This window comes from Panthera tigris, chromosome D2, assembly GCF_018350195.1.
Source record: "Panthera tigris isolate Pti1 chromosome D2, P.tigris_Pti1_mat1.1, whole genome shotgun sequence".
NCBI lineage: Eukaryota > Metazoa > Chordata > Mammalia > Carnivora > Felidae > Panthera > Panthera tigris.
The window spans coordinates 70,317,742-70,603,711 of NC_056670.1; the positions used below are offsets into that span (position 1 = coordinate 70,317,742).

The 285,970-nt window shown below is 49.0% G+C and overlaps 3 protein-coding genes and 1 long non-coding RNA gene across 18 annotated transcripts in view; 2 read left to right on the forward strand and 2 right to left on the reverse strand.

The window, feature by feature from the left end:
• The first annotated feature begins 5,640 nt into the window (after positions 1-5,640).
• Positions 5,641-55,176, forward strand: VWA2 (von Willebrand factor A domain containing 2). 3 transcript variants are annotated; one of them, XR_006209027.1, is made up of 15 exons: positions 5,641-6,057; positions 13,881-13,942; positions 17,621-17,695; positions 19,014-19,147; positions 24,845-24,954; positions 33,788-33,982; positions 38,271-38,404; positions 39,007-39,139; positions 41,512-41,567; positions 44,335-44,442; positions 45,862-46,434; positions 47,629-48,180; positions 48,910-49,035; positions 49,896-50,148; positions 54,323-55,176. XR_006209027.1 is itself a non-coding variant. In XM_042960249.1 (14 exons), the coding sequence occupies exons 2-14, from the start codon at positions 13,891-13,893 to the stop codon at positions 49,982-49,984; spliced, it is 2,337 nt and encodes a 778-aa protein (XP_042816183.1). In that variant the 5' UTR covers positions 5,641-6,057; positions 13,881-13,890; the 3' UTR covers positions 49,985-50,695. The 3 variants fall into 3 exon arrangements, 2 of the variants coding, with proteins under 2 accessions (XP_042816183.1, XP_042816184.1); XM_042960249.1 differs by lacking the exon at positions 54,323-55,176 and having other exon boundaries at positions 49,896-50,695; XM_042960250.1 differs by lacking the exons at positions 5,641-6,057; positions 13,881-13,942; positions 19,014-19,147; positions 54,323-55,176 and having other exon boundaries at positions 17,630-17,695; positions 49,896-50,695.
• Positions 52,473-150,549, reverse strand: AFAP1L2 (actin filament associated protein 1 like 2). Of its 3 annotated transcripts, none has more exons than XM_042960247.1 (19): positions 150,487-150,549; positions 91,695-91,823; positions 85,156-85,230; positions 83,489-83,583; positions 77,225-77,315; positions 71,228-71,433; positions 69,914-70,093; positions 66,671-66,760; positions 64,979-65,063; positions 64,330-64,434; positions 61,910-62,121; positions 60,169-60,314; positions 59,465-59,576; positions 58,593-58,829; positions 58,336-58,507; positions 57,922-58,077; positions 55,430-55,623; positions 55,193-55,315; positions 52,473-54,318 (listed from the first exon to the last, which is right to left on the reverse strand). In XM_042960247.1, exons 1-19 carry the CDS (start codon positions 150,500-150,502, stop codon positions 54,292-54,294), a joined length of 2,451 nt encoding a protein of 816 aa, XP_042816181.1. In that variant the 5' UTR covers positions 150,503-150,549; the 3' UTR covers positions 52,473-54,291. The 3 variants fall into 3 exon arrangements, with proteins under 3 accessions (XP_042816181.1, XP_042816182.1, XP_042816180.1); XM_042960248.1 differs by having other exon boundaries at positions 55,442-55,623; positions 58,336-58,510; XM_042960246.1 differs by having other exon boundaries at positions 58,336-58,510.
• Positions 150,550-160,392: 9,843 nt separating this feature from the next.
• On the forward strand, positions 160,393-170,758 carry LOC122231909. 2 transcript variants are annotated; one of them, XR_006209202.1, is made up of 3 exons: positions 160,393-160,422; positions 161,561-161,902; positions 170,444-170,758. It is a non-coding gene; the product is annotated as an uncharacterized LOC122231909 (long non-coding RNA). The 2 variants fall into 2 exon arrangements; XR_006209201.1 differs by lacking the exon at positions 160,393-160,422 and adding an exon at positions 161,011-161,109.
• Positions 170,759-174,438: 3,680 nt separating this feature from the next.
• ABLIM1 (actin binding LIM protein 1) overlaps positions 174,439-285,970 on the reverse strand; it is a 293,808-nt gene continuing 182,276 nt past the window's right edge. For 3 of the 10 annotated variants that reach the window (XM_042960677.1, XM_042960675.1, XM_042960676.1), the window contains exons 5-23: positions 272,699-272,825; positions 270,939-271,032; positions 226,460-226,547; positions 222,289-222,347; positions 210,264-210,341; positions 209,382-209,537; positions 205,883-205,918; positions 204,851-204,980; positions 194,605-194,709; positions 192,803-192,850; positions 189,777-189,923; positions 187,552-187,643; positions 186,222-186,327; positions 183,786-183,850; positions 183,101-183,161; positions 182,030-182,037; positions 180,935-181,009; positions 179,933-180,013; positions 174,439-178,836 (exon numbers count right to left, since the gene is read on the reverse strand). In XM_042960677.1, the coding sequence (XP_042816611.1) occupies positions 178,723-178,836; positions 179,933-180,013; positions 180,935-181,009; positions 182,030-182,037; positions 183,101-183,161; positions 183,786-183,850; positions 186,222-186,327; positions 187,552-187,643; positions 189,777-189,923; positions 192,803-192,850; positions 194,605-194,709; positions 204,851-204,980; positions 205,883-205,918; positions 209,382-209,537; positions 210,264-210,341; positions 222,289-222,347; positions 226,460-226,547; positions 270,939-271,032; positions 272,699-272,825 (1,670 nt within the window). In that variant the 3' untranslated portion in view covers positions 174,439-178,722. Of the gene's footprint in view, positions 178,837-179,932; positions 180,014-180,934; positions 181,010-182,029; positions 182,038-183,100; positions 183,162-183,785; positions 183,851-186,221; positions 186,328-187,551; positions 187,644-189,776; positions 189,924-192,802; positions 192,851-194,604; positions 194,710-204,850; positions 204,981-205,882; positions 205,919-209,381; positions 209,538-210,263; positions 210,342-222,288; positions 222,348-226,459; positions 226,548-257,958; positions 258,239-270,078; positions 270,124-270,938; positions 271,033-272,698; positions 272,826-285,970 lie in introns of those variants that run through there. The other 7 variants (XM_007084839.3, XM_015538779.2, XM_042960678.1 and 4 more) reach the window with 7 other exon arrangements.

A 285,970-nucleotide genomic window follows, 5' to 3' on the forward strand; every position in this document is an offset into this window, starting at 1 on the left:
TTGGTTTTTGTTTTTTGTTTTTTTTTTTTTTTTTTTGCTTTTCTGGTAATGTATGTCAGCCAGATTAAATGGAATTTTTCTTCATGTAACAAGTTCAAATATTGATGTGCCTTTTTTTTAAAGTTTATTCTGAGAGGGAGAGGGGGAGAGAGAACCCCAAGCAGGCTCTGCTTTGTGAGTGCAGAGCCCAGTGTGGGGCTCGAACTCACAAACGACAAGATCATGACCTGGGCTGAAGTCAGATGCTTAAACAACTGAGCCCTTGTGCTTTTATTAGATAAAAATATATGCTGCTTTGCTCAAAATCCTTTCACTTTTCAGCCTTGTGTTCTTATGGTCACTATTTTGCTAAGTTCTTTTTCTGATTTGTACATGTTTGGAGCCTTGGATGCTTAGTTCCTTCTCAGTCAATTCTAGCCACAGTGAGAATACACATAGAAATTATGGAATCACAAAGTTGACCTTTTCATTGTGGAAAAGTAGAGAAGCAAGTCAGAACATTAAAAAGGTCTGAAAGTTTCAGATTCTGTCGTTTTACATGGTGCTGGAAATTTGAATACAAAGAGTAAATGGAGTTTAATATGAGGATTCAGCTATTAGTCTCTTTTGGGGAACAAGACAGTCTGTGGAAGTAGTTTCACAATTGGAGATCTGGATTCATTTTACATGATACTATACTGGACCTACTTTATTTTTTTTTAATTTTATTTATATCCAAGCTAGTTAACATGTAGCATAGTAATGGTTTCAGGAGAATTTAGTGGTTCATCATTTACATATAACACCCAGTGCACGTCCCAACAAGTGCCCTCCTTCATGCCCATCCCCCCACCCAGCACCCCTCTAGCACCCCTCAGTTCTCTGTACTTGAGTCTCTTATGCCTTGCCTCCCTTTGTTTTTCTTATTTTTCCTTCCCTTTCCCTGTGTCATCTGTTTCTTAAATTCCACACGAGTGAAATCAGATATTTATCTTTCTCTGACTTATTTTGCTTAGCATTATACACTCTAGTTCCATCCACGTTGTTGCAAATGGCAGGATTGCATTCTTTTTGATCAGCGAGCAATATTCCTGTGTGTGTGTGTGTGTGTGTAATCTATATACCACATTTTCTTTATCCATTCATCAGTCTATGGACATTTGGGCTCTTGCCATAATTTGGCTATCGCTGATAGTGCTGTGTAAACATTGGAGTGAATTTGCCCCTTTGAATCAGCATTCTTCTATCCTTTGGATAAATTCCTAGTGCAATTGCTGGGTCTAGCAATAGCTAGCAATAGCAATAGCTCTATCTTTAATGGACCTACTTTAACATTATTAATTCACATTCAAGTATATACTGGCCTCCATTTACATTTCTGAGATTGAAATAAATGCTGTGTTTATTATTCATCAGCACCATGTGCGGTCTATCACATCTGGTGTTCAGTTTCCCTCAAAATATGTACTTCAGTTAGATAAGCACAAAATTGCTGAAACCATGTAACCAAACAAATTATTCCTTGGCAGAGGACATGTAAATATTGTGAGGAAAGTGTGTCTGTGGAGGTATATTCGATACGCCTTTTCTTTTGGTAGAATTCTTTTGTTGGGGCAACTAGAAATGTAAAATTCTCAAAACTGAGTGAAGGTGATTACTTTTTTGAACTTGAGCTCTCTTACTAGATAGTAAATGCTCCAGAAAACCAATAGGTGAGGATCCATATCTGTAGGGCCCTAAATAGCCAGATTCCAGGAGAGGAATTAAGTAAATGTGAGGCTTAATGCTGGGAGGCTGCTAGCCCGGAGCAGTAGACCCTTAGTGTAACCGGTGGGCTCACCACTGACACAACTACTGCCCGGACTTGGTAAATTGAGCCCTTTGGGGGGTGGCCAGAGAGGAACGCCTGGGCTATCCACCAGCTGCCGGTGGACCTGTAGCTGGCCACGCGCCCAAGCAGTGTGTACTCATTAAGCACACAGGATTCTCAAGGATGGTTTTTGCTTTGTTTTTCCAGATAAAAGGACTTGGAGGGCAGCCTGTGGTTCCACACAGACAGTTAAGAGTTGTAGGTTGATTTTGCTTGCTGGATTAAAGTGAAGTTCAGTTACAAGTAAGACTACTGCCCACCTGCACAGGCTGGGAGCGGTAGAGGCTCACCCAGAGAACGGACACATTTTTCTGCAGCCCTGAACGTTTGTTGGTCAAGTTCCTGCTTAGACACTGCAGTCCATCTTCCCTGGGAAGCTTCTCTAACCTTGGCAGTAGCTTTCAGATAACCCAGAATTGGTTTCATTGAAGGCTTTAGCTGCCCAGCCTTGGCCATTTTCCTGTGCTTCCCTTTTTACCTTGAGACTCTGAGGTGATGCCATTTTTGAAACCTTGTAGTGATAGGAAGCCTTCCAGGAAGTGAGACAGACTGTGGGGCTAATTCTAAGAAGCCTATCCCCAAGGGTGTGCCCAGATTCCTCTCGAAATGCATTCAGTGAACACATAAGGCATTCGTGTGTGAAACGGGAGATACAAAATTTGGAAGTCCTGGCAGTTTGAAGGAGGAGAGTGCTTACGCAGTCGGGTGTGGGTCGCATGACTGACGTTACCCAGGCCCTTGCCTTTGGAGACATAATGTGTTTCCTTGATTGAGCCAGAAAGCATCACGTTTCCAAGAAACAAATCCAGTAACCTTGTGTGTTATTCTCACTGTCTTAATGGAATTGGGTTGTATGTTTTAAACCTTAGAGCCATTGGTGTCTACCCCAAGCCCAAGGGTCTCCAGCTTTGAGATGCAGTATTTCTGTTCCTCATGTCCTGCCAGCACTACTTTGTTCTCTCTTCTTGCCCTCCGCGCCATGGTTTTGCTGCCTGTGGAGCACTGCAGAATCAGGCCCTTTATTTCTTCTGGGATGATTTCTTGGCCATTGAATACGCACTGTTTCCTGATCTTTCACTTCTCGAGAGGGTTTTGGGAAGTCCATGTTGGCGGCTCTGTAACCTATTTTCCTTTGGGGCTTTTCATACGTGTTTCACCTTGCTTTCATCATTCGGGGGTCCAAATAATGGGAGCGGGTGCAAAAAACTGGGGGCTTCCCCAGATCTGAGAACGGTTGTACTCCTGAACCTTTCATTTCATAGGCCAGAAAACTGAGCAGTCAAAAATGAAGCATCTTTTCTCTGTCACAAGTCCTGTAGGTAGGGGAGCTGAATGGGGAATCCCAGATTTCCCTCATTTCCAAAGCAGTGGTCATTCCACACTGGGTGTCTCCCACTCTGTGTCACTGGTCCCCTGTTGTCTCTGCGTGAAATGCACAGTCGCCTCCATGCCTTGTGTGTTCACCACCGAGACCTGCTGTACGGGGCAATTCACATTTTCAAGGGGCACTTACTGTGTAGAGTTAGCAAGCATTGGGGCTGCAACGATGAGCAAGGCAAGTCCTTGGAAGCAAGGGGCTCACAGACTCTTTGGGATGATGGCCCTTCAGAGTGACTTGAAATTTTCCACAGATCTTCATAAAGGAGGAGTTGCCCAGCTTTTTGTGTAAAAATCCTCCAGCCCTGCTAGTCTCCCACTCACCACTCTCCGTAGCCTGGGCCACTTGCATTTGCCTCCCTCCCCCCGCCGCCATGCACATCTGATAGATCGAGAGGCATCTGGGACAGACTGACTTATACTTTGATGTGAAGGAGTTTGAAAGAACTTGTATCTCCACCAGTATTTATAGTTGTAGCTTTTTACTTCTTGATCGTGGAATGAACATGTGAACTCCCCGCCCCGCCCCCAGTTAAAGCCGCCAAACTGTCAGGAACATCCAGAATTGAAATTTGACTTCTCACAACATAAACTGATTAGCCAAAGGTGTGCTGGTAGATGCCAGCTTAGCAACGAATCTCACCAAGTCGGGGAGAGGGCCGTCAGCTGTTAAATTTCCACTTTTGCCAGGACGTGGTCTGCCCTTCTCAAACCTCTGTTCTGTCTGGAGAGACACAGGCCACTCACCACAGGTGGCTACTGGACACTTAAAATGTGGCCAGACCAAATTGAGATGTGCTATAAATGTGTAAGACACAATTTTGAAGACAGCATAAAATATCTCTATTTTACATTGATTACACAAGATATTTCGGATCTACTGGGCTAATACTAAGCTCACCTGTTTCTTTCCACTTTTTAAATGTGGTAACTGGAACGTTTAAAATGACCTATTTGGCTTGCATTACATGTTTTTGAGACAATTCCCCTCCCCAACCCTCCTTCCGCCAAGCATTTAGACCTGCGGCCAGTTTCCCCTGCATAGGTGCTCCTGCATGGCTTATCCTGCTCTGGTGTGGCTCCGTTTTAATGTAAAACAGGCAACCAAAAACAGGTGCTCAATAAATGTTATTGGAAGGAGTTAAGTGAAAAACGGGTCCTTCTTTTCCCCACTTCTGTGAAGTTTGCAACATTTACTGACCATGGGTCCCTTTCACTAGAAGCTACAGATTTTGAGAGAGTTGGAAACCAACTGAGAACCAAAGGGCAATGCTTTAAAAAATTTGTTAAAAAGGAAAAGCGTTAAAAAAAGGTATTAGTCTATCAGACTGACATTTACAAGAATAATGGGAAGAGGGGCATGGAAAAGAGGAAACAGGTTGATCTTCCTGGAGGTCAGTTTGACAATACACATCAAAAGCCTTAACCTGCCTATACCCAAGAGTCTAGAAATTTGCCTTCTTGCGGTTTACTCCAAGGAAGTGATTGGGCAAAAGCACACATATCTAATTTCATGATTAACAGTTAATGTTTACAACAGCAGGTTAACTACATTGGAATATTAAGTAAAACATGTTCAAGAAGAGAAATAGAAAAGCTGGGTATGTCACAGTATGTAGGGACCGAACTAAAAAGAATGTAAGTTTTTATGTAAGTGGAAGGATGCTGAAAGAACGTAACACCATAACGTTAACAGTGATTATCTCTGGATGGTGGGACAGGTGTTTTTCTGCAAGGTCCTTACTGGCATTTTCTTATTGTGCAATGAGCACACGTTGTGCAATGACACTTTATTGATGCCTTATGAAAACTATAGATGATACAGTAATAGTCAACATCTATTGAGTGCTTACTGTGTGTAAGCATTATGCCATTTTGCTTTCTGGCATCCGAGTTTTAAAAATCAGGCACCTTCTAGACTTAATCGAGGACGCTGGCCAAAAAGGCCCGCTTATTACCTCCCAGCCGCAGTAACTGCAGACAGGTAAATGGCAACTGCCATGCCAAATAGAAGCGATGCCAAAGTCAACACCTTCGCACGGGTCTGAGCACTAAACCCTGCGGAGTCGGCAGCGGATGGCACAGCCTTGCTACACCGATCAGAGGCTGGGAGACCCGCGCAGAAGTAAGTACTTCTGTTGACTTGCCGCTCTTGGCCCACGCCGTGTTAAAAAACGCGAGAAGCGATGCGGGCCCAGGTCCCAGAAGCGCCCGATGCACCTCCCTGGGCCCGCGCCGCGCTCGCCGCCTCCCGTCGGCGAGAACTACAGGTGCCCCACGTGGCTCCCACCCAGGGCGCCCTCCCGCGGGCCTGCAGCGCCCCCTGGCCCGAGCCGAGCCCGCGGGCCCTCTCGGCAGCCTCGGCGCGCGCGTCCCGCCGTGCGCTCCCGCCGCCCTCGTCCCGGTGAGTCAGAGCCCGAGCTGTCTCCGCGCCCCGGGCCCCCGCCAGCGGCCTCGGGAGGGGAGCCGGTTCCTTGTCCGCGCTCCGGGGGTGGGGACGCTCGGCCCCCAGCCGTCCCTCCCAGCGGCACGGATCCCGTGCGGTCCCGCGTGGACGCGGCGGCCGAGCGGCGTTGCGGGCTTTGTTCGGCTTTGTCTGAGCCGCACCTGAACTCGGCCGCGAGGCCCGCGCGCTTCTCGGGGAAGCCGGAGTCACCTGGCGCACCTGGACGAGCGCACCTGGCGCACGCTTCCCCCGGGCTCCCTGCAGACGGCCCGGCCCGGGGAGACCCAGCCAGCGCATCGGGACGGGGAGCGTGGCGGGCCCGGGAGTGGCCTCTCTTTTGGGACTCCGGCACGGGGTCGCAGAGCCAAGGGGGCGCGGAGCACAGGTAAGGGGACAGGGGCTAGGTGGCAGTGGGTGGAGAAGGGAACCGTGTATTAAACTCGACCTGTTGGTTGGCACAGGCACAGTCTGTTAATCTGGAGACTGCGGAAGGGGACTCGCCTTTTGAGTAAATGTTTGGGGGACGTGCCCAAGCCCCCTCCCCGCGCCCCTCTTTTTCAGGGCCTACGCGGTGTTAAGGTGACTCCTGTGCAGTTTTCCCAGCAGCGAGAGTGCCCCGGCGAAGCCTCTGCTGGCAGAGCCCTAGCAGGGCCCGTGGCCCAGAGACTGGCCCCTGGGCGATGGGAAGGCTAGGGGATTTGTCCTTGTGACTTCTCATACTGGGATTTCTCCCCGGCCGCCCCCCCTCCGCCCCCCTTTCCTGCATTTCTCTTTCCTGGGGCTGAGCCCTTGGCCACCTGCTGGGAGAGTAAATGGAGGGTCTCGGAAATGCACCTTTGAAACTTGCCAGGTGGCGTCGGTTTAGGAGCAGGGTGGGCACCCTGGCAAAGAAGGGGGGAGGGCACCTGGCCCCCCCTGGAATCTATGGCTCTCCAGCCAAGAGCGGCCGTTGGGTGGGAGCACCTGCTGTGTGTCTGGTGTCTTGGAACTGAATAATCAGAACCTGTACAATTGGCAAATTATGAGGTTAACACACAAAAACCCCAGAACCTTTCAATGTTTTATAACTTCAGGTGTAAAAATTCAACGTCTGTTTGGCTTCCATTGTGACATTATATTAAGAAATGTGCATTTGTTGAGAAAAGAGTCAGAAAAGATTTTTCTTTCTTCTCTTCTCTTTTCTCCGTCCGTCCTAGAGGTACCACTGCAATTGGCAAAGGCCTGGGGAGTTAATTTGTAAATGCTGCTGGCTTTCAGCAACCTGCAGCCATTCCCTTCTTGCTGCTGATGGGGGTGCAAGGCTCTGCGGGCTGCTCTTCACCGAGGGTGCAGCCCTTGCTATTTGTAGAAATTCGACCCCAAATGTCTCTTGATGGTGTAAGAATTTTCCAGACTAGGTCCCCCGACAAATCCTGGGGAAGAGAGGGGGGCTCCTTTCCTTTATCACATCTGTCTGATTGACTGAAAACCATCAGTGACATATTTCCCCTTACCTTTAGTTTTTGGTTTACCCTCTGGAGCTTGCAATAGCTGTTTCCTTCCCCTCAGTTTGCTCAGATGTCCAGGTTCTTACAGATAAGGAAACCGAGACCTAGAGAGGTGAAAGACGACCCACGAGCGAATGGGAGAGCCCCCCAGGAACCCAGACTGCTAGGCTTTTGATGAGCTGCATAAATGGGCCAGTCATTAATTGGCAAGTGCTGACATCAGGGATAAACTGGTGAGATTACAAAGCCTTTTGTCCCATGTTGTGTGTACCTTACAGAGTCTTTTCATTGTATCCCCAACACCTGACAGGGTGCTGGGCACAGGGCAGATGCTTGAATAAATGAAATTTCGTGTAATTATAACATTGGAGGGGTCAGCATCATTGTGAGGTGTTTTAGAACAGTGGTCCACAGATTTTGTACTTTTGCCCTTCACAGATCAGTTTTTTTTAGTTTTCATCAGAAGCAATGCAGCAAAATTATCAACTTTTAATCTCATCCCACAAGGGTTTTTTTGTTGTTGTTTTGTTTGTTTGTTTGTTTGTTTGCAAATAAAACAAAACCCTGCCATTATCCACAAGGCTAATGGTTTCAGCATCACCCCAGGCCAGCTCCCTGGGCCAGTGGAATGCGCTTGGAGTCCCTTCCTTAAGTTTACCCTTTCATCATGTAAACAGCTCTGGACCGCTTCCTCTCCCACCCACAGAATTGCCTGCTGGCCTGCCCTCAATATGATTCCTGTCCTGGATCCCTCATTTCCTTTCCTGGTCCTGAGTCCCTTCTCTTCAACGGATCTCCCTGCTCTCCATTTAAGAGACGTTGCCTTCACCCAGGGCACTTTTGCATTGTGATCTCATGTGATCCCGGCATCAACCTTTTTAGGTAAATAGGCTGGGTGATGTCACCCCCATTTGTGAGGGAAGGAAATTGAAAGACTGAACTGAAGGAAGTTACTGAAAGGCTCAAGGCTCAGGCTTCCCGGTGTCTGACTGTGCTCGTTCTGTATTACTGCACTCTTCTTGTCACGGCCCAGCTGTCCTCATCAGAAGACCTGGGCTTGACTCCACACTTGTTGGAGCTCTTTGACTTTGGGTCCCAGCTTCTACAAGACCACTTTCTCATGTAGAAAAATGGAAATGATCATGTCTACCCTATGGCATTATGGGTGTTCTATGAAATTAACCTATTAAATGTAATGACAACCTTTAACGTTGTACATTTAGGGACGATCACACACGATTCCCCTGGATCTTTACAACGCTTGCCTGAGTTCGTGAAACTAAGATTCACCCCAATTGGACGAATGAATGACCCTGAGACAGGGAACGTCACCCAGGTGATTAGAAGCAGAACTAGCGTGGAATTCTGTCTCTGGGCTTCTGGTCCCATGTGCATTCTCTTATGCCTCTGCTTCCCAGAGTCCAATGAACTTGGGTCCTGTACAGATTAAATGAAGGATTTTCAAATAACCATCAAAACAAACATCTCTCTTGGCTGTAAGTGTCTCTTCGCAGGTGCGGCGAGAGTGGGAAGCCTTGAGATCCATGCCCATCTGATCAGGGAATCTGTACAGCGCATTGTTCATCCCTTGGTGCTGACTTCAGCTTCTCAGACTGTCGGGTTCTAACGATCTGCGATTCTTTGAGAGGGAGCGTGACTTTCCCCCAGCAGCTTTTAAAATGGTCTCTCTGCTGTGTCAAACTAGAAGCATGTGGCCCACTTCTCTGGACCCCCTGAGCCTGACAAAATGTTGTATCAAAAGGACAAGGAAGGCGACTGCTACGGTGAAAGACAGCAAGGGCTTTCTGGCTCGACACTTTTACCTCCGGTTTTAAAGTCTTCCTGTTCAGGTGTTGCCCGTTCTTGTAAAGGGCTCAGATTTCCATCCCACTGATGGAGAGGAGGCTGCCAAGGGCTAACCTAATATTGGGGGTGGGAAGTGCATTTTGTGAGGAGGCAGAAGTGGTTTCCTTTTTCACCCCGAACTCATTTCATTTCCCATCCTAGAGGAGAAGGCAGGCATTGTCCTGCAAAACTGCCCTCAGCCATTGCCAGCCTGGTCCTTCTTTTCCCAAAGTAGCCTTGTTTGGGCCTTCATTTCTTCCTGCGGCATGGAAAGTGTAATCCCTGGTTTGTGCTGAGTTTTGCGGAGCCCTGCGACAAACTGCGCTTACCCACTGTCCTTAGCGGTGCCAGTGCTGCGTGGAACCAGGATTTGAACACAGCAGTCAGATGGGAAGATGGGGGCGGGGGAGGTGGTGGTGGTGGTGAAGAGTGGATGTGTGAGAGCCCCAGGAGCCAGGAATGACGTGGGATTAGCGTGGGTAATGGAACAGAAAAAGAACAAATGACGAGTGGGGCGTTTTGCAACGGAAAAGGCTTGACGAGGCATACCTGGGTACCTGCACACGATGATCTGTTTCTGCTCCCTGGGATGCAAACCACTCCTGACTGCTTTGCACAAGAATGCAGAGAGTTCTGGAAATCTTCTCACGTGTGCCGAAGGTGGGAGTTGCTGGCAGGTGGTAGCTTGTGGAAAACTGCCAAAGGGCAGGATTCAGCTGGCAGATTTTTAATTATGCCTCTCTTCCCCTACCTTACTCCCCCAGGATCAGGAAGGGGATGGGTTGAGCAGATCACTGGGAGGCCAGAAGGGAGTCTGATCCCCTTATTAGCTGTGTAACCTGCGGCAAAAACAACTTGCCTGTGCCTCAGTTTTCTCATCTGTAAAATGGGGACAATACTCTCGGTGACTGGCTGCAAGGCTTAGGGGGAGAGAAGATACAGAAGGATGGCCCCCGGTGCCAGGCACCCAGCAAATGCTCACTGGATGGAAGCAGCTGCTGGATTTTTACTATGCAATTCGTCCTTTCTTAAAAAGATTTCAGGTGTTGGGCTGTACTTAGAATTTCAATTAGCACTGCAAGCAGTTGTGATGGGGGGAGGGGGGCGGGAAACTGAACGTTTGAGATGACAGGTGGGAGACAGCAGGGTGCTGTGAATACCGCACCCAAGCAACGTTTATTTCGTTTATCTTGGCATAAGAAGGAATGCAGCGAGTGTAGTGAGCGCAAAGATCCTTCCGGAAGTAGGCGTAGCGGTGCTTACTGACCCAGCAGGCACGCATCTCGCCTACTGTGTGCCAGACAAGTGCAGGCGGCTGGGGCTCCGGCAGAGACGAAGCCGGAGTCCCTGCGGCCTTTGCCACCGGGCAGGTGAGATGATCACACCAGCGGGCAGTTTGAGTGCGGGCTGTGCCGCGGGCGCAGGGGAGGGAGGTGCCGCTGGGGTCCCAGAGCCAGCACCTTCTGGTCCGGATGCCTCTCAGGAGGCATTTGACTTCTTGCCTTGATTTGCAGATCGCCAACGTAAATTTTGCCCGAATGAGCAGAAGCTTGGGAGACTCTGAAAAGCATTCACCGGGGCATGCAGGGGCACGGAAGGAAGAGAGCGGGAGGAAGTTGCTTGGGTCTGTCTCCTGGCAGACCTGAGTGCCTTTCTGTGCGCGCGGGAGCCTTCTGTATGTACTTCCTTCCCCCAGGTCCTCGCGGCAGCCTGGGGAGGCCGCTGGAATCCTGGTTTGGGAAAGACATCAATAGGCCTGATTCTCAGAGTCCTGCAAGTGCCCAGGGTCGGAAGCCGGGACCCCGGAAAATCAGCCTGAGCCTGACTGGTTTGCATCCCAGGGGCAGCTCTGCCCTGGCCCTGGTCCGCGTGGCCCGGCCTGGCTCCCAGGCGGCAGGCGAGAACCTGCCCTTCGTCTGTCGTCGGGAGTGAGAGGAAAGGAAGGCCTGTCTTGTTGGCAGGTGCCAGGCTGGAAGCCAGCGGGGATGGCCTTGGCCGCGCTGGCCTGCACCCTCTCTGTCCGTCTCCCCCTCCCCCGTGTGTCCGGGAAGGTCCTGACCCTCTCGCTCTTGTAAGATTCGCTCTCCGCTGGCCACTTGGATTAGGTGCAGATGTGAGCCTTACGGTCATCTGAGGCACAAAGACTCTCGGCTGGTTGGGACATTTGATTCCCTTTGTTTCAGACGTGTTTGAAATCCAGGGAGCTGAATATTCAGTAGAGTAAGGTCTGACCATCATGGGTCCGTGACAGAGAGATTTAAAACCAAAAGACACCTTAGCAGCATCTGGTCCAGCCTCCTTGTTTTGTAGATGAGGGACCATGGCATCGGATGAGAAGTGGGGATCCTGGACTCACGGTGCGGGCTGTGTGCCACCAGGGGGCAGGTGTAGCCCCTACCTGTCCTAGTCACCCGCCTCTATGCCATCTCAGCTTGAGCGGTGGCTCGAGGGCCCTGACTCACCTCCGCTCCAGAAGCAGCCTGGTTAGATGCAAGCATCTAACTGGATTAGGGGCCAGAGACCTGAACTGTGCGACTGTCTGGGAGCGCCCCCCCCTCCCCGCTTCTGAGCTTCTGTGACCCCTTCCTTCATCTCTTAGGTGTGTCTGGCTCATTCACTGTGAGTTTCCCCTTTCCCAAGTTGTGTCCCTCTTGTTCCCTGGAGTCTGCTCTCCAAGAGTAGGAACGCAGACCTGAGCCGTAAGTGCTGTCCCCTGAAGCAGTCCCCGCTGTTTGTTCAAATTCCCTACAGTTCCAAGTAAGGTCCGGCAGTAGCACCTATAGGAACATGAGTTGGGTTATATTTAAACTTAAATATGAAAAATTATCTTTCTTGGGGAACTTCAGTTTTCAAGGCAGCCCTTGCTCTCGGCCCTCTCAAACTCCTCTGACAGTCAAGTCGTTTTGTTGCCGCAGCTGGGAGATGTGTCTTTTTCTTTTTTTAATGTTTATTTTGGAGAGAGTGTGGGCAGGGGAGGGGCGGAGAGTGAGGGAGACACAGAATCTGAAGCAGGCTCCAGGCCCTGAGCTGTCAGCACAGAGCCCAGCGCGGGGCTTGAACTCACGAGCCACGAGATCGTCACCTGAGCCAAAACCAAGAGTCAGATGCTTAACCGACTAAGCGTCCCAAGGGGATGTGTTTGTAATGCCCCAGTAGAGACAGTGGAGTGCCTCTGACAGGAGAATTCATTGTCGCGTGCGTTAAATTACGGGCATTTTGGTGAGCAGCTAAACATAACCGGGAAGCTTCCGCCGTGCGTTTTGGAGAACTGACATCTGCCAGTGGAGATGTGGATGTCCCAGGACCCAAGATACATACACGAAAACTTGGCGCTCCTGCCTCGTTCTCCACGTTCTTAGACGCGGGAGAGCGTGTTTGTCCAAGAGGTCACAGGGACGTTCTGAGTTGGGTGCACCAGGTGGAAATGAGTTTCTCTACCCTCGGCTGCACCCCTGCGTACCACACACAGTGACCGGCCACCTCTCCCTCCACTCTCTTCTCTAGAACCCGGGGGGACCCTGCCGTGCTTCCCTTCCTGTATCTCTGCGTGGGATTTTCTCTTTGGAATGGTCTCCTGAGTGAGAGTCCAGCATTGTTTGTTTAACAGGAGGAAACTTCGGGAAGGCCTACGTGTGGCCCCACTCTTTCATGTCTTCTTTTTTTTTTTTAATTTTTTTTTTAATTTTTTTTTCAACGTTTTTTATTTATTTTTGGGACAGAGAGAGACAGAGCATGAACGGGGGAGGGGCAGAGAGAGAGGGAGACACAGAATCGGAAACAGGCTCCGAGCCATCAGCCCAGAGCCTGACGCGGGGCTCGACCTCACGGACCGCGAGATCGTGACCTGGCTGAAGTCGGACGCTTAACCGACTGTGCCACCCAGGCGCCCCTCATGTTTTCTTTTTAAATAGGCAGGTTTGATGCGGAGAAACCGTAGGGTGAGACCTTGGTTGTACTGGATCCCAAAAGGCAAGAAAACAGAATTTCTGGAGCTTATTGTTCAGATATTCTTAGATTTTTGCCCGCTAAATTATACTGGGGGTGGAGGGGAGTCTACATTTCATTCTGTATGATCCCTTTCAGTACAGTGGCTAAAATGTAAGACTGTGTAGATTTTACATCATATCTTTGTGGTTGAAAAGGATAAGGATCCATTTCTTGGGCCCCACAGCTAAAATCAGAAGTCTACCTCATGTATGTGCTTTTGAAGCAGCAGAGTTATAGTCTATCGTTCTTATTAAAAGCTCTCACTTTCCACCCTTTCCTCCCTTAAAGATCGTTGTCAAGCCCCATGGAACCGAGTGTTACCTGTACTCTAAGCATTATTAGGCATTTTTTGAAAGATCCTTTTGTGACTTCTTCAGCCATGTTACTTTTTATGGAGTAGGAAGTGTAGACGTTGTGATCTTGCTAGAAGGCTTCAGAACATTGGGACGTTGGAAATCCTATCTTGAGTCTCTGATTCTAACTCGTCATAAGAAATGGGGGCAATGAGATGGAGGGGACTTTAGTCAAGGTCATGTGGCGGGACAGGGGCCAGGCCAAGCTGGGACCCGGGACTCTTATCCGTGGGCAGAGCATGCCTTCCCGGAGTCTGTGAAGGAGCTGGGGTGGGCGGAGGGGGGGGGGTGTTGGGGGCAGGCGTCTGGGGAAGATGCTAGCCTGTCCTTTGAAAGCAAAGTCATTTGAGTAGTCTTGCGTGACTTTTGAGGGAATTTGGGTCTTTTTTTTGACGAATACAGTCACCGTGGCGAGGAAGAGCCTCAAGGTCATAGTTGTACCTGGAAAAGACTGAGCAGCTGTCGTCTTGTTTCAGGATGACTTGGGGGGTGCACAGAGCTAATTGCTGATACCTTTTTCTTACCCTGCCCCATAGTTACATCGACATGCCTTCCTTCCCGTTGCTGGAGGCCATCTTCATTTTCCTGCTTTCTGGAGGTAAGCTTTTTGGTCAGGGGTGAGGTGTGGAGGGGTTTGATTTGCCTCGTATCCTGTCAATTTTAACTTCAGGAGGTCTCTCGAAGGCAACTGAATCTGTCCACTCCACGGCCACCTGCCTAGCACGAGCCCTATCATCTTGTGCTTGGACCGCTGTTCTAACCAAAGCAGCCCAGCCTCTGTGCGGTCACCCCGGGTCCCCCTGGTTCTGCTCCAGCCGATGCAAATCTGACTGCCTGGACCCCTCTCCACTCCTCCCCGCCTTCTCTCTGCCCAAAATTAAACAAACAAACAAACAAACAAACAACTTTTTAAAAATTTATTTATTTTTGAGTGAGAGAGAGAGCATGAGCAGGGAGGGGCAGAGAGAGAGAGAGGGAGACACAGAATCTGAAGCAGGCTCCAGGCTCTGAGCTGCCAGCACAGAGCCTGACGTGGGGCTTGAACTCATGAACCGCGAGATCAAAGTCGGATGCTCAAGCGACTGAGCCACCCAGGTGCCCCAGTCTGCCTAAAATTTCTCAATGATACCCCGTTGCTCTTCAGAGACCCTGCTTGATCTGACCGCATGCCACTTCCAGTCCCCTCTTGGACCCTCTCCCTCCTCGCCACAGCCCTTCCAATCCTGCCCAGCACCCTTGCTCCCTCCCTGCCTACGCGTGCTCAGTGATGGTGGCCCCTCTGGCTAGATCACCCCCTCACCGAGCACTGCCACCCTGGCAAACTCCTACTCGTCTTTCAGCACCCGGCACAATTCCTCCGGGGCCCCCAGATCCGGTCTGTTCCCCCTGGAAAACCTGTAGCCGTGGGTACGTCTGCTCTGAAGCATGTAACACCGAGACGAGTTTACTTCCGGGTGAATTTTTAAAACCTTAGAGCCCACCTGCTGTACCAGAGATCTGCTCCATCAGAGAGAGGTTCTGCGTGTTGTTTATTTACCACTGTGTCATCTGGATGCCCAGCACCGGGCTTGGCACATACAGGTGCCCCAGAAGTGGATTCAGGAGTAAATAATGGAGCAAATCAACTTTATTTTTACTTCCCACTTTGTCCCTCCAAGTTCTAGCCTCGTTACTAAGAGATGGTAGAAAGGTGTCAGAATGTCTTACTTGTCCTTCAAGTAAGGACAAATGGGCAGGGTGTCCAGCCATCAGAGTCTAGCTCGGGATCCCCTCGTGGCCTCTGAGATTCTGTCTGGCAGTCCCCCCCCATGCCTGTGTTTTGGGGTGTGTGTTGATTGCTGGCACGAGCCACCTGTTGGCCCGGAGTCTGGGGAGGTAAGAGAGGCTGGAAGAAGGCGGGTGGTTGCTCGGCTCCCCCAGCCCCCCTTCTCCAAGCCACGTGGGTTTAAGGTGTAACTAGTGGCTTCAAGGTCGAGGGACTGGGCAGCAATGAGATGCATTTGGGTTCAGGGCGGGAATGAGGTCCGTGGAGGCTCAGGGTCCAGCTTCGGCTCTAGCTCATTGCAGAGCTGCGCTTCCTGTGGCCCTGTGCAGTTGACAGAGAACTCGATCTGACCTTCCCCGGGTTGTACAGACGAGGTGGGGGAGGCCCCATGATCCTCGTGACTTGCCCGGGGTCACACAGCCGTTGCCCAGGGACAAACGCCCGTCTCTTGACTCCTGGGCCGGCCACACCGCCCTGGGCTCCTCTGGGGGAGCGGAATGCACAGGAATCATCTCTGTAAACCTCGGCTGTCTTATCTGAAAGGTGAAAGGGTTTGACGGGACCAGTGATTCTCAATCCTGCCCGCTCCTTGGCTGGAGATTAAAGTTCTGGAGCCCGGGCGGGTGGCCGGCAGAGGCCGGGCCGCTTTGGTCTGAACGGGAAGCCACAGTCACACATTCGTCGGCTCCCTGTTCCAGGGGGAGACTCTGCACAGAGCCCCGAGGTGACTTCCCTGGGGAGCAATGGGGAGGTCACCCGAGGCACGAGGAGGGCTCACTTGATGCCTGGCACCTGCCGTGACAGCTGAGCACACGGTACAGAAAGACACATCGGCTGAGTGACATCTGTAGTGACTAGTCTCTGGTGGCAGGGCTCTTCCTCCTTCCCCTCAGGGGGAGGCTGCTGGCCTGTCTCCAGCTGGAGAATTTGCTGGTGAGACTTTTACAAAGGAACAGTATTTTTCGGTTCTTTGTAGGGCCTTGGAGGTTCCTTGGCTCCCGGGCCCTTGGCAGTAATTCATAGACTTACTCGGGAAACCTTAGTGCGAACCCACCGTGTGCAGAGAGCCGGGCTAGGCTTTGTGGAAGACGGATGGGAAAGTTCCCGCCCTCGGGGAGGGGGGCGGCTTCCAGGGGAGCTGGGCCGATGGGAGCAACACTGCGTTATGAGGAAGGGGGCAGTGAGTTGGCAAGATTTTGGCGAGAGCTCTGTCAACAAGACTGTCTTTGTAGTTTGTCTTGTTTCCGCTCCTGGTGGCAAAACCGCTGTGGCGGGGTGTCCCAGACCTCATCAGAGGTACTTGCGTGACGGCTCTTGACTGCGGAGGAACTGCTAGTCCAGCATTCTGGCCCAGAACCAGCCTCCTTGTGAGTAGAGATTGAGGGACGGGCGTGTCAGGTGAGCAGAGACCGTCCGCTGGAAGGTTAGGTGGGGAGAGCTAGGAACTACGTTAGAGAGAGAGAAAATCCCAAGCAGGCTCCATGCTGTCAGCGCACAGCCCAACATGGGGCTCGAACTCCCATACCGTGAGGTCATGACCTGAGCCGAAATCAAGAGTTGGACATTTATTTAACCGACTGAGCCACCCAGGCGCCCCAAAGTTTGTTTTAAATTGCTATTGATTGCTTATATACCATCATTCCAGTTTTACTAGATATCGTATAAAAGAACGAAAGATGTATTCATGAACTTCCTACCCCAAAACTTCTTGGCTCTTTTTCATGTGAATTGCATTGAACAAATTTATCAGAGTTTACTCCCAGCCCTGTCCCTATGGATATCTGTTCTCTCCAGCCTTCCTCTCCATCACAACCGTGAAAGGAGAGCCTTGATCTACCTTTTCCCTTGTCTACAAGTGGTTTTCCTTTGGATCCCTTCCCAGGTGCGATACCATAGGAGCAAAGGCTGTAAGCAGCTTGACGACTCTTCATTCATTTGGCCGAATTGTTTGCTAAAAGGGTTGGACCAGTTTCCAGGGCCACCCCTGGAAGAGTTTTTCCTGATTGGGTCTTTCCCCAGTTACATTTAAATTTGGAGGCTGATCATTTAAATTTCACCGTTAAACGGGTATCTCATTATTTGGGTTAAAACATTTCGTCACCGGTTTAAACATTTTCCCTTGTGCTTGTCCACGAATTGTATTTCTTCTATGAATTGTATGTTTATATCCAGGGTTAATTTTTATGGCAAGGTGTTGTGCCCCAGAGGGGCACCCAGTTATTATACCTAACCAAAGGGCAAAACTCAGGAGATTCACAGGCTCTCTGTATCCCCCTCTATGTACATTTTTAATTTTTGTCTTCGGGATACCCAAATTTAAATACAAAGGTTCCTGATTGGAGTATTTGGAGGGGTTTCTTTATGTTGTCCCTCTGGTAATTTTTTGAGATACAACACCATTGAATTCCTCCACCTTCCAGTTTTCTCTCTTATTACCTCTCATTTCTGGTCACATATGTGGACTCTAAGACTGCTCCCTGTAATGGCTCTTTCTGGTGTCTTCTTTCCTAGTACGCCCATCTCATCCTCTTCAGGAAGTCCACGTAAGCAGGGAGACCATTGGGAAGATTTCAGCCGCCAGCAAAAGTAAGCCTTTGTGTCATTCGACCCTCCAGGCCCCCCATTTCATCCTCTGCGTGATGGACCCAAGGGAAACTATGTTATTCTAGAACGTTCCTGTCCCATTCCCGTCTTCCTTGCACACTGTAGCCAGGGCCATTTTCCCCAAACAGGCCTGAGCAGGTCTCCCACGGGGGTGAACACCCTTGGTTAATCCTTGTTGCTGAATTCCTTGGTCTTGCCTGGAAGTCCCGCGTGACCACCATCCCCCCAGCAACCTCACCTCCCGCCATGTTCCTTCCTCTTCCGCCCTTGCCAGCATTCGCTCCACGTGCTCACGCCCCACCAGCCCACTCCCAGAGGCCCTGAATGCCCCTTCCCTCCCTCTCTGGTGAAGTCCCCCGCAGTCGCCACCTTCTGGGTGGCTCCTTCTCGCCGGTGCTTCTCTGACCTCCACTGTCCTGCATCCTCGAGCTGAGGTGGAGGGATGCGGCCTCTGCAAGCTAGACAGCCTGCGTTTGCTTCCCAGCCCCCTCACTTGCTGGCACTTTGGCTTTCGGGAAGTTACTGAATCGTCCCGTGCCTTTCTCTCCTCATCTCTCCACTGGGAGTAAAAACCGCGCATCTGTTTAGGGGTGGGGTGTGGAGCTAGGGAGCTGAGAGCTAGAGGCTACGGGGTTTCTTTTTTGAGGTGATGGAAAAGGTGCTAAATTCGACTGTGGCCACGATGGGACGTATCTGTGAATATACTAGAAGCCACTGGATTATAAACTTTCAGCGGGTGAATTGAATGGTTTGTGAATAGTGCCTCAGTTAAACTGTTAAGTAAAAAAAATAGCAGTCTATCTTAGGGTGGTTATAAGAATTAGTTAGCACATGTGAAGCGTTGAAGGCAGTGGATGGATGGTGTACAGGAAAGACACAGTCAGTGCTGTTCTCACTTGAACTCTGGGGTAATGTGACCTCATGTGCCAGGGTCTGAACTGGGTTGTGGCCCCCGAGGGCTGGGGCCAAGGCTCTTCAGTATCCCTCGCTGGCCCAGCGGGCCCTCCCCTCCTATGGCTCAGTTAGTGTTGTTGAATTAGACATTTCCAGTTATTACGAAGACTGTGGGCTTCATGCTGGTGGGCAAGGCCTGGGCGGGGGAGCAGACTTCCTGCTCCAGAGGAGGGCTGCCTCTGGCCGGGACCTTCTCCTGCGTCGTTTCTGCCCAGGTGCTGAGAGGAGCAGCCCGATCCACCCCAAGGTTGTTTCTGCCTCTGCTCTGGTTCAGGAGGGAGACCCTCTTGGGACCAGATGGCGGGGAAGCCAGTTGTCGCACATCATGTCCCCCTCTCCCCCCTAGTGATACGGTGCTCGGCTGCTGTGGACGTCCTGTTTCTGATAGACGGCTCCTACAGTGTCGCGAAGGGGAGCTTTGAAAGGTCCAAACACTTTGCCGTCACGGTCTGCGACGCTCTGGACATCGGTCCCGAGAGGGTGAGTGCAGGTCTCGTCATCTCTGTATTTCGACATCTTTGGTGGCAAGTGACCGAGATCCAGTTCTAAGCAGAAGGGCACATGTACCCGCTAGTGGAACAGGAAGACCAAGGTGGGGGGGGGGGGTCTCCTGGTTCTAGGCATGGTAGAATTTTGTGTTCCTTGGTTGGCTTCCTTCCTAAGCAAGCTTTCCTTATATGGCGGACTCACCCTACCTTGTCCTTCAAGATGGGGAACCCAGTAAAAAGAAGGTGGTTTTCTTTCCCTGGACACCTGGCGGCATGGCTCCCATCGGGCAGGCGTGGATCACGTAACAATCCCTTGACCAATCCCAGTAGTCAGAGGGGATTCTCTGGCCCCCTGTGAGTCACGCGCCGATTCGCCTTGTTGGCTTCCCACTCGCAAGAGAGGTGTCTGTAGAACAGTGGGAAAGGGACAGCGTGCTGGCAGACAAAAGCTCTGCCTCAGAAGACGAGCGTCTCAATAGGAAGTGCAGTACCCTCTCTGTTCACTTGTGAGGAACTACTCCTGCCTGAGTGAATCCAGCCAGTTTCTTCATTCCTGGTCCTCCCTGGCTCCGGAGAGCAGCTCTGAAATAGCAGCAGGGTGCACTGGCCATGGCTCTTGCTGCTAAAAGGGGCATCTTGGGACAACCCGACAGAGAAATGGGCAACCAACACAGACAGCCCTTAGGCACAGGAAAAGGCGCCCCGCCTCACTCACGGTAACGGCAAATGTCCCGCTGAAATACCATTTTCACTTACTGGCTTAGCAAAAATGCGGTTCGGTGACATGCCCCATTGGCAGATCCGTAGAAACGGGTGCGCGCACTGATGGTGGGAGCGTAACCCGGTGCAGCCTCTCGGAAGGGCATCTGACAGCATCTGTCGGAATGACAACGGCCTGGACCCTTTGACCCAGGAATTCTACTCCATGAGATTTATTCCACAGATACTCCCACAAATGCAAAGTAATGCACACACACAGTGATTCCCTGCAGTGTTGTTTACATTCGTAAAAGGTTTCAGGTAATCCACATACCCATTCACAGGGGACGAGTAAATCCAATATGGCGCATTCCTAAAGGACACACTGGGCAGCTGCAGAAAGTGAATGGGGAAGGTGTCTTAGACGGAAGGGCAGCAAAACAGACGAGAGTAAAAAGTAAGGTGCGAATGGTATGTGTAGCGTGTTACTTTTTATGAAAAATAAAGGAGGTGAATAGAGTAGGTTTGTACTTGGAGAGATTTGTAAAGAGGCTGAGGGCAGTGGTTTGCCGTTGAGGGGGAGGGTGGGACCTGAACCGATGGGGTGCCTCCACGGGGAGACTCACCGATACAGATTTTTTTTTTTATGCATGATGGATTTTGAACCATGGGAACCTACTCAAAAATCAAAATTTAACAACGGCATTTTGGTCTGAAAAGCGATACTTAACTTGAACTAGAGACTACTTGCAAACAGGTTACAGAAGGAAGTGGTTTTCCAAGATGACATTCCTGGGTTAATCCTAGAAAAACCGCTAGGATTTAAGAGCAAAAGTGGCTTTTAATGAAAGCCAGATTTTCTCCAGAATGGCAGGTACTTTTGAGAGGGGGAGCACGTTGTCCTGGACCACAGGCAGCCTTGCAGGGCCGTCTGAAGACACCGTGACAGACACCATTACATCCGGGCACGAGCAGTCCAGAAGTTGCAACCACCGGGTCAACCCATCGCGGGTCCTCTGAGGGCCAGGACCACGGGCTGCTGAGTCTCCCCTCTCCTCCACACAGGGCCCTGCTTTTCGAAGGAAGGGATTCCCCATGACGTTTCATTAGTTATTCGTGGAGGGAGAACCGTAAACATCGAACCCTTGTTGACGTTGGTGACGTTGGCACTGATGTAGAGTGTCCAAACTTTCTCATGGCAAGACTTGCTGAGCTAAGGGGTTGGGGGGGGTCTGTTTCAGCGAGCAAGGGGGCACCAGGACCTCAAGCCGCTCAGACTTGTTGGAATGGTGCCACCGGGGATTGGCATGAAGGGCCATTTCAGGTGGCTCCGTCTCCGTCTGGTTTGTGCTTCAGGTTTTGTGCTTTGGCTGCTGCATTTCTGTGACTCCTTGTATCTCCGCGCTTGGGGGATTTGATTTGCACCTTATTCTACTTTTCTGCAACTTAAGTTTTCTTTCTTTCTTTTTTTTTAATGTTTGTTTATTTTTGAGACAGAGACAGAGCATGAGCAGGGGAGGGTCAGAGAGAGAGGGAGACACAGACTGTGAAGCAGGCTCCAGGCTCTGAGCTGTCAGCACAGAGCCCGACGCGGGGCTCGAACTCACGGACCGTGAGATCGTGACCTGAGCCGAAGTCGGACGCTTAACCGACTGAGCCACCCAGGCGCCCCTGCAACTTAAGTTTTCAAGTTGCTATAAATTAAGTTGCTTTCTGTGCGCGCTCTGTGGGGTGAGGTGGATTGAAAGTGTCTGAAGTCTTTCTCCCGACAATTAGAAGCTGAGAAGTTCACTTCCTGGCTCTGATACAGTGATTGCAGCAGGGTGATTACAGTGCGGTGAGAAATGTGGGCAGGCTTGCTTCGGAGCACACAGTAAACCGAAGATAAAAGGCAACTCCTTTGCTCCCAAACCGCCAATTAAATTAAATGCCTTAACCACTGACTCAAGCTGTTTCCATCTTGTTTTGTTTTGAAGTTATGTCCTTCCTGTTTAATTCAAGCAAATACGCTCAGCTGTTGGTCTCAAGGGAATTGTTGTTTTTTAAGTAACCCTTTCGCAGCGTTCAAGGAGAACACATTCAATGCCTAGTGTCCCTCCTGCTCACATGTTTTCCATCTGCCCGGTTTCCCTACCTGTTTTTTCAAGCATCCTTCCAGAATCCCCTCATGCAAACACAAGCGGTATGAAGCCTACCATGCATGTGGTATACGCTGTTCTATCCCTTGCCTTTTTTCTTCATATTGTCTTGGAAGTCTTTTTGTATCTAGGTAGATAGGTAATATAGGCGTTAATACAGGTATATATTATATTTTATGGCTTATTAATGTTCCATTGTGAGGATATACTGAGGTTTAATTAACCAATCCCCTATTGATGGACATTTGATATTACAAACATACGGGGCCACCTGGGTGGCTCAGTCGGTCGAGCGTCCGACTTCGGCTCGGGTCGTGATTTCATGGTTCGTGGGTTCGAGCCCCGCGTCTGTGCTGACACCTCAGAGCCTGGAGCCTGCTGTGGATTCTATGTCTCCCTCTCTGTCTGCTCCTCCCTTGCTCGTGCTGTCTCTCTGTCTTTCAAAAAAAATAAATGTTAAAAAAATACGTATATATATGTATACTGTTATATATATATACTGTTATATAAATATATGTATACTGTTATATATGTATGTATACTGTGAGCTTGTAAATATATCATTTCACACATATGGAAGTATGTCTGTAGGATATATTCCCAGGAGCCCTATGCAACTGTACTTTCACTAAATATTGAGAAATTGGTCTCCATAGGTGCTGTAGCATCTATATTCTTACCAGCGGTGTTTGAGAACTTGGTAGTTTCCCTTGCAAACATTGTATTTAGATTTCTGCTACATTTCAGTGTGGTACAGTGAAGCATCTTTTCTCAAAGAGCCCTTTGTGTTTCCTGTGTGATATCTGTTCATACCCTTTGCCAGTTTTTCTATTGTATGGTTGGTCTTTCATGCATCAGTTCCTAGATCAGTTCCCTACATATTGGGAAAACTAACCTCGTGCCTCTGACTTGAGTTGCAAACAACTTTTCCTTTTGTCTGCATTTTTTTTTTTATTGCATTGTGGTATGTTTTGTCCTGTAGAAGTTTTCTTTATGTGGCCAGATTTATCACCCTTTTCCTTTATGGCTTCTGGGTTTCAAGGCAAAGTAAGGTCGTTTTCCACTTGGAAGTTATGAAGAAATTCTTTCCAGTATTCTTCTAGAACTTCCACGGTTACATTTTTTTCACGTGTAAATCTTGAATCCATTTGTGATTGATCCTTTTCTCATTTGTAGGTGGCTGTTCAGTGATCTCAGTGTCACTTACTAGACCAGCTTTTCCCCACTAGCTGGAGGTGCCACCTTGATCACACGCTGACCTCAAGGGAGATTTCGAAAGGGTTGTTCCTCAGAATCTCAAGCTTCTCTTCTGCCCCATTTTCCAGGGTCCCTCTCCCACACATGCCCACCCAAGACCCAAATCTCTTCCTACTGAAGATGCTCATCCCCAGAACCTCCTGTTGAAGGAAAGTCCACTGGGCTCTGGTCATCGGGAGCAGGTGCCACTGGGCTGGTGGGGCCGAGCCCTTTGATGGTCTCCAAAGCACGAAGCCTGTTAAGGGATCGGCGGTGCAGGAATTCAAGTAGTGGGTAAAAGAGCGGTCTCATCGCTTCAATATGAATCACATGGCCTATTTGCAATCTTGGCCGGAATTGGGGTTAGTTGATAGTGACTGGGAATGCAGGTTTGGGAGCCAGTGATTATGTACAGGGCTTGGGCTTTCAAGAGGAAACCCAAATGTTTATAGCCTTTTCTGCTCGAGACAAGCTAGGGTCCAAAGGGCCCGGAAAGTGACTTGATTCAGTTTCCCTTCTCCAGTTTTGCAAGGCGTTGGGTCTTCTCACGTGGCCTCTGAATGCGGATGATGCAGCATCTGTTTGGAATCACCCGCGGCCCCGACCCCTTCCGCCGTGGGGGAACGTCATCTCAGGTTAAGATGCCGATTGTCCCCAGTGTGACCCTGGTGTGGAGAGCCGGCCTTCCCCGCGCTTGGCAAGAGCAGGCCCGGGAAGGACTGACCCGCGCCCACCAAGGATGCGCAGGTGGTGGCTGTGGTTGGGGGTGAGCCGCCCGTGCAGGCGGCCGTGCTTGCCTTCCGCGGCTCCCCTGCTCTCTCCGGCAGCATTCTGCTCAAGGTCCGTGCTGGCTGCTGAGGAGGCCGGCAGTGCCGCTGAGGCTTAGTGAGGGTCGTGGGCACGAAGTACAGTGGCCCCGCTCTCTTTTTCACTAGCCCCGGGCCGGATCTGTGTCTCTCTACGTTTTCGTTCCTCCGGCAGGGGTGTGAGCATGAATGGCTCCTCGCTCATGAAATAACACGAGGGATTGTTTAAAACGGTACCTGGGGGGCGCCTGGGTGGCTCAGTCGGTTGAGCGTCCGACTTCGGCTCAGGTCATGATCTCGCGGTCCGTGAGTTCGAGCCCCGCGTCGGGCTCTGCGCTGACAGCTCAGAGCCTGGAGCCTGTTTCAGATTCTGTGTCTCCCTCTCTCTCTGACCCTCCCCCATTCATGCTCTGTCTCTCTCGGTCTCAAAAATAAATAAACGTTAAAAAAAAATAAAAAAAATAAAAATAAAATAAAACGGTACCTGGGAGGCCATTGGAAGTGTGACCAGAGACCCTACCCTCAAGGTGCTCGCAGCCCAGCCGGGAGGGCTGGCCAGGATGTGGGGCGAGAAGGTGCTGTTGGTGGTCGTCAGTGCTGTGCACAGGCGCTTGGTTTTCTCCAGGCCCTCCTCCTGGTCTTTGGGCCTTTCTCTGAGGGACACTGGAGGGAGCCCCGGCTCTGGTATTTGTTGTGTGGGCAGGAGGCAGGGTCATTAACCTTTCTCGTCCCTTCGTTTCCCTTAGGAATGTTTGTGACTTGACCTCGCTCTCAGCACCCTCCCCCCGGGCCCTCTGTCTCCTACTGCAGGTCAGAGTGGGAGCACTGCAGTTCGGTTCCGTCCCTCGTCTGGAATTCCCCTTGGATTCGTTTTCGTCCCCACAGGAAGTGAAGGCAAACATGAAGAGCGTGGTTTTCAAGTACGTATGATCCGACACCGCCGTGCTTCGGATGGAGCCGGCTGCTCTCAAGATCGCTCCCTTGAAGGGCGTGATTGGCCCGAGAGAGGGCTGCGGTCTGGCTTCCGGAACCCCAGCCGCGTCCGGTGGGTACTGAGAATTCCCTTCTTCTCAAGACCGCTCCTCCTGTTACATAACCGCGTCTCCAGTGGGAGCTCACGCCGACTTACGGTATCTTTGCCGCCGTAGCGTGGAGTTGTCCGTTACCTGGGACAGAGAGGGCTAGTGAAGGTTGAGGTGGCTCAGGAGCGTGAGGGGTTGGGGTTGGGGGGGTGGGGGAAGAACCCTGGGTCTTTCTCCCAGTTCTGTCCCTGCAGCCGGGATGGCTCCCCACATGTCTCGGAGCCTCGTTTTTGTCTTCTAGAAAGAGTAAGTGTCCCCCAGTTACTAAGAATGCTTTAGAAAGGATGAACAGCTGTTTGTGTGCTCATATACACCCTATAAATGTACGTGGTAGGGTCACAGCTTTACTCACATCACGAGTCAGCTGACGTGTGTGTATACGCATATAGGTATATGTAAATACACACGTATACTGTGTATCAGTATTTTAAACGTCCATGTATTCTATACACACGTGCATCTGTATACGTGTGTTATATACACGTGCAAGTGCACGCACCCACACGTGTACAAACACAGAAGAGCACCTTTACTTGCCGCTTGCCACTTGCCACTCTGCTCTCTGTTGTCTGCTGCCCCTTGAGCGGGTGTCCACTGAAGTCCTGCCGGGGTCCTTGGTCCTAGCCGCTGACAGCCACCAACTCCGGTTGCCAGGGAGGGCCCCGGACTCTGCAGTCTTTCCCAGTCACAGGCCTCCGTGCCTCCAGTGCCCTCCAGGAGCCCGTGTCCCGGGCGCTGGGCACAGCAGGACCTCTGGGGGCCCTACGGCCCCCAGGCACCCTCGGTGACTTCTTCTCAGGCTGTTTGTCCCGGTCCAGGGATACCCCGACCAGAATGAGAGGCAAGTCAGGTACAAGAAGGCACAGAGGGAAGCCGAGCACCTTGAAGTGTTTGTTAAACACTACGGTAGTGTGTGCTGGCCTTGCCTCGTTCCCTCGGACCGTCCACCCTTGAGGCCTCCGAGAATGGTTTCCTAGAGAGGACAGTCGCAGCCTCTCACTCCCGTGTCTGCGGCCCAGACGCCCAGAGCAGCACTTGTCAAAGTGAGCTCTTTGGTCAGAAGGCCTGGGTCGGAGTTGCCTGTAAGGAGTGTGTCGTCAATGCTGGTGCCTCAGTTCCCTCCCAGACCTGCTGAATCCCTCTGTGGGCTTAGGGCACGTAGATACTAGATACTAAGGATTTGCACTTTTGAAAGGTCTCTCCCACTGCCCTGTGATGATGATGATTGTTTTGTTTTGTTTTTATTTTTTAAATTTATTTTGAGAGAGAGTGAGCACGAGCAGGGGAGGAATATATATATACATGTTATATATACACGTATATATATACATGTTATGTATATACATACATATATATACACATCTATATATGTATATATGTGTATGTATATATATGTGTGTGTGTATATATATAGAGATTGAGAGAGAGAGAGAGAATATATTCTAAGCAGGCTCCACACTGTCAGCACAGAGCCCAATGAGGGGTTTGAACTCACAACTGTGAGATCATGATCCGATCTGAAATCAAGAGTCTGACGCTTAACTGAGCCACTCAGGTGCCCCCCCCCACTCTCTTTTTGAGAGAACAAGTGTACAAGCAGGGGAGGGGCAGAGAGAGAGGGAGAGAGAAGCTTAAGCAGGCTCCATGCCCAGCTGGGAGACTGATGCAGGGCTCTGTCTCATGACTGTGAGATCATGACCTGAGCTGAAATCAAGAGTCAGATGCTTAACCGACTGAGCCACCCAGACACTCCCTGCCATGTGCTTATTCTACACACTAAGTTTAAAAAAAACAAAAAAACAAAAAAAACGCCTTTATTGACATGTAATTTAAATGCCATGAAGTTCACACATTCAGCGTGTACAATTCAGTGATTTCGAGTGTATTTTCCAGAATTAGGCCACTATTACTATAATTTTAGAACGTTTTCATCACCCCAGCAAGAAACCTTGTAAATAGACATCTCTCCAGAGAAGAGGTATAAATGGCCCTCAAACACTTGGAAAGATGCTCAGTGGCATTAGTCATTAAGGAAATGCAAATCAGAACCGTAATGAGCTGCCACTTTACATCCACCAGCAAGGCTAAAATAGACGACACCCAGTAGCAAGTGTCGGCAGGGGCACGAAGAAACTGGACCCCTCATGCGCTGCTGGTGGGATTGTGAAATGGTGCAGCGCCTTTGGGACTAATCTGGCAGCTAAACACGGGTTTCCCACGTGACCCAGTGACTCGGACAGAATTGAAGATGTATGCCTCCGGAAACACGTGGATACTGATGTTCATAGCGGCATTATTTGTAGCAGCCCCGAAATGGAAGCAACACAAAAGCCCAGTGAATGAATAGCTGAACCAAAGGCGGTATATCCGAACCATGGAAGATCATTCCTTTTCAGTCGTGAAAAGGAAGGACGATGTGATTCACGCTACAACATGGATGAACCTTGAAAACGTGGTGAGCCAGACCCAGAAGGCCACGTGTTGCAGGATTCCTCCATTTATGTCAACTGTGTGGAATAGGCAAATCTGTGGAGACAAAAAACAGATCAGTCCCTGCCGGGGGCTGTGGGCAGAGGGAAGAGGGAGGGACTCCTAATGGGTGTAGGGCTTCTTTTGGGGGCGATGAAATGTTTCGAGCTTAGTGGGGATGGTTGCACAATTCTGTGACTATCCTGAACACCAGGGTGATTTTACTTTAAAAGGGTGATTTTGGGGGCGCCTTGTTGGCTCAGTTAAGCATCCAACTTCGGCTCGGGTCATGATCCCATGGGTCGCGGGTTCAAGCCCCGCATCCGGCTCTGTGCTGACAGCTGAGAGCCTGGAGCCTGGTTCGGATTCTATGTTTCCCTTTCTTTCTGCCCTTCCCTCACTCATGCTGTTTGTCTCTCTCTCTCTCTCTCTCTCTCTCTCTCTCTCTCTCTCTCTCAAAAATAAACGTTAAACGTTTTTTTCTTAAATTAAAAAAATAAATAAAAGGGTGATTTTGGGGGAGCCTGGGTGGCTCAGTTGACTGACTCTTACGCATCTGACTCTCGATTTCAGCTCAGGTCATGATCTTGCAGTTTAGTGAGTTTGAGCCCTACATTGGGCTCCACACTGACAATACAGAACCTGCTTGGGATTCTCTCTCCCTCCCTCCCTCTCCACGCCAACCCCCCACCAACTCACCCCTGCTCTCTCTCTCTCAAAATAAATAGATAAACGTAAAAAATATTTTAAAAGGGAGAATTATATGGTATAAGAATTCATATACCATAAAATTACCATATCATTATTGATAAAACATTTTATTCCCAAAACATCTTTGTACCCATTAGATGCATGCTAACGTTTGCAGAAGGGAAGCTGGCCTCTTGGTTTCAGTTCAGGACTGTATGTCAGCAATTGTTTGGGTAACTCTGCCTTGACGATTTGGTCCCACTCTGTTCTGAAAACACTGAGCAAATTGCAACATACTGGTTCAAAAAGGCACTCTGGGGATCATCTAGTATCTATTTCAACCCCTCATTTTACGGAGGAGACCACTGAGGCTGAGAAGGAGCAGGGGACTTGGCCAGGACCGCAGAGTCCTGCTACTTGTCCAGTAGGCAACCCCCCCCCCCCCCGCCGCCACCGCCCAGCTGTCCTTCTCCACCTCTTGCCACCCTCCCCTCCCCACCCCCCAAAGTGTTTGTTGAGCCTCTCCTCAGCTGTGTTGGAAGTCATAACTAAGGGCTTGGGAGTATTAGTCACAACGTGGGAAGTCCAGAGACTCCGTAAGGATATGCCAGATGAGGACACTGCGGGTGGAGAAAGAGGCCTCTTTATGTGTCTGATCTTCTTAGCCGTGTATGGTTAGCATCGTGTGTCCTAGGATGACTACAAGAGGCGGCAGACAAGGCAAGGAGGCACTAAGTAATTTTTTGGCCGCAGTTGCAGGGTCACTGGGGACGCTAAACGTTAAGACGTTATTATTAATCAGTACAGAGGAATGTTGGCCCGAGTGGGAGTGATAACCTCCCGAGGGCTCTCTACCCTTTTTCTGCAGTGAAATTTTAAGTGCTGGGCTGATTGGGACAGCTCTACCCAGAACTCCAAATGCTTGCCTTTTCAGACCGAGGCGATCGATCCCCTGGAAGTGTGTTTTGAGGTGGCCGGGGAACTCCCCTGCTGCCACTTTGCATTAAGAAGTTTAAAAAAACGACACAGTTAAGAACCTTCCAGTTTTGCACCCCATGATAACATAAAATCAGATGAAGCATGGCCAGCAAAATCTGTTCCAAATGCGCAGAGCTCCTGGCCAGCTGGCTGTGCAGGCTCCCGCGGTCATTTCATTAATCTCACGGTCACGCGACTCTTGGGTTTTCTGATTGCTTTGGACCCCATCTGTAGCTTTATCAGAGTTTTACTGTATTTAGGTAGCTCTCCAGAAATAGCACTCACCGCTCACTGTACCTTAGCACAATGCCAGCTGTGGCATCTTTCAAACCACATTAACATTTCAACATCGCTTTTAGAATAGTTGTAATTACGAAGCTTTTGGCTCTTTTTTAACTTACTTGGTGCGCAGTTTTGCATAAAGCTGCGTTATTTTTCATGCGGATCCTTTCTAATGGCTCTACGATAACTCCATGAATCGAACTATCATAGTATATTAAATCACTCCTTTAAAGGGACACATTTACGTTGATTCCAAGGTTTTTGTCTATTGGTTTAAAAAAGAGAAAGAAACCTCTGTAATCAACATCCCTCTACCTACAGTGAGTCTTCTTTTTTTTAATGTTTATTTATTTATTTTGAGCAAGAGCGTGTGTGCGTGCAAGAGGAGGAGGGGCAGAGAGAGGGAGAGAGAATCCCAAGCAGGCTCCATGCTGTCAGCTCAGAGCCCGGCGTGGGGCTTGATCCCTCGAACCGTGGGACCGTGACCTGAGCCAAAAATCAAGAGTTGGGCGCTTAACCTGCTGAGCCCCCCAGGTGCCCCTACAGTGAGTTTTCTGATAAATTACTTTTCAGAATCTGTTTCGTGGGCTACCTGCTTCAGAATCACTGGGGCAGGGGAGGCTGGCTTGAAATGCAGATTCTCAGCCTGGTCGCACACCCGCCAGTTTGGAGTCTCTGGATGATGGGATCTGAGAATCTCCATTTTCCCACCTCCCAAGGGATTTTTATGCTCATTGGAATTTGAGACTAACTCAAAAGAAAAACCTCTTGGAACAGACTGCTGGTTAATCATGGTGACTACCACTGATGGGGTGCTCACTGGCTCCTAGGAGGCACTGGGTGTAGCATTTACTAATACTGTTACTTCCCCTACTTTAACAAGGAAGGAAAGTGAGTCTCATTACCTTTTCCAGTTTTCTTGGCTAATAAATTTCAGGACTAATATTTGAGCCCCACCGACTCTGGAGCCCACGTTCCTTATCCACTTGAGTGTTCCAATGGCCAAATGTTTAGATTCCAGACCCGCCCCCACCAAAAAAAGTCCAAGCATTGCAGTCACAGCTCCCCTAAGACCGTAGTCAGTCTGCGAACCTTCACTTGCAACCTGGGTTAGTCCTGTCTGAGAGAAATTAGAAGAATCTTGGTGAGACTCTGGCCTCCGACCTCCCTTGTCTAGAGCCAGACCCTGAGCTCAGGACAGACTCTCAGATAGAAATGCTCCACAGAGTGAGGAACATGGAGGTGGTGGGGTTTTTCCTCATTTCCCAGAGTCCAGAAGTCTTTGGGAATCTCACCTGACTGGTAGAGTATTCCAGTGGGAAAAGTGGGTTAGGGAGCAAAAGTGGAGAGGACAGACAGCACAGGCATTTGTGTGTTGAGGGACAGGAAGGACAGACACCCCACAGGCCAGTGGAGTTGGGAGCCCAGACTCCCACGTCTTGGACATTTGATTTATCTCTAACCACAGCCATGGGCACACTGCCAGGGGCATGAAAGCCCAGGGAGTTTCATGGTCAGTGGGGCACCTTGGCTTTTGGTGAGCAGAAGAGCATTGTGACCATTTAGGTAGAACGGTGTACTGCAGGGATCAGCAGACTTTTTCAGTGAAGATCTATAGAGGCCAAGCTTTGCAGGCCATAGGGTCTTTGCATAGATAGTACATAAACGAATGGGCATGGCTGTTTCCCACTATAACTTTATCTACAAAAAATTACAGGCTGTAATTTGCCAACCCCTGGAGAAGGAAGACCATTGGCTTTGGAATCAGCCTGACTGGGTTTAAACTCCAGTTCTGACCCCCCACTAGCTGGTTGAGAGGCAGGTGACTTGGATGGCTGTATAACATTTTGGCTAAGAACTTGGCCTCTGGAAGTGGAGGGCCCAGGGTTCAGGTCCTGCCTCCACTATTCCTGAGCTGTGTGACCTTAGATAGGGCCTTTCCCTGAACTCCCCTATCTCAGCTGTGGTGAGAATTATTTGAGCTTAGTACCTTTACACACACACACACACACACACACACACACACACACACACACACACACACAGTGGTGCTTGGCAGATAGGTGCTCTGGAAATCTTAGCAGTTAGTATTACTATTCTCTGGGCTGGAGTTTCCCCATCTAATAAATGAGGATAATATTAGCACCTTTTATCATCGTTGTAGGGATTACTTTTAGTAACGGGTAGGGGAAGTATTGGCATGAAGTGAAAACTCTGTATTAATATCATCCTTTAGGAATGGGAAGCCATTTGCCCTCCTAGGAGCCTTAGAGGATGGCTCTCTGTAGACGGAAGAGCTTTGGCGAAGGTGGGAGTCTTCTCAGAAATCAAAATCCTCTTGGTTATCTTCAGTATCTGATATGTGACCCAGCACAGTGTGAGAAGAGTGGGGGGGGGGGCACTCGGTGTTCACTGATGTTCTGCTCCCTTTGGATAAGCCCCTTGCCCAAGCCAGGCTCTGCTCACCAGCCCAGGACATGGCTGGCGGTGTTCCCCAGTGCCTTTGCTTACACTTCTTCCCCTGATTGGAGTGGTCTCTTCTTTTCCTAATCCACTGACTCACCAAGACCCCATCAGATGCTTGCCTTGCTGAAGCCTGTCCCTGACAGCTCCTCCCCACGATGAACCCCTCCTCAGAACTCTTGCTATTGTCATCCTTTCGTTGGCAATTGTTATTGCTTATAGGTCCTGTTTCTTCAGCCAGACCGACAGTTCTTGGGGCATGGGATCATGTTATGCTTCCTGGTCTCACTCTCATTTTCTTCCACTTAGAGTGCCCATAAGAAACACCAGTGGGCTGAAAACAGTAGCTTTTTAATTGATGCAGATGCTGATTATGGAAGACCAAGAGTCTTAATTCTAGGAGTTATGCACTCTTGTTGACATTCGTTAACTTAATGGAGCCTTAATAGAACTGCCCTTCAAGAGCTCTCTTAGGACAGAAAGCAGTAAAAGTGAAGAATATTCTGGGCCTGGTCCATAAATCCTTCCAAGCACACTCCTCCTTGCTCTTCCCTCACCTCTCTGCTGAGTGGAGAGGTCCTTGAGGACAGAGAGGAAGGGGAGCACAAAAGGAAAGGAGCCCGGATCTCTGAGTAGCTGCTTGGAGGAGAGCAAACCAGGAGAGATGCTTGGGCAGGAGGGCCACGTCAGGCTTGCATGAGAAGTGACTGTTTTGAGTGGCGAGTTAAAGAAGCGTGTACGCATTCGCCCACGCAGATACGTGGGCACACACACACACAGAGTGCCCGAGCCTCTTGCCAGTTGGGTGTTTGCACCTTAGAAGAGTCGCTGTAGGGCCCTCTGAGAGACAGGCATGGTTGCCTTAATTGACACTGTAACGTAAGAATAAATGTGCCCCCCCCCCCAAATCTACAGGGCTTTCTCTGTACGGTTAATAACCGTGGTGATTCCATCAGGCTCGACATTGTGGCTCATGTCCGATGTGTTGCCACCCACTGAAAGGTTTGGCCTAAGACCCATTACAGGGAATCGTTGTCTGCCTGTTTGACTCTGAAGGCTGACAGCCCTCCCTCTGAGGACGCTTGCATGAGCCTCCTATTGTAGGATTTAATAGAGATTCTGTGCTGGGATTCCAAGCTCAGCAGACAGTCTCTGTAACTAGGCTGTGACGAGATGGGACCACCGTAACGTCCCCCGATCTGGAAGCAGTCCCACAGTAGCCTTCCGGCACCTAACCCTGGACTGGAAGTGAGCCAGGAAGGCCTGATCACAGACCCCACCATCATCAGACCCTTGGATCAAAGACCCGTCCTTCACGGTTAGAGAGTCACACGATTTTCCGAAGCTCAGTTATCTGCTTGCCCACCCCAACGGGATGCTGAACCGTAACAAGAAAAGAATGATACAGATGGGGAGAGGTGGGAGGTGGGTGTTAGACACACAGACAGTGAAGGTCATCAGCCCCTGAGCTGTCACTGGAGGCAGAGGGGTACGGGAAGAGAGTCCAAAAACCTACACAAAGAATGACATTATTGCGTAATACGGCAGAGACGTCCAGGGTGAAACTTCCGTCCACAGGAAGAGTTAATTACTACTCTTCGTTGTGGTTCGGATGGTGAGAAGGTGCACGTCCCATGCTGGACTTGTCACTCTGAGCCACTGCTGGGAGAAAGCGGCTGTCACTAAGCACGGAGGAGCCCGTTGTTTCAGGTCGTCATTCCCAATTCACGCAGGCGGATGACTGACTGACTGACTGTCGTCTTTGTCTCCTCCTCCTGTGTGCACCCAGAGGAGGGCGCACAGAGACAGGCCTCGCTCTGAAATACCTTCTGCGCAAAGGGTTCCCTGGGGGCAGAAATGCCTCTGTGCCCCAGATCCTCATCGTCGTCACTGACGGGAGATCCCAAGGGCACGTGGCGGCGCCAGCCAAGCAGCTCAAGGAAAGAGGTGTCACCGTATTTGCCGTCGGGGTCCGGTTTCCCAGGTAAGAGCCTCGGTCGCTCTGGGTCACCCTGGAGACTGTGGAGACACAGTAAGAGAGGGGATTTGGCCAGACCACTCTGGTCCTTCCAGGCTCGCTCTCCTCCTCGCTTTGTATGTGGTGCCAGAACGCGCGGAGCTCCAAGTCTGGGAGCGTGCGTTGTCTTTAGCTGAGTCTGAGTCCTTGGTTGTAAGCGCCAGAAACTTGACCCCAGTTGACTCGGGCAGAAATGGAAATTCACAGACTCATCTGATTGTACTGGGTGGGTCAGGGGTCCCTTGGGGTGAGCAGGAGCCAGGGACTTGAACGCCATGAAGAGTCTTTCTTTCCTCTCGCCTCTGCTCTTCTCTGAGCCTGGTCCTCAAAGGAACCCGGGACTGTGGCTGCAGGTGGCGCCCAGCTCCACCCTGGGGAGAGAAGACTCATGTTCCCGGTTTCAAGTGGAATAATCCAAGAAAGGGTTCTCCTTAGCCTGAGTCACAGACCCACTCCTGAGGCCAGGAGAGTGGGGGTCTCTGAGGGGCCGCTCCCTCCTCAGACACTGGAATGTGCTTTCCTGGAAAAGAGAGGAGCACAGGTCTTCCCTGCTCTCAACCCTAAAATTGGGGGTGCCCTTGTGGGCCCCTCGTTATTGTGGGTAGTAAGTGAAAGGACTCTCTGGTCTGGGTACCATGCCTGTACACAGAAATCCCATTTTCTATTATTTTTTAAGTGTATGTATTCATTTTGAGAGGGCGTGAGAGAGGCACGCACAAGTCAGTGGGGGAGGGGCAGAGGGAGCCAGGGAATCCCAAGCAGGCTTCACACCGGAGCACAGAGCCCGACTCAGGGCTCGGTCCCATGAACTATGAGACCGTGACTTGGGCCAAAATCAAGAGTTGGACACTCAGCCGACTGAGCCACCCAGGAGCCCCTCTATTAGTTTTAGTACAGGTGTTAGAATTCTAAGTTCTCTGAATACAGAGACGGTACAAAGCGCCTGCCTTCACGGAGCTTCCGTTCTAGGAGAGGCACTAGGCAATAAACAAGTGAGTGAATGAATAAGTAATGCTATTTCGGGTGGAAATAAAACGCAGAGAAGGAAAAGGAAGGTGGTAGGAGGTTAACAAGAGTGATGAGGCGCAGGGAACCCAGCTGTTTTAGATCGGGCGGCGGAGGGGGGGGGTGTCTGTTAGGAGTTGATTTTTGAGCAGAAACTTGAGGGAAACAAGTAAGCCTTCCAAATAGCAGGGAAAAGAGTAGGCAAGACAGATGCCGAGCACAGAGGGCCTGAGCCAGCTTAGTGTGCTATAGAACAGAAAGCCTGGCGGTGTGTGTGGAACCCAGCAAACAAGGGGTGAATTACAAGAAACGGTGTAGAAGAGGTAGGTAGGAGTCAGGTCTCTAGACCTGCGGGTCACAGTAAAGCCTTCAGAGCGTATTGTGAGTAGCTTGGGAAGGTTTGGTGGCTTTGAGCCGGGAAATGCCACGTGTTGACTAGCTGTTTTAGAAGATCACACTGGCTGCCAGGTAGAGAAGAGACTGGGGGGTTGAGGTGCAAGGAGAAGGGGTGGGGCAGGGCAGGGCATCTAGTTAGGCGACCTTTGGAGCGCTCACCAGAGAGAGAAAGAGAGAGGGAGGGAGGGAGAGAGAGAGAGAGAGATCGTGGTGGCTTATAGCGGGAAAGTGCCGGGACCTCGCTAAGGGATGGTTGGACTCGGGTAGTTCTGAAGGCAGGGCAGTGGAGTGGCTGGTGAGCTGCGCGTGGGACAACCCAGGATTTTGGCCTGAGCCCCAGAGCGAAAGGCGGGGCTACTTACTGAGGTGGGGAAGGCTGGGGAGGAGCAAGGGGAGCGGAGTCCTCTTTCAGATCAAGTTTGGGGTGCATATTGGACCTCTGAGCAGAGAAGCTGAGTCAGCGGCGGGACGTAGGAGTCTGGGCCGCAGGAGAGAGGACGGACAGAGATTGAACTCGAGGGCGGCATTTATAGCCTGAAGATCACCTAGCGAGTGGGTGCAGCGAGGGAAGACCACCGAGGACCAGCGTGCGCAGTACTGGGGGGCGGGGGGGGGGGGCTATCCCGGGCCGGGCCGCCACCAGCAGCATCCCGTTGTGGTTGTCATTGCCAGTGAGTGAGTATTTAACACACACCGCCTCACCGGGGGCTCTTTTTGTGTCCTCACGCACGAGAGAGGAGACAAGGGTGTTGCTTCCTGGCCTGCTGCCCACCCTCCTCCCGCACGGTGCCGAATCCAGTACCTTGCACGTCGCACTTGCCCAAAGGTTTGGCAGTGAGGATGCTGCCCTGCCAGGTGGTGGCGATACGTGGCCCGTTCCGGGACTTTCTTCTCCAGCTGCCAGCTGGAGCAGTGCTTCTCAGACTGTCCGTGGTGGAGGTCCAGTCTGTTGAATCCATCATGGATGGATACTTCAGAGGAAGACAAAAAAAAAAAAAGAATTACTTGCAAAGTGAAATAAAAAGCAAAGACAGAATAGAAGCCCAAAAGTTTATTACTTGATCCAGCAGGCGTAAAATGACACTGTCAGGTTCCTGTATAATAGCTTCTAGGTGTTTATTGTCAGTGTCTATGCTCGTCTGGTTCTGGATGAGGGTGAAACGGTTTGGGGGCCTACACCTGCACTTTGAGCACCCCTCACTTAGAGGGATCAAGAGGTCATTGGTCAGGAGAGGAGACATTGCTCTGCCCCGCATGTCCTGGGCTGCAGCCATAGGAACCCTCTGAGGAAGCCCGTGGGTTCCCAGGCCCTTCTGACCCCTCCTCTCGCTGCTGGTAAAAGGCCAGGTCACTACCGACCGGTGTTCTCAAAGTGTGCTCCCTGGACCGGCGGTATCAGCATCACGTGAGAGCTTGTGAGGAATGCACACATTCGGGCCCACCCCGATGAACCCAGAACTCTGGGGTGAGGCACCTCGGCCGGTGGTTTTCCGTGGCCCCCGGTGATTCTGATGTCCACTGACGTTGGAGAACCGCCGCCGTGGGCAGTGTGAGGCTCTGAGTGCGATGAAAAAGCTGATGCCGGTTCCGACTCCTTCCTCTTCTTAGTATTCACTGGGCCCCTTCTCTGCTGGTTCTCGGCCCTGGCTTTTGTGAAAATCTGCTGCTGGGCTGGGAGAGCGGAGGGAGGGGCCCGGCCTCGCTGCCCTCTGAATGCTACTGTTGAGGCCCCAACTCGGAAGCCCCCTTGTGTGTGTGTCAGGTGCTGTCCGAGGTACTGGGCGGAATGTCTAGTTTACACGGCTCCAGAGGAGAATGGAGAGGTTTATACCAGTGAACTTGGGAGATAAATGAAGTTGTTGTCATACTGCCAGACCTTGGTCTGTCTTGATGAATTTCTTGATGGGCAAGATTCTAAATACATTCCTGACTACCCGGTCTCCTTAAAAAGGTTTCTCGGGGCGCCTGGGCTGCTCAGTCAGTTAAGCGTCCGACTTCGGCTCAGGTCACGGTCTCACGGTTCCTGGGTTCGAGCCCGGCATTGGATTCGGTGCTGACAGCTCAGAGCCTGGAGCCTGCTTCAGATTCTGTTTCTCCCTCTCTGTCTCTGCCCTTCCCCTGCTCGCACTCTGTCTCTCTCTCTGTCTCTGTCTCTCTGTCTCAAAAAATAAGTAAAAAAAAAAAAAAAAAGAAAGAAATCGAAAAAAAAGGCTTCTCAACATCATTTAATGCTTTCTTCATCCCACATATCATTTTGGGGCTGGGCCCTAACCTCAGTGCCCCCTGGCTGCTGATGTGTGCTGGCCCCTTCCTCTGCATAACCTCACGTTGCTGACCCTTGAGTTCTTATGTCCACTGTTTATCATCCTTCAGTGTTTTCTTTCTACCGCTAGCTTCCCTTGCTCGTTCTTCTCTTGCCATCACCCAGAATCACTTTCCCTCATTTCCTTTCTGGTTAAATGTTTCTCATTAGCTGTGGGGGATAACACCAGACAACCAAGTCTGTTAAGACCATGTCTCAAATGAGAGCCCATGGTTCCGCGGGTTTGGCTTGCCTTGGAGAAGTTTGTGAATCCTGGCACGCGTGCTCGAACGCCCTCGGGGCCTTTCTGCGGTTCTCTTCTGGACCTTACCTCACCCACCGGGGATGCAGGTAAGGTCCAGAAGTGAACCACAGAAAGAACCTGCATCCCTGGTGGGTGAGGTTGCAGCTACGTGGCCTTTGGAGCAGTGCGGTCGTACTGCTGTCCACAGGGAGCCCCTGGTGTGGGAGATGGGTGGACAGGAAGGTGGAGGGGGGTGGGGCAGTCAGCTGCTCGTAACTTCTCTGCTGGGGGCTGGGGACGGGGGACAGGTGGGAGGAGCTGCACGTGCTGGCCAGCGAGCCGAGGGAGCAGCACGTGCTGATGGCTGAGCAGGTGGAGGACGCCACCAATGGCCTTTTAAGCACCCTCAGCAAGTCTGACATCTGCACCGTCGCCTCTCCAGGTAAGGCCTTCCAGGCTGAGAAGGTGTGGCCCCGCCCAGGTAGAAGCAGGGTGGGGACGGTTCCCCAAGGCAAGAGGTCAGGAGGCTCCCCAGGGAGAGGGGAGGGCAAGAGGAGCGGGGTCTCGCAGCTTCAGCTCTGGGGTGCTCTGCTCGGGCTGCCTCCCTGTGTTGAGCCCTGTGGTTTCTCAGCGCGGAACCCCGAGCTTGTCGCTGAGGGGTACAGGGGCCCCGGGTGTGGGCCCCGGACCTGGTGGGGCCCCCTGTGCCTGTCCCCTCCTCAGGAGGAAGAGCCAAGTGAGCTCCCCAGGCACGGTCAGCACGGGGCCACTTCAGCTGGGGTGAGGTCTCCGCATTGCTAGTTGTCATCATCAGGCTCCACCCGGGAGCCAGAATAAAAGGCGCACACGTGCACAAGATGCGAGAGCTGTGGGCCGGGGGGATGCTCAGAGACTGGCTGCCCGGCCAGCAGGTAGCGCAGGGCCCCTCCCCTGACGTGCTCGGCCGGGAAAGAGGCAGAAGGTAGGAGGGCTGAGCGTGGTGGGACCGCAGGTGGGGGAGGGAGATAACCCTGTCTTCTCCGTCACTGTGCCCTGTGGACACAGACTGCCAGGTCCAGCCTCATCCCTGTGAGCGCAAGACGCTGGAGACGGTCAGGGAGCTTGTGGGCAGTGCCCTGTGCTGGAGAGGATCGCGGGGGACCGATGCCGTGCTGGTGGCACTCTGTCCCTTCTCCAGGTTTGTCCACGTGGTCTGGGGTCAGCGCCCGAGGGCCTGCCTGGGTAGAGACGGAGACCCCCACAGCTGGGCGCGCACGTGCTCCGGGGAGAACAGCTGTTTGGAAGGGCCTTGGCCATGGAGCGTGACAGGGACCAGAGGAGACCTGGGAGGGAGACAGGGACAGAGCTGTGGGGTCACAGGAAAGGTCACAGCTACACAGCGTCAGAATCTTGTCGACCCATGGCCCAGTCGCGCATGGTGAGTGAGGGTGACAGGGCCACAGCCATTCTGGAAGGCTAATGAGGGAGCCAAAGCCAGTCCTCTAGGGCACTGGTCTGGACTTGGGATGGCGGTCTGGTAATTTGATTCCTCTGAATACAATTCCTCTGTCCTTACAGGGCCGAGTGGGGCGGGAGGCTTAAGGTCTTAGATAAATTCCAGTTGTGGAGGCCGTGGGGGATGATGCAGTGTTCGTCAGAACTGGAGCTCAGGCGTTCTAGAATACCTGCTGCCTGGAGGTCAGCCATTCTCTCGAAGATTCCTAGACTAGACTACCTGCGGTACAGCATCTGGTCGGCAGCTGGTGATCCTGTCCTCTTGCCTTCTCTGGAAAGCCAGGGGTCATATTGGAACCAGCTGCATCTTTGGCCTTGGCCTGCCCCTCAGTGATGAGCTCAGAAGACACCCAGCAATGAAATGGACCGGCTGCGAAGCCGTGAGCCATCAGTGATGCTGGGCTGGGGGCGAGTCTAAAGACCGTCTTGGCAGGGAAGGGCCGTGGCCTGCACATGGGTCAGAGAAAAGAGGGCCTCATGCCTTGGCAGAGGCCACTAGAGGCCCTCTTCAGAACCTGAGCTTTCGAGTGAAAGAATGCAGTTCTTTGTTTCCCCACTGGACTCGTTCTGAGAGCTCACTCTGAACCGAGCGGGGTGCAGTGCGGAGAGAGGCATGGCCGCCACCTCCAGGTAGCTCGTGGTCCAGAGGAGGCATTGGACAGTGACCACCGTCAGGTGTCTCAGGTGCCCGGACGGGGCCTGTCCTCCCTGGGATGTCATGGAGAAGGGGCTGCTGGATCAGTCTTGAAAGAAACGGGAACCCGGTGATGCCACACAGAGGCATTCAGAGCTGGGAGCCCCAGGAGAAGCTGGTGGGTAGAGGACACCCCGTGGCTTTGTGCTCAGATCCTGGAGTCAGGCTGCTGAGCTGTTAATTCCCAAGTGACCACTGGTGAGCTCGGAACCTCCCCCTCCCTTTTCCTACATGTGAAAGGGGGATGATAATAATACCCACCCCATAGGGTTGTGGAGAGTCGGCATCGAGTTGATCTGTGGAGTGCACTAATCCTGGAGGCTTTTAGAATTGTCTGCCGGTGTAGTAAGCTCTTCGCCAATTCCCCGATTCAAGAAACCCTGAGGGCCTCCTCTGTGCCTAGCACTGTCCCAGGTCCTGGGGAATCAGCGTGAGTGTCTCAGAAACCAGTCTGCCCTCACGAGCTGATACTCCAGTGGCAGGAGGCAATAGTAAATAAAGCGAATGCATAAAATAAACTGATAGGTAGCGATTAGTGCTACAGAGAAAAGGAACGAAAGGACGGGTGGGCGTGGGGAGGTGGTGGTTGGGGCAGCGTTGGCAGAGTGGGCAGGAAAGGCCTTGCATAGAGTCCAGGCCCGAGGGAGCTCAGGAAGGAGCCGTGAGCGATGTGCAGATCCAGGCAAAGCCCTGTGGCCAGTCTCTGCTCCAACGACATGGGATTCCCAGTTCAGGCTGGGAGGAGTCCGCAGAACTTTCTGGGCTAGGATTTGTGGTCTCAGGAAGTCACTAGGAGTACATGTGGACAGGGAGAAGATTTCTCTTTAATGAGCTGGCAGCTTGGCAAACTTTTGATTTCAGCAACTCCTTGAGTTTGTAATTGACTTGGCTTTAATCCCAAGTGGGTGTTTTGCTCCAGGGAAGGCTCTGCCCTAGAGGTGAGCCCAATTAGCCTGCCCCTGTGGTGGGAGGCCTGGGGGAATCACACAGCCAGAATCCAGTTGCCCAATTCCCACTGTTTCCTCGCCCTCCCCTCCAGCGCTGCATTGTGCTGGCCCCAGAAAGTAACCCGTAATAGAAAGCTCTGCCGATAGTTCAGAGTTCTGAGCACGGCTATTTCCACATTCTGACATGATCGCCAACTTACATTTTTTATAAACTGTTTCCAGGTAGCTTGGAACTTTCCCTATCCTATCCACATACAGATAAAAGTTGGGGTAGAATCAAGACAGAAAGACGTCTTTCTTGACCCGTATCTGCATTGGAATCTCATACCGGCTTTTAGCGGTTCAAATTACCTTCCAGGTTTCTGCTTTCGTGTTAAACTTTTGCTCTCTGCCATTTGTTCCCTTGGGTGACAGCTGGAAGAGAGTGGTCCTAACCCACCCTGCCACCTGCTACAGGACAACCTGCCCAGGTACAGTCTGCGTCTTGGATTCTCTAGCTCTTTCTGGGCCCTGGGACTAGGCTGGCGTCTAAAGATGTGTTTGCACGCCTGGGGCAGAGGGTGGGGTTGGAACCAGCTCCCAGGCAGGGCGACCGGCATTGCAGAGGTGGAGGCGAATGCTCATGCTGGACTCATTCCTCCTTTGCTCGGTGGCATTTTTTCACTAAGAATGAAGACTTTGGAGTTACCTTCCTTAACCCGTGCCCCTTGCAGGACAAGAGGCAGAGAAGGGCGTGCCTTGAGCACCGGCTTTGCAGAAAGGGAAGCTCACGTCCAGCACCAAACTCCAGGCTGGACACTTAAGCCTCAGTTTCCTCCTCTATAAAACAGATTGTCCCACGTCTGGAATCCCCATCTCCCTGCTCTGTATGATAGGGGGTATCATAAACGGGTTCCTAGTGAAGATTCGGTAGATAAATGCCCACGGAAGTGCTTCGTCAGCCACAAGGCCCCAAAGCAAACAGGCGGACTCACTAATACCATTAGGCATCGTTCAGCCTGGCTCCCCAGTGGGCCTTCCTGCTCCTTCTCCGGGGGTCTGGCGCACCTCACTGACCCGGGAGCATAGAAGTTGCACTCATGTGTTGGCATCAGTCATTTATGGGTTTGCTACTCCCGACTGAGGCAAGGAGCCTGTCTCCTGGAAGCAGAGCCAGCTGCACTTTCTGCCCCGAGTTTGGCGATCCCCTTGACATCCTGTTTTAAAGTTCCCAAGTTGCGTACTTGTGAAACACAGAAGAAACTGAAAGTAGGGTGGTTTTTCCCTCAGACATTAAGGTTTGAGGGGTGCCTGCGTGGCTCAGTCGGTTAAGCTCAGTCTTGATTTCGGCTCAGGTCACGATCTCATGGTTCTTGAGATCAAGTCTCGCGTCGAGTCCTGCTTGGGATTCTCTGTCCCCCTCTCTCTCTGCCTGTCCCCTGCTCACGCATGCTCGCGCACACGCACATGCTCGCTGTCTTTCTGCATGCCCCCCCCCCCAAAAAAAAAGGAAATTGAAGTTTGAGCCTAAAGCTTTGGAAAGAGAGTGACCCGGGTTTGAGTCCCAGCTCTACCCCTTTCCAGCTATCTGAACTGCACGTGACCTCTAGTCATTGAGCTTCAGTTTCCCCATCTGAAATGAGGGGACCTTGACAAAACCTACCTCATCGGGCAGTGTCCGTGAGGCGAGATCATGCACGTGTGGTGCTTAACACAGTACCTGGCACATAGTAGCTTCTCCATTAAAGGCCCCATGTTCATGCGCCCCCAGTTGTTTCCATGATACACAGGCTGGCAGAATAGCAGGCCTGGGTGCCCGGAGTTAGCCTCAAAAATTCTACCTCCAATAAGCATACGCTTTAATTATAGTGATGTGACCACCACATTTTCTACATTTTTATGTAGAAAGGACAGAAATCACCAATTCCCGTGGTAACCACACTCAGCTGCTTAGTAAGTCCTTTGCATATCATGATATGTGAATTCATAAAGATCTTGTCTGTTCTAACTCTGGGAGGGAGGTCATGTGGTATCATCTGCATTTTACAGTAATTGATAAGGGAATTGAAAGGAGCTCAGATATTGACCATAGGGTATCACAGGTAGGACACTTCAGAGCGGGCCCCATTTTGTCACGGGCTGTGGTTTCCTGTATAAAGTAGCCCCTTTGGAAGGGACACTGCCCCTAATTTGGACCTCACCTCCCAGAGCCAATGCTGTGTTAACATGTTATGGAGTGTTGGCTTCACGCCAGGCTTTGTGCCAAGACTTTGCGTGGATTAGTTTGCGTGATCGTCACAATAACTCTGTGGAGGGGCTAATTAAGGTGCCCATGCAGGTGGAGGAGGCCACCTTCATGGGCCCCAGTCACCAAAGGCTCACCATCTTGCAGTGGCAGCCCGGAGAGGCCGTTAAGAACAGCCACATAGAACTTCAGGAAATGGCACGCCACGGTGCTGCCTGAGTCTTAACGGACACCCGCGTGGCTGCCATGATGCTACTGAGATTTCCATCCTCGCCGAGCTCCGATCCAACACCAGTTAATCACTGCAGCCCCCGGGAGCTCCTCCAGGTCTCCTCGGCAGGCGGGGGCTGTGAAGCCATGTTGTGCAGTTGGCTAAGGCTGCCATGAACAAATATCACAGACCGGATGCCTGAAGCAACAGAAATGCACTTGCTCGTGGTTCTGGAGACTGGGAGTCCAAGATGAAGGGGGCGGCAGGTTCTGTTTCTTCTGGGGTCTCTCTGCTCCGTTTGCAGATGGCTGTCTCCTCATTGTCCTCACGTGGCCTCCCTCTGCGCGAGGCTGGTGTCTCTTCCTCCTTGTATGTGCCAGACTGGATTAGGGCCCACCCTATGACCTCATTTGGCCTTAATTTCCTCTTTAAAGGCCCTTTCCAGATACAGTCACATCCTAAGGACCTGAGGGCTGGGGCTTGCACATATGAATTTGGAGGAAGACAATTCAGTCCCTAACAGTCCAGGGTCTGTTGAGCCTGTAATTCACACAGGGCCTTAGGGAGCCCATCACTGGGTGCCCTTGACATCGGCCACCCGGCCCCTGCTTTACGTGCCTCACTCGCTTTCTGTCCCCTCTTTGCCACAGACTTCATGGCTAGTTTCCTAGTGGTCCCAAGGGAAGAAGGGAGCTGGGCCCTGGTGGGGTGCAGGGTGGTCTGCCGGATTCACACCTCTGGCCAAACCCCTTCAAGCCTCTGAGCTGACGTGCTAGGCTCTTAATGGGCCTCTCTCCGATAGGCGCCTGTGACTCGCAGCCCTGCCAGAATGGAGGCACGTGTGTTCCAGAAGGACTGGACAGGTACCGCTGCCTCTGCCCACCAGCCTTCGGAGGGGAGGCTAACTGCGGTACGTATGCACGGGACTTCTGAGACTGACCACTGGGGAGCCGTGGAACCTGGGCTCCCCCTACCAACCTCCCACCCCGCTAGCTACTAGGTAGAAACTGGCCCTTGAGTTTTAGAGCCACCTACTTTGCAGGCACACCGCCGATCTGTTGTTTCGTGTGATACAGCCTCTGAGTGCTCCACGAATAAATAACTCAGGTGGTGATACCCTGGGTAGGACAGCGGCTCCTGGAGTATTATCTTTAGAACGGCCACTGCTTGCTCTTTGAGCATTGCTGAGTTCAGGTGCAGGCTGACGCCAGTCCGACTCTCAGTCCTGGTTCTGGGCATTCTCTTCTCCCCTCTCATAGGAACAGGAGCAAAGGGCCTAACCCCTGGTATGAGATGAAAATTATAGTAGGCTTTACCCTGCAGGGTTGCTGGGCATTTTAAATGAGGTAGATGGAAAGTGCCTTGTAACAAGGCTTGACACACAGTAGGAGCTTATTAAACAAAAACTTTAAAAATATATATATATATTTATTATATATAAAAATATATATTATATATTATAATATATTGATAATATATATTTATTATATATAATATATTATTAAAATATTAATTATTATTAATTATATATTATATATTTATATAATTATATATTAATTATATTAATAATATATTTGTTATATGTTATATATTATATAATATATATGATATATATTATATATTATATAACGTTATATATTATATATTGTTATATCATATATATTATATATTATATAATGTATATTATATAATATATAATATATTATATTGTATATTATATATTATATAATTATAAATATATATATAATATATATTATAATTATATAATATTATATAATTATATAATATATAATGTTATATAATATATGTATTATATATATATTTTATTTCTTGTAAAAAATAATAACTTAAAAAACGTAGTGTTGGGTCAACTGGAGATCTCTATGGAAGAACACAATCTTGACCCCCTACCTTCTAAGAGACACAGAAATCAGTTCCAGATGGATCGTAGATCTAAACGTAAAAGACAAAGCGGTGAAGTTTCTGGGAGAAAACGTGGCATATCTTCCTGATTTGAGGTAGACAAAGATTTCTCACAGGGACACAAGAAGCACTAACCATAATGGAAGAAAGTTCTAAGTTACAGTTTAAGTTTTAAAAAGGGGCCAGACGGAGACCCGTAGTGAGAGCCAGGAGGGAGAGCCGTGTGCGGGCCGGTGTAACTCTGTGCCACGCGCCCCAGCCCGTGTCGCCTGCTTCTCTGCCCCGTCTCCCTCCTGGGAGGGAGGTGTCTCCTGCCTGGTGTAGTGGCTGGGCATCTCGGGTGGGACAGCGACCTCCATGCTCCAGGTGGCCATAGCGTGACTGACGGCTGCTGTGATCCCGGCAGCCCCGAAGCTGAGCCCGGAATGCAGAATCGACGTCCTCTTCCTGCTGGCCAGCTCAGCGGGCACCACCCTGGAGGGCTTCCTGCGGGCCAAGGCCTTCGTGAAGCGGTTTGTGCAGGCCTCACTGGGCGAGGACTCCCGGGCCCGCGTGGGTGTGGCCCGCTACAGCGGGGAGCTGATGGTGGCCGTGCCCGTGGGCGAGTACCAGGACGTGCCGGACCTGCTCAGGAGCCTGGATGGCATCCCCTTCGGCGGGGGCGCCACCCTAACGGGCGGCGCCTTGCGACAGGCAGCTGAGCGCGGCTTCGGGAGCGCCGCCAGGACGGGCCAGGACCGTCCCCGCAGAGCGGTGGTCCTGCTCACCGAGTCACCCTCCCAGGATGACGTGGCCGGCCCGGCGCGTCGTGCGAGGGCCCGAGAGCTGCTCCTGCTGGGAGTGGGCACCGAGGCCGTGCGGGCAGAGCTGGAGGAGATCACAGGCAGCCCAGAGCGCGTCCTGGTCTACACCGGCCCGCATGACCTGTTCCGCCAAACCCGTGAGCTGCAGGGGAAGCTGTGCAGCCGGCCGCCGCCAGGTGAGGTCCCAGGACTCCACAATGCTTCCTCTTACGAGGCGTTAAAACAGGGTGCATTTGTCATAGTTAATGAATCCACAAATATATTATTATTTACTAAGGTCTATACTTTGTTCAGATCTTAGTCTTTACCTAGTGGCCTTTTTTTGTTCCAAGGATTCTGTCCAGGACCCTGCGTTATAGTTGGCCATCATGCCTTCCTAGGCTTCCCCGGGCCGCCAGTTTCTCAGATACTCCTTGTGCTGGCGTGGTGTTTAAAAACCGATAAATCCGATCCACTGGCTCCCCTCCGCACTTGGCAGAAAACCCAGACTCCTTCCGCTGGCTTCTGAGAGCTCCCTGTGGCTGGTTTCTCAGATCTGTCTGCAGCCCCAGCACGGTGCGGGGTGGGGGTGGGGGGGTCCAGCCACTCGGGGCCTCCCCCTGCCTCAGGACCCCACCCACCCCTCAGCTCACACTTACTCCTCACAGAGAGGCCCTGACTTCTCCCGATCTGCTTTTGTGCTCCTGCTGGTCCCTCTCACAGTACCCTGGTTTGGGCCCCCAAGCCTGCTCACGTAATTTGTAATTCTGTGTGGGTCTCCTGTCTGTCACCCCACAGACAGCCCCTTGAGGCAGGGCGTGGGCCCATCTTGTCCACTTGGTACAGTCAGCGCCTCGAGTCCAGTTCATGGCACACGGAGGGTGCCCAGGAAGGGAATGGATGAGGGTGCGGGCGAATTGCTGTCCCAGAGGGTCCCCGGAGCCCAGTGGCTTACAGCCGATTTAGACATTTCTTCCTCTCACAGTTAGGCGGTGAGTGTGGCCTCGGCCAGCACGGTGGCTTGGCTCTCTTGTGCCACCTCTGGGCCTGAGGTCCTTGTCTCTCAGCCAGCAGGAGGTGGGGAGAAGGGAAGTAGGAGGGAAGCAGCTTCCTCTCGAGGACAGGGTTTGGAGACCGCACGGTCGTTTCCGACCACATCCCATGAGACAGGTGTGGCCATCTGTCTCTGCTCTCTCTGCCGGGGAGTCTGGGAATGCGGTCTAGCCTGGCATTCGTGTGTCCTCACGTTCGAGGAGTGGGCGGAGGGTGGCGGCTACAGCGGGCCGACTGGCTGGCCCAACCCAGGGCGGCCCCCCTTTCTGGCCTGGTGCCGAGGAGGGGGCTCCGCTGGGCAGGGCCTGGCCCGGGGCTCATTCTGCTTGTCCCCGCAGGCTGCCAGGCGCGGTCCCTGGACCTGGTCTTCGCCTTGGATGCCTCGGCCTCCGTGGGGCCCGAGAACTTCGCCCGGATGCAGAGTTTCGTGAGGAGTTGCGCGCTCCGGTTTGACGTGAACCCCGACGTGACGCAGGTCGGCCTGGTGGTTTACGGCGGCCAGGTCCGCGTGGCCTTCGGGCTGGACACCCACGCCACCCGCGCCGCGGTGCTGCGGGCCGTGAGCCAGGCCCCCTACCTGGGCGGGGTGGGCTCGGCGGGCACAGCCTTGCTGCACATCCATGACAGGGTGATGACGGTCCAGAGGGGCGCCCGGCCTGGTGTCCCCAAGGCTGTGGTGGTGCTCACAGGCGGGCTGGGGGCGGAGGACGCGGCCGTCCCCGTCCGGAAGCTGAGGAACAACGGCGTCTCTGTCCTGGTGGTGGGCGTGGGGCCCGTGCTGAGGGAGGCGCTGCGGAGGCTCGCGGGTCCCCGGGACTCCCTGCTCCACGTGGCAACCTACGGAGACCTGAGGCACCACCAGGACGCGCTCATCGAGTGGATATGTGGAGGTGAGCGGGGGAGTCCACACCCTTCATTGTCGCTTCCGGGGTGGGGCTGGGGGCACTCAGCCTGCGCCCTTGGGTGCGTCATCGCCAGGATGGCAGCGCCCCCCAGCTGCCCCCGCGCGTTCCGTGCGCTGGCTTCTCTGCTAAATCCCCGCTCGCGTGAAACCCTGCCCCAGGCGCAGCTGACCCAATCTGACATTTAAGGTGCAGAGAATTTGAGTAACAAAAAAAACCCCTCTCTCCCGACTTGAGAGGTTTTGTACCTCGTTTGAACAGAAGCCGTCCCTAGGATACCCGCAGACGCCCCCAGGAATCTGAGGGTCCGGGTTGACACCGACCTAGGTAGTGAATGACAGAGCTGGGAACAAACACGGCCAGGCCAGCCTGACCCCAGGGCCTCCTTTTGCCAGTGACCTCCTTCCTGCTGTTTTAAAAGTGTGTCCGTGATAATAATGGTAAACACTGCTATGTGCACAGCATGTTTGAGAGAGAGAGAGAGAGAGAGAGAGAGAGAGAGAGAGAGAGACAGAGACACGCAATATGCAGCAGGGAAGGAAGGCTGTGTGGACGCCGGGTCTGTGACCTAGCCAAGCCGTGTGGGGCACCAACCACGTGCCAACCTCCAAGCTGCTGCTCTACTCCAGGGGCCTCACCTCTGTTCTGGGCTTCCTTGGAGTCGAGGGCCTTGGGGCTGACCTGGGCTGGGCCTGCTGGGCACGTTCTCCCTTCTAGAAGCCAAGCGGCCCGTCAACCTCTGCAAACCCAGCCCGTGCATGCACGAGGGCACCTGCATCCTGCAGAACGGGAGCTACCGCTGCGAGTGCCAGGACGGCTGGCAGGGCCCCCACTGTGGGAAACGTAAGTGGGGCTCTCGCTCTGCACGTGGGAGCTGGGGGTGGCCCTCAGACCCGCTGAGCCCCGGGGACTCCGCTGAAGGCAGGTTCTAGGGCGTTCGCTCAACAGAAGGGCTCATGCGGTCGTTTGTCGCTCCCGCGCGAGACGCTGAGCGGGGCCGCCTGCACCCTGGGCGCGGTTCTAGGTGCGGGGAACATGGCAGTCAACAAGCAGTCCTGTCCTGCCGGAGCTCCCATGCCAGCGGGGGAGACGGACAGGGAGCAGGTGCAGCATGCAGCGTGTGGGTGCTGAGCATATCCTGGGAGGGAGGTCTCCCAGGGGGGCCTGGGCCGGGAGCGCAGTGGAGGCGGGGTGTCTGGGAGACAGAGGACGCAGGCACAGATGCGGGTTGGTGGGGACAGGGTGGGGGGTGGAGGCCGGGGGGAGTTCTTCTTTGAACGTGTCTCCCCTCTCGGCGAAACGGGAGGAACAGCCGTCAGCAGAGAGTGAGGACAGGAGGGGGCACTGGTGGTGTGAGGAGAGCTGGGTGACTGTCCAGGAGAGAAGGGGCCTCAACCCGACGGAGAGTGATGTTGGGCAGCCTTACGGGCCCACTGTGGCTCCTGCTCTTGAATTTCAAGTGAGGGGAGCCAGCGACCAGAAGATGCCCCTGGAAGTCTGGGGTTTTCGGCCACCGGCCGAGCAAGGCTGTCTGAGGCCGGGGAGTGGACCTGAAGGGCGCTGACAGGGCCTCTGATCTGGCACGTGGGCTTGGGCTCGGGCTCTGGAGGAAGGGAGAGCCACGCAGGGCCCCACAGGCTGCCATTTGGCTGAAAAGATGACTCAGACACTCCTCCTGTTCTCAAGGTTCATTTCTCTCCCAGGGTCCTTGAGAGGAGATGCCCCCAAGGCCCGTGGCTCCCGCCGAGACCCCTCCCAGCAACTGCCCAGGTCTGAGCACCCCGGGCGCTGAAACTGCCGCGGCATCCGTGGAGCATCCTGCCTCCGGCTCCGCGCAGAACCCTCCCGCCCACGTGCCTCCGCCACAAAGAGCTGTCCCGGCTGCAGACCGTGCTGCTTGGGGACACGGCGACACCTGACTCCACCACTAATGCTGATGTTGAAAAGTCTTGACATGTAAGTATTTGGTTGCTGTGCCTGGCTGTGCCCCGGTGAGCTCGTGTCGTCGGCCGCCTTTCCCCTGAGGAGAAACAAAGGAGCGTGGAGACTCCTGATGGCCTGTCTGAAGCAACCTTGGCCCTCACCAGATGCTAAATAGGATGTCGTTGGGAACGGTAATAGGAGGAGGCGTGGACTAGAGTGGTGTTTGGACCACTGAAGGCACGGCGTTTCGAGATGGAAAAAGTGTGGACCTTTTCACACCTCTTTTCCCAAAGATTTCCTAGTGCGTTTGCTTTCGGTTCGACAAGGGGCTTGTGTGGCATTTGTGACTTCTTCTGGTGCCTGGATCTGTGCGTGGCAAAGACCTAAAAAAGGCTCGGGACTGGAATGTGACCACTAACCGACTTGTTTGACTATGGGGGAGGGGCCAGGTGAAGATGTCCCAGGTCCTGGGCTACATTCCCTTTGGGGGGGCTTCCTCGAGAGATTATGTAGGGGGGCTACTTGGGGGGTGTTTATTGCTTGCTTTTTTTTTTTTTTTTAGGACAAAGAGGATTGGAATTCTTAAACAAATACAGCATAAAGAAAACTAGAGGGTGTTGGCGTTTTATAAGCATCGATCTTATGTTATCTAAGTGGCTTTGCTTCTCGCTAAAGGAATGTCTCAAGATATGATGTTGGTTACTTAACAGGACCCGTGTGGCAAAAAGGCTTTTTAGTTGGGAGTGTTTTCTGGCAAACTAGGTACTTACCCCTGCAGTATTTAGGAATCAGTCCTTCCCCTTGGTTGTGGTCCTTTCGCTTTGGGTTTTCAGTAGAAACCTTTGTGGAGCTGTGACCTACATCCAGATATCCAGATACTTTTTCTTTTTAATGTAAATAATGTAAATGTTTTACATGCAAATATTCAAGGCTGCTTTGACCTAAAGTACTTGAAGAGGCCACCTGAGGGTATCCTTAGACATTTCAAATGAAAGGTCCAGGGTACCAAGCACCTTCATGACAGTCATTTGTGTTCAAGGATATTTTCACTCCTGTTACTACTTTAGCCTGGGCAGGTGACATCAGAGCAGGGATGTCCACCTGGCAGGTGCCGATGGGTGATGTCTGAGAACTTACATGAACCCACAGTCTTCAACAGCAAGTTTAATCATATTACAGTGTAGGCTCTTTGGGTCAGGGCTGATATTTGGACATCCCATTTGAATTGCTTGGACTTAAAAAAAAAAAAACCCACAGACTTACACATTAAAACACTGCTTCTATTTTTAGATCCCAGACCTTGAGCTTTTTTTTTTTTTTTTTCCTTTTCTAGGGAAGGTACCATTGAATAGTTCAACCCTCTCAGCATCCCAATAGTGGCAGAGAGAATTCCTATCTTATTGCCTAACCAGCCAAGACTTTTTCTTTCTTTTAAAAGAAACTGGCCTTTTTTAACTAACTAGATTTTTTTTTTAATTTAACGTTTATTCATTTTGAGAGACACACACACACACACACACAGTGAGCAGGGGAGGGGCAGAGAGAGAGGAAGACACCGAATCTGAAGCAGGCTCCAGGCTCCGAGCTGTCAGCACAGAGCCCGACGTGGGGCTCGAACTCACAAGCTGTGAGATCATGATGTGAGCCGAAGTCAGACACTTAACCTCCTGAGCCACTCAGTCATCCCTAACTAACTAGAATTTAAATAAAAAAAAACTTGAAGCTAGTGGCTCAGTTGGTTAAATGTCCGACTTTAGCTCAGGTCATGACCTTGCAGTTCGTGGGGTCGAACCCTGCATCAGGCTCTGTGCTGACAGCTCAGAGCCTGGCTCCTGCCTCGGATTCTGTGTCTCCCTCTCTCTCTGCCCCTCCCCCCGCTCACCCTCTGTCTCTTAAAAATAGAACATAAAAAAAAAATGTTCTCCTTGGAAAAATTAAAACAGTGCAAATAGGTCATAAATTTTATTTTCTGAATGATCCTGATTGCAGCCACCTTGCTAGACACTCTACTCCTGTTGTTAATTTGCTTTTCTAGAAAAGTACTTGTAAATAATCAGTCTTATTTCTTCCTTTTGATATTTGTGCTAGTACTTTGGCATGTCGTTTTGCATTGTCTAGGGACGTCCAGAATAATGTTTTAAAGAGTAGTGGTATCTGTTTCTGGACCCGAAACAATCTCCCATCATGATGTGTTATTTTTGTGGATTACTTTATCAGGTTAGGAATACTTCTTTCTATTCCTGGATTACTAAGAGTGTTTATTAGGAGTATTGAGATTTGTGGTACGCTCTTCTGTTTCCTTTGAGATGATGTTCTTTTTCACATTTAATCTGTTCATATCATAAATGGCCCATTAGTATAGTTTTAATCGTTGAACCACCGTTGCTTCCGTGGATAAACATGACCCGGTCATGCTGCATGATTCTTTAAACACTGTTGAATTTCACTTGCCAATATTCAGGGGTTTTTTTTCATTTTTGTCCCCCAAAATGAGATTTGGTTTTTCTTTGGTGATTTGTGTTGGATTTTTGGTATCAGAACTACGCTAAAACTTTATAAAACGGAAAAGACATACTCCTGAAACTTAAGGGCCTTTTATGTTGTCTTTTTATTAGTGATTTCAACGAGCCAGATTTTGTCCTTTTTGAAATAAGCGCATTCACGCATGGAACTTTTCGCTCCTTAGGCAACCTTCCAAGTATCGGTCCGTTTCTTTGCCCCAAGAATGATTTAGGAGTGTGTTTAACTTCCGGGCGTATTGATTTTCGGTCATGTATCTGCAGAAACCGATCACACAGGTTTCCTTTGCGTTCTGTACACAGTTACACTGCGAAAATCCTTTTCAGCCTTACTGATGCTGGGATCACACTGCCACCGGTTTTTACTGGACGTATTTTCAAGTCTAGTAGGTAAATAACCAAGACGTTGCCCCCTTGAGGCAGAAGTCACCAGGCACTGCCCCAAATAATTCCGTGAAATAACAAGGAAAAACCCAAAATACAATTAACGTTTTATTAAAAAAAAAAAAAAAATCGAACTCATCACTTGGTAAAGGGCACCAAGCGTATATAGCACAAAGAAAATAAATGCCCTGGGATTAGACCGTAGAAATCAGAAGAATTTTAGTTCTCAGGAACCAGTGTTAGAGAACTCTGATTGATCACCGCCCCCCACCCCGCCCCCGAAACGAGGCAGAAATGACAGATGAAACGTTTCAATCTTTGTTAACAACAGACGCATCAGAAGAGAAGACACAGAAGAACAGCACTGCCAATTTTAAGAGGAGAGAGAGTCACCCCGAAACAAAATTCACCACCTTCTTCACGGAAGGGGCCTGGACATTACGCAGAACTTAAATAACTTTTCCCTTAAAAATGGCCTGGCCACAGGACGGAATCTGTAAACGCTGGGTCATCTTTTCTCCTATGGTAACGTAAAAAGTCCGATCTCAAAAAGATACTTTCAAATCTCAAAAAGACACTTTGCGCTGTTCTAAATTACAGGATTTTAAACATTTTTTCCCCCTATATAATACAGCATCACTTAAAATTTTATTTAAAAGCAATTGATTCAGGCCTGCTTGAGGCTGGGAAAAAAAAAAAAAGTCCTGAACTTAGTGGGGACCTCACCTCAGCTTGGTCCCAAATATTCTCCCCTGTTCCTGTTTTTTCAAAAAGCATGTCATGGATGGCTTTACACAGGTGGTATTGAGGCTGTTCAAAACCACGGAAGACTGAGTAGGACTTGCTAATGTTGGAGAGAAGACACTTGGATGAGAGGTGACAGTCCAGAGTGCAGGTCTTCTCGGTCACCAAAGCCCCACGACCAGGGTCCTGGTACCTTGATTTCTTTCCCACCAAAGTCTCACCATCAGAAGCTTTTCGCTACTTACAAAGCTTGATACAGCAGTTGATGAAAACTTCAAAGAAGAAACACAGAATACACCTGAATACAACAATGGATTGTTTCCACTCAGTAGACTTAGGTCTCCAGAGAAGCCCTCTTTTTGTTGTTATATATTATTTCCTTTGGCTCTGAAGACAGAGCCTCCTCTTAGTCAGTGTTCTCCACCTGTAGTACCATAGTCCTTTTTTCTTCTGAACAAAGACTTTAATGAAGCAGGATTGTCACCAAGGTCCACGATGGCAGGAAAAGTCTTTAGATGAAACTCGTTTCCTAACTTGTTCCTTTCTTCTCCCATTCCTAGGGTGGCAAATACCAGCACCACCACCCGCCCCCCCGCCAAAGAAGAGAGTTAGTTAACATTGTTCTGTGTATATGGAGGTTGCTACGGAGGGTAAGAAGTATTTTTTTTGAAGCTTAGAGGCATTGGAGACGGTAATGGTTGTCTGTTCACAGTTTGGGGCACACGTTAAGAGATTCGGAGACTGTGGCACAGCGGAGCATGCTGGGAGTGAGGGAGCAGAGCCTCACGTGCTCATGTGGATTTAGGAGTTAGTCATCGGTGCATGTGCCCCCGAATCTCTCTGGCAGGTAATCAGGACAGAAATAAGGAACTGAGTTTGCCACCAACAAAGGCAGCTCGGGGCATGTTCCTTCGTAGGCGGAAGAGACTGCTAACACTTTAGCCCTCAGGGAGAAACCCAGCAAGGGCACTCTGTCCTTGCTTACACCTTACCAAGCCCTTGGCCACCAGCTGGCTGGGGGGCTTTAGGCAAAGCCTATCACCTGTCCCTTCGGTTTTAGTGGCAGAAGGCCTTTAAGAATCACTGACTTTCTGACTTGGAAACTCGCCCGTCACAGCTTGTCTCTGAACTCAGGCTATCACCCTGGAATCTACTGGATAACCAATGGGTGGACAGTTGCAGGAGCAAGGGTCCTCAGGCTGTGACCGGTAAGAACGTTTGGACCAAGTGCCCGCGCCTTTCTGGTTGCTCAGGGCCAAAGACGGAGCCAAAGGCACAAGGAAGCCTCAGCCCCTGCGTGAGAGCCGAGGGCTCAGAGCTGGCGCCCAAAGCGGGGACGTGCTACCCTAGGCAGACGAGGGACCCCGCCTTAGTGACAGTTCTGCCGTCCACGGTGGCCCCGCAGGAGGCTGGGCGTGACCACCGCTTACCTTCGCTTTCTGGAGGACCGTGCCTTTGCCCGTGACCATGACTGAAAGAGGCCTGTTCTTGAGCGCGGTGGCAGAGTTGACCGGGGTGCAGTCTGGGGCAGGGGTGGGGGTGGCAGCCTTGGGCTGTGGTGACGAGAGGAGAGCGAGGCCTGAGCCAAGCGCGGGGCACGTGACCCGCCTCCCCCAGCCCCGGCCGCGGAGGTCGTGCAGGCGGCCGAGAGGAACCCCGCCGCTCACCCGGGGGCTCACGTTCTCCAGGTGGGTGGTGTCCACAGTGGTGCCCAGCGTCACGGGCCCGGCCTCCGCCTTCTTCAGGTTGTCCTTCACCTCCACGATGTTGAGCTCGAGGTCCACACGCCTGCTCTCCTCGACCCTGCACTCCTCGTCGATTTCCTTCAGCTTCTGCTCCAGGCTGGCCAGGACTCCCTTGTCTGCAGAGAATTTATCTGGCTTCAGGGGACAGAACCCCAGTGGAGACGGAACCCCGGTGGATGTGGCCCACAGTTCTGGCTCCACCACTCAGGGTTGGGGCCTGCGTGAGCATTCCGCAGAGGCTGGGGAAAGCTCTGGCAGGCAGAGAGCTCTGCCTTCATAACAGGGCATAAGTCAGAGGCCAAGGTCCCTTCTGGTAGGTTCTTAGCAGGTATCAAAACTGAGGGCCCCTATTGTTATAGCCACTGCCCAGGGAGGGAGAGAGCAGCTTTATTACTGACTCTTGGAGGATGCCTGTGCTGTTCCCACCTGCCCCACACAGTCCCCTCAATCCTGCTGGCACTCAGGGCTTCTCTAAGCCGAACGGAGTGGTGGTCCCCAGCCCTGCTACTTTCTCAGTCCTGTTTTATTGTCACCCTAGAGTTCTCAGATTGGTGCGGCAGCACCAAGAAATGCTGGCCTAGGAGCTCACCGCCAGGGGGAACGACAGTGCCATGTGTGTTCAATAGAGAGTCCTGAACCAGCAGCCACTGGAATAACTTGGCCCTGTTTCCAGGTCTCGGGTAAGCGGCCACCTGTCAGCCCTTGTCAGAGGACAAGCAGTCACAGGGGCCACTGTTTAAGAAAAAATTCACGGAGAAAAAGCTGACAAAATGTTAAAGATGTTTTTGGAACCGGAGTCCTCATTAGCAGTCAGTATCGCTATTTTGAGAATTACTTTCTTCAGGTCTGTGACTTACTAGCCTAAGATCTTCAGGGCTTACTTGCCAGGAGAATACAGTAAAAGTTTTCTCCTACCCAGAAAATCCCCCTAGAAGAGAAAGGGCGGGGGATCCCCGGTTCTGCACCCCCAGCCCGGCTTGCTCTCTAGGTTTACAAGGACTGTGGCCAGTGCGCCTCTGGTCACGCTTGTTAGCGCACGTCCCAGCTCGTAGGAAAGCCAGCTACTGTCTCCTTACCCCTGTGCACTGGCAGCCAAGACCACTGGACCTTTGAAACCAGTAGTGCAAACTGATAGATTAGGGGCTGCCTAGGGATGGGAGGGTTGGGGGGGAGTGACTGCTAATGAGTGTGGGTGGTAAAAATGTACAGATCTGTACAGATACTAAAAATCACTGACTTGTACACTGTAAATGGGTCCACTGTATGCTCTGTGAGTTGTAGCTCAGTAACGCTATTCTAGAACAAAGACAGTGGATGACTTTGGTGGAGGAGGGTCATGGGGGCACAGTCACATGCTAAGCTTCCCAGGAGTCTCTGGGTTTGTCCCCAGACCTGCTCAGGCCAGTTGTGTTGGTTGGTGCAAGTCTGCAATTTAAATAGCAAACAAGCACAAAGATGGACTCTATGAAAATGATGTAAGTGCTTCGGAAAGGTCCTATAAAAGGCAAGTTTCTAGGAAATGACTGCTGACTGGTGGGAGGAGGATCTAGAAAATCCTCTACGAGGAGATTTCCTGGCAAGTGTCTTAAGTGTGTGTTCACTGTAAGGAAACGAAGTCTGGGGCGCCTGGGGGGGCTAAGCGTCTGACTCCGGCTCAGGTAACGATCTCACGGTTTCTGAGTTCACACCCCACGTCGGGTTCCGCCCGCTCAGCCCAGAGCCTGCTTCCCAATCCTCTGCCTCCCTCCCCTGCTCGCCGGCTCTTTCTCTCAAAAAATGGAATAAAGAACTAAAGAGATCAAGCCTGGACATGATGGGTGCCGCGGTGCGGGTGTGGTTAACACAGGAAAGGTGACCTGGGACTCCCGTTGGCTGGCCTACACCTCAGCCAGAGGCTTTGGCACTCCATTACAAGAGGGAACTTTTTTTAATGGCTATTCCTGAGAGCGAGACAGAGCACAAGCGGGGAGGGGCAGAGAGAGAGGGAGACACAGAATCCGAAACAGGCTCCAGGCTCTGAGCTGTCAGCACAGAGTCTGACACGGGGCTCGAACTCAAAAACTGTGAGATCATGACATACAGCCGGTCACTTAACTGACTGATCCACCTGGGCACCCCAAGACAGAATGTGCTTTCAGTGAAAACAAAACATGGCGGCCTAAATATGTAGTTTTTAGAGATTTCCTCCTCCCACCGGTTTTTTCCACTACCTCCTGGTCCTGTTGACGGCAGATCAGAGGGTCTCTGTACAGAATAGCAACACTTCAGACAGGATGGGGGAAGGACCTGGCAGGGGAGCACCCACCTGCACCAAACACCGATGTGGCGAAGGCTCACGGGCCTGCAGGCCCGGTGCACAGATCCAGATTCTTCCCCCGGGAAGCCCACACCCCTCCACCTGGGAGGCCCCTTACCTGTGCATTTTAACAGGGTCTCTCTCAGCTCCCGTTTCTCTTTCCGGAGCTGAGCCAGGTGCCCCCGGATTTCTTCCTTCTTCTTCTCGAGCCTCTCCTTCTCCTCTGTGTACCGCTTCACCTCGGCTTCTGTCCTATTCTTGCCCAGTTTGATCTCTACAGACCCACAGAGGAGAACCCCCAGGTCAGCCAGGCTGGGACACAAGGGCCAGCCCAACCCACTGTGCAGGCTCAGACACAACCCGGCCTGGCAGGGACAGACAAGAAAATTGGGCCCACGCTTTCTTTGCTGTGTGACTTTGGGCAAGTCCCTTCACCTCTCTGAACCTCTCCTTCCTCGTCTGAAAGGGAAGGAACTGGACTAACTTCTGCAAGCCACTTCCAGAACATTCCACGCTAATCTAGCACAGGCACCTGCAGTGGTCACCCTCAGCTTGTCCTTCACAGGCAGGCTGGCCCCTGCTGGGGGGACGGCCGTAGTGTCGGGGCAGCTCGATGGGAAGGAGATCTTCTGCTGTTCGGTCTGGATTTTGACTGTCGTGAGTCTCACGGAAGGCTCTTCAGACTCCGGACTCTCCTGCCGCGTCTGCTTTGGGAGAAGGCGAACACGGCTCAGCCGGCCCAGGGGCCGCGAAGGCGAGGCCGGCCCACCTGCTAGAGGACAGCCTTACCTGCAGCTTGGGGTTCTCTGGAGGCTCTCCGAGGGGCTCATCTGGGGCAGGGCCCGGGTCTGCAGGGAGAGCCTCGGCTGGGGGGTCCAGCTGGGATGGCAGTGGGGAGTGGGCCCGGGTCTGCGCACTGCTGGGGCTGTGCAGAAAGGACTTGACAGGTGTGAGGTCCAGGTATACTCGGTCCGGCGGGGGCTCACTCAGAGCGTCTGTCACAGGGGCGGCTTCGAGCGTTTCCACCTGCAGAGGAGAGACAGGTGGCTTTCACCACGGCCTCTGCTCCCTGGGCTGTGGAGGGGGCACCGGACCCGCCTCCTGTCCCTGTCCCTGCCCCGCGCTGAGTTCACAGAGACCCGCCTCCTGGGGAAGTTTCCACTGAGCTGGACTTACAAGGCCAGGGTTTGAGCCCTGGATTTGCTGTTCAGGAGGTGGGAGACCCAGGACATAGTACCTACTGCTCCTGAATCTGCTTTCTGTAGAGAAAGGGACTAGCGGTGCCTCTGACCAGGCGGTTAGGATTCAGTGACAGAATCCGCAGAAGCCCTTAGCACAGCACAGAGTTCAATGCCCAGGAACTGGAACCTGCTGTCACTATGACTATTCACCATCAGTGTGGGCCTCAGCGGTTAATGGTGTCGCTGCTCCTGATCCCGACGCCACACGTCCCACCCCTCATACTGACCGGCGTGGTTGACCGGCTAAGTTAGCTGGACCAGTCCCCAAGCCAGGTACGCTGCACAAAAGATGGCCCGATTGCACTAGGTTCCTGCACACTGCAGGTGACTGGGAACCTGCCAGTCTTAGGGACAACCTGCCGATCTCTGGCACTGAGGTTTGGTGGGAGGAGGAGGGGAGAGCCCAGCCTGTGTCCTTACCATGGCCGTCAGCTCCGACACTTCCACGTCGTCATACAGCATCTCCTGGCGGTCCTGGCTGGGCAGGCCATCGATGTAAGTGTTCGGCTCTGAGAACTTCCTCTGCATCAGTCTGGAAGAGCCGGCAAGATACAGCAAGGGGAAGATCAGGGCGGGGTGGCCCAAAGCCACCCATCTCAAAGGACTTAGGACAGCAGCCCAGGCCAGCTACGTCCCCCTCTCGGTACCCAGGAAAACGGATCCCGTTGCAGCGGCTGGGCCGGCTCCCGCCAGAGCCACCTCGGCATCCTGACCCGGGACCGCTTCTCCCTGAGCCCAGTCTGCTTGTCTGGAAAGCAGAAGAACGAACCCTGCTTATTGCGGAGTGAGCCTATCCCAGCAGGGGAGCCAGGACGAAGTGCTGAATCCACAACAAGGAAAGGGGACGGTCAGGAGAGGCTCCGACTCTGCCCCGAGGAGCTGGAGAGCGTCCATCCGGGCCAAGGGCACGTGGCTGCCCCCGGCCCAAGGCCTGGCTCAGCTCCTAGCTCTCAGCTGCTCCCGGGGCCCGGGGCTTCCTGCTGCCGGACAGAACGGGGCTGACCCTGAGTCCTCAGCTGCCGCCCTGCCCGGCGGAACGGGCCACCGGAGGCCAGTCTGGGCCCCAGTCTTGAAGCGTGGCTGGGAATGGGAAAGCGTGAAGCAGAAGGCCCCTTAATACTCACAGCAGAGAGGTTTTGGCCGCACTCACGATACAGGACACCCTGTCGGCATCCACGTAGTCGTAGGTGAATTCCTCCGGGTCTGTCTTGGAGCCTGACTCAGAGAGCAGGAGGCCTAGCCAGTGGCCCATTTCCTCGGACGACTTGGCCTGGGGGGAGGCCGAGAGGCACGTGAGCAGCACTGGAGTGTGTCGTCCGGTGCCCAGCCCTCCCGGCCCCGATGCCCGGCCGGGCAGGGCCCCGGAGAGAGCCTGGGGCCATGCTCCCTCACTGCCACTAGCTTCTCTCATCCCTGTGAGTCCAAATAACATTTCCTGCCACTGGGGATAATGCCACCTCAGTGACGCCGTGGACATTTGTCCCGAGTATCAGATGTGATTCACACACGTGTATTTCTAGAAGGCCAAGGAGCCCAGAGAGAACGATTAACACCATATGCATTTAAGGTCGACACCTCTATTTTATCAATGATCACAGGGCGGTTTGTCAACCTAATCCACACATACAAGACTGAATCCCTAAGACATAACAAAATTCGAATTTCATTTCCAGTTTCACTACAGTCTTCCAAGAAAGGTTCTCTTAAATACCTTTCTTTATACCAGGTCAGCTGGCTCTAATAAATAACTAAATAAATCCCGGTGAAGTTGGAGCCTGTTTTTTTTTTTTCCCCCCCAGGGGAGAATGCATTCTAATCAAATATGTACACTGGGTATCTTTTAAAATGCCAACATTGCTTCTTGCCTTCCCCTTCCGTCCTTCCCCGACCCAGCAGCTGGAGGGGGCATCTCGAAATGTGAATCTGAGCCCGCCACCCTCCCCTGAACCCTTTTGTTCAGGGCCTCCCTTTGTATGCCAGTGGTTGTACCTCTGAGGGTCAACCCTCCCTCCCTCCCAGCCTCCCAACCCCGGCCTCCCCCCACATGCAGGCTTCTGCACACATCACAGCACCCCCCACCACGGCTTTCCAGCAACTGTAAGTAATCCACTGGGTAATTCGTTGAATAACACCCCAGTCTCACGCTAGAATCCAAGTTCTGTGACAGCCTGTCTTGTTCACGATGTAACTGTACTGAGTAGATACCCGTCAACAGGACAGACGGGTGGATACAGACACGCTTGTCCCTGGGAAACAACCGGCGGAGCTTTTAGCCACCAGAGGGCAGTATTGGAGCACAATCTGGATGAAGACCCCGGCGTAAAGGACTAGGTGACCAGGGGTGAACCACGGGATGTTTCTTTGCGTGTTAAGAAGTCTGGCTCGGACCTGCCCCTGCTCAGTGCAAGGCATGAGGTCACCTCTTATTTTTATAAATGTAACAGCACATCACACAGAGGGTGGGGAGTGGGAGAAAAGGTATCACAAACCTCGTTCTTGCCCCAGATAAGCCCTAACAATCGTCCCCTCTATGTACGGGGCCCCATCTGGTGATACGCAAACCAAACCCACTGCGAATCCCCAGAAGGTTTTTCAAGCAGCTCAGGGAGTTATAAATACTCCTCCTGCCCTCAGGGCAGGAAGTAACTCATTGTCCCTTTCCTATAACACAACCACTCTGAGGTCAGAAAGGGAGTAGACAATTTTTTTGTTTTTTTTTTTTTTTAAGCACAAAGAAGTAAAATGCAAGGGAGTAAAAATAACGCAGGGCTAGGCTGCATCTCCGAACAGGATGACGGTCCGCAGAGCACAGCAAACAGCCCGGAGCCCCGCACCCCATCGCCCGCCCCCGCGGGCCAGTGGTACCTCGAGCTTGGCCAGCTCCTCGCCGTGGTGCAGGATGCGGAAGGAGTAGAGGTGGTCGGGGCTCGGGTCTGGGACCACCTCACAGCCCAGCAGGCTGACGGGCTGCTGGGCCACCTTGCTCCGGTTCCGGTCCAGGTAGAAGTGCAGGTGACTGTCCCTGACGGAGCACCAGCGGGACTTCCACTGGCTGTTGACCAGCACGTTCAGGTAGCCTGCCGGAGGGGACAAGGGTGTCCATAGCTGCCACCACCTCTGGGCCTCCTAGAAGCTCCCCCAGAACCTCAGTTCCAAGACCTGTCGCGCTTCGCAATAGGTCTGTCCCGAGGGCAGCGAGCCGTGTCGTTGACTAGAGCAGGCGGGCGGTGCGGGTGTACAGGACGGGGCCCCCTCACCCTCCTACCCCCACTGGCAGCCGCCCTCCTCACCGCCTCTGGTCACTTAGGCCACGTGCAGGAAGGTCCCCGGCCAGGGCCGCCTCGCTGCAGGTGCCGGCACGCGCTGACCTCCACAGCCCTAGTTCCGTCACCATCCCCGACGGACAACCTTTCCATCACTGGGCCTCGGCTGCCAAGTCCTCCTCCCTTCTCATCCTCCCCAGTGCGGCTGGCCTTGCTGGGCCCTGCCCCGGTCCTGCACTCTCTGCGAGGCCTTCAGAACCCCTGGATCCCAGAGCAGTGAAACCTGTTTCCGCGTCAGCCTCCCCAAGCGGACCCTGGGCTTCTCAAGGGCACGAACTCTGCCACCTTCACCTCCAGCGCCCCGGGCGCGTGCCCTGTGGCCTCCCCACCAGGGAGCCCCTCTCTCCGTGGGCCAGCAGAGACGGCCAGCGCTGGGGTGCATCCGTCATGCAATCCTTTATTGTTCTCAAATGGTTGCAAGTATTGGGTTCCGCTTCCCGAGGACACGCCTTCCCCCTGCCTTCCACTTGGACATATACGGAGCTGACACCATGGGCCAAGCATGGCCTTGTCCCCGGGGCTATAGAGATGAGTAAAATCCAGTCCTCAGGACCCCCTGCACAGCCCGTGGACCTCTCTCTGGGCTGCTCACCTTCCCAGAGGGACCGGCTTACAAAGCGGATACCTCCTCCATTCTAGAGGATTGGAAGCTGTTCTGAGCCCTAACTGGGCTGAACTAAGCCACGCAGCAGGTCACGGAGCCTGGCCACCCTCCGGCCCACCCAGTGCGGGGCATACAGTGGGGATCATGAGTCCCTCAAGGCCACGTGGACATAGCCACAAGGACACCTGCAAAGTAGAGGAACCCAAGGCCAAGCCCTAGGAATTCTGGCTCATCCAGGCGGTGCCCCCACTTGTCTATCACAGTTCTCTGGACCACAGAGAACTCTGGGTCAAGAGAGCAGGGAGCCCAGATGCCACATCTTGAGGAAGAGAACAGCTATGTGCTCTGGCACCCTTCCCTAGCCACAGGGGACAGGAGCATGCTTCCCTGCTGAAGGGACTTCCAGCAATAATCCAGTCACATCTCCCAGTGGCTCAGTGAGACCAGGCTTTTGTGCCAAACACTGTGCCCCCCTGAGGCTGCAGGGGCTGGCAGAGCTGGGCCACTACCCGGTGCCCTGGCCAGAGAAACAAGAGGCTCCAAAGGTGAGGGCCCCTCTGCTGATTTCCTGCCCCACCCGTCTACTCCGCCAGCCTCAAAAACCACAACTCAACTGGGACTCAGGAAAGGAGCCCAGGGCTGGGACATGGGTTCCATGAGGAAGAGGAAAAGGCCTAAAGGTGGATCATAATGGCCTTCAGGCTCCGGAGTGATCGCAAGGAGTCCCAGGTTGGGAGCCAGGACAGAGGCCAGGATGTTTTCTGGGAAAGGCCTCAGTTTCCTCAAGGCTGAGAGGGGAGGAGAGATGACGTCTATGAGCCTAGCAGCACCCATAACATCCTCTGTACCCTTCTGTCTCTCCCTTAATGGGTCTCACTGTCCCCATCTCAGAATCCTTGCTCGTGCCCAAGGATGCCACCTCACCCTGTTTAGCTCCTGCCCGACCTTCAGGGCTCGGGCCTGATCTTGGAGTGGGAGAGGTTCTTTCCCTGAGTCCTTACAGCTATGACAATGACACAGCGTGTGGTTTAGGGGTACGAAGCCACCATCACTCCTGCGCCGTGAGTCGTCAGGGCTGTGTCCTCCCCCTGCCCGGTCCCCTTCCCCTAGCCCTGCTTGCCACGCTCCTTCGATACTGATCAAATAATTGATTGGGGAGACAGCAATCAATTACCAGCACTTCTGCAAAGGACCCAGCACTGCAGCAAAGACAGAGTCTGGTCAGGCATAAGGAACGGCCTGCAGCAAAGGTAAACAGAAGCCAGGAGCGACAGGTTCGCCATCGCCCAGAAAGGTTTAAAGCAAGACCGAAAATCTCTGCCTGTGCCGTGACAGTGGCCTTCGGCTACGGTTCTTACTGGATGTCTCGAGGGACCTGTCCGGAGGCTCCAGCGAGGTAGACTTCTTCCTGCCCAGATTCATTAGGTTGCTCAATTTGAGGCCAGTAGAACATTTCTTCTTGACTGTCAAGATGAGAGAGAAACCCATCAGCACGGCACACAGCCCACCGAGGCGTCCCGATGAAAGACAGAAAGAAGACCAGACCCGTTCCCACTCCCTCTGCCCCTCCCTGCGTTCGGGCACACACGTGTTTGCACTCACACGCGCGCCTGCCCCCCAAACCAGGATGCACGGCCCAAAGTCAGGTGCCCCTAGAATCGCACATTCATGAGGGGCCCCCCCCCCCAGCTCCTCTCACAGAACATGTCAGCCCTCGAGAATCTCCGCGGACTCTTGGCTCAGAGAGATTGGGTCCGGGGTTAGCAAACGAGAAGACATACAAGAATATTCCAACCCCAGCAAATTCATAAAACGTGACCTCAACGAGGTCGTCTCTCTCTTTTTCCCGGATTTGTCAGCTGTGTTATTTCCAGGCAGTTTATAAGCTGGAGGCACGTTGGCAGCAGCTGTCCCAACCCGTTAGGGTTGAGCCACACAGCCACGTCTCACGGCGTAGGGTCCCATCCCCCCTCCCAGGGCTCGGCTGAGGGCTACAAGCGTTGTTACCATCTTTGGCCTCTGGGACCTCAGGGTGGCCATCTACGGAGCTCCCATATTCCGGAGCCGACCCGTACTTCTCCGTTACATCTGGCTGTGGAAAAGAGGGAGACAGGTGAGCCATCTTGTCTGGGAACGGTCACCTCAGGGATCACGGTTTAAGGGAAACCAATAGATAGCTTTTGGGTGTCGGCTAGAGGTTCCTGTGGAGTCTGGGTCACCGATGGGACACTGGCCACACTTCCCTTGGGCCTTCTGGGGGACATGCCTTCACCTTCCCTTTCGCTGCCCCATCCCAGAGACCCTCCTCTACTTCAAGGCCACCACACATTCAAGTTTACAAGTTCTCAAAATGCTATTCGACCTGATGCAACAGCGGCCCCGTAGCCAGCGTGAAAGGCAGGTGGCCAGCTCTGGGGCATCAGAGTTGACGTCCCGGCCGAAGCCTGCTGTCAGGCTGGGAACTATCCAGACAGGAGCGTGAGCAAGGCTTTTAAGAACTGACTGTGTGGGGGCGCCCGGGTGCCTCAGTCCGTTGAGCGTCCGACTTCGGCTCAGGTCATGATCTCGTGGTTCGTGAGTTCAAGCCCCACATCAGGCCCCGTGCTGACAGTGTGGAGCCTGCTTGGGATTCTCTCTCTCTCTCCCTCTCTGCTCTTCCCCTGCTCACTCTCTCACTCTCAAAAAAACTAAAAAGAAGGGACTGTGCCACTAACACATCACTAACACATCAGGCTTCAGGGAAGGGCCAGCTTGCCTGCACAAGTTCAGACCACGATTTGAACCCTGGCTGGAACGCTCTCCATCCAGGCTTGACTTACAAGCCTCTCTGGGCCCTGCGGTGCATGTGTTTCAAGAGGGATAACATCCCCATCTATAGCCCTGGGGCTGCTAGAAGACTAGAGACTTTCCAGAAGGGTGTGCTGGCCGCCGCTGCTGTTAGAATGTGAAGCACTCAGAATATTCCAACCAAGCTTCTCCCAGAGAACCACTTCCTCCAGACCCCTGGGTAACAAGCTGAGGATCTCCCAACCAACGGGACTGGCCTCAGGCGGTGGCTCGAGGACTGACATACGTGACCGGGTTACTCCATGAGGAATGGCCAGTGCCTTCCCGATGAACGGAGCGCCTCCTCCCTACTCGAGCCATCCACGTACCCTCTGCCCTCTCCCCTGCCGGGGCAGGGCCGCCCAGGGTGAGACCCAGCGACGCCGCTCTGTGCATACCCGGGCTCCGGGGCACCTACCTGCAGATTCTTGGGGACACGGAATGGGAAGCCTCAGGCGATGGCCCTCCCCTCAGCCAGCACTTGGCCCTTAAACTGGGGCCCCACAGCTCCGTGCGAATGAGCAACGGAGCCCCTCTGGCTGGAATCAACCCAGGACGGTTCTCCCAGCCCGGAAGCTCTACTGAAAGTAAGTGCAAAACAAGGGCCTCATACCACGAATTTCCCTGATTAAGAATGGAGGGCACGCTGACCTTTGTTCCAATCGGCTTCCTGCGCCCAAGCAAGAAAACATTTCGGGTTTGTATCAACTTCCTCAGTTTTCCTGCCAACCGGGGAACCACTGCCCTTATCCCAGCATCGTACGTTTCCCACTCATGGGGCTGAGGTGCGAAAGCAAAGGTCTGTTTCATGCTTGTAACGTTCACGGAGGAGAAACAGGACGGCACTCTCCTCCAGGCAGGACAGAGGCTTACTTTCGGGCCGCTCAGGCGCTGGGCGTCTGGGGTGTACTGATTTCCCTCGGGTGCTCCTTCTGCAGGCAGGCCACTCACCTCCTGGATGACCTGAAGGAAGAGAAAGCCGTCAGCGGAGTCGCCTGCTGGCCGGTACTCACAGCCAGACGGCAGCTGGAGCCCCTGGAGGGGGAGCGGCTGGAGGCGACAGGCGACGCACAGTTTCCAAGGGACAGAGACCCTGCCTCTCACCCCTGGCACCTGGCCTGTGACCGGACAGCCTGCGGTGGGGGCGGCCCGTTCCGTGGGCCCACTCCCCCACCACGTTCCGCTGGTGGCCGCTTTATCGCAAAGCCTAAAGATGCCCCAAGCCGCCAGCCCTCAGCTCTGCCAGCCCCCTTCCTGCCCTCATCTTGGGCAGGATGGGCCGTTCGGCCACGGGTCTGATGAAGAACTGCCCACCCCCCCCACCCCCCCGGCTTTTCGGGAGCCATGGAGCTTGCTGCAGAGAGCCTCCACGCTGCTCAGGAAGCAGGCCTGCCAGTGGCCTTGGTTCAGCACTGGCTGTCCATCCAGACTCACCTGTCACAGTCCACCCCCCCCCCCCGGAAGAAGCCTTTTAACTGGGGGCGAGGGGGGGTGCTGGGCTGGGGGAACCAGGGTCAGAGGCGGCTCTGGCCACTCTCAGAACCGCTGTTCTGAGCCCGGAGCCACCTGGGGGATTTCCAGAGGGTCAGAGCCCCGGGCAGCCACCAACAGCCCTCTGGGCTCAGCAAGAGTACGTTCAAAGACCCTCCCTCTTCGGTGGCTGCTTAGAGCAGTTTATAGAGACAAGTTCAAAATGAGAAAAGCCGAAGAACAAAAGGAAGAAGGGCGGTGGGGACGGGGGAATACACAGCATTTCTCGCCTCTCCCATGGACTCCAGTTCGGGACGCTGGTCCACACGGCGGACCAAACGTGCAACGTGGTGCCGTGGGAAGAGGGCAGCACCGGAATCGGCCCGCCAGCTGCGTGATCACGGGCCTAAGCTGCAGTCACCACGTCTGTGGGATGGGACGACACCGACACCACCGGGCGGCTGTGAGGACTCGGTAAAGGACTCGGCACAGGCCAGGCACGTTCATTACCATCCTCATTAGCTGGGGCTGGATATGCGGACCCCTTCGCAGGGGAAGCGTGCTAAGCCTGGAGTCCAGACTCGAGGGCTTCTCTGGGGGAGCCCCGCCTTGTGCTTTCCTTTTCTGGGGTTCTCATCCCATATCTGCATTTCCTGTTCTCCGCCACCTACTGTCCCTACAGCCAGGCCCATCTCTGTGCTCACCTGACCAGGGAGGAGAAGGGCCTCTGTGAAGGCCCACAGAGAGGCTGTGCCTTCTGAAAGTATTCTTGTCTTTGAAACCACCGGCAGGGGTCTCGAGATGAGGGCATGAGAGTTGGGAAGGGAGGCTGGGGTCAGAGGAAGAGCAGGTGAGTGTGAGCAGTCAGAGGAACAGCACTGGGAGCAGGAGTAGCGTGTGTGTGTGTGTGTGTGTGTGTGCGTGCGTGCGCGTGCAAGTGTGTGTGTATCTGCAAGTGTGTGTGCATGTAAGTATTTGTATGTACATGTGTGGATGGGGTAGAAGGCACCTATGGTGAGTGCCCCTACACTGGACATGCATCAGTGTGGCTGTGATAGAGGAGGTGGGGAGGGAAGGAAGGAGGAAGGGAGGGAGGGAGGGAGGAAGGGGAGAAGGGGGGAAGGAGGGAAAGATGGAAGGAAGAAAGGAAGGAAGGGGAGAAGAAGGGAAAGGAAGTGGGAGGAAGGGGTGAGTAAGGGGGGAAGGAGGGAAAGAGGGAGGGAAGGAAGGAGAGGGAAAGGGTAAGGAGGGAGGTAGGGGGAAGAGGGGAAGGAAGGAAGGGGGAAAGGAGGGGGGAAGGAGGGAAGGAAGTAGTGAAGGAAAGGGGAATGAAGGGAGGGAGGGAGGGAAGGAAGTTTGGAAGGAAGGGGGAAGAGAGGAAGGGGGAAGGAGGGAAGGAAGGAAGGAAGGAAGGAAGGAAGGAAGGAAGGAAAGAAGGAAGGGGAGAAGAAGGGAAAGAAGGAAGGGGGAAGAGGGGGGTAAGGGGGAAAGAGGGGGGGAAGGGGGGAAGGAGGGAAAGAGGGAAGGAGGGAAGGAAGGAGAGGGAAAGGGGATAAGGAGGGAGGTAGGGGGAAGAGGGGAAGGAAGGAAGGGGGAAAGGAGAGGGGAAGGAGGGAAGGAAGTGGTGAAGGAAGGGGGAAGGAAGGGAGGGAAGGAAGGAAGTTTGGAAGGAGGGGGGAAGAAGGGAAGGGAAGGGGGAAGGAGGGAAGGAAGGAGGGAAGGAAGGAGGGAGGGAAGGAAGGGGGGAGGGAAGGGGGAAGGAGGGAGGGAAGGAAGGAAGGAAGGAAGGAAGGAAGGAAGGAAGGAAGGAAGGAGGGAGGGAGGGAGGAAGTTTGGAAGGGGGGGAAGAAGGGAAGGAGGGAAGGAAGGGGGGGAAGGAAGGAAGGAAGGAAGGAAGGAAGGAAGGAAGGAAGGAGGGAGGGACCTCTCTGGCTCTGGTCTCACCAGGGGTCCTGCTGGGTCTGGAGATCCCTCTGCAGCTGTGGGCCCCTTCTTGGTGCAAACCTCATACCTTCTGGAATTGTCATGCTTATTTTTCATATGGGGCAAACCAGGCTTCATCATCACTGGGAGCTGTACCATGTATCTGTAGGCAGAACTGACCAAGGCCATTTGTGATGGTAGAATACAGGGCTGCGGTCACACAGCACCAGGTTTGAGACCCAATCCTGCCACTCACTGGCCAGGTGACTTTGATTGGTCATCTCCTCCCTCTGAGCCTTAATCACCACCCCTGTAAAATGGCAGTATTAACATCGCCCAGCGCCCCCCGCCTCCCCAGTGTGGTTAGGTGGGTTAAGTTTGCCAAGAGCACATGGCCCATGGTAAGTGCTTTACACGTGGCTGTGCTGTCGATTCTTCCTTAATAAGGAGGCTCGTGGTGCCTCTCTAGAGGCCAAAAGGCAAACGAGTGTCCCCAAGGGCCCAGCTCCAGGCCCGGCAGCAGGATGCCGCGATCCCTTCATTCTGAATGCTGGCTACCACCTGGAACACGGAAGCCCTGGGAGTTTGAAGGACTGTAGATCTTTTACCCTTGACAATGGCCATCCCTTGTAGAAAAAGTCAGGGAGGCAGAACTGAGGAGCCCCCGGGGAGCCCGCAGGGGAGCAGGCCCGTGTCCCCCCCCCAGCCCAGTGCCACCCTCACCCTGAGCCACTGCTCTGCTTGGTCCCTGCTCTGCAGGCCGAGCACGATCACATCGGCGTTCATGGGCGTGATCTTTAGCTTGTGCTCCTTCTTCCGCACTTGCTTCTCCTTGTGGATGACGCTGCTGCCCACCAAGTTCACGTCCAGCTGCGGGCTGTGGTCCTTGGAGGATTTGTAGCACTAGAAGGGAAGAGAGACGCCCTGAGGCTTTGCCAGGCCTGGCGGGGTTCCGCAGCAGAGGGGCCGTGGGCACAGCAGGACCCCCGGGACCTGGGCGCTCCCCAGCAAAACCAAAGGTGCAGACCCGTGGCCTCGAATATCAGCAGCTCTTGTTCTCGGCACCAGAGCGACCAGGCTGATTGTCTCCCCTCCCACACCCCTCCTCCTTGCCAGTCTCGCCCAGGGATGCCCCAGACCCCGCTTATCCATGCTGCTCGAAGGTCCCTGTAGGCCTCAGCTTGCTCCTAAAAACATCCTCTGTAGCCAACTCTCATACTTCTGGCTGGACTCACTCACTTCCCTGCCTGTCTACATTTCTTGCTTAGCGCCCTCAGGAAGGGGGCCGTAGGGAACCGAGACTAAGCTTCGTATCTGCTTAGTTCAGAAAATGATGTGTTAGTGAAAAAACACGGGGACTTGCTTCCCCTCCCAAAATACTTGGGCCCTCAATTTGTCACAGGTATAAAGGGCGTCCTCACGGGGCTGCTGAACAGGCTTACCAGAAAGAACATCTGCACAGAATCGGGCATGTTGTGAGTGGTGAATTAAGGGCACTTATAATGATTCCAAGGAACTGCAAATTAGGACATAAAACTGTGAATTTTAATTTAGAATCACAGGAAACAGGGCTGTGGTCAAAGTAACAGCTTCTGATTTCTTTAGGGGTTTTGTCTTATAATCAGTAATTCAAAATACTGTGACTTCTGAGACGATGCCTCTCATTCTAGTGCCGCACAGGTGAGTGCAGTAGCCAGAACTGGGCTGGGGGAGTCCTGACCGTGCAGCAGGGTGGGGTCAGGATGTGAGGAAGGAGCCCTCGGGCCGAGGGGACAAGATTCCTGGAAACCGTCTACGGGATGGGACTGGGGGCAGGGAGTGGTAACCCCAGCCCCCCCCTGAATGACAGATGAAGGCTACTAGACCCTTTTAGTTGAGATAAGGCACTTTCGTTCACGCAAAGTTCTGCACACAATTTTGGGTTAGGAAGCGGAGAAAGCCTCCAGACATAAAAGGCTCTGACCGCCTAGTACCGGGGTCCATCTCCCCAACTCCCCCAAAGAGAAAAGACCGGAACGCAATGAGAGACCCACTGACCAGGAGCCTGGTGTCCTTGACGACGCATAGCTGCTTGGCCCACTGTCCCAGCCACTTCTTGCGCCACAGGAAGGCACAGATGCGGGCGTCGCGCATCAGCTCGATGCCGGCCTCAGGCGACGGCCACTGATAGGGGGCCGACTTGCCCTTGCTGTTTTCCTCTTCGTCGTAGGACTCGTAGGAGCTGCTCACTGCCTCTCCGTCCTCTGCAAGGAAGAGCCACGGGGTCACGGACCCATCAGGCAGGGGCCATTCCAAACGTGCTCCGTCCAGGAGGGAGGGCAGCAGGCAGGGGCGGCCAGCGGCCTCCAGGCCACAACGCACCTGCCTCTCTGTGCCCTTGAACCAGCCTGACAGCCACCGACCACAGACCTGGGTAGGCCTGGCCCCCAGATGTCCTCACTGAAGCTTCCTGGATGCTGCTTCTGGCCACAGACATGTAACTAAAACCAGGAGTCTCTCTCTTTTCCTCCTCAAATCTGTCACCCCAGACTCCGCAGAAACCTCCGACAAGACACTGCCCACAGGCGACTGTTCACGCTTCACAAGGCCAGTGCCCCCCTCCCACCCCCCCGGGGCCTGTTTCTTCACGTAAAGGAAGAAGCAGGGGGTGAGTCTAGCAACAGGCATTCTATGGGCCGCAGGAAGGGCTCACCATCTGAGCCCAGGCTGGGCACGTGCTGAGCCTCCCACAGCCACCTGCCCAGCGGGGCCTGATCTGTTCCTGGTCTTGTCCTGGGAGTGGGGGGGGGGGGGGGGGGGAGGGGGAGGTGGGCTATAGCTTCTTAGGGTGAAAGAAACCGCAGTCGGAAATGGCTCTGTGGGGAAGGCCGGCCGGCCCCCTCGGTCACAGCCCTTTCCCAAACCCACTCCCAGCCTCCCCAGACTCTGCTCGCTCTCCCCCACCCACTGCACACCTCCCTGCACAGACAGCCCCTTCTGCTGGCTTCCATTCCTACCCTTCCTCCGCCTCTGGCGACCAGCCCACCTCACGCGTGTGTTCCGTTCAAGAGAATCCCCAAGCTCACCAAGCACAAACTGTTCGATTCTGTACACGCTCCACGTGCCTCAGTTTCTGTCCTCCCCCCGGACCCTGTGAGAGTTGCTCTGTTCTCTAGGCCTCGCTGCGCTATTCAAGATCAACAAAAACTAGGTGAAGGACAAAGTCAGTAAAACCCCAAAAAGCAGGACACGGAGAAAAAGAGAATCTCAGGATCTCTGGTGCAATCCCTGCCTCGGCACGCAAATCCTGTCTGTTGGAATCTCGGTGCTGCGCTGGCCTCTGCTTGATTTCCCCCCTGGATGGGGAGCTCACTATCTTATGAGCACTGGATACCTCCTTCTATTACTGGGTAGCGATAACAGAAAGTCAGGCCGCTATCTACTCCCCCAGGACTTCTACAGACATGCTCTGGCCCTTTGCGTCGCAGTGAATACACCTCCTCTACCCTCCCCCTGATCCCCTTTGGAAAAAAGTCAGCCTGTGGGCCCATAGCCTTCCCTTCTGCAGAAGCCCCTTCTACTATCTGCACAGCCAGGGTCCTACGTACCAGGAAAACAGCACCACCTCTGAATTAAAACATAGAAAAACGTAATGAGGCCACGGCCACAGTTATTCCAGCTCCAATGCCAATGAAAATGTGCTTTACTATTCCTAAAAACAACACCGTCGGTATTTTAACACCAGCCTTCTTTAAAAGCAGTGTGGTACTACTCCCTTTCACATCGTCATAAAAACGTGGCACAGTTCATAATTTCACACCTATTAAAGAAGCAAAGATTGAAAGCCGTGGCGTAGCCAATGGGAGAGCCGAACTCTCCCACGGCCAGTAGGAACATACAGGAACGCAGGCCTCTCAGAAGACTACCCAGCAGCTTGTTGTTTTGTTTCAAGAGCCGTAAAAACACCCATGCCCTTTGACCCCCACAATCCCAGTCCTGGGAGTTGATCCTAGGAAACTAGTTGGTTTTTTTTTTTTTTTTTTTTTTTAAATAAAGAAGCGGAGGGTGGGGGAGGTTACATGCGCCAAGATATTAAATCCAGGGCCATTTACAGTCAGCAGAAGGAGAGCAGGGAGGTGGGGAAGCATGACTGCATCCACTCTGGAGCATGCCCTGCGACAATAATCAAGGAGAACTCTGAAGGCCAGTCCTCAGCCCAGTAAATAGGATCTAAGTAAGAAGGCCCAATTAAACTGATATGTGTGAGATTTTATACCCACAGCTCGGTACTGAAAGGCAACAGGGAGAACTCAAGATAGCTGCTTTGACCAGGTGGGAGGAGCAGGGTGATTTTACTTGAAAAAAAAAAAAAAAATGTCCTCATGGTCACTGCGGCATTATCTGTACAATAAGTGAAGTAAGAACGATACAATGTCACTGGGATGCCTCCTTCAGTAGCCAAACTTAATAGAGGGAGGCCTCCGAGTTTAGCACGAAGAAGTGGGCCGAACCCCCTCACTGGCTGTGCTTCTGGGGTCCCCCAGGTGTTCCGTGGAAAATTCTAACACCTGTCCATCCACTCCGGGGCGGTCTGCGGAAGCTGAGAACAAACAGCAAATCGCAGTAGCTCAAACTACCTGTAGCCGCACCGGGGGAGCTTGGGGCAAATGCACCGTAACTTCCTTTATCTCTAAGAGCGATCATAACACGGCCGTGAACGTAGGGCAGTCTTAAAGCAGGTACTTGGCTTCCAGGGGTCACGGGACGAACAGGAGTGACAGGCAGGATGCTCGGACGATTCCATCCCATTTCTGCACCCCTGGGGGGACCGCGCCCCAGCATGTGCTGCTGGAGGTTTTGGGGAACAGAGGGCAGAACCACCACGCGGCGTTCTGGTCCTTCGCCCACGCATGCGGATGCCAGCTGTGGAAGGCCGAGTAAGTCTCTCCTTCCGGAAGGACGACACATGCCGTGCACATGCAGGACCCATGCACAAGGCCCGTGCGCAGGGCCACCCTCGGGGCATGCATCCTATTCCCTGAGAGCCAGGCAGCAGGCACCAAATCACTGGCATTCAGCTCCGGGGACAGGCAGTACCCAAGGTGATCGTGGCGTAAATGACTCCGTCGGGCACCTGGACCCATCTGGGGATTCCAGTGGGCGAGAATCCACCACAGTGACCTGTATGAGATCCAGGAGCACAGAGAAAGGCAAGGTGGAGAGACACAAGCTGAAGAGAGGGACAGACCCAAGCGCGGAGGGTGACACAGAGAGACCCAGTTGTCCACCACGAGCCAGTACTTCCCCACTGGAGGGGTGGGTTCTCAGGAGAGGCCCTGGCCCGACCCAGGACATCTTTCCTCAGCACCTTCTCACCCAGAGATGACCACGTAAGTACTCGTCACCAGTGGGAGGTGCGTAGAAGGCCCCTCTGGCTGGTACTTTTAAGAAGCACGTAGGAATTCTCTGCTGTCTCTTTGCAGAGGATTCTGTGGCCTTAGAGGGTGGCTGAGCCCACACTGGAAGGCGGCTAAACTACCTGGTGAGCAGTGATCCCCACATAGGACAGTTCACGAGAAACAGACGTGTGCTGTGTCACCATAACCGGGAAGGGAGGTTATCTGTTCCAGCAGCGGCCAGGTCCCCCACACGAGACATTACAGGCCAAGTAGCTGATGTCTCGGGCAAGGAGGCCTGACCCTCGTATCTCCTGCACAGGCCATCAGGGCGCTTACTAAGCTGTTGCTCGGAGAGAGGGACCTGCCTCATCAGAGCCGTGTGCGGACAGTGCTGATGAAGCAGGACAAGAGCCCAAGCAACCGCTCTCTTGAAGGAAGTCCGCAAAATGGCTGGTGGCCAGTGAACCAGGGCAGGGGGCAGGGGGCCAGAGGTCACTCCTCCCGGTGTGACCAGCACGTCTCACCGCTCAAACAGGTGCAGGGGACAACAAGCAGGAAGTGAGGGCAGGCCGGCTTTCAAATGCCGGTGACGCCCTCCCTTCACGGCCCGTGTGACCAGTTCTCCCCAGGTCACCCCCGGTCCTTGTCCCGGCACGAGAAGGACAGGCCGTCGGCATTCTTCCTGCGCACCTTGCTGTGTTCACGCTGTCCCCATAGGGACGCCCCGGTCCCGGCTAAGACCAACCTGAATTCACAGTCGAGACACAAACCCCGACAAGCTTGAGCCCACTTGTTGATGACGAGGTGTGTGTCTGCCCCACAGACAGGCCCCCGGGAGCGTCTGGGAGGCAGGCCCCGGCTGGCACGGGCCACACCCCGGAGAGCCAGGCTTGCGAGGCTCAGAGGTGCTCGTCACGGTGAGTCACAGCTTCCTCCTTCCACACGCATGAGGATGGCCGCGCCGCACCGTCGGCTTTGCTCTGGAATCACAGCCCCGCCGGAGACGTGGCAACACCCCACACGCTCAGCGGGTTCAAGCTAAGTGATGTCCGCCCACAAACCAGGAGAATAAAATAACCTCCATCCAAACAGGCCCTCACCTCCCACACAGTTCCTGGGACCGGAGGCAGTAGGTAAAGTGTGGAGAAGGATCCGACGCGGCTCCAAGGGACCCGTCCCATGTGATCTCTGGTCCTGTTCCTTACGGAGCCGACAACACCCCTCTCCAGCCAAGTTCATTCCCACCACCAGGGACCCCTTGCCTCTTGCATCTGCAAACTGCTTTGTGCTCTCAAAGACCTTTCACTTATCAAGGAAAGGAGCAGATTGAAGTAAGAGGGGGGAGCGAGAGGGCCAGAGTCCAGCTGCTCAAGTGAGTAGGCCCATGATACTCTTCCTTCTGGAACTTTTGGGGCCTTTCTGTGCTAGCGAATCCCTAGGCCAAGAGCACTTTTTTTTTTTTTTAAGTTTATTTATTTATTTTGAGAGAGTGAGAGAGAGCATAAGCAGGGGAGAGGCAGAGAGAGAGAGAGAAGGGGACAGAGAATCCCAAGCAGGTTCTGCACTGTCAGCGTGCAGCCCTACGTGGGGCCTGAACTCACAAAACCATGAGATCAGACCCGAGCCAAAACCAAGAGTTGGACACTTAACCAACTGAGCCACCCGGGCGCCTACCCCCTCCAGAGCATTTCTGATCTGAATCTCCCAGAATGAGAACCACTGGCCAAGGCCAGAGGGCTCCAGTGTGAGTCCTGCCCCTATGGCACAGGTCACCTTAATTCCTAAGTTAGGTCAGTCACTAAGTAACCCTCCAAAGGCTTACAGTCTCATCAGAGAGAAGCCAAAGTCCTCACCATGACTGGCTGACTTCTTTACCCTTGTTCCAGCCACACAGGTCTCCTTGCTGTTCCTTAAACATGCTGAGGCCCCCCCCCACCCCCGCCGCCCCGGCCTCAGGGCCTTTGCATGTGCTACATGGTCTGGAAAGTTCTTCCTGGAGGTCTCTGCCTTCCCCACATTCCGTTTCATTCAGGAATCAGCTCCAGGTCATGCTGTCAGAGAGGCCTTCCCTGTTTAAAATAACACCTTCTCCTGCCCCAACCCAGCCCCTATGCTTTCCATCCTAACACTGTATTGTCACCTGACATGTCCCATGTTTATTTGTTGTCTGTCTTCCCTCACAGAATCTAAGGGCTGTGACTCTGGACTGTCCTGAGCTCTGCTGAGCTCCTGACTCCCAAAAGCATGCTTGGCACACAGAGTGAGCACAGTTAACTATCAGGCCAACGGAGAGCCCCAGAAACAGCTCTGGCTCGGCCGGACCACATTCCCGTTGCTTACACGTGTCCCTGGACCGACCCACCTCTCCTCCATCACATTTCTGTGCCAAAGCCAGCACCGTCCAGATGGGAACGGCATCAGACACAGGAAACCAGCTCACCGTGGACCATCCCACGCCTCCTCGCAGGCGGCCTGGGTCTGCTGGGAGCTCTCAGCTCCCCACCAGAGCAGAGGCCCAATGCTCTGTGGCCAGTTCTCAATTCGGGCCACGCTCTCTGGGAACAGCAGCCCAGGCTGCCCGCGGCTTCCAGCACTGGCATCTGTGCAGGAAGTGACTGGACCCCCTCCGAGTCCCAGCCCTGGCCCCGGGGTGTACCGTTGAGTGATGTGTCGTACGGCTCAGCCTCTTCATAGTAACCCTCTGGAGACTCAATCTTGGGGACGGAGAGTTGCTTCCGCTCTGGAATCTGTGGTATGAACAAACAAAATAAACATACTCAGATATGATACACTGAGAACAACTTGGAATTAACCCTCTGGGTGGAAGGAGGGGATTCCAGAAGAAGAAGAAAACCGTCTGGTTGGACTTCAAGTCAGCTGGGAGGGAGAACGTGCAATGCCATGGCTCCCGACAGCCACCACGTCCGCTGGTCTGCTCCCAGAGAAGGGCTGTGGGCGCGTTGCTGAACCCCCCGGAGCCTCAGCTTTCTCCTCTGCAAAATGAGGCTCAAATCCGCCCCCGCCCCAACACACACACAAAATGGCCTTGTGTACGTGATATGGAATGCATACAAACATCCAGATCGTGTCAGGCCGCTGTGGCTTCTAAATAGCATCTACTTTCGAAAACGACAAGGGCTAATCAAGTACACACGGAGGAAGGTGACCTGGTGGGTTCTAAATCCTGAACTGTCACCATAATAAGTCCGACCACTCGGATGGATATTGGGTGGCTCCTGTGTCCCAGCTGCAAGGGAGGCGTCCGGATGTCCCGGAGTCACTCCTGACAAAGACTTCGCCAGGTGGTGGATGTTCAGGGCTCCCGCTCACGTGTACGGTGAGTCATGTCCTCATAGACATGAGGGCATGAGGGCGTGAGGAGCATTTACCACCACCGGGAGGACACGAGCTTTGAGTGGAGTCTCAAAGATGACCCTGAGCTTCTTATGTGGCACGAGCACGACTGGGGAGGAATAAAGACTATACCCAAACGTGCAGAAACGTGGAGCGTGCAATTCTGTACTCCTCCATTATTCTGTACTGTAAATGGTTTGGGAAAGCCCTTGTGCTGGGCATTTGGGGACCTTCGAATGAAAGCAGTAGAAAGGGGTGGGGGGAGACGGAAGGAGGGCGGCCAACGGAAAGACCCCACACGGCCCTGGGAGATGGGCCTCTGGACCTCGGAGGACTCCCTGTCCTGCCGGCAGGAGAAGGGGAGATCTAGAAACCCCTGCCTCTGAAATGAGCTCATGAAAACGAGGGACTTATCGCAGAGATGGCTCCCCAAGTCTTGGCCCCGGAGATGGTGGGAGAGCGGTCAGCCTGGGCCGGGGTCCCCATGGTACGGGACTCGGCATGGGCTGCGAGAGGGTCCACCCCCCGCCTCCTCCAGGGCAGAGCAATGATCCTGCGGCTGCTTCACCAAAAGCAGCATTCCAGAGCCAGGTCCAGTGTGGCCTGGCACCTCATATGGACTCTGGAGTGAATGTAACTTGGTTGCAGTCAGGGCTTTAGGACTCTGTAGATTCAACTGACGGGATGTGATGGCCTCTCCCTCACCTTCCCTCCCTATAAACGAGAATAAACCCAGGGTTGTCTTGAGACAAACCGTGACGGTGTCTCCACAATGCTTAGCCCCGTATCAAACATGAGGAGGCTGTCACCGTCATTGTCTGGGGGCCGTCCACGCCCTGGGGGGGCTGCAGGAGCCGGGTCACCGAATCACCATCCAACAAGCTGAGGCAGGTCTGCACGCAGAGGGTTGGCGAGGCCAGGCCAGAGTGTGGGTCCAACTCTGAATCCTAAATTCATCCGGCCTCACATCAAGAGAGCGGATACAAGATCCAGAGGTAGGCCTCGAGCAGCTTCCAGCACCCCCACGGGTGCAAGAGGCAGAAAGGTACAGAGCATGAAAAGAACAGAACGTGCTCTTTTCCGAAGCAGATCGGCTGCTGCCCTGGGCCCGCAGATGCGGCTGTGAGTGGCACCGGGTCAGGCTCCTTCCCGAGGGCAGGCCAGGCACGCTGCACCCGGTAGCTGCCAGCGGATGACCTTTCGGGTCTGCTGCCACAGCCTGGTGAGTTGTCTCTGCTCGTCTCGGCCATTCCTGGCCCCTTGGTCAGTCTGAGAAAGGGCTGCCCGAGATCCAGCCGTGGTCCTCGAGAGCCAGCTTCCTGGGGTCCGAGGGGAGAGCATCGCCTCCCCTGAGAAGCAGCAAGGTCCCTGCAGATGGGTCCTGGAGCTCATGTTTCCTAAGCTGGCCTGGCCCCCGGCTCCAGCCTCCAAGAAACCCCATCCCCATCAGGTGGTGCTGGGACCCTTCGCACAGGGAGGGGGTGGGTCCCATTTAGAGAGGAGCTCCAAGCATCCAAGATCGAGCTGCAGCCCAGACTCCTGTAATCAGAACAGGAAAATGCGGGGGGGGGGGGGGGGGGGGCGGGGCGGGGAGGGGGACGAACCTTTCTTCAGAAGCCCCTCAGGGGTCATTCTCACCACGTGGGTCCTACTGTCCTATCTGGGGGCGGAGTACTAGGGAGTGTCTCCTGAGAGTCTCCCAAGCCTCTCCCTGTAAAATCCCCTGTAAATGGATCTATGGGGAGAGGCAGGAGAGGGAGGTGGTAGGAATCCAACCTCCAGGGCTGGGGTTTGAAACCTGACATGGCGCACCCCAGCTGTGTGTCCCTGGGCAACTTACTTGACCTTTCTGTGCCTCAGTTCCTCCACTGCAAAATGGGGAGAGTAGAAGTACCTGTCACATGGGGCCACTGTAAGGATTAAACTGTGCCCAGCACTATTATCCAATACATATGCATTTTTACCAACCTAAAAAATACAAACGTATCAGTGAAGAGAGAAAAGTTGTCAGCATACACGTTCAACAGAGGAAGAACGGCCATATCCTAAGGAGACAGAGGAGACGTCTGGGGTTGCCCAGGCTTACGCCCAAGCTCAGCCCTCATTAAAGAAGATGGTCCCTGCCCTCAAGGCTGCTGGGGCAAAATATAAGCCCTTGAGTCAAGTTACAGGTTAAAATGATTTGCACAAAAATTCAGAAGAGAGTCACATAATTACACAAGTATAATGACCCGTTTTCTGAAGTCAGAGGAGCAAGGGAGGCTGATTTCTCAGGGGAAGAATAGAGAATGAAAATAAAGGGATAAAGATAAGGGACCGTTAAAGTTCATCATCATCATCATTGTGATGGTGCAGGCTTTAGACACTAAACTCAGGCGCAGAAGAGAGGTGACTTCACAACCTTCAGAAGGCTCTGAGAATTCACAAGAAGGGACAGGAAAGAAAGCCACCCGGCTCAGCCGGATTTGCCAGAGGTCTACAAACTTCTCTGTAAAAGGCCAATAATACATTCCTAACGGATCGGCAGGTCACTTGAGGGTCGCTGATCTCAGCTGTTCAACTCTGCCGTCGCAGAGCGAAAGCATCCAGAGATAATACATAACTGAGAAGCGTGGCTATGTTCCAATAAAACTTTATTTACAGTAGCAGGTGGCTGTGGATTTGGCCTGGGGGCCAGAGTCTGCCAGTCCTGATTTAGAGTAGACACGAGAGCTGAACGTGAGCAGGGGCCCGGATGAGCTGAGGCGTCGGTCTCTGTGCTGATGAGCAACCTGCCCCAGCGGGCACTGTCGAACATTCCCGGGACAGGACTAGCAGATCCGGCCAGCCCCGGCTCCCCAGACCGACCGTGGCAACGTCCTTGTGTGGAGTAAGCTGCTTCCCCCGTAGAGTAACCCACTTAAGACCAGCGCCAATGCATGCTCAGGCCTCAAAGGGTGGCTGGGGTAGGGATGGCTGTGCTGGCCGGGAGCATCAACGAGGCCAGCACACGCTTCTCCTACGGTGACCGCAGCACCTGGCTGGGCGCACAGCAGCGGGAAGTGCCACGGCTGCCTGAGTCACTGGCCGCACCCACGAGGTGGCCCCGGACCCCTGGCTGCCTTTTCCCTTGCTATCCACGGACTCTGCGGGGGTGGAGGGGGGGACCCAGGCCACCAGAGAGGGAATCAGGGCGTCCTGAGCCTGCGACAGAGGCCACGCTCCCGGCCCAGCCACAGGCACTGAGGACCACAGGCAGACGTCCCGCCTCTGTCTCAGCCATCGGCAAGCCTGCGGGACTTGCCGCAGCTGTTGGGACGAGTGCGGCCTGACTAGTTTCTCCCAACAACCTGGTCCCAGACCCTGCGTCTCCCGGCCCACCGCCGTGTCTGCAAGGCACAGATTTCCAGAACAAGGCAGCACCACCCAGTACTTGCCTGTGAGGCTCTGACTGCTGACAGCCTCTCCCACCCGGTGTTGGGCCACAGACTGCTGCCCCAAGAATGGCAGAGCCCAAGGCCCTGGCCAGAGTCGGGCGCTGAATTCCGGAGAGGAAAGTTCCAGCGCCAAGCAGCCACCTCCCCTCCCCCCACCCGGCGAGCAGTGCCTGGAGCACCCCAGAATACCACCGCATCTCCCACTGGTTAGACTGGCGGCAGCCGGTCAGGAGCAGAGGCCCCCCTTCTCCCGAGCACTGTGGCGGAAAGTGAGGAGAGCCCGCAGCTGGAAGGACCAGAGACTACAGCCTCACTCTGCTGGAAAGACGAGCTTAAGTCAGGCGGGCCTGCAGAGTGGCCTGGAAACCAAGAACCCGCATTCAGGTCTTGGCCCCGCTACCTCCCAGAGGTGGGCCCTTGGCCGATTACTTTAACTGAGCCTCTGTTTCTTCATAGGAAAACAGTGACCAAAAATACGCATCTGTAGATGGATGGTGGGGAGGCCCCAGTTTGTGTCCATCAGGGCGCCAACGGCCCAGGTGTGGCAGTCACCCACTTCGCAGCATAGTGGGGACAGCAGGGACTCAGGCTCAGGCCATCAAGTCTCACTCAGCCTGAGATGAAGAGTCCCTGCCAGTTGGTGACGGGGTGGGGGGCAGGGGGGTGCTTCATGTACAGGGAGACTGACCCAGGTATTCCGGACATCCTCAGGAAGGCACGAATGGAGAGGGCCAGGCTGCGGTCCGGACGCCCTTAGCGGTGACCTGAGCCCACAGATCTGTCCCTGGATAGCACCCTGGGAGCTCAGTGACCATGGGAGTCACACAGCTTCCTGCTGGCACTGAACCCAGGACCCCACTGTCCCCCAAACCCTTCCCACTTCTTGACCCCAGGACCCTGCTACACATAGAAATCCTTCCCGTTTCTCACCTCACACCTCTCTAGAAAGCCTCCCTGACCAGGCCCTAGACAGGGAAGAACTTGGGTTCAAACTCTGGCTCCACCATTTCTGTGTGTGGGACGTTCAGACGCTATTAACCTGCAAATTCTTGGTTTCCTCACCCGTAAGATATGAACACCGCTACTTAACCTCCCTGAACACCAACGCAGTGTGCCACGCATAGCCTTAACCCATCAAATAAGACAATCTCAGGAGACAGAGATTCACATTCTTTTAAACACCGGGAAACAGAGGGCCAGAGAGCTTAAACAACTTGCTCGAGACCGAAGAGCCAGTACCTGGTAGAGCTGGGATCTGAACCCAGGTCTGTAGGATTCCATGATTCATTCCACTCATTCATGTGGCCTACTGTGTGCATATGCCGGGCAGGAAGCAATAAATGAGAGACACTGTCCCTGTCCTACGAAGCTTACGTCTGGTCGGGGAGGCAAATAGTACAAAGATCACTTCAGTGGTGGCAAGGGCCACGGAGGGGCAATTGGCCCTGGGGTAGACGGTGACTGGGGTGGGACAGAGTTGGGGTGCCTCATGCAGCAGGTCGGGGCAAGTCTGTCTGTGAATGTCTGGGAGATGAGAAGGCAGCCACTGGACAGCCAGGATCCAGACAGTACAAAGTCCCTGAGGCAGCACTGAGCCTGTGGTATAATCCAACGGCAGAAGGGAGACCCGTGAACAGCAGGTGCAACGGGGCTGGAGATGCAGCTGGGCCAGGCTGTGTAGACCGTGTAGGCCGTGGGGCCGGGCTAAGGAACACGGATGTTTTTTGCCTAAGCTCAGTGAAAGCGTTTGGCCGGTCTGAGGCAGGAAGTGCAAGGCGATATGATTTACATTTCCAAAAGTTCGCTGTGGCCTGAGCCGGTGACCACAGCTCTACAGGGCCCCACTCACATGGTGCTGGGCAGAGCCCGGTGGAGCCTCAAACACTTGGTGGCATCCAATAAAGGCAACCCGCTGCATCTCCCACTCCCTTTACCCTTAGCGTCCTGAGTACCGTGGCCCGGGGCAAATGATGCCACCCGCAGGCAGGCGTGCTTTTGTTCTGTCTCTGTCTCCCAGTGCCTCGCCCCATGTCCTGCACACAGTAGGCGCTCAGAAAACACCAGATGTTTGGTGAACTGACCCCTGTGAGAGCAACTGGAAGTTCATGGGGCCCCAGTCAGGAAATCAGGGGTGTTGGACAAACACTTACGATCTTGGGTGGCGGGAGGTCTGGAAGGCTCTTCTGAGGGGCCAGGGAGTGCTGGCCAGGCTCCCCGTTGGGCAGTGGGTTCTGCTCCTCAGGTGCTGTGGGCGGCAAGCAGGGGGAGGCTTCAGTGAGGGGTGCCCAGTGTCATAGCAGGTGCGTTATCCGGGAATGTCTGGTCACATGTGCCATGAGATCTATTTGAGCAGGTGCTAATTACCCACGAGGAGCTCCCGGCAGCCAATGTTGTTGTTTTCCTTCAAGAATAGGGTGCAGTGGTGTCCCAGCCATGGGCAGATTCCTCAGAAGGAACTGGTTTGGGGCTTCTGGCAGCCTCCACACCCTCTCTACTACCTGCCCTGTGCCAAAAATGGCCTAGCCACAGAGATTTAGCCAGTCGAGAAGCTGCCCTGTGGTCATTATGCGGAGCAGCTCTCAGCACCAACCCTGTGATTATGGCTCTTTCCACCCCAGTTTCCCCAGAAGGCAAATGACCCTGGGCACTGTGGCAGCCTGCGTGTGGATAATTTCTGCTGAGCCCCGGGCTTGGCGGTGAAAACATGAGGCGGAAAAGCCACAGTGGAGAACTTGGCCACCAACTGTGTGTGCTTTTAAGGATAAGGATCCAAGGGCCCTTCTGAGCCTGGCCATTTCAGCCAGGGGCCCAGCTAAGTCCAGGACAGGCAGGCTCAGGCAGATCTGACCTCGGGGCTTTGGTGGCTGGCACCTTGAAGCCAAACCTTTAACCGGACTGAATGCTTTGGAGCACTGCGTCCCGACCTCTTGCTAAGCCTCTGCATTTCAGTCACAGGCTTGGGAGTTGGGGGACGGGGCTTTTAATCTCCTCTCCTCTGCAACGAGGCAGCTCTACAAACCTCTGGACCTCCCTAGGGTCCTGCCAGACCCACTCCTCAAGGTTTTCAGAGCAAAGGAGAGAGCAGAAGAGTAAGATACCATGGAAGACATACTATGGCCTTCCAATGTAAGATATAAAGTTCTGCCAAGAGAGCACCTTTGAGCAAAACTTTTGAATGTTAAGGCAGCTGCAGACATCAGCATTTCCATCCTCTACCATCCCCCCCCTCCCACATCAAGTCCAGACTGCGGGGCACCTGGGAGGTTGAGTCGGTTAAGCGACCAACTCTTGGTTTCGGCTCAAGTCCTGATCTCACGACTCATGAGTTTGAGCCCTGCATCGGGCTCCATGCTGACGGTGCCTGCCTGGGATCCTCTGTCTCCCTCTCTCTCTGCCACCCCCCCACTCACTCTCTCTGTCTCTCTCAAAAAGAAATAAACTAACATTAAAACCAATCTGGACTTTTATCAAAGATATAAAGCTGGGGTGTGGAATCAGCACCAAGGCTGCTTTCCTAGAGCATCGGACTGTGACTTCCTGTTTCTTGGGATGCTGTTGGGGAAAAGCTGAGAGACTTCAGGGGCCAGATTCTTTGTCCACGAATGGGACATGGGACCTTTAAGATTCAAGGAGGTGGCCTGATGAAATATCCCAAAATACATCAACCCAAAATACCATCAACTAAAATGTGACTGCCAGAAATAACTCCACTGGGCTGTCTGGTGCTGGCTGGGAGGAAGGAGGGGCGGGACGGGACCACAGCTTGTGCGCCCCCCTCCCGGAAGCTGGCCGCACCACCAGTGGGCTTAGCCTGTACCTTTGTCTTGGGACTCCGCATTCTGTGGCCTGTTGACGGTCACTTTGTTCATATAAATGTACTCCTCATCGGAACCTGCAGCAGGAGGGTAGAAGACAAAGGTTTCATGTGATTCCACGGTGGGAAATGGCTTCTGGAGAGAAAGAGCGTCCCCCGAGAGACACTGTCATTAGCCTGGGTTCCAGGAAAAGCATACAACATTCCGAGTTGATTGAAAGAGTCCATTATAGAGTTGACAGATTTCCAAAAACAGAAAGGCCAAGTTGCTGACTGTTAGGTTTTCAGCCTGGGGGTGGGGTGGTGGGGGTGGGGGAGGGAAAAGATGGGTCCAGAAAGATCGCTTCAGGAATAAAAGTCTGAAGTGCAAGGGTACCCGCACCGCAAAGATCTGCCCCGTATTTCACCAGGCAGATTTCTCTGGGTTTCCTAGCATTTCATTTAAACTAAAAAATATTTCATATCCATCATTCTCACTCTAGTCTGGGTAACTCGTATGGGCTCATCAGAGTGATGTCTTTGTAAGACAGGGCACATTGAGGATCTGAACATTTAGCTCGCAGGCCTCTAGGTGGGGTACCAATGTGGGGCCCTGAGACCCCCAAATCGCGAGCTCTGGGTTTGGAGGGGTGGGTGTGCTGGGAATTGAAAGTGGAGCCCTGCCAGGCACCTGCCCTACCCTGTAGATTGTACCCTGCAACAGCTCGGCCCTTCCCTCTTTTCAAATCACTTCTGTGTAGGCGACCTTCCCAGTGCCTGTCTGGACAGAGAAATGTCAGTCTCCTGACACCTGCTTAGTTTCTTGTGCCCCGAAGACCCTTTCTTCAGAAGACTGCACAGGAAGCTCATTCTAGTGCTTCTCCTCTTAGAATTCCACCTGCATTTCTCTTTTGCCCCTTAATTTGCATTTCCTAGAAACCCGTGGCTCCGGTAGTTGGAGACGGCGTTACCCAGCCAAGGGACCCAATTCAAACCCCTGGCGAAGGAGGCAGTTCCGTGTCAGATCCGCCCAGCCTCCAGCCAAGAGGCCTGTGAAAACCCAGAGGAACATGGGGAGGATACAGCCAGCGGGGTCTTTTGCCATCAGCCTGCCGGGTCGCCATCCCGGTGCCCAGCCCTGCCAGGACCCGTCAGCAACATCACCCCCCACCGTGGCAGGTTATGGGAGGGCACTATGAGATCTAAAAGTAGTCAGCCACAACCAGTATACTTCCACTGACTGCGACCCAGAGGGGCCGGGTCAGGACCTTTTCCAGAGAAAAGCACCCAAGAAGAGTGTTCTGCAGGGGCAGGCGGCAAAGCTCTGCCGTGAATGGTGCCATTCTGAGCAACGCAGCTAACGCGTGTGCCTTGGTTTTCTTGTCTGCTTGGGATACTATGGAAAACGACTGTGATAAATATCACTTGTTTTTACCTAACTCTGAACGCTTCCAAGAGTACAAAACTCTAATATTAGGGAACTTGAAAAAGTGAGCCCTATAACTAACAAAGATTACACATGACAAGCCTAGGGGCACCCGGGTGGCTTGGTTGGTTAAGAATCTGACTGCGGCTCAGGTCATGATCTCGCAGTTCGTGAGTTCGAGCCCCGTGTGGGGCTCTGTGCTGACAGCATAGAGCCTGCTTGGAATTCTCTCTCTGCCCCTCTCCCACTCACATGGATTTGTCCATTCTCTCTCTCTCAAAATGGATCAATAAACTTAAAAAAAAATCAAAATAAATGAATTACTAGAGAGTGTGTAAACTGGCACAGCCGTTTTGGAAGCAATTTTAGAGGATAATTTAAAGTGTTCGTATTCTTGGGGCACCTGGGTGGCTCTGTCAGTTAAGCATCCAACTCTTGGTTTCAGCTCAGGTCGTGATCTCACAGTTCATAAGTTTGAGCCCCAAGTTGGGCTCTGTACTGAACAGTGCAGAGCTTGCTTGGGATTCTCTCTTTCCCTCCCCTCTCTCTCTCTCAAAATAAATAAACTTAAAAAAAATAGTGTTCATATTTTTTTCCTTAAAGTGTTCATATTCTTTAACCCAGCATTTTTCCACTGCCAAAAATTTGTCCTGTAGATACACTCTAGCACGTAAACAAAATCTGACTTGAGGATGTTCACTGCAATATTGTAGAAGTTTTTTTTTGTTTTTTTTTTTTAAATTATGAAATGTAAATGTCACTAATGGGAGGCTGGTTGACCATCACTGTTCATCTATCAGTGGACACCTACCCAACTGTGAAAAATGACAAAGCAGCTCTATGTCTGCTGTTTACAAAGATATCCAAGACTTACAGTTAAAGGATCATGTTTCAGAATAGCAAAAAGAGAAAAAGTATGTGAACTGTCAGCACATGGAAATGTGCACAGGCAACGATTCTAAGTATAAAAATAACGTAAAGCAGAATACAGAGGCAAACCACAACTACATAAAAAAATTCAGATGACGCTGGTAACGATCAAAATAGGAATCGAAAGAATGTAAATAGCTAAATGTTCATTTTATGTTCATTCCTTTTTTCTTACTGTTGACTAAGCCCACACTCCTGTAAAAAAAAAAAAAAAAAAAAAAAAAGGCAAGATATTGCTGTCATTGTTTTAACTGTTAGATTCTGGGCAGGTGCTTTCTCCGCAAGATCGTGACTTGTGCACTGCAGAGAAAACTCGCACCGGCCTCTTCCTGAGGCCGCGTCTCCTCCCCTGGGCACTCTGCTGTGAGCCATGGTTGGCTATGGTTTGATGTTCCAGGGTTGCCAATCCAGGACCATCCAGGTAGGTAAGTAAGAGGCTCCCAGGACTGTCTGCAATCCTAGGAAACGCCCGGTGAAGTTGGCCCTGGAACGGGAGACTGCTGAGCTGTCCCATGTCTGGGAGGCAGTAGCCTTGGGTTGGAGAACTTCCTATCATTCCCTCATTCATTTGCAGAAGTGCGCTGAGCACCCGCACCGTGCTAAGTGCTGGGGACACAGCACAGAGTGAAATAGAAGACACTGTCCCTCTCTTTATGAGCCCAACAATGGAGAAGGGAATAGACCCTAATGGGATAGTCAACACAAGCATGTGGGAAATGACATCAGCATAGGTAGGGCTGGAAAGGACAGCTGACTGTGCTCTGAGGAAGTGTGTAACTTGTGGGAAATGACCCCTGTGGCAGGGGGTAGTCTCTCCCAGAGAACTGGGTGGGGGTAGAGGGGAGGCACACGGACCCTCTTTGCTACCGTCGGACAGATAGAACATTGGCAGCTCTTCCTATCAGAGGAGCAGCCCCCAAACTCTCCCAGAGTCTCCGAGGAGGGCACTGAGGGACCCATGACACTCTCGGGTGAAGGCAGGAATGAACAGCAGGCTCCTGATAAACAAACTTCATTCCCTGCCGTGACCTCACCATCCAGATAAAAGGCAAAGAGAGTAGAAAATTCTTGTTACAGTCATACAGTAAAAGATCAGAAAACCCAAATAGACAACTTGAAAAGTGTAAACACTCTCTCTCTCTCTCACACTCCGTCCAAAATGTGTGGGAGTAAACAACAGCTCAGCCAGTGTAGACCACAGACTATCTCAAAATGATCAGCCTGCCTCCACCTACAAGTCTCATCAAGCTGAGCTCATTTTCTGGAACATACACAGCAAGACATGCCCGGGAGGCTGAGAAGGGAGACAGATGCTTTGATTTCAGGGGGGCTTTGGATTCTGTCCTGCGTAGCACAATTACTGTGGTGCAGATGAATCTGGAACGTGGGACAAGGAGGGGAGCAGAGCGGTTTGGTCCCTCTGCCCGGTCCCAAGCCCTGGTTCGGTCACTCACGGCCATGTGCCTTGAAGAAGGGACTCTCCGAGCCTCGGTTCCCTCGTTGAGAAGATGAGGACAACAACTCTCTCCCTGACCCGGGATGGGGACTGGGTGGCACAATCCATGTCATTTCATACATTAAGCACCGTGGTGGGGCAGAGCACGTGCACGGCAGACGTCAGCGGCTGTTATAATCACTCTGCTAGCCGAGAGAGCGCACAGACGACCAGAATGGATCTCAGCCTCGAGAGCAGGAGCGGGGAGTGGCGGCCACAGGTCCCCGTAAGGCCGTGCGCACGCTTCCGGTGGTCTGAGCGGTGCTCTGTGGGCAATTCACACTGGGCGCCTCCTGACCGGTCTCAGCAGCCCCGGCGGCCCTGCGAGCTGCAGAGACCAAGGGCAGGGGGAAGGTCTGACTCTATCAGAGCAGAGCACACAAACACCTGGGGTGAAACAAAGGTCAACCTAGAGGAAGCTACACAGCACATTAAGCCACAAAGGGACCCCACCCAGGGGGCCCTGATAGAGCGATGAGAACCAAGAACCACTTGGTTCTTGGGACCAAGAAGAGGACCAGGATGATGGTGAGAGCCCGTCACAGAGGCGTCTTCCCATTCCCAACGGAGGTATCGTCTATCATTAGACACGCTCAGGTCAGAGCACATCTCGACAGTCTGGGCAGTGTGCTTCTTCAAGGTTTGCATCGACGGCTCCTGCCGCGGGGTGACTCATCTCTAACTCGCCGGCTTTGTAATGTGGATTTCCCACCTACCACCTTTGATGTGCCGCTCGCCAGCACTCACGCAGGCCAGCCGACACTAGCCACGGAGCCAGGAGGAGCCTGGGAACCAAGGGTGGCCTGGAGAGTGGCAAAGGCCACACATGGGGCTCCGGGAACACACCTCTCCTGGAAGGCGAAGAGAGCTGGGGCATGCCGGCAAAAGAGAAGGCTGCCGGGCCTACGGCCACATGCCTCAGTTTTATGACTTCTCTCCCACTCAGAGCATGAAAGCCGGTTTCCACAGGGAACAAAGAAAAGGAAAAGCGACCCTGAGACGTAACCTGGCGGATCCAGGTTGGACATATGGGAGAACTTCCTGACGGTGATGGCTGTAAAGGGTGCACTTCCCTTCTCCGGGGGGGTGGGGGGTGGATTTGGGCTGCTTCCTGCCCCGAGGCAGACGGTCCCTTACTGTCCCAAAATATCACTCCCAGTTCTCAAACATCCGATATAGAAATAGACTCAACTAAGCTGTTAAGACTTCACGAGAAGGCGTTTCCTGTTAAAAAAGAAAATCTGAATGTACTAGAAATGAAACCACCATGACCATTCTCGTGCAAGAATGTTAGAGCAGCCTTACTATTTGCGATAGCCCAGGCCCAACAACACAAAAGTCCAGCAACAAGTGAATGGACAAGAAGATCGTGGTACATTCACAGACTGGAGCACTACTGAGTAATGGAAGCAACAAACTACGGACGCAGCTCATAGCACGGACGAATCCCCTGAGCGCAAGAGGCCAAACATAGAGTACACACCCTACGATTCCATTTATATGAAGCTCTAGGATGGGCAATGCTAATCTGTGGTGGGAGAAATCAGAACGATGGTTGCCTTGGGGTGGGGGTTCAGGAATTCACCAAAAGGGGGCAAGAAAGAACTTTCTGGAATGATAGAAATGTCCGATGACTTATGGTGGGTGGCAGGTACACAGGTGTACGCGATTGCCAAAATTCACTAAATTGAAGGCTTAACTGAGATCTATGTATTTGATTATGTATAAAATGTACCTCAGTAAAAAAGAAAAAAAAAAAACAACTATGTACTCAAGGTCAAGTTTCTGTGATCTATAGCCTTAAAACTATGTTTTCCTCTGGGCCATATGATGCAGGGAAGGGATTTAACCTCTCTAAGCCTCAGTTTCCTCACCTGTAATAACAGCACCCACCTCAGAGGAGTGTCTTAAAGATGAAACAAGTTGATGTGTGTGCAGGTGGGTGATGTTCAACGAAGCGTTGGCTATTATTATCACAGTTTATTATCCCTTCTCTACTTTGAATGAGTAAGGAAAAGTGCTTTGAAAACACTTTGTTTAAAACCTCACTGAGGGCCGCTGTGCTGGGTGTCCGGAGATCTCTGGACTCTCGTTCACGTCACATCACTCCTATGCTATTGCTAATGGGCTGAATTACGCAACCCCCCCTTCATATATTAAGTCCTAGCCCCCAATACCTCAGAATGTAGGAGGAGAAAGTGTCGTCAAAGAGGTAACTAACATTAGGGGTGCCTGGATGGCTCAGTAGGTTAAGTGTCTGACTTCAGCTCGGGTCATGATCTCGCAGCTTGTGAGTTCGGGCCCCGCGTCAGGCTCTCTGCTGTCAGCTCGGAGCCCGCTTCAAATCCTCTGTCTCCCTCTCTCTCTCCCCCTCCCACCCCCTCTCTCAAAAATAAATAAACATAAAAAAAAAAAGAGGTAATTAACATGAAATGAGGTCACTAGGACGGGCCCGAAACCAATATAACTGGTATTCTTTCTTGTATGAAGAAATTTGGACACGGCCATGCACACAGAGGGAAGATGGTGTGACGGCCCAGAGAGAAGACGGCCATCTGCAAGGAAGAGAGGGAGGCCTCGGAAGGAACCGACCCTTCCCGACACCTTGAGCTCAGGTTCCCGGCCTCCCGAACTCTGAGAAAACATTTCTGTTGCTTAAGCCACACAGTTGGTGGCTTAGGCCCAACTCCAAGGCCCCCGGGCCACACTTACTGCTGTTTTTGGTGTAAAGCCGGAGGAGCTCAGCCAGGCCGCTCTTCTTGACCACAGCGGTGCTGCTCAGGTTCTCTTGGTCGAGAATCTTGAGGAAGTCATCCAGCTCTGTCAACAGCTGCTCCAGGGCTAGAGACAGGAAAGAGAAGAGTCCGTTACAGCAGTTGCCTTCTCTCCAAAGGCCCGGCTCAGAGGGGCACCTCCAGATCCTGCATCACCTCGACATGCGCCCTGTGGTCCTGAGGGGGAGGGGCTTGGGGTAAGGCCTGGAAGCACCTGGCGTGGGGGGGGGGCGGGGGGTGGCAGCCAAAAGGTGGTCCTGGGGAGAGGAAAACAGGCCCTTGGCTTTGAGATGGATAACCTTGGCTGAAGCTGCAGGCCTACCGTTTGCTGGATTGACAGCGGCCAAGATGGCCCAGACAAGCCCATCGGGCCATGTGAGTCTGGAAACGGGATTTGCTTCCTTGAGAAAAGTTCAATCAGGACGGTCCAGGGCCTGGGGAACTTGAATGCAGGTCAAACCCATAACCATCAAAAGAAATGCTGTGGTTGGCCCAGTTGTTGATCCCTTCCCCAAGGACAGGGAAGCAGAGTCACCCCGAGGAGACGAAACCGTGAGTACGCTGTCCCCACGGAATTACGGGTGATCCCTCAAAAGCCACGGTTGTCGGGCAAACAGAAAAACAAAACCTTCCTGAGTTTCTTCAGTAACTAAGCCACCTCAGCATTGAAATGGAGTCCAGCATCACTCCCAAGCTGGCTGAGGGCTCTGGTCCCACAGATCAAGGTATCAAATAGGCTCCCAAAAGGACCCCCAGGGTAGAGACACTTGTCATTTCTAGCTGGAACCATCTTGCAGAGATGACAGTGCAGAGGACAACAGTGTGGGAACAGGGCATTCACCATTGTCACTATTATTACTATTTGTGATCTAATTTCTGTTAAGAATAGGACGCTGCATTTGCTGATGGGGTCGTCACCTTGGCTCTCCTGCCCGGCTGGCTCTCCAGAACATGCTCAGGAATGACAGCCAGTTCCTTTTTTTTTCTTTTTTTTAATCTTTATTTATTCTTGAGAGAGAGACAGCATGTGAGCAGGGGAAGAGCAGAGAGAGAGGGAGAGACAGAATCCAAAGCAGGCTCCAGGCTCCGAGCTGTCAGCACAGAGCCCGACGTGGGGCTCGAACTCACGAACTGTGAGATCATGACCTGAGCCGAAGTCGGACGCTCCACCGACTGAGCCGCCCAGGCGCCCCGACAGCCAGCTCCTTAAGGCTCTACTCTCTGCTTTCCAAACCTGGCTGCACTGGGTCCCCTGGAGGGGGACTGGAGGGCTTTAAACAGTCCTGATACCTGCGGTAGCTGGGTGGCTCAGTCGGTTGAGCGTCTGACTCTTGATTTTGGCCCAGGTCATGGATCTCACAGTTCGTGAGTTCAAGACCCAAGTTGGGCTCTGTGCGGACAGCGTGGAGCCTGCTTGGGATTCACCCTTGCCCTGCTTTCTCTTTCTCTCTCTCCAAAATAAATAAACATTTTTAAAAAGTTTTAAAAAATCCCGATACTTAAGGCACACCTCAGATTGATGATATCAGAATCTCTGGGAGTAGCACCCAGGGGTCAGCAGTTCTAAAACTTGCTAAGGTGATCCCAAAGTGCAGCCGACGTGGAGAACCGCGGGTCTACTGGCAGTGACAGGGGCTCCACCTGAGGGCCCTGCTCCCAAACACAGAAGCCAAGAAGCCCGACTTGTCTTTTGTCACCTGCCGTGGGAACTCCGAGCGGTCACGCAATCTCTCCCAGCTCCTGTCCTCATCCGGAAAGTGGAGAAGACCACACAGGCCCTACCCATTTCACAGAGTTGTTGGAAGTGACAAAACCTGTGAGCTCAATGAGAGGACTACATCCGTCTTACGTCTTTGGCACCTAGCACTGTTGGAACTGTTGAATGAATGTTTATGGAATGAATGAATGAATGAATGAATGAATGAGTTCACTAGGCACCTACTAGTTCACAACAAGTTGAAGAGATAAGCATCATTATGCCCATGTTGTACAGGTGGGCCCGAGGGCCCAGAGAAGGCCCATAAGGTCCCACGTGGCCCACGGCAGAGAGCTCATTTGCTGTCTGACTCTTAAGACTGAGCTATTGGCAACGCTCGACTGGATGTTTCTATCCATGTAGTGCGTTCTTACAGCATCCCCCAAAGGCCTAGCTCCCCAGAACTGAACAAGAGCCGAAGATTATCCCCTCACCCCTTTCATTAGAAAAAGAAGCCGTCGTGCTCTCCCGGTTCTAAGGGAGAGACACGCAGTCTCTTTCTGGTCCGACACCCCCACGGATCTCAGTGGGGTAGTAGCCTCTGAAACCCATCCCTGCAAAACCAAATTCCCTGGAATGAACGTTGCTCTTGCTCGTGGGAGAGCCGGAGGAAGGGAAGGGGGCTGAGGATTTGCTCGTTTCAGGGAACGGCAGTGACAGCAGTGCCGGCGTGTGTGACTGTCGCATCAAACACGGGGGTCAGCCAGCTCGCCCACACGGGTGTGCACTGCCTGGCAAAATCAGAGCCCTCTCTTCCTGGCAGGGGTACTCACAAAGGAAACTCCACTTTGCCAAAGCCGGAGAAGAAGAAGCAGAGAAACCTTCACTCTCCCTCTCTGGGTCCTGGTAAAGGATGAAGAACCGAGCAAGAACCACAGAGGTCCCCGTGTCCACTCCTCTCTGGCTTGTCAAGAGCCGAGTGAAGGTAAAACACAGCCAGCAGCCCCGATGCCGCATGTGGTCAATGATGGCTCAGCTCATACGCTTAGAGGCGAGCTGGAAGGTGGCCCTCATCTCTGCCAGTGGCGACGTGGGTACCTGGTGAGCGCCAAGATGAGGCAAGAGGGAAGCCATGTTTGGGTGGTCCTGTCTGGGCAAGAGCCCTCGGCCAACAGCAGAATCTCTTGCCCCATTCCTGGGTATTGGGAAGACCACCACAGCGGGTCTCCAAGAGGCCAGAGGCTTTTGCCCGGGTCACTTAAAACCGATTAGACTCTCAGCGGAGCAGAATTTGAAAGGGCAGCAGCAAGAGCCCCCAGAGTCCACCGATCAGTAAGGATCAGGTGAGACCCCAGGGTGAGCCCAGCACTGAGCTGGGCCCTTGGCCTAAACTACCCAGGAAATTAAGATGGAGGCCAGGACAGTGTGGTTCTTGCCTTCTGCAAGCTCACAGGCAGAACAAGGCCAGCCCCAAGATTTCCAGACCAAGGCACACCACCAAAACTCCTCGACAAAAAGTGCGAGAGCAGGTCAGACAAGAGTCCTAGGCCTGGAAGGCTTCTGGGAAGACGTACAGTAGGGTAAGGCCTTAGGTTGTTTTCTGTTTGGTTTTGAGTGCTTTCTGAACAGCTATTCATGACTTTCCTGTTGGCTGCAGGAACTCAACAGGCCAAAAAGCAGTGAATTTGAAGAAGTCCAGACCGAGAGAACAAAGGGCAAATCTGAGGAAATGACACCGAGCCTTGAACTCAGCTACAGTGGCTGTGGAAAAGCCAAGGGGCCATGCAAGGCAGTCAGCATCTTGAGTTGCGCTTTTCCTGACCTTCTGAACCCTTCCAGGCTGTGCCTGCCGCTACTTCCGCTACAGAAAAGAAAAAGGCACTAAAACTCAAGCATGTCTTTGGTTTCACATCCTCAGCTATTCCCCAAAGCTGCCCGATTCCTGGAAAACAGCTTTAGTTTGTTTCCAAGCAAGCAAACATGTACGGGGCCAAAGGGTAAGAAGGTCGTGCCTGCTTCTGAGGAGACAGAGTTGACTTGAAAGGGGTCCCCAGCCTTTCCAGGAGCTCCATGTCTGGAGAGGGGGTGCCCAGGGAGTATACCAGGGGAGAAGAGAAGAGACTCGGGAGAGTCCCCGAGGATCAAGACACAGACTCTAGGGTTATCTGCAGGAAGAATATAGAAGCGGGTCACTGAGGATGCATAGGAGTTCACGGGGAAGAGGCAGAGGCATTTTAGGAAAAGGGAAAGAGGTGCTCAGAAGAGCCAAGTGCTGGGGGCGCCTGGGTGGCTCAGTTGTTTAAGTGTCCGACTTCAGCTCAGGTCATGATCTCCCAGTTCGTGAGGTCGAGCCCCGGGATGGGCTCTGTGCTGCTGACATCTCAGAGCCTGGAGCCTGCTTTGGATTCTGTGTCTCCCTCTCTCTCTGTCCCTCCCTCACTCATGCTCTTTCTCTCTCTCTCTCTCTCTCCCTCTCTCTCTCTCTCTCTCTCTCTCTCTCTCTCTCTCTCTCTCTCTCAAAAATAAAGATTAAAAAAGAAGACCCAAGCGCTGAAAGCACATGGAGTAGTTGAGAAAGCACAAGTCTGTCTGTACACCAGGGCACAAGGAGCACGGGAGCAGGGGGCGATGGCAGGCTCCGAGGCCAGAACTGCCGAGTTCGATCATGCATGCACACCATAAAGCCTTGATCTGCTTCCCTAAGGAGTCAGTGCCTTACCCCGCAGGGCCTCTGGAAAATGCAGCGGGAAGGCCATGCACATTGTTCTTCCAACAGGCCAGAGACAGAATAACCCCGCAGACAGCGGGGAGGACAGGGGGACCGCGGGAGGAGGCACTGAGAACGACAAGGGTGTGATGACCTAATCACAGCATCCAGGGGCCATGCAGGACGCCGCACCCCGCCACCTCCAATTCTCCCAGCTACCCCACGAGTGCACAGCATGGGCTCCTGAGGCCCGTATCTATAGTTAGAGGTGGCACGGGGGCTCAAATTCAAGTACGTCTTAAGCCCAAAGCGCATGCTGTCTGTCGTCCCTTGGCTGTAGCCATTCCTAAGTCAGGGAGGTTTATGTAGGTCATGACCTCTGCATCCTGTTCCATCATACTGGGCAAAGGGGACGGGGGGAGGGGGGCAGGGGACTCTAGATAATATGTAGAGGCAATGGGACCTGGTGATAATTCCATTAGATGAGGGACTTAAGAGGCCCTGAGTGACTGAGAGTCAGACACACAGAATGCCATCAGACACACAGACTTGAGGACACTGTAGTGAGACACGCAGTGTGGTCTCTGCCACAGGAGAACACACAGGCACGGCTGATGGGTGGTGGGGCACCAAGAAAGCATTCTCCTCGAAAATGGCTATGCTAGGTGAAGGGCAAGCACCAGGGTTGAAGAAACGCAGGACCAGGAACCCGAGTCACAAAGCCCAGGATGTCATTTCTGTCTCTCTCGGCATCAGCCTTCAAGGTCCATCCAGGTCCCTTCTCTACACAGCAGCCCGTGACCAAGAGCAATCAGCTTCTGCCTCCTCGGACTCCTCACCATCAAAGCCAGTTGTTCATGGTCATCTCCTTGTATGCCCAGTCGGTATCCCAGGCGACGCACGAGCTCTTCCTGGTTGAGGGTCAGCCTTTGCAGGTTCAGGGCTCTGAAGAGGTGCTAAGCACAGCAGAGGCCAGGGATTCTCCTGTGATCCTACCCTTTCAGGCCCAGCTCCTGGCTCTTAGAAATAACAATCAACAAAAGCAGGGCCCTAATTTGTGCCAACCCTGCTGACATTTTTCAGCCCTCAGAGCTGGGAGGAATGTGGCCATTTCATTGAGGCTCTGGAAGGCACTCATCCCGTTTCCCTCCCCGTCCCCCCCCCCCCCCCCCCCCCCCCCCCACTCCTCAACACTTCTCACTTTGGTCTCTCTCGTCCTCCAGCGGAGGGAGGGGAAAAAATAAGTGTGTTGTTCATTCTGGAAACTGTAGGCCCTTGTGCAGGCTTTCCATCCTGGCTCTGTTAAAGTTCAGAGTTGTCTGCTCAGGGTCTGACAAATCATCAATAAGATTCTTGTTCAGGGCTTCGAAGGCCCACGCAGAGCTGGGAGGTTCAACTGCTCGATTCATTGTCCTCGGCCATGGCCAAGCTCTGCCTCCAGATGACCTCCTCCCCCGGTTTTTCTCATCTTGAGGCAGTCTTGCCTTTTGGTCACTAGGTTCCCAACCATAAATATCTTCCCAACATGCCGAAAGAGCTGCTCCTCATGGTTCCCCTGCTGTTTCATGCACACATTTTTATTTATTCAGCTGCATTTGCTGAAGACCCATGATTGAGCACGATTTTCCTTCCAAACATGAAACGAAACAAACCTATTCTTTAAGTAAAAAGACGTGCATCCCACTCTCTACCCTGAACAGTTCCCAAGATGAAGCCACTGGGCATATTATCTGCATGAACCCAACTGCTAAGAACATGGAAGACGTTTCTGTGATCAGAGAGAACACCATGTCATTGCAGCAGAGGGCAGACAATGGCAGGTCGATTCCTCCTGATCCCAGAGAATCCTCAAGTTCTCAAGAAGGAGGTTTTGGAAAATGTTCCCTTTCGTTCCACCTAAGAAGGGACACATCAGGCCAACGTCTCCTGCCTTCAGAAGAGCCAGCCTTTGCCAAGTACCTGCTGTGCTTTTCTTTTTTATGGTGGCAAGAGACACATGACATAAAATTGACCATTTTAATCACTCTGAAGTGTACAAATTAGTGGCATTAGGTACATTGACAATGCTATCCCTATGGATTTGCCAATTCTAGACATTTCAAATATACACAGAGTCAAGGAACATGTGGCCTTTTGTTGAATGGCTTCTTTCACTGTGCACGAACAATTTCAAGGTTCATCCGTGTTGTAGCCCCTGTCAATATTTCATTCCTTCTTATCCCCGGAAACCTGCGTAGCCTTTGAGGTCTGGGTCCTTTTCCTTAACGGAAGGCATTTGAGATTTGTCTATGTTGTTGCATGTATGAGAAGCTTGCCCCTTTTGATTGCCGTGTGATATTCCACTTTATAGATGTCGGAAGCCCGAATATCTCCCTCCATGTGTCCATAGGTCTCCTCTGCTGCGTGCTTCTGCACAGACACGGCAAGTTCCTGTCTCCTGACACCAATGTGTGCTCTTGAAAGCACCTTCCTGCTGGCTTGAAAGGGTACGCCTGCTTTCGGTACACTTCACGGACGACCACTCAGGGGCTCAGATACAAAAGGAAAAGCAGTGATTGTCAGCAATAGCGGGACAATGGAATCACCTGGGGAGTTAAAAAAAAAATTCCTGATGCCTGCATCCACCTCCAGAGATCCTGCTGGAATTGCTCTGAATGTAGTCTGGGCCCCAGGAGTTTTTAAAGCTTCCCAGGAGATTCTAATGTGCAGCTAAGGTGATAAACCACTGAGATGAAAAAAAAAAATGTGATTAATGCTTCATAAAAAGTCTTTTTACTTTATATGTTTGGATAAAAACACACTTCAATAGTGTTTCTATAGGACTCGATTCTGATTTTACTTGTAGAACTTTGCAGAACTTTCTAGGTTGATTCCTGGTATATAGTCAGAGATGTTTGAAAATACCTTCCCCCCCCCCCAAAAGTCTTTTCCCTCCTGGACAGTAAGGATGTGGAAGGCAAGGACCACCATGTCTATGTGTTTACCCATTGTTGAACTCAGTTGTTTATCACTGAGGACCAGCACCCAAAAGATTCACAGGCCACCCCCGTCATGGAGCAGCGTCATGGACCAGCGTCATGGACCACAGTTTCTCCAGTGTAAGAAATACTCCAGGAGTTCTTATCTCCATCTTTAAGAAACGGTGGGGAGCGGCAGGCACCTGGGTGACTCAGTCAGTTAAGCACCAACTCCGGCTTGGGTCACGATCTTGCAGTTCATGGGTTTGGGCCCCATGTCGGTCTCTGTGCTGACGGCTCAGAGCCTGGAGCCTGCTTCGGATTCTGTGTCTCCTCCCTCTCTGCCCCTCCCCCGCTCACACTCTGTCTCTCTCTCTCTCTCAAAAATAAACATTAAAAAAATTTTTTTTAAAGAAACGGCAAGGAGGAGAGAACTTTGCTTCGTTTACTAGCAGTGTGCAAGAGCTGCCCCTTGCTGGGCCTGATGTTCCAGGTCAGCTTGTCACCATTTTTGTACGATCTGCTTTTTCTCGCCTATCTTGGAGTCTCATCACTTAGAACACTTTCCCCGAGAAGAGGCCGCCCTCTGCGTTCCCGGGTTAGTTGGGCGGGCTGGAGACACGGGACACATGGTCTGCTGCAGCTTGCGTTACTGGAAAAACAACGCGAGTTGCTTGCTCACCGGTGACCTCTCAAATGGAACGAGCCTCCCCAAGAGCAGAATTCCAGCCCCAGCCATGGAGCCAGCTGGAACCGGAGCTGCTTAGTTAGGGCCCTTCAGAAATTCACACAGTAACAGCCGAAGACATCAAACAGGGCAGAGCGAAGCAGAGACGCCCGGGGCCTGCTGAGGGCCACTCCCCCCCCCCCCACTCTACCTCAGTCTACCCAAAGCACCACCTGTCCCGTGAGCCCGGCAGCCCATGGCCGGTTGGCCATTGTCCTTTCTTATTTTCTATTTGTCCCATGAAGGCAAGTCCTCTGTCTCCAGTGAAAATGAAAGCCCTCTGTAGTAGCAGCTACCTGGCTTGGTAATGCTTTACTCAAAGTCAGTGCTTGGAAAACATCAGCTGAGCACAAGGAAAGACAGACACAGACAGACGTACACACGCGTGCATACACAAGCTAACGAAAACTCCTAAGTTGCCTCCTGCAAAAGGGTCTGGGCTGGTCTGTCCAGGAGGCCAGGGCAGAGGGCTCTCCGATCCCTGGCCGTAATTGCAGTCCCTGCCCCGGGTCACATAACATCTCTGGAATGACCACCCAGAGGCGGCCCCTGGCAGGTGATGGGCTGGGAGCATATAAGGTGTCTCAGTCCCAGATGGCGCCGTGGAGGGAACACTTCCTCAAGGGCGCGGGTAGGAAGGACATGGAGGCATCCGGGCCCCCCCGGGGACCAGGAACCCGGAGCCCGAGCTGGGTCCCCAGGGCACTGCAGCAGCTCAAGGGGCACACGAGGGCAGGGGCGAGACTCGCCAGGTTCTAGCAGCCACCAGGGTCCGGGCCAGACAAAGAGGCTTTGGGGCCCGGGGAGGCCTTTGTTCCCCAACCCAGTCAGGACATTCCTTAAATGCAATCTGCCAGAAGAGTGGCTTCATTCAGACTTGGCGGAGGCCAGTTGTGTGGGTGGGGCGCAAAGGTTCAGGGGGGGTGGCTCTCTGCGTGGCAGGTCCCACAGCTGGTACAAACCACTCCAGTCTCTGAACAAGAGGCTGTCAGGGGTCACCCAAGGTCACACTGGAAGTTTGGGAAGTACTGTCTGACAGAAAAAGAAGAAGGCTGGAAAGGAACAGTGGTTATCTGTCAGTGGAGGGGTTATGGGAAGGTTCGCGTTCTTCCTTTCCATCCCCCTGTTCGGCAAAGCCGAAGAAGGAGTTGTCACCCGGAGAGAAGCCACGGCTACGGCAGCTGCCGTGCTTTTGGTTCACTTGCTATTTGTATTAGAGAAAAAGGACACAAACTAAACATGTAGAGAAAGAAAAAAAAGATTATCCTCCATCCCGATTTCCTGTTTCTTTCCAGCATTTGGCAGAAGCAATCAAACACCATCGGACTGATGTGTTGAGAAGAAGCTGTATCCTGTTCAGGCCTCTGCCTCCAAGGAGGTCAAAATCAGCCCCAGCAACCCCAAACCACCACCATCCCGGCCTTGGACTTGGCAGGAGGCTGCTCCCCCCGCTTCTCCCCCCACCCCCCAGCCGATTCAGGCCCATCGGCCCACACAGACAAGAGCCCTGCTTCGAGCTCCAGGCAGCTGGGCTGGGGAACAAAGGCCTCCCAGCCCCTCAAGCTTCTTCGGTGGCTCCCAGAATCTAGAGTGTCTCACCCTTGCCCTCATGCTCCTGTGGGTTCTCTGGGCTCCTTCCTGGTCCAGAGGCAAGCAAGTCCTTCCGGCCCCTCCCACCCAAACCATGTTCCAGATTCAAACTGCCCCAGTCTTCTTAGCTCCAAATCTGGGTTCATTCCTGGCTTCACTATACACTGGCTATGTGGCCTTGGGGGGCTTAAGTAACTTCTTTGGGCCTCAGTTTCCTCATTTATAAAGTGGGGTTAATAATAGTACCTACTTAACAGGATTTGTGTAAAGATCACAAGTAATCCCATCAAGTGTGTATACTAAGTTCAACGTCAGCTGCTTAATAAAATCTAAATTCCACCAATAAGACGGATACAGAAAGCCTCCATAAACATATCCCCCCAAACCCCCCGCACGGACATACACACATATGTTATAATTTTAGTAGAGTGGCTTCAAAAAGGTGATTGGAAATGTCCCTGATTTTGCGGGACTACTAAGCCATGTCCTCACGGAAGGTCAGCAGGGGCTTCTGGAAGGTGGAATTTGGGTTAAGCCCCTCTGGAGAATGACCTCCCTCAAAACACAGACTGCTGAAAATAAACAAGTGAATGTTTTCAAAGCTCCTACGGCTGCCCAGCCCAGGTCTCAACAAGTTCAAATTGATCCCAGTAGCATACAGGGAGGAGAGTCAGTGCCAGGCTGTGATTTGAGAGGTAGCTGTCAGGTCCTTCCTTCCACTCTCGGTCTGTTTTCTAACCCCTCCCCCACCCCCCCCCCCACGGGCTGCCATCTGCCTGCCTGGACAGCCAACCCAGTTTCCTTTGGGCAAAGGAAAACAAAAACACTGCCTGGGGAGGGATAAACCATGAGCCTGTGAGGTGCGTATCTATTGCACTCCCCCGTTCCCTAGCGTCCACCTGCCCTTCTTATTTGTACCCAGTCCTCCTTTTGGAAACCCCCTCACCCAACTGTATTTGTGGCTTGGGTAAGACCAGAACCCCTACCTCTACTCCATGGGTAGCCATATGACCCTGGACCCAGCCAATCAAAGCACTTCCTGCCCCCAGCCAGTGACTGACTTCAGGATGGCCTCATGACCAGAGACAAGCCAATGGGCATCAGCCTTGGGGCTCTCCCTAGGCAGTGCCCACCTCCCTCCTCAGGCTCCCTGATCTGCTAGAATGTCAACCCCAGGCCCCAGTGGCCGCCTCTGGGAACAAGCCACCTGAGAAGGAAAACAGGGACTGGAGATTCTGAAGAGAACCTTTCAGCCCAGACTCAAACTAACCTTCCCCTTGTAACACTCGGTTATGTGTGGCAAGGACATCCCATTTTTTCATTAAGCCAGATCAAGCGGGGGCGGGGGGGGGGGTGGTGGTCTCCTTTGCTGGCAAATGGAGAGTAGACTACGGCAGCACATATCTGGATGCTGGAACCTGGGCCAGGCAGAGGAGATCTCAGGCCAAAGCAGGGTCACACAGTAAATACCAGAGCTCAGAATCAACAGGTCCTTCTGGCCCCAAGCCTGGAGTTTATCCGGAGTCATCTGAATCTACTTCGCATCGGTAAAGATTTGCGTATTAAAGCAGACTGCCCAGAAAGTGAAATTCAAAAACATTCTAATGAAAGCAAAGCATGGAGAAAGACCCAGGAAAAACAAAAAAAAACCAAACACCTGGAGAAACCTGAGATAAAGTGTCACCGAGGCCTAGGGGGAGGGCAGAGGGCAGTGAACACAGCTTCTGATGGCCTTAGGAACAAGCTGGAGTGGAAACCTCCACGCCTCACTCCCCAGTGCCAGGGGCCAGACCCAGAGGATCAAACAGCTGATGAAATGGGTGTGGTGCGATTAAGTTATGAGAGAGCCAGGAAAAAAGAGTCTGCCTAAAATGGTCCTTAATATTAGGAAGAATGGAGGAGCAAAAGTTCCACACAAAGGAGCAACTTTAACAAAGCCAGCAGATCTGAATGGCTGTCTAGCTGGGCTAACATCTCCAATGGACAAGAACCGACAATCACACAGAGAGCTGTACGTAATACGTGAACCCCGTCGACTAGGAATCAGTCCCTTGCAGGGGTTAGGAATCAATAAGGAAGGAAAATTAATTCTTTTGGCCCACTTAATATTCTTCCTCCCTTCTTTTGGTAATGGGAGGACCTATTCCATACGGTTCGGATTTGGCTGACCCCACCTTAGCCACAGGGGGTAGGCATGTGCCTGAGGACTGGCCATCCTTCAGGCCACTGTGATGGATTCAAGCAAGGCCAGAATTTTCCTCAGGATTTGCTCTACGGGCTTTGAGAGCAAGAGGCCTTTCTTTTCTTTGGATGACAAGCCATGAGGATATATACTGGGAGCTGTAGGAGACCACTCCCCTTTCCAGTCTGAGGATAAAGCCAGTGTCCAGAAGGGAACAAAGCTGACCACCAGAGACAGATACAGGGCCCTACCCACTTTGCTAGAGTCCCTAGGTCCAGCCGTGCCCGAAGCTAACTTTGCACCTGCTGACTACAACTGCATGAAGCAATAAATTCCCTTTTCCACCTAGGCTGGTGTTTAGTCATTGCTGACCAAAAGGTCCTCATTAATATGCAAATGAAGTTTGAACAAATGGTGGCTCCATGTAAACCACCCCTTTTATAAGGCACACCTCAATTCCCCAAAGCCGTAATTGTATGGCTCCCTTTGAAAGATCCAAGCACAAAGCCTACTGGGCCAGGTAATTTTCTTGGATGACCCACATGGTGCCCAAACCACCAGAAAAACTGCTGACAATGACCAACAAGACACTGAGGGCATGGCTGTGACGGTCCTGGTAAAACCACAGAGGAGAACAGCCAACAGTGAGGATAGAGGGTGGGAGGGGGGTGCTGCCACCCCGCCAGGAGCCCATCTCCCCTCTCTTTTCTGACTGGCACTTATGTCCTTGTGCTGGTCTCCACGGTCCCCGGTACGGGGCCCACAGTGGTGCTTTTCAAACTGTAGGCATGACACTTTAGCGGACTTTGCTGTCAACTCAGTGATTTAGGACATATAGCTTAAAAAAAAAAGTAGTATAAAATATCAAAATGCATGGCATCAAGTAAAGGAGTGAAATCTTTCATAAAACCTTTGATTTAGGTGTGTGTGTGTGTGTGTGTGTGTGTGTGTGTGTGTGTGTGTATTCCGGGATACACATTTCTTACCATGGTCACAATAAAAAAGTTTGAAAAACACGACTACAGACCCACGATCTCTTACCTGAAACCTGCAAAGCTAGAGGTGTTTTGAAATTCGGTGTATTTCAGGGGCACCTGGGTGGCTCAGTCAGTTAAGCAGCCAACTTAGGCTCAGGTCATGATCTCATGGTTTGTAGGTTTGAGCCCCGCATGGGGCTCTGTGCTGATAGCTCAGAGCCTGGAGCCTGCTGTGGATTTTATCTCCTTCTCTCTGCCCCTCCCTGGCTCATGCTCTGTCTCTTAAAAGGGAATAGAAAGAAAGAAAGAAAGAAAGAAAGAAAGAAAGAAAGAAAGAAAGAAAGAAAGAAAGAGGGAGAGAGAGAGAGAAAGAAAGGAAGGAAGGAAGGAAGGAAGGAAGGAAGGAAGGAAGGAAGGAAGAAAGAAAGAAATTGAGTGTATTTCAGACTCTAGAAAAGTGAACATGCTACATATGCCCCAGCAGGGTCCAGAGAAACACTCAGGAATAAAACACATTAATATTTCTACGGCAAAATGCACAAATACTCATGCTAAGTGGGCTTGATAGATTATAAATCGTCTCACGTCATTTTGGATCCCTCCAAATTAATTTGTGTCAACCTCACACACACAAAAATTTCTGCCTTTCCAAGTTTGGGGATTTGGGAATTGAGGAGAAATGGTGGAACTTTCTTGGGATTCCTAGGATCCTTTTCCTTCTGTGGCCTCAAAACTGGCTTTTAATTGTCTGGGGTTTTGTGTGTGTGTGTGTGTGTGTGTGTGTGTGTGTGTGTGTGTTTTAAAAAGACCTCACGGACGGTGGCAAACCCACACTAGCCGTTTAATGAATTAATGCAAAGCTGCAGGGTCTAAGAAACCACAGGGCTGCGGGCAGGTAGGTCTTTTAACCAAATTAACTGTGCTTCTACATAGAACTCACTGACTTTTGGTCTAAAATGGTACTGCTCATTCTTTGCTACAAGCCATATGTGGCTACAGAGCATGTGAGATGTGGTTAGTCTGAACTGAGATGTGCTCTAAGTGACCGAGTGTTACTTCCCCCCACCCACCAAAAAGAATGTAAAATATCTCAAGAGCGTTTCTTCTTTCAATATTGATTGCATGTTGAAATGATGGTATTTTGGATGTACTGGGTTAAAAAATATTCTGGAAATTAACTTCACCTGTTTTTTTGTTAAAAACTTTAAAAATGTAGTTTAAAATTATGTATGTACCTTGCTTTCTATTTCCTTCTTTTTTTTAATAAGTTTTTTTTAATGTTTATTTATCATTTACTTTTGAGAGAGAGAGGGAGCATGAGCAGGGGAAGGGTAGAGAGAAGGGGGGGGGGAGAGAGAGAGAGAGAGAGAGAGAGCGTGAATCCCAAGCAGGCTCTACACTGTCAGCACAGAGCCCAACGCGGAGCTTGAACCCATGAACTGTGAGACCAGACCTGAGCTGAAATCAAGAATCAGACACTTAACTGACTAAGCCACCCAGGTGCCCCTTGCTTTCTATTTCTGTTGAACAGCACTGGTCTGACCCATCTATCACAGACTCAGAGCTTATAAACTCATGAAACAACTTGTCCTCTGGATGGACACAAAATTCGCCCAAGTCACACAGTGAGTTTGTGGAAGGCTCGATTTCCTGTGTCTGCCCAAGGCTTTCTGAAACCTAAATTGAAACGGTTTTGTATCCTGAAGAACACAGGAAGGAATACAGGTCACTCTTTAATGAGAGTTCCAGGGAGCCGTGGCAAAGGGCTTGGAAAAGGTGGAGCCCTTCTCCGTGTGCTGGTTGTGACTGATTAAGGTGAGAGGGGCAGCGAGAGAGAAGTCCTCTCTCAGGAAAACAGCCATGACCTGGACGAAACAGATTTGGATACTTGGTGCAGGCTGTCCTGTGTTTACCCGAACAAGGGCCAGTTATTCATCACACAAATGTTCTAAACGGAACCCTTGAAGCTCTGTTCTACCAACAACGTAAAGGCATCACCGAGTGTTGAGTTGGATCACTCTTCTCATGTAATATTTCAGCCAACATTTGTCAAAAGAAACTGCTGATGTAGGATTTCCGACCCTTCCAGGGCATTTCAGTTTTTGAGAACATTGTAGGTTTGCATTTGGCTCCTTACTCCAATCTTTCTCCCCGCCCCCTCCCCCCCCCACCAAGCCGATCTCAAAGGGACCCCCTCAGCTCCTCTCCTCCCCGCCCCACCTCCTCTCCCTACGCCAGCTTCTCCAACATTGTGGCCCCCGTCCTGAACACTCCGGAAACCATCCTCAGCCACTTTTTCTCTGGCATGACCAAGTTCTCTAATGCAAGAACCACGCACACCACTCTCTCTCCCTGAACTAGTATCCCCTTGACCCTCACACCAGGCTTTCAGGGCACCCCAGTCATGGTCACTATTTCAGCCCATCGATGTGCCCTGCCTCATCCCACCACGACCCTGGCTCTGTCTACCCATAACAACTGTTCAAAAGTATTTTCCCGGTGCTAGCTAGACATCTATCCTCTTTTTAAAGATGTACTGAGCACCGACTCTGCTAGGGTCATGCTAGGCAATGCAGTGCAGAAGACAAGCAGCTAGATCCCTATTTCCAATTTGAATGTATCCCCCGAACTCATAAAATAAGAATGCATGTTGCAACTGTTTGCAAGTTAATGCGGAAGCATTTCCTTTTTTTCCCCTCAGCTATGGTGTTCCTAATGGAGGATGCTTCTTATAACCCACAGCATCTCAGAATCAACCTCCTTCCAACCATGGTGATGTTTACATCTCCTCATAGGGAGGGGGCTGTTTGCACCACGTTATGTTTCTTTGGACGACAGATTACTTACTCATTTTTCAAGTCCCTTGCATGCTAAAATTCCAGCTGTTCAAACCTCATACCAGATTTCTAAGAGCACAAGCATTGCATCTTGGAGTTCACTCTGGGCACCCCCTCCTGTACCTGGTAAGGCACCCAGCCTGGCGCAGGGGCTCACAGATTTGACCAATGCACACGGGGTTGGGGTGCGGGGGGACGGGTAAAGAACTCCCCTCTTCCAGCCCACGGTTCTGAATTTCTCTGCCCTTTCCATTCAGAATTGGTTGTTGGGATCCCATTTGGAATCTCCAGAACAATCCCAGCTCTGAATCCCAAACTTGGTTCAGGAGTGGCTCACCTAGAAGTGAGGCTTAATTAGAAAAAGCTGGAAATAAAGGAGTTTTGCCTCCCCATTGTTCTGAATGTCAGTTGGCATAAAGTAAAGCAAAAGTACAATGAACTCTAAATTCAGCAACAAGGATTAATAAATATTATGGTGGGTCATTTTCTACTGAAACTTAAAACTATGAAGATAGAATTACAGTTAAATAAAGAACACAAAATGCTATTAATAATAAACCAGTAAAAGAGAAAGAATACACACCAAAAGAGGGAAACTGCTTTTATTACGAATAAAGTCAGCCAGATGACTGACAAAGTTTATCACGGTGAGCTCTTATAACAAGCCTATAGGGTAGATACAATCATCTCTGAGATGAAGAAACAGACTCAGGGAAGTTAAATAGCTTGGCCAAAGTCACACAGCTAGTAAATTCAAATCTGAATTCAAATCACTCTGACCCTCCCCCCGAATACCTTGCTTGGCCTCTCTTACAATTTCTTCTTTCACGTCTGAAAGTTTTTAAGTAAAAACTTAAGTAGTTTAAAGAGTTTTTAAGTCAAACTTCAAAAAAAAAAAAAAAAAGGAAAAATCCAGTCATTTGGCAACAGAGCCTAGCAGAGAGAAGACTTATCTAAAACAGTACTATTTGCCTAGTTTTATATATGAATACGGAAAACTCTGCGAGCCCATTTCCACCCTGATTGTTATCAATACAAGTTGCCAGTGACCAAATCATATCCTAGGAGAACAGTAACACAGTAAAAGAGAACAGCAAAAGACGCAGGAAATACATTTAACCTACAGCAGGTACGGAGAGCACTATGTTCAAGTCTCTGGTGTGTGACACTTAGTTGTCCGACGCTTGACAAGTTCACCAGTAAACCCTGCACCAGCAATTATTTTGCTATTGCAATCAAGCATGGGTGGCCAAGTTGCAAAATGCACCAGCTTTATTACCGGGTCTCCCGTGACTTTTGGTTTTACAAAGACTAAATGCTTTTGAATAAAGTTAGGCGATAGAAAATCATCTGCCGCTCGAATGTATTTTACGAATCCTGTGTATAAACATGCCTTACACAGCTCATCGCCAACAGCCGGGAAATGAACGGTGGCAGAAAAGGGACCAAATGGACATCCGTGGGCCAGCACCTCGGAGGGTGGTCACAAGTCCTCTAGAAATGAATCCACTTTCCTGGTCCCCTGCACAGCAGGGGAACTCAGGGTTCATGGGGGAGAGTTACACCTGTTAATGGAAGGGTCAAGGAAGGGGTTTGGCTGGCAAATGATGTTTTAATCAAAGCCTTCCTCTGGCTATCAGAAGTAAGTTTCAAACAAGTGATCTGTTGGCTGAGCGTGGACTTGGTCAAAGAAACCCAAACAGCTCTCCCTGCACTGTAATGAAGTATTTTCCCCATCCTTTCTTTCGTTCATTTTTTAAAAAAGGTACTGACATGCTCAGGGCAAGAGGCAAAGGTAGCCAACTGAAATTCAGAAACAGAAAACAACCGTCTCACCCGTCTCTTTCTGGTTTTCATCCTTGGACTTTTCACTCCGTTTCCACTGAGAATGCCTTTGCCAAGGATACCAAAAAAGGATCATATATGTGACACCTGCTACCTTACTGAGCTAGGAATGAGCAAATGCCACAGAGATTGTACAATGGTTAGTTTTAGGTGTCAACCTGATGGGCACATCAGATGATCCTTTCTAATAAATCTCTTCCTATGGATATGGACAGACAGACAGACAGACACATATCCTATTCGTTTTGTTTCTTGGGAGAATGCAGACGAGGACACAGAGCTTTTGCAAAACCAGGGAGATATCCTGCTCCATTTGAAAGACATTTAGAAAAGGGCAAGAAAAATGTTATGTGTTTGGGAATTAAAACATTTAGCACTACTGTCCTGAAACCTAAAACCTCCTAGGTACTTTCCTAACCCAAACTTATTCCAACAAACAGAGTTCAAAACCCCACAGATCTGGACAGTCTCATCGGTGTTGAGGCTCAAAATTCCTCAGAACTTTGGACGTGCGTTTCCTTTTCCAAGCAAAATTTCTCCAACAGTAAACATTTCTTCCATTTACACGTATTCTATTCCTGTAAAATCACAGGACCAAGTGTCAGGAAATGAACCCAGACAGAAAATGGTACTGATCCCAGTCCAGAAAGATCAGTGAGACAATTGAGATTATTCCCAAGCTCCTGATACCTGACGTTTAATACAGATGCCTACCCTCAAGGAATTCTGCCAAACATTCAGCTGAAGGCCCACGGACAGCAGCCACCCGAGAAAAGCACTCCCCTCTGACACATGATATCTGAACACAGAGACTAGGACAGCTCTGGTGCAGAGTCTGCAGACTAATGGAGCCACCTTGACTTCCCTCCGGCTCCTAAGAGGTCACATCCTAGGGTGGGGTGTTGCCTCAAGCCGACCCTGGCACCGTGCCTCCCATCTGCCTTTCTTTACCAAATATTTACGGAGCACCTTCTTTACCTTAGACCCTTAGACCTGACCACTAAATAAAATGGGAAAAATGGGTACCACTAAATAAAATGGCCCTCTTAGAATACAGATCAACACGCCTCGCTGTAAGTTTATAGCGATGTTAGCTTTTCTGTACCTTTTGGATGAACCAAAACAAAATTCTTGGTATTCTTTTTTTTTTTTTTCATGTTTATTTATTTATTTTGAGAGAGAGAGAGAGAGAGAGAGAGAGAGAGAATGAGAGAGCATGAGCAGGGGAAGGGCAGAGAGAGAGGGAGAGGGAGAATTCCAAGCAGGCTCCACACTGTCAGCACAGAGCCTGACATGGGGCTGGAACCCACAAACCCTTAGATCATGACCTGAGCTGAAATCAACAGTCAAGACACTTAACTGACTGCGTCACCCAGTGACCCAGGTGAATACCAAATTCCTGGTATTCTTAATGTTCTAGTATACTGTGGTTCTCCATGTATGAATGGATGGGAAAACAAAAAAACCCTATATGCTTTTCTACAGCTGTTTTCTTATAACATTTTTCTTCCACTTATGATGGCGGGAAGGGAAGCAGACTAGGCTACCTCAAAATAAGCCACTTTGGCATATGGATGATTTTCAGTTAAAGTTACTTAAGAAAATGCCAGGTGCAACAAGGACACTCTGACCTCCTTTGTCCCCCGCCTCCCCCAAAACAGGAAATAAATCTCCTGTGTGAAGGCACCTTCCCTATGCCATGAGGGTATAAAGCATCCTTATCGAAAAAGATAGGGGAATTCGAGGCCGAGAAGGCTGCATAAACAAACTTTGTTACTTCTTCATTAATTTGCCGCCCCAAGCCCAGCCCCTTTGTCTTGTCACAGGCTCACAAGTAACCGCTTCTTTGTCTACAAGGTAGGAGAGCTGCCTGCTCACTTCTTTGAGCCTCATATTTCTATTGGCTCCTGTTCATATGACATTAGATTTGTTTGTCCTAACCCCTGGTTCCTGTGAATTGACCTTATTTGGAACTGGATCTCTGAAGATGCAATTAAAGACCTTGAGATGAAATTATACTGGATTTAGGGTGGGCTGTGAATGCAATGATTGGTATCCTTCTAGGAGAAAGGAGGGGGAGCTGTGAGATACAGAAACACAGGGGAAAGGGTCGTGTGGGGACAGACAGAGGCTGCAGTTCATGCTGTCACAGCCAGGGAAAGCCAAGCGCTACCAGGAGCTGGAAGAGGCGAGGACGCTTCTCCCCTAGAGTCATTAGAGGGAGTGCCCGCCTCGCCGACACCTTGATTTTGGAACTTCTGACCTCCAGAACAGTGAGGGAATAAGTTTCTGTTGTCTTAAACCATCTAGCTGGTAGTAATTTGTTACCGCAACCCTAGGAAGCTAAGACAGCCCCCCAAAACTCACGGATCGAGAGAATATTTGTACACAGCTTTAGGAAAAAAACAAAGAGCCAGGAAGGAACAGACTTCTAAAAGATTAACCTGGTTGGAAAAAGTTTGATTTTTCCACCGGACTGCAAGAATCTGATTAGATTTAAAATCAGCCAGGATAAAAACTTCTTCATTTAAGAACATTCATTCTGGCAAAAGAGAGCCTTGCTTTTTGCCATAAATAATTACGAACAACTTTCACGAAAAGCTGAGCGGATTGTGGGCCCAGGGCCCAGGACTTCTAGGCGGGGACCAGACAGGTGCAGCGAGGACAGCTGTATAGAGCCCATGGGAGGGGAACATGCCCCGGCTGCCCTCTGCCAGGCTCCGCCCCCCTCACCTGGTGACAGTGGCACTTGAGCCTCTCACACACTGGGAGGTGTCTTGTGGGAGTAGGTTCTAGACACAGGAGCAGCAAATTGGGAAAACGGGTTTCTGGGAGTCAGGGCGAGGCAACCCTGGGAACACACACCAGACACAGAAAATTCCAAGTTGCCTCTCTTGGAAGGTCCCTTGGGCCCACCAGCTTCCACCCGGCGTGCAGCCTGCTGTGGATACACCACACGCGTCCCAAAGGCCAGTCAGGCCTGCTGTCTACTGTGCCACTTTATGGGAGGCAGCGCCCCGGGCCACCAACGGCCCCACGCCATACACACGAGGCTGACCTCCTGTTCGTTCTGAGTCCTGGCCCTTCCGGACCCCTACTCGCCACATGAGCGTCCGACCAGCACCGCTAAGCGCAAGGCACTAGCGGGGCCCTTGCCGAACTTCGCTGCGTTTCACTGAAGCCTCCACAATCTTACCAAAAGAGATGTCATTAACCAATATGTGAAGTGAAGTCACTTTACGAAGCTTACAGAAAGAACCGGAAGCAGCATGAAACCAAAGCCCAGCGCTTGGGCCTGGCGTCCAGGGCTTTCTTCCCCACAGCAGGGAGGCCTTCCGTGCTTCGTCCAGAGCGGGGTCTAGGCCTCCAGGGCTCAGCCTGTGCCGTTCACATGCTGAACTGACAGGGCTGTCCCGTGCTGGCCTGCTACTCAAGGCATTCTACCCATGCCCTTTCCCCAAGCAGAACCCAGGCCATGCCACTGACTTGATAATGAAGCCCTTTCTGAGCAGCAGCTGTTGCTGTGGGCCTAATTAAAGGTTAGGGAGTGAGAACCAAGCTGTCAACTTCCATTCCGTTCTTTGAGACCCTCTCCCCTCGCTGACATCTCCCGTGCAGGCTGCTGCTTTGTGAAACGCTCAGTCAGGTCACAGCTGTGACAGCTGCTGAGGGTTTGCCTCGGGGCTCCTGCTGGTGCCCAAGTCGGGGCCTGGGGGAGATCCTGGCATCACCGTTCATGTGGCCAAGACCCTCGGGGCCTGTATTAGTGTCCTAGAGAGGCCATAACAAAATACCATGGACTGAGGTGCCTAAATCAACAGGAATGGAGTCTCTCCCGGTCCTGGAGGCTAGAAGGCTGAAATCAGGTGTCAACGGGGCCATGCTTCCTGGCCTCTTCCTGGTTTCAGTGGCCACCAGTAATCCCTGGCCTTCCTGGTTTGCAGCTACAGCACTTCAGTCTCTGCCTCTGTCGTCACAGGCATCATCCCTGTGTGTCTCCGTATTCAAACTGCCCTCTTCTTATGAGGACCCCCTACCTTTACTGGCTGATAGCCCACCTTAATCTGGTAGGACCTCATCTTAACCAGATGACGATCCGCAAAGACCCGATTTCCAAATAAAGTCGCAGTCGGGGGATTAGGACTTGACCGTATCTTTTTAGGGGCCACAGTTCAACCCCAAAGAGGGCACATGGCAGGCCACACAAATAAATCCTCTTCTCTGAGCCCTCACACTTGTGGCCCCAGCACTGAACAAGACCCTCGCTCCGCCCGTGCAAGGGGTTGAGCTGACCTACCGGGCCGCCTACAGAGCGGCGGGGTGGGGGGTGTCCCGCTGGGTCCCCCGGCTCGCGCGTGGGTCGTGAGTTTTGTTATCTATTCCCCAGACCAAATAAATCAGACCGTCTCTTGGGTGAGGCAGGGGGTCCAAATTCATGGAGGTTCTGCAGCTGATTCAAATGAGCAGACAGGATTAAGAGCTGGAGTCCTGGAGTGCAAACTAATCGAGTCATTGGTGCAAGAGAGGTGATGAGTCCCATACAACCAATGGCTGACACTTCTCTGCAGTGTGTGTCCTGAGGTTCCCCGACTCTTCTCCTGCCAGTCCTGAGCCATCAAGACTTGTTTGAGACCTTCCTCTCCTTCCCCCCAACTTCTCCCTATCTCCCCAGCCCGGAAGGTTCATGAGGAATATTCCTTTGTGTCTGTCTTGATCACCATTTCCTCAACGTGCTGAGTCCTGCCAGCACACAACAGGTGCTCAACACGGGTTTGTTAAATGGAGGAGCGAGTGAATGAATGGACGTAGGCACCGAGAAGTACATTTTGGAAGGAGACAAAGCCACATCAGGAGGGTAAGTTGAATCCTGCCATCTACCCAGGAGTTCATAGTCCAGAAGGTGGGACAGGCTCCTCCAACTCACCACCCCACGACTCAAGTGACAGCACATTAAGTCTACATGATGCCATTGTTTGGGGGCAGAAAGGGGAGTGACAAGTGACCGGGGTAATTAGAGAAGGCAAGATGGTATCTGGACTGGACTTCGGAGGGTCTGGAAACAAGGAGATGGGACAAAGACAGTGTCCCAGGGGGACGTGAGAGCCGGGAGGCCGCCAAGAGGGAGGGGTGGCTAGGGCACAAGCTGCAGCAGCAAACACCCAGGATGTGACTCCTACAGGGTGAGCGGGGCGGGCCTGAGAGAGCCCTGCCAACCAGGGGAAGAATCCCCAGGTGAAGTCATCCAGTTGGCACTAGGGAGTCATGGACGGCTTAGAGCAGGAGTGATGACAAAAACAGACTTACAGAAAAGTTAGCTGCCTGGGGTGTGTGTGATGACCCAGAAGGAGGGAGACCAGCCATGTGAGCCTACCTGTTCTAGCCCAGACACACATTCAAGTTCACAGCTCTGACACAGAGGCTGGGCATTGGGGATCGTCTGGTGAGCCCTGAGTACTATCCAGAAACTCCTAACAACGTATTTTACAAGGCTAATGGCCTCAAATCATGACCTCAACACTGTGGGCTCTCAACAGGAAGGAATTCCCTCCTCCCTTTTTCAGTACAGATACCTATTAAATCGCTGACCATTTTGGCCAAGAAATCTACTGACTTCGAGCCCTGCTTGACTCTCAGTAACCTAACAAGGCAATGTCATACAAGTAAAATGTGCAGAAGTATCTAGGCATATATATTGTTCTCTTCCATTCCCAAGCTAACATACAATCCAGGAACCTCCCCCCCACTCCACCCCCCGACCACCAGCATAGCCATGTAGAACTGCCAGGGAGTCTAGCTGGCACTGGTATTTTCGTTATCTCTGGGCACCAACCTAATAGCGAATATAAATGAGGCAACAAACTCAGAGTCATAAGGTAGCCATCTAGACAATTCAGGATAGGCTCAAAATAGTTTTAAAAACTAATACTAAAATGAAAATATAAAATGTAAAATCCTCATCGGGAAACAAATGATATCTAGGGCCCGGTCTGCGGAACACAACCCTCACGTGTGATTTAGAAAAGCCTCTACAATAGGCTTCCAAGGAAATGGTCTCCATCGCCTGCCACGCTCCCTGCAGAGCTTATGACCCTCACAAATGCTTTCCAACCAGGTCCATCCAAACCCAGCTACCATGATCAGCGTAAGGGGAAACCTGTCCTTGAGCATCCTCAATTTTCTGGATGCTGATCTCTGTCTTTGGGGCTGAAACTGATGAGACAGGTGAGCAGGTTCCCAGCAGGAATGTTAAGTGAGCAGATTCGTGAATTACTATGAAGAGCAGAAGGTCTCAATTCCCAGTAAGAAGACCCAATCTGTTAGGAAAAAGGGAAGGTACTCAGATGCTCGTGAAAAACACAAACGGAGACGTCTGGGTGAGGATTCTGTCGAGAGGAAACACACAGTCCTCGAGTGGGGAGGACTGTACGGGGTCCTCAACTCCCAAGGACAGAGTGATCAGCAGTGGAAAGGCAGTGCAGCCTTTGAACAGGTCACTTCTTGGTGCCCTGTATATCACCTAAAGGATTTCTGAAAATGTTCACAGGAAACCAAAACCCAAGCGGAGAGAAGGGGAAAGAAAATACAATCCCCCCCCCCCCCATCCAGGCTAACATTGTAAAGGATGTGAAATATGAGCTCTGTCTTTCAAGGGAGTCCAAAAAAGTGAAGGGAGCGGGTGGGGGAGGGGAGAGGCAATTCTTCTTATCTGATCAAAGGGAAGATATCAGTTCTTCAGGAGGGACAAGCCCTTTCCAGATATTAACCTGTAAGAGGAATCCCTCACATGTGACAGATCAAGGCTGCTTTGGCGTTCTTTCACACGAACATTTATCAGCGCGGCTACGTAGGTCAGCTTAGATGGTCAGGCCACACCGTGCCCGTGAACACGGTGTGTGAGGTGACGGCCCACACATCACTTTCTGGCTGAGCCAAAAGGGAAACAGAGCTTTGGGTGACTTCCCATCTGTAACAGGAGTCTTCTTGACAAAAGGCAAGAAGGCAGGACGCCCGGTCTGTGCCAGGGTAGGACACCGTCAGCTGTTTGCAGACAGACACTTGGGGATTTAGACTCGTCTCGCGCCAACCTCGTGTTCTCTGGGAACATGTTACAGAGAGCAAATTTCGGAGTCCGTTCCATCTCCAAAACGCCAGGAGAAAAATTACCCTGTGATTCGATCCATCTGTCTATGGCGGCTGTCTACACGGCACAGCCCTCCCCGACTTGAGTATGGGCCGCCCATACAGTACTAAAGGGACAGGATGTGGCTGTGGGCAAGAGCTAAATGTGAAAGGGGTTGTTTGCAGGACAGCCAGGAACCGACCAATAAAGAGGCCAGTCCCTGAAGCAGCTGATAACAGAAGGGCAGAGGCCACCCTTTACTGTAACCTCCAGTAAATCACTGTTAATTGCCAGGGAGAGCGGAATGAAGGCTCTGCTTGAACTTGCAAGTTTATTTCAGGTTATTCCAAAGCCTTCCCGGCTCCTTGGCAAGGAGGCGGAGACGGGCAGAGGGGGTGGAAGAAAGACTGCTCTCCACCCTTCTCTAACTGTGGGATAATGTTTTGCAACATCCAAGACAGCAGCGGACAGCTATGGGAATGCACACACGCTTAATGCAAACAGTAAGTTAACTCCATCTTCCCTCCCTTGCAGGCCAGGCCCAACTACAGGGCCATGTAAATGTACTCCCGCGTGCAGACGTGGAGCAGGGATGATAAGAAGTGAGTCACCAGGAGGAGATTCTGCGAATGGCTGCTGAGAGGTGGGATCGCTGATAAGAGGACCGGGAGGCTTCACCTGCCCCGAGGGGTCGACCGCTGGGTCACTGATACCAAGATTTCCTGACCAGCCCAGATGGAACAGGGACAAAATCCTATCTTTCATGAAACTGATTACGGTGGCTGGCAACTGTAGGCGGGCAACTAAAGGCGTTTCTTGGCTGGGTGTGAAAAATCACTCTGATTTTTTTAAAAACTTCTTGTGAAAAACTTTAAATGGAAAATCGCAAACGTAAAAAGTAGAGAAGAGTAAAAAGAACCCCCTCCCCCATGAACCTACTGCAGAGCACCATTGGTTATCAGATGGTCTGCCATTCTCTTTCATCTCTGCACCCCCCCTTCTGAAGTACTCAAAACAAATCCACTGGAAATACAGTAAGTTTATATACTGCAATATTCATAAATGCCTCAAAGTGTCTCTAGCTGATAAAACCTTTTCACACTAATGCAAAACCGATGATCATACCCAACAGAATTAACACCCCAAACCACACTGTCCGCTTATTTGGGGGAGCCTCCTGCCTAGTTGTAGTAAGAGGGGGTAGTAAGAGGAAGAGGAAATACTGTCTTCTTTTGCGGCCACCAAGCAGGGTGACCCCGGGCAAGCTGATCAACCTCCCTGACCCTTAGCCTTCTCACTACTAATAGAAAATCAGAGACGTCAGTTTCTCAAGTTTTATCTAAACTCCAAACACTTCTATTCTCAGGTCTCCGAGAGTCTACGCAGGTTAGCTATAATATCGCCTATAAGTCACTTTAGTGCTCTTCTTTGAATAGTGTTAAGAGATATGTGCACGTAGGTTAATTTAAATCCACACTCCAGGGTGGGAGCTAATGTTTAAAGTAATCAGATTCTGGGGCGCCTGGGTGGCTTGGTCGGTTAAGCGTCCAACTTCAGCTCAGGTCATGATCTCGCGGTCCATGAGTTCGAGCCCCGCGTCGGGCTCTGTGCTGACAGCTCAGAGCCCGGAGCCTGTTTCGGATTCTGTGTCTCCCTCTCTCTCTGAGCCTCCCCCGTTCATGCTCTGTCTCTCTCTGTCTCAAAAATAAATAAGGGTTCAGAAAAAAAATTTTAAGTAATCAGATTCTATACACCACAGGCTGCTGGTTAGTTGAAAGACTCCAATCAGAAGTCCACACCCCAGAGGCAGCGACTGCCAGGCTTCGGATATGTTTATGGATGCTAAAACAATTTCACTGCTGAAATCAGTGGTGTTCAGGACAAATGGAGTGGCTGGAAATCTTCTTCCAGCCCCTGTACCCTGGCATGGGGATGTGAGAATCTAGGTAAACCCAGAAGCCTCTATTACCATCGAGAGTCATACCCCGAGCCCGGAAATGCAGCATAGTGCTCACACACGTTATTGGAAAATTCTGTGGCCTGACCCACTATGGTAGCTAAACACTGCCGCTGGTATTCTCTTGTGCTTGCCTTCAGTCAGGTGCCCGCTGGGGCAGGACACCTGAACGCCAGAGAGCTGCGGCATCATCAGGCCCAGGAAACAGACGGTAAGATTGTCCTTGTGTCTGCTTGCTCACAGATGTCTGGGGTGCCGCTGAATTCAGTCAGAGACTTGCTTTCACTTTAACATGAAAATGGGGAGGAAACTGCGGGGAAGAGGCCTGTGGCCACTTCTGTATCTTATCATTGGAAGCCTCCAAGTTTGCAAAAGCACCCTTGGGGTGGGTATCTTCCCACTGCAAAACTTTTACGTGCATTATCTCTCTCCATCTAGAACTCCCTTTTTGTCCCCCCCCCCCCCTTCACTGTAAATCCTTTCCATCTCTGAAAGCCAGGTTCAAGTCCTGCTTCCTCCAAAGAGCCTCCTCTAGCCACGGAGACTTAGGTGGCAGCGGGTGATATTGAACTAGTCTTCACATTTCCCAGGACCATGAAATATATTTTGGAATATATTTGGAATATTCAGGAATACTGGGAGTATTCCTGTGGTGGGCTGGTGTCTCCTCCAGGGAGAGGATACTCTAAGTACATGGCCACTAGCCACTGGCTGGTTCTGCCTCATCTTTCCCCATTTGCTACTGGGCAGAGTAGCCAGAATAATGCTAAAAACTTTTCTCAGTCTGGCTGTCAACACACTCAGTTCTCAAAGAAGAAAGCCAGGTGGGTTTGTGCTGAGGAAGAAAAGGGAAGAAAAAGGGCAAGGATTTGGCCACCATCTTGGAAAGAAGCAATTCAGCTCCGGGGGGAATAAGCAGATCGCAGGATAAAAGGGCTTCTGGTGCGGGTAGTTGTAAATGCTGATTCTGAAGAAAGCAGACCGGCAGGGCAAGACCCTTCATCAATCAGGGGAAAACAAACAAAAAAATATGATTTACCAAGGTCAGAATTTGGGCCACGGAAAATTCTCTTGTGTTTACTTCTTTTTTTTTTTTTTTTTAACAGCACAAGAACAGAGGGAAGATGGTTTTTGGGGGGGTGGGGGGAGGCCCTATTATAGCTCATAAACCTAGTGAATTAAACAGAATGCCAGCATGAGAGGAATATTGGTGAGTTCTACTATATTTGATCGGGGGGAGAAAGATAAGATGGAATGCCTCTCCCCATGAGAACCACTACATTAACTTCTCCCCAGCAAGTCACATCCTGTAGAGAAAGTTACAACAAAGATTTCTTGCCTTTAATTAGGATAAAACAACAAAATTCTTGACTAATTTGTTCCAAATTGAAGTTTCTCCTTGGGCTCAAGGAGTGATGTTTTAAGAGTGTATAAAAGCTGTTCTGTGGAGAATCTCAGGACAGCTGGAGAGTTAAACCCTCAGAATGACCACTGGGCTTCTCCTTACGACGCTGGACAGTCACGTGGGCAGGCCCCAGCGCCTCCTGTGACCCTCCCTCCCAGCCCAGAAGCCTCGGGCGCCATTTTTCATTCCAGTGGGTTCCCAGATTTTCCCTCTGTAAACACCAAGCCCAGCCCCAGGCTGACTTGCCATTGTTTGTCCCAGAATTTATGGCTCAGATAAGGGAAGCCGCACAGGGCTGGGTGGGGTGGGAGGGGCAGGGGTTGCCATAAGTGAAATACCCCAGTATTTTCTTTTGCTTTACTCTCCATATCTCCACGTCCAGAACAGGCCGAGGGTGACCAGCTCCGGAAGCTTTCATGATGCCAAATACCTTCTCAATGACTTCTTTTGTGCATTTCCTTCTATTTTTATTAACTTAAACTTTTACTGGGAAAATAGCATGCGTGCACATGGTAAAAATATACCTACATGTGGATATATGTATCAATCGATCAAACAAACAGCAGTACAAACAGGCAATGAAAAATTTCCCTCCTGGGACGCCTGGGTAGCTCAGTCGGTAAGTGTCCAACTCTTGATCTCCACTCAGGTCATGATCTCACCATTCGTGAGAATGGGCCCTGGGTAAGGCTCTGGGCTGACGGCGTGGAGCCTGCTTGGGATTCTCTCTTTCGCTCTCTTTCTGCCCTCTCTTGCTTGTACACGCATGTGCTCACTCTCTCTCAAAATAAATAAATAAGCATTAAAAATATAAAAACAAAAGTTTCCCTCCCGTCTCAGAACCCCCAGCATCAGCCCCTTCCTCCTACTGTCAATGGATTGTGTAGCCTTCCAGGAATTTCCTATGCATAATATTCTATATAAAAATAGAGAAAAACACAGATTAAATCTTACACAAGTAAGCTCATGTGTCATATAGCCTTCTGAACCTTGTTATTTTCACTTGTCCCTTGGAGATACACTTTGGGCACCATATGGATGTGCCACATTCTTTTTACCAGCTACCTAGTGTTCCACTGAATGGACGCAATAGACCTTTAAAAAGATATCTTGTTTATAAGATGTGACATAGTCCTTATTTTGCAAAACTACATTACAGGAAAGGCATAGTAATGAGGAAAACCTCATTAACTCTCCCTCCCCACCCCCCCTCTTAAACTTTCAATCCTAGCGTACTTCGAAGTCTCCCTGCCCCACAGGCTGCCCGAAAGGACAATGCTGGGACATTCACTCTGGCGGAGACATCAGAGACTGGAAAGGTAAAGGCCAGGCTCTCAGAGCTCTGCCTCCACTCCCCAGTCTCCCTCTTAGAAGGCTCCAGGCCTTAGGGGCACCTGGGTGGCTCAGTCGGTTGAGCATCCGACTTCGGCTCAGGTCATGATCTCGCGGTCTGTGAGTTCAAGCCCCACGTCGGGCTCTGTGCTGACAGCTCGGAGCCTGAATCCTGCTTCGGATTCTGTGTCTCCCTCTCTCTCTGCCCCTCCCCCGCTCATGCTCTGACTCTCTCTGTCAAAAATAAATAAACATTAAAAAAAAAAAAGAAGGCTCCAGGCCTTTGTTACCATGGTTACCTGCCAACAACAGGCCTCCCCCACCCCCGTGGCCAAGAGGCGAGATGATCTGGCCCCTTCTCTGCTGGTCACGCAAGACTTGGGTCCACAATAGGCAGAGATGCTGACTGGGACCCAAGACCACACCTGCTTAGTGTTGTAGAAGATTCAAAAGGCGGGAGCCCCTGCCCTCATGGCGATCACCTATCGTGTCCAAGAGTAACACAACACAGTCCCATCGATGAGGACCAGGTCGCACAAACGCCACATCCGCAATCCCCTCTCGCCGGCCTCTCTGTTGCCTCAGCATTCCGGGCTCCAGAGGACATTTTGTTGGCTATTTCACAGACCTTAACATGCCCTCCCCTAAATCTCCCAGGCAACATGACCCTAAACATCCCAGCTAACGTTACAGATTTGAAACGGCTGCACATTATCATTGGATTTTTCTGAAACTTGGTCATTCGAGCAGAAAGGGAAAAAGCGTTTCTGGAAACTTTCTCCATGAGACAACAGCACAGCTGGCTGACCCTCTAGCACGAGCCATGATGCCGCTGGCAAACAGGATGACAGTCGGGACAGTGGTCTCGTTCGGGGAGCTGCAGATGTGCTTGCTTCCCCAGGGGGTCTCCACAGACACCCAGCTGAGCGAGGGAGAGTCCTAGTGGGTCTCACGAGACCCTGTGTGAGGCTCCCTTTCCCCAGCCCTGGCCTCGAAATAAAGGCGGATGCTGCAAGCCTTGGCTTTGGTGAGGCCGCTCTCCCTGTTTTAGGAGCAGCAGGATTTGCTCCAGATTTGTTCCCAGATTTGTCTTCAACTGCTCAGCATTTACACGGGAGCTGCCAGAGTCCTGAACTCACCCCCTCACTGGATGATTCTAGAAGAAAAAAAATCCTGCAGCTGTTTCAGCTTCGCTATCCTTGGAAAGACCTTCCAAATAGGAGCTGGAAGGGGCCCAGGGCTGACATTGCATCCTGAAGGAACTCTTTCCTAGACAGATTTTAAAGAACTAGGTCTGTGGGATGGGGGGTGGGGGGTGGGGGGTGGGGGGTGGAAGGGGGTTTGAGCAGGGGTGTAGGGTGGGTGGAGGCAGGGTTGAGGGAGGGCGGGTGGGTTTAAATCCCTCAGACCCGTACGCCTGGGTGGCGCAGTCGGTTAAGCGTCCGACTTCAGCCAGGTCACGATCTCGCGGTCCGTGAGTTTGAGCCCCGCGTTGGGCTCTGGGCTGATGGCTCGGAGCCTGGAGCCTGTTTCCGATTCTGTGTCTCCCTCTCTCTCTGCCCCTCCCCCGTTCATGCTCTGTCTCTCTCTGTCCCAAAAATAAATTTAAAAAGTTGAAAAAAAATTAAAAAAAAAAATAAATAAATCCCTCAGACCCAAGGTGCGGCACGTGGGGAACAGGAGCATGCCTCGTGCTGTGGTTACATGGGAGTCTGTCACGAGACCAGGCATTACTTTGTCTGGTGTTATTTCAGGTTCACTAGAGTCTCTGAGTTAACCTAGTCACTCCAGGCATTACTGGAGGCTGCTGTCTCATCCTCTAGGACAGGAGTCAGCAAAGTGAACCACTGGCCAGACTGAACCCACCACCTGTTCGTAGACGGTTCTCGAGCTAAGAATGGCGTTTACATTTTTAAGTGGCTGAAAGAAAAGCCAAAGAATAACATTTCATGACACGTGAACATTGTATGGGATTCAAATTTCAGTGTCCATAAATAAAGTTTTACTGGAACACAGCCAGGCCCGTTTGTTTACATACCGTCTATGGCTGCTTACACGCTACGGTAGCAAAGGTGAGTCACTGCCACCCAGACCATATGGCCACAAACCCTAAAATATTTACTATTCTCTCCTGACAAGTTTTCCGGCCCTCATACTAGAGCAGACCAATAGGCAAACGTGAGGATATAATGTAGGTACTACGGTAACAAGAGAAAACACACACGTCCACAAATTTTCTTTTGACAAAATTCAATAGGATTAAGAATAAACTGGAAAGTTTTAGAGGCGAATAACATTTTTGCTTCACCGGGTTTCAAAGTGAGTGTTCCCTGTCATCCAATTACTTGCAAATGTCCATCTATTAAAAAACATTCTTAGCTTGAGGGTCACTGGCCTGTACAAAAAGGGAGGGGACTTCAACTTTCTGATGTCATATTTCAGTCCCATAAGAGTTTAATTGGGGACAAATAGAAAATGTTTAAGTTGGGTTTGGGAGCACGAAATGTCACATGGCCAAACGTATAGCTCCTCCCCACACCCCTACGAAAGTCCCCTTCTTAAAGGAGGCCCCCACACGAAACCCTCTGAAAGGCTGTGAGGTCGTCTAGAGGAAGGCTCGTGTGTTCACTGCATCACAAGCACCCTCTGACTTGTGAAAGCAACCAACTCACAGAGAGCATCAACCGCGAACCAGGCCTGCGCTCAGATCTGGTGAAGTGGGGTAAGGGTGGCGAGTGCCATACAAAGACATGTGAAAGCTCGTCTACGCTTACGGACTTTCAGCTTAGAGCGTCTGACGAGCATCTCAACGGTCTTCACTGGATCCCACAGATGCAAATTTCTTTCAATGTAGGGTAGAGACGGTTCAGTTTCTCTTACTCAGAACTGAAGAACCTCTATGATCATTGCTCCTCTTGGAAGAGGATTACAGCAATTACCTAACCCAAAAACCGCAAGGACGAACATTTTGAAACAACCACACAGGCTAAAACAACACCGCACATTCAGACCGATAAGGCGGTTGCCGGCCTTGTTATACCCAGAACTGTCGACACTCAATTAAAAACACACACAGCAACTTCAATACTATCCAAGGGGGTAGAAATACTGAGGACTTAAGAACAGAGAAGCATGGGAAGAATAAAAGACCACCCAGAGAGAATTAGCCAGGGACTGAGAAGCCAGTGGAGCTTTCAGGCCTCCCCAGAAGTCACCACCCACACAGCCAGGAGCAGTGGGAAGGAGATGGTGGGGAGACCCCAGGGGACTGGGCTTGGCACATCCTTCACCTGCTTTCCCAATGCAGGGAAGGCAGAGGGCCGTGTAGTACTTTGTTGTCTCAAATCCAGCTGAAAACTTGGTGTTTTCAAATATCACTAGGGGGCATTCTACAAGTCAAGGTCATAATACACATACAAAATGTCCTTTGGCCTGCAGTTTACTAATTCACACTTACCTCCCTCCATCCTACCCTCAGACTTTCCAAATCAAAAAACATCTCCAAACAACCAAATGTGAAATGTTGGGAACTCCATCTTAACTAGTACATAAAGAACTATCACAGTTTAGCAGATAGAATATTTTACCAGGTTATGAAAAACCTAGCAGAGACACTCCCTTTTCTAAGACTCTTCAAAGAGACCAATATCAAGGCAAAGATCAAATGGGGCACAATACACAATTTGTTGCTTTCGTTGTTATCGATGTTTAAAGTTTATTTTTTTATTTTGAGAGTGAGTGAGTGAGAGAGAGAGAGAGAGACTGAGTGTGTGTGTGTGTGTGTGTGTGTGAGCAGGGGAGGGTGAGAGAGAGAGGGAGACAGAGAATCCCAAGCAGGCTCCGCACTGTCAGCGCAGAGCCTCATGGTTTGTGAGATCGTGACCTGAGCCGAAATCAAGAATTGGGCGCTTAACCAATGGAGCCACCCAGGCACGCCACAAAGCACAATGTGTAAACTAGATTACCCTGGGTGAAGTCCAACCAAGGACAAGGACATGCTTTTCAGAAAGAAGCCATCACTATGCCCACCAAGGTGTGGCAGATGGGAAAGACACAAACATCTACTGGTTGCTGTATCAGACACTGTAACACACACTACAGGTAGTTAATCAAGAGAATACAACTTCTACGTCAGTGACCCATGCGGTCTACAGAACCAACATGTTGGCAAAATAACAGTTAATGGATAGAATGGTGATTGGTATCGCTTCTCGGCCTTTTGGCTTAGATCAAGTGTAGAATGGTGATTGGTTCTCCCCCATGTGATGGTGGGATTATTCAGTAATTAGTGAGCTCCCATAGTCCTCTGATACAAAAGCGAATAATGTGCATTTCTCCCCTCAAATGCCTTAATTTCAATTCTGTGAGACAGCGATGAACCAAGGGCTGGAAGAGCACAGAGAAAGGTGCACCTCTCAGCCGAAGAGGCTTAAAGGCACAGCTGGACGGAATACCGGAAAAGACTGGAACACCTACGAAAATCAGAGCCCTTTCCAGGGGAAGCTGAGAAGGCTTCTATGAATCAATATTAGAAGTGTTGTCACTGTCTTCACTGTATCCCTAGAGCTCAGGAGATTTAGGATGTAAATGAATGCCTTCTAATACAATAGACTATAATTTCTACACGAGAAACAGTCTCTCTCACAAAGCAGTGTTGTCTTGCTTTTCCTGAAAATGTACCATCTTCCGGACTGTCAGAGACCTCTGCTTCTAAGATGATGCCTGAAATTAAATTAGCCCCCAAAGACCAAAGCTAAGGGCCTGTGGGAGGAGAAGGAGAAGTCATGGCTCCATCCATTTCCTAGCTTCCCTAGACCCTACCACTCAAGAAGTCCCTAAAAGGACCGATGGAGTAAAAAGTTTGGTCTCCAGGCCTTGCCTGAAACATTGAGGGTGTCTGGACCAAAGAGCCCCAGACACAGTGACCATGAAGATGCACCTGACCCTGGCGTGTCCTGGGCCAAGATACGCACCAGATGGAGAAGGACTACCCCAGCGCCTCTGCAACGGTGATGCCTGAAACAATACCCGCAAAACCAGAATCTCCAAAACCAGGTCATACTGACCCAGTCTAAACATCCTATTTTCCCACATTAAAAAGTGAAGAACAACCACCCACCTACCCACTGGAAATAGTTACAATTTTACAAAGGGATTCCCATAAAACGAATGTCTTTGGGAGATGACAGAAGGAAGAAGAGACAGACAGACATTTTCTCCTTTGGTGGAAGTTTTGAGATATTGAGGCAACTTTGCATTTTGATTGCCATTTCCAGGCAAAATCCTTTTGAGATTTCTTGTTCCTCAGGGGTTTACTCCACATTCCTACAAGCCAACACTTCCAGGGTATCGCATCATGCTCTCTTAATCCCATAACCCCCAAACCCCAAGTGTTTGATGAAATCTGACAAAGTGAAAGTTAAGTAGGTCTCTTCCTTGAGTAAATTGGTTCCCTTGCCTTACAACTCCCTGGAGGGTGGCAATCAGCCAAGGTCAGGAGAGTGAGTCTGCCTGAGAAAAGATGATGATTTCATTGGTTGAGACTTTATGAGGCTTTGTATGTTTTATGTGGCAAATACTTTTGCTATCCTTTTGCAACGGGGGGAAAACAAAGCAAAACAAAACTCCATCCCTGGCAGGGATCTTGAGTCACACAATCTGGGAAGAGAACACAGCCAAAGTCCAACTCCATTTCCCCACTGTCTGGATTCTCAATGGCAAGTTAATGCTGGGGGATGACCACATTGATGTGCAAGAGGCTTCCACTCCCAAGTGTGGGGCTCTCCTCAGAGGGCTCACTGATCATGGTCATTCTACTGTGAGGGAGCAGACACCGGCTGTAGGGGAGACCCTAGGCGGACTTTCCCACCACATTGCCTTGGACACTCTGTCCACTGACAGACACCCAAAAGCACCTGACCCAGAACTTTCTGAAAGACAAGCTGGTCTGTCTTCTTTCTGTCTCAGGGTTGTCCATCTCAGAGACTTGGTTTCCTCGTGTCTACAACGGGGATGAAAAACTCTATTTACCCTCACAGAATTAAGAATGAGGTAACATGTCACAAAACTACAAAAATTAAAGCAGTCATGTGAGCAGGCAATGTCATGTGAGTGGGCAAGTAGATCAACAGAAAAGACTATATAGAATAGGACCTAGCATATACAATGATTATGATAAAGACATCGAGAAGAAAAGATTGAAAAACACTGTTGTCATAATGGTATAGCCATCTGGAGAAATACACATTTAATCCCTATGTCATACCTTATGAAGAATTACAGATTGTTCAAAAACTGAAAACATGAAAAATACGATCACAAAAGCACTAGATGAAAATATAGCTGATGGGAATGTAAAAGGATGCAGTTGCTTTGGAAAACAGTCTGGCAGGACTTCAAATCATTAAATATCAAGTTACCACATGACGCAGAAATCCTACACCTAAGTACATACCCAAGAGAAACAAAAACACGTCCACACAAAAATTTGTACACAAATGTTTATGGTAGCATTATTTGTAACAGCCAAAAAGTAAAACAACACAAATGTCCATCCACAGATAAATGGATAAACAAGTTGGGAATGCAAGCTGGTGCAGCCACTCTGGAAAACAGTATGGAGGTTCCTCAAAAAACTAAAAATAGAACTACCCTAAGACCCAGCAATTGCACTACTAGGCATTTATCCACAGGATACGGGTGTGCTGTTTCGGAGGGACACATGCACCCCCATGTTTATAGCAGCACTATCGACAATAGCTAAAGTATGGAAAGAGCCCAAATGTCCATCGATGGATGAATGGATAAAGATGTGGTATATATATATACAATGGAGTACTACTCGGCAATCAAAAAGAATGAAATCTTGCCATTTGCAACTATGTGGATGGAACTGGAGGGTATTATGCTAAGTGAAATTAGTCAGAGAAAGACAAAAATCATATGACTTCACTCATATGAGGACTTTAAGGGACAAAACAGATGAACATAAGGGAAGGGAAACAAAAATAATATAAAAACAGGGAGGGGGACAAAACAGAAGAGACTCATAAATATGGAGAACAAACTGAGGGTTACTGGAGGGGGTGTGGGAGGGGGGATGGGCTAAATGGGGAAGGGGCACTAAGGAATCTACTCCTGAGAACATTGTTGCACGAGATGCTAACTAATTTGGATGTAAATTTTTAAAAATAAAAAATAAAAATTTTAAAAAATGGATAAACAAGATATGTTATATCTATACCTATACATACAATCAGATATTATTTGGCCAACTTAGAACCTTGAACATATTATGTCAAGTTAAAGAAGCCAATCACAAGAGTCTGCATATTATGGGATTCCACCACAGGAAAGTCCAGAAGAGAGAAATCTATAGAAACAGAAAGTAGATTAGTTTAGTGTTTGCTCAGGGTTGAGGGGAGGGGAGCTCTAAAATTAACTGTGGTGACAGTTGCACATATCTGTGAATACACTAGAAACCAATGAATTACCCACTTTAAATGGTGACCTGTATGGTATGCGAATGAGATCTCAGCAAAGCTGTTTTTTCAGAAAAAGGAAAAGGATTTTTAAAGTATAATTTTAGAGAGAGGCTTTCTAAGTCTAAGCAAAATTTAGGGCCATAAAAGGAGATAAATTTGACCACACACGTACAAAAATTCTACTTTGGAAAAGTAAACATAAAAGCAATTCCAGAGACAAGAAACTGGAGGGGGTGGGGTGGGATTTGCAACTCATATCCAAAGGGTTAATTTCCTTAACACAGAAAAAGACCAACAACCCAACAGAAAAAAAAAATGCATTATCGTATGAACACAGATGGCTTTTAAACATACAAAAGGGGGCGCCTGGGTGGCTCAGTCGGTTAAGTGTCCGACTTCGGCTCAGGTCACGATCTCGCGGTCCGTGGGTTCGAGCCCCGCATCGGGCTCTGTGCTGACAGCTCAGAGCCTGGAGCCTGTTTCCGATTCCGTGTCTCCCTCTCTCTGACCCTCCCTCGTTCATGCTCTGTCTCTCTCTGTCTCAAAAACAAATAAACATTAAAAAAAATTTTTTTTTTAAATAAATAAAAAAATAAACATACGAAAGGATGCCCAACTTCATTTATAGTCAAAGAGAGAGAGAGAGAGAAACTTTGCAAAGATACCTTCGCCCATTCTGATGGGCAAAGATGACAAGGTATAATCACATTAGATTGACGAGGGGGGAGGGAAACAGACACCCTGAAACTCTGCTAATAAGGGTAAAAAGAACACAACTTTTGGGGGGACATTTTGGCACTAACTAATCAGACTGCAAACGCACGTGCCCCTTCAACCCAGGGATTCTACGTGCAGAGATTTTATACCGCAGACCTCCTTCGTGTGTCTGAAATGAGCTCCGTGTAAGGAAATTCGTGGTGGCGTGGTTTGTTACAGCAAAGGCCTGGGAAACACGGAATGTTCGGCGATTATACAAGTCGCGCCAGCTCCACACACAGGAAATGCTAAGCAGCATCATGGAGAAGGCAGCAGGTCTATCAGGAATGAGCTCCAAGAAACATCCTGAACTTAAATAAGAAGGTTACCAGTGACTGCATTGCGTCTGGGGAAGGGGGGGGGGGGGAATTGCAGACACTCACGGGGGCTTGCAAATGGGCTCTTTCTGAAGGCTACTTGAGCAACTGGGGCTTTTCTTCCCCCTAAAACTTGATACCATTGGGGCTGGAAAGGAGGAGAGGGAAAGGAACAGGAGGGGAGGGGAGGGGAGAGGAAGAAGGAACGGAAGGAATGGAAGGAAGGGAGGGAAGGACAGGAGAGAGGGAGGAAAAGGGCAGAATCACCGCAGAGGAAGAAAAATATTTGGATGAATATATCTTTGACAGATATTATCACCAAGGATGGAATTCTAGGGATTTTCACATTCCAGGTTATAAATTTCTGCCACAGATGCATATTTTATAATAAGCATGTACGGCTTTTGCCATAAAAAATACATATAAAATTGCTACATTGAACTCCTTACAGAGTGAAATAGCAACGCGTAGCTGTTGTTTACGCTATTTTAAAGGATTTAAAGGAACTCCCCTGGGAGAAACCAAAAATAGCCGAAAGGAGAGAGAAAAACACTTTGCCCAGTTGACCCAGGCCAGCTTGGAATGTTGACCTTTTATCTTTGTCCTAGAAAGTCAGCAGGGACACAGAGAGGGAGAACGACCCGACCCGGGACTTGGTGGAAAGAGGGGCTTGCGGCTGCTCAGCCTGAGGCCAACGGCACAGAGACACCTCTCCCAGCTGTAGCCTAGCCCTGGGGCCAGAAGTCCTCACCGGCTCTGGCTCTCCCGACCACCCCCGCTCACCTTCTCTTTTTCTCCATCGTCCCTCATCTCCCTGAGCCATTCAACAACACAGGTGTGGCAACCGTGCTCCTATAATGACTGCAGAGGGTTTTGCAAATGTATCAAGGAGAAGGGCCGTCATGCCCTAAGTCAACTTCTAGAAGACGGTATCTGAAAGGTGGACTCATTCACTCTGCTTATTCAAGGCCTGTCCCGGCAGCCGTGAATCCCATCCTTATCGCTGCTTCTTGCTGCCTTCAGCCTCTCTAACTCCACGGCCATTTAGGGCCTTCCTTGCTGAATCAATGGCATCTTGTCTATGATCTTGACTCCGCTCCAAGTGATGAACCAACTTCACTGGGAGCGTCTGCTGAGAGCTCTCTGAGAAGGGCCATTGTTCCCTTTGCACTTGTCCAAAGCCTCCATTTAGGGACGGCTGTGACTGTGGACGGAGGACATTCATCACTGGGAACATTTGCCAGCAAATGAGAGACAGCTGTTGGGCACGAACGGCGTGTGGCCGAATGTTGCCCGCGGTGAGATTTATTTCCCAAGGGAGGACCCCGTCACTTATCTTTTCTTCCAGACTGTGAGAAATGGGGAAAACGCTCACCTTCCCCCTCCCACCCGAGAGTCCACACTCGTGCCACTACTCGCGCAGTGCAGTGCGCACGGTGGCACGGGGGGCACACGGCAAACAAGGCCCCCTGTTTGCTGGGGAAGCGCCCGTCTCCGGGCCCGCGGAGAGGAGCGCTGGTCATGCAAGCCACGCCCGTGTGGCTGGGGACTGCGCCTCGCCTCTCTCGAGCCTCCACGTGCCCCCCAGCAGCCCTGGGTCCACACTCCCCGCGGAGACTTCTGGACGCTCAAGGCCCGGTGGAAAGGAGGCAGCTGGGAAACCGGGCAGAAACTCCTGGGGATCGCCAGGAACGAAGCGAAGGGCCACCCGCGTGGCACACGCCGCCCCGCCGTGCACTTTCGGAGCTATGAAACCAGCCGTGGGGACGAGACAGAAATAGGGGAAACAGAGACCCTTGCGTCCCGCATGGAGGATGAACGGCTGGGGCCAGATGTGATCAATGAACGCGGGCTTCCGGGATGAGGTGGGTGTGACAGGAAGGGCAGAGGGAAAGAGCGCCCGTTCCCCGTCATAAGGAACCACGTGAGCAAAGGCCTGGCCGGCCCAGCAGGGAACACGCTAGGGAGGCCCAACTCCTGCAGCCCAGGCACCCAGAAAAGCTCCCTTTCAGGGAAGTCTGTTTCATCAGGCTGGGGCTCCGAGACAGCCGAGCATCAGCCGTGAGCAAGGCCGGGGAATCTTCCTCCCCGTTCCAAAGGGCCACGCCAAGACAGCCGGACTGCAGCCTGCAGACTCACACTGCACCTAACATTAGATCAGGCATGGCTGCGGGTCCGATCTGAAGCCATCTGAGGATGGCGATCATGTCTACTGCCATCGGGCTAGACCGGGCAGCAGAATGTGCTCCAGAGTCCAGCGGAGCTGGGTTTGGATCCCACCGCATTGGCGGTGAACTTGTGCTTGGGCTGCCTCTGGCCTCGAAGTCTGGCTTCCATTTCCTCCATCCACAGAATGAGGAGAATAATATTTACTGCTGGATTCCTGCCTCCCCGCCCCCACAGCCAGTGCTGATTCTGCAGGCCTGGAATAAGATGAAAGTGTCTGATGGAAAAGCTCTGGGAAGCCTTTTATTAACATTCTTAGCTCAGCCTAGCTCAGGGGAACGGGTCCCTGCATTCCAGGGGACTTCTCCCCCGGGAAGCAATGCCAAGAATGTCACTGCAAGATTCGAACAGGGTTTTCCAGTCAGAACCCTCCCAGGTATTCAGCCACCCCAGGGAGGCTACAGGTGCCTGGTGGAGGGTGAGAGCTGGTACCCACAAGTTCTTTAGGGATGAAGAAGTCTTCAGGGACCCCGGAGTCTCTAGGGATTGAGTCGGATGGTGAGAATAAAATGCCCAGGGAGGGATGCTGCAGCTGGGCCCAGAACACAGTCACTATCAAACACGGGCAGCAAAGCTTACCCTTGGCTCAGAGTCTGAAAACCCACCTTCTGGGAGAAACAACTTCCTACTCGGTGGCTGTGTGACAGTTACATTCATAGGCTCAGGCCCTCAGTCACCCCAGGAGGAGAAGGGCTGTCACAACGCTTCTGGAAACACAACTCTCCGGGATATTTGCAAAGGTAAAAAAAAATGGCACATATGTTGAAATAAAAAGTAAAAGGTAGCAGCATTACTGTTGTTAATAATCACTCTTGATTCATGATGATCCACGTGATATCAGGCAGACAGCAGCTCAGGGCAGGGAAGATGAAGAGAGTCAGGGTACGTGAGTTGCGGGGGGCGGGGGGTGGGGGTGGGTCTCTTCCCCAAACAGAGGTAGTGCAGGAAGCCAGGAGAAGGAAGACGAGTATGGCCCAAGCAGCCCAGCCCTTGCCAGGCAGCAGCTGCCCAGAGGCTAGGACTTCCTTGGGCCCGCGGGGACCCCACTGTACTGGGGCGTAGCAGCCCGGGATGATTCAGCTAAACACACCTAGCAGCGAGTGTCTCTGAATAGATGTTCTACAGGCCGTGTAGGCACTAGTCCTGGGACACAGAGGGCTTACCGCCCTCTGCATGTTGGGGTGGGCACTCTGGAGTGGAAGGGTCCACCGCCTGCAGGGGTGAAATGAACTTCACCAGCCCGACCGAATCTCTTCCTGGGACTTCCGTTGACTGCGACCCTGCATCTAATTGCTCACCTCATCAGCTACGTTCAGACATGATTCCACCCAACTCTGGGTTCCCATGGCCGACAGAGCCTGCCGTCCGGCCATGAGTACCTCTGCATTGAAAATTACGAACAGCAACGACGAGGGGAGCACCGTGGCCTTCCCTTCATCTGCGATGCGATTCCCAACCCAACACTGAAACGATCACCTTTTACACATGTCCACTTGTCTGCCTAGCTTTTCACCGATTCTCCCAACAAGCGGGGGACGTGCGTAGAGCAGGGACTATTCTAGATGCGGACGGCTGAGGTGACCGAGGACTCACGAGGCACGCTGTTCTCACACTAACGGGTTCAGAAACAGGAAACAGCCCTTCACGAATTGGCTTCCCCTCCCCACGCAGCCTTCGTGGTGGTAGGAACGAAAGTGAAGGTTTAAGGCCTCGGAAATCAACATGGCAGACCGCGTGGCAAACTCAATGTCTTGTCTCACGACTACCTACCTCCAATCACTAGCACTGCTACCGAGAAACGAGATTTCCCTCGACCCTTACAAACCTCCCAGGAAGAGGGTAATGAGCCCCTTTCAGACGAAGAAACAGATACCCGGAAACAGCGATTGCCCAAGGTCACAGGTATCCAAGCCCGATATGAACCGGTTCTTCGTAAACCCTACAACTTTCACCATTACATTCCATATAGTCCGAACAGTGAGGGAGGAAAATACTCAGTCCCTCTTGAAGGAAGAAGCAATTCAGAGACACCGGGTGGTTCAAAAGTCCTTCCCTGCCTTTGCCCGGTGGGAAAGAGGTGGGACCATCATTCGGGACCCTCAGGCTATTTATACTACCCCTTCCCCTCCATGAGCTATGGGTCTGCGGGCTTGCCCCACGCCCGATCCCACCCTCAGAACCCTGTAAAGTGTGGAAACCTCCAGTAGGCCTGTACCTTCAACCTCTTCAGAAAAGTGCGAGGGAGAATATTCTTTTAGGATGTGTTTGGTTTTTTTCCTATGGACAAGAGACTGGAACCCAAAGTAGTCCACGTGGTGGTAAACCACTCATCTGGAAGAGGCTGTGGTCACTTGGCCGGGTCCCTGGGAAGCAAGATGTCCCTGCGTGTGAAGTGCTCGGGGAATAAGACCCAAACTCCCAGGCACAACCCAGGTCTCCCACCCCATCTCTCCCCACCCCTCCCCATCTCTGGCTTCACCTTTGCACTTGCTGGTGCCTTGGCCTGGAGCTCCCAACCTCGGTTCTCCACTCAGCAGGCTCCTTGTCTTCATTAGGGTCTCAACTCCAATATCATCTCCTCAGACAGACTCTTCATGAGCACCTGGCTAATACGGGGACCACACCCGCCTCTGAATTACTCTCACAACATCCTGTGTGTGTTTTTCATGTTACTTACAACTACCTGAAATTATCCTTTTTTTTTTTTTTTTTTTTTTTTTAGAACTATCATTGCTTACTTGTGGTCTGCTTCCCTCCTCTGGAATGGGAGATCCATTAGGACAGCAGTCGCAGGAATAGTGCACCCAGCTTGATCTCAACACCTAGGCAATACCTAACACATAGCGAAGCTGAAGAAAGCACTTATCGTGTGAGTATTTGGAAATTCTCCCATGCCGAGGGGCTATTGAAGGATGTGAGCAAGTTGACTGCAAAATCACAAATCCTTTGAACTGGAAAGGACCCTGGGGGTGACGCTTGAACTTCACAGAAATGAAGATCTTTATTGTTCCATCACCCAGGTGTCAACATTCCAGTGGACCCAGGAATTGAGAAGGCAGGTCTGGAGATGTGGGGCAGAAACTGACCAGTCAGTACATGGACAGGTGGGATAAAGAAAGAGAGGTCAGTAGTAACTGAGTCTAAGCGCGAGAAACAACAGTGAGGAAACAGTCAAAACCAGCCGAGCCAACCTCAGGGTTTTTTCCATTTTCTGAAAACCTTTAGTTCTTGGCTTTACACACAGTCGGATTTGCTGCCCACCCGCTGAGCCACGAGGGAAAGAGTTCGCCCTTCTGCCCACGCCGACAAGACCCCGGGCAGCTCTGGGTCCTGCCTCCTGGCCCAGCAGCTTCACAGAACATACCACTGGGCAAAGCGAAAACAGGTGGCGCGCTATTCCTGGTCCAAACGGCTCTTTGCCGCATAAACCCTTGAATCTCAAAAAGACAAACAAACAAACAAAAACCACAACCATTATTTCAAGCAGAAATAGAGATGGAACAAACAATGTTAGAGGCCAACTCTACCCAGATCAAACGGCCCCAGGGTGGGACAGGCACTTTATCGTCTTCGGATGCACCTATTTGGAGTGAATATTCCCATCTCCTGGGTGGAGAGGAGCAAAACTGAACTGCTGCACAGATCTAGTAACTTCATTTCCAACCCATCAGGTCCTAGATGGAAAAACCCAATTCCAAAGCATTCTACTCAATCTGCTAAACCTCTGGCCATAAGCTCTTGGCCGTGACCTGTACTCAGCAGCAAGGACCCAAAGGTGACTCCAGGTGTTCAGTCGCTGGAGACGACTAGAAAACTACTCAACTATCAGAAGCCAGCTCTACTGCCCCACGCTTCTGTGGGGGTGGGTTACAAGCATCCCCGCCCCTCACGACAATGGCAAGTTGCTAATTACCACGACAGTTCTGATCAAAGGTAAGCTTTGGAGTCAAACGTAAGGGTGGCTGTTGTGACAACCTCGGGGGCAAAGGATCTTGAACAACCCAACAATCAATAAGGAAAATGACTTCCCCATTGACTCCTCCACATGGGGTGGGTATGGCGGAGAGAAGTTCCTGTCCCCTCTTTCCAGAGGACACCGACTGACGCTCCGGTGTTGCCCTGGCAATGCCACGTTCTGCTCCAACTCAGATTTGTAGGCTTCCGGTATCAATAACACGCCAGAAGCAAACTCTTACAAATTCCCTTTCATGCCGATATCCCATTCTTCACTCCCCAAGATGAACTTTCTCGTATGTATCTTTCTGCTTGTTATGTGTTCCTGCTTAATGCGTACGGCTGTGTGAATGTTTACTGGCTGTCAATGCGACTGTCAGATGACCTATTCTGCTTCTTACCTTTCACTTAGCGCTAGGTCTTAAAGATACATCTACGGTGCCGGATCGACATCTAATCCACTGCTTCTACCGCTGGGTAATTTCTCTAGGGTTCCCGCCCTCATCATTCGCCTGTTCATTCTCCCCAGAGACACTGAGACTGCTTCCCATTCTCCACCGGCACAAATAATGCTGCAAAGATCACCTTCAGACCCTCCCTGTGTGGACCCGCTCGGAAATTCCTGCGTGTTCTGAGAACCCTAGGTAGCTTGCAGCCTCACACTCCTGCCAGTTTCCCGGGTGGTCATGTGGGTTGTCCCTGACGACTCAAGGAGCCCAAGCACTCCTTCAGATGCGTGTCTGCTTTGTGGAGACTCCTTCACCCGCAACCTGCCATTCGTAGCCTTTACTTGTCTTTATTTCCATTGCAGTGTCTGCCTTTTTCTGGTTGATCTGCAGGAGTTCGTTGTATGTTCTAAATGTTAGCCCCTGGCAGGTTTTAGACACTGTCCATCTCTCTCTCCTCTTTGCCAGCTGCATTAACTTTGTCCAGGATGTCCACTAAGGAACAGAAGCCCTTAACTTCGATGTAATCAAAACTCTCACAGGGGTGCCTGGGGGGCTCAGCTGGTTAAGCGTCCGACTTCAGCTCAGGTCATGATCTCACAGTTCGTGAGTCCGAGCCCCGCATCGGGCTCTGTGCTGACAGCTCGGAGCCTGGAGCCTGCTTCCGATTCTGTGTCTCCCTCTCTCTCTCTCCGCCCCACCCCTACTCTCTCTCCTTCAAGAATAAACATCAAACAAAAATCTTAAAACAAAAAAAAAAAAAAAAAAAAAAAGAGGGGGGAAAAAACTCTCCGAAAACTTGAGGACAGCAGCCATTTCTCAATCACACAATTCCAGTTTCTTGAACACTCACAGTAAACCACCCATGGGGTGAGGTGCTGTGGACGCAAAGAGGAACAATGGCTTTGACCCTTATAGAGTGTAGAGCCTCCCGGTAATATAGACGTCCCGTCAACTATAGCATGGACACAAGGACGATGGCAGGTGGTACAGGTGCAGTGAGCAGTTAAAGTCTTCAGGGGGTAAAGGCTGAGCGAGCCTTGACAGATAAGCTTGGCAGGCAGCCCTGAGGGGAGGACATCCAGGCCAACAGAACAGCAAAAGCACGAGTCCAATTTGGAAAACCACAAGGCATTCAGGAAGGGGTGAGGGGCGGCGGGGGGGGGGGGGGCACACGACAAAGTGAGAATGGCCACAGAGGCTAGACAAACAGGAAGAGCCATGAAAAGAAGGAGCTCGGATTCTCTCCAGGGCAGTACAGGGGACAGCACCTCTCTCTCTCCCCGCAGCCGGTGACAGAGTGCCTTAGACACCATCTGCACTCAAAAGGGCATGGTTCAGGGGCCTTAAGAAATCTGGGCCCACCTTCGCTACAGCAGCAATGTACTGAAATCTCAGAGAAACCCAAAGGCGGAATATTCTAGGAAGAAAAGGGTTCGTGAGCACCCAAGTTAAACTACCAAGGCGGACAAGAGACATCCACAGGACAGGTCCGGACGGTCCCGGATGGACTGAGGCCTTCCCTCCCTGGCCTCAGTTGGAAGCTGTTCCCGCTGCTGTTCTTGCCTTGACGAAAGTTCTCAGCCACAAAATTCCCCAACTGCCAAGTGTCCTTGTGCTGGAAATGTACCACGTAAAGTCATTAGTGACACAGCGGAATCTTACCCAAGACCCCACCAGGACCTCTGCCAGCCAGCTGTTTCCTCTTGAATCTAAACCATTTTCACACTCAGTGATGGTAAATTTTTTACGGGGGAAAAAAAAAGCCGTTTGTGGGGAATATTTTGTTCCAAGCTATGTAACTGACCTTATTTTTTCCAGCCGGGGGAGAAATCTATACGCACAGACACATGGCAGCCGAGTATGAAGGCAGAGAAGGGTTGTTGTGTGAGGTACAGTGAGGGAAGGGGTTAAAGGCATGGGGGTGGGGGGAGCAAGGTCAAGGTGTCAGGGCTGAATGAGCCTTGACAGATAAGCTTGGAGTCTAGAAATCACTCCACCCTAACAGTCTCTTGGCACTCTTGCTTTCTCTCTCCTGGCTGCCTCAGCCTCCCCAGGGCAGAAAAATACATCCTATTGGAAACCAGCAATCTTACCCTTGGAGGGCTTTAATAGCTTTAGGAAGTGACAAGAAAATGGGGCTGATTGTCACTTGACATCCCCTCTCTGCTGACACAAACACACACACGCACATCCCTCTCACGTCTGCTGTTTGTGAAGGGAAGGCACTTACTAGCTTCCTCCCCCTTCGCCATGGCCCTACCAGCTACATATATCTCGGACCATAAGGAAGCAAGGGGTAGAGGAAGACAGACCCCAAGATCAGGGTCCCCTACCTTCCTCCAACCCACCAAAGGGGTCCTCCAACACCACCCGTGAGACCGCTTTTGCTCTGAGACGACTCCCAACCCTGTCGTTACGGAAAGATAATCAAGTGCCTAAAGCCATCTACACACTCTAGAGGTCCGCTGCTTAGGACAAGAGGCCCCTGCCTGCCAGCTGCTATGCCCATGTCAGGAGTCCAGCCACACTGGAGAACTGAGGCAGAGAGTGACCTGTGCACAGACTCGCGCCTGATCCCCACAGAGTGTGGGCTGCTGTCACAGTCAACATCTGGGTACCTCTCTGCAAACTTGAATGTACCGGGGCCCTTACCTTGGGGTCAGAGGAGGAAAAAACCCCGCACACCAAGAGATCCACCAATCAACCAGAGTCCCACAGTCTCTTTCAGCCCGAGTGGAGACGTGGAGGGTGAGGGCACGGGAGGGAGCTGTGCTTCAGAGGTATCCGATCTCAACGGCCGTAGATTAAATTCTCTGAGAACAAGACGGCCTTTCCCCACTCTCAAGGGAACCAGTGCGTGGCCAGCCGGGAGCGACACCTGGATCCCATAACTCTTGGGGATGTGCTCCCAGCCTGAACTGTTTACAATTACACACACCAAACCAACATCAGCTGGGTGGGGAATGGACGCCTGCCCACGGAGAAGCCAGGAGGTCAATGGGAAAAAATGATTGTAGTCAATGCTGAGCCTTCATGTTTGGATCCTGTATCCAAACTGCCACGATGTTCTCATGCCCCCGCCCTGTGCAGACACCAGGGCCTCCTCTGATCCTCATTTCCAGGGAGCTTGGGGTGGCAGTGGGAGGAGCCCCCACCCCTTGGAGGTTAGCCGAACACAGGGCTATTTAAGGACCCACAGAGGGAGGATAAGAATGTTCTTTCCCGGGAATCCTAGTCACCATGACGCTAACGTGCACTCGGCCAGGTGGGATGGCTGGCAAGATCCCAGGGTTAGCAAATGGCTTGGAGAAGGTGGCCTTCTTTGCATCAGGCCATATGGAATGACACTTCCTAGGGCCTGATGACACACCAGGGGCTATGCTGAACAGATTTTCACTCTGGCTTCCTCGTCCAGGAAGGAATGAGATGCTCTTTGGCAGAGAGCAAGCCCCACTTTCCCTACCCTGACTCTGAGGTCATCAGCTCCCCCTGGGGAAGCCCAGGATTCTAGCCACGGCTACTTGAAAAGCCCGACACTACTAGAGACCTGGGGTCAAGGGGAGGCTCGTTCTTTCTGGGTCTTTCTGGCCTCAGGTTCTCAGGGGGAATCCCTTTTCTAAACTCAAGACTCAGGAGACCTGAACGGAATTGTCAGGAAAAAAAGAAAGAAAGTGGCAGAAAGTCAAGAGGAGAGAATGCGGGTATGAAAGAAGATGGCGGGGCGGGGCGGGGGGGGGGGAGGCGAAAAGAGAGAGAGAGAGAGAGAGAGAGAGAAGGCTGCATGTACAGGTGCAGGAGCAAGCCTGAGTGCAGCACCCAAGAGGGGTCTCGGAGCACCAAACACTCACACTTGCCCTTGATGGTTCTGTCATTAACCCGACCCACTCTGTCACAGGCTGACTTCCAGGGCATCTGGGATACACGGACCTGAACTTCAATGGGCTTCCATGGTCGCCAGTGGCACACGCGCCTCACCTAGCTCAAGTGCCTGCAGTGGCTCTCTCGGGAGATCCTCGAGAGCTCTAGACACCAGGAGATGTCACAGTCCAGCTATACTGCAGACAACCGTACTCGACCCTCACATACGCCATGATCCTCAGCCGCAATCCCAGAGGTACCGACTACAGGGACCCCACCTCTAAAACCTGCTAGAAGACGCACAATCCAACTCTACCATGACTATCATGGACCAGCCGCACCGCATTAGGCATTCGAGCAGCAGGGGTGAGGTTGTCGGGGGCTTGCCATTTTAACCCAAGATCTGGCACGTCAACACCCTTTAGTCCCTCCCACTTGTACTAGAGAGGATGCCATAAAAGGCCGGACAATACAAAAGGCAGTAGGGTGGTGACCATCTCAAGCTCATACGGAGCCTGGGATTGTAACTGAGAACTTTCACCCCTTGTGGACCCAACACCATAGAGATGAAGAGTTGTCCCTTACTAACTACCACCCAATAGGTCTAACTTACCACCCAATAGGTCCCAACCCCGATATCAAGGATCCCAAGCACCCCAGCAGAGTTCCTTCCAAAAGGACCATATTTGAATTTTAGTAAATCAGCTCAGTATGTTCCAGGACTGTGGGTATTAAATAAGTCAGTGAAATCTCCAAACAATAAGCTCATTCAACACAATCTCTTTTTCTCCCCCCATCTGGGGACTTGAATATAGTCAACATGAATAAATCCTGTTGTGTAAAAACTGGGGGAGAAAAAAAAAAAAAAACAACGAGGGTGGAGGATGGAAGGAAATGGCAGGATTCCCACTTGCTGGTCTAACAGGGAGGCTAAGAGAGTCCCCACAACCCAAAAGGATGCTAGCGTGCCAGGGGAGCCCTGGGGAGATGGCAGTTAACAGTCTGCAGTCCAGGTAAGGAAGTTATCTGGGATTTCCCCACCCATGCATTCCCAGGTTCTCCTGTGCAGCCTTCCCATCCGTGTACTCAAACTAGAAGTGAGCCCTTCGGCTGCCCCAAATCTAGCCCCTTCCTAGACGGACCCGCCATAAGCCAGGCCTGACCCTGTATCAGGGATGTTTCACTTCAAATATGTACAAAACATATTTCCTGCCTCTTCCCCTCCCCCTCCAGTGTCCCCCAACAAAGTCAAGACAATTAGAACTAAGGACTGCCCCCCAAATTCTTCCTGAATACCCCAAGAACAGGTGGGAACACAACTCCCTTTGCACAGGCCGAGTGGCTTGGATAGATTTGTGAGAAAGAGTTGCACGTGTGAAGTTCTCCTGTGTAATTCATGGTTGCAAGTGATCTACGCCCATATGGTCCTTGCGGATGGAAGTTCTATAGCCTTTCAACACACTGTACTTAAGAAAGATGAGAAGACACAGGTTCAGCTACCCAAGTCCTAGATCCAGACACAGTTCACCTGAAGAACAAGCCAATTCACGTTTTTGATTAAAAAAAAAAAAAGGCAACCACCACAATCTTCAGATTCCATTAGGACCCCCAGAGTAATAGTCTTCCATTGTTGTGGTATTCCACACCCCATCTCCTGGACTGGGGCAGGAAGGGCTGGTGACACCTGCTCTTCCTATAGGAGGCTTTCCCCTGTCTGGAATCATCTGGGACTAGGTGCATTATTTTGCTAAATCGTGGGTTCTCCCTGCCTCAAAATCATCCCTCGCTAGCACGGGCAAGCAGGGCTTCCAAAACCAAAAAGTCAGCCAGGAAGTAATTATGGTGCAGACTTGGGTACTCCAATTCCAATTCAATAACTTTATTGGTGAGGGACGGAAAAAAAAAAAAAAAACTTTCAGAAAGGGTGCCCAATTCAATACATTAGATCCATGTGTGTAGCAACAGAGTTCCCAGGGTGGAAGCTTGGAGCTAATGCTTCACTATTCCATGACCCTCTTGGGCTCGTCTGCTGCCTGGGTTTTAGGAAAACTGCTTTTCCTTTTCGCTAACTAGAGGGAGATCTCCCACCCTCGCGCTGTCTGCGCCTGATGGAAAAGTCTCTTGCATTTAGGATGCTGTCAAGCAGTCCATCTTTTTGTTTTGTTTTCTTTTTTTTTTAATTTTTTTTTTAACATTTATTTATTTTTGAGACAGAGAGAGACAGAGCATGAATGGGGGAGGGGCAGAGAGAGAGGGAGACACAGAATCGGAAGCAGGCTCCAGGCTCTGAGCCATCAGCCCAGAGCCTGACGCGGGGCTTGAACTCACGGACCGCGAGATCGTGACCTGAGCCGAAGTCGGACACTCAACCGACTGAGCCACCCAGGCGCCCCTATCTTTTTGTTTTCTACCAAAATTTTTCACCCCTTCTGCTGTACCTCCCTCCAGATTGCTGTGGCCATGAAAACACGGAGACCTTGGATTCTGTTTACCACCCGTGATGGCCCAGGGGGCACTCAACAGAGTCTCTGTCTCGCACCACAGCATCGTGAACCACTAGGGTTTGTTTTAAAGTCGGCTTCCAGAAGGTGTCATTTACACACGGGGGAAAAAAAAAAATTGTCCCGCTAACTGCACAGGTCTGAGTTTTCACAAACGCCTGGAGCTGTGGACTCTCTACCACCGTAAAGATTTGAAACGTAAAGATTTCTACCATTCCAAAAATTTCCCACATACCCCTTTTGCGGTCAACCCCTTCCCCCTCCCCGGCCACTACGGACGGGTTTTCTTTCCCGGCAATTTTGCCTTTTCCAGAAAGTCATGTACATGGAATCATACAGCACGCAAGACTTTTGAGTCTGGCTTCTTTCACTTAGCACATGGGTATGTACCTTAGGTACGAACTGCTGGGTTTTTAAGCTTTGGACTTTTGCTTCCTGCCAAAGACATGGAATGATTGGCTGTAGCTTATCTTTGCCATGGAGGAACCAAATTCTGGATTCAGGGCCTTTTAATAAAGCAGAGGCCTGGGAACTGGGTGACCTCCCAGCTCCATCCACCCAGCACGGAGGGGTTTCCTGGGACTTGGGGCTTTCAGTGGCAAAACCAGGCAAGTCCCACGCGAACCAGGAGAGTTGGTCCCTCTCCTTGGGACAGCCACCGCCGAAGGCAGGGCCGCACATACGCCCCGCTCAGAGGCCTCGGCCAGCAGGCTGGTCTCTCTGACGTGACAGCTGACCGACTGTCCTTCTTCGGTTTAATCGCAAGCGGAAGGCCAATTTGCAATCTGCTGGGCTGAGCCCCTGCACAGGGCTCCCGCTCCCACAGGCCTGCAGCTGCCTTTGAAGTCTCCGCAAGGGCTCAAGGAAGTGGGAAGAGAACTCAGCGGTCTGTTCAGAAGACAGCAGAGCCCCGTGGCTGTTGGTGCTGCACCCTCCCCACGCCTCCCTGGAATGTGTGATGCTCACAGAGACATGGGACTTGAAGGTGCTCTGGGCTCGTTCTCCTCCTGCTCCGGGCCAGTGCAATGCGCCCAGGGTAATGCCGGCTCCTACTTTTTCTACACATTCTCCCTGCTCCTCCCTCGCAGCGGGGGTTTTTTTGTTCGTTGTGAGACTGACCAGGGAGGATGTGAGAGAGCCAAGGCATAGAAAACTAGTATAAAAAGCTTGAAGTATCTAAAGGTTTCTTCTACGTAAACTGAGACATCAGAGGAAAGTCAGGCACGGCCGTGATGTGGCTCCATGCACGAAGCTTAAGGAGGCGCAATTCTGTGCCCACCGCCTTTCCAGCCGGTTCGAGAGAAATACACAGATGGTCCTCTCGAAGCAGCTAGTCTCCCTGGGCACCGGTTGAGCATCCCCAACTCAGAGCTCCCAGGAGCTTGGGAAAGCCTGTGATGGGCAGAGCCGGCTGTGAGGAACCCCCAACACACGCACAAGAAGGCAGGAATTGGTGGCGTCACAACCATGCCACAGAGGTCTTCGGGTGGCTACTCCCCCAGACTTATTTAACGTTGCCTCTTCTCAAAACGCTTCCCAGCAGCTCTTACAAGTCATTCCACCAAGCAGCCTGTGAGGCAGGTTAGTGATCATTATCCTCACTCGTACAGACGAGGGAACAAGGCCCAGAGAGAGGGATTAAGTGACTTGCCCAAGGTCACGCAGCGAGTTAGTGGCAAAGGCCGGGTTAGAATCCCGAGCCCCAGAGCGCCCAGGCCAGAGCTCAGCTCCACAAGACCCCTCGGCCATCGGTCCAGAGCATGGGCAAAGCTAGGTCTGCGCCCTCGGGAGCCCTGGAGGCCAGGTGAGCGGCTGCAGCGGGCACAGGCAGACTCATACTCACAAGCAGAAACCTGCAGGATCCTTCTCTGTACCACCAGACAGCAACACCCCTGTGCTGGAACAGACAGAAATAAGGCTCAAGTCGGGAAAGCCAAGGGCCACCAGGGTGGGCTTATGTCTCCGCTGCTGGAATGCGGCTTTGAGATTTTGCTTCGTAACAGGGAAGAATGCGTGTTCCTGTTGCCTGGAATTCATTCATTCACCCACTCCCCAGTTATGCCCCAGGCACCTGTGCGCTGGCCGTGCACCAGGGGCTGGGGGGGAGGGCGCTGGGAGGGGAAAGATAAGATCCCTGTCTTGAAGGTGTTCAGTCTAACAGACGAAACAGGCATATAAGACAACATGACATTAATTCATCAAATATTTGCTGGGTGCCTATGATGTACCAGGTGCTGATACGGCTATCCCTCAAGTCATTCAGGAACACAGAGGGAATCAAGGGAGGCTTCCCGGAAGAGGAGGCATGTGGATGAGGTCCCGAAGATTGAGGAGAGTTTCACTGAGCAACTCGTCCCTTCCGGGCTAAAGGGACACAGATAAGGAAGGGGTCTGAAATGGCTTTGAGTACTTCTTTCTTTTTGTTTTCTGCCAAGATTTTATTTAAACTTAAGTTAGTTAACATATAGTGTAGTATTGGTCTCGGGAGGAGAATTTAGTGATTCATCACTTACACATAACACCCAGTGCTCATCCCAACAAGTGCCCTCCTTCATGCCCACCACCCACTTAGCCCATCCCCCCACCCGTCTCCCCTCCGGAGTACTTCTAGATAAACCCTTGCTGTTCGTAGAACAGGAATTCCACCCTTTTGAAACTCCGTTCCCAGGGATGTTGTATCCTGCTTGACTTTGAATGGTTGCTTAATCTCTTTAGACCTCAGTTGACCTGTCTGTCAAATGGGAGTGAAGAATCCTCTGTTTGAGAGGGTGGCCCCGGCCTTCCCTAACAATCTCTGGCGAAGCGTTCTCACAAAAGTCCTTGAGAAACAAATTCCTCACGTGGCCAATGGCATTCTCTTTCCCACTGTCTGCTGCTCTCGGCTCTTGCCAGGAAATTGATTTTATTTATAAGAATCACAACCCTACGCTGACCTTTGTTGGGCTACCCACGGTCCCTCCCTCATTTCCCTCTCCTAAAGACACATCCTCCCTCCAAAGATTCCTCAGTGACCACAGAGCAACTAGGACTGAAGAGCGCTCGGAAAGGCAGATGGACAAACACTGGACCCTATTTTCTAGATGGGGAAACTGAGGCCTGGAGAGCTCAGTGACTCATCCAAGGAAGCAGAATGCATGGGTCTCCCCATTCCCAAGCCACTGCTTTCCACATGGCACCATGACCACTTCCTGCCTCTGCCTGGACAGACACACCACCCTGCATCAGCCGGGGGGGGGGGGGGGGGGGGGGGGGGGGGGGGGGGGGGGGGGGGGGGGGGGAGTCTCCCTTCTCTGAATGGCAGAAGCCTTTAGAGAAACATTTCCCGTCATTAAAGGGATTTGCAAGAAAACTGGCACAGCTTCCTTAGCTTTGAAGCTTCTTGGCCCCTCCTGGCCCTTTAATTGTGCTTGGATCCAGCCCAGTTCCCAGAGCTCCTACCCCTTCAGAAGAGGGGAAGGGCCCACAGCAGAATTCCCGCCACCCAGCCTGGCCGGTCAGCACCACAGGTGACCCCTCAGTATTTCTGTTTCAGACCATTTCATTGCCAAAGCATCAAGGGCTCCCACACAAAGAGCTTCAAAGTCACAAGGGCTCAGGGTCAAGTGCTACCACGAGCAAACCCCAAGCTTAGGACTGTGCGGTATCACTTGTGAGACTGTTTTGAAGCAGTGTTCCCACCGCCTTTCGAGCCTATAATAGCTTAAGGTGAATTACGTTAGATTTCTGGAGGTATCACAGATTTGGCGAAAGCACATCACATCAGTATGGAGGGTGTATCAGTCTTATTCCCTACATGCTTTTAATTTTCCAGGTGAAGAAGGGCTATGTATACAATGTACGTATAACTACTTATCTTTTTTCAGTGATTCTCAATTTTGGCTGCGCGTCAGAATCCCCTGAAGACCTGAGCTGCACGCCTGGATCAACTGAATCAGAGTATCTTGAGTGGGGCCTACATATCCCTTTTTTTTTTTTTAAGGTCCCCTGATGGTTCCTAAGGTTAAGAACCACTGTTTTACGCAAAGCTTCAACAGGGAAAAACCTGAGTTCCTAGGCATAAAAAAAAAAAAAAGAAAAAGAAAAAAAAGACATCCAGATGATTCCTCTGAAAGCGACATGAATATTATCAATCTGTTCACCTCTCTTAACTGATTTTTCTTTCTCAGACCTTCCCTGACCACAGATCCCAGTTTAAGCTTTCATGTGTTTTTATTTTTTCTTTAATGTTTTTATTTATTTTTGAGACAGAGAGAGACAGAGCATGAGCAGGGGAGGGGCAGAGAGAGAGGGGGAAGACACAGAATCTGAAGCGGGCTCCAAGAGCTGAGCTGTCAGCACAGAGCCCGACGCGGGGCTCGAACTCACGGAGTGTGAGATCATGACCTGAGCTGAAGTCAGACGCTTAACCGACTGAGCCACCCAGGCACCCCAAGCTTTTGTGTGGTTTTACTGGCTTGACTCTTCACTGCTCATCTCTACCTTGCAGTACCTTAGGAAACACACATGCCCTCTCCTGGGAATCAGGTGATCTGACTCCGAAGCAAACAAACAAAAACAGAAAAAGAGTGATTACACCTTCAACCAATGACTGCGATCCAAAGTAAAGTGAATAGCTCAAGCGTGACAGCTTGGATCCAAGTATGATGCAAATTCAGGAAGCTTCCTTGGGACGGTTCCAAGTGCAATCCACAGATAGTAGGTCAGTCACATTTGGCCCTGGACACGCTCACCAGCTGGAAGAGCAGTAGAAACCAGAATTCTTGACCACATGCTGCGAGTTCAGCCAATGCCCTCCCCCCCCCCCCCAGCACAGTGATCCAAGGGTGCCCTTATGAGAGTCATAAATATGGAAACACCCAAGGATGGGAGCCTTTTCAAGGGACCCTGTGGATGCTGGCACTGCTTACACAACACCAAAGAGATTCATATACAAGAAACAGCAACTCTACCAACATTTTTTATGAGAACTCTTATAAAAGCTCCATCTCTGGGAGACACCCCTGCAGTCTTCTCACAATCCCTGCCCTTTGCTTTTGCTGGAGAGAGCCGTGGCTATCTAAACAAAATGGCTCAGATGGGATGGGGGGAAAGTTTGGAAATGTTTCTGTAAGAGAGGCTGACATTCCAACAACTCGTCAGCTCCAGACCTCCCTTTACGTCCTACAAAACAATGGAAAATCAGCCCCGAGTCTAAAAATGACAGGCTAGGGTTGGAGGACGTACAATAGGTAACACACACGCTAGGGAACACGGAGAACAATTTCTCCTAAGTCAACTGCTTTGTAAGACTTAACAAATGAAAGAAAACACTTTGAGAATCTGGCCACAGCAACGAGGCATTCTGCCTATTTGGGAGAGCTCAAAATTGGGAAGTCAGAAACACAGAATGAGGCATTTCAGTGACAAAATTTGAAAGTGTCGCGAGAATTCTTCTTTATAATGTTTATATATTTCAAGAACCCACGTAAATCTTGCTTTTCCATTTAACTTTGTTGTTAAAAAGATACCTAGTCATCCCACAATGATTCAATCTTACCTTAAAGACAAAAACCGCCCTCAATGTCTGATGAGCATGAGACAACTATGGATTCCCGTTAGAGCTGCCCTGGTTAATCTGAGATTTGGCCCACACACGTCATTTTTCAATAAGAGTTCAAAGCACAGGTTAAAAGAACGGGGATTTCTACATCCCTCGGGTGGGGGGTGGGGGGGGGAATCCCTAAATTCTGCAGCTGAAAGGTGTAGTTAGTAAACATATCCGCATTCACTGGTGAGGCCTGAAGACTTTCTCCAGAGTGGAACACTCAAAGATGAGTTGGATTAGCCTATGCAATCCAGATAATTCTCAAATGTTTCCATCCACTTATCACTCTCTGAGTTACTGCAAAATAAGGCAGATACATGTGTTACCAAAAACATAAACACTCTGAACTGGAAACTAAGTGTCCTTCAGTTGGCAAAAACCCCTGATACTCCAGGGTGGGAGCTCCAGGATTTTAAGCTCCCAAGAGAACTAAGCTCCCAAGTAACTAAGAAGACTTTCTTAGGTCAAGGGCCAAGTCAAAAGCTATTAATGCAAAAAGCTTCTGATTATAACGGGGCATTTAGAAAGAAGACCCCAAATGTTATAATATGCCCTCACTTAGGTTACTATGCTAATTTGAGGAAGCAGCTTGCTCCAGGGACCTTCATCCTGCAGCTGGCAACCCTTCATTTCACAATTCAGATACGGCACATGTTGAAGTAAGAGGGACCTCAGAGGCCCTGACACTTCCAACTCAAGCCCTGAATTCTCTGTGAGGGTCCCTCCCAAAGGGCCGAGGGGAGGGGGGAGGCAGAGTGGGAGAGGGAGTAGCAAACTTCCATTTTACAAAGAGAGGGGCCGGGGCTTCAAGTGTTCTGAGAGTGCATAAGGACGCATTCAGTCATCTCGGCATAAAACTGACGTGATCTCAGCAGAATTTGGGAGAAAAAAACAAAAAAAAACAAAAAAACCCAAAAAACCCACCAGTCGGTTAGAAATGTGATAGAGGCTCCAGGGAGGGTTCACAGACAGAAACCAAAGGTTGCCGACTAATTTAACCCTATCCCCTCCCCCCCCTCCCCCCCGCCAGCCGGCTTCCCGTGGCCTTGGCAAAGACCCTTTCTTTCTTCATGGGGTGCAGCCTAGAATTTAAATCTTTTACCCCCACCTGTAACCAGGTGACCCAGATTGAGAAAAAAGCAGTGGGAAAAATCAAAAGCTAGGCACGACTAGCTGAGGGAACTAAAGCCGGTCCCAGAAGGTTCCTTTATGTCATGTCAGAAATGAGAAACCACTGGGAATGAGATTCCTTGGGAATCTGAGCATTTTCCTTTATTACCCTTTCCCAGGGGGAAATAAATATAGAAACAGTATTTCCTCTCGCAGGTTTGGCAGGGACGAGTCCAGGACTGGGAGGTGCAAGAGGCTGAAATGAAAGGCGGGGGGTGTAAGGGGCGTCCGCGGCGTCCCGCTTAAGGGGTAACTCTTTAAGAAAAGCTCTTTCATCCTTGGCTTCTAGACTCCAGCCTCGGGGTTCCGAGCACTGGTGCGAGCCGGGCTGCGGGCACGACCCGGGCCGTCCCGCCCACCAGGGTTTGGCCAAGATCCCCGCCCTCGGCCAAATCCAAAACATGCCCAGCTGCGCGCTGGGCTCAACCCTCTCAGGCCCGGACGCCTCCGCGCGCTCCACCTGCCGGGCATCCCGTGCGCCCCCCACCCCCAGCCCCGCACTTCCCCCGACCCCTGGCTGGGGATGGAAACGGCTCGGAGACAGACGGTTACCTGGGCGGCCGAAGGACGGGGAGGGAGTGGAGCTGCGAGCCCACCCCACCGCCCAAGCGCATCCCCGCGCAGGCTCCTCGCTGGGGTCCGCGGGCAGCCCTCCACTCCGGCAGGCGCCCGGGCGAGACGACCCAACGACTTGCTCCTCTGCCCCCAAGCCGCGCGGCGCCGTTGCCAATTCACTCGGGGCCTCCTTGGCCCCGGCGTCTTTCCCGGGCGGCCGGGACTTGAGAGGTGGGTCGCCAAGCGCACCCTCGCTCCTCCAACAGGTGAAAGGCCTCGCCACGCCGACCCCGCCCTCCGCGCCGGGGAGGGTCCGAGAGCCCCGGCCGCGGCCACCGCCTAGGAGGCCCCTCTCGGGGCCCGCGGCGCCGCCGTCGCCCGGGTCTCCGGCCCCGGTTCGGGCTGGACGGGCGCAGCCGGCTCTGCCCACCTGAGTCCCGGCGGGAAGCGAGGCGCCAGCGGCGCGGCCCCACCACCCTCCCCAGCCCTCCTCGCGGCGCGACAGTGGAGTGCGTGCGCGCCGCGCCGGGACCCGCGCCCTCACCTTTGTACCGCTCCATCGGGGCCCCGGCGTGCGCTTCCCGGCCGCTGGGCTCCGGCGCTGCGCTGTCGGCGCTCGGCTCCGCGCCCGGGCCGCCGCGCTGGCCCCTCCCCGTGAGGTCACGCTCGCCGCCGGACCTCCTGGCGCTCGGACCCCGTCCCCGCCCGGCGCGCCGCCCCCGCGGGGGAACTCCGCCGCCGAGCCCCCGCAGCGCCCAGGTCCGTGCGCGCCCCGGGCCCTGCTCCCCGCCCGCGGCCGCCCGGCAGCTCCTTCTCGTCCGGGACCCGGGGGCGGCGGCAGGGCGCAAGACTCGGCTGTGCCCAAACCCTGGGAGAGGTTCTGGCGAGCCCGAGGGGCGGGCTGGGGCGGGCCTACGAGAGCCGTTCTTCCAACCGCGGGGCTGCAAACCCACTGCCCGGAGGAGGAGACCGAGGTCGAACCCCGGAGGCAGAGGCGTGCCTAGAGCGGCTCGCTCTTGACCGCGGGGCCAGCGCGCTAAAGCCTCGGCTTCCTCGAGGGGCGACCGGGGCATGGGGGTGGGGACACCCGAGCCGTATCCCCGCGCCTGTCCCCCCCGGTTCTTGGAGAATCGCTTCAACCCTCTAGCAACCTCCCCGGGCAGCCGCTGCCGGTCGCGCACACAGGAGGGCGTCTGAAAATGCCTACTTGCCGCCTTCTACCCGGGGCCCAGGTTTCCCCGGAGCAGTTGTTCCAGACTCTTCGTGAGGACTAGAATTCCTAGAGCCGCCTGGACAAGTCCGGGAACACCTGACCGCCCGGGAGGGATGGTGTCTGTTGCACAGGCGCTCGTCCACCCGTGGCTCTAACCACCCTGCGCCGCTGCCACCGGGCGCCACACTGCTATCCCTCCTGTCTCTCAACCTCATCTGCACCCAAAGGAGAGCCATGTTCTCCTTTAAACTTCTCGATTTTCTCTTTAAAATCTCAATCACTGTATACGCAGGATGCCTGGAGTTTCAACCTGTCTCCCCCCACTTTCCTGAAGGAACATTAAAAACTATTTGTTGTGGGGGCGCCTGGGTGGCTCAGTTGGTTACGTGTCCGACTTTTGCTCAGGTCATGATCTCACGGTTGGTGGGTTCGAGCCCTGCGCCCGCTTCACTGTTGTCAGTGCAGAGCCTGCTTCGGATCCTTTGTCCCCCACCTTTCTCTGCCCCTCCCCTGCTTATGCTCTCTCTCTCTCTCTCTCTGTCTCTCAAAAATAAATAAATAAATGTTAAAAATAATTGTTATTATTTTCAAAAAGATTCCTCAAATCTCAGAAGATTCAGCTCTGATTTTTGGAGACCTTTTGCCCCCGGCAGTCTTAGAAATATTTTTCTCAGTTGCATTAGCTGCTAACATCCACGGAGCCCTCCCCATAAGCCCGGCATGCCCCTTGGGGCTGTACAGGCACTGCCTTTAATTTTCCCAATAATTCTGTGATGTGGGGATTATTATTATTTGTATCATGTAGTTGAGGAAACTGAAGTTTACAGAGGTTAAACAACTTGCCCAAGGTCACACAGTTAGAACAAACAAAAAAAGAACAGAGCAGGGTTTAAACCCGGGTCTGCTGCTTCTAGATGGTTGTTCACCAAGCTTTCCCGGCACTCATAGGAAGGGCCAGGCCGTCTTTACCAGCTTGTGGAGCACCCAGCCAGGTGAACAGGGTCAATACCGGGCCAGGTAGATGCTCTGATAAGGCACAAGGGATTCTGGGAACCCTAGTGGAGGGAGCTGAACCAGCCTGGAGAAGCCTTGCAGGTCCTAGGAGGGGGAGATGGCTGCGTGGATCTTCAAAGATGGATTGGAGCTAGTGAGGTGACAGGAGAGGCAGAGTGAGTGCAGCCTTCCAGGCAGAAAGGACAGTGAGGACAAAGGCGGGGAAGTGAGCCACTTCAGGACCACAGTTCTCTGTCGCTGAAGCCACAAAGGCGAAGCCAGGAGTGGAAACTGACTGGAGAGGTGGGCACAGACCTGCCTGAGGGCCCCAAAGACAGAGTAATCTGCAAACCAAAGGCCTGGGCAGCACTGACAAGTGACGGTGCCCCAGGGGCCGTGGGAGGCTGAGCGGAAAGTGGCGTGCAGGAGGCGGTTGCACCAGCCCGCTGCTAAGTCACTGGGACGCTGCAAACCCGGCTGAGGAGGAGAGGACCAAGGGCAGAAATACGCAGGAAGTGTGATGCCAGGGCTCTGGGCCTGAGCACAGGGTGTGAGGGAGCAGGAAGCACCAAGATGGACCAGGGTTTCCGGGCGGGTGGACAGTGTCAGCACTCAGTCACTCGGCCAGTCCTCAGACACCACCCGAGGCCCTGTTAGGCGCCAGGTGCCGCCAGGCCCTGCACAGAGCCTGAGCAAGGTGGGCCAGGGACTCTCAACGGACTGGGGGTGGGAGGACAACGAGCAGGACAAAAGATGAGTGTCCCTCAGTTGGACACAGAAATAGCAGCAGGTTGGGGCGTTGGGGCAGAAAGTGAAGGGCCCCTGGTGCCCGCAGGGGAGTTAGAGCCCGGGGTCTGAGCTCTCAGATTCATCCATTAGTTTACTCAGTTCTCTCAGCCACTCTTCCAGGGGGGCTGGGCCCTTGGGGAGTCAAGAGATAGAAAAAGGGGAGGTGGAGGCAAGAATTTGGACATCGCAGGGCATCACAGGCCAGACGATAGTGCTCAGCGGGCCACTTGCAAGCTGGAAATGCATCTGTCTCAGGATGGGAGGATGGGGGGGGGTGGCTCTTACCTTTTTGTGTTCTCTTTTTCCCTCTCTCCCTTCCTCCCTCCCTTTCCTCCTCTTGCTAAGGGCCCTACGTGGTGCCCACCCTCCAGTCTCCAGTGTCTACAGACACTGTCATGGGGTATCCGGTTTCCTTTCTAATGCTCAGAGAGAATCTGATTGTGCAGCTCCTCCTTCTGAAACTAGCCAGTCACTCTCGGCCGGATTCCAGCTCTAACCGGTCAGCAGGGGCTTTTGTCAGGGGTGACCCTCTCAGAGGGGCCGAGGTCCAGTCTGGCTCTGGCTGAGGTCACTAAGAACAAAAGACAGGGATTAAACTATCTGCATCCTACGAATGAGACCACAAATTAGGGGCCTGGCCCTAAGTCACAAAGTCAAGTCACAAAGTCAAGTAATCTCTCTCGTTCCGAAGCAGGACTCAAAAATCAGGTTTTCCCATTCCAAACCCTGTGTTTTGTCACACCCTTCAGTCAGGGCTCTAACCGGACAGGACTCTGCCCCAGCAGGTCCTTTGGTGGCCATTTCTGCAGCCCCTTCCCTTAACTGCACCTGCTCTCTGCAGGCTGGGGCCGGGGGGGGGTGGGGGGGTGGGGGGGGGGTAGGTGGGTGGGGGTGGGGGTGGCGGGCAGCTTGGTATCTCCATCATGCACATTCCCCCTCCCTTTCCCCCTACTGGCTCCAGCCCTTTAATTACCTCTTCCGAAGTCCATTCTAGTTTATCGATGGAGACTTGGCAAATCCCAGAGCCTCTAGACAAACACGAATCAATCAGAGACATACGCAGAGTGAATTTAAAATGGGAATGCGCTGCCATTTCCAAGAAGGAAACCGAAACACTACATAAAACCATCAAGAGAAATCTTAGGCACCGCTTCCCCCTCTCTCCAAAACCTGGGTGCCATTCAACCCCTCAGCATTAGTGGCTTTGCACCTTCCCCACATGGGCCGCTCACATTCATACCCCGAGTCATTGAGCTTCTGGTCTCCAGGATCCAACTCAGTCTCAACCCTCTAGGAGCTACAACTGACCCCAGCCCAGACCCAGAGGGTCTGAAATGGGCTGTTCTGATGCAGACAGCCCCGAAACCAAATCGAGTGCCCTACCCTGGAGTCTAGAAGGTGGGGTGTTCCCACAGAGCTCAGTTGGGGTGGGGGTGCGTAGGGCCCTCTTGGATGTGTGGCCGAAGGTATCAGGGACACACAACCCAACAGCAGGCTTGACTCTCTGGCAATTCCTAAACAAATTCTTAGCAGCAGAGAGCTTGCTTCAACCACAAGGGGGCTTCTCCTGCTGACGCAGTGAGTGAGGCAGGGGGGTGAAGGCTTGCTTTGCAACATTTATCCTGTTTAATTCTCACAATGGTCCAGGCAGAAACTCTTGTCCCTCACTTCACACGTGGAGACCTTAAGTAATTGCCCCAGGTCACTGCTGGGCAGGGCCCGAGCCAGAGGAGTATGACCGACATCTCTGACCCAGCTTCCCCACCCAGGCTCTCTTTTGTAATCCTGTAGGGCCACCAGCCAGGGCAGCAACTATTCTTTACTTCGTCCCTTGTCACTCTTCAATAGCCAGCTCAAAAGCCACCCGCTCTGAGGACGGCCCGCTCCCCCATCAGCCTCCATCCCGTCCTCAGCATAGTCCTGCCCCTACTCCTACCAGAGCCCTCTGAGTTGTACTGTGTTAATCCTCTGTCCCTGAGCTTGACATAGCACCCCCCACAGCACGTGCTCCATCATGCCTGTTGAATGAATTAATGAGTGACTTTTCCTTTTTTTTTCCCCTCTTGGGGTTTTTGCGAAAAGGACACACACACACACACACACACACACACACACGTCTTCTCTGGTTCAGTTTGATGAAACAATTCATCACCAAATATTAGACGTGTTTGGGCATGGGGTGGGATGGAGCCAGAGGAAGGTACCATTTGAATCAAGCCTTGAAGGGCTGAATTAATTCTTTTTTGTTGTCGTTGCAGTAAAATATACAGAAAATTTACCATTTAGACCACTTTTAAGTGTACAGTTCAGCAGCATGAAGTCCATTCACGTTATGCAACCATCGGAACCATCTACCTCCAGAACACTTTTATCGTTCCAATCTGAAACTCTACCCATTAAATAATAACTCCCCATCCCTCCACCCCAGCCCTGGTAACCCCTAATCCACTTTCTGTCTGTATGGATTTGGCTATTCCCGGTGCCTCTCATATAAATGGAATTATATACAATATATGACCTTTCATCTGGTTTATTTCACGTCCTGTAATGTCCGAGACTCAGGCATGGTGTAGCATGTATCAGAATCCTTTCCTTTTTAAGGGCGAATAATATTTCATTGTATGGATATACCAATGTTGTTTACCTATTCATCTATCAATGGACATTTGCGCTCTTTCGATCTTTTGGCTGCTGGGAATAATGCAGTTATGAGCACTGATGTATAAATATCTGTTCAGGTCCCCACTTTCAAGTCCTTTGGGTGTATAGCTGGGAGAATTGCTGAGTCACGTGGTAATTGTGTTTAACTTTTTGCGCAATCACCATCCTGGTTTTCCACAATGGCTGCACCCTTTTACATTCCCACCAGGAGTGCACAAAGGTTCCAATTTCTCCCCATTCTCTCCAACATTTGTTGCTTGCCAGTTTTTATTCCCATCTTAGTGGGTTCTTTCCCATTGAAGACTCTGAAGTCAATATAGCATAAAGTTAACACTTCTTAAATCTGCGTGGTCGCTACACGAGTGTGTTTGATATTATATAGTGAGGACCCCTGGTGGGGGTCTGATCCTTTCCGAGTGTCCACTTGAGGAAACAGAGGCCCGGGATCTCGAAGATGGAAGTGTTCATTAAATACCCAGGTGACGGCCCCCCCCCCAGCATGTTTGAAAAACTCCAGAAAAACACCAATGAATATTTGGCTTAAAGAAAGAAAGCAAAGGCTGGCAGGAAGGGGAGTAGATAGATGGAGGAGAGGAGAACAAGGAGGCCGGAGGAGGGGGCTCCTGGGCGACCCTCTGAGTTGGGCTCTGCACCAGAGCCTACAGTGGGGGACAACAGGGAAGAGAAACATGGGCACCGTTGTCACCCCTCCCGGCATCTTCACCTGCACATGTCCCCAGGTCTAGCTGGCACAGTCGAAGGTCAGAAGTCTACAAATCATCGCTTTTAGCTGCATCTCTAGAAAAACTTCAGTGTAGACAAACACCCCTAGTCTATTCTGGTCACTATTCTATAATGATAGAGCTTATGTAAAGGGACTATTTATCTTATACATTTCCTTTTTTTTTTTTAATGTTTATTTTTGAGACAGAGAAGAGAGAGCATAAGCAGAGGAGGAGCATAGAGAGAGGGAGACAGAATCTGAAGCAGACTCCATGCTCTGAGCTGTCAGCACAGAACCCAATGAGGGGCTCGAACACACAAACTGTGAGATCATGACCTGAGCTGAAGTTGGATGCTTAACCGACTGAGTCACCCAGGTGCCCCTCTTATACATTTCCTTAAAATACTCCTATGAGGTAGAGTAAATGAAAGGTGATGCTCTAAAGACCTACATAATTGAATCAAAGCATCCAAGGATGTCGGTTTGGGGAGCGGTGGACACGGGATGCCCCATTTCCTACGGGGACGACAGCGATTCCAGGAATGAGTATGCTTGTCTGGGCTACAGTGGGGCAGGCGCTCACAGCCCAGAGTCAAAGGCTCCAGCGGGTTCCCCTCCTGTGGCCTGAGTGTCCTGTCCCCTCCTTGGTCCCCAGGACCATGGAAGGGCAGGGCTGCTGCGTTTCCTAACTCTGTACAAAGGCTGTGCTCTCTTCTCAAAGCTCTGCACTGCTAACTAGCTCCCACCTTTTCTCTCCCACTCTAGAAAATCCCACCAATGTTACTGCTGCTCCCACCACCCTCCAGATGCTGATGTGTCTCCCCCACTCTCCAGGAGGGACCAAGGATCGGCTCCCTCATCACCTTTCTCACCTTCCTCCCCAAATCACACATCTTAGTTAACATGTAGGAGTCTGCAGTGCTCTGTCGGGGCTTCTCTCCAGTCAGCTGGGGTCAGGGAGAGCAAAAGCACCGGTTCCCCAGTCATCTTCTCACCCGGATCAGAGGCTCTGTAACTCCATGGACAAACGCAGCCCTGTTCTTTGTCTTGGCCCATTTCCCTTTTGTCTCTGCCTAACACTTCCCCAGCCTACCTCCAGGCTCTTTGCCTCCCATTTTCTGCCATGATCCTGAATCCATCCATGTAGAAGATCTCAGAGCTGTTTGGAAACTTGGGACCAATAGCGAATCCAACCGTGTGACCTGATGTTAAGGATGCAGCGACCCAGAGAGATGCCAGCGCCTGCCCAAGGGTCCCCGCAGCGGGTGGGTGGCATCAGAGCCCAAACACAGTCTCCAGCAAGAGCTGTTCTTCCAAATGCTTCTCCCCAGGGCTCAGCTAGCTGCCTGTGCTCCCTGGGGGAGTACAAGCCGGTGTCATCCTGAGTGAGTCATACAGTGCTCCTGCAGTTTGCCAGCATTCTAGCCTCTGGGCGGTTGCCAGGGTCTGAATCTTCCTTGATTGTCTTTGCTGACTTTTCTTGAGATTGCTCAGATCACCACTTCCCAGAGGAGGCTCAGGCAGAAATGCAGCCGGACCAGATCTGGCAGCCCCACCGGCTCCACGGACCCCCAGACAAGACCTTGGAGAGGAGTCATTCATTCATGCCCGGAAGCAGAAAGCGCTTCCTGTTTTCCCCTTCCGGAATGCCCTTCCCTACCTGGGCAGAGTCCCAGCGGGTCCTTCCGGGCCCAACCCAGACGTCTTTCTCCTCCATCAAGGCTTCCCAGAACGTCTTGAAAGGATCAGAGAATTGAAAGGATTCTCACAGTCCTGCAACACTTTCCCCTAAGAGTCGTTTCTCATTTAATAACAGAAAATAATGGCCATCGTTTTAGGTCTTATCTCTCCAAATAGACTCTAGGATCACGTGAGCAGGAGCTCAGTAAAGGCCCCTTGGTAGCCCGTCAGGGCTGGCAAGCCTCGGGTGTTTTGGTTTATAGGTTTGTGGTGGGTCCGTGGACCCCCGCTGCAAGCTGGCAGCCGCTCACACTGAGCCATGGGCCTCTCTGCCCTGGGTGCCTCCCCGGCGCTGAGCTGACAGCCAGGTTGGCTCCCCCCCACCCCACCCCGGGTCTCTTGAGGCTGCCTGGGTGCCTCAACAGGCCAGAGCAGCCCAGCCTTAGTCCTTGTCCATCCAGCATGGCTGGGCTTCCTCCAACCCTCATTCTGAGGGTCAGAACCACCGCTGCCTCCTGTTTGCCATGCCCGGCTGCTACCTCTTCCAGCTCCTTGACACGCTCCTCTTGGGTCCCTTTCGGGCGGTTGGATGGATGGAGTGGAAACTGATGTCTCTTCCCCAAAGTCATTGACTGGGAGAAGGGGTGGAAAGGGGAAGAATTATTTAGGGATTGACCCAATCTTGCAGGAACAAGATTTTAAAAAATGGAAATATAGTTGACAAACAATGTTATATTAGCCTCAGGTGTACAGCTTAGTGAGTCAACAATTCTACCCATTACTCATGCTCCCCATGAGAAGTGGAGTCACCACCTGTCACCGTACAACATCATTACAAGATTACCGACTATGTTCAAAACAAGATTTTATTAGTATCCAAGGAAAATTGAGGTTCCTGGCCAAGCAGCCCCTGGGGCAGGCGGGGGTGAGGTGGAAAGCTCTGGAAGGCATGGGGTGATGGGAAGCATAGGTCCTGTGTGCTATTTCCAGCTCACGGATCTGCCTCCCCTTGGAGTCACGGCATGATTTTTCTTTAAAAGTGCCAATTCAGTCCAAACCCCTCAGTTTCAAGTCTGGAAACAGAGGTGCTGAGAGATGGAATGACTGACCCAGAGCCATGGGAACAGGTAGTGGCAGAACTGGGGCAGGACTTCCGGTCTTCTGATTCACCCAGTCCGGGGCTCTTCCTGTGGCAGTCACTGTGCTCAGGGTAAACCCAGGCTCTCCATGACGGGAGATGTTACTGCATCTGGCCAAGACCCCTAACCCTGTTCTTTTGCTCAAAACCAGCCTTTCTAGAGCCCCAAAGACTACACACCTACTATGAGGACAGCTTAGCACATAGTAAGTGTCCGCAAGTTATTCATAAAAAATGGAAGCAAGGGGCGTCTGGGTGGCTCAGTTGGTTAAGCCTCCGACTTCGGCTCAGGTCATGATCTCGCAGTTCATGAGTTCGAGTCCCACATGGGGCTCTGTGCTGACAGCTCAGAGCCTGGAGCCTGCTTTGGATTCTGTGTCTCCCTCTCTTTCTGCCCCTCCCCAGCTCGCACAGTCTCTGTCTCTCTCAAAAATAAATAAATGTTTTAAAAAAAAAAAAATGGAAGCATTTTCCACGGGAGTGATCGTATCCCCAAGGGGACAAAAGTTGGTTCTTCAGGGAGAGTGAAAAAAAAAAAAACGTACATAAACACACACACAGGGAGAATATAAACAATACAGTATGTCCGTGGCATTAAAATCTCTTGGAGGAGTAAGATCCTGGCCACCAATTACAATGTGTATGGGGTGAGGGGGGTTCCCAGCCCCACCAAGTAATTCTCAGATACCAGCTGGGGTCCTACAATTCACCTCCATTCTGACAATATCTCTCCGGAGACAGCATCAGATCCCACAGGTTAAGGGCTCAGGCCGGCAAGACTGTCCGAGCCCTAGTCCCCCTTCAGATGCCAAACCCAAGACCAGGCTGTCACCTGTGCTTCTGACCAACCTCCTCAGGTCTGATTACTTTGCTAGAGCAGCTCACAGAGCTTAGAGATACATTTTGCTTACTAGATTACTGCTTTATCATAAAAGGACGTAATTCAGGAGCAACCATAAGGAAGAGATACACAGGGCACGGTTTGGGAAAGGAAGGCATGGGAGCTCCATGCCCCCCTCCGGCCACTCTCCCCAAGTCTTCACTGACCTGGAAGCTCGGAGAAATCGCTCCTTTGGGGTTTTAATGGAGACCTCGTTCCGTAGGCAAAGTTGATTAAATCACCGGTCGCTGGTGATTGATTCCACGTCCAGCCCCGCTTCTCTCCCCAGAGTTCAGGAGGGTGGGACTGAAAGTTCCGAGCCTCCAATCACAGGGTGGTTCCCTTGGCAACCAGCCCACCCTCAGGTGCTTTCCCAAAGTCACTACGTTAACGTGAACTCAGGTGTGGTTGAAAGAGGCCTATTATGGATCTGGACACCTTGATTGCTCTTATCACGTAGGAGATTCCAAGGATTTTAGGAGATTGCTGCCAGAAACAGGATCCAGACCAAAGCTCTATTTCTTATTATGAATCACAACGTCACCGGCAGCAATTGGGACAAAATGCTTAAAAAAGGCTCCTGGAGGGAGGTGATAATAAATGTGGTGAGAAACACCGGACTATAGGCTCTGGCCAGACTCTCCCCTCCATCCTGTTCTAGCTGGGTGACCTTGTGCCGCTTACTTAACCTGTCTGGACCCCACTTTCCTCTCAGTCAAGTGGAACAAAAATTATATTCACCTCAAACAGGGCTATCGTTGTTTCTGCAATCACTCTACATGCAGAAGGGCCCTAGTCGGTGCCAAGGATTGGAATTGATGTTATGACTTCAACCACCTACCCTCTACCGGCTCACCCACTCAGGGCTGCACTCCCCAGTGAGCTGGTACCAGGTGCTTTGTTGGATAATAAAGTGCACAAAGCCCTTAAGGGCCCTCGAAGGGGAAACCAAAGCCTCCGTGGTTCCTGGCAAAAGAGCCTAATCTACTGTTAAACAAAAAAATTCAACTGAATAATTTAAAGGATTAAATTGGCTTTATTGAACCATTCGCGAATCGGGCAGCATCCCATCTAGCAAACAGAAAGGAGGTCTGTTGAGCTGTAGAAAAAGAAAGGTTTTAACGGCAGAGAGGGAGTGCAAAAAAGGAAATTATTAGCAAAGAATGTATTGTTTTAGGCAAGGTCGCCCTCCTAAGGGGAGAGGAAGGGGTCTATCAGTAAATTTCCTAATGCTGACCAGGAAATTCCATGCTGATTGGTTAAAGGTTACATTCCTGGGGGAGGGGGGTGGTGGTGACACTGCAGTTAGGTTAGTTATCAAGTCTTGGTTTGCCGATGCGAGGCCTTAATGTCCGCGAGTCCATTTTGGATCTGTGGTTTTCTTTATAGTACTAAGCCTGTGCTTTCAAACATTAACATAGGGCTCACCTGGGGATCCTGTTAACATTCATATTCTGATTCAGCAAGTCTGGGGTGGGACCAGAAATTCTGCATTTCTCTTTTTTTCACTTTCAAATTTAAATCTTTGTTTGTTTTCCAGCTTTCTGCATTTCCACCAAGCCCCCCGGGTGCCCCGAAGCCACTGCGCCAGGACCACAAATCCACAAATAGAAGAGCCACGTATTAAAGAAGCTGCTCTTTTCTTTCCCACAGTCAGCTGAACTGAGGAAATGGTGTTTCCCTTTCTCTCCTGATGGCTGCACCTTGCTTTGCCGTCTTATGGGGCCCGCAATAAAGGGTGCAGACGCGCTTACGCTGGTAAATCCTGGAAAATCGTCAAGGCGGGTTCATCTTGCAACCTGGGGTCACGGCCGGTCTCTGAGTATTTTGAACGCCGTGTTACAAGGAGTTCGCTTCAGTGCTCCTGCTGGATCACACAGAGGTAACTTGTTTTTCTTTCATGATCAAAATACTTAAGGGAGAGGGAGGGGGAAAAGACAAAGAGGCCAGGAGAGAGAAGAGGATCATTGTAATGCAGCTTCCCGACATCCTTTTGGAAACGGCCTCAGGTAGCCACAATTTCTCCTGGCAGAAACAACTGAGAGAATGTAAATGGGAATCCTTTGTAGAGGAACCTCGGGCAGGACACTTGAAATCAGGCCACTACAATCATGCAGTGTCTGGGGATCTCGCCCCGTCACTCGATTAGAATTTTAAGTGTAACTCAAGTAATGTTTATGGAAAGTCCCAGAGCAGAAGGGATTGTGGTGTGGAGTTCGGAGCCAAGAACAGACAAGTCCTAGATGGCAAAGAACAGCGATCTTTTATTATTAATCATTATTGTTATTACTAATGCATTTGCAGAGCAGTTTGCTCAGAAAAAAAGAGGAACCTGTTAACACAAAAAGATGTGGCCACGCGGAGCTTTCAGAAAACGAAGTTGCAAGTGTGTTTGACTCGTGGATTGAGGGCTATGGGTAGCATCCCAATCTTACCGCGCACAACTATTATTGCTTGGTTCCAACAAATCAAGCCCTCGAATCAAACTGGGAACACCAAGCCTGCCCTAGAATCCCTGGTCTGGTCGACACATGGGCATCCTCCAGAGGGTGCTGTACAGGTGGGACAGCTTGGGAAGCTGTGAGAGAGGTTTTCCCGAGCAGGGTCCTGTCTTGATTCCAACATGACTTAAGGGTGCTTAGCTGGCCCAGTTGGTAGAGCTTGAGACTCATGATCATGGGATTGTGAGTTCAAGCCCCACACTGGGCGTGGAGACTACCTGAACAACAAAACACATGTCCTTCCGGCTGAAGACTGGAGTGTCCGGGTTCGAGTCCCAGCGCCATCATTTATGATCTGGACACCACTGGGCGTGGTTCTTCATGTGTAAGGTGGGAATGATAATACCTACTTCATACACACGTTGTAAGGATGCTGCGGGATGAAGCGCACAACATACGTGGCATTGAGTGAGTGCTCAAAGAACGGTAGTGGGTGCCTTCAGAAGTGCTCAGTTCTTGAGGGTGGTGGTGAAGGAACAGGTGGAAGAAAGAGCTAAGAGCTTAGAAATCTGCTTGTCTAACACCTTCCTCCGTGCGCAGAGGATCAAATTCAGCACCCCTCACCCTAAGCCATATATGTACCTGCCACCTGCCTGAGCTTCTAGCCCATTCTCCGTCAGGGAAAAAGCCAACACAGCCTCTCCTGAGCCTTTCACGTCAGAGCTCTGGACACGCCCTGGCCTTGCTCCTGGTTTCCACCTTTGCCAATATCCTCCCCTTTGTTCATCTCTGGCTGACACGTGGCTGGATCTCGATCTCCTCCAAATCGATTGCACCTTTCTCCACTGCATAGATTTTGTTGTTTACAATAAAATAAACTTAGTTACATCTTTCCAAATTAATTGCCCTTCTTTGTCATTGGATGTGTTTTTGATTGTTTTGTCCATTACATCTTGAGATGTCATAATTTCTATAACCATTCTTCCATGAAGGGATGTTTCTAGATTTCGAGATTCTAAATAGAGCATCTCAAATATCTTTACATATCTTTCTTCCTTTTTAAAGGACAGTTTTATTGAGCTATAATTGTCATGCCATACAAGTCACTCATTTAAAGTATACAACTTAGTGGTTTTGAAAATATTAACAGAGTTACGGGGCGCCCGGGTGGCTCAGTTAAGTGCCCGACTTCGGCCCAGGTCATGATCTCGCGGTTTGTGAGTTTGAAACCCGCGTCGGCTCTGTGCTGACAGCTCGCAGCCTAGAGCCTGCTTCAGATTCTGTGTCTCCCCCTCTCTCTGCCCCTCCCATGCTCACGCTCTCTCTCTCTCTGTTTCTCAATAATAAATAAGCGTTAAAAAAATTAAAAAAATATATTAACAGAGTTGTGCAACCATCACTACCATTAATCATTCAAAAGTCTTCATCGCTCTGAAAAGAACGCTCATATCCATTAGCAGTCCCTGTATTCTCCCCGTGTCCCCAGCCTTAGGCAACCTCTAATCTATTTCCTGACTCAATAGATTTGCCTATTCTGGAAATGTCATATAATACAATATTCCTAAAGACGATTCCATTCCATGGTCTTTTGTGTCTGGCTTCTTTCACTTAGCATTATGTTTTCAAGTTCACCCACGTGGTGAAACGTATCAGTACTCCATTCCTTTACGTTGCCAAATAATACTCCATTGTATGGATAGCTCGCATTTTATTTATCCATTCATCAGTTGATGGACATTTGTTTCCACTCTTTGTCTATTATGAATAATGCCGTTATAAACATTGATGTACAAGTGTTTCTGTGGACGCACGTTTTCATTTCTGTTGGGCCCACTGCATAGTTTTGCTCTTAATCAGGTGTTTCCTGGAGCCTCTTGTTCATACGCTGAATTCGTGGTCTTCCTCCCTGCCCCAAATCTGCTCCTTCTCCAAAGTACACGACCCGTTCCGCCATCTATCTTGTTGCGCAATCCAGAAACTTACCAGCCATCCTTTGCACCGCCCTCAGCTCCCCCAGCCTCCACCCCACTGCCGCCTCTGTCCAGTTCAAGCAACTCAGAGAGAAGCGTTCCCCAGAGAAGCCTTTGCTGACCTTCTAGAATCAATCGGAAATTAATCAGTAGTTCTTCACGCATTCGTACCCCTCCACTTGCATTTGTGGGATTATTAGATCAATATCTGTTTGCTCACTATTTTATTTCAAGAGCTTAGCATAATGCCTACGTTAGAGCAAGGCTCTCAGCCTCTCACGATTGGATGTGGATCACATCTCTCTCCCAGATCCCAAGACAATATTATTGTCAATGAACACTTGTTGACTTGAACTGCTTTTCCGTCTTTTTTTTTTAATTAAAAAAATTAAGTTATCATTTATATACGGCAAAGTTCACCCTTTTTGGGGTACAGTTCTGTGAGGATTGATTTTAAGTAGGCTCCACGCCCAATATGGGGCTTGAACTCACGACCCTGAGATTGAGTCACATGCTCTACCGGCTGAGCTAACGAGGTGCCCCCTGTTCTGTGAGTTTTGACAAATGTCTACAGTCAGGTAACCACCACCACAGTTAAGATGCAGAACATTTTACCACTCCCCAAATTTCCATGTGCCCCTTTGTAATCAACCCTTCCCCTCCCGTTTCCTGAAAATGTCTGATTTGTGGGGTTTTTTTTTTGTTCTTACAGCTTTGCCTTTTGCAGAGTATCGTACCGATCTAATCATATGTTATGCAGCTTTTGTGATTCTGGCTTTTCTTTCACTTGGCATAACGCATTTGCACTTCACCCATGTTTTTGCAGGTGGCTTATTCCCTTCTATCGCTGAGTACTAGTCCACGTACGGATGAACTATCGCTTGCTTATCCATTTCCCAGTTAAGGAACATTCGGGGTGTTTCCCGGTTCGGCAGTTTGAATTAAGTCAGTGTAAATACTGATGTACAAGTTTTTATGTGAAGCAAGACATTTGGTTTTTACTTGGACAAATACAGTGGGACTTGGGGGTCATGTGATAATTGTATAACTTCATAGGAAGCTGTCAAACTATTTTCCAAAGTGGTTGTATCATTTTACATCCCTGCCAGCAGTGTGTGAGGGGATCCCGGCTGCTCTGTATCCCCACCAGTGCGTGGTATTGAGAATTCTCAATTCCAGTCTGGATTCCAGTCCTTTATCAGATATGTGATTTGCAAGTTTTTTTTTTTTTTTTTTTTTTTCCCACCTGAGGCTTGTAATTTCATTCTCTTTAGGACATCTTTCCAAGAGCACAAGTTTTTAATTCCCCGCCCCCCCCCCCCCCCACACACACACACATTGGTTCTTCCTTGGAAAAGGTGGCTCAGACTCATTGATATATGCAAAAGGGTAGGAGGGCAAAATATGTGATGGGCCAGAAGTTCCTAATTTTGATTAAGACCAATTTATTACTTTTTAAGCTTTTATGCATCATGCTTTTGATGTCACATCTAAGAGGTTTTTTTGGCTTAACTCGGGGTCGCGAAAATTTTCTCCCAGAAATTTTATAGGTTTAGGTCTTTGGTCAGTTTTATTTCTTTTTTTATATCTTGTGAACTTTTCATCTGCTCTAGGTCCCAAATCTAAGCTACGGTTTACTCCTCTATGTTGCTCTCCAGCTTTAAGCTTAGGGAGGGGAGGGATTGAGTCTTCTCGGGTGGCCGGTGCATGACCCTGAGAGGAAGCCCTTCTTAAGCTGTGAGTCCGGCTGCTCAAGTGACTCACCCTCGTCCCGCCCCTGATTTTATTCAAGTTCATATTTTCCACAACACCAAGCATTGTATCTCTCACTTTAGATACTCAATAGATGTCACTGAAATTATATATATATATATATAAATTTTGTATATAAATTTTTTATATATTTATATAAATTTATATATATAATTTATATATATATATATATATAATATATATATTTGGAGCACAAGTGGTGGAGAGAGGGAGAGGGAGAGAGAATCCTAATCGAGCTCCATGCTCAGCAGGGACCCCAAGGCGAGGTTCGATCTCATCCTGGGATCATGACATGAGACGAAATCAAGAGTCAGATGCTTAACCCACTGAGCCACCTAGGCACCCCAATGTTACTGAAACTTTATTTTATTATATATTTAAATTAAAAAAATTGTTTTTAATTTTTGAGAGAGAGACAGAGCATGAGCAGGGGAGGGGCAGAGAGAGAGGGAGACACAGAATCTGAAACAGGCTCCAGGCTCTGAGCTGTCAGCACAGAGCCTGACGTAGGGCTCGAACTCGTGAACTGTGAGATCATGACCTGAGCCGAAGTCGGATGCTTAACCGACTGAGCCACCAAGGTGCCCCTGTTATTGGAATTTTAAAATGAGATATTAGGATGGCTTTAGGGCTGTTTATGCCATTGAGAATTCAGGAAAATTAGCACAACTAGTAAAATCATTTCTAGTCCTTCAACAAGCACTGACTGCATTGGGCACCTACTATGTGCCAGGTACTTGAACACCTCCCGGTGGCTCAGACCTCCAGGAAGTTATTTCATCCTAGGTGACCTTCTTACAGCAGTGTTTATCACATTACCCAGAAACCAGGAATACGAAGTTGTACGACCAACCAAAGTGCCCTGATAGGACGTTTTTAAAATCTGAAATACTGACAGGTAGAAAGTAACAATGGATACGGAAATAATGTGTGGGCCCTAAAAGTGGAGCGATAAGGGCCCGGCTTTCAGGGCCACTTCTCACCAGTTTTCCCTCTATTGCCCCACTCGTTGCACTTTTATGCCCCCAACACGAAAGAGTTTTCATGTGCCATCCACTTTTTGGCTACATGGGGAAGAGGGAAGGAAACTTCTCCGGTCAAGGGTCGCAGATTCACATTTATTCTCTTACACGGTTCTAGAGTCCAAAAGTCCAAAATCAAGGTGTAGGTAGGGCCATGCTCCCACTAAATCCTTTGGAAGATTCTTCTTGCCTCTTCCAGCTTCTGGTGGCTCCTGGATTCCTCAGCGTGTGGCCACACAGCTGGAATCTAGGCCTCTGTCCTCACATGGGCTTCTTCTCTGCATGTACCTGTGTCTTCTTTTCAGTCTTATAAGGATCCTCATCGTCAGAGTTAGGGCTCACCTGAAGCTAGAGTGATCTCATCTCCAGATCCTCTTCATTACATCTGCCAAGACCTTTATTCCAAATAAGGGCATATTCTGAGGTTCTGGGTGGACATATCTTCTGGGGGTAGGGGTCACTAGTTCAACCCACGATAAATGCTTTCATATGTTAGGGTTCAAAAATGAAAACAACCGGGGGCACCTGGCGGGCTCAGTTGGTAGAACATGTAACTCTTGATATCGGGGTCATGAGTTCAAGCCTCATGCTGGGCATAGAGATGACTTGAAATATAGACCATACATATACACATACATACTTACAAGTGCTTTCATGTAAAAGAAGAATCTGTAATCACAACTCCTGGCTTCCTGGTTCTTATTTCCACTCCAGCCAGGTCCTGAAGAGAGTTACTAAATTTCTCGAAGTGACTATCTCGATAGAAAATTTAAGAGTGGAGTTCTTTCCACTCTCTCCCTAGCACACAATAGGCTGAAGAAACAGTGCGCACACTGGGGAAAAAAAAATACGTCTTCTGGTTACAGTAACAGGATTTCTAGGTCATTTTTTCAACATTCAGAGGTTTCTTAAAGTTGTGAGTGGAGAAAGGAGAATGGACGACAGTGGATTGTTTTCCCTTTGAGCACAAGTGAGCCTGACTGCTTCCCTCCCATCTCATGCTTCTTTCAGTCTTCTTTCAGCCTCCTTAATCTCCTTGCAAATGAGGCGACATCTGAGCCGGTTCTGATGTAATCTGTTCAGAGGACTGGGATGTGGATGACTTGGGGACTCTGTGGGAGGCCACCAGGGACTGTCTGCCTCTCTGTAAGGGCAAACTTCCAGGCCTCGTCTGACTGCTGGTTCCATGAATTAGGGTGACAATGAGTAACAAAGACTGGTGATAGATGCTCCTTTAGTCATAGACCAGCTCCGATCTTGACCTGAGACTATGCCGCCATGTGAGGCAGGGTGTTCCCAAAGCTGGTTGATCATCAGAATCATATGGGGGACGCCTGGGTCGCTCAGTTGGTTAAGCGTCTGACTTCGGCTCAGGTCATGATCCCACGGTTTGTGGGTTCAAGCCCCATGTTGGGCTCTGGGCTGACAGCTGTGTCTCTTTCTCTATGCCCCTCCCCCACTCACACTCTGTTTCTCTCTCTTACAAAAAATAAATAAATAAACATTGAAAACAAATTGCACAGAGGCTTTTCAATTTGGTTTAAAGATACAGCTTCCCAGCTCCCACCCTAGAACTATGGAATCAGAAATCTCCTTGTGGACTGAAGCATGAGCTTTGCAGTTAGACCTGGGTCCAACCTTCTTGGCTCCTCCCCCCACCCGAGAGCCTGGGCAAACCAGGCAACCTCTGATCTGTGTATCCAAGGTTAACCCTTAGCCGGATTGCTGGTGGGGAATCACTGGAAATGCATGTAAAAGTGTGCAGCTGGTGGAAGGCATTTGATTATGATTAAGACATATCAGCGTTTTACTCTGAGTTGCCTGCAACACCTTGTTTTTGTGGGAAGAAGTAATTGTTCTATTAAAACAAAAATGAAAACAACAACAACAAAAATCCCCAGGAGAATCCAGCTGATTTTTGCTCCTATCTGATGGGAAGTCACTGCCACGAATATTTTCTCGCTTTCATTAAGAAAAGTATGTTCCGAGACAAGAGCAGGAATGGAAGGACGTATACTCTTTTCTGTGCCAACATCTGTCCGGTGTAGAACAAAATGTTGTTCATGGCCAGGCTCCACTTTGCGGGGAGAGGCTGGTGTCTGTCTTTGCAAAGATGGTCCTTTTGACAAATCGTCAGAAAGTCGCGTGTGCCAACGTGGACACCCCAGAGAACGATGGCAGCCTTCAGAGGAATGTAGCTTTTGGACTTGATGGGAGGGGTGAGAGGCCTACCCACCTGCCAGAGTCTTGGGTTTACCTCCACAGATTAAGTGAAATGCTCTACACAAAGTACTCAGGAGTTCCAAAGGCCTTCACCAAATGTCTGCTGCTGCCACCATCCGTCCTTTCCTTATCATCTGGACTCACGTGCACTTGAGCTAGATTCCCCAGGTCTGTGTCTGGAAGCCACCCAAGTCTTTGCCCTTTGGGATGTTCTGGGAGGTCCCGCCGCTAAAACATGCTGTGGGCAAAGCAGAAACTGCCTCTGCTTTGGAGGAGAGGTTTTCCCAAGCCAGCTTTTCTTTTTAGCTGAGGGGAAGGGCTGAGGTAAGAGACAGCCACAGGGGGACAGCACAAATAAATACGGAAAACCCTCTCCAGGGGCTGCCATTGTGCTTAGTACAATGGTGGGCCCCGGAGAGCATTTTTATCCAGTTGAGATGAGAAAGTAAAATAAATGTAGACATACTACACCCTCCTCCAGGGGCCTGACTCATTACAGCCCACCCCTGAAGGCTGTAGAAGTGAAAAGGGAGAACGCTCTGAGTTTTTGTCAGAGTCCTGGCCTACCGTGGGGGAGAAGGAAATCTAGGGTGTGGAGGTAGGTTCTCAAGCCTGGGGTTGGGATTCCCAGAAGCTTTGGGCACCGGTCCTCTGACCACCCTGGGCTTTCTCAAAAGCTGCCAGCACCAAGTCTCCACCCTTCCCAGGGCTTTCCGGCCAACAATGAGCACGTCCAACAGGGCAGGGCTGGAGGCACACCCAGGCAAGGCTGGCCTGTAGGGAGGAGACACCCCCCCCCCCCCCCCCGCCTTCCAGTGATGGGCAGGAGGGGCCGAGGAGGACCGGTGGCTTTCTGGAACTGAGGAAGTATGCCCAAACACTGGAAGGACTGGCAGCTCAGCCTTTGCTGCCTTGGTTGTTTTGAAGTAAAACAGAAAGATCTTTCCGGAAACAAAGCCATCTTTCATGAAAACGAGTCTCTGCTCTTCTGCAGGTGGAGTTTCTAAGCATCCCTCAGGTAGCTGAAGAGAATTGTCCTGACCGAGGAAACACTGGGGCCCAACAGCTATGAAACCCCTCGGGAGGAGCTGAGTCCTGAGCTGACATCTTCGGATGCTTCTACGTTGAGCACCTACCACCCTGGCTGGCCACGGTGCCTGTGGGGGCCCCTGAGCCTTTCTCTGCAGGACACTTGCCTACACGCTGAACTTGAAACTGGGGAGTTGGGGAGCGAGGGTGGCAGGGGAAGGTAAAGAGCAGCCTGGAATAAACCACATAATACACTTAGCTTGGGACTGGGCACATAAAGGTCTTTATTACACGGCAGCAACTTTATTAATAAAAGCTTATGTTTATTGGTGGAGCTGGAACTCAAACCCAGACAGTTTGACCCCATAGCCTGCACTTAACTGCCGTGTAATCCTTTCTGTTGTTACGATGCCTTGGCACATCTTCAGAGGATCTCAATCTTAGACTATTATTGGACAAAGAGAGGGCTGTTTTTGAAGCATATAAAAGAAGTTGCGGGCTTGCTTTCATGCTGCAGTATTCATATAAAGGCTGGGGGAGAAAAAGCCCAGAACAAAAACTAACTTCTTGAACGATTGAACTATTTAAAGTAGTACCTAGAAACTCTCCATAGCCAATATCACCTATCGATACAATGCTTTCCTGTGCCTGAGACTAACAAGCCCAGAACGTAGCCAGAGAGCAAGTATTCACTCCTAATTTATTGATGAGGAAACTGAGGCTCAGAGTGTATGGGGGTCTTGAAATCGAAGTGGGTGACTGCTCTTAACATCTTGAAATCGAAGTGGGTGACTGCTCTTAACAAAGACCACTGTTTTTGAGTAATTACTACGTCCTGAGTGCTGTGCAGTGCTCGACGTGCGAGGAATAATGTAGCAATGATCTTCTGATGGGTGCTAGTATTCAGTCCATTTTACAGATGAACAAGTTGAGGCCTAGGGAGTCTAATTGGCTTTAAGATACAGAGCTAGTGAGCACCTCCCAACCGTTGCTCATAACAGCACCTTGGCGGGCGGTGCTGGGGCTCACAGCCTACTGGAGGGAACTGGCTGGTCTCACGGGGAGACCCTCCTCCGTGCAATGTGCCCTGGGGAATTTAGAATGTGGGAGACGCAGTCCTTGCCTTCGGGAGGTCATGGAGATGGAAGCAAACAGTGTGGGATTTGAAGACGGGCCTCAGGAATCCCAGTTTTGCCCCTTACTGGCTGGTGATCAAGAATGTTTCATTAGCCACGGACTGAGTTTGCTCTCCTCACCTGTACGGTAGAGCCACAGTGATCTGTCTTATAGGCCGGACATGAGAAATTCGGTTAACTTAAACCCTGGCATTCAATACAGAGGCCTCATTACAGTTGACCTGAAGAGCAGAGACACATGCGAAGCTCATAGTACTAGGCAGCGTTCGAACAGCGTCACACATGATGTTCAACCATAGGCCCTCGAAGAATTTTCTGGGGCAGGTTGGGCTGGGCCCATCAAGGAGGTTCTTAGAGAGGGTGTGAACTCAGGGCAAACGGAGCCCCTGGGAAATTCCCACGGGCAACTCCAAGGAGCTATGGACGACTGATCTGAAATAGTTCATGTTGCCATTACCTCTCGTTCCTGGGGCCAGATCCTCCTGCTCTCTACCTCCTTGAAGAATTGGACGTTGACAATGAAAGCCATTGTCAAGGCTGCAGAGGTAGGAGAGAGCATGGTGTGTTCAGAGAAACTGCAGAGGTTTGGGAGAGCCGGAGGGCAAGATTCGAAGGCAGGGCATCGTGGGAGGAAAAGCTGAGCAGTGGGCGGGGCGAGGCAAGTGCCATTACGAGAGGCCCTGGACTCCCGGCATAGGCTGTGAACTTGGCTGTCAGCGTGTGAGGGCTAACCGCTGACGCGACACAGGGAGTCGGTCTTCAATGCAATGGTGATCACAGTGGCAAAAGCCACAGAGAGCTCAAGATAAGGGCTGCAGGTAAACGCTGGCTGTGGTAATCAGCCCAGAGAGGTGATGCCGGTGCAGGTGGAAACAGAAGCGACCAGAACACAGACCTCAAGCTGGACCTCCTGACCTGTTTTCTGCACTAGTACACTCAAGGTACCAACTGTCTGGAGCACAGTCTCGGTTTCCAGCTTGGTGATGAGGGTCCGCGTGAATGCTAGGGTGACTGGCCCCTGCACAGGTGTTACGGGTGGCACGTTTGTGTCCCCCCCCCCCCCCCCGTGGCTCTCCACGAATTTATACACTGAAGTCCTAATCCCAGATGGCATGGCCTCAGGAGGCGGGGCCTTGGGTAATTAGATCACGAGCACAGAGCCCTCATGATAGGATTAGCATTCTTCTTATTTTTTTTAATGTTTTTATTTTTGAGAGAGAGAGAGACAGAGCACAAGTGGGGGAGGGGCAGAGAGAGAGAGAGACACAGAATCAGAAGCAAGCTCCAGGCTCTGAGCTGTCAGCACAGAGCCCAAGGTGGGGCTCAAACTCGTGAACTTCGAGATCATGACCCAAGCCGAAGTCGACGCTCAACTGACCGAGTCACCCAGGTGTCCTGGATTGGCACCCTTACAAGAAGGGACATGAGAGCTTGCTTCCTCTCTCCCTGCCATGTGGGGACACAACCAGAGATGGCCATCTACAGACCTAAGCAGATTCTCACCAGACACCAGATCTGCCTGGATCTTGGACTTCCCAGCCTCCAGAACTGTATGAAATGAATGTTTACTGTTCCAGCCACCCAGTCTATGGAACTCTGTTAATAGCAGCCTGAGTTGACTAAGACAACAGGCTTGACAGACCCACAGTAGAATGGCTATGGTCAGAATAGGGCATCTCGAGTCTACATACATCCTTGTATTTTCCAGTGAGCCCAAAATTGTGGCAGTGAGAACAAGTGAATCAAAATCTAGAAGACTTTCTTCACTTAAAGTCGGTGCTTTGAAAGATGGGCTTCTACCAATGCACTGCAGTTTCTTAGTAAATGGTGAACCACTCACGCTAGTTCAGAAGCTCTTGTCCTCAAGGTTCATCAATCCCCCTTCTTGTCCAGATGATGAGACTGTCACTGTTCTTTGTCACAAAACCAAATACCAGGTAGACCAGCACAGCCCCAAAGCTCTTTTCAATATTTTTCCTTTAGTCAACTTGGCCAATCCGGTCTGGATTCCTGGACTGTCCTGGAACACACCATTGCTATTCGTTGCATTCCCCCCCCGCCCCCCCAAAATGGCCTTCCTATGTGACAAAAATGCATTCCTAAAGCTTTGGTATTCTGACTTTGTTCTGGTCATAAGTCAGGCTGGTACTTGTTCAAATGGGACAGACCTTTCAAGGGAGCAGGGGAGCAAGAAAGGCAACACGGCGTGGAGGCATTTATGAACAGAATAAAGCACACACTTTATTCACTGAGTGGCGAGTGCACAACAGTGACACAGAGTATGGGGCAGGGAAGCGGCAAGTGCTGCCTGCGACAGGAGCGTGGGGCAGGTCGGGGCCATAAAGCACAGCGACGTGGGGCCAGCTGGCCGCCCCTGCCTCTGCATACTAGTATGTGGTATTCGGGGCACAGACGGACACCCACTCACTTTCACGGGGGACACGACACATCTTTCCAACAGCAGCTCTTCCAAATATTCACTTTCATATTTCTGAAAGGGAGGGAAGAACTGGACGTCTTTTGACACTTGCAAAAAAAAAAAAAAAAAAACTCCATTAAACCAAACTCAAAAGGAAAGGATGGTAAGAGATTTGTCGGCCACTCACAGAAACCACACACATTTGTTACCGGACGGGTCTGTACACGGAACCCAAGAGGAACATCGATATCGTGGACAACTGTTTTCTCTTCCACAGGATAAAGAAACATGGGCATAGACCATCATCAAGTGGCTCACCACCTTTCTGGATGTTGGCATAAATAGTATTGTCTCCTGCTACCTTTGGTGAATAGGTTCCAAAAGTGACTCATGGGATCTTCACTCTTGAGAAAGACACTTTGGGGAAGAATTTTATTTAATGATAACAATTGCCAGCCGATTACATCAAGCGTCAGAAAATGTTGGATTCGATTTTGTTGTGTCTGCATACATTGTTTCGAAAGTTTCTTTCAGCTTAAAGGACCACCTCCCCCTTTCTGAGTTTGCCATAAGTTACATTTGCCCAAACGAAAACACAAAAATCCACATGCAAAGCATATCCATCACCATCTCCTCATTGCTTCCTGGGCAACAAATGGAAAGCGATTTTTTTTTTTTTTTTAAAAGGCCAAAGTCAACGTTTCGCTTTCTTTCATTACGACACAGTCGGGTAGTTTCCTTAATGTACATTACACTCTAAGGTGGGGTCAACTGTAAATCTCAAGCCTGAAATCATCTTTTTTTAAGAGAACATTCTTCAAAAGGGAGTACTAATGAGTGAGTTGTAGGGGCTTACTCACAAACACTTGGTCTATCAAAAGAAAATAATTTCAAAGATCAAGAAGGTCAAGGCTGGCAGAGGAAGTGTAGACTGAACAGTGACCAGGAATGCAGAAGACGTGATCTAAAAATCGAGCTTGCCTCAGAGGACACAGAAGGGGGGACGACACGGAGTTCCTTTCCTTCCACCATCTTTCCTGACAGTCAGAGAGAGGGCTCACCTGCCCCTTCGACGCGCAGGACACTAACACCAAGCTTTTTGAAAGAATTTTTAGAAAGACCTACCTACCTAGTCAAAAGTAGTGAATTTGAATTTTTTTTTTTAACTTGCAAAAGCGTATATATTTGATATAATCATCTGAGAAGCAATTCTTTAGAAAAAGGTGTTTGCTTTCAAGTGTAAAGAAATTAGGTGAAAGTTTTATAAACATTTCCAGCAAGACTTCTCTAGGTAGAGTTGACGGGCACAACCAGACTGAGAACGTGAGCTGCACGGGGAGTGTGGGCCACAGTGCCCGTGAACTCTGGCTCTTCTGCGTGAGGTTGCACAGAACAGGCAGTTTACTGCTAGTTATTGAACGAGTCACATGAAGAACATTTCCTAACTAACCCAAACCAAAATGTGGGTGCACAGCGGGCTGTACAAGTTCCCAAATGATCTTCACGTCTCCTCTTACACCACACAGGAAGACTAAATGGTAACCTGGCTCTCCTGGGAGAAACCGTAAAGGAAGCACTGACTTTCATGTTGCCAGAGGCCTCTTTTGCTTCATGCAATCGATGTGTGCTTAAGGAATTGCAAGTAGGCCCAACCCTCAAAAATGGAGCCCTTGGGGTACGTGCCAGGAAAGTTTGCCAGCTGTGGGAGTCCTTCCCTAGAGGGAACAATCTCTGTTCCTTTGGCAGCGTTAACAAGTGGAATTTTTATGTGCGGTGCAGAGTGGGGTTCAAGCAGAGAACGCGGATGTCCTGCACGGTGGCCTGGACGTGCCGAGGACAAGCATGCTGAGCCCGGTTTTTAAAAAAAACGGAGTGGCCATTGTAGCCTATAGAATAGATTTGGCAGTTAGGAGAACCAGGTTGCCCCACGGCCCATCCCTCCAGCTGGAATCTTCTGCCGGGAGTGGAGTTGGGGAACCCGCTCTACGTTATGGTTGTCTACAACCCCTCCCCAGAGCACAGCGCTGCTCTGCCCGCAGACGGGAGGCTACTGACGTTTTCTGGTAATGCATTTTTGCATGGTGCAGTTTAAATGAGCTAGTACGCTCAATACGGAAAGAAGCTTCCCACCCCCGATCCCCAAGTTGGATGCAGAATTGAATTCAGAAGATACAACAGAAGTAGAGTTTCATTGGTGGGAGGTTTTGGTTCGGATCTTTAACTACCACTGCAATTTTTCTCCCACTGACCTTTGATCTATGTGCACATTGGTCATAATTCATTAACCAATGAAAACATGGAGGGCCCTTTCTTATCCCCGTAATGAAAACTTCTCTCCACCAGCCTAGCACGGGCACCCATTTGGCCATGCTTGTGACTGATTACTGGGAATACCCTCTGGTCTCCACTCCTCCCACCGGGCCAGGGCAAAGCAAGGACTAGGATACGCGGGCCTGAGGCGGCAGGTGCAGGAGAGGTCGGAGGGAAGTTGGGGCGGCAGAAATACTGAACGAGGCAAGAGGCACTAAACTGCGAGCTGCGGTCCGGAGGCTTCAGACCCAGGAGGAGCCGGTCTTCTTTCGTCCACTCCATCAGAGCCACTTGCAAAACGCGTTAGTAGGTCCAACACACGCGCGCGCGCGCACACACACACACACACACACGCTCCTATTTGTGAGAACAGTCCTCAAACATTCAGTGTCTAGCACTGAAAGGACAGGCGGCTTTCGATCCCCTTGGGGAGGGTGCAGGACAGTGCTACTGAGCAGGCCCAGAGCTCAGCACAGCACCCGGGTGATGGAGTGCGTCACAAGTTAGAGGTTCGCAGTACAGGTCCTGGAACTAGTTTCCTTGCTTTTTACCACGGGAGTCCGTTACCAACTAGTTCAAATACTTGGTGCCAGCAGGAAGAACTTCTGAGCCTTTATTATCACAGGCATAGGAAGAGAATTCGCATGATTTCTCCTTTGGCTTTAAAACAGAGTTTCAATTCCTAGGCAGAGCCCCCAGCGCACACGAATAAATGTGAAAGCCTCCCGTGTGTGGAGCTGGAGAGACCCTCCCTCATCGGACTCACAGGTCATTTGAGCCACGGCCGGAAGCTGCCGGGAACCGTGATGCGGTCTTACACGCGCGTTTTGGTGAAATCCTAGGCCCCGCTTTACATCTCGTGGCGCCAAATTGGTGAACTCTGGTGCGATGCTCCGAGCTCCACACACAGCCCGATCGGAGGTCTGTTTCCTCCTCGGCGTGCTGCTGACCTGAGCTCCATCGATCACGGAGGATGCTGGCTTCTGACACCAACACCCTTCCACGAAGGATGCCTTGTTGGGTGCGGCGTAGCCTCACTCTTTCTTGCCCTTTGAGTCAGGCGCACGTGTGCAAATGTTCCTTGGAAAAGCTGCCGCCCGGCCGGACAAACGTTCAAGCAGAAATGAGATGTAAAAGTACACGCAGACTCCCCAAACTACCCTGGGTGCGTCCACGTACACACACGCGCGCACGCGCACACGCACACACACACACCATGAAGTCAACAGAGCTAGGCAAAGAAGGAAAGCTGAAAAGGCCAAATTAAATCAGTCTGAAGCAATGTACCTGCAGTTGCAGAGATTGCAGAGAGAAAAGCGTGCCCTTTCCTTAGCCGACTACTGAAAAGACCTCAAGACCCCCCCCCCCCAAAACGCCGGTGGGCTTGATCGGATTCAGAGGATGCTGGGTGGAAAGAAGGACTAGCGTGGGCGGGACACATTTCTTTGTTTTTTTTGTTTTTTTTGTGTTTTTTTTTTTTTTTTGCCATGAGTGCCGCGGCCCCCTTGGGCAAAAGTCATCTAACAGCACACAACCGGAGAGAACCTCTCCCTTTCCTTTCTGGGCGGTGGGGCCCGGGGGGGGGGGGGGGGACAGCTGCTGTCCGTGGTGGGGAGGCTGAATGAAGCACACAGTCTGAAGCAGGAAAAGAATGAAGGGAGATATTCCTTTCATTCCATTTCCCTCTCTTTCTCTTAAAAAAAATTTTTTTTTTTTTGTTTTTAAATAATAGCTAAGTAATTTGCCAACCAGGTCCTAGCACACAGTAGAGAAAAAGGAGCCTGTTAAAAATGACTCTGGCTGCTATTCAGCCCCCTCAGAGCAGAGCTTGCCCGGGGCCCCGACTCTGATTTCCATCCTGCTGGGGGGCGCAGGTCGGGCTTCGCGAGGCCAGTGAGGACAGGGGTGTGCAAAGTGGTGTGCCCGCATGGATATGTCCCTCAGGCTCTTCCTTCTTAGCCACAGTGCTACATAATAAATATATTCCTACCTCGGAATTACTACAGCTGCTTTTTTTCCATGCGGCGTCCTAAGGGCACTTGCTGGCTCTTACCCATACGGTCAGCACTATTGTGACACAACAGTTATAGGAACTGTTGCGTACATAAGGTGATGGAAAAAGGTCACGAGTGTGGGGAACACAGAAATTTCTATCCTGTTGCTTCTTGGCAAGTGTTGCCGGTGGTGGGTCCGAAGTTTGGCTCGTGGGTGTTTTCACCAGGTTTCCCCTTTCGTCGTTGCTGAGGGACAGTAGCTTGCAAGTTCTCCAATCAAGTTTGGGCCTTAACACAACATCTTATGTGTCACTGCCACGTCAGTCCTTTTTTTACCTGCTGTCTACGCGGGGCGGGGGCGGGCGGGGGGTGGGGTGGGGGAGGCCTAGAAGAGCTTCGCTTTCTTCTTCATGTCGTTGCGTCTCCAAAGAGGTAACTTGTCAAATTCCTGTATGGACATTCCAAAGATTTCCCGAAACACTTCTGGGGCTAAGTGGCGCTGTGACGGGAGAAAAGATCAGTGGTTAAGTCCTGATGGCCACCCGGATGGCCTTGAGCCTTGAGAGTTGCTCTCAAGTCTACAGGGGATCATCGTGAAGAGCAAGACAGAATGATGGCAGAGGAGTTTACTTCTTGAGCTTATTAGCAGGCCCTGGCCTCACTGGATCCTCACCTGGTTGGCCCAGGGGAGGCACCCTCGCCAGGAGACAAAAAAGCTGGTGGAGTATTGATGGTTATTGAATATACTTAATGGTGATGGGACATAGGAAGGTGACCCATCACCCTAGAGGCAACTCCATTTCAGGTCGCTGGGATGTTGAGGAGATGCAGGGAACATGGACCATAGTAATAAGAAAGCCAGAGAGAGACTTCCAGAATGGTCTCCGGGGAGCCCAGGGGCTCCCTCCTGGCTCAGCGGCAGGAGTTTTGGTGGATGCCTGGTCTGTGAGGAGAACAGACTCCATCTGTTGTCTCTCCTAAAAAGTTCCCTCAGGATAGTAGAGCCTTTATTCTCTGTGCCAGACTGACTTCACATACAAAGGTACTGCCTTTTGTCAGGGAGAAGTAATGATTCTAAGACTGGCAGCCAGAGTTTTTCTTCATTAAAATCACTCAGATGGAAAGTATAAAGATCAGCATTCCATGTCTAAGGAGGTCTCGGGTGTGTGCACCCAGAGAACCCTTCAACAAGGAATGTGGGGACAGCCGAGAGAGACACTCTTCGTCCAGCACTCCCTTCCCTCTCACGATGAGCTGGACCCAGGCTCAGGGAAAGGTTAGGCTCTAGGGTATCTGAAGAAGGATGGATTCCACTCTACAACCCCGGCCACCATGATGACGACATCGTTTCCACAGAAAATGACTAAAATCATACTGTGCCTCCTGGGTCATCTTTGGGGTTTCACCACACATTTAGGCTGATCTCTTAAGTGTATACTTGGGTTTTCATCCCAAGTTATCGTAGTTCTGCCTAACATATGAGGTTGATTCTTTTCATTTTTTTTTGCCTGGGGAAAGTTGGGGGAAGTGCACAGGTATCTGCAGTTGGGATAGTTATTTATTTATTTATTTATTTAGTTAGTTAGTTAGTTTACCTCCAGCCTGGTTCTGTCCACGTCTCTTAGGATTTTGTTGCGCCCTCTGTTGGTCACCATCAGCATTTCATATGGAAATATCTGAGAAGCAAAGAAAAATACCTCTTCTAGAACACCGTTGTCCATTTTATTAACAAGCAGAATCTACCTAAAATCTAGCACTCCCAAGACAGAGCTTCTAAGACATTGTAATTATAGAATCTGAATGATGGGTGTTCCTCAAATATCCAATGGACAGGGACCAGTTCTCATACATTCTCAACTGACCATGTCTCATGTGACCCTGTGCCTTTGGAGGGCTTTGTAGAGTGAAAGAATACAAACCTATTATGTCTTGGGGGTAAAGGTAAAAATTAGAAGTGAAATGATAGGAATGTGGTTTATATGACAGGGTACCCTTGCAGGGTTCAACGGTCTTGTTCCATGACCGGCTCATGATTCCATGCAGCCAGGCAGGCCCAGAAGCCCTCTGGTGGAGGCCACTGAGATAAGTCCCAGTTATGGTCACCAGGGAGCATAGCCTTGGACACCTCTGGAGTTTCAGGATGGTCTGGAGCTGGGGTAACCAATCATCCCAGTTTGCTCGGCACTGAGGAGGTTCCTGGAATGCCAGACTTTCAGGGCTCACGCTGGGAGAGTCCTGGGCAAGCGGGATGTGTTGGTCACCCCCTCTGGGGTGGTCTGTGGGTGTCCGACTTTGCACTGGGCGTGCCTCGCAGTGCTTGTACCAGGGGCCAAGTACGGAGCTCGTAGGAGAGGTGTGCTGTATTTCACTGTGAATACATCATGCCGCACCCAGTGAGGGCTTAAACCTGTTGACTCAGTGTGACAGAACCAGTGGAGAGTCAGGGTACTCTGTGATGTGGCTTGTGTGATGTATCAGCCTGGAAGCAAGTGGACCTCAACACTGAGTGTGATGGAACGGCAGAAAACCAAGTCTCTTCAGGGTGATGGCCCGGTGTGCTATTCCCGTATGAGAGCCAGGAGAACGGCTACACTTGCCTTTGGTTCCAACATGTTGGGCATGGACACCCCCCGGTCCATTCTTGTCCCGGACATGTGGCCATCTGGGAGAGTCTGCAACAGAAAAGCCGCTTTAAGGAGCACATGACAGCGTGGGGAGCTGAAGGGGGAGCCGTGTGGCCTCCCCAAACTCCCTGTTTCTGTCTCAAATCCTGTTTTACAGATGTGCCATTGTGATCACCATAAATATTTCAAAAATGAAATCCTTTCTGCATAAGAGCAGGGATACTGGGAATACTGTTCTTCTGTCATTAAGTGGGGAAAGACCCTGGCTTAATAACCATTGAGGGGCCCCTGGGTGGTTCAGTCGGTTAAGCATCCGACTCTTGATTTCGGCTCAGGTCATGATCTCCTGGTTCTTGAGATCAAGTCCCAGGTCCAGCTCTGCACTGACAATGCGGAGTTTGTTTGGGATTCTCTCCTTCTCTCTCTCCACCCCTCCCCTGCTCATGCTCTCTCTCTCTTTCCGAATAAGGAAATACACTTTAAAAACAACAACTATTAATTCCTAATTTAGGCTCCACACATGAAAGTATACAGTATATTAAAAAATTTCCAAGTCTGTGATTATTTTCTTACTTTACTCTGAGTTTTCTTTGCATTCCCCCCCCGCCCCCATCCTCCACCATGATTTTATAAGGCTAGGGTCTAGGAAAAAAGAAATGGTACCAGACAGGACAGGAATTTCTTTTCATTTGGGACCATGGGAAGGAGGGGAGGACCCAAAGCTCGGAGTGGTTAAAACTGAAAGGGAAAACTGTATGTGGGCAGACCCTTGATGTTGGTCCACTTCTGCCACAGAGAGGATGCTCTGAGGCCAGAGCAAGAGTCCTCGGACACCTGGCCTGGTTCATGCCACGTCCCCAAGGCCTGCGGGGCCAGCTTGACGTGGACATCAGGCATTCCTGATCCTTACGGCTCCTCACATCTCCGGGCTAATGTATCAGACCAATGAACCCAAGTTAAGAATCTTCTCGACAGAAACCCTTCCCTCGAGCCGCCACACGAGTCTAGACTGGTAAATGGCTGTTTTGCTGGCGTGGTCAACAACTTGAGAAAGACAGTGTTCCATACCTGGTAGTCTAGAAAGGAAAGAAAAAGAAAATTTCAGAAGAGAAAGATCAGAGAAAAACACGACACATTAACATACAATATTCTACTGCAATTCCGCAGACATTCTACAAGGCACCGCGTTCTTCTCTCTGCTGGGGTCTCTGGACACGCTGTCTCCCTGAAGCTAGGAGATGCCTACTCCTGTTTCAGTTATCAGTTAAAAACACCCTTTTTTCACGGAGGCTTTCCCCGACACCCTGAAGGTATTTCCGCCTACTCTGCTTACAGCATGTATCTCTGGAAGCTTCTCTCTTGTCACCTCAACCTGTCCCTGTGTCTCACTCAGTCATGTGCATTTTTTTTTAAATAATTTTTTTTAATGTTTATTTATTTTTCAGAGATAGACAGAGTGGGGGAGGGGGATAGACAGAGGGAGACACAAAATCTGAAGCAGGCTCCAGGCTCTGAGCTGTCAGCACAGAGCCCGACGCGGGACTCGAACCCACAAAGTGCGGGATCATGACCTTGGGCTGAAGTCAGACACTCAACCGACTGAGCCACCCAGGTGCCCCACTCATGTGCATTTTTTTTTAATGTTTATTTATTTTTGAGAGAGAGAGAGAGAGAGAGGCAGAGCGTGAGCAGGGAAGGGGCAGAGAGAGAGGGAGACACAGAATCTGAAGCAGGCTCCAGGCTCTGAACCGGCAGCACAGAGCCTGACGCGGGGCTCGAACTCGTGAACTGTGAGATCATGACCTGAGCCGAAGTCGGACGCTCAACTGACTGAGCCACCCAGGCGCCCCTCATGTGCATTTTTGACAGGAGGGCCGCGTCTTGCTTAGAGTGTGCCGTAACTCCAGAGATCTATGTGGTGGAGTGCTCGGCACATGGCAGGAGCAACGAATTCATGCTTACAAACTCTGCTTCTCTGGTCTCATTTCAGTGGTGACGCTTTGCGATTTTAATACATGCTCCGTGAGCTCCCACAGGCTAGCTGCGATCCGACTTTCGGGGGGCAGACTGCACGAACAGAGACCGTGTATTTGTGACTGCACAGCCAGTCAGTCAGCAGTGTGACCGCGATGGCCTTACCTCGGACTCCGCCGCTGACGTCCCCATAGCTGTTGTACTGAGCAAAGTCTGTGGAAACAGGCTGAGATGAGGAAGAACAACACATCGTTAGAAAATCCACTCCACCGTGACGGTTTTAGAGCCAGGTGAAAAGGAAGAAAGGATTTACAAAATCCTAAGAGTTCTTCCCAAGCTGAATTCCCGGGCCCTTGTTATTTTTCGTCTACTATTATGGAATCTCTTTGTCTTTCGCGATGCCTCCGATGGCAGCAGGACCTGGGTAAGCAGGTTATCTTTTGCCAATAAATAAAAATACGTTTCTTCACACAGCTACGCAATTACATTTGTCCTATGCTTTGGGGGGAGGGCGACTGCAAGGAACTTTCCTGTATCTTTTCACAGCAGAGATAAGGGCTCAAGTTATTACTTTTAGCTTGAAATATTTGCCACACGATCAATTAATGTAGTCTTCCCACGAGCTTATAGAGGTTATTTTTCCATCTACAGTCAATTTCTCTTTCTCTCAATAGAACTATTTTATTCTGCCCGTAACTCAAAGTGATTTGCCACGATATCAGAGATTATAATTTTCTTCATATCCTAGGACTGAGATCATGTTATCAGACACACTCAGACACTATGTCAGCACTTCATACCAGGTCTGAAGAAGGAATAAACTCAGGAACAATTCATTGAGAAATCTTACCCGGTGAAGCCCATTTTTTCCATAGCCTGGGAGAGATGAGGTTTTAGATGACAGAGCATGTGAAGCTGAATGAGAAAAGGTAAAAAAAGAAAAAAAGAGGAAATCAGAAGTCCAATTCTTAAAAGCTTCTTTCTTTTAAAAGTAAACTCTATCCCTAATGTGGGGCTTGAACTCACGACCCCAAGATCAAGAGTCGCATGCTGTACCGACTCAGCCAGCCAGGTGCCCCCAGAAGTCCAGCTGTAATGAAACTGACAATTTATCTTCTACCTTACAGAAGAGAAGATCCATAGAAAAATGGAAAAAATAACCCAGATAATGTTCCTGAAAGGCCACCACATTTGGGTGATGCAGGGAATGGATGGAGAAGGAAAGAGTTGCCTGATGCTGCTTTATCTCCGAATCCTCAATACAACCCTAATAATACCATTATTATTTCCATTTCATAGGAGGAGAAATAGGGGCTAAGAGAAGTTAAGTATCTTGCCCAAGGTCGCTCATCTTATAAACCGCTAAGCGATGATATGAACCCAGGGCTACTTGGATGCATACGTTCATGCCCCCTTGGTCTGGCAGCAATAAGTGACCTGAAAGCCAACCGTGTCAATGTCATGCTCTCCTGGCCCACCAGGAGAGGCGTGGGATAAGCCACCCCATTAATGGAGTCTCCCCATTAATAGCCCATTAATCAACAGCCTCGCACTACATCAACTATGGGGCTTTCGGGGGAGCAGACCTGGGTTTGAGTTCTGGCTCTGCAACTTGGCACCTCTCGGGATTTCATCTCTGTTAGTCTTTGTTTCTTGACTCATGTAGATACAGTGCTATATATTCTTATAGAACAGGGCTATAGAGTTAGACGGAGCTCTGAAGATTAGTAAACCACTCAGTGCAAGATCGATGTCAGTGAGGCATCTCGGAGAGGCAGCCGGGCATTCCCGTGCACTCTGGGGTTATAACACTTGGACTCCTGAATCCTAGTTTTGCTAGTTACTAATAATGTGACATTGGGTAAGTTACTTAAATTTGCTGCTGCTGTCTTCTGATCTATGAAATGGGGATGATAATAACATCATCGACTTCATTGGCATGTTGTGAGAATAAATGAAATGATGTTTAACACAAGGGCTTGAACGTAGTAAACGCTAAACATACTGTTAAAGAGACTTTAAGAGGGACAAGTACACACTAGTTCAGAACACGGGAGAAGAAATATTGTGGGTTAAGAGGGCACTGACTTATGACAAATATAAGCAGGGGGAAATATACTGATCACCTCTTTCAGCCCAGTGTGTAAGTAATCTCCTTCAAAATTATCAAAAACAACTCTGCTTGTCTTCAGCTCTTTCAGTGAATATCTGAATGTAAAATCACAACGTCTTCAAAATGTTGTTCAAGGTCTCTATAATCAAAAAGCATTCTATTCTCTCCCTCCCTTTCTTTTTTTTAAAGTTTATTTATTTTGACAGAGAGAGAGACAGAACAAGCTGTAGAGAGACAGAGAGAGGGGGACAGAGGATCCAAAGTGGGCTCTGTGCTGATAGCAGAGAGCCCGATGCAGGGCTTGAACTTAGGAACTGGGAGATCATGACCTGAGCCGAAGTTGGACACTTAACCAACTGAGCCACCCAGGTGCCCTGCCTTTCTCTTTTTTTTTAAAGAGTAGAATAGTCAAAATGAACTATAAGGGCTTGATTCACATTGTCATACAGTGTTCCAGATTAAAAGGGTAAATCAATTTCATCAAATGTTAAGAAGTCTCTTGCAAAATCAAGTTCCCTTGAGCCAAAAATCATAGTTCTTCTCTAACGGAAATAAGGTAAGAGGAGTAGAAAGTACATGGGTTTAGAAAGTCTGAGACCCTTTCTAGGGTAAGAGAATATCAGTGGCTACTTCTGTGTATGTGGATGTCCTCCTCTCCCAGCAGGGGGCATAAAACCCAGAAAGACAGAAGATCCTGATTATGTACCTTCTTCCTTCCCTGCCTGATCTAGACCTCTCAGTGATTGAGCTTTTCCTTTATGTTTACTTCTAATTGTGTGTGTGTGTGTGTGTGTGTGTGTGTGTGTGTGTGTGTGTGTGTATTCCATACATTACAGATATACGTGATACACCCGTGTCTCTAAATGCTCCAAAAGCATTTGTTCTCTGTAAGGATTTCCTTTCATGGATTCCCTCTAAGATGAGTATTCTGAACAGACCCTCAGAAAATCCTCCCAGGGCCCCCCTCCCCACTTCCGTCATGAAGAAGATACACATTTAAGGAAGAACTACGGCATCCTCGTAAGCTAAGCTGACACGCAGTGGGTTTCCTGTACTTCCTTTCACGGAGAACACACCAGAAGTGTCCCTGCCTCTCCCGGAACAGGCCAGCCAGGCTCCCTGCAGGCAAGGGGCCGGCTCCCGCTGGGAGAAGGCAGTGGGTCCGCTGCTCACCTGAGTTGATGGGAGAATCGTAGCGACTGGCTGACAGGGACGACCTCTCCCGGCTCTCCTTCTCCATCTCCTCTTTCAATATCAACTGCCCCAGGCCTGAGTTGAGCTATTCACAGAGAAAAGACACATAAAAGAGGAGTCCACAATTATGGTCACAGAGGGCAGTTTCTGTTTGAGAAGGTCCTGCAAGAAGTTTCTGACTCTAGAGTGAACCACCCAGAGGCCGGTGGTTCCCCAGCGGGTAGGCCAGGTTTTGAACCTTGAACCCCTCTTAGCCTTTTTTAATATCAAGATACCATTCCCCTAGGCCATGTCAGAAGAATGTTCTCTCTCCTCCGCCCTGCCCAGCGTGCCCTGAGGTGACCTCAGGAGGCATGTGCCTATGCCGATTTTTGAAGCACAGAGGGGAGTTTGGGGAGAGTATCTTTAAAAAAAGAAATTACGCTGATTTGTTTAAAAACAAGAAAACACAAGTAATGTATGCTCGTTGCACAGACTTTAGAAAATCTAGAAGGAGAGAAGAGTAGCCCATAGTCCACCACTCAGAGATAACCACCATTTACGTTTTGATTTCTATCCATCCTGAATTTTTCAATGCGCATATTATACAAAACTGGGCTCATGCTGTAAGTACAACTTTGTATCCTTTCCCTCCATACAACTAGTATCCTGTGCGTTTCCCATATGCTTACGTATCTTTGGAAAATGTCACTGGAGCGGATTCATTAGTTTCTTATTGGCGGGAGAGTATATAATTTCCTGGCTCCCTCTACCCCAGGCTATAATGGACTATCCTTCTTTTGGTCTCCTGGGATGTTGTGGGAGGGGTGTAATGCGGGTTTCTTGGTGGCAGCCCATTTTGTCCCTTCCCTCCTGGCCCACATCAACATATTAGGTCCTACAAGTCCTGAGGAAAGACTTGGACAAATACTCAGTCCCAAGGGAATTCCTTCGGCAGAAGCTGCCCTGGGGGAAGGAAGGCAGGCGTTGCACCACATGGGTGACAGCGTGGCTCCACCTGGCCCTTCGGCACCCTTTCAACGCGTGCACTGCACACACGTGCCCCACGCGGTCACGCTCTCCTCACAGAAGCTCGAACATTCCACGTGCCCCTGACCTCCAGCTTCCAGGCCATCTCTTCCGGAACCCACTGAGTACCCTGTCTTATAGTCACCTGAGGCCCGTCTTCGGTCGCCTACCGGATTTCGGGCCCTTTGAGGGCCGGGACCACCTCTCACTCCCTTGGTGGCTCACCCCTCGCATTCACTGAAACTTCCGGGTCTATGGAACTGAATTGGAGACTTTGCAGCAAAGTAGCTTAAGGACAAACCTTCATCAGTTGCTCTTCCTGCAGCTGCCGGCGCCTCAGAAGCTCCTCGTCATCTTCCTCTCTGCCACTAGATCTGCGTCTCATGTCGGCTCCTAATTCCACAGCAAAGACAACTTCTCACATGAGCCCCATGGCAAGGGGATCTTAAGGCACTAGTCCACCTGCGCTCAACTTGTCCAGATGGCAAAATCGGCAGCAGTCTTTAACGTTCACGAACAACGCAAGGAAAAGAGGGCCCACCGCCGACTGAGCCCTGCGGGTGGGTTTCTCACGACGGGGGCCTCCTTTGACAGGCCAGCTCAACGCGTGATCTGGTAAGGCATGACCTTTGGCCTCCCGACAACTGATCTGCTCAGTTAGAACTTGGCGTGCCCTTACGGCTGGGGCTCAGTCATCCCATCAGCCACTGGCCGCAGCCCTCTGTCATAGGTGGGAAGGCATCTAGAGTTATTATTTGGATCTCTCGGAGGTCAATTTTCAAAGAGGGGAACCCAAGTTCACGCACATACCACCCAATAGGTAAGATCGTCACTCTCTCGTGTTCTCTTTTTCTGAACAGACTTGTCATACAATCACCCTCCCTCTGCCCTTAAATTCACTAAAAAGCATGCTTTTATTTTCCTTTTAAGGGATGAGTCTCCAATGTTTTCCTTCCCTCAATCCTGGGCAAAAATGGTCATGAGAGAGTTTTATGCTAATAGGTCAATAAAATAGCATTAATACAGCTAAAAAGTTACTTATTTCATTCCAATCTAGCAAATCACTTACAATTTTTAAGCTTCTTGGAAAGGGGGAGACAGGGAGTGAAAGGGAGGAATCTGTCCAAATGGTTGTAAAATTAAGATAATTATTGTTTTTCCTAAATTGCTTGGATTAATCTGGCTGTGGGAGGAAACAGGCAAGCTTGCTAATCTAATCAAAATAAACTTTAACCTATAGTCTCAGTTTTTATCCTTTTGATTAATGGGCCAGAAATTTTCTTCACTTTGGAACCCAAAAACTATTTAGTGGTGATAATTTTAATCACAAAATATTCTTCTTCCTCTGCCCCAAATTTAGCTGTATGTGTCCCCACAAAGCAACATGACTGAACCGAACCTCAAAGGCCACAAGAACTGCCTGCAGGGCACAAACTGGCAGGGAAAAGCTGAGGATTGATTGATTCTTAGTTCCTAAAATCATAAATGTCAATGTGAATTTACTCTCTTTAATCTATGCTAATAAAAATGAAAAGACACAAGTTCGCAAGAATTAAATAAATCTTAAGTCAGCATAATATACAGAGTACTTGGGAATAATGAACTAAGGAGGGAGATTTTCCCTCAAGTATTTCTGTAAATATAGATTGCTTTAAAGTCCACTTATACCGTTTGTAAAAATTATTCCGGAAAATGGCTTGATGAGAAAAAGCATGATGAAGAAAATTTGGAAAATTGAAGGCCTTTTAAAAAAGGTTGTCAACAGACATGTGAGAAGATAGTTCTATCTTTGCAAAACTGACTCACTAAATCTTCAGTATTAGCTTCTGTGTTTGCTAAATACCCCTTTTTAGGCCAAGTGATTTCACAACTTGCAAAACAGGAAAGACACAGACACGGTTCTAAAGCATAAATTTGTGGTTCAAAGCAAAGAATGAAACAGCTCGAACGTGACATGTTAGCACAGAATTCATGGAAATGAGATGGAAAATCACATAACTTCATATGAGTGGTTATTCCAGAACACCTACTACTCGGTGACAGCCTTTCTTAGTAAAGGAGAACGTGATCTCACGAGTAAGGTAGAAGTGCTTCAGTGTTAGGACTGGCTGTTAAGAGAATTGTAACTTCAACCCAGAAATAACCTAAAACAAATGTCACTGAGAGAAGTCACACCTCTGTGGACACTTGGTAAAGTCACCCACTAGACTCTACTTATAAACGGTGTTCTTGGCGGGAGGCTTTGGTTCAACTAGTTCAAAAGTTACTGATTCTGCAGTAACTCTGAGAGTCCCTGCAGATCATCTGTTTTAGACCAGTTCTGGCTGTCTCTCAGCGGGTTGGTGAGTGCAAGGCTCTTGTGATTGGGTTTTTGTAATTTTGAAGCATTTGGCACCCAAATGCTCTGGTCATACTTTTCCTAAATGTCTTTACGATAGGACACATTTTTTTGCATAGTTTTAAGCATTTCGTTTTGTGATCTCCTACCAATTTGTCCATTTTGGCTTAGCCACAGCAGTTGCATACCTACGGCGGCAAGTGAGGGGGGCCCAGGCCAGTGATCCGTCTCAATCTTTGGTATCTCGCTGGGATCTGGAGCTTGGGCTGCTGGGAACTTGGAAAACTTGATGATGTCTTCTGAAGACTTGCTCTGGGCTGCTAAGGCAGCTGCATCTAGGCGGGAATCGGGGGGGGGGGGGGTGGTGCTTAGCTATCGGTCTGCAAGGCCATGGTGGTACAACCCACTTCCATAGTTGTCTTGTTTTCTGGCACAAGTTTCAACTCCAGAAAGCTGTTTATGGCTCTTAGCAATTGCCCAGTCACTCAGTGGTGCCTAGTGACAAGTGATTTTCCTTATGTTGGATGCCAAATTTCATTCTACATCTGAAATACCTTATTGTAGAGCTGGGCCATCCGATACTAGCTCTAGCTACGCATGGCTACTTCAATTAATAAAATTAAATGAAACCAGAAAATGAATAAAATTAAAATCCAGTTCCTCAGTTGCACGAGCTACATTTTAAGCGCTCAATAGCCCCGTGTAATGAGTGGCCACCATATTGGAAGCACCATCGTAGAACAAACATTTCTGTCATCACAGAAAGTTCCATCAGATGATACTCTTCTAGAGCAATCAGAAATTTGAATTAGTAGTTTGAAATTAAAGAGCTAAGTTAAAAGCATGACGCCGTCCACTGACTGTAGTTGTTAACCATAAGAGGGCTGGCTTTGTATGTTTGTGTATTTGTATCTGTTCATTTCAGCGATCATCTGTCTAGTTCATTCTACTCTTTACATATTATATATGTGTCTGGAGTCCTAGGAGAAATGGCAATGGGAAAATCCACGCTTAGCTTCTAGGAATTTAGCATTGTGCCTTGCAGGAATTTAGCATTGTGCCTTTCGTATGTTGACTTATGAATGTATGCAAAACACTCCTTATTTCCCTCAAGGGTCTGCACGCCTAAGTGAGCCTTCCAACTTCAAGACAACAAAAGCCAGACTAATGATGGCCTCAGTTCACAGGGTTCTTAATGGCTCTGCTTAGAGTTGTCGCTGGCTTAGAACTCCAAATCTAATCACAGAGCTGCAACAAAACAAATCAGGCTAAATGGTCAGACCCTGATTCTGGCTAATTTGGCAGACTGGCCTGGGATGCTACTAAACATTTAAAATATAGTTATAACGCTTTAAATAAAAACTATCCCCCCCTCTCTGGGCTCACATATTTTAAAATCTGGAAATAATTTTTTGAACCCTTAGCTCAAATTCCCCATTCTTTTAGTAACCCTCTGGGTCTCGTTTTCCTTGAGTGACTTGACCACGGTCACCCTATATGCTCATAAGGGGTGAAGTGTTGGCCAAGCACGGGGTAGCGCTTCTGAGTCTCTAACCTCATGAGAAAAAATAAAAAAATTCAGCTGGGAAAACAGTGCCTACTACATCACCTTCTTAAAGATGTGTTAGCATATTAAAGACTGAGATGTTCTGCATTACAAAACAAAAAAATAGTGACTGTATTTAAGTCTAGCATTTTCCAAATGCGCTGGGGCCCAGACACCGGGTTTGATGTACCTTCTATTTCTATCACATGGGACTGCTCTTTTGCAGAATGTTCTTTGGGAACTGCCACTCTGGCTGTGCTATTCTTAATTACAACAAACTGAGAGTCAAGTCAGACTACATTTCATTAAAAAAAAATAGCCAATCTCTTTTAAATAAATAAGCCAACCCTATCCAATCTCTTTAAATCTTAATCATTTGATTATTTTTGTTTAGAGAGGCAGGGCCTTAGAGATTTTAGTAATAAAAACAGTTTCTACATTGATAAATCAAACTCTTGGAGTCTCATTTGTAAATTTAGAAAAAAAAAGCATGACTTCAAACAGTAAGTACTTACGCATTAGAATTGGTGAAGTCAGTAAACATTCACATGTTAATGAGTGGGTGAGAAGACATTAAACCATAAAAAAACAAACAAAAACAATGTTAACAAACTTAAAAAAGTGAGCACACGGTGTAAAATCTTAAAAAAAAAAAAGAGAAAAAAAATCACAGTGGTAGAACCATTACAATATGTACAATCTTTTTTTTCCCCCTAGAATGTTGGCCTCAATTTTTTCCTGTGTGCATTTTCAACTTTCTTTGCTTTTCAGGTCATCCTAATCCTTAAGGACTCATTAATGTCAACTAGATTTTAATGGCAGCCTTCAACTTTCCAGGCATGTTATGTGTATAATTTTCTGATGTCACCTGAAGACCAGTCTTGGCTTTCTATCCATTCACAAAGATTTATGGCATCTAATCTATAGAGACCTAATAATGGTGGAGGGAAATGTCATCTACCTATGGTAATATGATTTCCTGGGTTTAAAAATTCTCTATTTCCAGAAAAGGAAAACACAGTTATAAATCCGTTATTAGGGATTTTCATTTGCAGGAATTTCAGAGAGTGGCTGGCCTAACTTACTGGTTTTTGTCTAAAAGAAAACTGAGGGGCAGAGAAATCATGTCCATGATATCATAGAGCCATTGGGGGGAAGGGCTGGGGACCAGGGCCTTGGTCTTGGGTGTGTCCTATCCATTCCACTGCAAGGTGCGGACATCTGGGGAATTGGACAGTCAAGTTAATGTAGACTTAGTCCAGCTAAGTTTTCTAGGTTGCTGGCCTTCACTATTTTAATTACTTAAACTAATTAGAAGCTCAACAAAATTACTATAGAGGCTGGTTAAATTATTTGATGGCACACACAAAAAACCGGTATTTGTGAATTATTGTGTGAGCAGTACCTTCCCTTCTTTAGGAATGCAACGATACATGGTTTCATGGGCTCAAAGATTGCCTAGGAGTTTCCTAACCAAACTAAGCGTTCTCCATCTAGGAAAACCAATCTCACAACATTTGCGTGTTAGGGAACCATAAAGGCATAACACGCTGGGTGCCCCAGTTTGATTCTCAAAAGCAGCAGCAGAGAAGCCTTTCAGAGGACAGACAGCAGAGAGTTCAGCTGATATCACTACTTAAAAGCTACGCGGAGGAAAGAGGGTTTTACCATGCTGTTTGTAGATGGGTGGTTTTCGGTAAATGTTGATCCCTTGATCTGTGGAAATGAAAAGCAAAGGTGTGTGATTATGGGAACCGGTTCAGCGGTGGGGAAAAATAGATCAACCGAGAGGCAAACCAAACTGAAGACTCTTGAACAAAATCAACCCAGAAGGTGAACTTTTGTATTACAAAGATTAGGGTTACTAGAAGAAGAGGTCACAGGAATGAGTGAATCACTATAGACAAGTGATATGGAATCCTTTGTAATACATCTTAGGATAGATAGAGATGCAATTCATTCATGAGCCATTTATTGCAAATACACACTTCACTAAAAGTGAGATTAAAACAGGAAGAAACACAAGCAGTGGAAGGGACTCTAGTGGTGAGGAAGACATAACCAGTTTGGGGAAGATCCCCAAATTGCTACTGTCTAGAAATTGAGCTCCCAGTAGATACCAGGGGCTCAATTTACTTTTTAGCTAATGAGTGGAACAGTGGGAAGCAATGTCATATAGTTAAGAGTAGTTATTTTAAAACATAGAAATAGTTCTTATGTGCAAGGCTAGTCTGATGTCCTGACAGGATGAATGTCTGAGAAAATTCCAACTTGTAGAGGGCAAATTTCAAAAAGAAAGAAAGAAAGAAAGAAAGAAAGAAAGAAAGAAAGAAAGGAGCCAAATATTATTCATTTGTTATACAGGACTGCATCTGATTATGCTACCATTTCACTTTGACTGCAAATGCTCAGGAAATTTCAAAAGGTTTGCTTCCTCAGAATCATGGCCACTGTATCTTGGTGGGGGCATTCTTCATGCAAAAAAAGTTGCAAATGTACACAACACTGATTTTAAAGTTCAGTGAAGCTTTATTTTAAAAGGCAGCTCTATCTTAGTGGTATGAATCTCATTGAGCTTTCCTCTGTCTTATCAGGTAAGTTTGGAATGCAAAAGGCAAAAAAAAAAAACGATTATAGATTCTGAATATGTTACCCCTAATGGGTAAGGTATTGAACCACTTTCAGTAGCTAAAGAAGTAAAACAATGTACTTCCCATAGAAAAATAACATCGTGACCTTGGATGGCCAATCTTGCCCTTACAAATTGAGCTGACCCTAAACATTAAGAGAATGATGGGTCCTGAGATTTCCAGTTCTTGATGGCAAATTACCATTTGCACCGTGACAGCAGATGCTTATGACTTCAGCAAAGCTTACAGCACCAAGCCTAAATTGCAAGATATCATTGTGGGCTAAGGAGGTAGTCAGTTGGTTATGCACTGCAGAAGGACCATCCAACTAACTGATCCAATTTTACACCTCTCTGAAAAGTCCATAGAAAGATTCTCCGCATGGGAGACAAACAGGAAAAAAAAAAACAAAAGTATTCTCGAGATGTTGTGGTTCACCTAAAGGTTCACCTTTAGGATGAGAAGGTAACTAGGTTGCCATTGCGAGAATTGTCAATGACACCAAACCACAGAGTGATATCTCAGGAGGCACTAATATAAAGGTAAAATTAAAATCTTAGTCCAAAAAAAAAAAACCCAAAGCAACTCAACCCTTCTTCCTTCACCCTCTGCCTCCGACCTCCCTTCAAAAATTTTTGAGAAAACGTAAACCTTCCATACAATCCTGGCATTTCGCATCCAAAACTTCTGAAAGGCCCTCTAGGTCAGATCGTGCAATTTAGGGTTTGTCCACTGTGTGCATCCCAATGACGAGAGCATGAGAAATGAGACGAGACAGGTAACAGGGCTACGTTCTACACCGTGACAGGACACCCCAACAAAGACCGTGTCAGCTCCTACCTGGAACATGGAAATGTTTAGGGGCCTGAGCGTAAGTTGGAGTGACAGGGCGGCTGTCTGGCCGGGAAGGGAGAGGGGAGTTCCGGCCGCTGGACGGCTCATTGCCTCCAATGAGAAGAATGGAGAAAACAAAATGAGGGAAGGGACAGCAATAAAGAAAACAGAGCAAGCATAATCAAACTTCAACACGACAGACCGGGAGGAGGTATACCAAAAAGGAGAAACAAAAGAAACAAACTCAGTTTATCAACTTGGCTCACAAGGTGATAGAAGGTTACGTTTTGGGGCAGGAGAGACTTGAGCTCACGTGGGACTGGGTTAGAAGCAGCTAGCGGTAGGGGGTGTCATTCCGATGGCATGCGGTTGAAGGCCGTGAGCTAGCAGCAAACTGATTAGATGGGAAGTACATGAAGAGTCATGGAAGGTCACTTGCTAATGATTCAGGATCAGTTGTCGGACGACTAAATCCCAAGCACGTGAAGGGGCAGGATAGGCAAACCCAAATACGATCACTTCCAGGCATGATGGCAGAGGCTGGCAATTGCAATATATTTCTCCAAACGGAAGGCCACGTCTGGGAGCCCGCGTGGCCACCCAGTCCCTCCCCTCAGCAATGCAAAGTGCCTGCACTACAGCAAACGTTTCTGTTGCCTCACTTTGAAATACACACCACGGAGACAGAGCCCTTTCTTTTAGGAACTTCAGGACCGCTTATACCTCTCTGCCTTTCTCTTTAAAGGCTCCGCTCCACTCAGATGCCACTCAGTCCAGCAATTCCCTCTGCGAATGGACAGCTACCGTGGCTGGGCACTGAGCTATATGACCGGGGACACGCAGGTGACTGAGACGTCATTGTGGTGGGGAGTGGGGCTCAGAATCTACCTAAGGAGACCGACTGTGACACGTAAATGCATACCTAGGGGAAGGTGCCCTGAGTTCTTTCAGAAAGCTGAGATATTAGACGGAGTGGGGCGTCAAAGAGTAAGCACACCAGGTGGGTGGGTGGATGGGTCAAGGGATAACCAGACCCGGATTCCAGAGGGCTTGAACATCACGAGGAAGGAAGGGCCATGGTGTGTGGGAGCAACACTGTGGCTGGACAGCAGGCTGCTCTTGGATGGGAGAATAGCGAAGGGGCTAGAAAAGATTGCTGGCAGGTGGCTGCAAAGCCTTGAGTGCCACCAAAGCCACCATCACTCCCTTGTGACCAGGATGAACTGAGACCTGGGCTCAACTGGCCAGAGATCAGCTACTGCCCTAAATTGTCCTCCCACCTCGTGTCTGAGTAAACATCGGCCCCGAGAATACACCAGAAGATGTACTAGCAAAAATTAATGGATTAAAATGCAATTACTTTTGTTACTGAGTTATAGGACTTCTTTATATATTCTGGATGTAAGTCCCTTGTCAGATGTTATGATTTGCAAACATTTCCTCCCATTCTGCGGGTTGTCTTTCACTGTCTCGATAGGGTCCGTTGAAGCACAAAAGTTGTACGTTTTGATAACGTGTAATTTATCTATCAGTTAAGGCTAACAGTTTGAAATAACTCTAGATCTTTACAAAACAGAGCACGAGCCGATTTCTTTAAATAAGCCACGCCGTTCTAAATCTGGCCCGCAAAGTATGAAAGATGTCAATTGCTGGAGTTTTAAAATGACGTGCTTACTAGGGTTTTAATTTCTTAACACGTGTATTTTTAGGTAACCAGAGCACATATCTGGACTGAATGGGCAGGGCGATCTTTCCAATATGATCTGAATTTGTCCCTGGCTTAAATGTAGATGCCAGGTTTTTAGTTGTTATGGTCTGAAGCCTTTCTCTTTTTTTCCTCAAGAGTCACTTTCACATCTAGCTCCCGATACATTATAATGTAGACTTTATTTAAGTTAGATATCAGCTTCCAAAAATGATGATGCTTCACCCCAAACTTCTGATCTATTATGGTTAATTTTTCTAAGTTATTTTTTCTTTTTCTTTTTCTTTTCTTTTTAATTTTATCTCTATTTTATTTTTTTAAAGTTTCATTTACTTTCACTCTCCTAACAAGAAATAACCAGCTCGTGTCTGAAAAAAAAAAAAAAAAAGAGTATAAAAGACACAGGTAGAGGCAAGGAGGGGAAGGAAGAATGTGGTTTTACATTTAGAAGTAAATCCTGTTTTCAATCGCAGGGTGGATTAGAACTAGGTCTCATTCATCTTCGTGGGCTGAGTCTAGTGCGCAGCCTAGAAGTCGGTCCTAATTAATGTCTGCAAATGAATGACTGAAGTCGCCTGCTAGAGAATTCTATAGCTATTAATGGCCTAATTTAGTCAGGCACCACTGCAGGATTAACCATCATGCTGCTCTTGATTAAAGGCAGCCAAATGTTTGTATAGAACCATGGGGTCACAATATCACCCCCTTTTTATAACTTTCCCACTAGATCCTCGATAACCCCCATGTAACCATTTCACTGCAGAGGAATTATTTACTCCTGTAAACATCAGAAATTATTCACAAGAGTAATCCAGAATTGAAAACCAGAATACTTCTTGTGAGCTGTTCTCAAAAGAAGGTCTAGAAAAACGGTTTTCTCGCCTAATTTGAGGTTGCCTTTTGAAGACTCTTTTTGCATATCCTGAGCACTGGCTGCTATGGCTTCTGAACCACCCTGCTTCCTGCCCGTCAACTCTAACCTTCCTGTACTTGCAGAAGAACGTCAGATATCTCAGGGAAATGTTCTCACAGATTTGGGTTACAATACCCAATCGGATGAGACGCCATTACGTTTGTTTTGACAATTATTAGCCAATGTCATGCACACACAAAAATATCTGCATATGTGGGGTGCAAAGGCTAAAGGGTATCAGAATCAGCATTTGCCCAAGCATTAAAGTCTATCATGTGGAGGCTGTGATGAGTGGTTGTCTGAGCTCCGGATGGGGGAATTCGGGCCGAATGCTGTCTCTTGTTGGGCATAGTTCTTTATTTGGCTGCATATTTCAGTAATTAGTGACCTTTCTAGTTGCTTAAAAAAAAAACAAAAAACAAAACCCTTACTCCTATGTTCAAGTCCTTGTAAATAGATTTAATGCTAAAATCACTTAAAACCTCCCACAAAACATTTTAAAACACTAGGTGAAGAGAGACTCAGCAACACATCCGTTTAAGGGATTCTGTGCAGTATGATTTCCACATGTCACCATGGCTCATTAGGGACAAGGTCTCAGAATACTCTTGCTAGATACCAAATTCTTAGCCCTTGAAATACCAAAGGCATTAAACATTTTTTTTGGTGTTTTTTAAAAAAGCAAAACTCTCAAGATGAGTCCTCTTTCCTTATTCTAACTTAAACACCCTATCTTCAAGGGGTAAAACTTTATTCTAGAAGGAAATAACTGATAAGGGCCCTAAAACAGTTATTTGTACGCTTAGTTCATTACTTGGGCAAAGTAATACATGAGGTGTTAGATGAAAGATGATATACGGAAGGTATTTCCATCATCAACATTATCATCACCATTAGCTTGGGATGTAGACACTGTTTAAAAATTATATAATAGCGTATCTATCGTAGAATATTGTTATGTATCACATTCATAGCCATTTTGTTCCTTAAATAAGTCCTTCCTTGTACTGGATTATTCTTAGTTGTGAGTGATCTTAGCTACTATGATGAGAATTTACCACGTGGGTCACCTGGGTGGCTCAGTCGGTTGAGCGTACGACTTTGGCTCAGGTCAGGATCTCGTGGTTTCGGAGTTCGAGCCCCACGTCGGGCTCAGTGCTGTCAGGCCGTCAGCCTGTTAGCATGGAGCCCGCTTTGGATCCTCTGTCCTTCACTCTCTGTCCCTCCCACGCTTGCACTCACCCAAAAATAAATAATGAAAAAGAAGCTACCGTGTATTTATATTTCTTAGCCTTCATTTTTAGCTCCTTCCGTATCAGCCTACTAAGCCAATTTTTCAGTCCTTGAGAGATCAATCACTTACAGGATTCTCACTGTCCTTAACACATTCAAATGCTCTGTCCTTATTTTCAATCTTCTTTTTGGTACCTGAGAGCCCAAGTGACAAATCCTAAGACAAGTAGATCAAAATGGCCATGCATGTGTCTGCTACGGGAACATGCTAGAATGCTGCCTAATTTTCTGGACTCTAAGTGCTTATATTCCAAAATATAAATGAGTCCTTTGAGGGGACCTTAAAGTTGGCAGCATTTAGATTTCATGACAGAGTTTCAGGATTGCTGGTTCTTGTCTAAAGTTTCAATAAGCATCATGGTTTTCTTGAGCAAGTGTCAGATATTTGCATCACAGTAAATCACTTCTATGGTGAAACAGAAAAGATTCCTTTCAAAGAGACTGAATATATGTAGCCCTCCTGTTCACAAATCTGATTTATACTTTGTGGACACAGAACGTAATGTCTAAGAGTATTTCAAAGGGGAGGGAAGAGGAACTCAGCAAACATAGCACAGACCAAGCCCAAAACAAAGTGAAAAGCTTTCCAAATCTCTAAGCATGCACTTGTCCCAATGGCCCGACAATGACAGACCAATACAGAATGCGGCTGCAGGGAAGGTTAGAGAAGAGACACAAAGACACACCGGAAAACAAGATGGACGTTACAGAAAATGGATGGAGAAGCCAATGAAATAGAAAGACAGCCTGTGATGTGCATCTCAGCTTTCCAACATGCAGCATCCCCGGTGCCATGAACCCTGGGGGCCGGGGCCCGTGCATCAGCAATAAGGACCAGGAAGTGGACTTGGGAAATGGGGGGGCTGAACTTCTGGTTGCCAGAGTGGTGCTTCTAGTGCTCTGAGATACACATTCCTGCGGTGGACATCCTATCCTGGCATCCTCAGACTGCCCAGATTACATTGGCTTTGTAAGTAACTGCCCCGAGACCGTAAGGCGAGCTCCACGATAAAAGGTGAACGTTCCCATGAAGGGCCCTGGAGGACTTGGTTCCATTTTAAAGATGCCTTAGATTTGCTTCTCAAGTGGTCATAAGTTCCCTCTGTGCTAAATTTTCCAAGTGCTGGAGAGGCCTTCCTGGTCTAATGGATGGATACGTGCTTTTCAGAATCACTAAGAAGTAATTCCTTAAAGAATCAGTATTTAGCCAATCGACTATATTAAGCTCTTAGAGCAGTATCTTTAATGTACAAATTCTCCATGATTTATTTTGTAGTTTAGCAAAAAGCTCATCTGATTTTGAAACTAAGCATTGTACTGTTATGTACATTGTATTTCGCATCTGATGTATGTAGACTATTTTATAAGAGCGGACTATAGACATATGGAAATGGACCATTAGATGCCTTTTAAGTGTGAGGTCAAGTTCAACCTAATGCCTCTTGGGCTAATGCTCTCTACAACTTAAACCTAGAATATTTGTGTCAAAAAGTTCAAATTCAGTCTGAAGACAGAAAAGAATGGACCTCTGACCCTTGAACGATCCAGGTTTGAATGGCATGGGTCCACATATGCGTGGATGTGTTTTTACTGTAAGTTATCTTCCTTTTCTCTAGCTTACTTTACTGTAAGAATATAGCATATAATACATATAACATGTGTGTTATATGTGTATGTGTTAATATGCGTTCATTGTGTTAACTGTGTTAAACGCGTTAATTGACTGTGTTATTGGTAAATGTTCCAGTCAACAGTAGGTGATTTGTAGTTAAGTTTTTGGGGAGTCAAAAGTTATACAAAGATTTTTCCACTGCGCGGGGCGGGGGGGTCGGTACCCCTAACCTCCACGTTGTTCAAGGGCCGACTACATATCTACATTTTTAATAAGGTGCCATTTAGGCACACAAAGGTACTGTTGAGAAGTAAAAATTTAAGTGGCTGAAAGCAGCTGTTTGCCTTAGGCTCAATAAGAACGCAATTTGCTAGTTAAATAGAGATGGGGAAAAAAGTTTGCTTTAAAAATGATATTTCATGTATATTTATACTGAAACAGACACCCCTAATATGAGTGAGGGATGGGGGGGCCCTGTCGCTCCATCGGTGTGACCCTTGACCGGGGCCCCTTCACCAGAGAATGGAGTGAAACAGCACAAAGGTGCTTTAAGGGCACGAAGCCGAGGGGGAAACCGTCACAGACAAGGCGAGCCGAGTGCTTGTTACACACCAGGGCACTTGACCTCACGCACCCCCAGTGACCTAGGAGAGGTTTCGTAGATGAGGTAGCAAGTGACATTCCAAAGGTCAAGTTGACAATCCAAGGTGCCACCGCAGACACAGGGCACAGATAATATTTGAACCTAGGACTCTGGCGTTCATTTGCGTATCCCAACTCTCCATAAAGCTGCTCACAGACACAAGATGTTGTGTCTCGATATCTCGTGATGTGTGTATTTGTACAGACTTTGTGTAACTTTACAGGGCACGTGGCGTTTTTCTTCCTACGGGAAGCATCTCTTTTGAAAGGTAAAACATGTAATAACCAAGCAAGGCAGTTTACCTCTCTGAATCAAAAATCTATTTTCTCTGGCATATTCGAAGCAAACAAGTCTTAGTTTGGCCAAGGGTTTCTATATTAAAGTCTCTTTAAAATACATCTCTGAAGTTTTTCAGTAATTTCTTATGGCTTTATAAACATCCTCTAAAGTATTTTGGTATCTAGATAACAAAAGGCCCCCCAAATACTAATTATCAATAATAATTTTAAGTAATCTGTCAAGAATTTTAGAAAGTGCTGCTCCAACTGGAAAATGCTCACCTCTTTGCTAATGACAAAGCGTGTGTGACTTCAACAAGCATGTCAGCAACATTATTTTTACAGCACAGAGAATGCTAAAGTGGCACACATAGGATAACCGCATGCGGATTAAGGGCAGTGCATCTATATTTTAGGACTCGGTGGCTCAAAAATCCAAGTGAGCCATAAGAAAATAGCTTGGGTAGACGGTAAATGAACGCTCGGTCAGCTGGATCAGCATTTTGGCTACTCAGTAGCCGCGCTCGTGATCTGAGCACTTTGGAACACCGAGTTGGGATCTGTCAGGTCTGCCTCAAGCCTTCTACCAAGACGCTTCATATAACAGTCCGGTTATAACAATGTACTGGCCTGGCACTCCCTCCTTCAGCTACTGTCATTGGTTTCTTTGGTTCAAATCAAGACTATGGAAAAAGTTAGCATCCTTCTGGGAGCTCATACTTATTTTAAATGATGGCCCCTTTGAAGCCCCTTCAAGGCTCTCGGATCCCCCAACATACGGAGGGGAACAAGGGCCCCAGTTGAGGGCTGCTTCAGAAGCATAACGGGCAATGAGGAAAACGATGGGAATGCCATAAAGGGAATGGGCAGGAATGTGGGGGCAGAAACAGAAGACAGAAGGCACGGCTTCTCTTCAATGTCACGCAGAAATCAGGACCAGTCAAAAGAGGATTAGCCTTAGGGTTGGCTCAAGGAGAGACATTTAAGTTACACTGCCATCGATCTTTTTATACTCTCCAAGTGTTTCAATACCACCGAGTGGTTAAATGGCTTCTTACCATTAAGACAAGTTTTGGAGATTTGTTGCTAAACAGTGGTACGTTTTGCTGAGCCATGTCACGCATCAAAACCAGGAACATACCCCAACTATATATTATATTTTGCTTTTGACACACGGAAAAACAAAATGATAATATATGGGGTTTTTTTTTCCCCCTAAGCAGTAGATAATGAATCTTCTGGTCTTAAACATACTTCCTGTTTCTTCATCTAGAGCCCTTAGAAATGACATATTTCTCCTACTGAGAGATGCCATGCCAGTTCTAAGACGCTGGGTGTAGTTACGACACACGCAGGCATGCGGAGAGGTCGAAAGCTGGGAGCTAACTCTTGGAGATCCACCTTATTAGCCTTCCCAGGGTGCTAATAAATCTCCACTATGCGGGGTGCCGCCTGGGGAAGCCTGCCTCCTTACCTTTGATATGGGGAATGAAGTGGTGTCGGAAGGGGGAGTTGGGGCGGGAGTCGCTGTGGGTGGAGCTGAGGCTGCTGGTGCGCAGGCGCACACCAGGAGACAGCAGCTCTGTGCGGCAAGGAGTCAGGGGCAGGGCAAGGTGGAGACAGAAAAGAAGAACAGAAATTAACACAGGAGCAGGGACAGCATCCTCGTTCCAAGGGAGGGGGCGGGGCGGGAAATAAAGAACGTTAATCAGGAGTCTGAAAAAGGAGGAAGGCAAAAGGGTTAAGAACGCACCTGCTAAGGGTCAGGCAAAGTGGGGAGAATGTGCAAATTGGTTCAGGTCGGTAGAGAGTCACTCTCTGAGAATAAATGGCTTTATCAGAAGGAATGGCCACCGGGACATTCTCTGTCAGGATGACACCAGCTACTGTTGAGACAGTACCGGTGCATCATCTAGATTCAGAAATAGCTGCTTTTAAAAAAAGACACCTGGCCAAACAGAACCCCCCTGACGCACATGTGAAAAAAAAAAAAAGACAATTATTTCAAGAACCTTGAAAAGAAGTACTTATCGGTAAGGGTCAGATTCTGTTTGTTTGTTTTTAAGCTGCAAACTTCTCCCATTAGAAGTTTAATTTTATTCTGCCTGCGGAGAAGGAGGGACCTGTTCGTGCTCCCCAGGTGGCGGAGAGCTACTTAGGATCCTGAGAATGGCGTGGTGGTGGCACTGGGGGACCAGCGGCTTCCTGATCTTGGAAGGAGAATGGGCCATTAAAACCAAACCCGGCCCTGGGGGGGGGTGGTGCGCGCGCCACCACCTGGCATCTAGGACCCACGGAGTGGATAATCAGAGGTATCCTACACCGACCATAACTCTGCTGTCAGAACCCCGCCGACTCCACGTGACAAGGACAGATCTTGAAAAAATAACCGTAAGCCCTAATAATCAGATGTCCATAATATACTGTGGAGAGGGGGAAGTGCACTTAGAATGGGGAACGTCCTAAAGGCTGCTAACATCAGAACCACGGCTGGAACAGACAAAAACTTTCAGTGCTCAACAATGACATGATCTTTTAGGGAAATAATTTCCCTGGCTGACCACCCCCTCGCTAATCGGGGGCCTACGGAACAATAATTTCCCTGTAGCCCCACTTCATCCTGACAAGGTCATGGCTATGGCCTCAGTGACCTCAACATATGCCCTATAAGGACAGGCAGTCACATAGAGGATTTCTTGTCCCCCACGTAGACAAGGGCTTAAATCTAGACCCAGGTCCGGGACATGAGTAAAATGAACATAGCTGCAGACCAAAAAAAAAAAAAAAAAAAAAGAATCCATTTCCTGAAAAATTCTCATGTAACATAACTCAACAAATACCAAGTACTTATGACTTAGGGGGAACTATACATTACTGAAGAATCATATACTAAAAATTCGGTCCTCTATGAGGATTAAATCTATAGCCTTAAGGAAAAGACTGCAGCCTTTTTATATTCTGTTCATTTCCTCTGGATTTATTTTATAAAATAAGTTAGCACATGTCCTGTTCTCATCAGCCTGTGCAGAACAAGAAGCTTAACATGAAGTCTTCGAAGATGTACATGGCCACCAAGTTTGTCTAGAAGGCCAGAATCTCCCTGTGGGAATCTACTTCTCAGAGAACCCTGAATCCGTGCTGGGATCTCCATTCTTCTGTTCCACACATGAGACACCCACTAATAGTCATAGGGACTACACTGTGCATAGTCACCTGAAGTCCACACTATTTGATATTCTCTATCACAATATGTCTCTATTGTTTTTCTGTTTTCCAAGGCTGGCTAAAAACCTCAGGGCTAGAATGGATCTGAAAAGTTATCAAATACAACCCTGAGGTTGTATATAATACTTCCTTCTAGAAGGTGCTTACCCCAGCATGCTTAGTAACACCGTGTGCCTGGACCAGGGAAACACAATAAACACACCAGCAAATGGCTAATGCTGGATTTTAGACGATGCTGATGTGCCTAAAGGGTGCATCAAATTATTTTCTTTGGAGATCTTCATTCTAAGTCTCCAAGTGATGGGATCTTCTTCAAGTCTAAAAATATTTTTTAAAAAGGCTCCCTTGCTTCTTGTTGTTCACTGTCAAAATGTAATTATTTAATAAATCATAATGAATAGAACCATAAAATAACACAAATTGTAGTTGGATTTAAGTGTTGTTTTTGTTTTTTTTTCTGGGAAAAGAAGAGATCTATTTGGCAGCTAGATTCTTAACGCACTGTCAGTGGTGGGGAAAAGAAAAATCACACAGCCAACACAGACTATCATAGAGAATGAATCTCGGGAACAGGTGCCCTTACCAGGTCTGTGAAAATGCTGGGGAGAGCGAGACGTGGTTGGAGTGTAGCTATGGCGGCTGTAGACGGGGGAGTTGATGGAGCCCTGGCTGGTGGACCGGTGGATCACCCGGTCCCGAGCATCCTGGTAGCCCTGGAAAGAGAGTACGAGAAAGCAGGAGCGTAAGATACTCATTCAGGCTATCATCAGGTCCAAGGGAAGTCACGTTCTACAAAGGCTGCCCGGGAACTATCATGCCTGCCTGTTCATGTACACATTTTAGGGCCATATCCTTAAATACGTAGGCAGAGGAGCATTCTGTGGTTAATGCACTTTGTTTGAAACCAGCAGTACCCGCATTCGGCCAACTTTTAAGAAGGAAAACGATAAATCCCAGTGTCGACAGAGCTCTGGCGAAAGTAACTCCGATGGTCACGTTTATACTGTGCTTTTCGGTTTTACAAAGTGTGTTCACATACGTCATTTCATCTGATTTGTGTAACAAGGAAGGTAGAACACAAGGGCTGACCTCCCTTCTCCACAGAAGCAGAATGTTTCAGAGCAGGCAGGAGACCCCTGTGTAGGCGTGTGGATGAAGGCAGAGCCCGCTTCAGGACCAGCCTCCCGGCTCTCATCTTACTCCTTGTTCTGACTGCCAACCCACACTGTCCCTAACATTGATCTGGTGACACTTTAAGTTGATTTGCCTGGAGAACAAGCCGGTAGTGGCCTCAGACACAGGAAATTCTACTTCCCACTTAGTGAAACATATCCCCAGGAAAAACAGAAAGGGATCTTCGAATGGAAAAATGCGCTCAAAGATATCTATCATACCACCACTTACAAGGATAAAACTTCCTCAACAAATCGGGGAATAATTAAGTGAATCAGTCATATCAATTCAACGGAATAATATACCACCATTAGTATTTTACAGACTAGTGGTATTTCTGCTGTGGTTTCGTTGAATGTCCTCCTTCAAAAATTCCAGTCTAGGAAAAGTCCAAGTTATTCCCCAAATCCCACCCGTTACAATTTTCAAAAACGGTACTTACTTCTGCTGATGGAGTCGGAGATAAAGTCCTTGGAGACTGGAAGAAGAAAAGAGAATTTAAAGTCACAGCGCGTGTTAATTCGTTTTCAGTTTCCTTAGCTGTTTATCAGACTCACCTGGAAACAGTATTCAAACTCCAATGCCAGCTCCCTTTGCCCATCCCCTCTTCTGGTTCAGTGAGTTGAGAATGGGGCTCAGACAGGGGCACGGAAACCAAGATTCTGGGAGGCTGAGGCACATCCCTGCCTAAGAACGGCGGGGTCCTGATAAATACGTTATCGTGCTTGAGATGCTTAAGCTACACAGATTGGAACTATTTTCCCCTCTAGGCTCAAACTATGCTCAATTTACTAGTATGAGTCACTGTGTCTGCCCGAACACAGACTTCTATAAACGTTGGCTGTCGACTGAGGTACAACCACGGCAATCATGTAAAACTGTTTGCTAACCGGCTAGTAATAACCAGGTCTGTGGCATCCAGCCCTTTTTCATTTGGACACCTGTAGGACTCACTCCCCTACCTCGTGAGGTCTCGACTCACATGTGGTGCCACACAGTGCTTTCTGTGACTCCTATTTAAAGGAGCGAGCCGGCCCCACGTGCTTGTGCCTCACTCTATTTCATTTTTCGTCTAGCACGATACCCTGTACGCCTGTATTAGGTATCGTTTGTTGTCTGTCTCCCACATTCCGCTGCAGGCTCCACGAGGGCAAGAACTCTGCCCCTTTACGACCAAGTATTCCCAGTGACTAGAGAGGCTCCTGGCACGTGTGAGGTGCTCAACAAACATTTCCTAAATGAATGAATGAAACGTTTACAATTAAAATGCCAAAAGCATTCAAATAGAATGAAATGTAAACGAAGCACCTGGCCAGTGGTGGACTTCTCGGCTTCCGAATTTGCCTCTTACGCCCAGTTCACAAAAAGCACTTGGGCTCTCTTGCGCTGTAGATTCTTCGAGCCCCGCGGTCTCGGCTGCAGCGACAGCCTATCCCTGGGGCGTCTTAGCTGGGTGAGGATGGGCCCCGTGAGGGCAGGAGCCAGGCCTGACCCTGCTGACAGAGGCTTCTGGATCTTCCCTACTCATGCCTTCTGAAGGCACAAATGGCTACACAGAATGTCAAGTTCATTCCTCCGGTGCTTCTAAATTGGCACCATAGGGATTCTTTGGGAAACGTGTTAATAACAACTAAAGGAATGAATAATCACATAGCTTGTAAAGTTTTCTAAGTCGCAAGATTCATGTGTTGGGGAAGACTTCCCAAATATGTCTGATTTCTGATCCGGGGCCATCCTCCCACCGAGATTCGGTCCTCAGAGAAACGCACAGGTCACCACACCAGGTAAGGACCTGAGATCCCCGCTATGAGAGAAGCCAGCATTTCTGTTGAGCACGTACGTGCCGGGTGCTGTTCTAATCGAAATATTTCACTTAATCCTCACAGAAGTCTCTGAGGCAGGTATTAATTACTATCGTGAGTTTACACGTGACACTGAAACACGTGCTTTTCCCAAAGTCGTACGGTTAGTGAATATCGGAGTCTGACTTGAAACCCTAAAATGTGCGCTTCAAAGCCCAAACTTGTAGTGCTTGATGTTTTCCTGCTCAAAACGGAACCGCTGGGAAACACACACACATACCCCCAAAACCTAAAACGCCATAATACAACTCACCTCCCCCCACTTATCTGACTTGAATATTAGCAAATTCTCATCCACTTGCTCCAGGACCAGCTCCTGTGCACTCTGTTCAGGAACTTTCCTTTTTCCTTTATCCCCCTATGCAACTCTCCAGGGGCCAGTGGGACCTGGACAACCCAGGCCAATCAACCTGCATTTGAACAGCTGTAGATGCAGGTACAGACATGTGACCACTAGGGGGAACTACATGAAAATGGATACCCCTCCTGCCCCAGGGGCCATTTCAAGGCCGAGCTATGCTCTGGAATAAAACCCAAACTGAAAAATAAGTAAATACAAAGAACAAGATATATTACAGTTATGAATAAATATAAGCATCGGTATAAAACAAATACTCTATATGGATATGACTGAGAACAAATTAAACAGAATCACCGTGCTTTCACGGCTTTTTTTCATCTAAGATCTCAAAGCGCCGTGTGCTGTTAACTAGTTTACAGTCTGTTTTAACCTTGGTTGAACAGCTAATTTCAGTTCGGTACTCGGGCAACATCTCTCTGATTGGACTCAAAAGAGTTACAGATGATTCCAATTTTCAAAATAAAAAGGGAAACAAGTTTAGATCAAGTTGAAAATGCCAGAGGAAACAGACCAGAGCCCACATGACTCAGGCAGGAGGTGAGAGCAGGGAGCCCCCAACCCTGGGAAGGGATGGGAAGGACCCTAAGGGGCTGAGAGGCTGTGCTCCAGCCTCTGGACCATTGATGTTGGGAGAGCATTAATAAGCCCCAAGGCCACAGGTAACGACTTCAGTTGTAGCTGTCATTTGCTGAACATTTACCAGGAGTCTGGCTCGGCTAAGTGCTTTAATAGATGAGTTTAGGGGCGCCTGGGTGGCTCAGTCGGTTGAGCGTCCGACTTCAGCTCAGGTCCCGATCTCACGGTTTGTGAGTTCGAGCCCCGCGTCAGGCTCTGGGCTGATGGCTCAGAGCCTGGAGCCTGCTTCCGATTCTGTGTCTCCCTCTCTCTCTGCCCCTCCCCCGTTCATGCTCTGTCTCTCTCTGTCTCAAAAATAAATAAACATTAAAAAAAAATTAAAAAAAAATAGATGAGTTTATATGGATTAGTTTTAATAGATAATAAATTATCTAGTTATTATATAGATATTAACCTTTAACAGACAGTTTATTTAATCCTTACTAACATCCTATGAGGTGAATTCTGTCATCCTGTTTTATAGATGAACAAACTAGGGGTCAGAATGGTTGTTACATGGCCAAAGTCATACAAGCAGCATGTGGGAGTTCCCAGGTTGATCCCAGGTAATTTGATTCCAGAACCCTGGCTCACGTCACTGTGCCATGCCGCGGTCTCCACCTCTCTACTCTTCCTGTTCTTGCACATTCTAACTGTCTTAAGGTGCTGCAGACTGTAGCTGTCATAATTTAGGGTGTGTGCTCTCTTTCCTCATGAGCCCCGTGAAGAGGCTTCAGTTTGCCCCCAGATCGAGACCCCAGAAGACTCTCCCTCCATTATTCCGTCTGCCCAGCTCACAGATTCTCCCCTGACAACTTTGACTTCCTCCCCAGCTTGCCCGTTCTGCTATCCCACAACCTAGTACTAACGCTTATTCAATCTTCACTGTTTTCTCTGGCTGGCCTACTCTTTCACTCCTCTGTCACCTCCGGAGCCCAGGGATGGTGTGATAGGTTTTTGGGTACCTCAAAGCTGGTAGGGAAGTCTGTAAATACTGGGCAGTCCAAAGGACCCTCTGCCTTATTTTGATTCCAATCAGTTTTTCTTACACACGTGATAAAAGAGAGGTTGTTGTATAACTCACAGCTTCTAGAATTTATTACCTCTCCCAGGCTCTGCCTCTCCTGTTTGTCCTCATAGCCCGAAGTGTAGAAAGGCTCATAGGTAATGAGATCTGGACGTTCGATATCATATATTGCCTTGACCTTGGGAATGGCTGCTAAATCCTTATAATCCAGGATTTCATTGTCCACCTTTGCCTGGCAAAGTTAAACAGAAAGAAAACTTCCTCTTCAGTCTCATTTCTTTGGGGAACTATTGTTAGTACATTTCACATCCTGCTGAAAAGGTGAAGACCTTAAAAATAAACAAAACCCAAAACATTTTGCTTAGTTTTAAGAACAAAAGCATTCTGCTTTAGAAAGTTGCCAATTTATACCATATATTAATCACTTTTTTTTTTTAAGTCATCAGAAGCTTAGGAAAAAGTCTATGCAGAATAAACCAAGTAGAAAAGCCTAAAAACCTTCAGGATAATTTTCCTAAATTTATTACAGAGATGGAAAAGCTCAGACAGATGGTCAAAACAAATCCTCCCAGATGGCTAAAAACAAGAACTGCATATTTGATAAACTAAATATTTAAATACCTTTGCGGCAGAATTTAAGAATACTCAGTATCAGCATTCTGGAAGGTATAATTAATCCCCAAGTATCTATACCCCACTTAGGCACAGCAATTTTTAAACTCCTGCATAGCACTGTTGCATTTTATGGGTCACTGACATTGATGGCCACATTCCCATATCAATTTAATTACCCGAAGGAAAATATGATTGAGAAGGCTGATCTTCAAAAATGAAAACTGGATCTCATAACAGAAATAGAAGTCATTTCCAATTAGTCTATTTTGGATTACCCCCTCCACTATCACAATCTGCTACTTTACCTGCCCCGGAAGCATCTTTTCCAGAAGCAAATACTTACATAGATAGTATGACCTGGGGAGCCAGGGATACTGGAACCTGGTCTAGAATAAATGCTTTCAGAGGAAGTCCTGGTGGGCTGTAAAATAAACGGCACCTTGTAAGATTTCACACCGTGGCTTCAGAATCAAGACTGGCCTGCATCCCTAGCATTTACTGAAAACTAAGCTGGCTAAAAAAAGATTTGTGACTATTCTGAAGAAGGGAAAATATAACCTAGAAAGACAGAAAAAGGAGAACTGGCTGTGCAATCAGCCTTGAAAATGCATTTGGGGACTTTTCTTTTTACCGTCTCTTCCTGGTCCCCTCCAGTGCCTTCTGGCTCTACCGTCAGGCGCACACATTTCCCTCCACCTCTGTTGCCACAACCCCAGCCCCAGTCACCACCTCCGCTCATCTGGACGATTCCAATGACCTTCTCTGCAGGTTTCCTGCCTTTGTTCTTGCCCTCTTCAAATCCCCTGGAGCCCAAGGGCCAGAGAACTCTTTTAAAAACAGAGTTTAGATGGTTACTACCCTGTTTTTGGCTTCAGCAACCATTTAGAATAAAGTCACAACTCCCAGGGCCTCAGGGTTTTGCTTCTGCCTTCCTCTCCCCTTTCTCACCCACTACCCACCATCACTCATGGAACATGGTGCACGTCCCTGCTTCAGGGTTCTTATCTCAGCTCTTCCCTCTGCCTGAAATGCTCTGAGCCCCAGTTTTACTGGATTTTTTTTTTCCTCCTTCAGTCTTGGCTTTAAATATCACCTCCTCAAAGAAGCCCTCCCTGATCTTTCAATCCAGAATGGTTACCCTTATCTGCTCTCAGTTCATGAATACAATTTATAATTCCCATGTTTTTTGCTGGTGGGTTGGTTGGTTTTCTGGATCATGTGTATTTTCCTTATGAACTTTAGTTACCACCTCGGACCTCACAGGATATGCCTAATGTTTCATGCAGGTAAGTAGAAGGCGTAAATATTAGTTGAGGGAATGAGCCAGAATTTGTTGTCTGTAAACACTCAGTTTGTGGATACTTGACTCACGTTAATTCCGTGACTCCAGCCTATCCCCACAGTCACTGAGTCACTGAGGTAACGTTAGTGGTTGGCCACTCAGAAAGAGAAAAGAAACCAGACTTTATAATATATGCCTTGAGGACCCTGAGAGTGAGTGGTGGTGATGGTAGTGGGCTGGAAATGTATAAAGTAGGGTTAACTGCCTCCCACCCTGCCCAGCACATTCTGGAAAGCTCTGCAAAGAAAACCCAAGGACTAGTCTTGAAAGACTTGCTGCCCTCTGTACAGATACTTCTTGGAGATGAAAATTTGCAGTTCTACATTAGAAATAGGATTTTTCCTCTTCGGTACTGTTTCTACTGATATTTGTCACCTTGAACATGAGTGTAACTGAGCCAAAAACCTCCTCTAAAAATAAGGATGTTGCATCACTATGTAATTCACGTCTGAAATAATGAGAGCAAACCCACCCGGCCAATTCAAGTCAGGCAGTGATTAGACTCTAATAGAATTCACTTGAGGGGTGTGAAGTATCATTCTCATGTCTTTGAGATACACAGGGTGGAGAGGGGTTGGAGAAATCACATTGTGCACTGGCCCACTGCTTCTGGCCCCCTCCCCCCAAACCTGCCACATACAACTACCTTCCTCCTAGACTTCAATTTTCAAATCACGTGCATATCTTGATAATGAGGAAATTCTCAATACTAAGTATACAGAGAAAGGAAGGATTCACATAACAACGCTACTCAAGAAGCCCAGTTCCTCGATCTGCTTCCCAATGAAATGTAAGGGTGACTCAACCAAAGCGTCGCCCTTCTTTAAAAAGAGAGGCCACCCCTTGATAAAGTTGAGCCAGGATGCCTCTCTGTGGGGGAACCGTTCACTACAGGTAGCCCTTCAGCTTCAAGTGGCCAGGAGCGAAGACGTGCCAACTCAATATCAGAATGAAACCTGGTAAGTAACCACCCAAGAATATTAACAGGCGCTAACGTGGGGCGTCTGCTTACTATGTGGCAGGCTCCGTGCAGGCTTGATCTCACTTCAGTCTCCTCCATAACCCCTTGAGGAAGACATCTGTTTTACAGATGAGGAAGAAGGACGCAGGCCCCAGGCTCCGCAAGTCCTCAAGTGTCCGGATATGAAGCCAGACACCCTAGAGATGGAGCCCAAGCTCTTAGCCCCTGCACTACAATCTCCCCCCTATTGGAAGGTAAATGCCGCCATTTATTCCTCATTAACACAGCTATGGGACAGATGAGAAAAAAACAGAAAAAAACTGGAGATCAACTACCGGAAGAGTCTGCCAACTGAAAATGTTTTCATTGCCATTAACGCCAGAGGAACCCTGCTGTGGCTCACCGTGTCGGGGTGCGACAGGGGAGGGTGCAGTATGGGACAGCCAGACGTCTTCAGTCTACTGGCGTTGCTATGACAAAGTATTGTTTTCATTAACAATTAGGACATTGTGTGAACAGCCAAGGAACACGCTGAGCTTTGGGGTCTCGCCCATGTCAGTCACCCTACCTCTGCCAAACATGGGTCAGGGGACACTTTCTGCCTTTCCCGTAGTGATGCACCTGGGGGTGGCTCTGAGGTCTCTTGCTCCCTCGTGTACTGCGCATACACAGAGGAATGTCGCTGGAGAGCCACGTGAACACATGCCCCGGACGGGGTCTGTAATGCTCTCTTCCGGGATGAGGAACTCCATGGAAGAGAAAGGTCCCTTGGCCGAACCAGCCTGTTTCCATTCAGGCTCTCTTGCCATTCTTCTTCACCAGATTAGAGTGTGAGCTGTGCAGGTTCCATTCAGCTGGTTCATTTGCACCATTAATATGGCGGAGCTCAAGGTTTGAAGGGTTGTCGGTCGATCTGAATTCCCGTCAAGTCCCATTTCATTCTTCGGGGTTTTCAGATCTGAACCACTTCCATCTGGCATACACCTGCCCTGGGTTCTCTGATTCTAAAATACATATTTTAGATTTTTATAGGCAGACAGTGTTCAAAATCAGTTCGGCTACTCGCCAAATCCAATGATGTTCTGGCTCTTGTGGAGAGACCAATCTTCCGTGAGTACCTTCAGACCATCTAGCACTGGGAAATGCTCAAGATGTCTCCTGGAGGTTCAGAAACTTCTCCTTGTTTCATTGCATTTACTGTTGCTGCTTTTGCTTCGTTCTGGTGTCCTAACCTTCCCGTAAACTCTATTTCCATAGGAATCCTGCTTATGGGTTGAGTTACATCCTTCTTTTCTTACAATGGCCCTTCTTCCTTCTGTTTTCCTGTCTAAAATGAAATAATGGGAGAAAACACAACTCTGTGTAGTATAGAACGGGGTGGGGGGGTGAAAAGGCTGGTTTTGGGTCAAGAAATTTGGTTCAAATCCTGGCTTCCCTACTTGTGTGACACCAGAGGAGTTTTCCTTTTTCTTTCCTTTCTCGCGTTCTCTCCATTTTTCTTTGGACTTTCTTGACCTTCAGCTTCTCATTTATAGAATGGAGGAGAGGGTACTAACGCCTAAGAGAGGGACAAAGGAATCAATAGCTATAAAGCTTCAAACACCTTGCCCAGCATACGGCAAGTACCCATTTTCAGCATTTTCCGGACATCGGACATTAGACTGGACTTCCTCAGTCTGTTCATCTCACATAGTTTAGGAGAGCACTGCCCGTTTTGCTCTTCACGATAGAATAGTCCTTTCAAATCTGAGCTACATGGACTAGATGTCTCTAGAGCTGTCTACGGCTACTGCACTTGCATACTTTCCCATCAGAACTCCGATGTGTGAAGTATGTCGGACGAACAAACTGACAAATGCCCTTCCCCTTTTCTGAGAGCTCTGTGAAGTGGCTGTACATCCTTCCGCGATGGTGACTTCCTGCTTAGGTCTCAGCTTTACCGATCAATGCCCCTTCCATGCCTGATGGCAAAGACCTTGCACAGGCCTGTCTTATCTGCCAGAACGGTTCTTGGTTTGCGGCTTCTTCAACTATGCTCAAGGCTTAAACAGCACACGTGGATTCTTGCCTGTTTTGCCACAGTTCCTAATGGCTCCTGAAGCGTACGTGCTCCACCAACGGAGGTTAGAGGTCCCTCCTTTACGAAGATAATAAGATTAGTTTTTAAAACTGAACTATTGTTTTGGGTGTTTTTACAGGGGGTCTTTTAATCTTCAATATTTGGAATTTTACATTTCAATGCTAAATGTCGCGAGTTTGAAACAGGTTGAACTTTTTAAATGAACATCTTTATTTTTAAAAGAAACCCTTTTGGGGTGCTTGTGTGGCTCAGTTAAGTGTCCGATTTTGGCTCAGGTCATGATCTCACAGTGAAGGAGTTCTAATCCCACGTCGGGCTCTGTGCTGACAGCTCGGAGCCCGGAGCCTGCTTCCGATTCTGTGTCTCCCTCTCTCTCTCTCTCTCTGCCTCTCCCCCACTTGCACTCTCAAAAATAAATAAATGTTAACAAAAGAAAAAAAAGAAACCCTTCAATTCTTTCAGCTGTATTTTGCCCCCGGATTAACCGATAAATAACTTGCTGGGCGTCTCTGACGGCCGAGACAGGTTCAAAAGGCACACAGCTATCTTCTAATAGAGCAGCCCAAATCTACTCCAATTGAAACTCATTTCACTTGAACAGCGACACCTTAACCACCACGCTTTCCCTCTCTCAAATCCCGCTGACGGTTTCTTCTTTACCTGGAACGGAACCCTCGTGTCACCGTGCTGGGCTACGGCAAAGTTTTACAAGAGGATCCCCATTTCCACAGATGATCCTTATATGCAATTATTTAACCTACGTTACTATTTCAACCTGTTCTGGTACCCAGGTTAACAACAGTGACCCAGCAATTACTAAACAATAGCCCAATGGGTCAGCAGGCTTTGTAAGCCTCTAGGAGAGTTACGAGGAACTGAAGTACTCTCTTGCCTATGCTGCTCTCCCTTGAACAGTGCCCAGGTTCACAGCATCGACCCACTGTGCGGTGGAAAATCTACGTGCAGCTTTTGACTCCTCCAAAACTTAATTACCAATAGCCCACTGTTGGGCAGGAAGCCTAACTGAGAACGTCAACAGTTGAATACGACATGTTTTGCATGTCATATGTATCACATACTATATTCATACAAGAAAGTAAGCTAAAGAAACGCAATTAAGAAAATCCCAAAGAAGAGAAAATACATTTATGGTGCTGCAGCATATTTATGCATTAAAAAAGTGTATGCGTGTGCCCATGCAGTTCAAACCTATGCTCTTCCAGAATCAGCTGTACTATAAATGAAGGTAATTTCAAATGCTTATCCTCAAAGGTACGCCCATTTCTGTCCTACAGAGGAAGGAAGCAGGATCTGTGATTAAGCTATTAGAAGCTGATGCAATTTACTTATTTTCCTTTAAGCACCTTTTCCTTCATGCCTTATGGAAAAACCCAATTTGAAAGCACAGTCGGAAAATTCGATTCTTTTTTTTTAATGCCATCTTTGGAAAAAAAAAAATGCAAGGCAAGAGTGGAGAAGGGACAGTAGCGAAAGGATTATAGACTGGCTGTGATGTCTCAAAGTATTTTTCTAATAAAATTAGGCGAATAGTTGAATCTTTATTTTGGCTACAGAAGGAAAGGAACTTCACTAAGAACCTTCTGTTGTACGTGGTTGTCTGCACTCATACTCAGCAAGCAAAGGGTCCATATGACCTACATTTATTTCCCCAGCACATGTTCAGGGACTCACTTTTGATTTCAAAATAGTTTTTCATTTTTCTCAAAAAAAAAAAAATCAACCAAGAGAAGTCTCACCAGAAGACTAGTAGTTCATTCCAATGGGGAAGAGAAAAACCCCACGGCCTTTGATCACTTATAGTAAATACACGTCTTTTGAAAACACACGTCTTTTTGTTTTCTGCATGAAATCTTTTTTAAAAGCCCTCTAACTACCTTGCAGCTGACTTTTCCTCTATGCCTTGACGTGGTCCATCTGTCCTACCATTAAAAGGCACAGTCACAAAGTGAAAATCACCCTGAAGACATCTTTTTATGTTCCCATCCGGCTCTCATCATTCTACTGACTATGAAACACTTACCAGAGCTCTGCCTGGTGAAGAAGCAGATAAATTATATTTTCCATTTACTTTCAATATGGGCCACCATAATGTCTGGTCCCTTCTCAGTCGGGGGGTGCTGGAAAAGCTCTCTGCTTCCCTGCCCTCCCCCCCCTTTCAGCAGGAGCAGGGGTGCAACGACTACCCATCTACTTTGCATTCCCCCAAAGCCATGCTCTAAGAAGGGAGAGAAACTACAGGCAACTGGCAGCCAGACGGGAAAGAGTTTATGAACGCCTAGGGGACAACTAATGATATAAGGTGACTGCCACCTTATACGAAGTGCTGCTGTGATTGACAGTACCTGCCTTGGGTTTTTGTCCCAGTTCACTAGACAAGGTGGTGATAACAGCTGCAGAAGAAGGAATACTTTTAAAATCTACATACATTGAGCGTTCACTGCTAAGTCAAGAAAGGGTGAAATTAACTCCTTTGGAGAATGGAACTTTATGTTTCAGAGGAAGCAGGAAGGACTCGTGGGCACACATTCCCTTCTCTGCAGTGTGACAAATGCCATCAGCCTTTACTATGGCCAAGAACCTCAATGTCTTTTTGTCATAAGTCATAGCCCCTAAACATACTCATGAATTATAAAAACACACCAAAAAAGAATGAAATATTCGAATAAAGTGAAAGCCTGGAACGAGGCGGTATGTTATCGTAGTGATGTTAATAAGACAAAAACCAACATTATCCCTTTGAGATATATGTACAGATTCTAATTAGCTCTTTTTAAAAAAATATACACACACGGTACATGTTTGGTATATTATAGGTTTGCAGGTGCATACGTTATGCTAGTGAATGTTAGTTTCAAAAGACAAAAATCTCATGCCCATTTTGTATGGCAGTCCGTTCATGCTTTAGTCTCCAAAGGCACATCAGAGAAGCTCCTTTTAAGAATATAGCAAATGATCCACTCCAGATTATTACAGACTGAGTCCTGGGAATATCATGTGCTTTGTCTATAATGAATTACAGCAGACATTACAAAGGTTAGTACTGAGTTTTACCTATAGACAAAATTTGCTATTCATATACAACTTTTCCAAGTAAATAAGACTGGAACATGTTTTCCTTAGGTAATTTTCTTTTCATCATTTTCTTTTGCCTATACCTCAGCATGAGGAAAGAAGGAACAATAATGAATATAACAATTCATTATTATATAAATAATGAAATGTCTTTCCTCCTATAAATTTCCTCCCGGGGCACAGGGTGCTGACTATCCTGTAGGAGTACAGTTGGTTTACCTAATAACTAAAAAGGTTTGATATTACTTGGTGAAATGAGCCGCTTGTATAAGGCATCTAAAAGATCAACATATCTGTGTGACTTGAGTTTCCAGGCTTCTTCAAAGTGCTGGTGAGCTGTTCCTCAGTGGCCAATGGGTGAAGGGAGACCTTGTCAAATGGCCTATTTCTTTGCCAGGTCCCAAGCTGTTTACAACTTTCTGTGATGGAGCTCAAGCTGACTTCATTGAGATTTATGGCTGGATAATGGGAATCAGATGTCCCTTTTGAACAGGATAGGAAGAGAGTGGTTATTAAAAACAGAGCTCTCTCTCTCTCCTCTAACTCACCACTGCTTACGATGCACCCCATCTTTAAAATTTAAGGGTCTGGAGCAAACCAAGAATTTCACACTTGATGATGGTATTTTTGTTCAAGTCGTGAAATTGCATCATTTGGCTATAGCCTTAGGCTAACAAAATAGAATCCTATTTGAGTTATAACGTATACTTTTGGGAAAAAGACCCCAAAACTGTTGAAAAAGCAACTTCCTGCCAAACAGAGGTACTATTTGCAGTGGGGGCAATCTTTGGCTGTTGTGCTAGATTCATGAGACCATAACTTCATTACGTGTGAAAACCCTGCTACTGGAGCTGAAGCTTTAAGACAGAATGAAGATCACATGACAAATGCAAGTTGGAGGCAACCCGGTATCATGGGCCAACACCACATAGCCGAGGCCTGGAATCTGCAGTTAAATCTTGCCCCCTGATGCCCGGGGAGCCTTGGGCTGACCTCCTTCTATAGATGAGGAAACTGAGGGGGTTGATGTCTAAAAGGTTTCTTTCCACTCTAAAAATATATACTTCTAACTATCTTCCAAACCATTTAATAAAAGAAGGTAAACTTTTAATAAAAGTAGACTGAGCAACACCTCTCAGCCTTAGTGCCGTTCTGGCAGGCATACACGGAGCCCAGGCTAAAATGCTCTAGTGTAACCTTGAACTGTTAGCAGAGCTAAAAACTGGGTTTCATCCGGGCAGAGAGAGGATTGTGGAAAGTTATTATAATTTCACAGCTTTCAGTGGGTTCTCAAGACCCCCAAGGAAGATATTGTGTGTGTGTGCAGGAAGCACAGTCTCCTGCCTCACTGCTCATCTGGAGGGCTGGCTGAGCTCTCGCCTTGCTTCTGCGTCGTCCTGCGGGGCATGCTGCTCTCCTTCCTACCCCCAGCGGACTTAGTCCGTGTGTAATGCTCCTCTCCTTCTGCTTTCCTGACTTTCTCTCTGATGCCCGGTGGTGTGCTGGAAAGAGCATGAGTTATGGGCTCAGAGACCCGGCTTCCAATCTCAGCTCTACCGCTGACCGGTGGTGTAACTCTGGGGAAAGTACCTAACTGTGATCAGTCTCAGCCTCTCCATCTGTAAAATGGGAGTGAGGATAGCTACTTCCCAGGGATTCTTAGGGAGAGCAAATAGAGTACATTTAAATCCTTTGGCCTCTGCAGAGTAGGTGCCTGGTCTCGTTTCCTTTCTCCACTTCCTTGCTGCTTTCTTGAGATGAACCACTCCCTACCCAAGCATTGTGTTCCCCTAGTTCCATGCTTCTGCAATCCCCCTCAGCAGCCCCACCTTTCTCATCATGTCCATCCAGGCTCCAAAATTCAACTCAAGGACCACTGTTCCCAGGGAGTGCCCCTTGGGACCCTTTCTCTCACCTGACATTCCTTGGTCTAGGTGATGTGCTTCTATACCATTTTATAAGGACGTATCTGTCTTCCCTGCTATTCACCAGCATCCGGCCCAGCACTAACTATACCTGGGTGCCTGGCAAACATTTGTTCAACGAACAAATGTGTGAACCCGGGACCCAAAGGGGAGCTTCTAATGTGCTCGCTTTAACGAAGGTGACGCTTTAGCCAGTACTCTAAATGAAAACAATAATGAGAGAAGAAAACAGCCAGAATCGGAATGTGAGATGCACTCTGTGGGGTGAGAAAAAGCATCTGCCTCTGCAGGAGCCGGAGAAGTTATGTGGGACGAGCAGCACGAGGACGGCAAGCCACAGAAGCCTGGGGCCAGGACAGCGGCTCTAAGCCTCAGCCTTAGACACAGTGCCAACCTGCAGAGACGGAGACCGTCCTGTGCGTCGAACCAGACTTTTGGGATAAAAGAAATCGGATGAAGAACGATGAATGTTTGGCGGCTGCCACAAAACATGAGAAAAGGAAAGAATGAGCAAAGAAATATCCTCCATTTAGAAACACTGCACAAAAAACAACACAACACAAAACCTTTGGGAAAACATATTTGATAATAAACATCAAGTGGCATCACTTTAGAGTTGGGGTGTGTGTGTGTGTGTGTGTGTGTGTGTGTGTATGTGTGTGTGTTGGGGGGGGCCCATGTTTAAAAGCATATTAACTGGCCTTCAAGTTACAGTCTATTTACCCACATTCTAACTTCCCATGATTTCTTTCCATTTATTTTGGCTGAGACATTTTTATATACGAAGAGTAAGAAACCAGTGGAGCCATTGACAGATGTCTTTTAGAATCTGTCATTACAAACGCCCTGTGAGTTCTTAAATACCAAGAATGTGGATTACTCAGTGGGGTGGCAGAAAGAGTCTTAAAACATTTTCATTTTGCTATGGTAACTGCACTGATGTGACACCCTGTGAAAGGCTTGGAGATCTTGGCTCAAGGTCTGTGATTTGTAGACACACCCTTAAGAGAGCACAACGTTTACTCCCTTATTCAAAAACTGATTCCCCTTTCAGCCCCAAGAGCCTCAGTCAGCAAGTACCCCACTCCGGGCACACAGGGACCTCCTCCCCTCTGGAATGCTCCATCCTTCGCACTACTGAGCTTCCCAAAGGTGAGCGAGCGGAGGGCTGGCCTGACCGCCCAAGTGGTTGAATGTTGGCTTTAGGAGAAACGTTTTGGAATTTTCTGGAAAACTTTACTAAAGGAAGAAAAACTAATAGCTCTTCTTGGCCAGAACGAGTAGAAATATTTCACTAGTTGTTTTCATAAGCTTATACAGAGAGTTCTATCAAGATGCAATCAAGAGTGTTTTTTTCTTTTTCTTTCTTTTTTTTTTTAAATATTATTTTAGCAACACTATCTGCAAACTCAAGCAATCCTTACAGAGAAAAGACACACATTCCATGTACTCTGGTCTCATTGACATTCTCCTCCTCATGTCCCAAAAGAGTTCATCAGGGATGAAGTGAAAATGATTATTCAAAAAACTGAAAATAACACTGCAGAGATAGTATAAAGTCACTAGCTACTTGGGTGGTTTCTGGGCAGCAGCCCCAAGCTATGCTATGAATTTTACATTCTTATGATAAAAGTGACAATAACTATCTTTCACGGTCCAGGATTTTATAAAGATAACCCATTTCCAAAGCATCCATGGTTCCTCCAAACTCGCAGACTCTGGTGCCCAACATGGGTGACCATTCCAGCGGGCATCAGCCTGGTGGATGCACTTGAGGGTTACACGCACGTGTTCAAGCTGGAGTTGTTTTGTAGAAACAGAGACCAAAGCCATCCTGGTATTGGTGGACAAATTCCTTTTCAGTTTGTCTGGTTTTTACTCAGTTATTCTGAGAAAAGGTGGGTTGTTTTTTTTTTGTTTTTTTTTTTTGTTCTCCTCCATAAAGGTATGATGCTGATGGGATTACAATACACAGCTGCTGATGCCTACTAATGGCAATTCGAGAAGACGTGACACCACACGCTACAGTTTGGCTTCCAAAAGCAATTCAGACCATTATTTTCCCTGAGATGCCAAGTGTAGCAGAAACTAGTTTTTCCAAGGGTTGGCCAAACCAGGAGGCCGTGGACTGGGATCCAGTGTGATTATTACTCAGGGAATATTTCACAGTCCAGGGGAAAAACTAGGGGCCTCCGAGCAGGATACAGACAATGATGATGCCTTACACGTGTGCACAGCTCTTTGCTTCTGAAGCAGATAAAATAGTGTCACCTAGAGGTGTTGTCAGGCTTGAGCAAGGCCGGGGAAAAGGTTCTAGAAGGGAGAGATGAAGAGGGTCTACCCTTTTGCCCGTGTGCTTGGTGTTCAGGGATAGTTACTAAACCATTCTGATGTCCCCTAAGAGTTAAGTTACAAGACCATCCAGGATGCTTATTCACACTGACCCTTCTGGGCTCATCATTATTTCCCCAAAGGTTTTATCCGACAAGCCGTCAGCTTCTGGAGACAGAGGCCCTTCGGTGAATTTGGATTTAAGAGGTCAGTAAAATGCACCAGGAGCTAAGCACGGATGCAGAATTTGGGTTGAGGTGGTACATTATGGACCGAAGTACAAAAAAGTCTGGTGAGGTCACCAGATGTTGGGCCTAGAACTGGATGAATCATTTTTTCACGTGCGTATGGTTTGATTTTTCCCTTGAATGCTTTCCTACGAACCGGACTAGTGAGGCTAGGCTTACTTTCTCCAACACGAGCGTTTGGAATAAAAACCACAATCGATTTAACAAAGGAGGGAAGGGAACTTCCTTCTCTGGCTAAATGGTCTTTCAGCTTGGTTTGTTAATGAGAGAAAAAAAAAAAAAATCATGAGAAAGTAATTTCCCCCAAATTCCAGCCCTGAAAACTAGTGACTGTGACACAGACGGCCAATAAATGCAGCTGGCATTACAGCTCTAATTGTCTCCTTACCCGCAGCTTTTCCTCCGTCTTGGTAGATTGCTTACAGTCGGGATGCCAAACGGTGGAACCTGGAAAGACACAGTGCCCCGCAAAGAGTTAAGGGAAATGGAAAGAAGCCATAGTCATATTAGATAGAACTTCAGAGAATGGTTCAGATCCTTCTCTCCCTAACACAGGGGAGTGTTAAAACCCTGTGCCCAAGTGAATTATGACAACTCCAACCTCCAGGTGAGTTTTCCTCATCCAGTCTGAGCTTGCTCTATAAAGGTCGTAATTCTAGACCACAGAGACCACTACCTGGGCACAAGTGTTTTGATGTAAGAGATGTTTAGTTCTTGACTGAGTGCTGTTCTTGTTTTGGGCCATACTATTATCCTTTAAAAGTCATGTCTGGGGGCGTCTGGGTGGCTCAGTCGGTTAAGCGTCCGACTTCGGCTCAGGTCACGATCTCGCAGTATGTGAGTTCGAGCCCCGCGTCGGGCTCTGTGCTGACTGCTCAGAGCCTGGAGCCTGTTTCCGATTCTGTGTCTCCCTCTCTCTCTGACCCTCCCCCGTTCATGCTCTGTCTCTCTCCGTCTCAAAAATAAATAAACGTTAGAAAAAAAAATTAAAAAAAAAAAAATAAAAGTCATGTCTGTGTGCTTACTATAAGCTGTGTTGAATTTAAGTCTAAGTAATAAGCCATGCTTCTAGAACATCCAAACAACCGAGCAATTTAGAGGGGAATAAAGTCAAACCATATCCAGAAGCAAAACTCACTGAATTTTTTGTTGATCCAATTATACATAGTCATCTACAAAGATAGGGAAAATCAAGCCAACTAGTAGAAAGGTTGAAAGTTATGGTACAAATGCAGAAGTTTCCTTTAACTTTTAACCCTTTAACTAACCAAAAAAAGCCTTCGCTCTGAAATGAGTGGAAATACTACCTGTCATTTTCTGTTTCGGTGTCAATGCCTCATGTTCACAGAGTACGAAGCTCTTCCATGGATGGTACGAGTATCACAGAACTAAGCAAAACACTTATATCCAATAGAAAACTCTAGTAAGAATCCACGCCCGCCTACATGATTTTGTATACCTAGATATATATGTCATTTATCTGGTTGTGGCAAAGACCTGTATGTAAATCCTGTGTTTACACAAGGCTACAGGCAGATATGAAGGAGCACTTAAAAAGACTTGAGCAGGGGTGCCTGGGTGGCTCAGTCGGTTGAGCGTCCAACTTCGGCTCAGGTCACGATCTCACAGTTTGTGGGTTCAAGCCCCGCATCAGGCTCTGTGCTGACTGCTTGCTCAGAGCCTGGAGCCTGCTTCAGATTCTGTCTCCTTCGCTCTCCGCCCCTCTCCCACTCACACTTTGTCTCACTCTGTTTCTCAAAAATAAATAAAATGTAAAAAAAAAAAAAATTAAAAAAAATAAATAAAAAGACTTGAGCAAATAAAGTTACTAAGGTGACAGCAGCGAGTAAATGATATGAATCTGTTCAGTCTTGGTATGAATATTAGACTTCCCACATTTTACCGTTAAATCTTTCTCTCTTCAAGCAACAAACTGTGTGTCCTCAAAAAGTCACTAAAGTACCTCTTGAGTCATTTTATTTTTTATTTTTTTTATTTTTTTTTAATTTAAAAAAAAATTTTTTTTAATTTATTATTATTTTTTTTAAATTTATTTTTGGGACAGAGAGAGACAGAGCATGAACGGGGGAGGGGCAGAGAGAGAGGGAGACACAGAATCGGAAACAGGCTCCAGGTTCCGAGCCATCAGCCCAGAGCCTGACGCGGGGCTCGAACTCACGGACCGCGAGATTGTGACCTGGCTGAAGTCAGACGCTTAACCGACTGCGCCACCCAGGCGCCCCTCTTGAGTCATTTTATACCACTGAGCTAAAATAGCTAAAATAATATTAATGACAAGGATAATACCCTTTATTATCAGAGGACTACTTTAATCCCTCTTTAACAATCATTTCTATCTTGCTTTATTTATCCAGAGCCAAAAAATAAACACTAAAATAAAATAAAATAAAATAAAAAGAAGAAAACGAAACAAGCCAGATTCATAGTCCCGTCAGCATTAACATTTACTCGGAGGCTGGCCACAAAGCGCAGGAAAGCCGCCCAGTGTGGAGAGCTAAGGGGCAGGGGTGGGCTCCTGGACAGCTTTCGCTGTGAAGGTTCTACCAAGCGGGAGTTGTTGGCCAGAACACTGGGTTTGCACACAGCGTCACGTTGTTCTCCAGGGGTCAGACACACAAGGAATGTGACTCAGGGAGAGTATGAGATACTGAGGAAGACGAACTACTCATTCGCCAAGGACGCGTCGAGAGGGCAGGCAAAGAGCGCCGGAGCCCAGCTCCAGAAGATGTTCAGGACGACCGCTGGAGTTCTGAACACAGCCCATCTGGACGGGTAGTTGTTTATTTGTAGCACGAACGTGCTGTATTTGTGCACAGCTTGAACCCACTCCCTATTCAGGTTCCAGAACCATGTGCACGTGCAGAGCTGTGCCCAGAGTCTTTCAGTCTTCAGGGTCTCGCGGACACGGGGTTGACACGCACTCGGTGTCTTTGTTTTTGCGGGCTGCAATCGACACACTAAAATCTAAAACAAAGCCTGGACACCAAATGGAGAATAAATCTGCTCCATGCTGAAAATGCAAAGCGACACCTGCCTATTGCTACACAGATTCACAGCCTGCCCCCGGGGAAATGTGTCATATAAAGTCCACATGAGACCAGGGATTTGAGAGCTTGTCACTTGCCTTCATCGGGCCCTTTAAAATTCAGTGGCTTCTTAAATCAAGATTTTCCAGAGTGATCATTAAAACGAAGGGATGTTTGGGTTGTCCAGTTCTCCTACCGTGAGCACTTTTTAGAGGACGGTAGCTAAGGCTTTGCTTTAATACTCAAGAATCTTTTCTGTAGACTTTTCTTAGTTGTATAAGAACAAGACAGAGAGCAAAGCAAACCATTCATTAAAAATACACATAATGTTACGTGCAGAGAAACAAAGAAATGAATGTGAAGGCAGATGAGACCCAGTAATTACCAAACCGAATGAGTACCAGCTCTCATGGTTCTTGCTAATTTTACTGATAAGCCCTTGTCTATTTAATGGCTCTTTTTCCAGCTAAAAATAGAAAAATGTTTGTGCAGATGGTGCCGTTTGACTGGAAGAGAATCCTTCCCTAAGCTTCTCTCTGAGAAGTTTCAGCATTTTAGGGGAGATAAAAACTAGTCATGGTTGAACACTGGCAATGTTTCTCAAAATGATTTTCGATGAAAAAAAACATCTAATGGCCCTCTGGTAATACATATTTCTTCGCCACCAGAAATCTCTCCGTTTCTCTTTCAGGGACTCTGGGTATGTTCTCTCTCCTTCTTTTGCCGTCTCTCTTTCTTTCAGGATGAGAGCTATGCTATCTTAATGGGATGAAATACTTCTGTGATGCAATTCACCAAATATTAGGGTTTTCTTCTTCCCGAAAGCGTGCATAAGAAAGAGCCGCCTGGAGGGGCGCCTGGGTGGCTCAGTCGGTTGAGCGGCCGACTTCGGCTCAGGTCACGATCTCGCGGTCCGCGAGTTCGAGCCCCGCGTCGGGCTCTGGGCTGATGGCTCAGAGCCTGGAGCCTGCTTCCGATTCTGTGTCTCCCTCTCTCTCTGCCCCTCCCCCGTTCATGCTGTGTCTCTCTCTGTCTCAAAAATAAATAAACGTTAAAAAAAATTAAAAAAAAAAAAGAAAGAGCCGCCTGGAGCTTGCAAAAAAAAAATAAAATCCTTCTCGCAGGGCAGTGAAAGAAGCAAAGACCAAGTAGCATCCAGAAATGCTTTCTTTTTGCCTTTTTTCCCAAGCCTATTCCTGGGGGGGAGGGCTGGAAGGAGGTGTCGCTGATTTTCATCCTTGCCTCACCTCCACGGCACCAAACATCAAGTCCTATTTGTTCATTCCAGAAGCATCACATTCCTTTGTTCAACAGACTCAGGGGCTCACTGCCAGCATGCCCACTGCTTGGCTGATGAATACTAATTGCTGAGGTAACTTTTGGCCACGTTCATTTTGGATCTGGGGAGCCTTGCGGCTAACGAAAGGCCTCCTTCTCTGAAAACGAGCAGACAGAGCAAGGTTTTCTTTCCTCCGGTGGGGAGAACTTACTGGCTTCTCAAGCCCATCTTACCTTGAAGATACATTTCCTCTCCTTCTGTGAACATCTGGTTGCACCTGCTGCATCGTGCACAGCTGGGGTGGTAATGTTTGTCACCTGCCTGCAAGAGAAGAGGTAGGGGCTCTTAGTTTATACCTTATCACAGCTCTCAGCCTCTTTTCTGGACTCGGGGATTTGGAGGAAAAAAAGAAACAGCTGAGGTGGGAAAAGTAAGTGCCCAGTTGACCAACGCCTCCTACATCAACAGCCCTGGAAGCTGAGGCCGCCCCATTAGAACGGGAAGGGGCTCACAGACCAGCTACTTGTGCCTGGATGATGGGGCAGCTTTGCTTCTCGGGGTTTCTGGAGCCCGTTTGTCCCCTGGCCTGGGTACTCATGGATGGTTGCCAGTGACTCACCATGTGCCTGTGATAAGCCCACTCCATCTCCAAAAAACCCTACCCCCACAAAACAACACCCAAATGGATGCGAAGACTAATATTGGTTTGTACTAAAGCAATAAAAAGACAGGATTCTCATATTTAGCAGGTTTTTTGCTTCCTTAGCTAAACTGTCTAAAAATAATAAAATCTAGCTTGCATCAAGAGGAGAAAAACCATGGTAAGAGGCATCATCCACAACTTTTACCTCGGAAGGACCCCAAAGTCTCTTCTGTGTTGCTTATAACGATCTTTTATCAAAGTCGTACATTAAGTGTTTTCTGAAGAAGGCACTTTACTGAGGTTGGCCCTGCATTATTCATGAGCATTTCACATTCCTAAATATGACAGATGCCAGCACAGCAGGTGTTGACTTCCCCAAAGCAAAATGTCACTGGACACAGGGACAATTCTCCAGACAGGTGCCAAGTCACATTAGAGTCACGCTCCAAATGCATGCCTGGCAAAATGGAATCTTTTTTATCACTTAGCAAAAAATCCTTACCACCTAAAAGTCACCAAAGGTACTCTGCGATGAAACCATTTTCTCAACCAACCGTGCAACACTTCTTTCGCATGGGCCACATGCAAGGCAGGGCTGAGAGCACAGAGTCAGAAGTGGCTGCACCCTGCGCCTGCATGAAATCTCAACAGGAAACCAGAGGTCAGGTAGTGATTCCTTTCTCACACCCTCCGGTAGAAACTGCAAAAGCCACTTAGCAACCAGAGCGTGAGATGCTGGTTGGTTGCTTAAGACAATCAAGTGGAAAAAAAAAAAGGAAGTTATTTCAAAATAGAAGCCAGGAATGAAATCTAGCCAATGGTGCCCAGTCAGAAAATTCTAGAAGAGGCATTCTTGTTTTGGTTCACACTTACTTACTTACTTACTTATTTATTTTTCCCTCAGGGGATGAAGGAAGCATAGGAAATGTCACACAAAGTAGCTCCTTCCCTTAGACCATCCAGGGTCAAATGTGAGTGAAAGAAGGCACCTTGACAGGAATCTTGGGTGGTCTCCAGCGAAAAGCACACTCCTCAGTAAGCTGGGAGTGGGAAGAAAGTTCTCCAAACTGATATGGTGTATCTATCCTATTTAGTGGTACAACATTAGCTGGATTCTCAACAAAGATAACACCAAGACAATGACTTACACTTTCACCAAAGGTTTTCTACCTTGGTCTAGTCCTAGCCAACGTGATAAGAGACGTATAAAGATTACTAATGAAAGAGTTCCAAGAGCTAGATTAAAAATTAACACAGAAAACCCAATAGCTTTCCTACTGACTAGCAATACAAATTCGGTCAGCATAATGGGAAAATGGGACTCCGTTTCTAAATCACAACAAACAAAGCCTTCAACGTGAGACTGATATAAAGAAAATGGTAGAACCTAGTTGACGGACATAAAAGGTGAAAAAACATGCAATATTTCTGGATGAGAAAACCAAATATTTAAAGATGTCAATTTATCTAAAATTATCTAAAATAAATCTATTATTGCAATGCATTCCCAATTAAAATGATCACAGGGGTTTTGTCTATAGACAAGCTGATTCTGTAAGTTCATATGGAAAAAAAATACACAAATATACAGACATTTTTTGAAAGACAGAGCATCAATAAAGATTTTCCCTTCCTGACACAAAAAGTTATTCTTAAAAAAAGTTTTTTTAATGTTTGTTTGTTTTTGAGAGGGGGCCGGGCAGAGAGAGAGGGAGACACAGAATCCGAGGTAGGCTCCAGGCTCTGAGCTGTCAGCACAGAGCCCAACACTGGGCTCAAACTCATAGACCGTGAGTTGAAACCTGAGCTAAAGTCGGATGCTTAACTGACGGAGCCACCCAGGTGCCCCATGAAAAGTATTCTAAAGGCGCAAATAATTAAAGTGCTTCAATGTTGGTACAGGAATATAAAATAAATTGGTGAAACAGATAAGTCACAGGAACCCATTGCACACTATACACAAGAGAATTTAGTCTGTGATTATGGTGGCATTTCCAATGAGTTACAGAATGGATTATTCCATCAATGGTGAGAACAATGGACTCTCCATGTAAAGAAAGGTAAATCTAGATTCCTGACTCATAACTTATCCAAAAAAGAATTCTAGAGAGTTACAGAGCTAAACAGAAACAAAAATGTAGAAATCTTAGAAGGATATATAGGAGATAATTTAGGAAACTTGGGGTAGGAATGCCTTCCTGAACAAGGCAAAATCTAGAAACACAATAAACACAAATAATGACAGTGCACACACAGGAAAATGTCTAGACATAAAGTTAAAAGAGAAGTAACAGGGAAAAAATACTTGGCACACATTTCAGATACAAGCTTATTACCCATAATATATAAATAGTGTCTCTAATAAAATTAAGTGGCAATAAGGGCAAAAGGCAATTTCCAGAAGACATGTAGATGACCCCTCAAATAAAAATTAGCTCAGCTCCACCAGGAATCAGGGAAACACAATTTAGAAAAAAAAAATATTTTTCTTCACCAAACTGGCAAGGACAAAAAGACTAATGTCAGGAAATAGGCTTCTCACACACTGTCGGTGAGCAAATTCTTTTTGGAAGGAAACTCTGGCAATATTTATTAACATTTAATATGCACAAACTCTCTGACACACAATTCCATTTCTAGGAAGCCATCCTACAGAAATTCTCATACCTGTGCTTAAAGGTGTTTGTATCGACGGTCTTCAGTATTATTTACAACAGGAAAGAACAAAGAAACAGAAAGCAACCTAAATCAGAAAGTAGTCAGACAAAACATTCAATCCTACGTAGCCATTAAAAGAATGAAATAAACTTACATGGAAAGAGTTCAAAACTAACGTTACCAAGGGAAAAAATCATGCAGAAAAGGAATGCCTATAATGTAGATGCATAAAGCCCTAGTTGAAAGTGTGGAGACGCTGGGGTAGGTGGGACTGGATTCAAATCCAGTTTTGGCACTGTGGGGTCTTGTGAAGGTTGCAGCCTCTCTAACCATACAGCACCACACTGCTAGAACTACCTCGGAGTGATGTTGCGAGGGTGAGCGATGATGTAGTATTTTGAAAATGGTGTGGCACGCTATCATAATAAATCATAGAAACAACAGCAGTAATCCTCAGCACAGAGGTGGTCTCAGGGCCATTCACAAAAAGGCTTCTTAGTGCAGTTTGGGATGCTGGTAAAAGGCCTTCTCGGTGCCTGTTCTTGCCCAAGGACAAGCACAGAAGAGTAATGGTGCCACCTGAGCTGTCACACAAGGTGGATGGAAGATATGCCAAGGCCCCATGTGCCAGGCTGTGGTCTATGAATTATCGGCAGAAAGCACTGCTAAGAAACAATACTATCGTAATGCCAGGGACATTGGTCTTGACTCATGTACCTGCTTCGTCTCCCAATGCTGAACATGTCAAGTAATGCGGTCGGCCAGACTCAAGGGCCATTTCACAGCCATTTAAAAGTCTGTTTTTGCAGCAGTGCATCCTAGGGGACCACGGGGCCAGAGGCTCAAGGCCAAGGGAGCCTCTGCTTTGCATGTGTGAGCCACCTCTTCTCTTTCATTTCTTCTTATACCGGCACCATGACGGTTCACAGTCAAGCCCTGCGCACAGGGCCAGGAAAAGGATCAGAGCTGAACAAAGACGCGGGCTCATATGCAAACTAACTCCCCAAACGGACACAGTTGAATCAAAATCGTTTACACTGCTGTCGTTTGTAGAAGAAGGAAAAGTATATCGGATCATGAGTAAAATGGAAGGGTATATAGTGCCTACGTTAGAACAGATAGTAAACGTACGATTCATTGTGGAGAGGCGGCTATTGATCAAGTTTTACAGCACAGTGTGGGCTTTGTTATGACAGGTGACTTCCTAAGTGACAGTTAACCAGGTACCTGGCCCCAAGCGCACACCCTGCAACTCTAGCTGTGCCTGAGCCTGTGGGACCAGATGTGCCGTGGGGCTCACCAGAGCTCTGCAATCACTGTTCTCCGCCCGTCTGTGTATCCCGCTGTGTAAAAACACTTATAACCTATTTTCTTCTTTTTCACATATTCAAAGTGCACATGTTAAGCATCTACATTCTGGCTGGCATTAAACTCTCTAGAAAATAGACAACTTGCTTATGTAGCTGAGTTTTATAAAGCACCTGCCTGCACATTCAAAGTGCAAAAAACTCCTTTGCCTTTCATAGTGCTGATTATGTCAGATTTCTGTGGTAATTATTACTATTTGGTTAATCTCTAAATTGGAGTAGGAACTTTAGCATACAGACTAGAATACCATCTGGAGTAATACTATCTACTATAAGGCAGGATTTAGCTTAAGGCACCACGCTTTTGATAAAATCCATCGTCTAGCAGAGCAGATAGTTCTGAACTCCTTGTGGATGAGGGGGTCCCCCGGGAAAGGGTTACCATGTTTGGAATCAAGAGAATGGGTGTCATTCTTTAATGTGTTACCCACAAGACCTCAATGATGCCACTACATACCCTCTCCAAGCCCCAGGCCCCTCATCTGTAAAAAGTGAAGGGTTGAACTGAACAATTTCAAGTCCCATGCAGCCATAAAATTCGGTGATTCTGTGTAAAACCCCATAGCTCTACGAGCTCACACAACAGTGTTAACAGAAAAACGATTTGGGTAGAGAGAGGAAATTCTTGATGGTAGGGAATGGAGTTTAAGCAATGACTCCATAGTGCCTTATACCCAGGAGGATTTCTGGATGCCCTACGCCCTGTGCTGACTGTAACAGCCCTCTGGGAGTGGCGAAAGAGAACTGTAATTACAGAACCCATCCTTGGACAGATAATCTGCTTGCCTGATAATCTGCTTAGCTCCTGGATGACCAACTGTCCTTTTTAGTTTTTCTTTACCCTCTTTCCCTCAGAGTGCCCTACTCCCGACACGAGCCTAGGCGATGTGAATGATGGCTCTTGAAGTCAACCTTCAGCCATTTATAACTTATGCCCTACCTTCTTCCAAAAAGGACTTGCAGATTCTTATCAGAGAAGGTCATGATCTGTGAACAACTGGACAAAAACCTTAGAGGAAAAGAAAATATCAAGGCTCCACACTCAGACAAACCTACTGTGATCTGAGTTTCTCACTAGATGAAGACAAAAGGGAAAATGAACCACAAAAGTCTCACTGTGTGAAAAAAATGGCCACATACAACTGTGACTAGAGAGGTGAGGTTTCCTATTCTAAATAAACGAACAGTCATTGTAGGCTGAACTGCCATAGGGTCTTACTCTGTGCAAGGCATTGCATCAAGGACTTTAAGTGACTGGTCTCACTACACTCCCATGATGTAGGTGTTATTTTATTGTCTTATACCAGTAAGCAAAGAAACTAACGCTCAAAGTGGACAATGTCCAACACTCAAAGTCCCTAAAGTAGAGCTCGGCTTTGTGTCCAGGCCTCCCCTCTAAAAGCACCAAGAAAATTCTTATGGAGGACCCTGGCTCTGGAATGGAAAATCATCTTCCACACTAATTTTGCCAATGGTTGGAAACATTCAGGTAGTTTCTTATATAGACCCCTGAGAAAAACCAGTGGTGTGGTACTGAAAGATAATTGAATATAGTCATTTCCCTATGGGGAAGTTAAACTATCAAGGTCTAGGTTGCCGTTTCTTCTTAAAGATCTAACTTGATTTACAGATGATTTGCTTAGAATACCCAAAGGAATAAACAAATTGCTTTTCTGTCCCCAAGACTCTTGCAAATACAGCTCTGATTGACAGTGACTTTAGATGAAGGACATATAAACACGTGAGGTAAGTATGTTGGCCTAGATCAGGAGTTTTCTAATGGCACTGTGCATAAGCAACATCCAAGATTCTTTTAAAAATGGGTTCAATGGTTTTAAGGCAGGGGATTTAAGAAATCACCTTCTTTTTTTTTTTTTTTTTTTTATAAGCACTGAAATGAGTATACAAATCATCAAGAACTCAGGAAACACCAGTCTGGGTGGTCCCCAAACCCTAAACCTGATGGTAGATGAAGAAGCCAAAGGTGTAACAAGGATTTATTGCTTACATGGCAGGTGCATGGGTGGGGAGGGAGAGGCAGAAGCACGCAAGTTCCGTGTTTTACTCCTGCAGAAGGGCAGTGTGGGGGCTGACTCAGCCGTCTTTAAGTTTGCTGGTTTTTTCTCTTGAAATGGGAGAGGTTTCCAATGTGACTGGACTGGCTTGATCTCCAAGTTGAACACTCACCTGTTCCAGGAGGGTGTTTCCCATAATGCAGCACCCCGAACAGGCAGGACAATGAGGGTGTGCCCTGGCCCAAATTTTGTATCCTGGGCAAAGGTGAACAAATCAGTTTGCCCAGGCAGCTTTCCCAAAGCCCGGAGGGTTCTACACAAGTCTGTGCAAAGCCAACCTGCACAGATGAGAACATCCTGCAGCCAGACGGCCTTAGCCACCCAACTGTGTCAGAGGGAGGGGTCACAGCTCATCTACTCCAGTGAAGATGCACAAAACAGAGCGGAGACAAATACACCACCGCCTCCCAATGATCTGGTTCCCTTTGACCAGCTGCTCAAAATATAAAAGAACGCCAACTCCCTTCTTTTAATGAGGGGTAAAGAATGAAAAAAGTGGCAACATCTCAGTGTAAATGCATATTGGATTTTTTGGAGATGGTTAGTGCTTTCTCATCTCCTTCCAGGGAATCAAGTGTAAAAACTTTAAAGCAGTCTTTACAATTTAACAGTGCTAGATACATGTTATCTGTAAATGTGCGCATTCCCACGGGACATAACCAGTCTCTTTAAATGACCTATAGGTTCAGTGCAATCTCTACAAAATCCAAGCCGGATTATTTGTAGAGATTGAAAAGCTGACCTACGATTTATGTGGCAATGCAGAGGACCCAAGAGAGTAAAAAAAAAAAAATTTAAAAGAATAAGATAAAGTCAGAAGACTTAAACTATATGATTTCAAAAGTTACTATAAAGCTAGAAGTTATCAAGATAGCATGGACTGGTATTGGGATAGACTTATAGGTCAACAGAATAGAAGAGAGAATTCCAAAATAAATTGCCACATTCATGGTTAATTAATTTTAAGTAAAGTGCCAAGGCAATTTGATGGGGAAGGTGTAGTCTTTCCAAAAAATGATGAGGGGACAATTCGATCTATATATTCAAGCAAACCCTACCTCACACCATAAACAAAAAATTAACTTAAAATGAATCACAGACCTAAATATACAAGCTAAAAAAACTATAATGCTTCTAGACAAAAACATCAAAGAAGAATTTTGTGACCTTGGTTTAATATTTCTTAGTCTACAAAAACATAATTCATAAAAGAAAAAGATTGATAAGCTGAATGTCATCAAGATTAAAATCTTTTTCTCTTCAAAAGGTATCATTATACCTCTGAGTCACAGATTGGAAGACATCGCTGCAAATCGCATTTCTAAAAAAAAGACTGGTATCTAGAATATACAAAGAACGATGACAATGCAAAATAAGTGGCCAAGCAACTCAATTGAAGGAAATGGGCAAAGATTTAAATAAACACTTCACAAAAGGAGATATATGCATGCTGAATAAGCACATACACACTGGTTACAATGGCTATAATTAAAAAGACTGACCATACCAAGTGCTGAGGAGGATGTGGGGAAAGTGATACACTCATCCACTGCTGATGAGAATGTAAAATGGTACAGCTAGTTTGGAAACTTCTGGAAGTTTCTCAAAAGGTTGAACATAAATATACCTTGCGACCCAGCATACCACTAGGTTTTAAACTAAGAGAAATGATAACATAGGTCCACACAAAGGCTTCTGTGCAAAAGTTCACAGCAGGGTTATTCCTAATAACCCCAAATTGGAAACAATCCAAATGGCTCTCAGCTGGTGAACAAACAAAATGTGGAGTAATGGAACACTGCAAAGCTATTGTTCTTATTGAAAGGAACAAACTATCGATCTATGCAACAAACAGATGAACCTCAATGACATTATGTGACATGAAAGGAGCCAGACCCAAAGGACTATGGATTGTATGGTTCCATTTATGTGAAGTTTCTAGGAACGGCAAGATGAAGGCAATATAAAGTAGGTGAGTGGTTGCTGGAAATGGGATTGGGGTAGGACGGGAGTAGGATGGACTGCAGATGAGCAGTCGAGATGGGGTGACTGAAAAGTCCTAATATTGCATTATAGTGATAGCTGTACAACGGTATATGTGTAATAAAAATAATCAGACCACACACTTACAATGAGTGAATTTTGTGGTATGTAAATTATTCCTTGATAAAGAGACATGCCAATAGAAATAAAGAAGGGAAGGGAAGGGAAGGGAAGGGAAGGGAAGGGAAGGGAAGGGAAGGGAAGGGAAGGGAAGGGAAGGGAAGGGAAGAAGGAAAACAGTGAACAGTGGAGTGGGGGGCAAGGGACCTGACTGGGAAGATAGGAGGAATTGTTCTACTCACTGTCTGCAATGACACATGCCTTCGTTCCTTTTGGGGTGGGGGTGGGGAGTTCAGATTCTTCTGGAGAGTTGTTGAAAGGAATGGATTCTTTCTCCAGAATCAAATGTGCCTTTATATACAGAAAGCTAGATATGCATACATAATATTGCATTGTTAGCAATTATCTGAAGATTTGAATGTTTACAAAGGGCTTACAAAAAAGTAGTTCACTAATCTAATTATTATTTCTCTGTCTTCAGAAGAAGTACCATTCGTCTCGTATAAGAAGAGAAAGCAGACTACAGACAGATGAAGTAATTTCCCCAGAACCACATGAGAAGTAGAAATGAAAACCTGGGTGATTCACCTTAGCGTAGCTCCTGGGACTCTCCCGGGTTGGCTCTTTGGCTGTGTGCTTTCACACACAATATCTAATTGGATTCTTTTCTGACCCTTTGAAATAGACGACATCATTCTTTTTGTTTTATGCTGGTTAAACAGGCTCAGAGGACAGATGATGTGCTGCACCAAGGTCACACAGCTAAGTGTCAGAACTGGGAAATATCCCAGATCTTAGGATACAAATTCGACTCTCTTGGATCAATACCATCACAACACCTACGTTGTTTCTTTTTCAGAAATCTTAGGCAACTAGAAAAGTGATTCCTGTATGATGCAAAAAGATGGTTAAGATGAGTGGTAAGAGACACCTTACTAACATAACATCTATCTTGGCTATTTTGCCAAACCGAAGGCAGAGCAAATAACTACGTTGACGACAAAACGCAAATCTGAAACTAATCAAGGGAGTGTCTACATTTGAACCTCACCTCTCCCTGATGTTCCCACGGCTCTGTGCTTCCACTGTCAGACGTATTTAATTTTGCCACTAGTTATTATGGCTGGACTGTCTGCCCCACCCCACTGTGCAACACGGAAGGGAAAGAGATGGGCTTTGGCATCAAGAGAACCCGGAGGTCTGCCTGCTGGTCTTGCAAACACTGTGGCCTTGGGTTCTCCTCTGGAATCATTTCTTTATCTGTACAAACTGGCATTAGAAAAGCGGCCAGGTAGGATTATTATGAAAATGAAACAACCAAAGGTATGTTGATCACCGAGTACCTGGTACCAGTCGACGCAGGTGAGATTTTTCTTTTTCTTTCATGTTGGATTATGCATGCCTTTGAAGACATCGGTCCCACCGCTATCTCCATAACTCTAGGATCGCTCTTGCTTTCCGCACAGCAAGTGCTCTCGCAACGTCTGGCGAGTTAGTATCAGAAACCCTTATCAGAAAACCTCTACGTTGATGAGCCTACTATTCCTCGCACCATTACGGCCGCCCAAAGAGAAGTGATGGATGCACTTCAGTGCTTCAGCTATAATTTCATTATTTACTTGTTTCCAGACACTGTGCTGAGCACCCCATAAGCCATATCCCTTCTGACACTCCCTGCAGCACTGTAAGGTAGGTGTTACACCCAGTTTAACAGGTGAGGAAATCAAACATTAGCAAGACCAAGAAATTGTCCGAGGTTACTTGGTTAGCAAGGGATAGATCTGTCATCTGAATTCAGGTCTGTCCAATTCCAAGCTGTGTAGAACCCCCAGGTCCTGCAGCTTTCCTAGCCCTTGGTTGTTCAGGTTACAAGGGAGGCCCCCGCTGAGGTCCACCCTGGCTCTTAGGATCATCTTTCAACTGCTTTTCCTTTCTCTAAGAATACAAATAATAGTGTATCATACAAAATTAAGGCCTTCGCATTTTACAATTTGCTAATGCTAAAGAAAGACTAGATAATTTAAGTTCTTAACAAAAACTTTACTTCCACTGTCCCTCCTGCTCCCAGCCATCAACAGTGTGATCAAATGTTATCTATTTATTTTTTATTTCTTTCTTTTTTCATTAAAAAAAAAAAAAAATATATATATATATATATATATATATATATATATATATATATATATAATTGTCAAATTGGTTTCTATACAACATCCAGGGCTCATCCCAACAAGTGCCCTCCTCAATGCCCATCACCCACTCAAATGTTATTTTAAAAAAACACCATAAATGGGGGCACCTAAGTGGCTCAGTTGGTTAAGCAACTGACTCTTGATTTCAGCTCAGGTCAGGATCTCACGGTTCATGAGATCAAGCCCTGTGTAGGGCTCTGTGCTGACAGCGTGGAATCTGTTTGGGCTTCTCTCTCTCCACTCTCTCTACCCACCCCCCCCAAAATATATTAAAAAAAAAACTTAAAAAAAAACACTGTAAATAATACCAAGGCCTTTAAGGCCAACTATCCTAAATGTTATTTCCTGACATAGGCGATCTTCACGGTACGGGACAGTGTGACCCTAAACCTTTACAAAGCAGGCCTGGTAGTTCCAGCCTGCCTGTCGTTTTCAGATTCAATAATAGCAAGGTCATGTCTCCCAGGTGTCAAACTTCCTTGAAACTGATTAAATAGCATGGAACTGATTAAATAGCATGGAAAACATCATCCCATTATTCTCTTCTGGTAAGTAAGTTATTAAGAAATACAGCATAGTTTAGAGGGTAACCAGTGACCTGAGGATCTGGTGTTGAATTTCCTTGGGTGTTAGCTGAATTTGGTATTCCCCGACCAGGTGCTTTGTCAGCAGTTGGTGCAATCTAGTCTATGCTTTGTTTTTCTTAGCTATCAAAAAATGCCATTTTATATATCATATCAGATTGTTCTCCCTTACAAGGTAGGTAGGAAGTCTTGAATATACTTTCCCGCCTCTTCTTTGGAGTAGGAAGGAGGAATGCCTTTATTTTTTCATTTAGGTAGACTTCTTTGTTGAGGTATAACATGCACTAAGACAAATGCCCCAATTGTGTACATTTGAGTGAATTTTCATAAATGCATCCAAAGCAAGAAAGAGAACGTTATCTGCACGCAGAAGCCCCCCTCAGGCCCTCTCCTAGTCCCATGACTCCTATTCACTATGCTGACTTCTAACTCCATATGCTAGTTTTACCTGGTTTTGAAGTTTACGTAAATGGAAGCAAATACGTCTGGCTTCTTTTACTTGATTTGCTGCGAGAATTATCCATGATGCTGTATGTAGTTGTACCTCACGACATCTCATGCTTGCATAGTGCTCCCTTATGTAAACATGCTACATTTATTTACCCATTCCACTCCTGATGGACATTTGGGTGGTTTGAAAGTGTTGGCTGTTTTAAACACTGTTGCTGTGAAAATTCCTGTCCACGTCTCTCGCTGAATTATATACAAGTTCCAGTTGTGCTTATACGTAGGAGCAGACGGCATATGGCAAGGTCACCGGGCATGTTTATGCTGAACTTCAGCAGCCACTGCCAAACAGTTGTCCAGAGTGGTTTTCCTTTTATTGCATTTTTAATCTGAGAGGAATTTGAAGGAATTAAATAAGAAGAATCAAATTAAGAGCTCTTTGCCAAATGGATTCCCAAAGTGTTTTTCTAACCTCTGTGAAGTGAATGATTTTTTTTTTTTTTTTTTTTACATAAAATGGCCTCTCAGTCGAAGCTCTGAAGCTCTGTAGCTTAATCCCCTCAGGTCTCCATTATTCCAGGCCCTCCAGAGTGCCACTGAGCCATTTTCAATCCTTCTTTCATCCTTGTCCTTCTGTCTGCTGTATCCTTTCAACTGATGGGGACATGTGGATGGAATGCAAATAATGCTTATATTTCAATCCTAAACTGACTCAAAATCAGCAGACAATGGCTGGTGTTGCCTGGATCGTTTTGCAGAAGGCTTTACCTTAAAGCCTCAAGAGTGGCTTCTAGTTAGGGCCAAGGCACAGTGGAAAGAGTAAGCAGAAATGGAGTTTGGAAGGTTGGGGACTTCAGTGGCTACTAAAAGATCTAAGTTTTCCTCTCATGAGTTTAAATATTTCTTATCCATTATTTTTACTGTTAATAATACCCTTTACATCTGTTCTATAGCAGAACATTTAGAAAGCATGTTCCCATTTAATTCACCCAGTGCTTTGGAGGGTATCACTTTTATGCTTAATTATGGGCTCAGAAAAGTTTTCAAGTGACAGAGCTAGTGTTCAAATCTATGGTTTTTTGGTTTTGTTTGTTTGTTTGTTTTATTAAGTCTACTCTTCCCTCCTCTCCCCTCCCCCTCCCCCCCCCCCCCCATCCTGCTATATTTCAAGCGTCAGAAACACTGAAAATTACTTTGGTAGCTTGGACAGCTTAAAAATAAGAAGCTTCTATCCTCCCTCCTTTTCACAAATTACCATGAAGGCGTCCAGAAGCTAACCACCCAGGTAAAATCCAGTGGAACTTCGTAAGTCTATCCTTCACACAAATAGCAACTCACTTGAGGATGATAATTTGAGATCATTGACAAGAAAGGATCTTGGTTCCTATAGACTCGATAGGAGCGAGTCAATTGGCCTGTTGTAGACATTTTATTAGGCTGCCTCAGTTTCTATGTGTGCAATGTCAGGAATGATTAAAAAGGTGGATGTCTGAGAAATCTGTTACGTTGAGCTTTCAGAATGAATGGATACACTGGGCCCCAAATGCTCATGTCCCTCAATCCTGTGTACTTTCTGAAAAGATTTGTATGTTCTAGAGTGTTAAAAAAGGTGTCAGAGGCTGGTTCTACCCAGCTTGCAAGACTGCTGTGTAGGTAAAGAAATGTTAATTATACATAAATTCACTTTGAGCAATATGACACAGGGAAGGGATGGACAAGGTTCCAAAACACCGGATGACTCTGGGCCATTTTCTTTCCAAACACTATACCTTGAGGGGAATTTTAAAGGGGTCTCTTCAGGAAGCTGAACCCCAGAGGGAGAGACTCTTGGAATCCAATGGAATGTTACCGGAAATATGTAGTAGGATAGCAAGTCAGGTGCCGCTCTGCATGTGGTAAAAACTATTAGCATAGTTCCTGGGAAGGAACAGTGAAAAATGCATCATGCTTCCGGCTCAATACGATTCACTCTCCAAACTCAGACACCACCCTACAGTCAAGGTCAAAGGTTTTACATCCTTTCCTTTCTTAACACCAGAAGATAAATATTTGCCTTCAAGTTCAACACTCCTGAAGCCTACTCCCAACTGGATAATTTTTTGTGTCTTGCGCAAGGGCAAACGCTTAAGGTTCCTTATTACTCATGATCTCATTCCTGGTCTCCTTTCCAACACCAGAGCATGTTGGAGTCAGGAATGTACAATAATAGCAATCCAAAGGGTCTCTTCCATGAGAGCTGCTCCAGGGGAATCAGTGATCAATATACATGTCCTGGTGGCCAAATGGCACAATTAAATGCATAGAAGGTGGGTGGGAAGAAGTATGGCAGTATCAGATTACAGGACTGGTACCCTTTATTTAATGTCTTGGTAATGACTTTATGACCCGTAGGAAACATACAGAAGGCAGGAGGGTTTTTTTTTTTTTTTTTTTAATTATTATTATTATTAAAACTTTTAAGTTTGTTATATAGTGCACAGCAAATGTGTTATCCCAACTCAGCAAGATTCCAGTTTGTCAACTGCTTTTCTTAGCCAAGTTGCTATCTCTAAAATACATTCTGGGGGCGCCTGGGTGGCTCAGTCGGTTAAGCGGCCGACTTCAGCTCAGGTCATGATCTCGCGGTCCGTGAGTTCGAGTCCCGCGTCGGGCTCTGTGCTGACAGCTCAGAGCCTGGAGCCTGTTTCAGATTCTGTGTCTCCCTCTCTCTGACCCTCCCCCATTCATGCTCTGTCTCTCTCTGTCTCAAAAATAAATAAACGTTAAAAAAATAAAATAAAATAAAATACATTCTCGTTCTGTCATTTCTTTCTCCAGGAATTACAACAGATGCCCCATCCCACCCCTCTCCTTTTCCTTCCTCAGTATTTCTATTCTAAAACAATTCTTAAAGTACTTTGTAGAAGTTGGGTAAGACACAGAGCGTTGTACGTGGCCCGTGCCTCAATTTGGAGTCCTGGGTGATCCCTTACATGTTATTTCCACTAAAACCATTGCTCTGAGTTATCAACTCCTGTGCAGATGGTTCAGCTCTTGGGCTGCCGAAAGCACGCTATCAGACTAAAAATATTTTTTCCTCCCCAGGGTTAGAGGAGCCTTCAGGGTGGAAACCAATACTGGAGCAGTCAGAAAAACACAGCTTGCTTTGAAAAACATCCTTGTCTGATTTCTTATCCCGTTGTGGCTGGACTTCACCCCCTTTAATAAACAACCCCGCCTTCCAGCCCCGAATCTACAGAGCCCAGGCTCTGTCATTTCGCTGGGAACAGTAGGGATGCTTCTACCCCTCACCCCATCACTGGGTGTCAGTTCTAATTGCCAGGAGGAAGAAAAAACAGGGTGAGAAATAAATTCTAAGAGGGGAGGCATATGAAAGAATTCAGGACCCCCGGGTTTGGAAATACCACAAATCAGAGCCCACTGAAGGCAAGGCTCCTACCTCTGGATGACCACTACGGCATTTCCGCATCCCGCAAAGAAACAGACACACAGGTCTACGTTCCAGAGTCTACACGCCGGCCGCGTGCCTTCCCTGTGCTGAGTCCTCTGGATTCCTCTGGAAGGGCAGGCCTCAGGGAGTGGAGCCAGGATAAGTGGTGAGTGCTGTGCAGCCAGGTTGCCCCCCAAAAGTGCCCACCACACCTCAACCAGTTGTGGTCAGGTGACAAGGGACCTGCCAGGAGGAACCAGTGACCGTGCCGTGGCTGGATGCCGGGACCCAGATGACAGCCGGAGCCATATACATCACCCAGTGATTTGGTGCACTCGGGGTTCCACTCTGTGTAGTCCACACAGCTCTGTAACACTCTAAGTATCAGACTGCACAGCCAGAGCTGATGTAAGCCTGCATTTTGGCCGCAGGGCAGCAGACCAGCCTGAGTTCTTTGGTGCAGCTCTCTAAGTGCGCCTTAGCAAAGTCTACCAAACGTAAAAGTCAGAGCCGGCCAGCTCCTCTGATGACAGACAGACAAACAGACAGGAAAAGCCCCGCTGCCCAGGTGTGCCGCTTGGGTCAGTCCTCTCTCCCCACTGCTAACCGACATAGACTCAGAGGCCTTTTACTGAGCTAGGGACATTTAAACACCAGGTTAACTTTTATTAAACATCCCATGGATCACAATACACAATTCTTAACTCTAGATAAGAAGCCTTTAACATTGTCCATTGCCTACTGTCAAGGTTAAACGCCCTAACTCTGGCATTCGACACCCTCTGCAATCTGGTCTCAGCTACCTGTCCAGCTGTCAAAAGTTACAGGGAGCCCTTGAGACAGATGGAGTAGGTCTGGGGAAAGGCTTGGGCATCAGCACCTTTAAAAAGCTCCCCAGGGGGTCAGATTCTGTCCCCGTCCCTCTCTGTCCCTCCCCTGCTCATGCTCTCTCGAATATAAAATAAAATATTAAAAAAAATTTTTTTTTCAACGTTTATTTATTTTTGGGACAGAGAGAGACACAGCATGAACGGGAGAGGGGCAGAGAGAGAGGGAGACACAGAATCGGAAACAGGCTCCAGGCTCCGAGCCATCAGCCCAGAGCCTGACGCGGGGCTCGAACTCACGGACCGCGAGATCGTGACCTGGCTGAAGTCGGACGCCCAACCGACTGCGCCACCCAGGCGCCCCTAAAATAAAATATTTTAAAAAAAATTTTTAAAAAGGGGCACCTGGGTGGCTCAGTCAGGTGAACGCCCATCTTCGGCTCAGGTCACGATTTCACTGCTCATAGGTTTGAGCCCCGCATCGGGGCCTACTTCAGATTCTGTCTTTGTCTCTCTCTGCCCCTCCCCTGCTCATGCTCTCTCTTTCAAATATAAAATAAAACATTAAAAAATATTAAAAAAAAAAAAGCTCCCCAAGGGGCGCCTGGATGGCTCAGTTAACCATCTGACTTTACCTCAGGTCATGATCTCACAGTTCATGGGTTCAAGCTCCATGTGGGGCTCTGTGCTGACAGCTCAGAGCCTGGAGCCTGCTTTGGATTCTGTGTCTCCCTCTCTCTCTGCCCCTCCCCTGCTCACACTTGGTCTCTCTCTCTCTCAAAAAATAAGTAAACATTAAAAAAAAATTTTAAAAAAAGCTTCCTGGGGTGCCTGGATGGCTCAGTCGGTTGAGTGTCTGACTTTGGCTCAGGTCATGATCTCACGGTTCGTGGGTTCGAGCCCTGCATCAGGCTCTGTGCTGCCAGCTCAGAGCCTGGAGCCTGCTTCAGATTCTGTGTCTCCCTCTCTCTCTGTCCTTCCCCTGCTTGTGCTCCCTTTCTCTCTCTCTCTTTCAAAAATAAATAAGGATTAAAAAATTTAAAGAAAAATAATAAAAAATAAAAAGCTCCCCAAGTGATTCCTAGGTGTGCCCAGGTTGAACACTTACAGGTTAGAATGAGCCTTCCCCAGGTCCCTCAACTTAGGCACTCCCTTCTATTTGCATTTTTTCTTGTTCCAAATATATACTTTTTATACATTACTATGAAGTAGACACACATTTATCTAATACAATAAATTATACCGTAACTGCTGGTTATGTAACAGGTTTTCCTACTAGACTTTAACTTCTCAAAAGCAAGGACACTGTAGGGTGCCTGGCTGGCTCAGTCGGCAGAGCGCGACTCTTGATCTCAGGGTTGTGAGTCTGAGCCCCATGTTGGGTGTAGAGATTACTTAAAAAAATAAAATCTTCCAAAAAAAAGCAAGAACATCGCCGTGTTCAATTTTGTATTTCCAGAGTCCAATAGATGTTGAGCACCTATTAGGTATTTTTCGTAAAAACAGTGTATTTTATATGATAGAATACCAGTGTTCCAAGCTTGCTTTGAATACTGCCTTTTCTAGGGACTCTTTCTCATCGGTCTCACCTGGACATGATCCCTCCCTCCTCTGTAATACTCTGATGGCATTTATTTATTCCACTCAAATGGCCTTGAGCTTGTAGATATTTATGTGTTAGGCAGTGACTGTGTCTTTTATAATTGCATATTATAACTATAATTATGCAATCAGCTAGCATAGTACAAGTATGAAATGTTAAGTTCTTGTTTAAAGAACGCATTAGACATCAAACTAGTAGACCAAAAATATGTCATCTAAGTATAGTGTGGGGAAAAACTATAGCACCAAAGAGTAATCGCAGAGTAAATTTTTGAGAGAGGGTTATTCTGGCGAAGCCACATTAGGATTTTGTTCTATTCTAAGCTGTTTTCCTTTTAAAAACTCTCTTTAGACCTCCTCACCTCTTTCTAGAATAATCCTAGCTCCTGTAAATTTTCTCCTCCTGCCCTTCCTGGAAAAGAGTCATTCGCATGCTTCCAGTAAGCAACAACTAGGTCACCTGCACAAAATACTCACAACTCGCAGCGGAAAAACCACCGTCTGTAGTCTCCAATATTCCCCTCCCGCTGCCCGGGACATCATAAAATGTAACGGCCTCCCTTTCATATCGGACCAAGCAGGTCTCCCTCTGCCACTCTCTCAAACTTGACCACGGTGGCATCACCTTTTAGCGACACACTATCCTAGGTGGACAGATGCTCTCTCAGTGTCTTTCTGGAGCAGAAAAGCCAGCTCAGGCGATCCTCATCCAAGACAAGTCAGTTGCCTTCTGTCCAATTAGGACAGTACAGCTGTCCCACTTCCTTGCTGCAGGCCGGCCGTGATGAGCCCGAGATGACTCAGATGAACATTGTAGGGAGGCGGGGAATGCTTATATCAAAAGCGATCAGGCTATTAGAGGCAGGAGTGCGGACAAAAGGCCGTTTTCTCTTGTGCGTAAAGAGGGCCAGTGTTAGCGAGCTGAGGAAAGAAAATGCACTGCAACCCAACGCAGCACACCCATGCTGAATACCTTATGTCACGCTACCTCCTCTCGGGCCAGAGGCCTGTCCGCAGGAGGCCAAAAGCCTTTAGGCAGGAGCCTAATTCGCCTCTGCCCCCCTAACTTGTGCAAACAAGAAGTGCTCAATAAGCATTCACTGAATGGAGGACTCTGCCGGCGGATCAAGGAGAGGGGACAGTGGCTCATTACGGCTGAAGAGGTCAGAGCAGGCTTCATGGAAAGTAGACCTTTACACGGAGATTAGAAAGAGAAGTAGACTCTCCCTTTCATTCTATATGGACCGAAACACTGCGATTTTTTTCCTATCACTTGTGTGGTAGTCAAGAAAATACCACCTGTAAAAAGAAAAAGAAAATATCACGCGTACTGTGGTGGGGTCCCCTCCCTAAGGAGAGGGAAAAAAAGGGAGAGAAGACTTCAAGGTAACCTGGCCGTGCGCCTACGTGACAATATCCCTCGTGACCTTGTAAACTGAGACTGCTTAATCAGACTACATGTTTGTGTGTGTTACCATATATGGGAGACAAAGAAATAGAAAATGTATAAAAAACTAGGCCACGTGACGTTCGGTGCTCAGTTCTTCGGGTACGAACCCCACTGAGCAGTGCCGGCACGAATAAAGTTGCTTCCTGGAAATTAAAAAGCCTCCGTGCCACGACTCTCTGTGTGGGAATCCTGCTACATTGCTATCCCATTCACCCTCTGTTTCCCCAACCAACAAAAGTGGACCCAGAAAGCCAGACATTTCTTCACCTAAAGTTCCTTTTCCATGGACAACGATCACCTGCAAGTTCATTTCTTACCCCTTGTACCTTTAACTGATAAACGGGATGATTTACAAAACAAAAAATTAAAGAAGGGATAGAAAGAGAAGACAGAAGAATACTGGTTCTTTATTGCAGAAAAGCAGCTATCTTAGGGGGAAACTGTATTTCCAATGTCACTACCATACAATATAATGCCTGAGAACAAGAAGAAATTAGCTTTATTTCAGTAATAGCCTGTTTTCTACTGCTTCTTAAATCAAGGTAAAGCAATTCTCTCTCTCTCTCTCTCTCTCTCTCTCTCTCTCTCTCTCTCTTTCACACACACACACACACACACACACACACACACACACACACACAGCCCACTGGCAGGCAACATCTGACAGTAATGGTTTCACACTCAATTTATCCTGAGCTGGTTTATACCACCTCACAGCAATTTCGTCAGGTCAACACACTTCAATTTACCCCCTCCCCCCCAACCTACAGTAAAGGACCAATAGTAAAAGTCCAGCCCAGCCTGTGGCACCTGTGTGCTTACAGTCAAGGTGAATTGAAAGCCCTTCACTAATTCCGGTGGCTGGTGAGAGCAAAGGGTGACCTTCATTAAACAGGAATGAGAAAACCACTGAACAGTTCTTAGCAATTCCTGCCTAGTCCAGAGCTCGTAGGTATGAGCAACCAGTTTTTCCCTGCGAAGTGATGAACCTGATGGTACCAAGAAATATATCCCTTACCAAAGAGACAGTAAGGATTAGTGTCCTGGTGGAGTCTATTTAGTTACGGGGATGCTCACGTTGGGGTCATGTTTTAAATTTAAATTTAAACTCCTGAAAATGTCATCACAAGCCTGAAAAGTTTTCAAATGATGCCATCCCTCAAATGATGATACCCAAGAAGTTGCTATGTCTGGCCTGTAGGCTATATGGACGTTTCTGGGATTGCCTACCGATTGTTTATCTCAGGTGGCTTTCTCTACGCTGATCACAGGGGACTCGGAATAAAAGTTATTTTCCGATATCAGCTAGAGGCAAACATAATTAAGAAGTGAAATCAGCTTTCTGAATTACGAGCTCTTTTGATAATTTATGCAGTCATTCCTCTGAATTAATTTTAATAGTTGAAACGGAACAGTACCTTTTCTTCCCACAGGCCATTTAGCAGAGTTTAAAATGGTTGCTGCACTAGTGTGATCCTATTGAGAAGTTTAAAAACTAAAGAGACAAGAAGTACCTGTTGTGGGTACCTCACACCGTCAAGTCCTTAGGGATTAAAGATGAAATTACTAGTCTCAGTGTGCTTTCTGCTTGAATGCAAATGAACTGACCTTTTAGAGAAATTAAAAATCTAATAATACATCTGAGGACATCTCCCAGAACCCGAAAGTGGGTTAGTCTAGGTTAATGCACAGGGGATGAGAAAGAACAAATCCATGCACAAGATCACATTAACAGCAAGGCAAGACAAGGGTCATTATAAAGTAACACGTGACTACAGCTACACCAAGCTCACAATCCCCCCGTGGTCACGTCAAGGCTACCCTGCTTTTTGAGGGGAGCCTCATTCCTCCCCCAGCTCCCGACACAGGAGCTGCCATTTTCTCCATGACGGCCTCCGCCCATGATGAATGGTCAGGGCTGGATAGGTGACCACACTGCAATGGTATCTTCCCCAGGGCTTCCCGATGGGAGCAGGGGAGAGAGGTGCCACCACCACAGGAGTAGCACAGCTCTGAGCTGCTGCAGCCTTGCCCTTTCCACGCAGGGGGCACGAATGCACACTCAGACACAAGCTGGCAAAGCTGAGGGCACGCCAATGGCGCCTCAGGCCCCGGCTTTGGTCCTTTCTGTCCCCCACAGCTTGGTGATGTTAGTCCCTTTCTGCTCTAACTGATGTTACGGGTTGAACTGTGTTTCCTGGAAAGATAATTTTGAAATGCTAACCCCCAATACCTCAGGATGGGACCTTATTTGGAAAGTGGGTTGTTGCAGATGTAATCAGTTACGAAGAGGATGTTCTAGAGGAGGCCCTGATGCAATAGGACTGATGTCCTCATAAGAGGAGGGAGGAGAGCTCGACAAGGAGAGGATGCCAAGTGACAAGAAGGCAGAGACGGGAGCTAGGTTGCCAGAAGCCAAGCAACGCCTGGGGCTATCAGAAATTGGAGAAAGCAAGAGGGATCCTCCCCGGGAGGCCTCCGACAGCCCGGCCCTCCCAAAACCTTGATTTCAGACCTCCAGCCCCCGGAATGGTGAAAGAATACACTTCTGCTGCTTTAGAGCCACACCCGCTTTGCAGTACTTTCCTACGGCAGCCCCAGGACACTAATTCAGCTGCCCTGAGAGGGAGTTTCTGTCACTTGTGACCAAAGGGGCCGTCGCCCAGTCTGAGGTGCGAAGGCATTCCTCGCTGTTAAAAATGAAAACGTTTTTGTATCCAAGTGCCTTGGGCCACCCGAGTAACAGCTGTTTCTTCAAACCCTCAAAAGCAGATCACACACTCAGGCATGGTCTTTTATTTCCTCATTAATATAACTTTCTCCTGAGAAGTTACACACATAAAGTGTATGCACAAACGAGGGGATTGGTTATCCAGGCCCCACGCTGGATTCAGACTTCAGAACCCAACAATTAGTGCTGGTGAATTCCAGGGAAAGGCTGGCACCCACTGAACTAAGAACCCCTGGGGATTACAAAAGACAGTTTCCTTCTGCTTCCTTTTCAGTTAAACTAGCAGGCATGCAAACACTTTTCTCATTAGCTTCTCATTTTGCTAAACTCTGTAAGAAAATTCCTAGAAGCCTTGCAATTCTGCCTGGTGGTGTTTTGCAACTGGGTTGAGATTTGTAAATGACTGACAGCAGATGCCATCCCCTGGACTCCCAGGGCTGCTTACGAGGATGAGAATAAGGCTTTTGCCCTTTTCCTCGCAAACTGGAGGAAGAGCCTGAGGGGGACGAACCCCAGTTTTCAGATAGAGAGCATGCAGCGGGTAGAATTGTGGTCCTCACCAAATACGCCTACCTGGAACTTCAGAAGGTAATCTTGCTTGGAATAAGGGATTTTGCAGATGTCATTAAGGGAAGGATCTTGAGATGAGGTCATCCTGGATTCAGGTAGGCCCTAAATCCAGTGGCAAGAGAAGGGGAGACAGATGTAGAGATGCAGAGAGGAAGGCCAAAGACTGGAACGATGTGCCCGCAAGCCAAGGAATGCCCAGGATCGTTGGAGGCCATCAGGGGCTAGGAGAGAGCTGGGGATCGGTTTCCCATCAGAGCTTCCAGAAGGAACCAACACCTGCCTACACCTTAATCTCAGCCGTCTGGCTCCCAGAACTGTGAGATAATAAAGTTTCTGGTTGTTCTGTTTAAATTTTTTTTAATGTTTCTTTATTTTTGAGGAAGAGAGAGACAGAGTGTGAGCAGGGGAGGGGCAGAGAGAGAGGGAGACACAGAATCTGAAGCAGGCTCCAGGCTCTGAGATGTCAACACAGAGCCCGACACAGGGCTCGAACCCAGAAACCGCTAGTCATGACATGAGCAGAAGTCAGACGCTTAACCGACTGAGCCACCCAGGCGCCCCAAAGCTTCTGTTGTTTTAAGCCACCAGGTTTATGGCGCTCCGCTGCGGCAGCTCTGGGAAACAAACACAGGGCATCTCTAAATGCGCAGGCCTTAAAGGGAGAGCACAATGGGTGGTATGGGTTTCTCCCGCTCACCATGACCCACGGTCTACAGCATTACAAAACCCTTGGAATTTTCAAGATTTCACAGAAATCTCCCCATATTCAACGAGGATGCTGGCCCCCAAACTTGCTCTGAACCCTTCACAGTCACGCAAAATCACTTATTAACGCACCACACGGATAGGGCGCTGGGCTGGGAGTAACTCGAGCTAAAGCCATCCGTCCCCCCTTCAGAAAGGCCACCGTGGAGTGTCCCCAAACACATGGGACAATGTGAAGCAAACAAGGCATCATCTTTGACCGTTGGCCAGTCATTATTTACATATACGGTTATTCTTTTGTACTTCTCGGCAGAAGATAAAGATTGAGGCCACGGTGTACCCCTTAAAAAGGAGTCACAAACCAGTAAGCACGGACTCTGAGTCACTGCCAAGAGAAGAAAAGGAGACTGTAGGAAAATATACACAACGTGGTCATATTTGTATACAAACGAATATATGCCCTCCCCTGTTGACAGGAGCAAAGCAAGATACAGAACTACATACTCTGTGGGACCGAATTTATGTGACAAAACCCCGTATCTGTAAACACCGTGATGCATGCCAGGGAGAACAGACCGGACGCTCGACAACAGCCACTTCTGGGGAGCGGGGTTGGGGAGTGAATGGAGGATGTTTGCTTTTACCTTAGACCAGGGTCAGCAAACTAGCCTGCGGGCCTAATCTGGCTCACAGCCTGCTTTTATAAGTGAAGCTTCGTTGGAACACGGTCACGTGCATCTATTTACCTGGTGTCCACAGCTGCTCTGGCCGTACCCAGCAGACTGGAGTAGCTGAGACAGAAACGGTACGGTCCACGAAGATGAAAATCTTTACCATCTGGCCCACTACAGAAAGAGTTTGCTGCCCTCTGCTTTTTTGGGTACAGTAAGCAGAGAAGTTGAAGCGTGTCGCCCAGGTTGGGGGAGCACTGAACTGCTCTGAGGTCTACTCTTGGCTCTCTTGCCAATGAGCTCAGCCTTCTCGTGTTGCTTAGGTTTCAGCGTCCTCAGTTTTAAGAAGAACGGACCAGATTAAATCTATGGGACTTCTTCTGGCCATCATAGTTCGGTCTCGAGCAGGAATTACCTTTAATACAGAGAAGCGGTTCGAGAAGAGATCTTTCTCGTTGGTGCAAGGCCAAGTCTGGGAACCAGCCAACTGAGCTGCAGCTCATGTCGGTGTGAGTTCAGATTAGGCAAGGCCCCAATTACCAAGTGGCTCTGGTCTGGGCGTGGCATGAGTGAACAATTAACCAGTCAGAAACTGCTTTCTAATGCTCTCATCGCCCAGTAAGTTAAACTGCAAATCACAAGACATTTACTAGGGAGCGTATCCAAGGCCATTATGCCACTTGAGAAGCTGTACTAAAAGTCAAAGTCCCCCCCATCCCCCCTGCCCCCGCCTTGCTCAGGGATGGTTAAAGGGCCAGTAAGTGGCTGTTTTCTTTGGGATGGATAGAGAAGCTGGATGACCCATTGGGGTTCACCCACAGATGCCACACCCATGCCATAGCTGAGCACTCAGCGGTCCTATCCCAGTGCTGGAGGGCCTCTGGAGTTTTGTCCCATCCACAAATTGCATGTGGCACCACCTTCCTGCTTATCATGCCTCCCACTGAGGGAAATGGGAACCAGCTGGGTTGGCCCAAACCTGGGTGAAACCTGGTTATGTGCCAAGGAAAGCGTTGACGGACCAGCCTGACAAGGCTTCGGACTCTGAGCTCCTAGAGCTGTCATCAGGACTTGTCCCGTGCCGGGAAGTTCAGCCATCAGACAATGAGGGACCCGCACCTGACACGCCAGCACAGGCTACCCGTGTGCCAGCTGGAGACTCGCGCCACAGACGTGGAAACCTCTGGGCGTCAGCTCTGCGGAGAGACCACAGTTTTACCAGCTGAGAATGCGCTTAGAGAATTACATCTCTAGGTCAGCAAAGGCTTCTGATCTTGGCTTTCTACTTCAGCAGCGGAACTTGCTGGGGCCAACCCAACTCATAAGGACTGGTGTCCAGACCGGTGTTGAGGAAAACCAGACAATTGGAAGCACTTGGAGATGTGAAAAATACAGAAGAAATGCTGCTACTTTAAAAACTTTTAGGCTTTTTCCCAGTCACTTCCCCCCCAAATTTCTAGCTGTGGTGTTTTTCTCAGTATAAGCTTTATGTTTTAAAGCCAAGGGAAATCAGGGTGATGTCGAGAGCCAAAGGGAGGAAAGCCGGTTCCCAGGGCTGCTCAGTGGAACCCCTCAGTTCGAGTACACACGTGTGACTCAATGGCAGCCGGCATTTTTACGAATGGATTTGCTCACATGAGAAAAATCAGATTTTAAACAACCAATTAAGTTGTCAGTTAAAAGGAAGTGACATGATCCACAAACTAGCTCCTTAGAGACAACTAAGCTCACATTTATAATATTTATATGATATTACAGATATTGTAAATGATACTTATAAGCTCAAACAATAAGGAAGGGAGGGAGAAGGTGAAGCCTTAGGTTTCCTTCATTGGGCAAATATGACGGACCTGTGAGCCAGATGCCTGATGAGGAGAAAAAGGCCATAGAATCCAGGCTTTGAAGGCAGACATCTTGGATTCAAACTCTGACCCTGCCAGTAATCACCGATATGCCATCAAGCAGCTGCTCTGAGCCTCAGTTTTGTCATTTGCAAAACAAAGAGGAGGGTGAAACTCATGGAGTCCCACGCACCGAGTTGGTAGAAGGGCCTCGTATGAGACAGGTTGATAAAGTACCAAAGGCAGTAAGGTTTACAACAGTAACTCCAGCCATAACCACCCTTCATTAGAAACTCCTGTCCTCAAGGAGCTCACCCTGCAGAGGGGTAGCTGAGCCGGAAACAAGTGCCTACCACAGGGTCAGACTGTTAAGTTATGCACCAAGTGAGGCGGGCGTCACAGAGAAAGTTGTCCAAGGCTACTGTGAAGGGGAGTCAGGGAGACATCACAGAAGCGGGGCACCTAGACTTAAAGAGGAGTTAGGCGTCTACTAGGCAGAAAGCTCTTCCTCCCACTATCCCATCCCATCCATCCATCCACCCACCCATTTATGGAGCACCTACCTTCTGTCAGACAACGTTTTAGGTGCCGGGGATATGGCTGCACCTGTCATGAAGTTAACTACAGTATAGCAACAGGTGACAGAGAGTAGACATGTATGCAAACACAGATGAGTTTCAGATCGTTGGGGGGGAAAGTGCCATGAAGAAAATAAGGCAGGTCGAGGGGTAGAAAGGGACCTGGAGGTTGGAGGTGGAGGCAGCTGCGGACAGGGTGGTCAGGGGAGGCTTCTCTAAGGAATGGCAGGCAGGTTGAATAATGGGAACACCAAGACTTGGGGGAAGGATGTTCCAGGAGGAGGGACAGCGAGCGCAAAGACCCCGAGATGGAGACCGCAAGTGCTTGGGGCACAGAAAGAAGGCCAGTGGGGCTGGTGTGAATGAGGAGGACAGATGTAAGTGACCAGGAGCTTACTCACAGAGGGCTGTGTAAGCCGAGATAAGATTTTTCAATATAATTCTGAGGTTAAAGTCAAAACAAAATACCCAGTCGATAGCATTTTTTTTTTAATGCTTTCAAACTCTTTAAAAAAACACAAAGGAAGCCTGGAAATCTACCCTCCCTCCCTGCCCCCCCGCCCCAGTCCTTAGGCCCCCAACTTTGTTACGTAAGAACCAACACCTTCTTTAATCTACTGCCAGAACCAGATACACTTTGCATCCTAAACAAGCTGCCAAAACAAAGCAGAAAGCTGGGCTTAAACTCTCTGTTAGAGGATGTTCTAAACTCTGCAAAACACATTGCTTTATCTTTCAAGTATGTTTATTTGGACAAGGTATACGGATATAAGCGGATATAAGCACGGATGCAAGGAGCCAGCTGCAGAGAAGCAAGACAAACTAACAAAATGATTATTTAGCAGGAGGAAAAGATAAAAGCAGTCTTAAGTATAAGCAAACATTTCTGCCTCATCTAACGTTTCTGAGCAGAACACGACCCCGATGTGACGCAGCGCTGAGGAGGACACAGACACGTATTTGCCCCAACCATTCTGGGCTTGACGGGCAGGAAGAGTGGCGGGGTATGCTTCCTTTTTTACTGGGGCCCTCTCTCCCCCAGGGCCACACCTTAAGCTGCTGACAAGACCCGTCCTTACTCATATGGGCTCATACCAGGGACTTCTCTTGGGAAAGTGGAGCCGGGGTCAATACACCCATTACAGCACGAAGACTACCTTCCGCTTCTTTATCTGCCCCATTTCAAGCCATCTGCCTCATCTGGACACCCCAGGTCCTGACATCTGGTTCAGGAAATGGGGGCTCTTTGAGCAAAACCTGTCCAATTTCTTAGGAGACACAGCCAATCCTCAAAGATGTCATGTTAGGATACACAGCGTAAAGCAGGTAGATTCTTTTCCTTTGTGACCTACAAGTTCTTTCTTTGGACTGGATAGTTTTCAACAAAGAGGCTGAGAATACCACGCCTTTGGGTCAAACCTCAGGGTTGGTCATGCTTTTTAGGCTGTTAAATCCATGTGGCAGCTTTCGCAGGTGGGATTTTAAATAATAGCAGAAGTTTAATTTCTAGGCCTCATGCAGAAAAATTTATAAGGCTCCCCCATTCCATATCCTGCAATAAATAGACCTGCTTTTGCGGTATTCTTAAAAGATTCCGCTGGTAGTCCCTCAAACGCTAAAAGCTGCTTTCACGGGGATTCGATTTGTCCTTTTGAAAAAAATACAGACAGACTATATGAACACGGCATGCGAGCTTCTCACAGATAAGCTCCTGGGTGGTCTTTCTATCGAAATCATTGACATTCACTTGTGTATTCATCAACTACCAAGCAGCCAATATGGATAGACACTGTGCCATATCTTGGGGATAAAGTGGACCTAAATTACTAGCATTCTCTGTGCTCATGGATCTCAGGTCTAGTAAGTGGGGCGGGGGGGGGGGGGGGGGGGGGCGGGGAGGAAGTGAATTTTAACAATGAGAAAATGTTTCCAAGAGAGTACATGAGCATGATACACTGGCACCCCTAGGTAGAGGTAAAAAAAAGGAAGGTTTTGGAGATAAAAGGAAGGTTTGCTTTGGAATCGAAAAGCAGAAAACATAATTTGTTGATACCGCCATGGGCCAGTCCAACCATATCACCAAGAATGGACTCTGACTAGCAGAGGTGTTTCCTGATATTTTCAGCCAATGCCAAGTGCTGCCCCCTACCCCAGCTGGGCTTGAGGGGAGTGCTCCCCAGAGTAACCTGTCTCATCCTGTTTGGGTGACTTCCTCCTGGAAGTCATGGTGCTGAGTGCAATGTATCATGTTCTTGGAGAAACGCCCTGAAAATATAACACATATAACTTAACTATTTTGTGAGGTTATGAATGTACACTTATGAAATTGAACATGGGTCCACCAAAAAAAGTAAAGGGGAACTATGGGAAATTCGCTGTTCTACATGTCTTATATCAGTATTTGTTTGCAACAGCTTCATTCAATTGGAAATCTGTTAACCTTTGGGAGCGAACAAGCAGCAGCTTACGCTAAAGTTTTAAGAAAAATTTTAAATGAACGGGCACCTGGGGGCTCAGTCCATGAAGCGTCCAGCTCTTGATTTTGGCTCAGGTCATGATTTCAAAGTTTGTGAGTTTGAGCCCAGCATCGGGCTCCATGTTGACAATGTGGAGCCTGCTTAGGATTCCTCTCTCCCTCTCTCTCTGCCCCTGCTCATTCATATTCTCTGCCCCCCCCCTCAAAAATAAATAAATAAACTTAAAAAAATGTTTTTAATGAAGAGAAAATTCTAGCTATGGACTTTACTATTATCTTTGAAAGGGGAAAAGGCTGTGACTATTCTATTTCATCGACAAAAGAAACCTAATTTCTAGAAAACCAGAAGGTTTGAGACCCATTGGAACAGAAGGGGAAAGGAAAGAGAAACAAAAGCACTCAGCTGCAGGTTCCAAAAGAAAAACCCAAATAGGCGTGCCCAGATTTACTCAAAGCCCACATATCAAAAAACCTGTATTTGCAGACTTGATAAGTTACGGGTAATTATTTGCTTTATAAAGTGGGCGATTACACGGGATTCTTTTTTAAAAAATAGTACATTCCTGGGATGCACTTAAGATGCAACTCACTTTAGAGAAGTCTGACTACTATGCAAGCAAGGCAGTGTATCAAACAAGGCCCATAAGGGATCACGAGGCGGGCGGCCAGGAGCAGAAGAATGTATATCCAGAACAGTGTTTAACCCCTGCTTCCCCACCCAGCGCAGGATGTGGCTTCAAACAAAAGCAGAACAAAATAAAAACCAACATGGTCAGGGTAAAGTATCTGTCTTGTCATTCTTCGTTTGACTCAACCACCCTCCCTTGGGGTCTGCCCTTCCTCTTCAAAGCCCTCTCTTCCTCTCTGTGATAGTTGGCCTCGAAAGTGGTTTCTTTACAGCAGTGGTTCAACTGGCGGGCAATTTTGCCCTGTGGGGAATGCTTGGCAACGTCTGGAGACATTCTTGGTTGTCACAACTGGGGAGGAAGTGCTATGGCCAATAGTGGGTAGAAGCCAGGGATGCTGCTAACCATTCCATAGGACTGTCCTCTGCAACAAAGAATCATTCTGTCCAAAATGTCAATGGTGCTGAGGCTGAGAAACTCTGGTCTACAGGAGGCAAGATCATGATGGTCCCTCTATAGAGGTGGGATGCAGGTTCTAAGTAGTTCGGACTTTGCTCTCCTTTTAAGTGAGCTATTATTTAGCTGGAGGGGAAAACATGGAGAGCTGTTGTCTTGATACGATATGCCCTGAGTCCCCTGGATAAGGCACTGATATAAGAGTTAGACTCTGTGACACATTAAAATGGCTAAGCACCCACTTGAAAACATTTGGTCAAAACATGCATTCAAAGAGCAACAATGAGAGGCTTGGCAAAGCCACATACTTGGTCTTAAAAAGCCTTCTCGAAAGTAATTTATACCAATGAGCCGTGGCAAATTCACCTATTCTCTAAGTACATCGTGACTCAACAAGCCTTTTGATCCATTATAGAATGGCAACAATTATAGTTTAATGAGTTATTTTCACTTACTTGTCAGAACCTGTTTGGATAATCTAAATAACTTCACATCCTCTTAACATTCCTTGGGAGGCAGTCTTAGGCAAAAGAGGCTCAGTTTTCTTTTCGATCCCCAATCCTGGTTAAGTGACAGATGTAGCTGCTATGGCGACCAGTCTCCTGTTGGGGTTTGAAACCTACTCTTTCCCCCCCTTTTCCAAAATCATAACTCTGTTTCTTTCACAGTTGAGATTTTTCTTGCCTCCTTCCTTCCTTAGAGCTAGTGTAGCATACTTTAAAACTTTTTTTTTTTAATTTTTTTAACGTTTTATCATTTTTGAGACAGAGAGAGACAGAACATGAACAGGGGAGGGTGAGAGAGAGAGGGAGACACAGAATCTGAAACAGGCTCCAGGCTCTGAGCTGTCAGCACAGAGCCTGATGCGGGGCTCGAACTCACGGACTGCGAGATCATGACCTGAGCCGAAATTGGACGCTTAACCGACTGAGCCACCCAGCTGCCCCTAAAACTTTTTTTTTCCCTAAAAAATAAACTTCAGAGCATGGTTTAATAAACAGGAATACTGTTTTCACCCTAAGGGCAAGAAGCTCTAGGCAGCTCGCACTTCATGCTCAAAGATGGTGGGACAGGTCACCATCGAGCTTTTTCCATCTGTAGCTACAACAAAATAGGAATAATCCCCCAAACATTTTGCTTCCTCATTTTCATTCATGGGGGAACTTCTTAAAGAAAAAAAAAATACCCACACATTTATAGTAACAGATACATCTACTCAATTCTCCATGCCACTAAATCCTCAAACAGGACTCCCAAGCCCTTTTCATCTCAAATATAAATCCCACAGAGCTCCACAAGCCACAGACCAAACACACACACACACACACACACACACACACACACACACACACACAAACTCTGGAAGCCACACTCTCCTTTCAATCATGGGGGGAGTAGCCTGAAAAAACACACACACTGTTAAAAGGTCAATATACCAGAACTCTCAAATAACCTGCCTTTCCTGCTCTTTACTCCAGCACTGTACCAATGAAAAAAAGCTCTGTAGCTCATTTCGGATCCTAAGAAAAACAAGAAGTTTAAGTAAAATGTATCTCAGGCCAATGCAAAGTGGCTTCCGTCGCCAGCATCAAGCCGAGCACATCTGCGGGCCCCTCGGGGTCTCTGTGGTCACCGAGGAAGCCAGGAATTCCACGTGTGTCCTGCAAAGCCAAGGACCCCTCGCGCACTGACTGCTTTACCTGATGCCAGGGTTCCTTTTCTTCTATTTCTGTTCCTTGGCTGTGCTGAGCTGGGAACGCCTCCGGGCTTCAAACTCAGAACACGGGCGAGAGGCTTGCGAACGCCAGACCTCGGCTCCGACAGACCCGGGGGGTCCCTGCCTGCCTGGGTCACCTAAGCAGGCTTCTCTTGGAAGCTAGGCGAAGGCAGCCCGCATCTCCCTAGGGGCACACGCCGGAAAACAGAACAGAATGGGGCCGGCTTTCTCACGCCTCCCTCCCCGCGCTGTCCTCACTAGTTACACACACACCAGTAAACCACTACGGGCCAGTCCAAGTTCCCACGGAAAGGAGGGGGGGAGCTTTTCTTAGTTTGGAGGCAGGTTGGGGGAAAGTACCATTCCTTCACAGCCGCTGAACAATTGCCTGCACCACAAATCTGACAATAATTGTCCCCAAGGCAGAGGCTTGCGCCGAAACCAGGTTCGTGGGCTTTGGAAGTTTCTTTCTTGGGGTCGGGAGGACAGAAAGGTGTTCAGCTGAACACAGCGATCAAACAGCTGGCAACCTGCTCCCTCAAGTCACTGCTCTGGAGGCCCATATTATGAAATCCTTTATGCGGTAAAACAGCAACTTGATTTGGGTTCCCATTAGTGATTCAGAATTTTCTCATTTTCAGGTTCATAGATTTTTCAGGGAAGCGTGACCAAAAAACGACTGTGCTTATCAAGCTTCCCTGAGACATATTTTTGGTACATTTTGCATTGTGCTCTTTCTATGGCAGACAAAAAAACAAAATCAATAGATACCTTCTATATTCCAGGCACTCCATACCCACAACCTCACGGCCAACTAAGCCATTCTGCAGAAATCCTGGATGAGCCAGTGACAGAAGGTGAAGCCACAGGCTTTTCATATACGTGAACAGAGAGAAGGAGCCAGAAACCTTCTACTGTCATAGCACAGCACTTTTCATGTACCCCTTCCTCGGGACGAGGGCAGAATTCTGTTACAACTCTTGTCATTTTCAATGTGACTGGAGTGATTTAGGGGAAATTTTCCTGGAGATTATTTGCCCACAAAATCAGCTAGTAGAAAGACCCCTTGTGTATGTGTGGAATCTCTCTAAGCTGGTTTGAGCAATTCCTAACAATTCCTAACATTGCTCAAGGAATGTAAGGTGTTTAGCAACAAAACAGTGCTTCTAAATGAAGAGGAAGCTACTGGATTGCACACCATAATAATTAGCATTTTTTTAGTGCATTTTTCTTTCAAGAAGTCAAAAGCATCCATGATTGTGCCTTGACCGCACCCTTGCAGGGCCAGTTTCTCCCAGTGGGATCTGTTGCTGCCCTCCCACATGCTGCTCCCCCTACCCCCTGTCCCAAGTCACCCAGAGCAGGGCAGATTCCCGGGCCTGGGGCCTGGACTCCGGGAATCAGAATTTCTGGGTGAGGCCTGGGGATCCACATTTCACACCAGGTATCCAGATGATTCTTATGTACAGAGGTTTTAGGATCCCAGCCTTAAAACCTTGGCAGTCAGGGACTATACCTTTTACTTCTGTGCCTCGGAACTTTGTCCCGTGTTTGGGACATCAGCAGGCAGTCAACTGTTTGCCTGAGGAGTGAAGGAGTCCCTCCTTACAAAGGCAAAGGGGAAACTCAGTTGGGCTCTCAGTCATGGCTAGAAGTACTGAAACATCAGAACTGGCATCACTGATCCCCGGATTTTATCTTTCTACTCTCCTGTATTCAGAGTACTGGTCCCTCTTTCAGATTTTATTTAACTACCTCTATATCTTCCGGGATGGGGAAAGAGAAGGTGGTTCATCTTCCAATTTACCAAGCAAATTTCCAAACTGGTGAGTTTCCAAGTAACAGGGGCCCAAGATAATCCCAATGTGGAGTCAAGAGGTTTGAGAAGTCTGCCTGGTTGGACAGCCATTGTGGAGCGATAATGAGAAGGCTTTCCTGTTGACCTGCCTCTTGTCCATACACATGGATGTGATGTGGGAAAGAAAATAAAGAATCAAGAATCAAAGGAAGGGCACAGGGATCTGTTTGAGGTGATTCCAGAATCTATCCACGTTTCCACGATGCCTGCAGTTTTGAGTTTTGCGGCAGAGCCATGGAATAGGTAGTTTATAAATCGTTTTCGTTGGAAGGCCACTCCAAAGTGCCCTTTTGGGGGAGGAGTAACTGTACCAGTTCATTTCCGATGGGCTGTATGGGCCCCAGCCCTCACCCTCACTCTTCCTGACTAGCTGGCAAACCTAAGCAGGTCCATCTGCTGGAACTGGCATAACATCCCTCACAAGGTGGGAAGCCGTGAGGTTCAGGAAGCAAGCACATTCACGTGGAAAGCAGAAGAGAAGGAAGCCTGTTCCCAATAGGACAGGGAGGAGGGCAGCATTGCTGCTTGGGGCCAAGCGGACCAAATGCTCCCATGTCCCCTGGAGCATTCATCTCCCGGGCTTCATGGCAAATTTCACATCCTTACTTAGAGAAAGCTATGCCCGGTATGGAAGTTGTCCTGGTGACCTTTGGGTGGCGCCATTTTTCAGTGTATGCGCCCAAGTTCAATGCTCACTGCAAGAGGCTTTGTGGACAAAAGCACTAGGACAAAATAGAGCAGAGGTAGCTTGAGACGCCACCTTTTGTCTGAGTTGTCATGAATCCGGAAGCTAGAGAAGATGGCTTGAGACCCAAAGGACTGCCATAATGCCCACCAGAGGCACAACCCGGACTCCGGGAGAAAGGATGTGGAGAGCCACTGGGCTCTTTTGCCATCCACTACTGGCCGGGTAGGCAAATCCAAGGGATGGCAAGCACTTTCTCATAGGGATGATCTTTCAGGTGGACAGTGGGTCCAGGGGAGCCCACAAAAGCCAGTTTTCATCGTAATCAAACTCAAATGATGCTAGGCTGTAATGGAAAGTATTTTTTTTTTTAATTTTTTAAAATTTATAACCTGACTACATACAAACATGATTTGAAGTAGAAAACAGCATATTAAACCAAACGGTAAAATCAGATCATACGTTTAAACCAAAGAAATAAAGCTGAAACAAATGACCGAAGACTTCAATAACAACAGCAAACGGACATGAGCTCCCCACTTGCACCTGTCTGTAACTACCCATGCCTCAAAAGCCAAAGCTGACTGCTTTTCTAGTAGTTGACAAGAATTTCTTTTAAACCCAGGGCATTTACCGTGTGTTCCTCTTACTTGGCCCTCACGCTACTGTGGGTCCCCACTTATCTCTTGTGTGCTGATACACATTGCCCAAGATGAAGCTCTTACACATTGCCCAAGATGAAGCTCTTTTTCTGCTCCACCAAGAAAAGGTCGCGGAAATTACCTTGGAATTCATCGCACGTCACCTGCGTAGGGCAGGTGAGGCACGTTGGAATCGATCACTTAGAAGAAGGAGTATGACAATCCTTGAGGTGAAGAGCGGTAAAAGAAGTCGTGAACAGGGTGGGGGGTGGGGGCAGGTGAGCACCAGCTGAAGCTCTGGGTCTGTGAGAAAGCAGACGCGTAAGCCCTTCTGAGGCCCAGGAAGGGTCCTGGAGAGTAGAAAGGACAACTCTGAGGGGTCATCACTTCTGTACCCAGAACACTGGCCACACCAGGAGACTCATCGCCTCACTGTGCTGGGTGGCAACCTATCTAGGAAAGCGGTCTCTCTGCTGTTGGATCCTAATCATTTCTCAAGTTCAATACCACTGCTGACAGTCATCCTCAGACTCTGAAGATGCTGTAATGGCCGTTGTCACTTGAGTGCTGGAGGGTTGCCGGGACACTACAGGGGGTATGGTTTTAGACTTGAACACCCTATTACTTTTAGAAATGCACATTTCATCTAAGAACAAGTCCTAGGGGCGCCTGGGTGGCTCAGTTGGTTGAGCTTCCGACTTCGGCTCAGGTCATGATCTCGCGGTCTGTGAGTTCGAGCCCCGCGTCTGGCTCTGTGCTGACAGCTCAGAGCCTGGAGCCTGCTTTGGATTCTGTGTCCCTCTCTTTCTGCCCCTCCCCCACTCATGCTCTGTCTCTGTCTCAGAAATAAATAAACATTAAAAAAAAAATTAAAAAAAAAAAAAAAAGAACAAGTCCTAAATCTTACATTTTCTTCTGCGGCTCCCAATGTTGGGCCACCAGCATAACCTCAATACTACTTGTCCACTTCTCTGCAAGAGTTACATTCTGCCTCTTGGTTCGGCTGTCACTCCCTCCCACCCCCACCCCCATCTCACCAGCAATAAGCTAAACTCTCTGAAGTTAACGCTGCAACACAGAACATTGTTTGAACTCAAAGTACAAATTCTTTTCAAAATGTCATTTCCGGGTAAGGAAGCCCTCCTATTTGTGCTGACAGGAAATGGGGTGATTTTTTTTCATAACTATTGAAACTTTACTGCCTGTGAACATAGTCGTCTGTCACCCTAGCAATACATTTCCTTTTGTCATTAATGTAGGAGAAGGAGGATAACTTTGGGTGAATCAGATAGATTTTCCTCAAATCATTTGTTGTGTCAGTGTGTTTATGCCCTCCTGGGTCCATTCCAAATCTGTTAACGACGGAGGGGACAACATATAGCACCAGAGTTATTCTTTGCAAATAAGCAGAAACCATTCGATGAATTTAAACTTGAGGTCTCTCTCCTGCGCCAGGAAGATTTTATATTAACCAACTCATACTTTGTCATCAAGGGCACATTTCTGCGCGATGGCGGCCTGTGGCCACGCAAGAGAACAAGTCCGAATGCTCAGGAAGGGGAAAGACCTGGCATACGATGTTGCGGGAAGACAGGTATTGACTGAATCCCCAATTCTTGTCCTTTACCCGCAGTTCTTCTATATAGTAAGTTAAACTGTCAAAGACTGCAAGGAAGGAGGAGAGAGAGGGAAGAGAGGGAGCTTCCCTGACTATGCCAGTGGTTTTGCCTGCTTTCTTTTTTCCAAATCCTGCACCCCGAAGAGGCAGTGATTAGTGTTCTCATTTCACGGAGAAGGAAACAGAGTAACAGGATTCCAGCTCCCTATCACCTTGCATGTCTCTGCATAGACAGACAGATGTACATGTATATATGCATGTATGTTTACATTGGGGCATTACCCACATACTTTAAAATTCATCCTTTTAAAGTGTATAATTCAACGGTTTTGAGTCTATTCAGAGTTTTCCAACCATCACCACTATCTACTTCTAGAATGTCTTCGTCAACCCCCACAAAGACACCCTGTACCCATTAGTGGCCATTCTAGTCTCCCCGTTCCCCCAGCAACCACTAATCTACTGTTTCTGTGGGTTTGCCTATTCTAGATGTTTCATATGGATGGGATCATATAAATGAAGTCTTCTGTGCTTGGCTCCTTTCACTTGGCATCATGTGTCCGAGGCTCATCCCTGTGGTAGCACACTATTGGCACTTTTTACTGCTGAGTAATATTCTGTTGTGTGGATGGATGTACCACATTCTCCTTAATTCATATATGAAATGAGGCCATTTTTATAAATGTATTGTTAAGTTTACATTTATTGTTAAATTTTAAATTCGGAAAGATGACTGGTGTCCCTATATTGGTCCGGCTTCCCAGGACCTTCTTGTCTATCTACTGAGCTCTGGAGAGTTCTAGGCTAGAGCTCTTTGAGGAGCTAACCTGAGACAGCTTCATCCATCTATACTATTCTCCAAGGGCCATGCCAGGTGCCCTCGGGGAGCCAATGGTTGATTAAAGAAGACAAGACACTATGAGGTACGACTGCATAGATGAGACCCTGGGACCCATGACTCCATAGACGAGACATTGGGAGCTATGACTGCACAGACGAGACACCGGGAGCTATGACTGCCCAGAAGTACCACAGACTCCATGACAGGGGTCGCTGACTTTCAGTGGCATTTTATACTGGTAAAAAAGTAAACCAAACAAACAGCAAATGTTTATCACCCTGAAAATAGGTATAACAGGGCTGCTAGTGAAACAGACTTTCTCCATTTCACCAGGAATGATAAATTTTGGTCATTCGGCATGTTATTTCGGGAAGCAAATTAATTACTCGTGTTCTGCAATGATTACTGCCAGGTGGTTCATGAAGCAGTGTGCGTGTGTTCCTGTCTTCTGAGAACCGCCAGACCTGGCTTTTCATCGTGGTCTGTTACTAATTAGCCCCCAAGTTGCTGGCACTCAGTAGCCTCATCTATAAATGAAGGTCAGTAGTAACTGCCTTGACCACTTTATAGGCCTGTTGTGAGAATTAAGTATTTATGAGATCATTTGCAAGTGTTAAAAATATTATGCAAGGGGTGCCTGGGTGGCTCAGTCGGTTAGGCTTCCGACTTCGGCTCAGGTCATGATCTCACGGTTCGTGGGTTTGAGCCCCGCATCGGGCTCTGTGCTGACAGCTTGGAGCCTGGAGCCTGCAGCCTGCTTCACTTTCTGTGTCTCCCTCTGTCTCTCTGCCTCTCCCCCACTCGCACTCTGTCTCTCTCTCAAAAATAAAATTAACATTAAAAAATTTTTTTAATATTATGTAAAAGCAAGATACCGTGGTGTTTCACTGTCCCTCCGGGACATGGACCATCTCAACCAAAACTACTAAGATTCCCTGATTCTTTTCCTCTCCCTAATCCTCAAAAACATTTGGGTTCAGAGTTAAGTGGAAGAAAGTATGAATTCCTTTGAGCACAGTGGGAATGAAAAGGGTGCGTTCAGTTTTCGGTGGTCGTGGGTCGCTGCACCTGCTTTGCATGTATATGACATACCCCGAGTAAGGAAGGGGGAGTTGGCATTTCAGCCTCTCTTTTGCAAGTTAGATCTCTGGTGGTTACAAACAGACCATCGATCATGCAAGTGCCATGGAATAACTGCGTTTCTTCTCACTAGAAACCAGGTTAGCCCAGAACAAGACCGACCCCCCTGCTTGTGGCTAACACAGCATAACACGCTTAGAATACTTGCACCAAAAGTTAAGAAGGGGCCGAGGGCCTTCAATTTATGACATGAATTCGTTTCACAGGAATATTATAAGCATTTGTCCCTGGGCTTTATGAAAAAGCAGTCAGAAAGTTAAACAAAAAAGCCACTTGTGTTTAATCCCTCCGAGAATCAAGAAAAAGGATTTGGCTGAATCATGTTGTGATTCCATTTCCTCCACTGCAGGAGTTCAGCAGGAGGGGTCTAAAGCAAGTCTAAGTCCTGTCCTTTTGTGTGTCCATCGTTCCCAAGCTAACAGAAAAGACGGGAGAGCGTCACCCAGGAGGTAGAAGTGGAAGGGCAGTAAAAGGACAGAAGAGCCACTCAGGTTGCATGCGAGGGCCTCTCTCTTACAGTACAAGGGTCTCTGCAGTATGCAGGCTGCACCATCACGCGCTTGTCCCCAGAGGGCCCCAGTAGCACCGTAAAGACCACGCCACATAAAGACATGTGCCACCAGCCTTTCTGGAAAGAAAGACACCCAGGGTGGAGAATGGATTTCCCGGGTGTGTGACATGGGGAAGAAGGGAAAGGCAAAGGATAGGAGACCCGAGCAAGAAAAGCAGAGCTCCGCCCTCCTGCTGTAAGAATGCAGACAACACAACTTTGCTTTGTCCCCGAGAGAAGAGTTGCAAGAGGAAGGCTCCGGGGTGGGGTGGCTTGTGGTCTAGCAGGTGTCTGCTCGGGAGGCACCATCTGCAGAGGGAGCCGAGCTCCCTGGGGATGCAAGCATTTGTCTTGAAAGGATCAGTGGAGTGCTGGGTAAACATGGAGCCCCTGGGGGGAGGGAATTGTGCAAGAGAGCTGAGAGAGTCAAGTTCACCCTTGGTTTGCTGATAGAACAGCCCAAGACCAAGGGGAGGGACATGGGACAAACCCTTTCCTTTACCTTCCACACTTCTGTCTCCAGTCTGACATTTACTTTTCTTTCTTTCTTTCTGTCTGTCTTTCTTTCTTTCTTTTTCTTTTCTTTCTTTCTTTTTTCCCAGTGCTGCCTTCATTTTGGAACTATTTTGCTGCTGTTTTCTTTCTTTATGAAGTTGGCAGGTAAAAACGTTCCCATACCCAGGAAAGGGATTTTGCTAGAGTCAGAGATCTCTGAGGGCCATTCGGCAAAGACGGAAGGAAATTTATACCAAAGGGAAGCCCGATGTCTACTGACATCTGTAACCTACATCCAAAGTCTCGTGTGGCTTCCTGTACCATTAGTCTGCTAAAGCACGAGCAGGGGAGAGGAGTGGTCAGGGGTGGGAAGTAAAAGGAAGAGGAAGGTTGCTTCAGAGGAGAGGTTAGAGGTACAGATGGAGCTAGCAGGCTATTGGCAGACTCGAGTATTTCACACTAATTTGATTCCGGACTTAATTAGGAGGCAGGTGGCAAACATCTTCAGAATGCTCCTGAATTTATAGGTTAATTAGCATAAGCTTTTAAAGATGTGCCATTTACAGCAAGACCTCTCAAAAGAGAGACTCTTGTTACTGAAAACAAAATTGAAAGCCAGCTGATGATAAATGAAGCTACACTTTGCGTGCTGCATGCCAGCTTCCAGGAAAATCTCTCCAGGAGAAAGAAACGCTAACTCTGACTCCTTAGACCGAAGACACGAGAATTACAGAACTTGGGTCCTAAGAGCCAGAGAAACTTGGAGTCAAGCAGTCCAGGCTTGGATTTATGTATACATTTTTAATGCTTGTCTTGGAAAACTGAGGCTCAAAGAAGTCGAGAGATTGGCCTGAGGTCCCACAGCTGGGAGTTCCAGAGCCAAGAGCAGATCCCTAATTCCCTATCACGTGGAGCCCTCTGCACTGAAACACACGAAGGCTCTCTACCCAGCCTGTCAAGCCAACGTGATCGGTGGGGTTTATGGCTATTAAATTAGAAATTAGTGACATAGCTGAGCCCGGACCTTCTCGATCATTCCCCAGTGACCTCGCTCCCTCTCAAAACTTCCTCGGGTGTCTGCCGACATCTCAGGCGAAACCACCCAGACAAGAGGCTGTACAGCACCTGATACCTCGCGACAGTCCCTGGAGGACACTTGTATAAGTTCCCAGCTTTACTGGAGTGGGTTCGAAGGGTGGCCCATAAAATCTCTGGAGCCTGTGAACGTTTGGGAAAAGGGTCTTTGCAGATGTAATAATTAAACTAAGGATCTCGAGACAAGATCATCCTGGATTATCTGGGTGAGCCCTAAATCCAATGACAAGTGTCCTTCTAACAGCAAAGCAGAGGGAGGGGCGATACAGAGAGAAGACACAGAGGGCAGGTCATGTGAAGATAAAGGCAGGGATCAGGGTCACAATGCCACAGGCCACCACAAGCGGGAAGGGGCAAGGAAGAGCTCCCCGCGAGAGCCTGGAGGGAGCATGGCCCTGCCGCACCTCAATTTTGGACTTCTAGCCTCTAGCACACCGTGAGAGAATAAGTTTCTGCGTTTTTAAGCCCTCGCTGTTGGAGATGTAGGAAACGAATGCATTTACAATCTTTATGAATAAAATCAATCAGAAAAAAAAACAACATTAACAACAAAAATAAGGATCACGGATGGACAAGCGAAACGTGGTATATCCATATAATGGAATATCACTCAGAAAGGAAGGAAATTCTGGCACGTGCTACAACATGGATGAATCTTGAGGACATTGTGCAAAATAACGTAAGCCAGTCACACACACAAAACCCCAAATACCGTATGATTCCACCTGTACGACATGCCTAAAGTAGTCAAATTCATAGAGACAGAAAATAGGATGGTGGTGGTCAGGGCACGAGGGGGAGAGGGGAGGTGAGATTTAGTGTTACGTATGGGGTTTCAAGGCTACAAGATGCAAAGCATCGTGGAGGTGAGTGGCCATCATGGTTGCACAAAATTACGGATACATTTAATACTACTGAAATGTACACTTTAAAACGATTAACATGGTAAATTTCATGCTACGTGCATTTTACCGCATTTTTTAAAACTGCGGGGAAAGAATCCCAAAAGGCAAGGATCACAGCATTTACAAATTCACAGTCACCATGTTGCAACAATGGGGTCTGAGAACAAAGGCACAGGAGGAGGGCGGAGTGTTGAGACCCGTCCTGTTTTATATTGGTAACCAAGCCAAGCTGACTCAGAGGCGGTCCCATGTCAGGGTGCTACACGTGCTTTACATTTTTCTAGATCACACCCATCGGCGGTCAGTACGCCCACTGGGTGGGTCTTGATTCTGCTATGAAGCCAGCGCAAACGACTCCCAGAAGTCCCGAATCTGAAGGCACCGTGTGGAAAGCCTCCACGACTTGCACCTTCCAGAAGGCTCTCGCGGAAACCCGAGGCCAATCTGGCGAGAGCCTCCAGCAGCCACAGCCAACACCCGCTCCGGGGAGGAACTTGACTAAGCAGATGTTCCTTCAAAATGGCATGTTCCTGGATCGAGTTTATTTTACATATCCCTTCTCACAGCTGTTGAACTAAACCGGAGGTCATCGACAGCGCCCCCCGCCCTGCCTACTGCCTGCTCAACTCTTTTTGGGGAACACAGTTGCATACGTGGACCGAGACAGCGGTTTCGATCCGCGCCTTCCGTAAACGTGGCTCAAATCTGGGGGCTATGCTCGGGATCCTCCCACCGCTTTCCCTACAGCTGCACATCCGCGAGATGGTTCTGATGTTTTATTATTGCTCTTTCGAAATGCAATTTCCCAATTGCTCCCAAGTCAACAGGTTTATTTCAGTCCTGCACAGATCACACTTGGGAACCCCTATGGAAATGCCGTGGGCCTCTCCCCCTGGGCTCCGGGGAGGGACAAGGGACATGTTCAGGGGGCAGGTGGGGAGCACACGCCCGCTGCACTTTGACTCTTGTGATCTGACCACCTGGACTTCATGCTGCACTTTGGATAAGCCACGACCGACTTCCCCAATAGCTTTCCTGCGACGTACTTCACGGAGGGCCGAAAACTCAGCACCGACCACACTTGGGCTGACAATGAAAACTATTGTTGGAAAGGCCGCGGAAACTCCTCCTGAGCCCCCAACTATGTGGGAGAGTGGGCCCTCCTCTCAGGTCTCCCTGCCGCCAGTGCTCCCATTGCTTTGCGCCCTGAGTCCTACAGTCGTCTCCAAACTGGCCTCCCTGACTGCGGCATTTAGGACAGGTACAATGCTGTGCATTTACCGCCTCTGACTTGTTCCAGAACACCTCATACCTCCAGTTGGGTACCAACAAGCTACTCTTATTCCCCCCGCCCCCAACCCCAGGCAACCATTAATCTGCTTTCTGTCTCTATGGATTTACCTGTTCTGGGTATTTCACGTACATGCAAGCAAACCACGGGTAGCCTTTTGTGTCTGGCTTCCCTCACTTAGCATGACGTTTTCAAGGTTCATCCATGCTGTAGCAGGTATCATAACCCCTTCCGTTTCAAGGCTGAGTATTATTCCTTGTCTGTACATACTACGTGTTGTTGGTCCGTTCACCGGTGCGTGGACACTGGGTTGTTTCCACCTGCTGGCTGTTGTGAACAGAGCTGCTATGGGTGTGGTTTTACGTGCATCTGAGGACTCCCGCACATTCTTTATACAGCGATGTAATCCAGTCGCTTTCAGCTCCAGCCATCAGGGCTTCAATGGCTTCCCAGCATTCTTAGGATAAGGCCCAAATTCCTGAATAGGACTCTGGAGGTCCTCTTGCTCTGACCCCTCCCCACTCCTCTAGCATCTTCTCTCACACCTGCGCTCCTGCCCATCTGGCTTTTTGTTTCACGCTCTGCTGTGCCTGTCCTCGCCTCTGGGCCTCTAGGGAGGCTGTTCCCTCTACCTGGAACACCCTTCCCCTGGGTAAGAGGCAAGTGCGCGTTAACAGTCACTTCCTTATCACCCGAATCCAATTAGCTACCCTGGGCCCTGGTGCAGAGCCAACGCCGGCCCCCCCGTGTTTCCTGGAAAGAAAGGCACCCCAGAGCTTGCTGTGGGATTAGGAAAACTAAGCTAGACCTTGCTGTGCAATCCCACGGAGGCTGCCCAGAGACACTTGGGGGCCTCTCAGATTTAGGTCTCGGAAACGCCCCGCTGGGGGGTTGAATGTGGTCATGTGGACTCGGTGGCCTGTGTCTGTCAAAGCTGCAGGACCAGTTGGTGGCCTTCCCAAGCTGCTAGGCGTCCTGACTTACCTCTGCCCAGGACACATTCTCCACCCCGAAATGTGTGATGGGTATGAGGCAATCTTTTCTTTCGTATCAGAGCGGGTTAACACCCCACAGGCCTGTAAGAAGCGGGCGGCGGGGGGGGGGGGGGCAGGCAGTGACTCCCTCTGCCTCTGAACTCCGGCCCCTGATTCCACAGCACGGGCTCCGCTCAGCCCAGAGGCGGCAGCTGGTGGGGCCGCTGCGGAGAAAGCAGGAAGCAGGTTCTGTGGCACAAGGCAGACACACCTGAACCCGCCAGACTCTGGTTCGGCCCGAGCCGCAGGGAGTTCTGGGTCACGCAGGATGTGGTTTTCTTAAGGGTGGGGAGGTGTAGGCCTTCACTTTCCACCCGCCCTTTCTTTTCCTCACTTCGATTCTGAGCCCTTGCCCCCCGAGTCCGTGCACTCTCACGTGCACACGCGCACAGTGCAAGAGCACGCCTGTATACGCACACACCCCCCGGACAAGCCCACACACGTGTGCTCCCACACAGGCCCACACACTGACACACAGGCGGCTCGAACCCGCTCTTTGTTTCCCATTTTCTGACTCCTAAAACCAGTCTAATATACCTCTTCCTTCTACATAGTTCCTAATAGTCCCCTTATCTCTTTTGATAAATTGTCCCTCACTCCGATTTCCACATGAACAATTAGCAGCAACCGCCTGAAAGGCAATACACGTTAAATCGCGAAGAGATCAGTCAGCTCCCAGTACTTTCTTTCCTCCACGGGTAAAGATGAAAGAAAAAAACAAAACAAAACGGTGGAAGAGCCTCTTTTGTGGTTCTGCCGACCTCTGAGGAAGACGATGGTAGCTTCGAAGGCATCCCGTGTGTCACTTACCTCCAGGACTTTCCCTGTGATAAACTGGTGACAGGCTTCACATTTCACCCCAAAGAGCCCCTGGTAGTCCTTTTCACAGTAGGGAGCGCCGTCCCTGCAACACAAGAGTTCAGGTCCTGAGAGGGCCGAGGGGCCTGGAAGACGCCAGACCCACACTTCCCGGGGCCCTTTTCCACAGAAGGTGGTAGGGCGTGATGCTCTCCCGCCCAGCATTCACAGGCCGGGAGATCTGGTCAGGCGTGATCAAAGTGCACGAAGCCACACGACGCGGAGGGACGGCTGTGGTTCTCTGGGCTCCACAGAAAGAACAGCCAAATCGCCACATGATTACCACGGCTGCTTCCCTGTTGTCTCGGACCCAACGAGCAAAACACGGGCGCCATTCTCTTTCACCACCAGGCCAGATGGGCTTCAGACGTGGTGTCAGCGTGCACCCTCCCCCCACCACCTCCTGGAGCTCACAGGCCGGAGCCTGGGACGCCAAGTCCTCAGCCCTCAGGAGGCCCCAGGGGCACAGGGCCTTCTCACTCAGCCTCTCCAACCCTCCTTATTTATTTACCTCTGAGCACAGAAAAAATACAGTTTTCTATGTGTGCCCTTGAGTGGAAAAGTTCAGAAGCACCACGATAGACATCTCAATGGCCTACCCCCGCACAGCCTTCTGCGTTCGCTTAACAGCTGGGCATCTTTCTCTTTCTTCTTACCCTGGCTGTGTGTCAGAATCATCTGTGAAGCTTTTTCCTTCCGATACAGGCGTTTCAGCTTCACCCAGGACTACAGAATTAGATTTCTAGGCGGTGGGGCCCCCGCTACTTTTTTGTTTGTTTTTTGTTTCACTGTATTCTTAAATTTTTTTGAAGAGCGGATATATATTTACCTGGTTGGAGAATATTTTTTAAGCATAGAAAGGTTTAGTGAGGAAAATAAATTTTCCCTCATTGCCTTCGGACCCCCCCCCCCCCCCCCACTCATTCTTCCCTCCTTCAATCAAAAGGGAGCCACTGTAGGGGCGCCTGGGTGGCTCCTGTCAGTTGAGCGTCCCACTCTTGGTTTCGGTCAGGTCGCGATCTCGTGGTTTGTGGGATCGAGCCCCGTGTCGAGCTCCACGCTGACGGTGTGGAGCCTGCTTGGGATTCCTTCTCTCCCTCTGCCCCTCCCCCGCTGTCTCTCTCAAAATAAATTTTACAAACTTAAAAAAGAAAGGTAACCACTGTAACTCGTTTCTCCAAGCTACCTTATAAAAACAAAACAAAATAAAACTTCACTTTAGCTGTTACACCAGCACCTGACTCTAACACGAACCCGTTCCCTGGTGGGTTGGATTATGCATTGGTCCCAATGGGCTCAGTGCTTAGACCCTGTGTGTTTTTTTTTTTTAGGGCAGGGCGGGGTGGGGGGAGGTGTCAAACACATTCAAGACCTAGAGGAGGAGCAAGGTCTACTAGTTCCAAATAGGAAAAGAAAAAAGGTTAGGGAAAGTAAAATTACTAAAGAATTGCTTATAACATACAGTGTAACATTATGTCAGTTTTGTTCGTTAAATTAGGCAGTGACTGACATCTCATTAAATTCATTGTAGGCAAACTATAGGGACGGCAGAAGAATAAAATTCCTTTTATAAAACCAAAAACGTAGCACAGTGAAAGTTCCTATTGATTATGGGGTGTGAATGCCTTTATGTCCAATGGGGTGGGGTGGGGGTTCCCCTCCCCAGAGCAGGCCCCACTGGAAGGATCCCACGGCCTGTGCCCCGATCTTACTTGCTGATGTACTCCCCGGTGAGAACCTTCCCACAGGACTTGCATTTAAAGCACCCCAAGTGCCACTGCTTCTCCAGGGCCAGCAGCGCCTGCCCGTTCTTGATGTCCCTTCCACAGCCAGCACAATCTGGAAAAGAGCAGAAGCCAGCAGTGACTCCCACGTTTGTTCCGCTAAGTCCATGCACGCGGGCCAGCTCTGAAGCCCAGCCTGCGCCCGTCCCACACTCAACAGATATTTACCGAGGCACCACGTCCTTCCCCTCTTTCCTGCACCAAGTCCTTGCCATCCTCACATAGCACGGAACCTTCACGAACCTCAGTGGATCCACGGGGAGGGATGTCCTTCATCCGTTTATTTCCTTGGGGATTATGTAAATACCCTCTGAGCTCCAGCTGGCCCAGAGGATATTTAATTACGTTGTCTTGGCCGTGATTTTTCAGGAAGCTCTCATAGGCCTTTATTAATTGAGGGCACGTGTGAGAAGCTAAAGCTCTCAGGCAGGATGCCTCACTTCACAATATATATGCGATTCCTGGAAAGGAGCCCATGAATCTCATTCTTGTAAATGGGCCTCTCGACTTCCTTATCATCCTAAACCAGACTTTGGAAGATTTGTGATCATCAGTTTAACAGCTCTGAATGCCCTAGCTTTAAATTCTCCATGGCAGGCTCCTGTGAAGCAGAGGAAGGAGAAAGTGTTTCTTTGTGGGAAAGGGCGTGGGCTCTGGAAGGAGCAAGGTCTGGTTCTGAACCCAGCTCAGCAACTTGCTGGCCAGCCACGTGACCGGGCCGGTTCTCCCCCTCTCTAAGCCTTGGTTTCCTCGGATGGAAGCTGGGATGCCACTAACACGTGTCTCAAGCCTCCAATGAGGATTCGATGAAATAATGGAGTTAACGCAGCGGCTGGCACATGGCAAGTGGCCCTATAAACGTTTCCCAGTCTTGTAATTGCCATTATTCTGATTATTAAATACTTCATTGTTAGAGAAGTTGAGCATTTAAAAGAACCCAGGAGAACGTCAACTAATGCAACCTTTTTGAAAAGCAACATAAACGTCCACAGACATTTAAAGTCAATGTATCTGAGCAAATGAAACGGCGCATTGCTGGGAGACTGGCCAGCACGTCCCCAGCTGATTGTAGGAAACACCCATGGAATGAAGCGATGCCCAGACAAGGCCACTCGGGCACACAAAACGATGAAACACCCCCCTCTTCCGACCACACGTGTGACTGCTGCTCCTTTGCTGGTGACACTCCTGACCCTACTTTAACTCTCCCTCCTCCCAGAAAAACTTAGAGATGCCCACTGACCTGCCTCGGCATCTTGCCGGTACACGGCCCAGAACTGCTCCCGCGGCCCCGACTCCTCCCTGCTACCACTCAGCAAGAGCTCGCACCCTATGACAGTCCTCCGGGGATGGCTCGCCATTCCCCTGTGTTCTCCCTTGGAGCAGTTTCAGTTAACTGGGCTTCTCCTCCTCCTGGTCCTCGTCCTCCTCCTCCTCTCCTCTCCTCCTTTATCTTTGTGACTACAGGCGTGTTTCTGGTGAACTTGGCCAGTGGGTATTAACACACCTTTGGATCCGGCAAGTTCATGTCTAATACTTCAGTCTACAAATACGCTTGCAAATGAGCGTGCGTGCGTGTGTGTCTGGCGTGTATGTTTTCCCTGAAGAAAATAAACGTATTCCCTGCGGCACTTTTATAACAACAAAACCGAAAATAGCGTATATCGACGTTAATGACGAACTGGTGAAATTAATTATAGTACAGTCCGTAATGGAACACTATATCCTATTGAAAAGAATGAGGTTGATGTGTGTCTGACATGGAAACGTGTCCAAAACAGACGAAGTTGAAAAAGGCAACCTGTGGAACAGTATGCGTAACAGAAGCTCCTTTATAAAAAATTAGCAAACTGTACGTGTTTGTACACATGCCTGTATATGAAATAAAACATTTCTTGGGAAAAAAAAAAGAAATTCCTAACATAGTTCCTTCTGTGGAGAAGGACTTTTTTACTTCACATCCTCTGTGTTGTTTGAATTATTATTTTTTTGTTACCCTGAGAATGTAAAAAGGAAAAAAAAAGTTAAGCAAATATTTATAAAGTTAAAAACATAATTGCTATACAAGTTCTAAATATTGCAGATTAGAATTTCTGTAAGTATAGCCCATTATTAGCTGAGTGTGTATTATATGATCACAAAGCATTATTATTATTATTTTTTAAAGCAGGAGGAGTTTATAGGTTTCCTGGAAACTCCTGGTAGTTTACTGCAAGGATAAAAATGTAAGGCCATGATATTTGTCCGTAAATACAATTTTTTTTAAATTTTTTTTAACGTTTATTTGGTTTTTGAGACAGAGAGAGACAGAGCATGAACAGGGGAGGGGCAGAGAGAGAGGGAGACACAGAATCCGAAGCAGGCTCCAGGCTCTGAGCCATCAGCCCAGAGCCCAACGTGGGGCTCGAACTCACGGACCGTGAGATCGTAACCTGAGCCGAAGTCGGAGGCTTAACCGACTGAGCCACCCAGGCGCCCCCATAAATACAATTTTTAAAGGTTAGGAGCACAGGATGAGTTTAAGATGAATTGACAGTTTTTAATCCAAGTTGAACTGAATTTTTCATTCCTCTGATTAGATACGTCCACTAGGTGGCAGTAAAGATTTAAAGTACCAAGGAAGCTGCTGCTTGGTAGATTTTTTTTTTTTAAGTCAGAAAATAAATTTTAGAGATGGCTTTCAATTCTACAAACTGAAGACAGTTGGGCTCAGGGGGGGTTGGTGGAGCCATATGGGGTCTCCTCTTGCGCAGCGCTGAGATCTTGGGAGATGGGAGGCCTGGAATGGTAAGAGTCCAGGCTTTGGAGTTGGCATCGACGTTAACTCGACGTTAACTTGGGAAAGTGACAGTCTCTGAACACTCCCTTCTTCATCTGTGAAATGCTGGCCCTCTTCCTAGGTTGCAATGAGGACAAAGACCCTGCACTGGGATGTGCTTTGCACGACACTTGGAACCCTCGGTTCATGTTAGCTTCTCAACGTGGCTCCACCTTTCCTTGGTAGGAGCAGAGCTGGGACTAGAAACCACGTTTCTGGGTTCTAAGTCTTGTTCTCTGTGCAAACGCATTAATGCCTAGATGTCTCGGAGCTCTGAAAGCAGATGAGACACAATTCGAGAGCAACAGCGACATCTCTGATCATTCTGCGTGGAGGGCTTTGGATGAACCAGGCACCATGTGAGGGCTACGGAGACCTGGTACCATTTATTATTCAATCAATTTAGTCCAAGTACCTTGCAGTCTGGAAGCCTCTGACCTCACAGGTGGTGTCCCATACCTCTCAGATCCTCTGTGCCCTGCAGTGTCCCATGGAAGGCAGATGTTCTGGAACTGATTTTGATAATGGTCTGTAGAAAAGCATTCACCGAATGCCGAATGCCTAGAGCCAGGCAGCTGGTAAAGCTGGGCTGGAAACAGAGGCTGGGGATGAGCCTCCTTCATCCCAAATCTTAAGTCATAAATCAAGCAAATCAAAGACCACCTTCTAGAAAGCAGAATACTGGTTCGTATCATCTGGTTCAAAGGATTCTGGTACATGTCACAGAGGCTACCCATTCATTCCTCTCTGGGCAAAACCATAAACTCTCCACTTAAGCCTGATGTCACACATGGCCTGATGGGCAAAGTGGGAAAGATGCAGGGACAAAATGATTCGTGCTGGACTGTTCCCTTCTCCCATGCTCATCCCAACTAAGCTCTTTTATAAAGAACAAAATGTCCTACTCTGTATCTTCATGTTTTTCAGCTGTTGAGAAAATTGTTTCCACATCACTGAAGCAGCTGCCGATAAATATAGAAAGCTGGTGATTGGCGCTGGAATTATTGCCAAAGTCAGAAATAGGTGAATGTGAAGCAGCATCAAGGATTCAAATCCTCTAGCAACTCGCCAATATCCCAGCAAAAGCAACTAATGACCAAACGTGGCAATAGAAAAAAAAAAAAACAACTGTAAATATTTTGCCCCAAGCCTTTCATTCTTGGCAATAAGAGCCAAGAGAAGAGCAAGAATTTGGCTACTTATGTCCATGTTAAACTAACATCCAACTACACACCTCGTTCCATATTTGTATCATTTTGTTCAAAGGCAATAAATATCCTTGAGAACAGGGGTCCTGTCTCTCTCTCTCTCTCTCTCTCTCTCTCTCTATTTTTTTTTTTTTTTTTTGGCATAGGGTCATGGACACCTGGGCTTCAAAAGTTTTGAAGTCGGAGAAGGTGACAAATGGCTCTCAGAAAATAAACTTGCGTACCCAAGCTGAAAAAGATGTCATCACTTGGGCAGCACTTAAGGTCCTATCAGATTGGGTACCTCTGATCTCCTTGAGAACTACTTCTGTCTTCTCAGAATTCCTCACTTGGGAAAAGTAAGGGCCCCAAAGACGTCTTATTCTGTGAAGATGCCTCTCTGGAGATGACGGTTGAGGACACGGAGGTCTAGGAAAGAAAACCATGTGGTAACGAAATCCCCACCCCCACCCTCCTAGGCCTGCCGGCTTCAGTCATGCCCAGAACCATTAACGAAGCTGGACATTGCCATTCATAGTAGCTACGCAGCTGGGATCAAAACTTTTAGAAGACAGAATGGGAATTTTCCTAGTGTCTTGGCATCTTGGGCCATGGTCTCAGAGCTGAAGACGATGGTGATAAATATTCCATCTCCCAAGGAAGGGTGCCAGGAATCCCTACAGGACTTTCCAAAAGACAGTAGGATCCAACTGATGACTACCAACCCCTATTACCCACCTACCTCTGAAATCAGAGATTTGGAAAGGCACAGAGGAGTCAGCGGGGAGCTGTCCACACAGCAGGAGTGTGGTGGTGTTCTCTCCCCTCTGCTGTGACAGGGATTTAGAGGCCCCGGGGAGAAGGACCTAGATGTTTACTGAGTGGGAAAGCTCAGGCTCTAGTGCTGCTGTGGGTCCGAGAGAAGCTTGATGTTAGAGTTCTTAGAACAAACCGATTGGGGTGTCCCGGAGCCTGGAAGCATTCATAAACAAAAAACCTAGAGCCTGATGAATTTGGAAGATTTGGAAAGCAGGAAGCTGGTTGGAGCCCCCCCGAATGGCAGGCTAAGGAGAGGCTGGAGTGGGAACGGCATACACTTCCACCATTTGGCTCCCTGGGGATGCACTCGTGTCCTGTGGCTGGTGCCTACGCCCAAGCATCTGGAATGAACCCACAGGAGAAAGCTGTCTGCGGAGGGTGGGGGACTTCATTAGTAAGAGGCTAGGAGACCACTAGGCAGCAGGACCTGAGTTTGTTGCAAGAGGCTAACCAGAAACTGCATGCTTTTGTTCAAGAACTCAAATTGCACCCCATAAAAAAAGGTCTCCAACCGTGTTAGCGGAGACAGAAGCATGACCATACCAGATTTCTAACACCTTGTCCCTTCTACCTCCAAATCCCTGCCCCTGCCTGGTCCCCAAAGAGCCACAGGATAGGAAGGAGGTATAGAAGGAGGTAAAGAAGAGGTTATGCCCACTGTAGGTCTCCGGTTTGGGTCGGATCTGAGCTGGGAAAAGGTGTGGCTCTGGGATGGATGAGAGAATCGAGTTTTCAATAGGTGAGGACTTCCAGGAGCCGAAAGTGACCAGAAAGCTATGGGATCTAAGACATGATCAAGGGTGGGAAAGGGAATTCTGGATAATAAAAGTAATGATAGGGAAAAAGAAGGCTGTTCACTGTTGTGTCCAATGTGTGCTTTGGCCTGTTCTACACACAAATTGTGCCTGTCCCAGCGGTCAACGGCTTTGGAGGCAGAGAGACTTGGAGTGGAAGTCCAGCTCAGACGCTGAGCCAAGGGACCTTGGGCAGGCTAGGTAACCACTGGCCATCAGTTTCTTCCTCTGGAAAATGGGTAGGCTGGCAGCACCCGCCTTCCTGGGCCACCGTGAAGACTGGAGAGAGTGTGGGCACACGTAAACACTCAGCGTCTGTTCTCAAAGGTGCAACAGTCTCACAAAACCTGCATTTCATCTCCCCCTTAACAAACAGGCAAGGCCCACTGTCAGCCTCTGGGGGAGGCATTTTGGTTTCTCTGGATCCATCATCATCATCATATTAACATTACTATCATTGTAGTTATTGTTCAGCTCGTAACTTTTGAAAGGTCTTGTGCGTCTGTTCTCTCAACCCCCTCTCAGGGCTCACGCTCACCTAGAAGGGCGGTGATTATCTGGATTTTACAGATCACAGAGCATTTGAGAGCCGGAGGGACCTTCAAGCCCATGTGATGCAAACGCTTCACTTCACACACAGCCGACGAAGGCCCAGGGTGGCCCTTGGCTTTTCACGCAGCCACACAGCTCAACAGTGTCCGATTAACTGCACAGTGGGAATCTTCTATTTGCAAATGCACATGAACCCAGGACTTTACAGTGGGCGGGGCTTCTCAGAACCTAGACGTCCAATCACAGGTTTGTTTTCCTGATGCTAGTCTCTTGTGCTATCAGTGGGCAAAACCAGCCAGGAGGGAACTGGAATACGAAGTGTTCACCGGAGGGGAAAGCCTGTGTAAGTGGAGAATTATTGTGAAAACGATGTAAATCATAAAAGGGACCAGAAAAAGACTTTCCCAATTTAACTGATGTTTGCTGAGATCCTGTGAGGTTATAAAAAGTCCACAGAGGGGCGCCTGGGTGGCTCAGCCGATTCAGCGTCCAACTCTTGATTTCAGCTCAGGTCACAATCTCACAGTTCCTGAGTTCGAGCCCTGCTTCAGGCTCTGTGCTGACGGTGCGGAGACTGCTTGGGATTCTCTGTCTACTTCTCCGCTCCTCTGCCGCTTGAGCTCACTCTCTCTCTCTCAAAATAAATAAAGAAACTTAAAAAAATAATAAATAAAATGTCCGCAAGTATTTTGAGTCAGTTCCGAGTATCTCTTTCCTTTACTGAAAAAAAATTTTTTTAATTAAGAACGAAAGGAAATCACCTTCAAGTATTTAAACTGCTGCCCATGTAAGTTCCAGAAAATTCAAGCTTTCCCTGGAATCCTTTTTTAAAAATAATACTGGACAAGAAACTCGATTTGTCATCACCGAAGATTAGCACACAAGTTCATGGCTATACACGGGGAGGAAAAATAAACAGAAGCAAAATCATTTCAGATTTAGATTGTTATTATTAGAAAGTAGAGTAAGGCTTTGGAGACCCTATAAAATATTCAAGTGGTGTCCTTTTAATAGACTGCTAACTAGAGGCACTTCATCCCTGGGCCAGGACTCAAGAGCTCCGGGAAAAAGAAAACAAAAACCAAATTTCAGTTCCAGAGTTTGGCTAACTTCAGATCCTGAATTTTGATGACGCTGGATCTTGTCATTCAACTGTTCCTACAGGACACGGATTTCTCATTATCTGTGTGATAACATGGTAACAGCAGAAAGCTAGAGAGCAGCTGTTCTATCCAAAACAGAGGCAAAGGGGGGACGCAACAGAAGAGCGACCTGATTCTCTTAGGTTAACAAGCTGCCTTCTACACAAGCCTTTAACACATGTCGGGTCAGCCTCTGACACGTGGGTTCCTTCACGGGAATAACACTTTGGAGGCCTGTGGCTCACTTTGCTAGGGTTTCCATCCCTCCACAGAGTCTAAATGTCAATTGCCACCTGTTGTCACTTTTGAACTGACACTGACTGAATCTGTGTTAATAGCCTGGCCTTTTTTTTTTTTTTTATAGACCCTTCAGTTTGTAACCCATAGATTACAAAACGAAAACATCCAGATTCTCCTGAAGTTATTTTTAAAACTAAGAGTTGGCCTAGGGTTTAACATCTTTAAGATATAGAAGATTTGGGTATTTGAAAACACTTCTCCTTGACCAAAAAGGGCACATTATACTGAGTAGTGACAGGAATGTCAATCGAACACATGGATAGGGTGGAATGTTGATTTCCTTTCATCGTCTAGGCTGTTCAGTGTGGTCCCGTTCCAGACCAGACCTCTCTGAGTAGACGGATGTTGACTGTCCACAGGCCAGTTTTGGAAAAACAACCAAGTCACAGAAATGAGCCCACAATTGACTTTTCTAGCATGTCATGGCAGATACCATGGGTGTGGGGTCACCGTAAGAAAGGACAGGGAGAGGCCCAAACACAAGGTGAAACTGTGAGCATGTTAGGCTAAGCACTTCTCAAGAATCGGTTTTAAAAAGCACTTTCTGGGGGCGCCTGGGTGGCTCAGTCGGTTAAGCGGCCGGCTTCGGCTCAGGTCATGATCTCGTGGTCCGTGAGTTCGAGCCCCGCGTCGGGCTCTGTGCTGACAGCTCAGAGCCTGGAGCCTGTTTCAGATTCTGTGTCTCCCTCTCTCTGACCCTCCCCCATTCATGCTCTGTTTCTGTCTCAAAAACAAACGTTAAAAAAAAATTTTTTTTTAAATAAAAAAATAAAAAGCACTTTCTGACTTTTGAAATTCTATGCTGCCAGTAACCAAAAAGCAGTATGAAGTCATAAGATAAATACTGGCGGGGGCAGGAGGTATGTGGGAAAGTTCAGGAAGGTACAACGTACTTGCCACTCTGTGGCCAAAGGGGTCTCAATGCCATAAGTAATTTACATCTCAAATCTCTAAAAATGAATTATTTTAAGAGGTGATGTGCTGCCTAATATGTCACCTTGAATCGGACTTTTCCATAATCTCTCATGTCCCTGCTTAGGTCAGCTGTGCCCTTTGCGGTCTCGATGGCCACGATGGAAACATCACAAGCCAGAGCAGCCTCGGACCTGCTATTTTAAGTGAAGGTTCTTGTTGTCTTTGGAAAACAATACCGCGCAACAAAACACGTTTTCATGGGCCATAATAGCAACACTTTGTCAGCCTTCCTCAGGAAAGCTGAAGGCAGGCCTGGCAAGCCATTTTCCAAGTCCTATAAACCCTATCTTTCATTCTTTTAAACGGAGTGTCATATATGCTCAAGGAATTTCAGTTACTTGGCCCATAATCTTCATAAATACAGACCATTTACCCATTGAAAACTTCCAATTCTGATCCCTAGGCCAGCACTCACAGAATTCTGCGGGGAGTTATTATGGATTCTCAGGGTTAGGAAGCCCTCTCCTCTACCTAGTACCGTGTGTGTGTTTTTCCCATGTTCATGACCAGGATCTGAACAGGAAATTCAAAGGAGCCAGACCGTTTGCCTTTCTTCTCCATGGATTTGGCACCAGCCCAGACCTGCACCCCGAAAGCATCAGACTGGAGAGTCTGCGAATCTCCGCTAGTTGCCTTTGGATGATGGCTTTGAACGGCCCATAGACATGCCATGGCCCTCGGCACCGGGCTCAGCACTGGTTCCAACGGGCCTTATTTCCCACTGTGCTTCCCGTGGCCTGCTTGCCATGGGTGAGCGCTCCGGGTGCCTTACGTACAGGGAGAATGCCAGATATTTGAGACCATTCATATTTGAGACTGAGCATGTACTTCGGGAAGGGTATCGAAAGCTGGTTAGCACTGGTTAGGACGCTCACATCCGCTGCCTTGCATAACTATCTCCTGAACAGCCCCTCTGCCATTCTCCAAGCTACGAATAAAAATTATCACATGCTTGTACTTTCCAGAGATGGAATGAGATTCTTTGAGGGGAAATAAAAAACATGAGCATAAAACGTTAGTTCTGTTTGTCATCTACTCTAATTTTTAGGTTAAGGTCCTCTGAAAGAGAACTCGGCGCGTCTGCGTGTGTGTTCCCACGCCCGTCTTCAGAACTCTAACTAAAAAATGGAGGGGGAGGGGGGGCTACGTTCATGGAGTAAACCATCACCCTGTTTGGTACATTCACAACTTCAAAATTCCTAGCTAACAATTTCAAAAGCCCAGCGGGTGGAGGACAGGCCCGAAAGCTCACTGCTTTTCGGGCCCGTCCCCTCCACTGTCAGCCTCCATTTGTCTCGTGTGGTCGCTCCGCGTCGTTTCTGATGATGCAAACATCACCGGGATTCACCGGAGATCAAGAGTAGGATTCTCTTTTGACTGCAGATGCCACCGGGACGGCCAGAGGAAATTGGGGCGTCATGGAAACAGAGCCGAACACTACCCGATCGTGGGACGCTCCTGGAAAAGGTTACGGTCACATGGCGGCCTCAAGGATACCGATTTCCAACCTGCACGGGTGAAGAGCTCAGGCCGTGGCTTCAGTGGAGTGGGCATCCTTGCCACGGGGCCTCCCTCGGGAGAGAGTAAATGGCTGCTCCCCCAGCCCTCGGCTCCGCGGCAGTTCTTTCTGCCTACAGTGAATAATCCAGACAGGCCTTGTGAACACTGCTCGATCCCTGAGCCACCCCTCAAACGGGGAACGGTGAGACGGATGCGTGCGGGAAGACAGAACTGACATGTCTGAAGTTCAAAACCTGAGTCCTCCGCACCGCTGATACTCTGCTAGACAGGGTTTAGAAAACTAGGGGTCAGACTTCCACCAGCAGGAGTAAGTAGTCCTCTGCTCAAGTTACGGCCAGCAATGGAGGAAGAAAACGAGTGGGAAAGAAGAAGAAAGAGTAGGAGAAGGAACAAACAAGGTGCCCCAGACGAAGGCTGCCCCCTGCGGCCATTCAGCGGTGGTCACGCCTCAGCCTGCCACACTGTGAAACATTAGTGGACACCAGCCCAACAGTCTCCAGGGGGAGATTCACTGTTTTTGACATTTGGGACAGTCCTCAGCCAACCCCCCTTAAAACTGTACAAGGAGCCACGTGAATTACAAAGAGGAGCTCAAATAATCATCCATGTATGTTCACAGCGGCACTATTCATAACAGCCAAAAAAGATGCATCTGACCTAAATGCTTGTTAACAGATGCACAGATAAACAAATCATGTTCTAGCCACATGAAGGGATATTATTCGGCCACGAAAAGGAACGGAGTACTGATAAATGCTACAACCTGTAGGAACCTTGAATACATTAAGCTAAATGGGAGAAGACAGAAACAAAAGGCCACTTAGGTATTCCATTTATACAAAATATTGAGACTCCATAAATATCCAGAAATAGAAGATTGGTGGTTGGCAGGGGCTGGGAGGAGGAAATGGGACTGCTTTATGGATATGGGGTTTTCTTTTGGGGTGATAACAATGTTTTGGAACTAGATAGAGGTTGTGGTTGTAGAACATTGTAAATGTTTACTAAAATGTTGACATGAAAATGGTGAATTTTGTTATGTGAACTGCACTTCAATTAAAAATGTACCAAGAAGGGTTGTTTTTGTACTGATTCCTCTAATTTAGTTGTAAACTTTAACCTGGTGAAGAGTTTTGGTTTTTTTTTAATGTTTATTTATTTTTGAGAGAGAGAGAGAGCAGGTGAGGGGTAGAGAGAGAGAGGGAGACACAGAATCTGAAGCAAGCTCCAGGCTCCAAGCTGTCAGCACAGAGTCTGACGTGGGGCTCGAACTCATGAACTGCGAGATCATGACCTGAGCTGAAGTCGGACGCTTAACTGACTGAGCCACCTAGGCGCCCCAACCTGGTGAAGAGTTTTATGATACATCTTTAACTGGCTACGGTCACTCAGCCTACTGGAGCTCTTGCCAAAGAGGGAATCGCACTTGAGTTCCACGTCAGCTTCTAAGGTTCAATACTCATTAGCAAACATCAGCTCATTCACTCCCTCCCAGAGACAGGAAGAAAAAAAGAAGGGGTAGGATGTCTGTTTCAGGACTTTCATTATGTGACCAATCACTTAATACAGACACACTGAAGGTCACAGCAAGGGCAAAATGCACTGAGACTTTAGTCTGGACTAGGTCTTTCATTTTACTTTATAAAATTAGCATTATTTTATTATTTATTCTACTTTGGTTTTAAATAGATAAGATATACACATGGTTACAATTTTTGCTTTCATATAGTAAAAATAATTTCCTTCCCTCCCTCCCTGCTGGAGACAAGTACTAATAGCAATGTCTCAAATATCCTTCTGGGATAATCTATAGGGACATACAACTCTAAGTACACACAGCTAGATTTTTACTGCTACTGAAAAATTAAAAAGAATCTGAAGAATGACTGCTGGTCCAATCATTAAAATCCTAGTTTTACTGACACATTGTTAGAAGGTGTGGATCTTATTATGTAAGAGGCATAGCTATTGAAACAAAGCGAATAACAAAATGTCATTGACTTTCCATTTGCTAAGAGGCTTTTGGTATTCACTTTCGCTTTCTTCCATGTAAGTTATACCCATTCCCTAATAAGCAGAGACTTCTCCTCCTTTCCTAAAACTAAGATGATCGAGGCTCTGGTTAAGTGAAAAGATGTGTCACTCTGGGATCTTTACGTCTGACTCATAATCGTTATAGATTTCAGTCTGAAAAAAGTCTGAATATTAATGTTCCTTTTTGCAATGTACTTTGCCTCTCTGCAATGACCCTCTGGCTACCATGTACATTCCAAATTCTCTCAACACCCTCCTCCATAGCCAGTAAAGCAATACGGGAACTGACACATGAGGTTAGACCCCTGCCCCTCGGGCCAGAACCCAAGACTGTCATCACCAAATTTATCTGAAGCAATAACCACATCCCCTTTTATTAAACAAGGGAGAAAGCTTGTAAATAAGAACGTAAAGGTGAGTTTAAACATGCCATTATCCTTACTGCCCAATGCACCCAAGCTGTACCTATATGATTTCACCACATCACAAAAGTCATCTCCAGTCTTCAATTTCACTCATTCATTCAAACAGTAGTCAGAACTCAACATTCCAGACCTGGGAGCTGAGATTTACTCTCTCAAAGCCCCCCCCCCCCCCCAGCGAAGGCATGGATTCACTCACTAAATGAACATTCATGCGTTTACTGTGAACCCAGGGAGATTCATAAGGACCAAAAACCAAAAAAACAAACAAAACAAAACAAAACAAAACAACTGTCCTTGTTATTAAGTAGCTCACAGTCTGGTGGGAGAGATAAACATACAAAGAACTAGCAGGAATATAAGGTAATAACGGCCATAATAGAGAGGCAAAGCATCTTTGCCCAGGACACATGCATGCTAGTCCTGTTGCCAAGGGGCCTAAGCAAATTCAAGGCTTTCAGTCTTTGTGTGACAGTCAAAATAATAAATGGTTTTTGAAAAGAAGACACGTGAACAAAATGCTATGGGACAAATTTATGTAAAATTGCACACATCTGGAGGACTTAGCAAAATCCATGCGTGGAGATGATCTCTAGGTGATGGGATTTCAGGTGCTTTCTATCTCCTTCTTCGAAC

Coding starts and splice junctions, on each gene's coding strand:
- AFAP1L2 (XM_042960246.1), bottom strand. Junction 85,231..91,694: donor GCTTTACACCAAAAACAGCA/GTAAGTGTGGCC, acceptor CTCCTGCTGCAG/GTTCCGATGAGGAGTACATT. Junction 55,316..55,429: donor TGGAGAACGTGAGCCCCCGG/GTGAGCGGCGGG, acceptor TCGTCACCACAG/CCCAAGGCTGCCACCCCCAC.
- VWA2 (XM_042960249.1), top strand. CDS start 13,891: ATGCCTTCCTTCCCGTTGCTGGAGGCCATCTTCATTTTCCTGCTTTCT. Junction 38,405..39,006: donor CTGCACCGTCGCCTCTCCAG/GTAAGGCCTTCC, acceptor CTGTGGACACAG/ACTGCCAGGTCCAGCCTCAT. Junction 48,181..48,909: donor CATCGAGTGGATATGTGGAG/GTGAGCGGGGGA, acceptor TCTCCCTTCTAG/AAGCCAAGCGGCCCGTCAAC.